Source organism: Larus michahellis, chromosome 6 (genome assembly GCF_964199755.1).
Source record: "Larus michahellis chromosome 6, bLarMic1.1, whole genome shotgun sequence".
Classification (NCBI taxonomy): Eukaryota; Metazoa; Chordata; class Aves; order Charadriiformes; family Laridae; genus Larus; species Larus michahellis.
This window is the reverse complement of record NC_133901.1, coordinates 36,691,962-36,973,184: the sequence shown is the minus strand read 5'-3', so window position 1 is coordinate 36,973,184 and position 281,223 is coordinate 36,691,962. Positions and strand designations below refer to the sequence as shown.

Below are 281,223 nucleotides of genomic sequence, written 5' to 3'. Positions count from 1 at the left end.
TGCAAACCTATACGCATGTGTACTTTACATATATATATATGTAAAGACATATATTAACATGGGGGTGTTGTGGACCTGACCAGTGTTGCATGGGGCTGGTGGCACAGTCCGTATGCAAACATCAGCTCAAGAAAGGCCGGCTGTGATGTCTGTGGGTCTAGCCTCCACCCGTCCATACATCCTTCTGCTTTTTCTGGTTGCAGCGGGCATCCCGTAGCCAGTAACTCCGTGATCCGGCGGCAGACGGGCACAGGAAGTCTGGTTCACCCCTGCTGCAAGCTCTGGCTCCTGTACCATCGCCAATGGAGCCGGGGTGACGGGCAGCGTCTCACAAACTCAGCCCAAATGAAGCGAACCCAGGGCCTGCAGGATCAGGCCTGCGTAGGCTGTCAGGTTAATCACATCAAAAAGCGCAGATAAGTCTGGCTGGCCGCAGGCTGCAGGAATTTCGTGGGGTTTCGAAACATGGCGAAGCATTTTTTAACTCCTCGCTTATTTCCGTTGAAACAGGGAATTTCGCCTTGGATTTTATGGGCAGAGGAGATCTTGGTGAAAATACAGCCCTAATACGTAAATAGCTTTGAGATGAGGGCAGAGAGAGGCCGGCGGCGAGTGGGACGCCCACGCGAGAGGGGTGTTGCTGCTTTTGTAGGATGTCCCCCCCGAACCCCAGGGGGGATGGCAGGAGCAGAGGGGGGAGCATTTAGCCTCGGCTGAAGCCCACCGCTCCCTGCACGCACACACGGAGCTCTGGATGGAGATCATCTTCCCACCTCATCGATAAGTAAAGCGAGCACAGGGAGGAACAGAGTGCCTCCCCCTCCCTGCAAATTTCCAAGAGAGGCGACAGGAGGGGCAGGGAGTTGTGTTTCCTCTGCTCTTCGCCGGCCGCAGGATCGCATTCCCTTCCTCACCCACTCCTCTTCCTCCAGGGATAACAGAGACTGCTCTCCTCGCTCCATGTTGCACATGCATGTGCACACACGCTTGTTGTATGGGAGGAAGCAGGGGAATGGCACCCGGAATGACATCAGGAGCAAGGCAAGGGGGATGCGTCGCTATAGCAACGAGGATGCTCTGGGGGTTTCGGGGAATAAAGGCATCTGATGCTCATTTTCCGCCCTCAGTCCAAGTTGATGATATGGTGGTGACCAGGTTGGATTCCGATTTCAAAAAGCCTTCACTGGCCATTGCTCTGTTGGAGCCAGGGCAGCGTCTGCCTAGAAATTTGCCTGCAAATTGGATGTTGCCAAATTCTGTACCCACGTCCATTCAAGCACCGTCCGGTGGTGTCTGGCAGGAGGATGTGCTGCTGAGGCACCTGGAAACGGTCTGGAAGCTGTGGTGCAAAGGAAAGCCATCGCCTCAGAGAGGTGATGGTGCACAGGAAGGAGATGACCTGCCAGCTGCAAAATAAGAGTTGCAAATGCCCCAATTTCCTTTTGTGCGAGGGACTTTTGCAAACTCAGCCCAGGAAACATCATTCTCCAGCAGCCAGGACTTGGGTGCAGTGGTTTCAGGGGACAGGAATACACAGGCACCTGCAAATTTATTTATTTTTTTTGCAGGATTCCCCCCTGGGGACAGCAGGGCAGCTGCTGATGGGACCTGCTCCCGGCTAGGGCTGGGCTGAGGACCTCCTAAGGCTGCATGAGCTAGCCAAGGGAACCAGGACCCATGTCAGAAGAAGGTCTCTGCCTCCTCTAGCTCCACAGGTCCTCTAGCAAAAGGGATGGGGAACCTAAAGCCACACGGATGCTCACACTGAACTAAAACATGCAGCACGGGTCCCAAACTGGCCAGCCAAGGTCCACCTACGAAGAGAGAGAAGGTTTGTCTCAGTGCCAGGGTGCAGGTGTATCACCCCTGGAGCTGGGTGCAACCCGCGTGGGGGTGGATGCACAGCCATCCCAGAGCAGCGAGGCTACCTGCGCCTCGAGGGAAAAGCAGCCAATGCCCCTTCAAACCAAAGGAGGGCCCAGTTTTCCAGTTGAGCGCACCGTGCCCACTCATGAGCCATATCTGACCTTCTCAAGAAAAGCACTCTCAGGTGCTTTAATGACAGCTCTAATGACTCACTGGCTGCGGGTTGATATGAGGAAAGCATCAATGTGAAAACGCTGGTTTTCTTCCAAGGGCCAGATGCCATTTTCGGTCACCGATCCACCTCTCCTTGGACATTTCCTCTTGGATGACCTTCCCCCACAAACTCCACGAGGGTGTTTTCACCCTCTCTGCCAAGCATGGCCTGCTTACCAGAACGCAGAACTATTAGCTGGAACTTTTACAGCTCTTTTATTTTTTATTTATTTATTTTTTTAAAATTATCTTTCCATAATTAAACACAAACCCACCTATCACGAAACCTCTCCCCACCTAACTACATAACGGGGTCTTTCACCCTCTCCGCCGCTGATAGCTCCCATCCTTTAGGACTATAAAAAAAGCCAAACTTTTGAAGCAAGCGCTTCAATACCATCTTTTGGACAAACGGGATGCGGGCTCCTGGTGCCACCTGGCGGCAGCACGTCGGACCCCAGTAATTTGCAAACTGGTGCCCACTCTCCCAGTCGCAGCCCGTACTGGGAGCGGGTGCTGCCTCACCGACAGCTTGGGTTTCGGCGGCGGGGGTCCGAGGGGGGGCCAGTTTCTCTCGCAGGGAGCAGAACCACCTGCCCTTGGCAGCCCATCCCGGCTCCACTGTGTGCGGGGAAGCCACGTCCCCGGTCCTACAAGCTGGAGGGGGAAAAGTCCGTGTGGCTAGAGCCCACATCTGCTTTTTTCGGTCCCTCCTTCCCCCTCGTTTTTTTCGGATAGAGCAAAAAGCCTCTGGCTCCTGCCGGCTCGCTGCCCAGACCTTGCCTTCCCCGTGCATTCCTCTCTTGGCATCTCTGGTGCCACCAGGAGCTTCTCTCTTAATTTTAAAGCCTCTCCTTGCTGGCAGACGTCCCTCCAGGGGGGTGCTCAGACCACAGCAGTGGACCCAAAACCATGATGTACAGCCCTGGTACATCAGCTTTCCAGGGGAAGGTGCTGCCTGCTTTGCCATCCAAGAAGAAAAAGCAAAGTGCCACCAAGTAGAAGGGGACAGCAAGCCCAAATATGACCCAGGGGCTGGGGGAGATGACGGCCAGCAAAGAGCATGGAAAGGGCGATCCATAAACTGAGAATGTTTGCTGAAGGATAGACTCATGAAGAACATCCAGTCCCAGGTCCACTACAGAACCTAATTATTTGCTACAAATAAGTAGCAAATTATTGCCTGCTTGGCAGGACGAGGTGTGGGAGGATGAAAACTTTCAGTGTGGGAGAATCTCCAGACTATTTTTGACCCAGGCCCTGGGGAGAGTAAAAAAAGGCGGTTTTGAGGATGAAGTCACCAGAAAAGCCCAGAGCCCCAAGGTTTGTGGGGCGATGAAAGCAGTTCCCAGAGACAGTGTGAACAAGAACCCCTTTTCCCCCCTGGCAACTTGAGTGTGGGAGCAATCTCCGGATGTTTGCTCTTTTTGAACCTCGTCCTGGGGAGAGTGAAAAATGGTGGTTTTAAGGATGAAGCCCCTCGGAAAGTGCACCACCCCAAGGTCTGCGGGGCCATGGGAGCGGGTCCCCCAGAGCGTTACAATAAACACCACTTTTCCGTCTTGGCACCTTGGGTGTGGGATCTGTCTGCGGACATTTGCTCTTTTTTGAAGGCCGGCTGTGGGGAGAGTGAAAAATGGCGGTTTTGAAGATGAAGTCGCCATGGAAGCACACAGCCCAAAGATCTGTGGGGCCATGGAAGTGGTTCTCAGAGAGGGTGAGAACAAGAACTACTTTTCCATCTTGGTACCTTGTGTGTTGGAGCAATTTGCGGACATTCATTCTTTTTTGAGCCTGGCCCTGGGGAGAGTGGAAAAAGGTGGTATTGAGGATGAAGTCGCCAGGGAAGCGCACAGCCCCAAGGTCTGTGGGACCACGGAAGCAGTTCCCAGACAGGGTTAGAACAAGCCCCACTTTTCCCTCCTGGCACTTTCCATATTGGAGCAATCGCTGTAAGTTTCCTGGTTTTGAGCTCAACTCTAAGGAGAAATTTAGCACAGAAGTTATTGGGGCAGTGAAAGCAGTTCCTAGAGACAGCGAGATGGAGCCCTACTTTTTCCTCCTGGCATTTTCCATGTGGGAGCAATCTCCATATGTTTGCTGGTTGTTGAGCCCAGCTCTGTAGAGACTCTTAGCATAGAGGTTACTGGGGCAGTGAAAGTCATCTCTGGAGACAGAGAGAAGAAAACTGTTGCTTGTTCTCAAGCTCTCTGGGAACTGCTTGCATCACCCCACAGACCTTGGGGCTCTGGGCTTTCCTGGTGCCTTCAGCCTCAAAACCACCTTTCTCACTCGCCCCAGAGGGAGAAAAGGGAAAGAAAAAGCAGGAGGAAGAACAGAGGGACATAGGGAAGGGGTGTGGGACAGGAAGCCAGGAAAGGGGATGCCGCAAACAAGAGTAGAGAGAGGAGAGGGGAGAGACTGTGCAAAACACAAGAGACAGAGAGATGGAAGGATAAATAAGAGAGACAGGGAGCAGGAGAGAGAGGCGGAAGGGAGCAGCAGGACAAGAAGACAGAGACGAGACAAGGGGCGGGGAAAAATTCCACAGTGACCGGGAAGAAGAAGCAAAGGCAAGAAATAGAAAATGGAATCAGGAAGCAGGACAGAGGAAGACGTTGAAAAAGAACTTCAAAAGGCAACAAGGTACAAGCAACGTAGGCGAGAACTAACAAATAGGGACAAGGATATGTCAAAAGAAAGCGTAAAAAGTGACAGGGGGCAGGACAGAGAGGGAAGAACTGGGGAATTCTAGATAGAGAGATGGCTAGAGGAAGGAATGGGAAATGTAGGACAGGGGGAAGAATGGGGGGAAAAAGAAGGGATGAACAAGGGATGGGGGAAAGAATGCAGAAAGAAGTAAAGGAGGAAGAGGCATCAAGGGGAAAGAATGGGTAAAGAAGGGAATGAAAAAACGGGACAGGGTCTAAGAATGGGGAAATAAGGAAAGGAAAAAGAGGGGACGGAGGGGAAAAGAAAGTAGGAAGAGGGGATGGGGGAATAAATGTGCAACAAAGGAAAGAAAGAACAGGCAACAGGCGGAAAGAATGGAGAAAGAAGGAAACAAGGAACATGGGATGGGAGGAAAAGAATGGAGAAATAAGGAAAGGAGGAACGGGGGACGGGAGGGATAAATGGGTTAAGAGGGGACAAGGGAAAATAGAAAGGAAAGAAGGCGAAAAAGAAACAGGGGATGGGGAAATAATGGGGAAAGAAGGAGAAGAGGAACAGGGGACATCGGGAGAGAAAGAACGGTGAAAGAAGAAAAGGGGGACAAGGGGGAAAACTGGGAAAGAAGAAAGGAAGAACAGGGGCCGGGGGAAGAATGAAGAAAGAAGGAAAGGAGAAAGAGGGCACAAGAGGAAAATAACTGGGAAAAAAGAAAGAGGGACAATGGAAAAGGAGAGATAAATGGGGTAAGAAAGTAAAGGAGGAACAGGGACAGAGGGGAAAGAATGGGGAAAGGAGGAGCAGGGGACAGAGGGGAAGAAAGGGGACATGTTGGATGGGGCGGGAGAAGAATGGGGAAGGGAGAAAAGGAGGACCAGAGAACCAGGGGGGGAAGAAAGGGGAAAGGAGGAAAGGAGGAATGGGGGACAGGGGGAAGAATCTGGAAAGGAGGAAAGGGGAAACAGATGACAGAGGGTGAAGAAAGCAGAAAGAAGGAAATGGGGAAGAGGAGACTGGAGGGAAAAAAGGATAAAGAAGAAAAGGAGAAAGAGGACCCAAGGGGAGAAGACTGAAGACAGAAGTAAAGGGAAAACAAGCGACAGGGGGAAGAATGGGGAAAGAAGGAAAGGGGCAACAGGCGATGGGGGGAAGAATGGAGAAAAAAAGAAATGAGGAAGGGGAGCCGGGTGGTGGGGAGGGGAAGGAAAGAAGTAAATAAGGCAGAGGGAATGGGGGGAAAGAATGGGGACAGGGGTGGAAGAGAGGGTACGAGGGGGGAGAAGGGAAAGATGGAATGGAGGAACAGGGCCCAGGGGGAAAGAAAGGGGAAGAAGAAAAAAGGGGAAGAATGAGGAAAGAAGGAAAGAAAGAGCAGTGGATGGGGGAAGAATAAAGGAAGAAGAGGAAACAGTGGGGGAAGTATGGGGAAAGAAGGGAGAAGGGGAGGAAAGAAAAGAGGAAAAGGAGAGGGCTAGAAGAATGGGGATAGAAAGAAAGAAGGAAGAGGTGACAGGGTGGAAAAATGGGGAAAGAAGGAAAGGAAGAAGAGGGAACCGGGGAAAGAATGGTAAGAGAAGAAAAAGGGGATGGAGAGCAGAGAAAGAGAAAAAAAGGAGGAAGAGGGGATGAAGGGAAAAGAACAGGAAAGAAGGAAAGGAAGAACAGGCAAAGGTGGGGTAAGAGGGAAAGAACAGGTGATGAAGAGAAAAGAACGGTGAAAGATCTAAAGATGCAGCAGAGAACCACATGGGAAGTATGGGGAAAGACAGGAGAAAAGAAATAAGGGAGAAGGGGCAAAAAAGGGGACAGAGGGAAAAGAAAGCAGAAAGAAGGAAAGAAGGAACAGGGTGGAAAGAATAAATAAAGGAAGAAAGGAGGATGGGGGTACAGGGGAGAAAAATAGGGCAAGAAGGAAAGGGGGAACAGGCAATGCGGGGAAAAGAACGGGGAAAGAAATAAAAAGAAGAGAGGGGACAAGGGGAATGTAACAGGGAAAGATGGAACAGGGCATGAAGGTTGAAGAATGGCAGAAGAATGGAAGGAGGAAGAGGGTAAGAGGGGGAAGAATGGGGAAAGGGGGACAGGAGGAAAAGAGGATTGGTGGAGAAGAAAGAGCAAAGGGCAGACAGGGGAAAGCAATAAGGGGTACATGAGGGAAAGAAAGGAGCCAAAGAAAGAAGGGGGGGACAAGGGATCAAGGAAAGGGGGAACAGGGAACAGCGGGTGAAGAAAGGGGGGAAGGGGGGACAGGGAACTGCAGGGGATAGAATGGGAAAAGGCGATGGGGGGAAAGAAAGCAGAAAAGGGGAAGAGGGGGTTGAGGGAAAAAGGGGGTCAAGGGGAAGAAAGGGGGAAAATCGGGAACGGGGAGGAAAGAAAGGCAGAAAGGTGGGAGAGGGAAAAGGATGGAAAAGGGGAAAGGGTGCACAGGAGATGGGTGCGAGAAAGGGCAGTGGAGGAACCAGGGAGGAATAAGAGGGAAATGGCAGACACGGGAGGAGACTGAAGTGAAAAGAGAGGGAGGACAAATGAGGAGACGAAAGAGGAGAAAGACAAGGGGAAAGGGGGACAGGAAGAAAGCGGGGGGGAGGGGTAAGAAACGGGAAAGGGGACAGGGAAAGAGATGGGAAAGGGGACAGGAAGAATGAGGGAAATGGGGGAAAGGGGGACATAAGGGGCAAAGCGGGGACGTGGGAGGGGGATAAAAAGGGAAAGGGGAAAAAGGGAGACAGGGGACGGACCAGAGGGAAAGAAAGCAGAAAGAGGGACAGGGGAGGAAGAAAAGGGAAAGGGGGATCCAGGCATGGTGGCGGGGAGAAAGCAGAAAGAAGGAAAAGGGGGACAAAAGATAAAGGGAGAATAAAGGAGGAAGGGGGGAACAGAAGACAGTGGGTGGAGAGGAGTGGAAACAAAGGTGGGAAAGGGGATGGGGGGAAGAACGGGGAAAGAAGGAAAGAGGGGACGGGGACAAAGGATGGGGGCGGGGGGGAGAAAGGGAAAGAGGACGGGGGAAGAAAAGGAAAATGGGGAAAGGGCGAACGAGGGGGAAAGAAAGGGAGAAGAGAGAATGGGGTGAGGGGAAAAAAAGGGGGAAAGGGGGGCAAGGGAATAAGAGAGAAAAGGGGGACAGGGGAGGCCGAAAGAGAAAAGGGGGAAAAAGGGTGACACAGGATAGAGGAAAGAACGGGTAAAGGAAGTAGAAAGGGGGGACACAGGAGAAGGAGGAACAAAGACGGGGAAAGGGCTGACAGGGAACTTGGTGGGAGAATGGGGACAGAAGGGAAAGGGGGAGGCAGTGAGTGAAGCACAGGGAAAGGCGGGGCAGGGGACGGAGAGGAATAGGGAAAAAAAGGGAACAAAGAAGGCAGAAAGAGGAAAGGGGGGAAAGGGGAGACTTAGAACGGGGGGGAATAAAAGGTTAAGGAAGCAGAAAGCTGGGACGTGGGAGGAGGAGCGGCAAAGAGAGAGGAAAGTGGTGACGTGAAACAGGGGGGAGAATGGGGAAAGAGTGGAAAAGCGGACAGAGGATGGGGGGAGGAAAGGGGAGGCACAGGAGAAGAAAAGGGGAAATGGGGAAAGAGGTGACAGCGAGCAGGGGGCTCAGAAATGGGGAAATGCAGGATGGTGGGAAAGTCGGGGGAAAAGGGAGGACTCGAGATGTTCACCCCACCCCCTGCAAAATACTTTCACCGTCACCCAAATAAAGAAAAACAACATCAGCAACTTACACGGTATACAGCAAAACCACTGAAAAAAACCAAAGTTCCATCTTCAGTCAAGTTGGGAATTCCTCAAAATGCAGCATACCTGGAATAAAAAAAAAAAAAAAAAAAAAAAAGCAGCTTCCTATTCAACTCCTCCCCCGCCATGCTTCCCAGAGGCACAGTGGCTTATCCACTGGCTCACACGCGCAGCCGACGAAGGCAGCGAGCTCCCGGTGCTCTGCACTGGTGACACGCTCTGTCAGGGATGGCTGGAAGGGACCCTTCCTGGCTGGAGGCACCTGCCTGTTGGAACCCTCTTCGTTTGACTCCTCAGCCAGGGCCAACCCCATCCTCAGCCACACTGCCTGCACCTGAGCCTGGCCCAGCCCACGCTCACCTCATGGGTCCCACCTGGGCTGCCTCAGCCCCAGCTGGAGCCCGCTGGGAACAGGGGCCGTTGGCAAAGCCCCACAGCACATCAATCACCCCCTCCCCTGAGCCTGACCCCAACGACAGCTCTGCACCCTGGGGACAGCAAATGCACCCAGGGGCACAGAGGAGGCAGGAAGTGTTTATTCCTTAATGTGCGTAAGAAATCCCGGCAGCAAGTTGGCCGCGAGGCTCAGCGCCCAAAGGCGGCGGGACAGAGGGAGAAAAGGGAAGAGAAAAGCGGGAGGAAGGACAGAGGGACACAGGGAAAAGGTATGGGACAGGAAGCCAGGAAATGGGACGCTGCAAAGAAGAGAAGGATGGGAAGCAGGACAGCCCTGAGAAGCAAGGCAAGACTGTGCAAAACACAAGAGAGAGAGAGAGATGGAAGAATAAGCAAGAGAGACAGGGAGCAGGAGAGAGAGGCGGAAGGGACCAGCAGGATAAGAAGACAGAGACAAGACACAGGAGAGGAGGAAAAGTAACGTCATCAAGAAGTAAAAAAAACAGAAACAGGGACCCAGACAGAAGTACACGTTGAAAGAAAATTTTGAAGAGTGACAGGGTACAGGAAACATAAGCAAATAATAACAGGGAGATGTAGAAAAAAAATTTAAGAAGTGACAGGGAGCAGAACAGAGAGGGAAGAATTGGGAATTATAGACAGGGAAATGGCTAGAAGGAGACGTAGACACAGGAAAGGCACAGGATACAAGAATCATACCCAAGACTTAAGAGATAGGTACGCAGGGCTGCATAGAAACAGATGGAGGAAGACAATTATGAAAAGCGACAGGGTACAAGGAACATGGTAAAGAAATTAAAATTAATTTGGGGAGACAGCTAGAGGGAAAGGTAGCAAGAATAATTTAAAACTAACTGGGTTCAAGAAACATAAGCAAGAATTAAGAAGAAAGTGATGGAAAGGAAGAAAGAAAGTTTCAAAAGAGATCGGGTACAAGAAACATAGTCAAGCATGAAAAAACAAGGACAGGGAGCATAATAGAAGTAATCTGTGGTGGATTGACCTTGGCTGGCCCCTGGCTACCCACCCAGCCACTCTATCGCTGCCCTTCCTCAATGAGTCAAGGGGAGAAATTAAAATCAAAAAGCCTGTAGGTTGAGACAAGGACAAAGAGATTGCTCATAGTCACAAGAGCGACAGACTCAATTTGGGGAAATTCATTTAATTTACTGTCAATCAAATAACGAGAAATAAGAACAAATTTAAAGAAAACACCTTCCCCGCACCCATCTCTTTTTTTTCCTGGGATCATCTTCACTCACGACTTCTCTACATCGTAGCCCCGGAGCAGGCAGGGTGACAGGGAGTGGGGGTTGCGGGTCAGTTCATCTCGCGTTGTCTCTGCCACTCCTTCCCCCTCGCCCTCTTTTTCTGCCCCAACAGGGGGGCCTCCACGGGCTGCAGGGGACTCTCTGCTCCGCTCCCGGCCAGTGTTGCTGACCACAGTGTTGTTCGACCAGCGGCAGGACCCTCTCGGAGCTGGCTGTGCCCAACATGGGGGGAGCTTCTGGTGTCTTCTCACAGAACCCACCCCTGCAGCCCCTGGCAAAATCCTTGTCACGTAAACCCAAAACAGCAGCCATCTGCTACAGGGCAGAGAAGTTGGGGGAGTGTGTGTGAAAAACAGGCAAAGGGAGGCACAGGGGAAAGAAAACAGCGATGGGCTACAGGCCAGACAGGGCGAAGCGACGGGGAGCCAGACAGAGAAATAACCATGAAGGCAAAAATTGGCTACAGGACAGACCTTTTAATATGATATAACATCATTTATATCATATAGTAGATACAGGTTTTTATTTTGAACTCCTTTTTATATACATACACTCATATTTTTCAATATGTATCAAAATGAGAAATTGTTCTTTATTTCAATGCCTCATGCCCATGTATACAGGTTTTATTATTTTTTTAAACACACATTCCCCCCCATGAATTTTCAGGCATTTTTGGGCTGTGAACTGCCTCTTTTGGGGGGAACCCCGTGTGACACCCCACCCTCCCCAAAAAAGGTCTTGTTTTGCCTTAGAAATACCATCTGGAGTACAATTACAGCCTGACATTAAAAAAAAAACAAAACTACACAAACATTACACCCTACACAAAGCAGCCTTAACATTGCTGAGATGCAGTCTGCTTCGCTGCTGCTGAACGGCCCCTCCCACATAGCTCTGCTCATCCCCCAAAAAACCCCATTAATTAAAAAGCTGCCCCCAGGACCTGCTGACGGCTAGCCCATGGGAGTTGACTGTACCACCTTTGCCTCAACAGTCTTGCTAGACCTACATACTAACCGTAGACTCTTTTGCTGTTCCCCCTATCCCTGACTCTACATGACTGGGCAGAGCAGCTCTGAGCCAAACACACGCAAGCACAGACCAACGCTGCAAACAATGCGCCTCACCGATGAGAGAAAACTCTCAGCGAGAAGGATGACGCCCAGACATAAGCGACTGTCGGGCAAGAAGACCTGCGGGACCACAACGGTGACACAAGAAGGCTCTAGGGAAACCCCAGGAAACGAGTACAATGTAATGGCCTGGGACAAGAAGCAACTCCAAAACTGACAAGATGTACGCGCAGGATGCCCAGCTTCAAGACCTAAGAACTTAAGGATGCAGGGAACAAGCCCCAGTCACCGAAAATGGATGGCTAGAGAACAGGGCTGCTCTCGCAGCCAGTAACAACCCTGCAAATGAGCACCATCCGGACACTTCCGAGACGCAAGACTGATCCACTGTTTAAGCTTATAATGCAAGAAAAGCGGGGCCTGACTGGGGCAATGCCGATCAGTACTGGCATTCAAGGCTCTAGGGACGGTGCCTGAAGTACAGACCGTGCTCCTCGAATGTAAAGAGGACATTGAGACCCAAGGAAGGTCTAAGACACAGAAGAGAGACCACACAAACAAACACAGGCTGGAACCACCCTGCCTGGCTCATGCTAGCGTTGTGCTGAAGACTAACCTGCTCCCTTTACGTGCCCGAAGGGGACGGCTCCAGGACAGCCACCTGCCCTCCTCTAACTTTAAACGCCCACCCCACAGATCCCAAATTTCTCCCTTCCCCCCAGCCCCTCCCCAGCCCTGGACACTCAGCCTTCAGAAGGCCGGAGATCTTAAATCCCCTGCAGACAAAAAAACCCAGCACATCAACTACCTGGGACAACCCTGTAGTCACCAGGTTCCTCTTCATCATTTGCAATTAAAGAAAACCAAATAGTGCCAGCAAGAAGTATCAGAGAGGTCAGTGCCGACCTCTTCCACAATTACCCCTTCCTCAAAAGCACAATGGTGTCCCGCTCACCTGCTCTTTCCAGAGTCAGACGCTGTGGCCATCATCGCTTGAGACACCAAGAAACACAATTACTATGGTGCATGTGAGAAGTCACCATCCCCAAAGCTCCTCCTCGCCACTGCTCTGACTCACCTCTAATGCTCATCCACTTCCAAAGATGGCTCACAGGGCACCTGCAAAACCAGAAGATAAGTACTTAACGAAGTTGCCATATAATACTTCACTATTAGACACAAATATGGCCCACAACTGCCTCACTTTCTCAGCCCACTCGTCGGCATGCGGCTTAGCCCCTCTGAGCCTGTGTCCTGCACCTGGGTGGGGGGAAAAAAAAGAAAAGCCAACCAAAAGGCAGATGCTGAGATACTGCCCCGAACCTCAGCTTGCCCACAGCCATTCCTGTCTCCTACTCCTTTACCCTGGCCTCTCGCCCACCTGCCCTCCAGGATTTTGTGCTGCCACTTTGACGCTTATGGACCATCTGTAAAACAGACCCAAAGGACACTCAGAACTTCACCCACAATACAACAGCTGACAAAGAATCGCTATTTCAGCCCACTAGTCATTGCTCAACTTGCCCGAGTCACCTCCAGTACCAATTATCATGCTTCCCTCATCATTTCATAGAATCTGTTGAGTTGAAAGGGACCTTTAAAGGTCATCTAGTCCAACCCCCCTGCAGTGAGCAGGGACATCTTCAACTAGATCAGGTTGCTCAGAGCCTCATCGAGCCTGGCCTGGAATGTCTCCAGGGATGGGGCCTCCACCACCTCTCTGGGCAACGTGTAATTGAGGAGATGACTGCTTCTGAACAGCTGTCTGCCTTACGCTAACTTTAAGACCCCTCCCTGCAATTGCCAACCTTCTCCCCTCCCTCCCCTGAACCGTCTCCAGCAACGGCCCCACAACTTAGCTTTCAGAGGGCTGGGTCCGAACCCATCCTCAACAAGAAAAAAACCCACAATCAGCCAAGTAGATTAATCCTGCAGTCCCACACGCACACACAGCAGTACCGTTAGTCAGCATCCCATCAGTCATCACGGACCTTCCCTGCAACATCCCCCACCTCAGATACACCACCACGGTCTGCTTGCCTGCTCTGCACAGATTCCAGAGTCAGATGCTGAGTCAGTCACTGTTTGTGGTGCCTAAGAGACCAAGACACACAAAATTGCCATTGCATATACAAGAAATCACCAGCTCCATGCTCCTCCTCTCTACTACCCGTCTCACCTCAAATGCTCATCCGGTTCCAAAGGCAGCCCACATAGCACCTGTAAAAACAAAAGAGAAACACTTCGCCGAGCTGCCACCTAACACTTCGCTATTAGACACCAATGCAGCCAACAACCACCTCACCAGCTCAAACCGCTCGTCAGCGGACAGTGTCACCCCTCTGAGCCTGCGTGTGGCACCTGCGAAAACCCAAGCTAAACGGAACACGCTGAGATACTGCTCATATCCGTAGCCTGTACGCACTGATGCCCACCTCCTGCCCCTCGACCGACACAGCTTGCCTGCCCATCCTCCATTAATTTGGGTTGCCACCTGGAGACTTTCACACCACCTGTAAAACCCAAACAACGTGGGTTGCTTACAACTCCACCAGCAATGCAACACCTGAAATATAACTGCTATTTCAGCCCACCAATCACCGCTCACCTTGAGGGAGTCAGCCTCGGTACCCATATCCCACACCCCTCGTTGCTTTGAAGCTCCAAATTGAAAAAATAAAATACCATAATTAGTCATAGAGCCAGCGGTCACATCTTCCCCCCGGTACCACACACCAACCCACCTTCTTATGGTGCTCCGCTCGGCTGTCGTACATCACCTTGCACACCTTCTCCCTCTGCATCTGAAGAGACATCAAAGAAGTCACATGAATGCAGAAGGATAGCTTCGTAACGCCAAAGGTCTTGTCTCTATTTCGAAATACCATCTAGAGTCCAACTACAGCCTGCCACAAAAACCTACAAACATTACGCCCCACACAAAGTGGCCTTACCATCTTTGAGATGCAGTCTCCTTCACCACCACTGAAGAGCCCCTCCCACATACTTCTGTTCTTCCCCATAAAATACTAATGGAACTGACTGTCCACACAACCTGCTGATGGCTACTTGATCTGAGATGACTGTACCACTTTTGCCTCAGCAGATCAACAGATCCCCTGCAGATCAACAAATTAACCATAGACTCTTACCGCTATTCCACCTGCCCCTGAATCTACACGACCGGGCAAAGCAGCTCCAAGCCAAACACACACAAGTACAGACCAATGCTACACAGAACACTACAAATGATGCACCTCACAGATGAGATAAAACTCTCAGCAAGAAGGATGACACCTGGAAGGAAGCCACCACTGGGCAAGAAGACCTGCGGGTCCATGATGGTGACATGAGGAGGCTCTAAGGAAACCCCAGAAAGTAAGTAGAACTCCATGGCCTGGGACAAGAAGTGACTCTAAAACTGTGAAGACGTATGCGCAGGAAGTCTGGCTTCAAGACCTAAGAACTTAAGCACGCAGCGAAGAAGTTCCAATCCATGAAAAAGGGCTGTCACGAAACTTTCGAGACACAAGATAGATCCACACTTGAATTTTATAACGCAAGAAAAGCAGCACCCCGTTGGTGCTAAGAAAATGAGTACTGGTATTTGAGACTCTAGAGATGCTGCCTGAGGTGCCACGCCATGCTCCTTGAGTGTAAAGAGGACACTGAGACCCAAGAAAGGTCTATGCCACAGAAGACAGACACGGACAAACTACACAAAACCAGACACAGGCTGGAACCGCCCTGCCAGGCACGTGCTAGCATAATGCCGATGACTAAACTGCTTCCTTTAACTCCCCAAAGGAGACCGCTTCAGGACAGCCCTCTACCCTCCAGTAACTTTCAGACCCCTTTCTGCAACTGTCAGTCTTCATTCATCTCCATTGCAGGTGCCTCAACTCAGCTTTCAGAGGGCCAGGGGTCCAAATCCATCCTTGACAAAAAACACAAAAAGCAGCTAACTGACATGTTCCTGCAGTTACCAGGTTCCTCTTCATCTGCAAAAAAAAAGAAGCCACAGCACCAGCAAGAAGCATCTCGAGAGGAGACGCCAACCTCTTCCACAACACCCTCATCCTCCCAAACGCCGTGACATTCCGCTCACTTGCGCCATGCCAATGCCAACATCAGAGGCTGCCGTGACAATCATTTATGGCACCTAAGATACCAACAAACACAAAATCACCATTCCGTTTTCACAAAATCATCTGTCTCATGCTCCTTCTTGATACCCTGCTCCACATACAGGTACATAAAAGATACTAATCCATGTTAGATCATCTCACCATCAACCCTAACAAGTTAAGAGATACCAGAAACTTACACAGTATACAGCAAAACCGATGGGGAAAAAAAAAAAAAAAAGCAACACAGCTCCATCTTCAGTAAGGTCAGGATTTCCAAGAAAATATGGTGACCTTGGAGCAAAAAGCAAAAAAAGAGCATACTATTAAACCACCTTGCCACACCTGAACACTCATTACAAAATTACTGACTCAAAAAAAATATAAATCCAAACCCCACCAAAAAAAAAAAACCCACCAAAAAAAAACCCCACCCATACAAGTCAACTTTCTACTATACAGGCTGCTGAACCTCAACTGGTCCTGAAGGTCTTAGATCATCTTACCTTGGCTTCTCTAAGTGCCGAAACACACCTGCTGAAATAGCTGACCCGCGTCCGAAGCTGCAGCCCACCGAAGGCCCAGCAGAACTACGACCCCAGAGAGGCCCAGCAGCAGGACGGGCTCCTGAGCAGAGCCTGGGGCTCGTGTACCCCAGGCCCCATGTCCCCCGGACCCCATGTCCCCCGGGCCTCGTCCACCGCCCTCGGGCCCTCCTCCGCCCTTCCCCCAGTCCCCTGGGAGAGGTGCAGGGACAACCCCCCCAGAACACGCAGAGGTGGCCAGAGGCAGGGTGGCTCCTTTTCTCACCTGCCTTCCCAGCAGGCAGAGCACCAAACCTGGTGGTTTTTTTGTTGTTTTTCCATTGAGGCTCATCTCTGCTGGTTTTCGTACCTCTCGCGTTGAAGTGATGTCGGGTTGTTGTTGTGAAGACATTTCCACAGCGGTCGCATTCTTTTGGTGAGCTTCAGGTAATTTTTTTTGGTTAATCGTCAGCCGTTTTGTGTAGTTTCGGAAGAGTGCTAGCAGCACAGGGTTTCTAGAAGACTAACAGTCGCTTTCGGCGTGCTGGAGGACCGCGGTACGATAGGGATGGAGCTCGGAGGAATGACAGGCACTTCGGCGTCCCGGAGGACCGCAGTACCATGGAGACGGATTGCCGGAAATCGAACGGGCAATTCCGGGCAGCCCGGAGCGCGGGTAAGAACTGGTATCAGAGCGCTAATGGCCGCTCCCGGAGGCAGGCGGGCAGGCGGCTCCGGGTGGCGGGGAGCCCAGCGGAGCCCCGGCGGTACCGCTTCGCCCTCCGGCCGCCGCTCTCAGCGCCGGCCCGTTGCCTGGCAGCAGCGCCGCCATGCAGAAAGCGCCGGGGGAGGAGGGGGGGGCGGGCCGAGGCGCACCCGCTGCCCGCCACCTGCAGGACCGGCCCTCGGCCGCCGGGCGGCAGCACCCCCTTTAATGATCCCGCTCTCGGCGCTCATGAGGGTGATGAGCGGTGACGGCTCTCAGCCCGCTTGAGGCCAGCCGGGCACCGGAACCACTTACCGGGCTGCGGGGCTCCCGGCTCTCGGCCCCGGCCGCACTCGGAGCCGAGGCAACGGACAGCCTGCGCCTCCGCACCAAAAACCTGCAGAATACAGTCGGTTTTCCCCAGAATGAGCTCCGTGGACACTGCATAACTCTGCGCACAGCGCCAGGGGCAGGGGGGTGGCAGCAGCCAGCCCACCGGGGACCAGGGACTGAACAGGGGTGGCGGCTTACGCACAAAGTGAAAAACAGTGATTTTTTGCCTGAGCGAAATACTACTTTTTTTTCTTGCTTTCTGGCTGCACAAATCCAAATATAGCATAGACACTCACACTCATGTATCTATTTACACCTGTATATTTAATTCATTTGCCAGTGTGAGCCATTCACGGAATCACAGAATCACGGAATCTTCAGAGTTGGAAGGGACCTCTAGAGATCATCTAGTCCAACTCCCCTGCTAGAGCAGGATTGCCTAAAGCACATCCCTCAGGGCTGCAGCCAGGCGGGTCTTGAAAATCTCCAGAGAAGGGGACTCCACAACCTCCCTGGGCAGCCTGTTCCAGTACTCTGTCACCCTCACCGTAAAGAAGTTTTTCCGTGTATTTGAACGGAACTTCCTATGTTCTAATATATATATATAATATATATAAATATATATATTTAGGGAATATTATCTATTTACACTTACAGAGAATACCTGTTTAGACTTAGATTCGCTTAGACTTACACATTAACAATTACCAGGGCGGATGGGGGCGTGGCCAGGACCGAAAGGGGGCGTGGCCAGTGGGTGCATGGGCGTGGTCAAGACAGGCGGGGGCGGGGCCAGGGCAGGCCCGGAGGCCTCCCCACCTGGGAAGGCAAAAAAAACAAGGAAACCCCAGGGATTTAATAGAATAAGACTAAATAATTAATAGAACTGAAGAACCAGTATTAGTCCTGCTGCTAATATGAACTATACGAGGATTAGCCTCATCCCATCAGCGGGAAGCTGCGCACTCCCCCCAGGGACAGCCAACGTGGGACACTGTGAGCGCCACGGCTTCGGGAGGAAGGGAAGGGCTCAGGGCTCCAGCACCAGGGCAAGGAGTTCTCAGCATGGCTGCCAGCAAGGCAGAGAGAGAGATCTCCTCAGCAAACTTTCTCATTTACACAGAATGTGACGCTCGTGGTATGAAATAATCCCCTTGGCAGCTTGGGTCAAGAGCCCGGGTCTCGCTCCTCAAATTCAGACACTAGAATCTTCCAAAAATGCAGTTTTCCCAGGTGTTAGAAAAGACCTCACCGAAAATTAAAATGAACTAAAAGAGAAATGAATCCTTCGTGGCTCAAAGCAGGAGGGAAAGCCGCATTAAATGCGAGTCATCACGGAAGGCTGCCACCAAGCAGCTTCAGCAAGAGCTGCCTCCAGCCCACCCACGGCAGAGACGTTGCACCACGGGGCTGTTGCCTCACACCAGGCATTGCGTGTTCATCCAGGGAAAAGAGAGCAGCAGCAATCCCTGGCAAGGCCTCTTGAACCTGCAACCGGGCTCAACCGAGCACAAAAGGCTTGATGGGACACGCAGCTTGTAGGGCGACAGCAACTCAATGGGAATGTGAATCCTGCCATTCAGCCCTGGATTCCCAGTGACATTTTGGGATGTGCCTTCTCCCAGCTCTGCAGCAAAGGGGAAGCCAACACAAGATCCGCCGGCAACTAGCACACAGTAAGGAAACAAAACACACAAACATCGTTTTACAGAAGTTTTTATTGTTCATTAAGGAAGCTTTTGTGCAAAAATCAAGACAATGTTCTTTAGAAAGCAACTGCACGTGTCCCCTCAGTGTAACTCAAGCGGGTCAGGTGCCAGGGTCCACAGGAAGGGAGAAAACTAAAGAGACTCCCAGCGCTAGCACAGGATTTCCCCCCTGTTCACCTCGCCCAACGCTACTAAAAACCCAAGAAAATTAAAACCTTGCCAACGGGTAAGAGCAAGTGTCAATCCATCCCCACCCTCCCTCCAAAGAGATTCACATTAAGAGAACGCCATCCAGTTTAAAAGCTCAAATACCACACTACATGCCCCGGTGTAACAGAACCCGTACCTCCAGAGCAGCGAGGCTGAAGAGAGCCCATTTCCCATATCTGGCCTATCTACCCCAACCGGGATACACCGCTGGAATCACTGCACAAGCCTGCCAGGACAGAAAACTGAGGGTATTTTACATCTTTAGGGGAAAATATTTTTCTTTCTGTTTTTTAAAGCCACGAGTGCTTCAGCATTCTGTACAAACGCTGTCAATACTGCCCAGACATTTAGTATGTACACGAAGAAGTAACAAGAAAGCTGGTTTTCCATTAAACTGCATGAAAGTGACTTTGCCTGCTGCTACAGCATTGCTGCTGGGGCTCCCGCCTCACCCAAGACACCCCAGGAACAGCAGCAGTTACCGGCACCTTTCTGAAAGGGACGGGAATTTTCAAAGCTTCACCTCTGCCCAGCTCCTCCTTCTCAAAGGTCTTCTCAGAGCTACTTTGGTGCCTCTGTTTTGGGGGGTTAACTTCATCAGAACTACGCCCTAAATGCTGGTAGAGGACACAAGGTCCGTCTCAAGCATGACTGTCATTCTCAAGGCCCCGACACCTCGAGGGCCTGACTGGTTTCCAGGGCAGCAGCCCGCCTTGAAAGGCTTTTGTTCAGAAGTTCAGGCTGTTTCAGTGGGATGCCGTGGAGGCACGAAAGACAGGTGCTCAGTTATGCCAGCAGAGCTGCCAAACACCTACTACGCTGCTCTTATCTGCCACCTCCGCTTGCTGCTCGGACGCATTTCCCAACAGAAATGGGAACTCCGGAAAAAAAATTCAAGCTGTTCAGAAGGGTGAGTGTCAGTGAAAACGGGTGGCAGCCATGGAAACTGCCCGCCTCATAGCGCCCATGAAGTTTTAGATGACTGAAATATGGTGTGAGAGAAAAACAGACTGAGGATCAAACTGGCAGTTTACAATAAAAAAACTACACATTTTTCCATGCGTTGTGCCCTCTACGCTGAGCCCACTTTGACATATGCACAGCCCCTGATGACTTTTTCCCTTCCATCTTCTACGGACCCAGCTTGCTCCACCTCCTTGGCACCCAGCTGGCTGCATGTAGGAAGCTGCAAGACTAAGCACAATTGAGCAACTAGGATAAGGAAAAAATGGGAGCCATTCCTTAAGTACGGTCAGCATGCTTCAAAAGACTGAAATCCCACTGTACAGGGCTTGACAGTAGTCATGCTTAGACTGAGTAGTCCCAGGAAATAAAAAGGACATGATCGAAGGCTGAGGGGGGGTTTCCTTAGCTGTAACAACACCGTGAGCTGTAAGGGTGGTCACTCAAACGCAAAAGCATGGTCACTCAAATGCAAACGCATCCCTTTTTTAGGTACCAGTTACTCTGAAAGTTAGCTGGGCACACTAAGTCCCCTCCTCTGCATCTGCAGAGCTTTGAAAATTCCAGCCAAAGGGATTCCCAGATTCAACATTATCCCTTGAGAGCTCCCCTATGGTTACACAGAAAATTAACATTCCAGCCAGATGTTAAAAACACAAAGCATGTAGTCTTCCCAATGCTGACTACAAACACATTTGAAAGTTTAGTCGCTATCTTGTTCTTTTTTAAATTAAAAGATAACGTCTTGTCTCATTTCACCTTTTCTGCCATTCTTCCCAGCACCTAAAAACCACTTCAGCCTACCAATTAAAAAAAAATAATCTACAACACACTGACTATTTTTAGGAGTATGAGTTAAACTGTACAATCAGAGATATCTTTGTTAAGTCAACAATGAAGATCTGATCCTTCAACAGCAGCACTGCTACAGAAGAGTTACAATAAAGGAACTTGAAGGTCAAATTGTTAATGAGGCAGAGAGGAAGGACATTTGAGATACAGCTCTCTGCCAACCTCGGCCCACAATTTTAAGAGCCATGGCAAGCTTTCAGAACTGGAAATTCTTCTTCTAGTTCCACACGTGACGTTTGCAGTGATCAACAGCCTAAAGGGGAAGAAATAGTGCATGTCAGTGGGGAAAAAAAGGCTGTTTGCAAACAAGTGTGCATCTACACACACAATTCAACACCTTATTCTAAGAAAAACAGATTTGCTCCCAAGATATTGTCACAAAGTAAGTGATCCCAGAGAGGACTGGAATAAATAACAGCCTCATCCCCACTCAAAAGCTTCAGAAAAGAATGCTGATGGCCCTTAGCCATTAAAAGGCCTGGCAAAGAACGCATCAGCCCACAGCAGTACTGGAAGCCAAATTTTAGTCTGATGAGAGGTCGTGACATGGTCTGATGGCTGTGGGAACCCAGACTAAATATAAAGCTCACATCGTACCTTACTACAGATTCTGAAATGCCAGCAGAGGGGTGGGGGATAGGAACGAGGGAGAGAGGAAACAGGCTGCTTTAAAGCTAAGGGCTCTGGAAGACCCTCTGATCACACTCAACCACCTCTAGCTAGTACCCTTTTGCTTCCTGAAACTGGAATTCATCCACTTGAAAGTGTGGTATAGATGCCGGAAAGGTAGTTTATAAGGAGCTATCAAAGACCAGCAGGAAACTTGAGGCAGAATCCTGCTTTACGTACATTGCACTGAGCGGCAGTCTCCATGTTCTTACACCAGTAGCCTGGGCCCCAGACACAAGCATCATCCCCCAGGAGAGGCTGTCTGGCCGATCCACAGACTCCAAGTTTCTGTGAAAGGAACAGCAGCAGAGTCAGCATCTTTCTATTTGCACCAAGAGATCTCAAGTCCAGCCTCACGCCTGGGCTTCCACCTGACCGAGTGTGGAAGCAACACCGAGGTAGCTTCAGCAGCTCCCACAGTACCACGCTCAACTGACGGCTGCAGTAACGCTCGCAGCCAAACGAGTAGACGTGAAGCAGTAATCTGACACAAGGAAGAATTAAGTTACCGCAACTGCTTCTTCATATTAAGTGTCGAGAAACAGAGATTCTAGAAAGGGCCCTTCCTCAAGAAAGGTCATTTAACTTCCTCTCATCGCATTCAGGGCCCACTACACCTCGTTACTGAACCTCAACAGTGGACAACCACTGGCAGCTCTTTTCTTCTGCCCTTCCCTGCACAAGGCTGGCACTCAGACAGCTGTCCATTCAGTATGCCCGAGGTCTTGCACAACCGCATTTGCTCCAAGCATTCAGTGTGCCGATTTTTATTCCGGCAGAGTTTCTGCATGCTAGGCACTGAAAGGCACACAGAAGAGCAGGCAGGACTGCATCAGAGCCCTTACGCAATAGAACTACATGCAATACTCACAGTGCAAACAAAAGTGGGATCCATCATCTCTGCCAAGAGTTGCACAACCACGGGTTCATACTGTTCCACAAACTGAACACACTGTAACACAACACAGGTGGAGAGAGTCTCCTGTTAAAGCCTTAGAAAGAAGAGTGAGATACAGGCCTGTATGCTACTCCAGACACCCCAATAATACACTCCAAACTGCTAAACCACAGGGTTGAGCTCTGCAGATCAAAAAGGACACAGCATCGCACTAATCACACAACTACATCATTTTTTTCTGGCTCACACCTGCCTACAGCTGTCGGCAGACAGGTTATGAGGAGGAAGGGGGTCACAAGGAAAAGAACCAAGCGGGACAGACTTTGGGAAAGGAACCAAGCAGGACCAGGCTTTGATTTGCAAAGCTTAGTCTCTAATGGCGGAGATCACTGCTGTCTCAAGAGGAAAGCACACTGAACAAGCTGGAGACAAACATCCTGAACAGGGCGTCAGCGATGCAGTAATGACTCTTAAGCACTTTTAGCCCAAGTAATTACTGTACACTTCAGACCAGGCGGCGGCAGCAGCAGCAACGCTTCCCATCGACAGCAGTCAGCCCTCTAGTGGAGAAGCCACCTCCGAAGCACATAAAAATATTGCTGTTCTCAGCAGAGACTAACAGCACCGATTAATAAGCAAACCACAGCTATTAAACGGCCTCGTCGCAGTTAGCGGGAATAGCTGCTTCATAGCTGCTTTAAAGCCTGTATATCATATGCCTAGTAAACTTATAAGCAGTTGCCACTTGCTGACACTCAGCAGCCACCTAATAAGATTTCCAGGTAAATCCTGATAACTGTGGCCTAACAGGTGTTGCTTTTTGCTGTCTCACTGGAATTATGCCAGCCTACTTCCAATTACTTTGTTAATCCCCCAAACAGGATCAGTGTTGGGCGGGGAGGGAACCAGCACAAAACCCTTCAGCTGTTCCCACCCACTGTTCTCAGAGGATTTCCAGGCAAACCTTTACTGACTGCAAATTAGTGCAACAATCCAGCCAGTCAATTCAGAGCCTTAGAAGTCTCCATCTATTCAAAGGACTGCCAAACCCCCAAGGACCGGGAGCGTGAAAAACTAATCCCCCTGAACCCCAGACTCCTTCCAGCCTCCAGCAGAGGCAGGCTGACTACTCTTCTAAAAAAACACCAAGAGATGCCGCTCTCCGGTTCTTCCAAATACTCTTGCAAGCTGTTTCGACCTTCTCATCATCTCTATCTGCCTTATTCTGCTGGAAACGCAGGCAGCTGCACAGCGAGGTCTGCGTGGTTCATTTGGCTGCCTCAGATCAAGCCTGCTCCCTCTTTTTTGCTCTACTGCACATGAGAAGCTGCTACACATTGATGCTAACTAATGAAAGGAAAAAAAACAGGAAGGATCAGGTTGCTGAACACCTGTGGACAGTTTGTCTCCAGCCAGAGACCAAGGCAGTTGGCCAAACACAGAGACCTTTATTGTGAGTACCTGGACATTTATAGCAGAAGTAGAGACACTTGAGAGACGGACCTAAAATTAGCATGTAGACAGAATATCAGGCAAAACACTTAGAAAATGAGGAAAGCATAATTGTCACTGTAGGACCTATGTAAACCCAACAAATCCACAAGGACAGTTCCCAACCATCAAGACGACCATTGCTTTTTAGCCTACCTCCCGCACAAGCGCTTTACCTGATCACTGACAGACTCCGGCAGGAAGTGACAGACTTTTTCCAGTAAAGCCTCAATTTCTGCTGTTGTGGCATTCTTCTCCAGTTCTTTGTCTGCATAAGCTACCACCATCTTGCAGATATCACAGAAGCCATCTGCAGGTTTCACTAACACTGAGAAGGAGAAAAAAAAAAAAACCAAAAGGCAAACATCAGTGCTTAGGTAGTTCCCCCAAACAGAAGAAAGGAGGCAGCATCAGCAAAGTACTAAAGCACGTATTCTCAAGAGAGATATAATCATAGGTGAACTAGCTCATTTTGCAACACCAGTGACTCCTCATTACTAACCTGGCTGCTGCTGTGGAGGCTTGTTGGCTGCGCAGCATTTCAGCATAACGCACACAGCTTCAGGATTCGTTGCCTCCAAGAGCATGTCAATCAAAGCCTGGCCATAGACATCTATGAAGTCCTTGCACTGGTCTTTGACGCTTCCTGGGAACAGGTAGCAGATCACCTCCATTTCATGTACAATCTCCTCCTGAAGCACAGTGAAGGACGAGTAGCAAATGAGGTACAGAAATCTGACTCTACTCGTACATGTTTTCCTTCCCCCTCTAATACAACCCCATTTTAGCCAAAGCTTAGGAAGAGGTACCATTTCCCCCACTTAAATACCTCTGTCTTGTTGCTCTCCAAGAGGCCAGTCACTTCTTTCACCATAGTCTCACATATTTCACACACGGAAAATGTTTTCTCTTGAACTGAAGCTTTCTGAGTACACAGAAGAAACATACAAAACAATAAATCACATCTGACAGGGACGGTTCGTAAAATTTGTCTAACAGCATTCACATTCAGGTGCGGCACACCAATTCATTTTTACCTAGCTGGGCAGCTTGAGCTGAATTCAAAAGGTCACGCAGAACCCAAAACCAACCTCATAGGTCTCAGTAAAAAGCCTTTTTGAATGAACAGTCATTTTGTATGACTAATTAAGACTACAATCCCCAGGTTGTATAAGAAGGGAAGTTGAATCTAGCAGACACAGAAGTAAGCAGTCTCACAGTGACTGGAGTCAAGAGAAATATGAACTAGTTGAGGACAAAATAACTAATTTACTAGAATTGAGAGCACCCTCCTGTTTGCAGAAGGAACCTAGAAATTGAGGGAAGCTGTCTGGAGCCTGTTAATCTGAAGTTAACTGTCCTCAAAAGATACTTTCTTTTTCAAAATAACCTCAGCCCATGTCTTACCCAAAGGCCATGGGAAGCTAAGGTGCTTCTCCAAACTCAGAGCTTCAGCGTTCTGACTCTGATCACTTATTTGCATGTGCAGAATACTGTCCCATTTTTTCAAGCGATTGAAGCATAACTCCAAATGCAGAGCAAAAATCAAACGAAGCCATTTGCCCTCTAACCTCTGAGGTGTCATTTACAATGGCTGCTATACTCTACTGCTGGAACAAGAGTTCCCATTTCAATCCTCAAGTATTACCTTATAGCTTCAGCTTAGCATTGGCTCTGCTGTTCTAACAAATCAGTCAGCTCACCTACTTCACAGATCAACATGAGAAATAACAAGCGGCCCGAGGAATTTATATGCAGGGATACTTGAATTATTCTATGCACAAAAGCTCGTTTTTTTTTTTTTTTTTTCACCTAGTTCATTACACTAAGGCAAAAAGGAAGGCAAAGCTGTTGAGTGCAAGAAGTCCACCTTACCTCCACTGTTTCCATTTTCACTTCATGAACCACTTGAGCTGGCACCAGAGTCTGAAGGGGAACAGATTTCACAGAAGGACAGAACCCAACCATGGCACAAATGTCCTTTGGTTGCTGTAAAGAGATGCATAAGCAATTTTTAAAAGTCTAGAAGACTCTGCCCTTCCTATGGAGCCTGTGAGCAGGCACAGGGAACAAAGTTTTAAAAGGCTCCAGCACAACCAGAAGTTTCATGACTACTTCTACTTCAAGTATTGCCAAAGCATTTGATATGGTTATAGGCAGAACAACTACCAGATAAAATTTAGTAATTCCTTTAAAAGAGGAAGAGGTTAGGCCACCACATCCATTTAAAAAACCCCATTTACCATGAGCTAATACACTATGCAAGACCTTCAAAGGAGTTGACTTAAGAGCTACCAACACCAAAACAGGCCACCAGCATCACATTAGACCTGCATTCGCAAAGCTGCTCCCCTGAAAGCTTTAAGTAATCACAGAAGAGGCTAATTATCCTGACTTCAGAGTTCACCCAAAAGCTGAAAGAAACATCTAGAAGAAAGGACTCCTTTTCTCATCCACAAACTACCTTTTTTAAAGCATCCAGTAACATCACATTTTGCAAACAGAAACAGATTCCCGCATTACTGAACACAGCCTATAAGAAACAAAAGTTACCCATGTTAAAACCTAAGGCTAACGCTTTTTACAAGTATCTGCAGTAACTGTATTTCAAGTGTTCTTTTCACAGTAAGAGGGAAAAGAGCAAAGAGAAACAAAGCCTTTCAAAAGGCTTTCTAAGCTTTTCCTCAAAGGTTTCAGAAACATATAGTACTAAATGCAAAAATAAATGCCAGACATGAGGCAAACTGCTCTAAGGGGGCCACATTATTCCCACATAAAGTGAGAAAGTCTGTACAGAGTAATACACAAAACTTGTATTTTCCCACCTGAAGTCTACTTAAGCTAAAATAACAAAAGTGACCTTTGGTCCTATGGCTAATTAGAAGACCATACCCCACACTGTCACCAAGGCATCAAGCTTCTTACAGCAGAAGCTTATGGAGCAGTTAATACATCATGCCACAACCTCATGCACAGGCAAAAGCAGTATCTCAACGATAGGGTGCTGCTTCAGACTACTCCAGGCAGTACCTTTAAGTCAAGCCCTTTGGTTCATGCATTGTAAGAAGCATTTCCAGGTATTAATGTTACAGCATCACCCACATACACACAACATGCTGTCTCACAGAGAGATGACAGACACAAGGTCTCCCAGGACTGGTTAAATTAAAAGCCCAAATAGCTCTAGGAAGCAGGAGCCTAAAGGCCTCCCACATCTTCTTTTCAGTTCATATACTCCAAACATCTATCCCGTTGTCCTAAATTTAAAGGTTAACCAAGAAAAGACCCGGGGACAGCTTCACACAAGCCCTTCTGAGTCCAGACTTTAAATCTGAAGCTGGCAGGGGCCACCAGCATGCTTTTTCCAGAACTAACCCCTCTTGTATGAAAGCGAGCATATTTTCTGCTCTACTGGCCAAAGAATAATCAAGCTGAAATCTTAGTAGATACAAACTGGTATCTGGACCTGGAAGTAGGACTGATCCACTGGAGGAAGTCTATAGTCTTTCCCTGATTTAATCACATAAACATCCCTTGTATCTGTCAACACTGAGTACAATCACACCATGTACACAGCTTATAAAGCAAGAAGTGAACTACAAGCCCTTTAAGAGCCAGAAGTGAACTACAAGCAGGCTATCACCACAGGCAAGTTGCTCACCTACCTGATCCTTCTGTTGACAGGGGAGATTGGAGACAGAGGAAGGAAGGAGAAATTAAAGATAACAGTTAAGAGAAAAAAAAATGTCAAGCAGTTGGAACTGCATATACTCTTTCCACGAAGATGATGATCCCCACCCCAAAGATCCTTAGCGCTGCACATTTAATTGCACAGTGCTAACCAGCATTATTCATTGGAAGTTATTAAAACATCCTGGGCAAGACTACCTCCAAAGAGTCTGAGCAACACTCAGCCGGATGCGAAGTGTGGTCACGCTCCAATTTTGGGTATTAACAACACACTGCATTGCAATGCTTAAAATGAGAAACTAACTGTTGCTGGAACAAAGATTTGCTCCCCATCCAAATGCTTAAGAACCAGTATGACAGTAGCCTTTACCAACTGGAAACAAAAAAAAAGCCACTGTGCTGCCAAATTCAGGTTCAAGTCAGCCATGTATTCTATTCATGAATTTGGAATAATTTATAATTTGTTATGTTACTTGTGGCATCTAGGCACTGCAGTCTTTAAGGAAAGGCTTACCCATTTTTGTTAAAAGACTTTGAAATCTCTGGATAAAGGGCTGCTATGGAGGTGGTCAAAGGTAAAATATACTGTAAGTTGCTGCAGAAGACCAGAGCTGGTGTGGTACCTCTCACTCTCCATGGCTCCATCAAGAGCCCGGAGAGCAGGAGTCTTGAGATAGTGATTCCAGAAGAAGCACGTTTAATCTCGCTTCGAATAGACACAATTATCTCTAAAACTTGAACCGATTTTGCAATACTGTGACAGACCAACTCTAATATGCTTAACACGGTATTTGGCGACAGGGGGAAGTGGTGTAAAGTGCAGGACTGAGATAAAAGACTATAGAGGAACATACATAATGCACCTTCTGTGTTTCAAAGGATTAGAGCGTCTTTTGCGCCGCTGAAGTGGTTGTGAAAGAAAAGGAAAGTGCTAAAGAAAGCATTCTGAGACTGAAGTTACTATCCAAATAAATGACAAATTCAAAGCATTAACAGCAAGACTTACAGAGCAAGGGCCCTCCCCAGACTTTTACTGCAGTAAGTGTTTCCTGTTTCGAAATAAGTTAGCTACACAAAGCAGAAAAAAATGACTGAGAGCAAACATCATATTCTATGGATCTTACCATGTGCATCATCATTTGGATAGCCAAGTCAGAATATTCAGAGATATAGTTCTTGCACTGCAGGAAGTGGGAAAAGAAAGTCTTGTAAATATCAAACCGCTTCAGCTGTAGAGTTAATCTAGAATTTTCTAATACATCTCAAGGTATTAATTTACCTGCTCTACTTAATAACTATTCTGTTATCTTTCAGAGCTTGTCCCAAATACAAGATGGCATTTCAGGTTACACAATCATTGCACACATAGCTGCTTATCTGATGAGTCCCCTTTTCTCTTCCGCTCAGAACAAAAGCACTCCCCCTCATTAAGGGGGACAGGACCACATTACCCTGCCAGATCATTTTTATGAAAAAGGCCTTTATGGGCTAGCAGCAACCTTCAGTCTTTTTCCATCCCCCCAAGTCCCACATACTCCATCCCCCCCAACTTTTTTGGCCAGAAAGTTTATGATTTCAGTGCTGTTATTGTTATACTGCGCAACGTATCGCACATGTGACACACTCTCCTTTGTTTTGCTAAATAGAGGTTACATTGAGAGGATTAAGGCACTAAGCAAACTATTTCATGTTTGTACACAGGAGCAGATTTTTAAACAAAAAAGATAGGTTACCATGTCAGACATTCCAGGTCCCAAACGGTCACACTCCTCCTTGGCATGAGCAACCAAAGACTTCACAAAAGACGAGTTTGTCCTCACTGCTTCCTGAACATCAGTAACCAGCTGAATGCAATCTTGGCATACATCCCCACTTCCCTGGACAAAGAGTAAAAGGAAACTTAAGGTGATGTATCTTCACATCGCGCATTTTAGAAGCTTCTGCTACTACCAAGTTTTAATATACACAAATCTCGATAAATACTACAGAATACTCGAAAGCCTGAACTAATACGAACAGACAAGCTACTGCTGGTACACGCACCAGCCACTAGATGGAGATTAGGTACCTACTTGGCTCTGAAACCCGAGATAACTTAAGATACCCAATCTGCAAAATCTCTTGGTTTTGTTACAGACCACAGTGGGAAGGTTTCTAAATTTGGCACAGATCTTACCTGCTCCACCCACAGCAGCTTGTTCTCCGCCCATCCAGCTGTTTAACTCCTATAGCTAGGCTTGCTATCAAGTCTCAGCCTCTACGCACAAGTTCATTGTCTCATCTACTCCCTTTTGTCAACTATTTGTTCTTTTCTGATCCAGTCTGTCACCTCTGGATTCAGAGATGAATGCTTCCCCTGAAGCTAGCAGACTACGCGGAATGTGAGAGAATTCTTCCTTTGAACGCTGATGCAAAACCTGTTCTCAGAAGAAATTGTTTCCAGTAAAACCTGCCTGACTGCTACATCACTGGATGGGAACAGCCCAGCACAAGACTTGCCTTTATAGACTGTGGTTGTTAATCCAACATTATACATATGGTCCACAGGGGTTGCAGCTATCATCTTACTTAGCTTTAAACCCACAGGTGAAGCAATAAGGTAGCTGTCTGCATGCAGGAGAACAAAATTCAGTAGGAGACAGTCACCCAGGTGAAGCACATCAGCATAATCTGTGCCCAGCACAACAATCCCACACCAAGAACCATCAGTAAGTTCTTACAAAAATGAGCGCTGAAGCTTTGGAGTAAAAAACACACACTTCTCTTGCATGCTGGAATAGCACTGCACCCTTACCTGAGACTTCTGCTTGGGTTTGTCCTGAGGGTAGAGGAGAAGTGGCACGTTAGCCATGAATGGAGATGCCAGTTCAGAGAAATCCAGCTCTGGTATCTTATTGGACTGGAGTTGTTTCTGAAGTTTCATTGCTGCAAGGTGCTTCTGAAGGGGCTGGCACAGTGAGAGGGCACTACATACGACTTCAGGTTTATCCTAGGGGAGATAAGATACATACATAAAGCTCTAGACTGACGGCACTTTCATATGAAGGTCAGAGTAGAAAGTCATTCAGCTGAAACATGATAGGAAGGGAAAATGTTTCACAGCAAGGACTCAGTTTTCAAATTTACACCATTAGCTGCAACACCAGTGATCCATACAGGATTGAAGGGATCATACGCACAATCTTATGTACAAAAGAAACTCAGCCATCAACAGGAGCATGACTTTTAATTCCAACAATTGCAAATCTTTATCTACTTACTAGCTCTTCTTTGATCATATCCATGATAGAGGGTAGGTAGGAATCCACAATTTCTTTGCACTCAGAGACCAGGCCTTGCTCAGGAAGAAACTCGCATGTCTTTTCCAAGTAAGCACGGATCTCATCCTATAAAAGATACGGTGGGCTACAGACTATCAACATATATATCTATATTTATATGCAGGACACAAAGCCTAAAAAAAGCCCCTTGGACTCAGGCAGGTCCACCCAGTTAGCAAATAAAAATAGAATGAGGTTTTACACTATAGGTCTATCTTCCCCAGTCCTGGACCTTCAATGAGACCTTGCCGAAGTAAAAACATGAAATACTGCTTGCAAGGTCTGCACAACACAGTTTTGCCTGCATAGGACATTTACATTTAAGAAGAGGAAGTGAAATCTTGGACTCACAGGTTCACAAAACAGAATGGGAAGAAGTGTCCACAACAAAAACAAAGTCCACTTGGTGTAATTACCCACTTTTAGAGACGGCAGTATCCCACCTTTTAAGATCGATGGCCCACTGGCACAAGAACAATTTTATTAAGCATCTACAGTCAATCTGGGATGTGTTAGAGCACGAGAGGCTCTAGAATTTGCTAATCTCTAAACCATAAGAGGCCGTTTAAAAGCTTTTTCCCCCATGTACTCTGTCCCCTTTCAACATCTGCTGCTTAAGGGAAACATCACGCAGACTAGTATTCCACCCCCTCACCTTGCAATCTTGTTATGACAATGAAATCAAATAATACCTTGGGGCAAGGAGAAGGGGAGCTCTGCTTACCTCGGTGCCATTATCCTTCAAAACCTTGCCAACCACCGTCACAAGTTCCTTACACAAGTCACAGGGGATACTGTTCTGCAGAGAGAAGCAGAGAGTTACTTTGAGACAGAATTAAGTACCTGTAAATGCAGTGTGCAAATAAAAATGCAAAGGAAGAGCATCACTTTTGGAATTGAAGTTAAGGAAGAAACACTGGCCGAAGCGAGGGTGAGAAGAGGTGTTTTTAAATCGAGTGAGGCTATTCCAAGCGTGTCGAGCTCCGGTTTCTTCAGTAAATCAACATGGTATGAAGAAGCAGGCATGCTACCACTTGCTCCTTCTACCTAGTCCCACCTCCCTTGAAGTATAAAGTATACTGCCCCGAGAAGCCTTCTCCTGAACCTCTTTTACCTTACTCTTCAAAGAGTTCACACTTACTAGAAATTTAATAACTTCAGAATATCTAGCAAAGCAGCACTCACATTCACCACAAATGCAATTTGAAAAGCCCCGCTAAATCTAACATTTGTACCATTTTAGCTTTCATAATTTAGCATATGCTGTACCTTTTGTGGAACATTAACTCATGAGAAAGGCCTGAAGAATCATACAGCTTCTTTTGTAATAAGCCTATCAGTTTGGCACTGTTCAAGTTAAGAACAGGAAAAGGCTCTACGAGTTAGGACTCGGTTTAACAAAGAGAAGCAAGTCTGAAATCCACTAGCTCCATCCCAAGCATTGCTCAGTGACTGTGCAACAGGTCACAGGAGAAGTCAGCAGACAAGTTATGCGAGACAGAGAAGTGGAAAGCAACCTTTATCTAGCACCCAAATTAAGGGAGAGTAACCGAGGCGTAGTGAGATGTAGCATTTAACTCTGATCAGAGACTTGAAAAATCTTCATCAGCTTATGGAAACCAGCTACCTCAGCTACAGGTGGGAAGAAGTCTCAGTAGTTGATACTTACTGCAGTAGGCTTGTTCCAGACATTCTGCTGGCAGTGTTTCACCGCTCCGCACTGTGATGCTGTCCGAAGACTCTGACACCAGACCTCTGGACCCTTCACGCAGTCCTTCTGCCACAAAACAGGGCTTGCCACAGCTGCCAAAGAAAGAATCGTTCTTTCACAGTTGCACATTTGAATGATTTCCAGACCAAAGTAAGAAGGTTAATGCTGTATGGTATAACCACAACCTTTCCATTAGGCCACTTAGGTTTACTAGACATTTTTAAGCACATTTCCATCCAGCAATTTCTACCTGAAACATAATAACGAGTCCCAAATACAGATTACACAGACAAAGAACTCCAGAAAAATCAAAACAGTTGAACTTCTCTACTGAAGTGCCTGACCACCTCAGCACTCCATTGCCCCAACATCTACCTTTAAGCAAAAACAAAACTAAAACCAAAACACCCACTTTGCTTAGCACAAAAGAACTACCAGCTGACTCAAAACAGAAAAACTAGTCATTGCAGAAATCCACAATTCAGACAGCCGATTCCCAAAGCTACAACCCCGCTGTCCTTGCAATCACTTCAACTCTGAATCAGCAGTTGCATCTAGCTTGTAATTGCTGTCTGCATTCCTTCTCCCAGGTGAACCACCCTTTCGTCATACAGCAACCGTGAGAGCTAGCAAACTAATCGGATTAGAAGCCACAACACCGCACACATTACATGGGGGACTTAAGAGCCAGGTGCAGACCAAAACACTGAACAGAAAGTTTCAAGTGTCAAAGCAAGAGAGGGACAGAAAACAATGTGAGACATGTTCCATCAAAGAGTTCTAAACCCATTAGATCTCTTTACACTTTGTTTCCTCTTGGTCAGTTCTTCCATTGTATAATGACAAATGCGTGGGGAAGAAAAAGAGCACAAGTCCTTGCCTGGACATTACCTCCCAGCCCACATGGAATTGTCTCGCAACCTATAAAGTTTTGAAGTAAAATTTAGAATATCATTTCTGCACAATCTTCCTAAAGAAGTGTAAGAGATCTTCACTATTAGTAATTAACAGGGCAAGTTAATCAACCACACCTTTTAGCTGACTTTCCAAGCTTTTTTTTTTTGCGCACCCTCTCTGAACTGGACACCTAACTTCTCCCACTTCTCTAAAACCATATTGCCTGTCAGTAGTCTCAGTTTCTTCAGCAATCTCCTACATTGCGCTAACCTATGAAGAAACAACTCCTAAAATCCTGCAGTGGACAGCCTCCAAGGAAATTTGCCACCATCTAAGCCTACAAGGCACTGCTGTCGAAGTTTTAGGGAAAAAAAAAAAGCACCCATTCAAACCCATTAGCTGTAGAGGTGTTGTTGTTTAGGAGCCATTATTTCCATGTCAATGCTATTTACACATCACAAAATGATGTAAAATTCCACTGTCAACCAAGAAGTAGGAATTAAGCTGTTTGATTCCTACGAAGCTTCTGGTAAGTTTATAAAGAGATGAACAATCACTTTTCCATTTCTCACATCTCAGTTCTAAGCAATTAGAGGATCAACTTAACAGCTGAATTACTAGTGCATCTACTAGGTACACAGCCACTACACACCAAACAGAGCCAGATAAACACTGCATTATAGGTGGCATTCCCCAGCCTTCTCAGCTGTTGATTTATAAAGCCTGTTTACACTGCATTTCACAGAGGAATGACCCATTTATTTTAAGAAAAATGTGCTCTGCATACTTAATCTTCTACAAAAAAGCGTGAAGTTTGCCACTCTCTCTTCCAGCAAAAAACCTAGATTGCATATTACTCTTCAGCAAGACAGCACACTATGTCTACTGATAAGACCATAGGAATAAGACTTCAAAGCTTCTAATAATATATGGCTAGCAAAATATTTACAGATGGTTTATTTTAAATCACAGCATTATTGATCTGGAAGCACTAATAATAGTTAAGTTTCAAAGTCAGATTGGTCAGCCAAATAGCTGTCAGCTCTGGCAGGATGACAATAACCAAGTATACGCTTGGTTGAAAGAAAAAGTTATTCTTCCCTTTCAAATATTGGTATTAAACAATGGCAGGAAGGCTCTGCAAGGCAGAGTCAAAGCCTGGCTGAAGTCAAGCAAGACCTTGACTTTCACCGTAATTAAGGGCTTCCAGCTATTTACAAGTATAGCTTTTAATTAAGCACCCCGAACACCTTCCCACTGGTACTATTTAAACTCCTCACTCCTGTACAACATCAGAGCAAGATGAAATGCCAATATACCTAGAGAACTTTTCCATCAAAAAAGTCAACAGATTCAGGAAACCTGAATCAGCTATGCCAGGAGGATGAACACTTATCTACAGAAAACAGAAACCGGAAGAGTGTCCTTTCACTTACAAAGGACACTGGGGAAGTTCTTTCCTTCTGTGAAGGCAACTCTACACTCCATGCTTTCAGTACAGCTCTTTCTGGTCAAACAGTGACTAGGCAAATTTGTTTGTTAGGGCCACGCATCACTGGCACATTTTAGAAAGCAGCTACAGAGCAAAGACGACACACACTAAGCATGGCTTCTTTTCTTCCATCTTCCACAGTGACTTTAAATATAGTTAAGGTTGGATTAGTTTACTCTGTATCATGTTGAAATGTTTTTTATCTCATAACTTAATGCCTAATGTGAAAGGATGCACCTTCACTGCAACAGTATCCACCCCCCCTTTCTGAATGTTCTGGGAAAAACAGAAACAAAATTTAAAAAAACCTCTGCATTAATTCAGATCTTGCAGATTCAGAAAAGAACAGCCTGAAATCCTTTCCTGTTCCCACTACTTTTTCCTTTAGGTTGTTCTCCTAATTTAACTACGAAGCAGTGTTTTTCCTCATATATTAACGTATGTAACAACACAAGCAAATATGCCAATGAAGTGTGTTAAGACCTTGTGCTGTTTCACATCAGCATGAATAGTTCTGAGTCTTAACAGTAACCTTACCTGCCCCCTCAAAATAGCCTCTGCTGCAAGAAGAGTGACACCTTAACGTGGTACTGCACATCCCGAGCACAGCAGCAATCCAAGAGACAACAAAGCACTGTCAGTTACCTCACACCACTCCTAATGCTCGCTGGATAAACCCAATGGGATTACCTTCTTAGTTATCTCTGGCATCCCTTTATTTTATATATTCTTCTTTACCTAAAGGTCGTCCATTTTTAAATAGATTCCTCCTATTCTCCTAACAGATTAGCTCTCAACGGTCATGCGTCACACTCACCCAAAGCTGCCCCCCTTCCCCAGAGTTCTTGCAAGCTGCTATTTTTAGAGCACCAAACAAGTTTATCTGTGAATGCCAGGGTGTTCCTTCACTTGTCCTCTTCACTGGTTCCTCCCTTCTTGAACTGCTTCAGAGATGTAGTTTCTCCAATTTTAGAAGGAACAGTCTTTGCTCCACCAAGTTTTTCCTAGATTAAGCAGTGAAAGAAAACTGAGGAGGAAGGAGAAGTGGGGGTAGAAATGCAATCCATGTATAAAGGGTACGTCTTTTGGATGTGAAAGTCTTCAGCTTTCAGGCTTTTAGCCAAGCTGACAGCCAAAACGCACCCTAGGATCCTTGCATAAACTTGCAGCTTCTTGAAGCAAAAACATAAACAACAACAACAAAAAAGAGAGATTCATACCCACTCTGCCCTCACTGGTGCTCATGTCTGACAGACAATAGAAGCCAACTCCCAGAACAAGCGTTGCCTCAGAAACACAGCCTGAAGCCCAACAACATGATCAAAATACTCCATAAGCTGAAGGGTAACAGCAGAAATGGAAGGAGAAACCTCTTCTTGGAGGCCCAGGTCAGCAACCTAACACTGTCAGAACACCAGTCGCGCAGTCCTGACAAGTGACAGCTACTGCATATCGCATGGGGCTCTGCCAGGAATCCACACAAAACCCAGTTTAAAAGCTGTGAAGATAAAGGGAAACCTACAACTTGTTCCTACAGTGTACTATCCTACTTACTTCAGCGACTGTGCATTACTCTCAGACACTTTTTCAAAGGGGCAAGTGCCAACTATTATCTCCTTCCTCAACACTAGGCATCTGGAATAGAAACACTAACATACAGTCAGGAGCTAGTGAAGTAGAAGGGACAGCCCTCAGACAATGACACCTTTTCTACTTGGAAAGCTTACAGAGCCCTGCATGTGAAAGCATAGTTCCTCCCTTCTCTTCAGAAAACAGGAACCTAGAAGGAAGCTTGTAATGGCTGGATTACCATTCTGCATGGAAAGCTACTGGAAAATTGTTTGGATAATTACCTTACCTGAGAACAACCTTCCCTTCCCTGAAGCGTTTGTGTTACTCTTCTCTTCTTCCAGGGAGAGCCAGCCTGAATTTCCTCCCGAGATTCTCAGGAAAACATCCTAAGCAATCCCCTCCAAAGCTGTACTGAATCTACTAATGAGACTTTCATGATTGTGCTTAAAAGTTAACACCTTATATAAGCTCCTATGAACAAGGACTCTGTATGGGCTGCACCAGATTCCCAAGAGTCGGGAGGATAAACCAGAAAACTATCACCCAGAACACAAAGAAATTCAGCTTGAAGATTCAAGCCTCCTCCAAACCAAACTGCTACGAAAACCTTGGTGCAAGCAGCATTTTTACAGACAAATTAATCTGCAGTTGGCAAGAAAGGGAAAGAGCTGAGCTGCTGTTCACTTTATTGGGTTGAAGTCAATTGTGGAAGATAACTTGGGGTGCTGTCAACTCTTATGACTTCATGACAGTCTAATTTGTTCCGAGCATATTAACACATTCATCAGGAGGGATGGTCTTTCCCAGGCTGTCCCACTTTGCAATGTTAAAAAAAAGACCATTCCTAATCTCCCAGGAGTGGCCCATAGACCAAGTGAATGCATCGGGTTCTGCCATTCTGTGCTCACTTACTGACTTTTCCCCATTTCTGCTGAAAATTGCAAAAGCAAAGTGTGTTTAAGTTAAAGAAGTCAAGAGGGATCAACTTCTCTTCATCAAAACTTACAAAGTGTCAACAAGTCAAGGAGTGACCTGAACCTGGAGTTATCTGAAGGGCTCACTACTCCACAGCCTCTCTGGTCAGTTAGTGAGTTTAAGTAACATTTCAAAAGTTGTAACCATATCACACCCTAGTAACTCATGCCAAAGGTCTACTACGCCTCTGGATTGATGAGGCAGTAAAATGACAACAGTATTTGAGAGAGTACAAGCAATTTATGTAAAAAATGGATGAAATCTGGCTAGCTGTTATCAGTATTCCACGTTGGTTAAAAAAAAAAAAAAAATCAGTCTTCCTCTCCAGTATCTACTGATCAAATATCAAGCTTGAAACATTTGTAAGTAGAGCAATTCACAAGAAATACGTTTTGAGATAACACCATGATTGGTCTCTTCCTCAAAGCGGGGAACCCATTCTCATCTTGGTATGCAACCTCTGCTCCAAAACATTGTTCTTACCTCAGATGCTCACCTGCTTCCCTTACCAGAAGAGGGAGGCAAGAGAAGCATGGTAAGAGAAGCACTTTGGGTATGTACAAGCAACCACAACAAAGTTAAAGACAGCAGAGAACAAGATGAGCTGAGACAGTAAAATCAGCTCTACTGTCCCAGTAAATTGTCCCCGTTACTATAAAGGTTGCAAGATTAATTTCCACATTGACCAGAGGTTGCTACCAGGTTGCCAAGCAAGCCCCAACTTCTGCCTGAGATTTTTGTAAGACAGAATCCAAAAGAGATATTTGGATGTTCAAGGGCATGTGGTAGTCATCAGGAGTAAGCAGTTCCATAAGGAACGTTAAGATATTCCCAAGAAGTTATGAGAAGCATTTTTCCCCTACATCAGATGCTTGTAGAAATACACCTAAATGTTTTGAACATACTCGTTGTTTCTGTTTTGGGGTTTTTTTTTGGGGGGGGGTCGGGTCAGATTTCATGCAAGTCGCTGCAGAAATTCTGTATTCAACATGCCCCTTTTACCTGGCAAATATATTCACGCCACAAAGAATGGAAAAGTCTGTTAGTTATGCAGCGAGCCATGTCTGTAAGAGAGAAGTTACTTGCCACAGGTTACACTGCAGTCCCAGGAAAGCACAAGTGAAGTCCAGAGGCATCTAAAAACTTCAGAAAACAGAAGGGCAGCTCAAGACACTGCCAGGAAGAAACAGAAGAAGAGTCTCTGGGGTAGTGCTCTTTTTCACACTGCTGCCAGAGAAGTGCTTTAATGCAGAATGAATGCCAGACACAGAAGACAACTCAACAGGAAGCTCTCTCAGGGAAAAGGAAGACATCAGACCCCCGCAGCTGAGCACAGAAAGTATGCCAGAGGGATGAAAAAGGACATTTTAAAATGCAGCTTCAGGGAGTACAGCAGATAGCAATGGGAGAGCCTGGAAAAGGCAAACTGTGGTGCACAAGGTGAAAGAATAACCTACGCAGGAGTACAGTGATGAAGCAGCTGATACAGCAGGAAAGAAGAAAGCATTAACCTCTAATCTCTGTGTACTAATAGCTTGCATCCCGACGTGAACATAGTCAAAGGATTTTAAACTGTTACATTTGGAAAAAACAAGCCTTGAAATCTCACTGCAAGATTCATTTACTCAGCATCTCCAAGAAAATCTCTCTATAGGCAGACTTTTACAGAAGTAGAGAACAAAGTTTAAAAACTAGTTAGGGTAAACAGTGAAAACGTGAGACTCTTCATGCCAAGAGAAAGAAAAATACCGGTATCTGAAATTAAACATTGCTCAGTGACCAAACACACAGTCAAGCATTGCCTCAAAATATACGCACACACTACAAAGACCACAAAGTACCCCCTTTAACATGTAACAGGAACTCTAATTTCTTAATAGCAGCAAATTAACTGAATACAAAAGCTGCTACATAAAAAAAAAAAATTAAACAGAAATGGACTAGAGTAAATCCTTACAGAAAAAAACAAACAGAAACCCTTTTTTGTCATGTAGCTCTAAGGCGTTGCTGCAAGTCTGCCTTGAAAAATCAGATCCACATAAGGCATTGAAATAAAAACCCGCTGGCAACCAGCAGTAACTGGTCCTGCCTCCCCCACAGATATAAAGTAAAAATCTTCCTGCCTTTTATACCAGAAAACCCTCCCTAAAACAGCACAGTTCAACCTCCCGGAGAGTCTCAACTGACATCACCGTCACCTGATGGAGACATGGCTCCGTTTTGCTGACAAGCTCCCACTCTCTTGTTCCACTCTCCGCATCCTCTCGGTTTTCAGAGATTCCCAGAACTGCTTCTTTGTGGTATGCTGAATAGCACAAACTGAGATTGGAAAAAGACCGCATAAGGCTTCATAAGCTCTGCAGATGCGATCGTGCATTTCTCTGAGCACAACCATGACCAGGCAAGATGAGCTTGCGCAGCTCCTCCAGACACAACACCAAGAACAACCCTTTCTATTTATACCTCATACCTCTTCTGCAAACAAGTAGGAGATTGTGCAAGGGCAGGTTTACACAAGCCACATGACTGGTACACTGTCGAAGCACCGCTTCATTATGTGACAGTCGTAAGGTGCCTCATACCCACAGCACACTCTCTTATTCCTCTAAGAAAACAGGGATATATTTTTTAGAAATAAGACACCTTCCACGGTTTGCTTAATTTCATCTACAGGCTGCACTGGCCCAGCTTTTTTGTTAGAAACCACATTCCCAACTACAACAAGCTTGCAAACTACAGAGCATAGTCCAAGTTCAGTTATCTTCTTCTTCTGCACCCTCCAGAAAATTCAAGTCAGACTAAAACAGCCTTCAATTTTCCTGTCCCCAGATGTTCTGACCAGTGTTTGCTAGAGGAATCATACATCATACAAAAATCTTGGAAAGAAGATTAAGTCTACTATTGGGGGGGGGATGAAATATTCATATCCTCAAACTTTTTACTTTCTGCTCTGAGCTTAATTTTATTTTACTAGAAGAAAAAAAGAATATATATATATACACACACACTTTCAGCTCCCAGCCTTCCTTCCTTCCTGGTCTCAAAGTCCAGCAATAATCAAAGTGCCTGTGAATAGTGCAGAGATCCCGAGTCCTGCACAGCCTGCTTTAATTCCTTCGTGCCTCCCTTAAAGCCAAGATGCATAGGAGCACTGTAAGTAGGTCAACCAAAAACCCTCATGGCCTACCAACCATGCTGTAAGCCAGCCAAGTAACTCCATTAGGATACGCCAAGGGTGGCTAGATTTTGATACAGCTAATTAGTTAGCTTAGTAGATGAAAACAGTGTTTCAGGTTGTCACAGCAGAATCTTCAGAGAAATCTGCACAATACTATCATAGGTGAGTCAATCAGCAGTCATAACAGGACTTTGGTCAAAAAAGACAGGTGTTTATTTATATTAAAACAGTGACTTCGTAAAGAAAAACAGGCCTAACAAGTCTTCTGCTATGCTCAGTTGCATACGCATGCCTTTAACAGGTAAACCAAGCTAACTCTCATTGCTGAACTGGTTTCTCATCACAATTTCCTTAAATACACTAATGGGAAACCTGGTGAATACTTCAAGGCAAATCCTTTTCACTTTTAAAGCACATGAAACTACAACAATTTTAGTGATTCGGAAACAGTCCCAACAGAAATGATAACTGGTGGCAGTTAACTCAGTGCAGAGCAGACACTAAAGTCACACTATTAAAGCAGATAAATAAGTAGAGCGAAAGCTGACGTTTACTTTCTTTTCTCCAGCCTGAAAAGTCTGAGATTCTCTATTAAATTATCCACGTACCAGTATATTTTAAAACTGCACCTAAGTACAAGAGTAGTGTAGAATCATGTGAGATCTCCTAGGCATAGTTTACTGTGCTAATGGCTATTCCTATGGCTTTTAAATGCCTAGTCAGGCTTTTTTTTTAGTTGACTCGTGAAACACTGCAGGTTAAACTCATGGGGAAATAAACGCTAGGTTTAAAGTTGTCCTACTTCAAAGAAAATTTTCCAAAAAAATCGGGTGCATCACTGTATTAGACCTTCAATTTGGGGGGGTTTCAGCCATCCCATACCACAACCTAAAGGTGTATTACCTCTCCAGTCAGTCTACGAATCCTTTCTGTAGCTCTGTCTAGCTTCTGCAAAGCACAAAATACAAGCACTGCCTTTTCTAACCTCTAGCCCTAACGCTAAAGGCAGGTTATCAATTATTCCCACCGCCACTTTCACCTCATCAACAAGAGGCAACAAGGCAGCGAGCAGCAAAATTAGTGGAATTTTCCAGGGTGGGGGGAGGCAGGAGACCCCAATGAAATGAGGCTGCAAAAGTCACACGACAGAAAAGGCTACCTCTTGCCACCCGAAAGAGGATTAACAACCCAGAGCCAAAGGCAAATTGAGCTACCGACAGAAAGGCAGTTCCCACCAATTGCTCTTCTGAGGTGACATGGACACAAACTGACCCCCACGCCACCACAGAGCCACCAGAAGTCACTTCCCTAAAGGCAGTAGGAAAGGCTGTTTTTTCACGGGAACTTCCCCCTCCTCCCTGCCTTTACCTGCTCGGTGGGGTATTTGGGGCGATTCCCCCTCAAAATACAGCTGTTTCACCACAGCCACCCCTGAAGGCGCCCTTGAAACCCACCCACCCCCTCAGGCCTTGCTCCCTCAGCGGGACCGTTAGCCCCCACACCGGCAGGGCGCTCCCCCCGCCCGCCACCTCCTCTCGGCAGCCTTCGCCCGGTAGCTCCTGCTGGGAGAAGAGAAGAAAAACAGCTTTAGGCCCGGCCTCCCTCTCCCTCCCCCTCGCCCCCCGCCCTCAGCCCCCCTTCCCCGCTCGGGTAGGCGCCGTGTGGTGAAGGAACGCCGACCACCGGGGTTAAGAGCGAGGGGAAGGCGGATGCCGAGGCGGATGCCGGGCCGCTTACCGGCCGCCAGGAGCCCGAGGAAGCAGAGGAGAAGCCGCCGCGCCATCATTCCCCCCTGCACGCGCGTCTGCAATGCGGCGCCGCCGCCGCCCCCCCGCCCCTTGATAAAGGCTGCGCCGGACGCCATTGCGCATGCGCGTCCCCCCGCCCCCGCCCCCCTGCGCATGCGCAGCCCGCCGTCGGCGCCTCTTCTCGGGCGGGCGCGAAATGGCGGCGGGCAGGGGGGAGGTCTGAGCGGGCTCTTTTGCGTAGGGCCTGCCAGCTCCCGCCGCTTCAAACGGCCCTCCCTGGCCGGAGGAAAGGCCCCACAGGCAGCAGAAGGTGGCCCGGCGCCTTCCAGATGCTGTGAGAGCACCACAGGCGGGAGGGCGCCCATTGCTCCCCCCGCCCTCCCCTCAGGCTGGCTTTTCATCTCATCGCGGTGCACAGCAGCAAGGAGGAGTTGTGTTATGACAGAGCTTCCCATCTCGTTCCCTGGGGTTAGGAGCTGGAATGGGTGTGGGTGCAGCAGCAGACTGCTGCAGCCTGTTGTCACCAGGCACCTGCGTGGTCCAAAGGAGCAGTAATTAAAACGGCAATTAAGGAAGACAGCCTGAATTGACTTGGTATCTCCCAGCATCTTGACTCCCACCATATCCCTGGAACTGATTTGGCCAACTAGAACAACAAACTAACCCAGAAAAAATAATAAAAAGCAGTATTTTCCTCCTGGAACAGCAAACCGAACCAGCTCAGCTGAAGGCCTGAGCTGGTCCCTCGGGCAGGACCAGGCTCACCAGGACTGCAGGGAGCTGCCAGACCAGATTCCCTCTGGTTTTAAACCCACTTTTCTGTTGCTGGAAGAAGGGTCCTGGTAAACTTAGGTGCTTCTCACAGCCTGGAGTGCTTCACTTGGGTATCCCCTGCGGCCTCACCGTAACTCAGAAAGACTCATTACTTCGACATCTGAAGTGCTGACCATCAGCGAGGCTTATCCAGCCCACTTCATGAGGGCCTTCAAGGTATCGGCCTTCATCTCAGGGCTTGTTAGATCCCTACCTACGTGTTTGTTTTTCAAGGACGAGACTTGCTGATAACACTTAAGGTTTACTTGCAGTTTTTAAAGGAAGTGGATGTGCTCTCTTTCACTTTACACCAAGCAGGGTATCATTTCTCCTCTCCTTATGAAGACCTTTTCAAAATTAAAAGCCAAGCTAAGAGGCCACTGTGGGAGGCTTGTTATCTCGCTCTTCTTTGCGAGACACGGTGGAAGACCTCGATGCTCACACAAGCCCTTTGCCCCCTGCCCATCAGCACAGCTTCATCCCAAGCCTCTGCTGTCCCCCCTCATCGGGAGCCACAGCTCTTGGGCAATTCCCAAACCGGAGCCAGACGCACCTGGACTGAATCAACCATGCAGAAAACCACCCCCCCAAAACAGCAATTTTGGCCAGACTAAACAAACAACCTTTACTCTGGTGCTAAAGCCACCTTACCTAGGCAGGGCTGAGCATGCCTCTCTTATCTCAGGAGCGCACACAAAGTGCTGACAAGGCACCTTGACTTTCTAACCAGCGGTCAGCTACTAGCTTGGGAACACAAAAAAAGACCCACCCAGCTTTGTGACGAATATTTAAAAAGGGGGGTTAAATAAGACTGTCTGGAACAGGAGAGCTATTTCAGCAGGCAGGGTGTTTTTCTTCTGGGAACTGAAGGACAGGGGTAAGGAAGGCCTAGCATTGAGCTAGCAGCTGCCACCCCCAACCTGTTCTCATTTTGGGCACCAAGAGAACTAGTAGCCCAGGTTTCCCTGGAGCTTCACCAATTCCAGTTGATTTGGTGACTTCCCCACCACCACCACCAAGTACAGAGCATATAATACCTGGCCCGCAGCTTCATGACAAATTGTCACCATGACATAGCTTTCCTGCTCTAGCCATACTGCCTGCTAGTTTTCTCACTTAAAAATGGGATTAAAAAAAAAAAAATGAATATCAAAGGGCATCAAGAGTTGGAGCTCTGGCCATCTGCCATCGACGACGGGACTGTTTGCAAGAGTGGGGAAACCTCAAAGGGCAGCTCAGCCCGTCGAGACCAGGTCCAGCTCACAGATGCAAGAAGCCAACTGCATGAAGAGAGACCTCACACCGAGGGTGCAAACTGCAGCCATCCACCTTCCGCTTTTGCTGAATTTCTGCTGAGATTTGGAGTTGTTTGGGTTTTTTCCAAGCAGATAAACCTCTCAGATAAGGTGTCAGATGAGGCTTCTCAAGAAGGACTGTGGCTTGTCGGTAGTCACATACAGTTGAGTCACTTTGCTGTGGCTGGGAGAGAAAGGGGCCTTCCTTGCCTAAACCTAAAAACGGGGCTAAATTTTTTTAGCCCCATTTTCTGGGAAGTGCATGCTCTGCATGGAGAAAGTGAGTAGGAAGAGTCTGTCCTTGCTCAAGCTGGAAAGCTGCGGCCAAGCGGGGGACTGTCCTGCAGCAAAAGACATGAGTCACTTTCCAGGGGCTGGCGTCCAGGAGAGGTGCTTCCCCTACCAACCAGTTTGACTGGGCTGGCACCGGAGCCCGGCTGGCTCCAGAAAGCCTGATGCTCGGTTTTTGTCATGCCTACGGCACATAAATTCCTTCCACCCTGGCCTCGCCCTCCTCCTCCTCCTCGGGCCCAGTTCCCCGCTTTGCACAAGCGGCGCACGTGAGGTGTCTCTGTTTGGCAATTTTGGGAAGCCAGCCAGAGGCCCCTCCAGGCTCTGGTTTTGCAGCCAGCTCTGCGGGATAAGCATTCTCATTGCAAAAAAAAATTTAAAAAGTTAAAATTAAAAATAAATAGAGGCATTTTCTGCAGTAGCCTGGCTTTTGAAACCACTTTGCATTTCCACCCAGGCTGCAGCAAGCTGTCAGAGAGGAAGCAAAGCCAGCCACAAATTACAGCCTGGCAGCCTCGGGAAGAGCCTTGGACACGTTTGAAGTTTGTTCCAGCCTCCCCGTGACTCACCAAATGGTTTGGCTTGTGGGTCCCGTCTGGACTAGACATCTGCCCAGCCCAGCGACCGCGACCCGTACGGCTTTAGGATTGCTCCGTCCCTCTCCCTGGGCAGTGTTCCCCTGGATCCAGTTCGGTGTCTGAACGCTTGTGGCAGCACAGGGTGAAAGCAGTTGAGGACCATCCCCTTTTGGCGGCTGTGCCGCAGCAGAGCTCACAATTAACACTGGCAGGATCACGGGCCACGCTCTCCACGTTCAGCTCAGCCACAACTTAATTATCAAAAAAGGGGTCACATCAAGTGCACTGGATTTTCCAAGCAAAGCGTAACATAAAGCCTCCAATCACTGCAGCTAATTCTCATTTCAGTATTTCCTTTGTCAGCTGTCACAAGTTTTACATTTTAGTTACAAGCTGCATTTTGTTTCAAGGCTTCTGCAGCATTTTAGGAACTGCTTACTGGGATTAGACCCCTGTTCCAAGGCTGGCCACATGCGAGGGCAACTGTTACTTCAAACCAAGTAGATCAACACAAAGAGAGTCAGCAGCCATAAACGCTTTGCCCGCGTGAGCCAGGATTTCTGACCAGCGCTAGCAAGACTTGGAACAACAACAGTCTCGCCAGAAAAGCAGATGATTCCTCCTAAATACGGGGGAATCAACATTGCAGGGTCACCTTCTAAAACCCATGCTTTAAAGGATGCGCGCAAAGATGCGGAATCCCGTTCCTGCTCTCATTGTGTCATCTTTTCAGGGTTGTAAAAGCAGAAAGCAGCCAGACAAGCTTCTGACACAACCTTTGAAGGAGGAACAGCTTTCTTTTTATAAATGGAAAGGAGATTTAAGTCACATGTTTTTCCTGTAAATCCTACTTCCTGGCCCCCCCAAAAACCCCAAACAACAACAACCAACCAGAACACACACGTTAGAAATACACATCTAGGTTACCCAGGAAGAAAATAAAGGAAAATGAATAATATATTTAAAAATATATATCAGAAATCCCTAGAAAATAAAGTCTGATGAAGCAAGGGGAGGATGATTTTAGGACACCTTTGGTTCCCATTCATGCTGCAACCAAAAAAAAAAGCTCCCCAGCAGCCCCCAGGAAGCACTACCCCTTTTGTTTCCCAGCTTGTCTATAAAGATTCAAAGCAGATGACTTGAGCTGCTTACTGGGAACTAAGTTCCCCTCCAATAACAGGAGCAGGCTTGATGCTTTTTAGGATTTTGGCAGTAAAAGACAGGGATGAACAGAAGAGTGCCCTCACCTATGCGTGCCTCTCCTCCCTCTGTCACCTCATGCTGTCGCGTTGAAGCTCCCCACTGTTTTCCTCGAGCAGACATCTCTTTGCAGGCTCATCTGTCTCATGAAGAGCCACTTTCCAGAAGGTGCTTTTAGTGCATCACCTCTATCAAAAAAAAAGAAAAAAAAAAAGAAAATACCAACCTATTAAAAAACAGCCTAGCTGGCCCCTCTCAAAGGATGGCATTTCAAAAAGTAATCAGATTTTTAGTTTGGGTCTTCAAAGCCTAGGAGGAGGAAAGTCCCGGCGCCCAGCCCTCGCTGACGCCTCCCTGCACATACCCTGGCAGGCTGCTGGGACATCAGCGGTGTGGCCTTGGGACACACCACTGAAGACCACCACTCTGTCAGCTTTCAAAGGAGGCACTTGCAGGGAGCTTCGCGTACACCCTGGAGAGCAGGCTGCCAAGCAGGGCATGCGTTTTCCAAAGCAAATATCAAATGGCAAGGCAAGGCCAGGCCTTGCCATTAACCCTGATGGGGTCCCCAAGTGGGGAGGGTCTCTCTTTCACTGTGATTTTTGGTGTGGAGGGGAGAATATCTTCCCTTCACAGAGCAAGTGTTAGCGCCACATGGCTCCATCCTCAGGGAACAAAACGGAGCATTGCTCAGGTGTCACAGGGCAGAGTCTGATATTCCTCTTTTCCATGCGTTCACTCCAAGGTAAAAGGCAACACGTTCCCCATCCTCATCTTCCACCTCCTCCTCCTTTACCTGCCTTTGGGCTTGTCTCCAAACACAGGCCCGGCAGCTCCAAATGCCACCACCTCGCATTTAGCGCTGCCAGCCAAAAATGGGCGCAATTTGCTTGCCAAAACCAAAAAGCTTTTACAAAATATGGGGTTGAGTTCTTTTTGTTTGCTTTCTGCTTTGCAGGTTTTCAAGGATTACACTTGGAAGCTCTAAAGGCTTTTCCAGCAGTGTGGAATTATTTCAATCCAGCCCTTTCACAGCAGATGGAAAATCTGCTTTGACTTGGTTCAGCTCGCACAGAAGTGATTAGATAATCACGGGACTCCGGGAACCACGGCTTTAAGGAAAAGCATTATAGGCTTTGCAGACAAAAAAATAAGAGTTGGCGGGGGACAAAAAGTCTCTTGTAAGGAACCAAACTGAGAAGACACCCATCCCCCAGACTTTCTTCATACAATTTCCTCTGCTGTTAAACTACTTGCTTTCTCTTCCCTCATTATCCAAAACAAAAAGGAAGGCACTGAGGGGAACATGTCATTATTTGGGGAAGATGATACAAAGCAGAAGAGTTTGGACTGCTAGTAAAGGCCCAAGTATGCCAACCTCAAAAATTTGGATGTGCAAACAGGGTGTTATCTGGTGTGTAAGGAAAGGAGTGGAAATAGATTGGGGAGATCATATAGTTCGAGATCTTGATAAACAGACCCAGAACTCAGGCAGGAACCACATGTGGACCGCTGCTTGCCGGTCACTATGCTGTTGCAAAGTCTCCAATCCCTTTTTTAGGTCACAAACCCAGGAAGCATCAGGCAGGACCTCCTCACATGCGATCGCACCTCAGCTGCGCAGTCAAGGACCTTTTTAGCCAGGCAGTGGCTTTCAGTGGAGTCTGCAACAGCAGCTGGCCAAAACTGGCACAAGTGCAGATTAATCAAAGTCACAAGGATGCAGTGGGGGAAAGTGGCAAGACCAGTGACTGTGGCTTCCACCACAAGGTCTTTCGTCATCTTACGGTCACCAGAACCCATGCCCAGAGTCACGGCCATCTGAATGGTTGCCCTCTGCCCTCTTATAAAAAAAAAAAAAGAGGCTAAAAGCACAGTCAGAGCCTCAGTCTCCCTCCTCCACTGTCCCTCCTAAGTCTGGTATTTAAATGGTGGGGAGCAAATTGCCCACTGCAGCGTTCATCCCTCACTTGCTCCAAGTCTGACAGAGTGATCCTGTGTCAAACTTCTGAAGCCTCTTAACTTTCTTCACCTTCCAGTCTCACAGAGCAAAAAGCATGTTTTAGATGAGGAAAAAGAGCCAGCTGGAGTGCAGCATGAGTAGGGCAGACAGCTACAGTTAACACCTTTGGGTTTTACAGGAGAACTCAGCAGCACCTTTCCCTGGTAGCAACCTCCCCTCCTGTGTCCTTCCCACTATCCATCCAACAGCAGCTGGAGGAACATTTGAGCATCTCCTCAAAACAGCAAACCCAGGGTGATAGAGATGTTTTATGGATTCCATGGGCAGTGCTGTGACTAATGAAGTGATGCCAGCCTGCAGCCTGGCTTTCCATGGCAATCACAGTTTCCATGATTATCACCCAATGTGTGTCTTTGAGACTTGCTCTTCACCTCTTCCCAAAAATCCACCAGTTGAACAAAGGCTTATTTTAACCCTTAGCTTGTAAAATCACAGACCTGCGAAAAGCCAGCACCGTGCACCCACACAAGCTCAGCTACAGCCAGGAAATCACTAGGCCAAAACTCACCATTCTGACATGCTTTGTTTGCCAGGGTGAACGTCAGAGAAGAAACAAAACCCCTCTCATCCTTCCCCAGGGACGGGCAGAGAGGCGTAGGAGTTAGCTTTCAACCCTGGGCACTGTGATCCAGCCAGCTGCAGAACAAAAGCACAGCTAAGCCCATAGAAAAGAGAAAAATGCAAGAAACCGCTCTGCACAGAACAGTAAATGTCACTCCTGGCTTAACACACTGGGTCAAATCCATCGCTTGTAGAAGGACAGAGAGAGGCCCTGACCCAGAACATCTCAGAAGCCTGCCACTAACCTTGTAAGAAAGAAACTCCCTCCATTAGGCCTTGCCCTTTAAAGCTTACCCAACAGCTGCTTCCCCTCAGGTTATCATTTTTTTGTTCAGCTGCAGCTGATCTCTCTCTGTGCTCCTTTAGTTGGACAAGGTTCAGAGCCATGTTCTGTCCATGCTAACGGATCTGCAAATGAGAGTTTATTAACCCTGAGAGATTTGGAAACTGCTTTTCCATAAAAATGAGGATTATCAGGTTTGAGCTGCTCCTGTTTCACAGGGGAGCTTAGAAAGCAAACGGGGTTTTGCTCTTACTTGGTTTTCCTGGTGCTGCCTGGGGAAATCAGAAAATATGTGGAATTTTTAGTGATTTCTAGCAAAAGCGTCTGGGTTTCCCCATTATCTTTTCCTAGCTGAGCAGCTGGTCTGATGACAGCAGGTCAAATTGTTCTCTTGCTGCACTCAAAGACCATCGTGTAGTGGTAGTTCCTCCTACAGGTGTCCACACAAAGCGGGAGTGACCTCCAAGGTGGACCTGGTCCTTCTCTCTCTCTCTGAGACCTATGGGTTTTACACCAGGAGGGTCCTGCCCTGTGTCACACGCCATCTCTTGCTTTGCAACACACCCTTCAAATGAGAGACCCACCACGTCCAGAGCTGCAAAGGTGGAGAAACATGTCTCCTCCGTGCAGGCTGCCAGCATGCAGCAGTGCCATTTCCTAGAGGTGGATCTTCCAGAGATCCAGCTACAGGGCTTGGCTGACCCTGTGGATGTCCTGGTGAAGTCCCCTGGCTTCTGGGCAGATACTGCTTCTCTCTTCATCTGCGCCAGTGCTTTTGTTTCAGCTTCTTCCTTGGAAAGACCCTGCCCTGTTGTCAGCAAGGCTTCAAAGGTCCTGGTACCCTTAGTAAGTAAGGGTTAAGTAGCAAGGATTTGGTTATCACCAAGCCAGACAAGGTTTCCAGGCAGAGATGTTATCTTCCTTTTTGTCAGCAGACCTACAAGGCTACAGCATGACTACTAGGGGAATGTCAGAAGCCACCGTCCGTCGCCTGCCCTTCTGCAAACAGTGGCTGAGCTCCGTGAAGAATTAACCCCCCTGAAAAAACTGGCGGTCAAACAAACTAGGAGCAGTCACGTGCGAGAATGAGCTCTGACCCTTCAGCCCAGAGACTGGGGAATCTCGAACCCGAAAGGTGTTTCAGAATAGGATGAACGTACGTGTGCCTGGACAGGGCTAAATCAGGTGTCCTTGGGTCCGAGGTGACGTTCGGAGTGAAAGCGTGTGCCCAAACTGGTGCTGGAAGGGGCTGCCCTGCTGCCTCTTGCACCCTGGCCATGCGCTCCTGCCGCTTCCATGTCCAGGGACAGACTGACCCTGATTGGGTCCAATCAGCTCCTGATCCAACTCGAAACTCACCCTGCAAAGGAAAAGCAATAACAGATAAGTTTTCAGGCTCACGTTGCTGCAAGTGATGCAAGGGAAGGGAGAGAGAACATATGCTGGGGACAGAAAGAGAGCCCAGGATGGTCTCTTCTCTTCCTCTGCCTTAGATGGATTTAAGCACATCATGAAATTGACCAGCAGAAAAGATGAGATACAAATGACACAACGGGGTAAGGAACTAAGCCGCATCGATATACCTCATTGAAGAGAGTGCTCAGCTTGAGGACCCTCTTTCAGTCTCAAGTTTCCTAAATATTTCACCAACATTTTGATAAAACTACACCGTCTCACAAACTTCTAGACACCAAGGGTTTGGCTAAGATACTAATAACTCACCATAGCCAGAAATGGTTTGCATACTTTTAAGACCGTCTCGTGACGTTGTTGGTGAGGAGCAGAAGAGGAGGACACCCCGCAGCGGAGAGCATCCTGGGTGTGCACTTTGGTGTGTGCCTGTGCTCCACTATCACACCATCAATGGGAGTTTTAAGAGGAGTTAGCAGCTAACCTGCCACCTAGCAAAGCTAAACCTTCTCGTTTTACAGCACGGGCTTCAGAGGAGCATGGAGAAAGCTTGGTGCAATCTTGCAAATCCCGAGCAAAACCCAGTGGGCAACATGGCCGAATAGCTCAGCACCCTACCAGGTGCTAAGCACCCAAAAACCTGAGTCACCCTTGGGGTTTTCTCAGTGCTGAGCACTTCTTAAAAAAAGGCAGTTCTCATTTCCTTCTTTCGGAGGGGAGAAGATGGCACAAGTCATGGTTTTGCAGGCACTTCCTCTCCCGCTAAGGCTCAGAGTGGGTAACTGCTGCTGCTTAGCACCATGAGCTCCCTTTTGCTGGGGTTTCTCCTCATACGCTGGCTGGTCAGAAAGGAAAGCCCACTCTCAGTCTGGGTCAGTCTCCCAGCCGTGAACATCAGGCAAAAGGAGCTTTATTTGGTCGATCCTAAACAGAGTTCCCTGCCTCAAATGGCACGTTGGGAGAGCAGGGTGCCGAGGCAGGGAGTTTTCCATGTCTAGAGAGCAGGGAGACCCAGATTTTTCCCAGCTGAGGATGCTGCTGACCTTACCAAGATGCTGATAGGCGCCTGAGGGCATCTTTTTCCCTGCAGCGCAGCTCCAAAGCCAATGGCACCAGTAGAAACGCGCTTGCAGTCTGCATGTGATCCCCCCCCTCTCTTCTCAATCCCCATTTTTCTCTGTGCCAGAGATTTAAAAAGCCAAACCGGCAAACACAAGGCTTCCCACTGGCTTGGGAGAGCAGCAGCCTGGCCTTGCTGGCTGTCCCCGGGATGGGGACATGAGAGGCATTTTCTACTGGTGCCACTATTTTAAGGTTTGCCAGCCTCTCTTCTCGCCAGGCATCCCCCCTGGCCTGGCTGCTCTCATCCTGTCAAAGAAAATCTTCAGCACTGCAGGTTTATAAAATGTCTGCTGTGAATTAAAAATAAACTTAACTTCTTTATTTCACCCCCAGCAGCTTTTAGAGAAGCAGAATTGAAAAGGGAACAGAAAATGCCGAGCGGGTTGGCCTGAAGATCTGGCATGCAGGGGCTGCAGGAGGCAGCGAGGCGAGGACGTGGTGGGGCCAATCAAAAGCACATCAGCTGGGAGCACTGAGTTTCCCACCAAGCTCCCACCCAAATTATGTCTGCTTGTTTTAAGCATTAAAAAAAAAAGAAAGATCAACAGAAAAATCTCTCCGGGGAGCTCAAATGATGGGGTGTGCTGGGGCTGCACCAGGCAGTTTGCCGACAGAGGACAGCTAGAAAAGCACACACGAGGGAGCAGCCGTCGCCACAGGCACCGGGGTAGACACTGGCCAAGCATCAGTTGGCCTTGGGCATCAGAAGACTACGAAAAGATTTTGGAAAGATTTATTTATAAAGAGCTATTCAAGTGTCAGAATATATGTCTAAACAGATAGCTAGTCTAATTAGATGTTCTGTATAATAAGTGTTAACATCTAAGTCTAAATAGATCTGACTCTTTACAGATATCCTATACAAGTCTAAATAGATAACAGGTATTCTCGAAGTGTGTGCGTATATATCTCTGTGTGTCCGTAAATAGATATAGTGGCGTAAATGCCTATGCTCTACGAGGTTTCTAAGATGCAAAGAAAGGCTCTTTGTAGAAAGGATTTAGAAATTCGCCCTCCCCTCTAGTCTCTCGTGAAGACATCAAAGCACTTTCCAAAGCCGCCCCTTCCCCCTTCTCCTTCTCCCCCTTTTCCCATCCTGATTTGGGGCCAATTCCCCCAAAGCGGGGACTTTCCCCCCGCGGGGCCGCGCACGACCGAGCGGGAGCTGCCGCCGCGGCACAGAAATACCCCGAACCCCCCGATTCTGGGTCTGTGCTGGGGGACCACCCCCCCTAATTTTGGGGGGAAAATATCCCAATTTGGGGCTCCCGGGAAAGCTATATCCACCTGGACTTGTGCAGCTGGAAAGGACTGAAAAACAACAACCGTTTTCATGCAGGAAAGCAAAAAATCACCGATTTTTACGTTGTGGATGAGGCGCCAGCCCCCTCCCTGGTCCCCGTCCGACTCCCTGCTGTCACCCCCCCCCCCGGTCCTAGTGCCCCGCGCGGAGCGATGCAGCGTCCCCGGGGCTCGTTCCGGGGCGAAAACCGACTGTATTCTGCAGGTTTTTGGTGCGGAGGCGCAGGCTGTCCGTTGCCTCGGCTCCGAGTGCGGCCGGGGCCGAGAGCCGGGAGCCCCGCAGCCCGGTAAGTGGTTCCGGTGCCCGGCTGGCCTCAAGCGGGCTGAGAGCCGTCACCGCTCATCACCCTCATGAGCGCCGAGAGCGGGATCATTAAAGGGGGTGCTGCCGCCCGGCGGCCGAGGGCCGGTCCTGCAGGTGGCGGGCAGCGGGTGCGCCGTGGGGTGGGAGAATAATTGTCTAAACAACAACAAATTGTTTGTGCGTTCTTCAAGCCATAACGCTTTCCTCTTGTCTTCATTCCCTTGCTTCGCTTTGAATGAAACAAAGGTCTTTTAAATGCTTTAAGCCTCTAAATGCACCATTAATTCACTTGTCCTGAATTTGCAGGTCTCTGATATCTGCGCCCCGACCTTTTTTTTTGTAATGGATGGTGCTCTGTTCGGTGAGGAGCGCAGAGAATGGCTCCCTGGTGTGGCAGCGGGACACTTGTCCCCCACCCTTTGCAGCCAGGGGTGGCAGGGTTAGCGTTGGGAAGCAGGTTCTGGGCTGGTTTTGGCTTCCCGGGAATACCTGCCCGGCTCCGGTCCCTCCCTCCCGCTGGCAGGCCGGGGGATGATTTTATAATCAAGGCGTTGAGGAGAGGGGTGTGGTAATTGCCCTGCGTAGGTGTGGGGTTCTCACTACCTATCCCAACCCATCCAAGATTCCTCAGTCTGGGAGCAGCACGGGAGAGGAACCAGCCACTGAGAACTGTCATAGGAACGGCATGGAGAGCAAATGGAGTGGCTGGGTGCTGATCCTTTCTGTGTGCCTGGCTTCCCACCAAGGTAAGGCCAGGCCTGGGGGTAGGACTCAAGGAGAACCCGGAAAACCCCTCTGGACCCCAAAACTATAGTGTTTTAAGCTTCCTCGTCCCTCCCTGGTGTTGGAGATAGGCCAGAGGAAAGCCGGGGCAGGTGCCACCACCGCCTGATTTACCTCTTGCCCACCTGGACATGGGCCTTGTGACTTCTGCCCTGAAAGATGGTTTCGGGGCAAAAAGGGGCTTGTGCTCCCCTCCTGCTTCTCCGGGCAGCAGGGATTTGCATGGAGCCGGTGTTTTCCTGGGGTAGGGAAGGAGGGAGGCCAGCTGATGGGGCGTCTTGGCAGCCGTGGGGGAGAGGGGCTGCTTTGGCTGTTGCCCTCGGCGTTGGGACGTGGCTGTGTACGTGCCGTTTGGGGGAAAGCTGCTTTGTTGTCCCAGCACAAGGGAGGGACCATGGTGCCACCTGATGCTGTCCCTTTCCTCAGGGACCTCCTCAGAGGTGCAGGAGGCAGGAAACCTCTTCTGCTGTGGCTAGCAGGGTGATGGGGGTGCAGAGTTGCAGCCCTGAGCACCTTTGGAGACCCCTCATCACCAGGGCTTTGGGGCTCTGTGTGCTAATCCTACCTGTGGACCTTCTCCTGGGGAAGCCATGGATCCCTGCTGTTGTTGTAGGCAAAAAAAAAAAACCAACCCTTTTTAGAGGGAAGAACCCCTTTTGCGCCCTAATTACTCCCGGCTCGGCCCATCGGGCTCCTCCGACATGACCTGGCTTTGCGGTGGAGGACTTATGCCCTCGCACGCGTGACGTGGTGGTGGGAACGTGCCAAGGTCCTCCAGCCACCAACAGGCAGAGCAGGAATGTTCACCCACGCTCCGCACGTCCGTCCTTGGTGTGACATCTGCCCTGGAAGCCGGTGGTGGCCCAGCTGCACCACGGTGGGGCTGGTGGGGCTGCAGGACCAGCTGTGGGGGGCCACAGCAAGCCTCGGAGAAGGATTTTGATGCTGGGAAGGGTGTATTTATGATTTTTTTCGCTGTAACAGGGGCGTGCGCCCAGCTGGGAACTCGGGCGCCGGGGCCCACGCCGCCACCCCCGGGGTTTACGTCACAACCTGCTTGGCCGGCTTGGCCGGCGCGCTCCGGGGCTCCACGTAATGCCGGCACGGCCCTGCCAGATCCACAGCTCGCTGCTGGATCCCCATCCTGAGCAAAGCCCATCCCAGGGGCCTGGAAGTCAGGAACAGGGCCGTCCTGGCAAACCTGGGGCCACCACGGCAGCATGGGAGCATCCCTGCCTCATCCTGTGCTCTGTGCTGGGGATTTGCCATAAATCACTTTATTTGCCCAATGTCCTGCTACCTGGGTGCCCATCAGCACGAGGCAGCACCCCCACAGCTCAGGAACATGGAGGAGAGCTCACGGGGCACCAGTTGCACCGGTTGCCTGCCCGGTGGGGATGTTTTCCACTCGGGGAAGCTCCCCCTGCTCTCAGCAGTTGGGCTTTATGATTAGTATTAATTACTTTTCCGGCCCGGCACTGGTTGCCCGAGTTTCAGCTTGGGCAGAGCGAGGAGTAAGCACCCAGCCGCGAGGGATCCAAACCATCGGTGTCTTTTAGACCAGCCGAATCCCCCCATGCCGTTGCTGGCAGCGTCCGTCGCCGCCGGTCCGGTCTCCGTCACGGGGCTGCGGGAGATGCGCGTGTCTGTGGGTCAGGAACAGGCTGTGGAGTTGTCACCTCCCCTCTCCTCGTGGTGGTGGGTTTTTTTTTGGTGCTGCCCCTTAAAGCTTCCGCTGACTTGCCATTCTTGTTCGCCAGGGTTAAAAAAAACCCAATAAATTAAATATATATCTCTCAGGTGATGTGGCAACCGCGACACCGCGCTCCTGGGGAGGTGTGTGGGAGAAGCCCTGCATGGGAAACCGGGGAGGGGGACACACGACTCACCCTGCCCCGGGGCTCGCTCCTGCCCCGGTGCTGCCGTCAGCCGGATGGGGCAATCGGGGCTGAGGCACCACCCGAGCTGCGCCAGCGCTTTTGGGAGAAGGCAGGGCTGGTGGGGGGGGGCTGGGGACACCCTTTCCCACTGGTCCCACCTCCAGGGACTTGCCGGGGTGGCCCTGAGCATCTCAAGCTGCTGCCCCAACACATCCCGTGGATGAGCCGGGATGTGGGAGAGGCAGCTTTTGGGGAGAAACCTGATAAGGGTAGGGTGGTAAAAGCTGTCTGCGAATGTTCTCGGGGCGGGGGGGGGGTGTTGTTCTTAAGAACGCCAGCTGCAAGAGGGTATGCAGCAGGGTCTGTCCGTCCATCTGTCCATGTGCTGCTCCCCATGTGCCCCCCCTTCTTCCCGGAGCAGGTCCCGGCCAAAGCAGGGCAGCGAAGGGCTTGGGATGCACCGGCTCCTCGCCACCCCCCTCCGGCCACATCCTGGGTGGGCGCATCCCCCGGTGGGAAGAAACACTTGCCCCATCGCAAATTAATCCTGACACGCCGAGGTGGCAATTAAACCACCGGTGTTGCGCCACGCCACCGCCGCTGCTGCCACGCCGGGGATTTGCAGCCAGGAGAAAATGCTGTCGTTGGGAGGAAATGAATTAAAAAAAAAAAAACCAAAAAAACCAACCCAACAAAATACCACCCCAAAACTGGCATTGCTCAATCATTGCCGGGAGCTGTGGCGTGGTTAACCGTGAGCGCTGGCACCCCCAGTTTGCTCGTTTTGCAAGATTTATTGCTGGTTTTTTACAAGCAGCCGCCTCCCCAGCGTGTCGAAGGGTGCTGCTGCGAGGCTGAGGGTGATCCCCCAAATTAGCTTTGCTTTTGATGCTGGCCCAAAAGCTGCTGCAGCATCCTGTTGGAAAAAACCTGGAAGCACGTGGTGGCCCAATGAAGCCGGTCTTTGCTGGGCTCGTAAAACCATATATAAAACCCAACCACCCCACCACCATTGTGAAAGCCCTGGGTGAATCATGGCGGGAGGGTGAGGAGCACCTCAGGCTGGGGAAATGGGGTCAGGGTGGTGCAGGAGCTGGTCTGGGGGTGCCCGGGGAGGTGGCTGATGGTCTCCTCTCCCCACCACCCCACAGCCAGGGCCAGCCCCCTCCAGCAGTGTGACGAGCGGCCGGAGGACTGGTGCCGCGACGTGGCGACGGCGGCCAAGTGTGGGACGCTGGAGCTCTGCCGGATCACCGTCTGGGACCAGGCCCTGGGGGTAACCGCACTGGGAGATGGAGGATGCGGCGGGGCAGGGGGGGATGGCGGGACGTGCCCATCCTGCCCCAAAACGATGGGCTGCGGGGAGAAGCCTCATCTGGCCACGCCGGTACTGGGCACCCAGAGGAGCATCTGCTGATGCTCTTGGGCAGCAATGTGTCTGCAGGGTGAGCGACAAAAATGAGCGGTGCCCCTCATTTGTGGGGTGGGATTTGGGGAAGGAAGGCGGGATGCGGGGGGGGGGGGGATGTCTGGGTGCTGTGGCATCATCCCGAGGTATCTCCTCTCTCGGCAGAAGGGGATCCCGTGTCACCTGTGCCAGGTGGCAGTCTCTGTGGTGGGCAAGATCCTGCAGGACAACCGCACTGAGGTAGGTCAAGGCTGGGGGGGGGGGTGTGGGGCTGGCATGTGCCCCCCTCTCTTCCACTGTGGGGCCAGCCCAGCCCTGAGCTCTCCCCTTGTCACCTAGGAGAAGCTGCGGGCCTTCTTGGATAAGAAATGCCAGTACCTGCCCTTCCAGGACTGGTCTGTCAAGTGCAAGAGGATGGTGGACACTGGCATCCTCATCCTCGTCCAGCTGGGCAAGCAAGTGCTGGTAACTGGCCCGGGGAGGGAAAACCCTTGGGTTTGTGTTTCTCCATGGTTTGGGATGACTTGGGGGCTCACAGGGCAAGGGAGGCTTTTGGAGCTTGGGACAAAACCTTTGCAAGACGGAGATGGGGACGGGAATGACCCAGGGATGGGGGGGAGCAGGGCAATGGGGCAGACACCACCCCAAGCCCCCACCCCTCTGCTCCCCCAGTCGGACCCAAAGGTGGTGTGTGGGACCATCAAATTGTGCCAGCCCCGGGAGGGCCCCACGGGGGCCCTGAAGTTCCAGCAGGAGCCGCCGCCGGCCTCCACAGGCCCCGCTGAGGACTTCGCTGACCTGGGCATCCCCTTCATCACCAACATCCCCCTCCTGCTCCATCCCCAGGACCCGCCTCGCGGCGAGGCCCAGGTACCGCGGCACCGGCAAGAATGCCATTGATGCTGTTCAAGGGCAAGAATCCCCTAAGCATTGTATATTTAACAATAATTAAAAAAACCCAACACCTAAAATTACTGCACAGCTGAAATGGCATCTGATTAGGGATCTCACCAATTTGGGGCTGGGATACGGCAGGATGTGGGGGGGGCGGGACCAGAGAGATGCTGGCCAAAAAGCTGCCCCAGATTGCCACTGGCATTTAAATCCCATGTGTGTGTTGGGGCTCGGTTTTATCTTTTTTTTGGGGGGGGGTGGGGTGGGGGGCGTACTGACGTGTCCCTGCCCGCGTTGTCCCACAGGAGATGGAGGAGGTGTGCGGGGACTGCCTGCAGCTGGTGGCCGCCCTCCAGCTGGAGCTGGGGACCGACGCTGCCATGGCCCCGGCGCTGGTGGCCGGCACCGAGTGGGTGTGCGAGGGCATGGCGCCTGGCCTGGAGCGGCAGGTGAGGCCGCTGGCATCCCGCTGGGCTCCCCCTTCCTCCTTCCCAGCCCACCATGGCAGCATCTTTCGCCGCCACCACGCTGTGGTGGGCTGTGGTGGTGGTGGGGGGTCTGTTGGGGTGGTGGGGTGTCTCCACTCGGGGATTGATGCCGTGTCTCCCCGTCTCCACAGTGCAAGCGCTACCTGGTCGCGTACGCGGACACGGCTGCCCAGCTGCTCCGGCACTTGGTGAGCAGCTCCCGGGGGCGGTGGGTGCTGGGGGGGGTCGTGGGGGGCGAGAGGCACGGCCGAGGGGGCCTCATTGGCCAGTGTGGGTCTCTGCTCTTTTTTTTTTTTTTTAATTAAACCCACTGCTTTATATTACTACAAATTTTTAAATATTCCCCCCCTCTCTGGCTTGCAACCTCTCTAATTCTTTTTTCTATTTATATTTTTTTCCTTGCTGTTTTCTGCCCCCTCCGCCGGCAGCAGGCTGAGGTAAGCGAGACCTGTGCCCAAAAAATCTGAAATAGCCCTTGGTGGGGAGGGGAGGGGGGCATAGGCTCACCTTGCCGGGGGGGGCGATGCCCACCTGATTTGGGGTGTCTCTCTCTCTCTCTCTTCCCCCCCCAGGACCCAATGGAGCTGTGTGGCCGGTTGGGACTCTGCTCCTCCGCCTCGGCGCTGCCCCTCCACATGCTGCTCACCGAGAAGCTGGTGCAGGTCCTGAGCGTGATAGGGGTAAGCGGGGAACCCCCCTTAGTTTCTGCCGCGCTCCTTCAAATCCAAATGCCGGGGAGGGGAAGCCTTATTTTACTTCCCCCCCCCCCCCCCTTGAGAATTCCAATTTTTCCAAGGTGGGAAATGTCTTTCGCAGGGGTTGGTTTGGTGGGGATGGTTCTGGAGGGGTTGTTGGGCACGTGTCCCATTGGCTCGTCCCGGCAGGACGGGGAGGGGACCACGCCGCTGTGTGAGATGTGCCAGTTCGCCGTGAAGGCGGCCGAGAGCCTCCTGGAGAACAACGTGACGGAGGTGAGTCCCACCGCTGCGGTCCAGGGAGGGGGGCAAAGTGGGGAGCAGGCAGTAAGGAAGCGGGAGGGGGTCTCCCCATCCCTCCACCCGCCTTCTCCCGGCAGGAGCAACTGGTGAACGACATCGAGAAGGTGTGCTACATGCTGCCCCACGGTGTCATCGGGCAGTGCAAGGACTTTGTTGACTCCTACGGCAAAGCCGTGGTCATCATGCTGCTGGAGGCCACCGACCCGGCGGCCGTCTGCACCATGCTGCACTGCTGTCCCCGCAGCGGGGACACCCACCGAGGTGAGATAGGGGTCCCCGGGTGCCACCCAGACGCTGGGTCCTTGGGGAGAGGGGTGATGGGAGGGTGCTAACGTCCCCCCGCCATGTCCCACAGGGGCTGCCGCGCTGGAGCAGCTGGCGGTGGGTGCGGGCGCCTTCTGCAACGTCTGCCAGATCGTCATCACCTACTTCGATAATGAGCTGCTGAAGAACGAGACCTTGGCAGAGCTGGGTGATGTGCTGGAGAAGGGCTGTGAGCTGCTGCCCACGCCGCTCACCAGCAAGGTGAGATGGGGAAGCGGGGAGCGCCCGGCCTGGCGGGGACCCCCCCAGCCCCAAACTGGGCTTACCCCCTCTCTCCTTCTCAGTGCGAGGCGCTGGTGGTCCAGTACGAGCCGGCAGCCGTGCGGCTCCTTGTGCAGATGATGGACCCCAACTTCGTCTGCACCGTAAGTGCCCCCGTGCCACGGGTGCTGCGCCTGCTCCCCTAGACGGCAGCAGGGTCGCAGTGCGTCCATGAGGTTGGGTGTTTTGCCTCCCTTCTCCCATGTTGTCTTTCGCAATGCAGAAAATAAGAGCCTGCGACTCACCCAAGGAGGATCTCCTGGGCTCAGACCCCTGCGCCTGGGGCCCACGTTACTGGTGCAAGAACATGGCCACGGCGGTTGAGTGCAACGTAAGTGTCGGCTGCGTCCCCTCCCCTGGGTCAGCAGGGTCCTGGGAGTCCCCGTCTCCCCCCACCATCTCTCCCCGTCTCTCGCGCAGGCCGTCGAGCACTGCCGGCGTCACCTATGGAACTAGGAGCCTCCTCCCCGGCTGCCTGGACTTGCCCGCCGCTTTGGTTCAGGATCCCGGACCCCTTCCCTTGGGATGCGCCCGCATCCATGGACGGCGACGGCAGGAGCCCACCGGCCTCACCACCCCGGCGGGGACTATGGGGGACCCCAGCCACCTCTGCCTCTTCCTTCTCCACCCCTGGGGCTTGGATTTCCAAATCAGGTTAAGGGACTCGTCAGTATTTTCAGGACTGGAGATTCAGCCTCTCTGTCTCTTTGGCTGACTGCAAAATCCCACCATCCCTCCCCATCCCCATCCCCATGCCCCTCCATCCCCATCCCACCAGTTCATGCTTGTAAAGCCCAAATCCTGCGACGTGGATCCGTCCCTGTGGGCTGGGATGGTTTCTGCTGCCCAAAGGCAGCCTCACACCGCAGGTCTCATCGGCTTTTGGCAAGCCCAGCCCCCTTTGCTGGTCCCTCTTCAAATCGGGGTGGCTTTATATTTTATTTTACTTTATTTTTCCCCGGGTCACCAGTTAGAAGTGGATTAAATCTACTTGCAATGCCTGTCTTTGCAATGCCCGTTTGCAGCACACTGATTTAGTGTCCAGCCCATTGCTGGATAGATAGATATATATATTAATTATCCCCCGAACAAGAAAATGAGTGAGTTTTGGGGGAGAAAAAATTCCTTTCACGCACACATCCCTGCCGGGGGGGTCCTGTGCTGACCCAGCCGCGGTGGGGGGAACAGTGTGGTGCTGGCTCATCCCTCCCCGCTGCGGGAGGGGGGACGCCCGTGACAGCCGGTCCTGAGCGTGCACAGGAGCATCTCGCTGCAAATAAACTCTTCCCGTGAGCCCAGCTTGTTGTTTCCCTCCTCGTTCTCCTGGGGTGCCGGGGGTGGGGAGCAAACCTGGGGGAGTTTTAATGCTTCCTCCAAAATCTGGGGTGCAGCAACACCTGGGGTGGCGTCTCGCGAAGGTGATGGAGGGAGGGGTGAATTAAGGGGGGGGAAAAAGGGGGTTTTTCTCTTCAAAAGTTGGTTTGGGTACGATGAATCCGTCAGGGCCGGGGAGGAAGGACGACAGACAGGTTACCCAAAGCCATAGACAGTGTATTTCTGAGTCCCGTAACAGACCGTGCCCGAAACTCTCCACAAAGTTACGATTGGAAACAAACCGCCCCCCCCCTCAACGAACAAACCCGAAAGCAAGAGAGGAGGGGAAAGAAAAGGGCAAGAAAAGACACGCACGAGCACTCCACATCCAGAAGCCCCAGTCGTTGTCAGTCTCTCTCTTTTCTGACGTCGCAACATGTTTTGGTAAAGCCAGCAAAATGGAGAAATGTCTTCGGTTTTTGTTGGGTTTTGTTGGTTTTTTTTTTTGTTTTTGTTTTTTTTTTGTCTTTCCTTGCCGGAAAGGTGACGTTAATGCCAAACGGACTTGGTCTCACGCTGCCCTGGCCCTCCCCGTGCCCGTGGTCGAGGTGTGACAGCTCCTTGTCCTCAGCCTGTGCCTTGGGGACACCGCGGTGGCACCTCATCCGCGCCTTCGCTCCACCGTGCCTTCACCGCTGCCCAGCCTGGACTCATTAGATTCGTTTAGCTTCTCTTTTCTTTTTTTTTTAAAAAAACCCCACTTCTTTTTTTTAAATAAGAAAAATAAAAAAAAATGAATGCTTTCATGGATAAATGACAGGTGAGTAAAAGCAAACCGGTCCTGAGAGCCCTTTCCCGGGGCCAAGCTCTCCAAGGCCGCTGGAGCGAACTGCACCGGTTGGCCTGGACTCCTTCTGCAGGGGAAGGGGGGGCCGAGCACCGGTCTTGGGGTGCCCCCAGCCCCCACCATGGCCCCCCTTGCTCCGTGCTTCATCCCCGCTGGCCCCGGCTTGCCTAGAGGAGCACCACCACCACCACCGCTCGTCATAACTCGGTGATCTCCAGCGGGCTCTCCATGATCACCTCCCGCATCTTGTGCAAGGGGGTGGACTTGGCCGACTCGGTGCGGGCGTTGTGGTCGCTGTAGCCCCCACAGTCGGCGGTCAGAGTCTCCAGCGAGCGACCCAGCACCTTCTGGTCGTCCTCGGGCAGGCTGTTGAGGTCGGAGGCGAGCAGCGTGCCCGTGCTGCCGTGCACCACGTGGATGCCGTCAGGACCTTTCAGCTCCACCGGCTGCTTGTGTCGGAAGCGGAGGCTGCCCTGGCCGGGGCTGTGCTCCTCCTCCTCCTCCAGCTCCTTCTGGATCAGCTGCAAAAGGTCCACGGGGGAAGGAATCACCACCGCGGTCCTGGCTTCCCGGACTCTGAACCTCCCGCAAAGTTGGAGCCCAGCAGGAGAGACGAGACCCTCCTCTTCTGAAGCAACCTCAGAGCGTGGTGATGAAGATCACCAGCACGATGATGGTGTCCAGCCGGATTGCTCGCTTGTCGCATGGATGCCCCAGCTCAGGCACTGGCTGCCAGCCGGGTGGTGGGTCTGGCAGCAGCCCCCACAGCAGCCAAGGAAGGGGGGGTTCGGACCCAGGTTGGGATTTGTGGTTGTATGAAGGTGGTGGGGCAGGAGGCAAACAAGGAAAGGAGTCGAGGCAAGGCTGGTTGGGGCTTGAGGGGAATAAAGACAAGGAGGGACAGGGGGCTGAAAGGTGTCTCCCATCCCAGTGCTCTCCTCCACTCTCTTTGCCCCACGTTTTGCCCCCCATGAAGAGGGGCAAGGCTGCGGGAGGAGCTGCTTAATCCCATACTAGCCCTCCTGCACCAAAACCCTCTGTCCCAGCCTTTCTGTCTCAAAAAACTGCTGGGTGGGTAAGCCCGGAGGGGCGGAAGGGAGGGACAATGTCCCCACGTGTGTGCAGGGACCTCCAGCATCTTGACCAGCCTCGGCAGAGCGTCTGTGCCTTTGTGGGGAGACGGGGAGGTGATGGACAAAGCACACCCCGCAGAGAGGGGGGCGTCCTCCTCCAGGGTGGGAGAGACCAAGGGAGAGGGTGCTGATGATGCTCAGAGGAAACACGGGAGGATCACAAGAGCTGGGGCACTGCAGGGAGCCAACAGGCTCAGTGGAAAACCAGCGTCTGGCTCGTTTTGGCCAAGCAGGAAATGGGGGGACCACTGGATGATGGGAACTGTGGCCGTGGGGAGCGACTGCAGGCTGCGGGGCTGGAAGACACACTGCATCCCAGAGGGCACGGCAAGCATCTCCCCACGCCCATGCACACCCCGTCTACCTCCGAGACCGAGGAGCGGTCCCCCTGACTGGCGGTGGCCTTATGCACCATCCGCTGGGCAAAGAGTTTTTTCAAGCGCATGTAATCATCCAGGACCACCTTCAAGAGAGAGCCCTGGGCGGAGGGGAAGAGATGACAGGTTACCCAGGGGAGATGGTTTGGGTGGAGGGAGGTCGGCCTCATCCCAGCATTTTTTAGAGCAACATCACCCTCTGGCGCCGTGGCCGTAAACCTGGAAGCCAGAGTGGTAGAAGAACCCTCCTTGGTGGAGGATGCCCACACTCATCACTCACCTTGATGGGTCCCTCCCGCATGATCTGCCCAAGCTTGGCAATGTTGTCGTACTCCTGGATGGCTGCCCGCAGGTAGCGGTCATCCTCGGGCTTGGCCGCAGAGGGCTCTCTGCCGAAGGTCCCCTGCGGGAGGAGAGAGTGGCTGAGGAGGTGGCATGGGCGTTGGGCAAGGGGAGGAGGCATCCCGGTGGGGGCCGTGTCTCACGTGGGTGCGGGCCGGGCTGTTCCAGAGGTCGGTGATCTCACTCAGGTTCTCCGGCAGGTCGTCCTCATGCTCCGCCTGTGCCGCCAGCTCCATGTTCCTGCAGAAGGGGTCCAGCCACACCGGGTTGGCCCTGCCCGGGAAGAGGAACAGCCCTCAGCACAAGCAAACAACGGCAGCATCCCTAACCCCATCCAGAGCCTGGATGCCGAGGTTGCGCTGCCTCCTCCTGCCCTATGCAGCCAGGAATTTGGCTGCTCTGGATCCAGACGTGTGTCGACAGCCGCCCGTCATCTCTGCTTACCCAGAGCTGGCCAGAGTTGGCAGAGATGGAGTTGGACAGGGACAAGGTCTTTTGGCTTTGAAAGTTCTCAAGGCAAGCGACCGCTCCAGGGTCAGCGTCATGCCCCACATGGCATGCCTGACCGCATCCCTCCGCAGAGCAGAGAGGTGTCGCGTCTCCACCTCCTGCCCATCCCTGGCCACAAAACCCAGGCGTCCCTCTCTCGGGAGCAACCTGCCATCCCGCGAGGTGGCAAACCTCACCCATCAAAGGAGTACTTGTTGGTGTTTGGCATGTCCATGATGTCCATGAAGCCTCTGTTCCCTGCGAAAGGCAGGGGCAGGGGTTACAGGGCGGCCTGTTGGTGGGACAAGCAGCAAACAGGGTGGCACTTCTTTACTGGGGAGGGAAACTTGGCGACCAAAAAGGCACCAACAGCATGAGAAACACGCCGGGATGCTGCTGACGATGCAGAGCGTGGATGCTGCGGAAAGCCTCCCACCATCGTGCCTCGCTGGGCAGGATCGCTTCCAGCTTACACCCCGCTGGCATCCCCAACGAGTGCCCCCTCCATGCTGCTCATCCCCCCTGCCGTCCCACGCAACGGGAAAACCCCAAACACTGCTCACCGGTGGAGCCAGCCACTATGGCTTTCAATTTCCTCTTGTGCCTGTGAAAGAAATACAGCGGATAAAATGAAGATGCTCGAAAGGAGAGGGGGTGTGCGTGCAGATTTGCCATAACCCGGCAAACAGCCCCTCTATCTATAAGGACGGCGAGTTTGGTGGGGAGAGGCAACATCAGTAGTAAAACCATTATATTTTGGGGGAAGAGGGGCAGTTTCTGAACTCAGGCTGAGAACAAGGAGCAGCTGAGGAACCTCTTCAGGAACTACACTGCCGCGGAAAGCGTGGAGAAGCTGGTGCCCTCCTTTGCTTGCCAGCACTGCCAGGGCCGGGAGCAGCCATGCGGGTCCCCCCAGCTTGTGGGGAGATTGCGGCCGGTGGGGCAGAGCCCCGGCATTACTCACACTGTCCGGTAGTACCAGTTCATGAGGATGAAGAGCATGGCAGCCAGGAAGAGCAGGACGGCCAGCACGATGATCGCCATCTGGGAGGGACAGAGGGGTAGTGGCCACCTCCAGCACGGAGCCAGTACCCAGCAGTGGGCACCCGCCCAAAATTATTTGGGTGAAACATCCCTCCGGGCCATGGAAGATGTGAAGGGACATCGCCCCACTGCGAGCAGTAGCCATCTCCACCCCCAGTTGGGCTGTTACCTGCAGAGCCGAGAGGTCATCTGGGGCCCGGGCAGTGATGGCGGGCTGCACATCCAGCACATTGTAGTTCCTGAAGAGGTTCCTCAGCTGCTCCTTGTTCTCATCTATCATCTGAATCACCCTGGGAAGAGAAGGGGTGCTTGGGCATCTTGGCATTAATGAGGTTCCCCGAGGACCTAATGGGCCAGGCAATGGGCTGGGTGACGGGCCAGGTGACGTACCGCTCCACGTCCAGGATGCGGTTGGTATCCCTGTTCACCACGTGGATCAGAAGCTCTGTCTGTGCAAAGTTCACCCGACCTTTCTTGTCAACATGGAACTGGGGAGCAGAGACAGCAAGGTCTGCAGTGCAGTAGAGGTGTCTCCTCCCGGGGCATCTCCCAAGGGTGCCCCGAGGTGTGCTTGTGTGGCAAGAGACCCCCAGGCCTGGCATGGGGTCGGCCTGGACCCCTTTGATACACCCCAGCCTGGGGTGTATCCATCACCTTCAGAGCTCAGGGGTGTCTATGGTTTAAACAGACAGGGCACCCTCAAAGGAGACCTCCCAAGCAGCACATGGAAGGTTACCCGCCCCTTGAAGCAACCTCAAAGGTGGATGACTACCTGCACATCATCTGTGTTGACAATGGCGCCTGTGATGTTGGAGAGCAGACTGATGAACTCCTCTTCGAACTGCCTAACTTTGTCAGGGATCTCATTGATGATGATTTTGACCCGCTGGTCATCCCGCAGTATGTAAATCCCCACAATGGCCGTGTCGTTGTGGCCCACCAGGTCAGAGGCCATGATGTCCACCACGAAGTAGCCGGGGTTGTAGGCCGTGAAGAGGTCAAAGGTTCGCAGGATTCCATCAAGGGTTCCTGGGGGAAGGACAGTCACAAGCCCAGCATTAGCGACCCTGGTCATGGGGATGTCTTTCATCATGGGGATGTCTTTGGTCTCGGGGGATGTCTCTGGCCACAGACTCGTACTCCTGTGGGATGCAGCATACGCACCAATGCTGAAGATGTTGGCCACCTCCTCGGAGTCATTGGAGTGCTGCTTGATATAGCGGATACCCAAGATGTTGTACAGGACCAGGCTGTTATTGCCTATATCAGCGTCCACTGCGATCACTCTGATCAGCTCCGATCCCACCTTGGCGTCGGTGGCGACCCCTTTGAGAGAGAGACAGGCCGGGGACATGGGGTCAGGCTGGCTTTCACTGCCCCTTCATCTGGCTGGATTTTTCCTGGAGCATTTCCGGCTCCTGGTGCCCTCCCAGCCCTTGGCACCCCTTACCTGCTGTGTACTCTGACTTGGTGAACTGGGGGGACTGGTCATTGATGTCATCCAGGAAGATCCGCACCTCCTGAATGGTCAGGTCCCCGTTGAGGTCCCAGGCCTGGGCTCTGCCTGCCTGCTGGCCCCGGGGAGGGGACCAGTTCCTCTGGCTGGACGCTTTGACTATGATGGAGTAGTATGGGTCCTTCTCCCGGTCCAGGTCTCGCAAGACCTGCAGCTTCCCCTCCCGGCTCAGATGGAAGTTGCTCTCCTGGTTCCCAGCTGGGTGCAGAAAGGGGACCCCAATTAGTCCCCTTTGGGCTGGCATTTCTAAAATGCCACCTTGCCCATTGACCAGAGCAGAAAGGCAGTGAGGAGATGTTGGGAGCAATGGAAACCCTTGGTGAGGGGTGTGCAGGGGGACATAGAGCTGCCCATCCCCTCCCCACTTGGCACCCACCTGCTATGAAGTAGTAGACGATGGCGTTGGAGCCCTCATCTGCATCCACTGCCCCAGTGACGTTTCCCACCACGGTGCCTGGCTGTGAGTGCTCAGGGACGGAGAGTGCCTGGTACTGGGGACTGTCCCTCTGCCAGAGACCCCAGGAGAAGGGACGGTTATGAGCATCGAGGTGGCTTTAAATTAAAGTGGACGCGTCCCATTGTGCTCCCCACCATGGTGACGCCCAGCAGTGCATGCTCCATCACACGTGCCTGCCGGTATCCCCATCCCTGCATCCCCTGTGTCCCATCCCCTCCATCCCGGCGCCTTACGGGTGGCCTGAGGAAGATGGGCTCATTGTCATCAATGTCATCGAGTGCGACCTGGAGAGGCTGCATGGTCTCATAGGCTGGCTGGCCCTGGTCACAGGCCACGATGATCAGCTGGGGAGAGAGGCAAAAGCGCCATCCTGGGCAAAGCCACGTGGGCCAGGAGACATGTCTGAGGGGATGGTTGAGTGGTGTAGGATTTTGGGGGGATTTAACAGGGAATTGGGAGCTGGCCCACCAGGATGCAACTCCCCCATGGTGCTTGATAACCACCCAGCTCCTGCCAAGGTGTGACACCTTCATGACTGCGGCAGCTGATCCCATCCCCACCACATCGCTTGCATCCCACCAGCCCCGCACCGGACCCACAGCCTCATGGACAGTCCCGGCCACCCCACGGGTGTGCTGCCGCCTGGCTCACATTGTACACCGCCTGCTTCTCCCGGTCCAGCCGCATGGCCGTCTGGATCAGCCCGCTGACTGAGTCGATGCTGAAATACTCCCAGTCTTTGTTCCCCGCCCCGGTTTTCAGCAGGTTGTAGAGCACTGCTCCGTTGAGGCCCTCGTCTTTGTCCGTGGCGTAGACCTCATAGACGTTGGACCCCAGGGGGATCTCCTGCTTGCACACGTGCAGCCCCTCAGCCCCGGCATTGCATGAGAGCCCCCTGCTCCCCCTGCCCCTCCAAACCCCCTTGTATCAGGGTCAGCAGGCTCCTCCTGCTCAAAACCCAACTGGCAGCTGGCAACGAGGAGCCGTGATTCCCTTCGGCCGTGTGGCTGCTCCATGTGCAAGCCAAGGACTGGCTGAGCCAAGCCCAGCTTCTCAGAAAGGAGAAACATCTTAAATGTCAGTGTTTCGTCCCTTGTCACTTGCCACTCATCACACAGTGACTGGCTGTTTCCTAATTTTGCATGTTGCTGTGGTTTCTGTTCCCCAGAGCTGCCCCGACATCCCCGCTAACACGTATGGAGAGGGGCTGTTGCTGACCGTTCAGCCCCATGACCCAAACCTTCTTGCTGCGTGTTAAATCAAGGTCTTGTTCCATCCCCAGTGCAAATGGAGATTGGATTTTGCCACCGGTAGGCAGGAGTGCTCCCGGCCATGGTCTCGGCATGCCATGACCCCGCTCCCTCTCAAGGGGTTTACCTCCTTGATGTGCAGGATGGTGCCATTGGGTGGGCGGACGAAGACGGGGCGGTTGTCATTGATGTCGATGACGTCCACGTGGAGCATGGTGGTCCCCCAGAGAGGCGGGTGCCCCTTGTCTGTGGCCACCACAGTCAGGTTGAACCTCTCGTAGGACTGCAAGCGCCGCCGGGATGTGATGAGCCCCGAGTCTTTATTGATCTTGAAAGCCTCTGGGGGGTAGAAAAAACACACCTCTGGCTCAGGACACTTGGCGCCGGATAAATTACGACTAGAAACCAGTACACCAGCTGAAGCACACCCCTCACTGGTGGGAAATCCCTGTCAAGGGGTGATTGAGCGGAGCTGGCTGCCTGAGGCTAGGGGTGCGGGTGCTCTCAGGTTGCCATTTCAGAGCATCCTTGCCCGCTGCCGACTGCCTGCCACTGGGCAATGACAAGAGCCCTGCTCCTGGGCCACCCCTGGCTGTGTTTCACTCCTGACCAGCCAGGACAGGGCAGTGGTCAGAAGGAAGTCAGAAGAGCCCATGGGTCTCAGGAAAATGAACTTTCTTCCATTTCCCTCTACATTTACGCTGGCTTTTGCTTGGTTCCTGTTACTCCTCGACATGCGGAGATATACTGGATTTCAGGCGCTATCACTATCCACCCACAGCCTCCTAGCTCTTCTTAGCTTTCCCCCAAAGCGTGCAGTGAGTGTGCTCCAAGGCACACTTGCGTACATAGAAAGCCTTGCTGGGGTGGGGGGAGACAAGAGGACAAGCTGAGGCTGGGCTGCAGGACGAAGGCAGGCAAAGCCATAACATGCCACACCACGAGGAACTGGGAACTGTGGAGCAATACCGAAACCTCCACGCTTTCGGTATTGCTCCTGGGAGCGTGTGCACAACCTTGGTCCAAACCAGCCAGAGGACACAAGATGTAGTCTTGGCCACTACGTCTCCTCCAATTGCTCCTCATCATAACCCTCTTCCCTGGGGAGGAGCTCCCCACCGCCAGCACCCACCTGCGCCGGGGCCCTCGATGCTGTAGGTCACTACGCTGTTATCCCCTTCGTCCAGGTCGGTGGCGGTCATGGTGATCACCGACGTCCCCGCCGGCTCGTTCTCGTAGACGCTGGTGCTGAACTGGCTCTTGCTGAACTGGGGCCTGAAGTCGTTAATGTCCAGGACTGTGACCAGCACCTTCGACAAAAGCGCAGCTGGCTGGGTGACATGAGGCTGGAGGTGGCCAGGCAGCCCCCAGGTGCCGTACCCCTGCCATGACCCGCGGCTCTGCCGCTGGAGCGTGGTCCCCTTCCTGCTATTCGTTTAGCTCCGCTAGCTGAATTCCTGCCTCCAACAATGGGGGCCACCACGGCTGGGGCACCCATTCATGCCGCAGCACTTGTAGACAATAGTGTCGCCCTTCCCTGCCCCTCCTGCTCTGTCCCCTTCTGCCGACGTGCTGTCCCCACAACCCAAAGTGCCCTGCACCATCCACCCCCCAGCCCCTGGGATCATCTGCTCTCCTGCCTAATTCCTCCCTTCCCTGCTGGGGAGGAAAGCCTGAGGTTTAACACCTCCTTGCTGGTGACCACCACACGAGGGGTGGTGGGAGGAGGAGAGCCCTACCTGCACGGAGTTCTCCCGACGGTTACTGGACACGTCCCCGGGGTTGTCCCTGGCTACAGCTGTCAGCGTGTAGTGATCCTTCTTCTCCCGGTCCAGGGCTGACAGGATGTAGATGTCACCCTGCAGCACACAGAGACCTTCAGGTGGACCTCATCTGGCAGAGCTGGTACTCAAGAAGGGGCAGAAGGTGAGATGTGGGAGCAAGGCAGAAGGTGGGACCATCTCAGCCTCCCCTCCCTTTCCCCACTCTGTTCCAGCCTCGCTTGGCTCCTTACCGTGTTGGGATTTATCCCAAACTTGCCCTCTCCATCCCCCAGGCTGTACTGGATGAGAGCAAAACGCCCAGAATCTGCATCCGTGGCCTGGACCCTCAGGATGACCGTACCCAATGGCACGTCCTCAAAGACAGCTTTCTGAAAGCAAAGGGATGAGTTGTTTCATAGAATCATAGAATGGTTTGGGTTGGAAGGGACCTTAAAGACCATCTTATTCCAATCCCCCTGCCATGGGCTGGTTTAGCAGGCAGCAACCAAGGTCATAGGGTGGCACCCAGGGATGGGCACAGCTGGACTCAGAACAAGGTGTTGACACAGAGTACATTGGTGGGTTGACTATCTTCTTCATGTGGTTCAAGCACAGAGAGAGGGAAGAGAAGGTGTCCCTGGAGAACGCCCAGCTCTGTGCCCGTCCTCACCAGGCAGGCACTGCCCAGCCCCACGTGGACTTGAATGGGGGAGCCCAGCTCACCTGGTAGGATGGTTGGCTGAAAACAGGATTGTTGTCATTGATGTCCACTATCTGGAGGTACACAGGGATCTCAGCGGATCTGCGGGGAGAGCCGTTGTCGGAAGCTCGGATGGTGAAGTTCAGCCACTGCACCTCCTCATAGTCCACCGTCCTGTTGGCCACGACCTTCCCTAGAGGATGGCAGACCCTGAAATGAGAAACCTGCCCCAGGCCACCAACCTACCCCAGACTCCCACCTCTCCAGGCCACGGACCTGCTGACTGGTCTTCAAGACAGACGTAGCCTTCCGGGGAGAGGTTCAGCAGCTCGTAGGTGATCTGCCCATTGGCACCTTTGTCCGGGTCCACCGCTGAGATGGAGATGAGTGTGGTGCCCTGTGTGGCTCCCTCCAGGATCCTCTCCATGAAGTAGGTGACCCCAAAGGGGCGGAAGCGGGGGGTGTTGTCATTGACGTCCAAGACATTGACTGTCAGCTTGGCTGTGGCCATGGTGGTGACCACAGGGGAAGAGAAGAGGAAGAGGACAAGTGAGAAAGAGAAGCAAAGAAAGGATGGGAGAAAGGAAGGTCATAAAGAGACAAGCGTGAAACTCCAGGAAACCCAACTAAACTGAGCTGGTTCATCAAGATAAATGGCAATATTCAGCAAAGCTGCTCTGCCCTGAGCTGGCTGTGGACACTCTCACCTACTTCAGACCTACTCCTGATCTGCATGTGCCTGGATTTACCAGGAGCAGGCTGGCAAGATGTCACGGGGATGGTAATGAAGAAGCAGGTGTCTCCCACGGTACAGTTATGGGCACACAGACTGCTTCATCCCAGTGCAGCCCTGGGACGTTCGGGCTTACCGTTGGGCACGCTGACCGAGCGGTCGATGACTTCGCTGGCATTATCGTGGACGGAGATGGTGACCTCGTAGGTGGCCACCAGTTCCCGGTTGAGGGGAGTTTTGATCTTCACAGCTCCTGGGAACCCCAAAAAGATGGGGAGGGTCATAGGCAGTGCTTGTGTCCCCCCTCCACCGAGGACCCTCCACTGCACTTGCACTCCTGCCTCTGCCCAAAGGCTAAATGGGGAAAACACTCCATAGCTACAGGAGGAGACAACTTCTCTCCCTCTGCTCTCCATCGCCTGCCTTCCTGCCTGCTCCACTCTGCCCAGCTAACAAGGTCTCAGGCTGCCTCAGCCAGGGTAGGAATTTGGGTTGTGAGGACGAGAGGTGTTTGGGAGCGACTGCTGCTGCTGCCCTGCACGACCCCATCCACCTTAGCTCAGCATCCGAGAGTCCTGTCCTGTATCCTTCCCAACAGGTATTTTTTTCTTCCCTGTATCAGGTCCGTGCTTCCAAAACAGACGCAGGGAGCTCCTGGCCCACCTTCCTTGAGGGTAGAGCCCACCACCTACCCCGGAGTGCCCCGCCTTGCTCCCCCCAGAGAGGGTGCCCGTGTCTGGTCTGCCAAGGCTGAGCAGCCCCCGGCCCGCAGTGGGGCTGCCTGTGACGGAGATGGGTGAGATGGAGGAGGGAGGCGATGGGTGGCGTGGAGAGAGAAACAAGCACAGACACAGAGACAAACCTGGCGGGCCGAGAGCCGGAAAGGAAAGAAAAGGGTTAGTTAAGTCGTTTGGCTGGGGGAGAGAGGACAGGGCAGGGTGAGACGGGGCAGCCGGAGGAGGAGAGTGGGGACGCAAGAGGGGAGCATCATCTCCCTGTGCCTCAGGCACCTACCTCCAGTCAGAGAAGAAGAAGAAGAAGCAGAAGACAGTAGAGGGTTCTGCGCCGCCCACGCAGCCCTTCCCACTCTCCTACCTGTCCTAAAATCCACTGTGAACACTCCTTGCTGGTCGGGCACCAGTGCGTCTGTGTCGTCACGGGCCACGATCTCCAGCAGGTAGTACTCCAGGCGAGGGTGGAGGTCCCGGTCGATGGCAGTCACCTCAGCCACCACGGTGCCGGGGGGGGCCGACTCAGGGACGCTGACCGTCTGGATGGGGTTGATGAACTCGGGCCTGCAGTCGTTGATGTCGTCGATGAAGAGGCTGACGGTGGCGGTGCCCGAGAGTGCTGGTGTGCCCTGGTCCACGGCCACCACCGTCAGCCGGTAGGCATCCCGCTCCTCCCGGTCGATGCTGATGTTGGCCACCCGGATCACCCCTGTGGCGGTGTCGATCAGGAACCTGTCCTGGCCACCACCCTCAATCCGGTAATCCAGCTGCTGGTTGAGGCCACTGTCGGCATCTGTGGCTGTCACCTGGAGGATGGAGAAGCCTGGAAAGGGGGGACACAGCCCTCTCAAGCGAGGGTTGGAGGGCAGCAGCAACAAGCCCCCAGTCCCGAGGCAAACACCATCAAGAAACGTGGGCAGCCCCAATTCCCAGATTTTCCCTTCAACCCCATCCTGACCAGCCCTGACCCTGGGAGCTGGATCTTCAGAGTCCCAGGGGGACACCCAGGTCTCCCTATCACCCGCTCTCACGTTCAGTCCCACCCTCCTCCTGACCTGGGGGGCTGTTTTCCCGCAGCCATGCCGTGATGGAAGCTGGCTGGAAGACGGGGCGGTTGTCATTGTCATCCAGGACGGTCACCACTAGGCTGGCAGTGCTGTTCAGCCCTCCCACATCACAAGCCACCAGCGTGAACTCCAGCAGAGGGTCCAGCAAAGCCTCTCGGTCTACCACGCTGCCACGCTTCACTGAAATGACACCTGGAGAAGGGGAAAAGCCTGGTGACTGACCCCATGTCTGCCTGGTGGCCCTGGGCTGGGGACAGTCACCTGCTGAGCCACCCCACCTGTCCTGTTGTCGATAACAAAGAAGTTCAGAGATGCCTCCAGGAGCTGGTAGGTCACCATGGCGTTGCTGCCCTCATCACTGTCCAGAGCTAGGATGGGTCCATTGAGCACCGTGACCAGGGTCCCTGGAGGGGATGACAATGGTTAGGGAGGGTGGCAGCCCCCTGCAGAGCCCCCCCATCCCCTCCCACCCTGGTGATGCATGAGGGACAGCAATGAATGGATGGAGGAGGTGACAGAGAGGGGCCTCGCAGTGCATGAGGCAGCGGGGGGTCAGCTGCTGCAGCCTTGCAGACCGACTTGGAAGGCCCAGGTGAGGTGGCGGGACGTCCAGCTAAAAACAAACAGACAGACACATCCATCAGATGGGTGGCACCAGCACCCTGCCACCGAGGGCATCACTTGGAGGCACCCAAACGCTTCGCCTGAGACGTCCCTTGATGGCGGGACAGAGAGGTACCTGAGGTGTTGGAGCACAGAGCAATTTAAATGGCAGGAAGGCAAAACTTCCCCAGCTCTTTGGCTGAGAAATGTCTACCTGGACAGGCTGGACTGTTTTACCTCTAACCCCCAGAGCAACGCGGCTCCAGGTGCTGGTGATGGAGAGATGGCACTCCATCCCCTGCAGGGATGTTGGGCATGTTGATGCCCTCAAGGCTGCCCCCAGGGCTCGGCTCAGACCGTGGGCACCTCTTGCTGTCTGCAGCTGAGCAACTCCCAAACGGGACCGATTTCTCACAGGGTTGTGCCAGACCTGTGTCAGGAAGGGTTTCCACCAGCAGCATGGACCAAAGCTATGGTCTCCTGGAGGCTGATCTCCCCAGGTGGTCAGCAGAAAGCCCTCGTGCTCAGCATCCCCGTCCCACTGACCTGCGCCTTTCCCTGCTCAGCGTCGTGTCTCCTCCACAGCCAGGAGACACCTCCCCTCGCCTGGCCCCAAAGGCACTCCCCAGGAGCCACTTAAGGGAGAGAAGAGAGACCTACCTGGGGGCGAGTTCTCCATCACCTCAGCCTGGTAGGAGCTCTGGGTGAAGAGGGGGCGGTTGTCATTCTCATCCGCTATGGAAATGACCAGCAGGTCGAAATCCTAAAGGAAAATGGCGACAAGAGGGTGATGACAGCAATGTCCTTTCCTTGAGCTCACTCCTGCCTCTCACACCTCCAGTTTGGTGCTGGTCATAGCTGGACCCCCGTGCAACTATGATGCTGTGCTCCCTGGACCATCCTGGAGGGTCTGCAGGGACCCTTGCCCCGGGGTTGGGCACCCCTTCCCAGCCTGCACCCTGAAGGGGGATCCGTGGGACATCTTGGCAGGGCCAAAGGATGCTCCGGTGTCATTGTGGCTGTCCAGCTCTCCAGCCCAACTTTGTCCCCCCTTCCGTGACGTCTGCTCCTGTTGCATGGAGTCGACATGCAATGTTGGACTTGCCCTAAATCCTACTGGTCCTGTTCTCTGCTGGGGAGAGGGTTACAGCCCCCTCCTTGTGATCCCCAGCTTTTAGGGGATAAGGCTGCTATTGGAAACGCTGTGGGTGAATGCGTCATCTGGTTTTTGGCCACGGCAGGAACCCCTTCTCCCACCCGCCCTGCTGCCTGCACCACTGGAGGCCCTGGCAGTGCCCGTAATTACCCGCCTGGCATTGCGTATGTTCTCGGGGTTGTCCTTCACTGTGATGGTCAGCCTGTACTCTGCCACCCGCTCCCTGTCCAGCGGGTGGTTTACGTAGATGATGCCGCTCTACCAAGAAAAAAGGGAGGAAATAGGTACAAGGGACACGAGGACCGCTTCTCCCAGGTCACCTCCTGCCAGGGCAAGGATGCCAGATGGCACTCATGGGTGCCCAGGGAAGGCAGGGCTCCAGGACCAGGGGTGCCCACCCTCCGTATCCCGGCATCCCACCCCCCTGGGGGCATACGGTGCTGTTGATGTAGAAGGCATTCTCCTTGTTGCCCGCAGTTATGTCGAAGGTCAGGAGTGCGTTCGGCCCCTGATCTGCGTCCCGGGCAAGGATGCGGGTGACGAAGCTGGAGATGGGGGCATTCTCGCTGAGGGTGAGGTTCATGGGGAGGTTGAGGAGCACGGGGTCATTGTCGTTGATGTCCAGCACGCGGATGCCCACTAGGATCTGCAGGGAAGTGCAGGAACACGGCACCTGTATCCATCCCTCCCATCCTTTTTATGCCCCCCTGGGCAAGAGGTGGGCTTCCCCACTCAGCCCACTACGGTCTGGCAGAGGAAAGCCCCAGGGACAAGGGGAAGGAGAAGGAGGGGAGGAGAGTGAAGGCAGAGACCAGGAGGAAGGAGGTGGGGATGGGGGATGGCACCCCGCAGCCCCCCATGCCACCCCAGGGGACTCACCGTGGAGCTGAGGGGGGGCACCCCCCGGTCCCGGGCGGCGATGGTGAGGTTATAGAAGGGGATGTTCTCGCGGTCCAGCTCGGCATCCTTCCGCACCCGCAGCTCCCCTTCCACCGGGGAGATCACAAATTCCCCTGCCGGAGACAACAGGGCCCTGGCTTGCACCATGCTGCTGCGAGTGGCCCAGCACCCCAGGGGAACGACTTAATTTGTGATGGGGGACAAGCACCAGGGAGGGTTTGGGGACAAAACCATGACCCGCTACTGGAGATATGGGAGGACTGTGGCAGCCGGAGACTCTCCTGGATGCATCCCCAGGTACCAGCAGGAGCAGGGGGTGGGCTGAATGGCCAAATAAAAGGTGCCTGTGCCCCTTGGCTGGGCCTTTCTGAAGATGCCAACAGCCCTCTGAGCACCTGCCCATGCCCCGTGATGGCCAGATCAGGGTGGGCTACATGGCGCGGACCCCCCTGGACTTGCTCTGGAAAAGCTTTGCAGTGGGGCCAGCTGGGAGATGGGACTGGGCTCTGCCTTCCAGACACCCTAGGCTGAAGTCACCACCCGTTCACAGAGGGACAGCCCTATGTCCCCATGGTTAGGGATGCCCATGGCTCCTCTGCCACCTGCTCTGGGATGCTGGTGGGGCTGCAGCTACAGCTTCCCCATGGGTGGCAGAGCAACTCGGTCCCCAAACACCCTGTAAACCCCATGGGGGTGAGGGGACGGGGCTGTGCACTTGCAGCTCTCAGTTTCTCTTTCTGCGGTTTGTTTTTTTGCCCTTTTTTTTTTTTTTTTTTTCCTTTTCTTCCCCTCATTGTTTAGCAGATTCGCCCCCTCTCTTGCACAAGTCCCGGCCACCCTGCTTTGGCTGGCCATGAACGGGTTAAGTTTCCTGTTGCTCAAAACAGGATTTCCTGGTGTCGAAAGGCTGAATTCGCAGAAGCGCTGGGAGGGAGGACGGCTTTTCTGAAAGGCTTCCGCCCGCCCTCCCACAAGCCAGGTTCCTCCATGGGGCAGCCAGAAGGAGAGGTGGTACCCCCACCACCACCCAAGGTCCCCGCTCACCAAGGGGGTCCCCAGCGATGATGCTGTACTCCACTTGCCCACTGGGTCCCGAGTCACCATCGTGGGCCAGGAAGGTCCAGACACGTGGGCCAGGCTGCCCTTCTGTGACATCGAAGGGACCCTCGTAGGGCCGTGGGAAGGTGGGGCAGTTGTCATTGATATCGTTGAGGTTCACCAGCACCTGCGGTCAGGGCGAAAGGGTGGAGGGCAGTGAGGGGAGAGGGATGGAAGAGGAGACCAGCCTGCTGGCCATGAGCATGGGAAGCCATGGACAGGTGACATCGCAAAATACCTCCTGTATTTCTGGCTTTGCAGGGTTCACCAAACATCCAGCTTACAGTTCAGAGACTCAAAGTCTGTCATTCCTGATCATAGTGACACTATGAAACTCCAGCTGCACACAGGTGGGGCCCTTTTCAACCTCCGGGACACACACCATGATGGAGAACTCAACACAAAAGTCAAATGTTCTCCGCATTCATATCTTGAAACCCAAGCTGGACAGATAAAAATCACAGATGTGGATTTGACCACCAAAGCCATGAGTTTGGAGAGACCTGACATCTGCAGCCAGCTGCACACTTGCTCACTCCTTTTCCTCCACCAAGGCCTTCATTTCTACTGCTGAGTAAACTTTAAAAAACTTGCAGCTTGTGTCCTTATTCCAACAGGAACAACCACCAACGCTGCTGGCGCGTTTCCTCTCTTCGCATCCCTTCCTACGACACACTTGGCTGGCTAGAAACCAACCCTACAGATCTCAAAAGGGGAAAGCATCAACTGTTTTAGGACAGAGTAGACCATGGGGCTGCCAGCAAAGCTGGGGATCCAACGAACTCGAGTCTTGCTTTTTAATTGAGTCACGCTACATAGGAGACGTTTATATAGCTCTCTACTATACTGTATTGCAAAAAGGGTTATCCCCTTCCTTGCTAGACTTCAGGGAACTTGCACAGGGGAGAAACTCTGCCTGAGGAGGAGAGTCTCCAGTGGCTAATAAAAGGTTGAGCTTTGGTGGTACGGGTGGTTATGAGAAAGCTACGGAAAATGAGGAGCTTTCTGACCTCCTGGGCTAAAGGACAGTAAAATCCATCAGATGGGCATTCGTTACTGGCTAAATCTAATCTTTACAGAAGAGTATATCTGAGCCTCTGCTCCGTTTCCTAGCAGTGGAGAAAACAAACACTGGCACGCCTTATCAGGGTGATGGATTTCCCATCACTCGGGATCTAAAATAATCACTAAACCTCCTCCTAAAAGCCATGTTTTCGTATGGTGCTGGCACAAACTCCCTGGGCTGTGTAAGGAGGGTGTTTCCTATCCTGTCTAGCTTCAGTACTTGTTGCTGAAGGGGCTTCCAAGTTCATGTCTCTGCTTGGGCCGAGAGCCGGGAAGGCTCTGCCTTCGCCCGCAGCACGCCGGCAGCTGCCGCCTTCCCTGCCAGCAGTTAAACCCCAGGTCTCGAGGTTTCCACTGCAGTTTTCCTGGGCCAGGAAGGCATCTCCAGCAGTAGCAGCTGCACACATCTGAAGGCTTCCCACCTGCCCAAGCATGGAGCACAGCGCTCCCAGGCTTGCGCAGACAGATCTCATCCATGGAAATCTCCCACACTGGTATCTCCCTTTCAGTTTCTCTTGTTTTCTTGGCACACAAGAACTTTACTCCTTTTGGGGGACTACAAAACGCTTGGCTCGATAGCTGGGTGAGGCATGGTGGTCCATGACAGGGAGCCAAAGCAGAAGATCTAACCGATCCCTTCCACCCGCAGACCTCAAAATCAGCCTGGGCATGGACGTCTACCACACAACCTGTCAAATTTTGGTTTTGGTTACAAAAATAATCAACATATTCAACTCCTGCAAAACGTTTGCTTTGGAGCTCCTAGTCCGCCCTCCCCACACTTTGGGCACTGCACTAAGTTCACGTCACCGTGGTCCAGGAAAAATGGAAGAGCTAGAGAGAAAAGCAACAAAAAAAATGCCTACAGGCTTTAAATAGCCTCCATACGAGGAATCAAAAGGGAATTTTAAAAGCAGATAAATAATCTGACAAGATAAAGATGAAGCAGAAATTAATGCTATAGCAATGCTTTACTACCTACTGTCCCTTCAAGCAATAAGCACCAAGGGGACATCTAAAGAAAACATAATGCAACTTAAAAGCAGTTCCGGAATTTCTTCTGTTTGTGTCTTTGCAGGCCCAAATAACCCACAAGCGTCCCTTGCCCACATCCCTGTTTTGCAACCCTCATGAGGGAGTGGGGCAACAGCAACTGGGCAAACTGGCCACAGCTGGGAAAAGCGACTGGTGACCACTGGGAAGGAGATGTGAAACTGCTCGCACAAGGGGGAACTCTGTGATCCCGAAGAGGCCACTGTGTTGCAAACCCCCTCAGCAGCTCCCTACCGTGGTGGTCGATGTCAGCCGGCGCGAGACGATGGGGCACTGGTCAGTGGCAGTGACGATCAAGGTGTAGCGCCCATGGCTGATCTCGTAGTCCAGCTCCTTCACCGTGCGGATCTGTCCCTGCAGGCGAGGGGAGAGCGACCAGGAGTGACGGGAGTGGGAGAGGGACATGTCTGGGATGGGGCTGGCATCCTTACTGACCGTGGCGCTGTCGATGTGGAAGGTATCCAAGATGTTGCCTTCGGTGATGGCATATGCAACCGTGCCATTGGGTCCCTCATCCCGGTCCAGGGCCTGCACAGTGACGAGGGTGGCGTTGAGTGTGGCGGGACCTTCATCGAGGGTCACCTCGTACAGCTGCTGTCGGAAAGCAGGAGCGTTGTCGTTCTCGTCCAGGATGGTGACGTACACTGTCGTGGTGGCCTGTGGGACATGGGGACATTGTGTTAAACATCATAGAGGGATCGGCTCCACAACCCCTGGAGCTGGCTGGGGAAGGCTGGACCTGTCAAGGTCAATGACCAACGGGGGCTCAACCCTGCCAAAACAGGAGGCAGGGCTCAAAACGAAACAAGCCATGGCTGCAGATGCCTCTCCAGGTAAGGGTTGGGTACAGAGATAAACGTGCAGAGATTAAATCTTGTTCCTTCTCCTTTCCACCCAGTGTCACCATTGCTGATAACACCAGGGAGCAGTCCATGGCAGAGGGAAAGCCAGAGGCTGAACCCCATCGTGGAGGAGACATGTGTGAGTCCTCACCTTGGCTTTGGAGACATCTTGGTTCTTATTACCGAGGGGAGTGGCGTGGTAGATGGAAAATACCCAAAGACGCTGCTGCCATGGCTCAGGGGAGGAACAAAAATGAGCATCTCAGCCTGACCTCCCGCGGGTCCCATCATCTACCTGCTGACCACAACTTCAGTGCCGCTCAGGCTTACTCTGTCCTGACCCTCTTTCAGCTGTATCTGGCCCTGCACAGGCACTTGGATGTCCTTACTGAAGGCTGTCTTCTGGGAGTGTCACCACGGGGGCACACCTGGGGACAGGGAAGTGACACAAGCGTGCCACCCTGCCTAAGGACTCATCTCAGAGATGGTGTCTTGGGACGATAAACCATTTTCTTGGAGTCTCTGGACTTTGTGCAACAGAATTGCACAAAGCAACAAATTTCTTCCAGCCAGACAAGGGTTACCTTTTCAACGAGAGCATCACAGGCGTGTTTGCTGTGAAAACCACAAAGCCGCACCGTAATTAGCTCCTTTTCTATTTCGCCGCCCCGCTCCAAATTCAGAGCAGGTGAGCTGCAAAGTTCCCTGCGGTTTGCAAACCTCCACTGTTATCTCCGGGCTCCGCTTCTCCAGGGAACCCCCTTTCGAGACGAGGTGGCCCTCGGCTGCAGCCGGAGATTTTGTGGATGCTTTTGGAATTTGAAGCGGAGCTCCAGGAGGAGTTACACAAGTCAACTCGCCGTGCCACTTATTTGAGGGCAGAGTAAAGTCCCCCCCGCTGCGTAAACAGGCTGCAGGAACGGGGGATGCTTTGCTCCCCCTTTTTTTTGTGGAGGAAAAGCTCCTTTCCCTTCCCCAAGCTCTGAGTTACCCTTCCCTGTTTGTTCCAGGAGGGTTTCTGCCCCCTTCATCCTCACAAAGGTGGGGAAAAATAATTCCGAGCAAAGTGCACTTCAATGAAGCAAGCTGGAGCTTGGCCCCCAAGGGATCGGCTCCTGCCAGGGAAGGGATGGGGACCAGCATGTCCCCCCGGCACGGTGAGCATCCTCCTCAGCTACCCCAAAAGCAGCACGCGCCTCATTCTAAGCTACGCCCTGCAAAAAAAGGGGGGAAAAGGGGGAAAAACCCAACACATGCACCCACTGCTGCCCAAATGGGTGGGACTGAAGTGTCACCCACCCATGGGGTGCCTGTTTGGGGTGCTGCCACCCCCCCCCCCGCCTCCCCGGGCCACCCACAGGTCCCTGCCCCATCTCACCTCCTGGGGGTGCTCGCCGTTCTCTCCATCGCTGCCTGCGATATCTCAATGAAATTTCCTGTGTGCGCGAGTCCGGCTGCGGCTGCCGGGCTGCTCGCAGCGTGCAGACGGCTCCGCAGAGGCCAGCTGAGCTGCCCCGCCGGCCGCCATGGAGGCCACGTCCCCCCGGCCTGGGCTACTGCTGGCCACGCTCTGCCTGCTGGCGTCCCTCGGTAAGCTCCAGCTTGCTTTCCTCCCCTCCCTGCCCAGAGAAACCCTCCTTGCCCAGGCAGCGCATTCCCCCGTCTGGGGCTGTGCCTCGGCACAAGGAATTTGAGGCATTTGGGGGGTTTATTAACTTCCTCACCCTGTTATTTCGGAGTTGGGGGGGCTTGAGCCAGAGTCCCACGCGATGCTGGCTGTGTCAGGGGGAAGGGGCTGCTGTTTTAAAACTCCGGGATTGGGCTTTTCTCTTCTTCCTTGGCTTTGATCTAACATGCGCGGAAGGAAAGCAGCCACCCCTTGTCTCCCTGCCAGCCCCCCGCTGGGGATCCCGAGCTGGAAAAGCCACCCTGTTCCCACACGGCACTTTGCCCTGGCGCTGCGGAGGTCCCCGGCCACACGTCCACCCCACGCCGCGCTGAAAGGAGCGTTTCATCAGCCCCGGGGGAGCAGAGACTATGTGCGAGCAGGGCCGGGATGCCCTCTCTAAGGATGCTCTGCTCCGCCGTAATTGCTGGGATGTGCTGGGCAACTTCTCCGGGCGGGCGGCCGGCTGGGCCAGGGCTGCTGTTGTATGACCACCCAGTTTCCCTTCCCCTGAGCGAGCGCTTGCCAGCGCTGGAAGCTTGCCGGCTGCTCGCGGTGGGATGCTCAGGGAGGGGCTGCTTCACACACGGCTCCGCACCAGCCCTGGCAGCGGTTCTGTACTGGGGCTCTTGGGGACAGGCGGGCAAACGGGGGCGGTGGCAATTAAAACCGCAGCTCATCTGTGGAGGAAGGGTCAGAGAACGAAGCTGGGAAGGACCACGGTCCCTCCCTGCCCTGCGCAGGCGGAGGATGAGCATCCTTGGCTTCTCCCGGGCTTGGCTTCTCCCTCTGTCCCAGGATGGCAAAGTGACTGCCTCCAGGATTTCTGTCGGCACATCCCCAGGAAGATACGATGCCCCACTGCAGTGGGGCAGGGGGTCCCTTCTCCTCTCTCCTCTGGGACAGCAAGTCTGGTGTGGATTGATATGTGCTCCCGACATCAGGATGTGAGCCTCCCGACATCAGGGAGCGATTCCCAGCATCTCCCTTGGATGATTTTATTTACACATCTCGGGTGCCGGGGCCGGACACCAAACCTTCTGCAACACAACAAGCTTGGACTCTAGATGTCCAACATGAGCCTGGTGCCAGAGGAACTCAGCTTCATGCAACCTTCGTGTGCCTGCCAAAACTTTCTGAACCCCCAGCTAATTTTAGCCGGGCTTGATGGAGAAGTAGAGCCCTTGGAGACATCCGGCTCCCACGCGGTTTGGAGACGCTGGCAGCTTGGTGGATGGGGAAGCGGCTCCTCTCCACCCAAGGCATGGCGTCTGAGCTGGGCTTCCCAAAATCGCATCCCAAGCGCAAACCTGGTGCTGTGACCCTGTTCCTGAGTTGGCACCGTGCTGGAAGAGGAAGGCAGGAGCCTCCGGCGGGAGCAGCAGCATCCAGGCCTGGATGATGGGTACCCAGGGAGCAGCCCCACCGCTGAAAAGCCCTTTGGTTCCTCAGGGTGCGGGAGATGAGGGCCATTAACGTGGGCATCTGGCATCTTCAGTAAGTTTTTTCTTGTACTGAGGTGTGGATGCCTCTGCACATCTCACCCGGCTGATAACTCTGAAGCATAATGACAGCACGGTGACGATGGGGCTGGCGGCACTTTGGTGTGAGGCTGTTACAAAAGCTCCCAGAAGAGGAATCAAAGCTGGGTTCCTCGCTCCGGCACTGGCAGCCCCTCGTCTGCAGCGGCTGAGCCCCTCCAAGGGCTGCAGCCTGCCCCCCCCCCAGATTTCCCTGGAGCGGAAAGGGGGGGCATGATGTGGAAATCACTGCTATAAGCCACAGGAGGGTAAATCAAATGCCTCCTTGCCAGAGCAGGGAACCAAAGGCAGGAGAAGCAGCCAGGAGAGGCTTTTGGTCACCGACCCAGAGTTTGGCACAAAATCCTGTTTTATTTGAGCTGATGGTCGGCAAAGCAACACGGGCTCCTCGGCTTTAGTACTTTTTTGCATTTCGTTTTCTCTGGAAGGAGAACTCCTGGGTTTCATGCTAGGCAGTGGTGCCGGCAGCGGGGCTGTGCCAGGGCTGCAGCGGGCTCTGTGCCACACCAATGCGACGCTGCGGGTCGGAGCCGAGGATGCCGAGGGGCCGAAGGGGCACTTTTGGCACCCCGCATGACACCTCCTCTGTCTACCAGATGGTGATGAGGCAGCAGCTCCTGGCTTGGACCTCGGCCGGTCCAGCGCTCCCCCAGCTCTCGGTCGGAGCTGCAAGGAGCTGGGCACCTGGCTTTATTTTGGCATTCGCCAGCGGCACTGACTTCAAAGGGAACGGTCCAACCGGGATGGGATGGAGCCAAAACTGGGGTCTGGGCATGGAAGAAACCCACAGCACCCAGGGAAGATTAAGAACCATGAGCTTTACTGCAAAGACACTGCCAGAAGGTGTTTCCTCCAGGCACCAGCTGGCATCTAGCACGGCTTTAAAGCTTCGTCACATCTTGGGGAGGGACCAGCAGCCGCCCCGGCACCTCGCCAGCTCTCCTCCCCAGCTGTTTTCTCCTCCGCTCGACAGCTTTTGGAAGTCTTCCCTTGCTTGGGATAAAGAAGGGAAGTTGGTCATGCCGAAGGCTTCGCACACGTGGTAACCTCTGCCCCCCCCCTCCCTGCGGCTGGGCGCCGCTGCCGAAAGCGTGGGCTGCCGTGACTTTCCATCCAGACGGTTCCCATCAAGGCCCGGAGGTGGAGGCTGGATGGTTTAAGTGAGGCACGGCTTTGCAAAACCATGTGGGGATGAGTGGGACGGCCCCTTTTTATTTGAGGTGGAAAACAAAGCCTGCCGCAGATACTTTTGCAAGGTGTTGGAAGTGCGGCTTCCTCCAATAGAGCCCTGGCTTCCCTTCCCCTGGCTCCCGGGGGACCCCAGATGTGAATGGGGCACTTCCTGTCGTGGCAGGTATTGAGAAACACATCTGAGGTGGCTTTTGTCCTCGGTCTGCGGGTGAGGAGGTGGGGGACCCGCTCTGCTGCGTGCCAAAACCCAACCAGCCCGGCTGAGCATCCCGGTCCCCAGTAGCATCCGAGGATGGCGAAGCAGCCAGGGCTCAAAAACGAGCAGAAGCGGGGCAGCGCTGAGCTCCGGCCACGCAAACCTCTGCCCCGGAGATGCGTTGCCTCAACGTGCTGTGGGGAGCAGGCTGAGGTGCCTGTAGGAAGCCAGAGTGATTAGCCGGAGCGGTTTGGCAAAGGTCACCCCGTTCCCAGCTCTGCGGGACTCCTCAGCAGCGTGTGCTGCAGACTGGGGGGGTCTGATGGGGCAGATCCCCTCCCCAGACCCCCCTTTCCTTGAAAAGCATCCTTGGAGGTGGGCTGCTGGGACTCGGGGGCTCCATGGCTGTTCCTAGGGGGCTTAGAGATCCCCATCACCCTAAAAACCAGAAGTAACCCCGAGGGGTGGAAGGCGGGGGAGATTTTCGCTTTCGGTCTTTCAAGCGGAGCCTGGTGCCGGGGCAGAGGCCCTGCAAGGAGGAGGATGGAGGATGCTCTCCGGGCAGCCCGGTGACGGTGAGCCCCTCGCCGGGGTTGGATGGCTGGAGGGTAGGCGCCGCACATCCAGCCTCTGATTGACACCCGCTTGATATAGCAAGCGAAAAACCTCAAAGCGAAAACGGTGGCGGAGCTAATGGCACAACAGGATGTGACCAAAATAAAAGAACATCTCGTCCTCGTACCGCCTTCTCTGTTGCAAACCAGCCCCAGGAACCTCCCGTTTCTCAATAATTTAAAGAAAACGACCTCCAAATCAGCTTTTTCTTCAGCTTTCCAAGGTGATGCTTGCATTTCTGCAAACACAAAGACTGGCCCATCTTTTCTCTCTCCTCATGTGCATCCCCCCTTAACCACCAGTACCCTCCGCCGGTGTGCTGGGACAGTCCCAGTAACCCGGCAATACACGCCTCTGCTTCCCTCCATTCCCCCCGTCAGGCTCCTTATGCCTCTGCCAGGCTTCCTGCCCGTGTTTTGCAGCCGGCAGCTGGTCAGGGACTTCTTTCTGAAAAACTGTTTTTATTTTCAAGCAGTTCCCCGCGGTCGGCGTTGGCCAGTTTCCCCTTCTCCTCCCCAGGGGCTGAAAAACAAGCAGGGTGGGACCCGCTCCCCGCCTGATCTCAGGGGGGGACACACGGGCTCCTCCTAGTTATTTGCTTTATATTTTTTCTCCTTTTTTTTTTTTTTTTTTTTTTTCAGCCGTCTCGGCAGCTCTGGCTGCCCCGCTTTGCAGGGGGCTGGTGCCCCCTAAGCAGATGCCCGGGGCAAACCCCCACCTCTCTGCCGGCCCCAGGCAAACCTCTGCCTCCCCGCTGCTATTAAAACCTGATGCTCTATTAGCTCTATTTAAAGCACCTCCTCCCAGGGTCCTTGCTAGGGCGAAGCTGTGCTCCCAGCCCTGCTGGGATGCTGCCACAGACCAAACGATAGGCTCACGCCGTGCTTCCCATCTCCCTTCTCTGGGGATACTGGGAGATTTTTCCATGATTTTTTTCTTGCCTTAAGGGCATGGGTGAAGTGTTTTTCCCCGTCTGCCTGCAGGCTGGTGCTCTCTGATTGCTCTCTGCAGCCCCTGGCCATCCCTCCGCCACCATGGGTGGTGGGGTTGGCAGTGCCTTTTTTGGGGAGGGATGCCCATTTTGCTGCGCACTCAGGGTGAGCCCAGGCCTGCGGGCTCCAACTCAGCCGCCGTGTCTTCTCCCTGGCAGGAGGGCCGGCAGCTTTCCTGATCACCACCCCGTACTCGCTCTGCGTCTGCCCCGAGGGCCAGAACGTCACCCTGACCTGCCGGATCAGCGGTCCCCTTGCCAACCACCATGACCTCCTCTACAAAACCTGGTACTTCAGCAGCAATGGTGACCAGAGATGCTCCGAGAAGAAGCACATCCGCAACGTCACCGAGAAGGAGCTGCACCATGACCTGGGCAGGCACCATGAGCTACTGGGCAACGGCACCCCAAAATCCCCCCTCAGGGGGCAAGCCAGCAGCCATCACGGAGTGGAGTTTGTCCATGACCACCACGGTGCCTTTCACATCGTGGTGATGAACCTGACGCTGCAGGACAGCGGGAATTACTGCTGCTATGCCGTGGAGGCCAGGTGGGAGCACGGCAAGCCCAAGCCTCAGCGTGCCGCTTACGGTTTCGTGGAGCTGCAGATCCTGCAAGGTGAGGATGGCAGCCAAGGCGAGCCCCTGCCGGTCCCGCATCCTGGTCCCGCATCCATGATGGGATGCGGTGGGGCATGGCGGCAGATAAGGGCTGGTGGGGGGATGCCGGGGTGCAGCACAGGGGCTGGGGAGGCAGGGCATGCTGATGCTGAAAGCCCAAGCCAAGCAGATGTTGAAGGGTTGAATTAGGGCCAGAGAGCACTGGAACATTAAAAAAAAAAATAAAAAAAAAATCAAGAGGCTGGAATGCAATAAAATCCATGCTACATAGTTTCACTGATCTTCTTCAACCCCTTTCTGGAAGAGAAGAAAGCAAACCTCAACATAAAAGGAGCTGGCTGGTGGTCCAAGCCCGGGGGAGGGCTGCGGGCACCGTTCGGGGCGCAGGGCTCGGAGATAACCTCGGGGCAACAGCCCAGCGGGGACAGCCACCCAGAGAGGCGCGAGATGGAGGGGAAGGCATCTCCTGCCCTTGATTTGCAGCATTAGGGTAGATAATTTTCCTTTTAGGCCAAAAATAAAAGAGCCTGCGTGGCCAGGGACAGGGCCTGCCGCTGTGAGGGAAAAGGGTTCTTGCAGCAGGAACCGCAGTGTAAGCTTCCCGGGATTAAACTCTTGCTTTTGGGATGCTGTGGGCTGGTCTGGTGAGCAAATCGTGGTGGGCAAAGGCGAGCACGGCTGGCAGGTGTGGGAGCTCTGTGGTACCTGCGCGAACCCCCTGAGATCTAATGCGCTTTTCTCTCCTCTGCAGGCAGGGGAGGGCTTCAAAACTGCACGTTTCATACCGCCGCCAGCAAAGGTAAAGGGAAAAAGACGCCTCCCGCCAATGCACTGCTTGCCATCCTGGGCTCTGTACTTCCCTAGGGATGGCCACTTGCTATAAACACATCAGTGCCCAGGTGCCACCTCACGGTCGGGTGTCGGGAGGGTGATTTCCGAGGCTGCCCCCTCGGACATGTGACAGGCACGTCCTCAGGCTGAGGAGAGCCTCCTTTGGCCCACCACCTGCACGTGACCCTCCTGAAGCCCGTGGAGATCGTTCACTCCATGGTTATAAAGCACCTGAGCCCCCCAAAAACACGATCAGGGATTTAGCGGCTGCTGCCACAAGCAGATGGGAAGGGACAGAAAGGTAGAGTCGCAGGAACCTCTGGCAACACCCCGGCGCCATCCTGAGCCCATGCCGCCTTGCCCCAAGCAGAGATTCTCTCGCCGGGGAAACCCAAACCTTGCTTGAGCGCTCAGACAACATGAGGCTCCCCCAGCACTGCGTCTAGACGCTGGGGGTGCCCACACTCCGCTGTGCAGGTGGTTTCTCGGCGGGTCGCTCTGTCTACCCCCCTTTGCTGGCTGCTAAATAGGCAGATTTTGCTAAAATTGGTTGGCGGCGCGGTTGGGGCCACGGAAACTGCATGGGAAACTGCATCCTCCTCCCCACGAGTAGTCCTTTGTGTCTCAAACCCTCGGTCCCAAATGCTGGGACACCCTGTCCTGCTGAGCAAAAAAGAAAAGGGGAAAAATATCCGCTCCCCGCCAAATACACCCAGAGCAAGAGGCTGCTTCCCCAGACGGACGCAGAGGAGGGCTTGAGCCGAACCTGCCCTTGATTTAGGCAGCCCTCCATCCTGTCCCACATGGACCTTGATGGCCACAGACCTGCCCGCAGGCTGCCAGCCTTTCTGGGGAGCCTCCTTGGTGGAGAGCTCTCCCAGGGGCACTTCATTAGTGGAGGCCTTGGGTAACGAGCCCTTTGATGCCCGAGTACTTTGAGGCAGCCTGATTTTGATGAGGGTGGGGGCTGGCACTCTTTGAAATCAGGGAGAGACATTCTGCTGAATTCAAAGGGCTTTATCAGGGCCCTGCTTCTCTCCTCATATCTAGAAGACCAAAGGCAGACCTTGGGATGTCCTCCAGCAATGAAGGACTTTGGTCAAGGTCCTAAACTGATGCCTCAGAGCTTATCTCCGCAACCAGCAAATCATCCTGGCGCAAATCCCGTTAGGAGCAGGCCACCCATGTGTGTGGGAGCCACAGGTGTGGGGCAACGCCAGGGTTGCCCCCTGCTTCTGGTACGGGCTTGAGGAATCCAAGGAAATACATGGCGAGTCCTCCCCACCTCTGTCCTCTTCTGTTGCAGATATCACGGCCGCCGCGCTGGCAACGGGTGCCTGCATCGTGGGCATCCTCTGCCTGCCCCTCATCCTCCTCCTGATTTACAAGCAGAGACAAGCGGCCAGCAGCAGACGTACGTACCCTCCCCTCGCCATCCACCAGCGGGGACACCCGTCTCATCTCCTGGGCTGCATCAGAGTGGCCTTTGTGGGATGGGATGTATCCCACCGGAGCCAGTGGGATACAGTTGAGTCCCACGGGCACCGTGTAAGGTGGCCCAAAGACAGGTCCCTGCCAGGTGCCTCCTACGAAGCTGTTCTGGGAAGGGCCAGGCTCTTCTCACCACAAAAAAGACACTGAGGGGCTGGAGTGGGTCCAGAGAAGGGCAACGGAGCTGGTGAGGGGTCTGGAGCACAAGTCCTGTGAGGAGCGGCTGAGGGAGCTGGGGGTGTTCAGCCTGGAGAAAAGGAGGCTGAGGGGAGACCTTCTCGCTCCCTACAACTCCCTGAAAGGGGGGGGTAGCCAGGGGGGGTCAGTCTCTTCTCCCAAGGAACAGGCGATGGGACAAGAGGAAACGGCCTCAAGTTGCACCAGGGGAGGTTTAGGAAGGATACTAGGAACAGTTTTTACTCTGAAGGGGTTATTAAGCATTGGAGGAGGCTGCCTGAGGGAGTGGTGGAGTCGCCATCCCTGGATGGGTAGACACAGTGCTTTGCCAGAGTTAGGTTGCTGGTTGGACCAGATGATCTGAAAGATCCCCTTCCAACCCAGGCAATTCTATGATTCTATGATTGATCCTATGATTCCATGCCTGCGGGCTGCCCGTGAGGAGTGTGGGGTGGGAGAGGGACCCGTGATGCCTGCGTGGCACCCCAGGATCCTGCTGGGGACACTGAGACTGCGGAGATGCTGCCAGCCCCCCCTCTCCACTCACTGCGCCCTTTCCTCCCCGTCCGCTGCGAGAGACGGCTCATTTACTCACCCCTCCCTCCGCCCCACAGCTGAAATAGAAGCTTTGCCTGCTAAGTGACTGGAAAAGCATTTATTTGTGCTTTTTCTTCCCTGCTTTTTAAAAGGAGCCCTTACCTGGCCAAAAAGACCGGCCACCTGCCTTCATGCACCTGGGTGCAGCTCCTCCCCATGCTGCAAAGCATCACCTGGATGCTATTTAACCCAAAAGATGGAAGGCAAAACCCAGGGGGATTTGCTCCTGGGGTGTCTCAGACCAGGTTAGCTACAGGTTATTTCCTCCGGGCGCTTCAGTCTGGGCCAAAAACTTGTGTGTCTGGGCTCGGGATGCTCGCCACGCGGCCATCCAGCACACCCCAGTGACACCGGTCTGCCCCGTCTGGGCCACCTTCTCCCTTCTTCAGAGCCTGCGTTTGCAACCCGGGAGGATTTACTCCCCGGTCTGCGAAGTACGCGAGGCAGGAGATGTCAGGGGTGCGGAGAAGGAGGTTTGGGAGCAAAGGGGAGGCTGATGCGAAAAGGAAAAGGGAAAGGAAAGAGGAGGAACTGGGTGCGGGTGAGACGCCAGAAACCAGCGCTGGCAGTTTGACGCCGGGTTTCGTGCTGCCAGCACTCACACCAACCGCTTTGTCTTTGGCAGGTGCCCACGAGCTCGTCAGGATGGAGAGGTGAGGAAACCCACGTGCTTCCAGCTCCCTCCAACCTTCTCACACCCCCGGACCCCGCAAGGGTCTTGTCCTCTCCTCCCCTTCCCTCCCCTCCAAACCAGCGTGCATCCTCAGCCCAGCGGAGCGAAGGGGATGCTGGTGACAGCCACACCCGGGGTCCTGTCCCTTTCCCCTTCTGGGCAGCTGCTGTTTCTCTTTCCTCCCTCCGAGTGGGAAGTGTTTCCTTTCTTTCTGCCTGTGCCAAGGGCTCACATCTCCCTGCGCCCCTGGAGAGCTCGAGACCATGGTGCCTTTTGGTTAAGCTTTCCTCTTTCAGACAAGTTTTAATCCTGTGCCGGGCTCCCCGCTTGCTCTCAGCCAAAGTGCCACCGCCTGACCCTGCTCCCTGCCCTGCTTGGGTGTCCCCACTGCTCAGCCAAAACCCCGGGGACAAAAATAAAAGTGCAAATCCCGCCCCCCCCCCCCCTCTTCCCTCACACCCTCTCCTCTCCCGCAGCAGCGCCCAGGGCATCGAAAACCCCGTCTTCGAGGAGGTCCCCTCGGGGAGCGCGGAGCTGCGGCCCCGACCCCAGCTCTCCTACATGGCCAGCCGACAGCCCTCCGAGTCCGGCCGGCATCTGCTCTCCGAACCCGGCACCCCCCTGTCCCCCTCCGGCCCCGGGGACTGCTTCTTCCCCACGCTGGGTGAGTGACGGGCGATGCTGAGCCCCCCCCGGGGGAACGCTGCGGGAGGGGTGGGAAGGAAAGGGAAGGGGATTCTGTGATTGTATAAGTATGAAAGGGGCAGCCGGGAAGGGGAAAGCGGGGGTTAAATATCAGTGGCAAACTTTGCGTTATTTGGGACAGCAAGTCCCAGGGCTTTGAAGACGGGGAAGGCCCAAAGCCTCTGTTTTCTGCGCAAAAGCGGCCGCTTCCTGAAGCATATTCCCACAGCTGGACTAATAACACCCCTGGTCTGCCCTTTCCCAGATCCTGTTCCCGACTCGCCCAATTCCTTGAAAGCCTAAAGACCCCGGAGGAAGCCACATCCCCCAGCTGGGAGAGGCCAGGCAGCTGCCGTGCGCGCTCGCCCAGCTGAGACCCCCGGGACGGGGACAGCACGGCCAGGGACAGCAAAGCCTTAACAAATGAAGCCGGGAGCAGGATCCCTGCCCTCGCCTCCTGTCCTGGCTCTGCCCTGGGGCTGGAATTGAACCGCTCTCGCACGGATTTCGGTTTTTAACTACCAATTTCTATGGAGAAAGAGTACGGCTCTGCACTGCTCATGTTCGACGGACTAGCTGAAAATCGGGGAAGGAAGGACGACCCGCACCTGCAAAGCTCCCCCAGGATTTAACTTATTGCCAGGGATTTAAGCTCCACAACATCGACCTGTTTCCGCGTCTTTGACTGAAGATCCTCTCCGGGAGTGGATGGTAAAGTATTTTATCCACCGCGAGACAAAACAGGGTCACCGGCCACCCTTGTACTACCTTTTTCTTTGCAAAACAGGAAGGGGAGAGGCTCCCTGCTGCTGACAGAGCCCTCCTTCCTCACCAGCCTTTTGAGACGGCCACGGACTTGCGAGGCTGCTGTGTTTTCAGCTGGGCACACATCAGGAGGAGCCTTATTTCTGCTGCAGTTTTATCCTGGGCTTGGGATCAGGGGAATTTATCTTTCTGTTTGTTTCATTATCAGTGCTGATTAAAAGAAAAAAAAGGATGTTTATGGTTTTTGTTTGGTGTTGTTTTTTTGGTTGGTTGGTGGGTTGTTTTTTTTCGGAAATGCCTGTAAATTGGAAAGTTCATCTGGAGGGTGTCGGAGGATGTTCCCGTGATGTGGTTGAGGCACGGGAGCAAGCAGCGGGCAGTGGGAAACGCTCTGTCTGGCTTCCCCCCGTCCTCCCGGGACCAGCATGGCCAAGAGCAGCTATCCCCGGCACCGCTGCCGGAGGACCCTGAGATGCCCCAGGGGATGCGGGTGCCCTCACAGCATCCTCCGTCCGAACGCAGTACCCCAGCATCGCTCATCCTAAAGAAGCCGTGGGAGACAGGCTCCAGCGTGACTCAGCCCCTGGCGAGGAGATAAAACCTTGTGGTAGATGCTGTTACTCGAAGGGCGTGTTTAGTTTTTGGGGTTTTTTTCCCTCTTGTTTCTGTTTTTGTTGTAAAATGGGGAAAAAAGTTGCTGCTAGGCAAACATAAACATTAGTCATACCAAGACAGTGTCAGATCTGAGCAATAGCTGCACCAGGCAGAGAGCCCGGGCAGAGCATCCCCAGCAGCACGCCGAATTTTCACACTCCGTGACTGGAAGAAACGGCGTTTGCCTCTGCCACGGTCTGGGGACACCCTGCCCCGCTGCAGGATTCCATTAATCTGGCACTGGCTTCAGCAAGAGCAACTTCAAGACGCTACGGCTGTGGGCAGAGGGATAAAGAAGCCGGCACCAACGCCCCGACTTTGGATGTAAATTCCTGAGCGTGGGACTCGGGCTTTATTGCCACCCATGGCTCAGCCCCATTCCCGGCTCTGCTGCGGAAGCTTGACCAGTGCCTCCGGTGCTTCCCTCTCCCCGTCCCAGTGGCTGCAGCTGGGAAGGCACGTGGGGAATTTGCCTACTTGCGGATCCTAGCTGCATTGAAGCCCTCTCCCAGTCTCTCCGTTTGCTAACAAATGTGCTGTCTGACGAGAGAATAAAGCCTTGTTGGGAACAGGTTTCCCTCTGCGCTGCAGGAATCCCATTTTTCGGGAGGCAGAGGCGAGCTGAGCAGCCGCCTTCTCTGCCAGAGGCTCTGGTGTGGCACGTCGGGGCATTTCCCACCTTTAAAAGTTTGCCAGAAGGAAAACTAAAGACTTTTAGGGGAAAGAGGCCATGGCTACCCAGCCTTCCGCACATGCCGGCGTGGGAGCCCTGGCACGCCGGGTGCTGGCACCCCACCTTGCCCCCCACCACCGATGGAGAAGACAGCACGGTGCTGCACCTTCGGGCAGGATGCTGATGGTGGCGGTGACCCAGCAAGATGCTCACGCCCTCACGCAGGGCTCTCGCAAACGCCTGGCTCGGGAGCACACGTCGAGCTGGCCCCGCCGCCGGCTGTTTTCCGCTGCATCAGCACTCGGGGCTTCGCTGGCAGGGAGAGCGAGGAGCCGTGGTGCTTCACCTGAACGCTTGTTTCAGAGCGGGCGGACGGGAACAGAAACTGCGGAGGCTGAGGCAGCCCTGGCTGGGGGGAGGCTGCGAGACAGACACCTGGGAGGTGAGGAGAGGCTTTGCCCACCCGCCGTGCCTCGCTGCAGCCGCCGGTGCCTGGGTCTGCGGGTGCCGAAGCTCCCCTGGGCAGAAATCCTTCCTCCTGCTGCGGGAAGCCTCCCAGAGACTCCAGAGCAGGGCCAGCCCTTGGGGAGGTGCAGCTGGAGACGTGCACCAGGGTCAGACAGAGCCGGGGTGACTCTTGCAATTCCCATGCAAGGACACCAAGACCTGCCAGTTGCAGCTCACTGGCCTGTGAAATTTTTCTTCCCTGCAATGCTTTTTGGGGTAAACGCTTCCCTTTTATCATCACCGCTTGGCCCTTCTGCCCCTGCATTTCCAGCTCCCAGGAGGATGGCCAGGCTTCCCTGCACCCTTGCTGTTCTGGGTATCGCAGGCCACCACGGGACTTCCAAGTCCTCTCCCAGCTCTGTCTCCTCTGCCTTTCCCAGAAGTAAGTCAAATCTTGAAGGGACGCACGAATCGCAAACAAAACATCCCTTTTGTGCATCATTGCATCAGCCTAGACTTGCGAAACCAAAGTTTCTAGTGGGTGACAAACTCCTGACAGACACCATTTCATCACCCGGGCATGAGGCCAGCAGCCACCAAGCGACGTGCAGGACAGCCTTTCACAAGCCCTAAGTGTCCTCAAGCTCCGCAAAGGGCCCAAACTCTTCTCTCCGCTGAGGAATCGGGTCACTGGATGCTTTGTTTTGCTGCAGCGTGGTGGGAATTTGATCGTCGCTGCTGGCATAACTTGTGCCGGTGACGTGGTGGTCACGCAGCAGAAACCTCGAGGACAAGCGAGGCGACTGGGACGCCTTTTTGGCAGCGTGAAGCGATAAACCGTGTCGCTTGTCCTCTCCAGCACCGGGAAGAGGGCATTGCCATGGCAATGGGATTTGCCGGCTCAGCACACGGCATCCCTCACCCGGGCAGCATTGGTGATGCTCCCAGGGCGCGGGGACGATGGGGACCTGGTGGTTACATGCAGGGGCCTTCTCGCATTTTGGGGAATTTAAGCCACGGCAGCAGCAGGGCTTAAGAAAATGATGGTGGTGATGCACAAGCTGGTGTGTGAACTACCTGGGAGGGAAGAGTTCAGCGCGCCAAGCCTGAAGCGAGAGTTGCAAGCCACAGTTTGCACTGCTGGTTGCAACCTGTTTCCTCAAAATGTAGAGCAGGGCTTTGCAGCAAGAGCTGTGCCGGGAGATCAGAGAGATGGCGAGATATAGCAGGTGGAGGTGGGGGGAGGAAGGATGGCAGGGTGTCACGCAGGGTGTCATGCCTCCCCGGCTCACAGTTTGCGCTTGCTTTGCCCACTCGCCTGCCTTCCCCCAGAGCCGGCGGGGTTAGGACGGACGTGGGGCTGGAAAATGCCCCAAATGTTAGTTACCTGCTCATTCGATTCTGCCACACTGGAGTCTGCCTTAATGCCACCACCAACAAGACTCGCTATTTGTGGAGCGAGGAAGGCGCGAGGGAGAGAAGACAGACTGCAGTTAAGTGCCGTTCCCCACTGGGCACTCCGGCACGCTGGTAGCTAAGAAGCAAGGTGGCCACCTCCCCAGGTCAAGGGATGATGGCTGGGGTCTCGCATCAGCCCCGAAATGCAAGCCCAGACCCTTGCTCACCATGGCCAGGGCACTCCAACAGCAGCAACGCGACTCAAGAGCCACCCAAATCTCGCACGGCGGGGACCGCAACGGCTGTAGCGATAATTACCAGAGCTCATCTCACAGGTGAGAGCAACATCTCAAGAACCTTTCGGACTCGGAGCGCAAGGAGCCGGCGGGTAGGACACCTCCTGCAGCCACCAGCGCGCTCGCCCGTTGGCATGCTGGTGGTGTTTCTGACGTTTACAGACGGGTGAAAAACAGTTCAACGCTTCTGCTAAACTCCCTTCAGCGCCAACGCAGCAAGATGGAGAACATCCTGCATGAACGGCTGCAAGAGGGCATCCCGCAGGATCAGGCGCCAAAGGAGGCTCCCATTCACACCAGCAAATTTGGACCCCGAGACCTAACCCGAGTGGCCGGGTCACCAAAACATCGCTCCCCGTGCCTGTTCCCCCCTTCCTTGCTTGACATCCCAGTGCTAAGCTGACTCCTGCAGCGCTGCCCAACTCCATCCCACACCTCAAAAAAAAAAAAAGCACGTTTTCAGTGGCTTACCGACAGGGAAGGGTTGCCCTCGTCCTCAACGGTGATCACCAGGCTGTAGAAGCTCTGCCGCTCGCGGTCGGGCGGGGAGGGCCGGGTGGCTATCTCGCCGGTGACGCGGTCCATGCGGAAGGTCAGGTCCTCGTTCCCGCGGGTGATGTAGTAGGAGAGGACGCTGTTGAGGCCAATGTCCTGGTCGGTGGCACGTACCTGGGCCACCGCCGTGCCCCCGCCGACGTTCTGCAGGGTGAGACGGCAGGGATGGGCGATATAAATTACGTGCACCTCATAACACAAAATACATAATTTTTAAAAAAAAAAAAAAAAGGAATAAAACGAACGGGCAACATTCGCTGTTAAGTCGCCAGAGCCAGCTGCCTCCCCACTCCCACATTGCCCCTCTTTTTCCTACGTTACAGCATCTCCCATTTGTGGCAATGAACCGGCCGGATAGGCACGTTTGGTTCCTTGCCAGGCTGGCGCAGCTCAAGAGAGAGTAAAAACCAGCGTGTGTGCAAAGGTGAAGGCTGCGTAATGGACTCAGAGCTCGGCTAATTATTTTTGGATAGTCCCATTATGGGGAGAAATCAAAACAGAAATTCTGTTCTTCAACCGGCTCTGAACATGTATTAAATAGATAAGAAAATCCTAACAGGGCGATAACTTTATTGCAAGGCCATTAATCACGAGCAGCACTTCCTCACAGCTAAGTGTCACTGGCTATTACTCGTATTTCATTTTTCATCATCAAATTGAGAATCCCCCCGGTCCAGGAATTAAACTGTCAGGAAATAAGTTGTCTTTTCTCACGCCTGATTGTGTTTTATTGCTTAATTATCTAGCTCTTGCCGAGCTGCTTCCTGAAAGCAATTCCTATTCTGCACTGTGCCGCCTCTTGTGTCACTTCAGTGGCCGTTTCCATGGGTGTGTGGCCACATCTCCTTCCTGCTGGCCCCTGCAAGCTCATGGGCTTAAGTTGCCTGCAAGAGCTCTCTCCTAGCCCAAAACTAGGAGGCTATCACAGGTGAGGGCTTGCAAGGGGCCACCAACCCTTAAATCATTCAAGGTGAGGTTTGCAAAGGTCAGCAACCCTTCAATAACCCAAGGAGAGGTTTGCAAGAGGCCAGCAAGCCTTAAATGACCCAAGGTGAGGTTTGCAAGTGACCAGAAACCCTTAAATGACCCAAGGTGAGGTTTGCAAGTGGCCAGAAACCCTTAAATCATTCAAGGTGAGGTTTGCAGGGGGTCAACAACCCTTAAATGACCCAAGAAGAGGTTTGCAAGTGGCCAGAAACCCTTAAATGACACAAGGAGAGGATTGCAAGTGGCCAGAAACCCTTAAATGACCCAAGGAGAGGTTTGCAAGGGGCCAGCAAGCCTTAAAAGGCCCAAGGAGAAGTTTCCAAGGGGCCAGCAAGCCTTAAATGGCCCAAGGAGAAGCTTCCAAGGGGCCACTAACCAACCCTTAAATCATCCAAGGAGAGGCTTGTGGTCCACCTCAAGCAGCTGACCACCTGACCACCACACGGCTTGTGGTCAGACCTCACCTTGGGAGGGTGGCAGGAGAGGAGCAGGGCTGGGTGCTCACCTCACTCACGCTCACATTGTAGCCGAAGGGGCTGTCGATGATGGGGGGGTTGTCATTGACGTCGAGGACGTTCACTCGCAGAGTGTGCTCCTTCCTGCGGGGAGGCACGCCGCCATCCGAGGCTTGGATCTGCAGTTGGGGATGGATTTTTCAAAAAACATGCTATTTTTAAGCTCACAGCCCCAAGAAAATAGCATTGATGCTCAAACCAGAAGAAGCCAAGGAGGTAAGTGCGGTGGTTTGGTGCCTACCCGTAAGGTGTAGTGATCCAGCAGCTCCCGGTCCAGTGGCCGTGCCACAAACACCTCGCCATAGGTGTTGTTGGTGGTACGGATCTCGAAAGCCCTGCCGATGTTCCCCGACGTCAGCGAGAAAGTCACCTGGAAACACCACAGGGAAACAAAAACAGAGGTGATGCTGCGGGGGGGGAAGCAGATAAAGGAGATCCTACAGTAATAAAGCCAGCATCGCCTCGGGAAGTCTCTGAGCATTTTAAAAGGCCCGATGTGTTGGGGTCCACTGGTGTGCTGGCTTATTGCAGCCACCGCAAAGCAAACACCCTAGGGCTGACTCCAGTCTCATCCACGGCCCTCCTACGGTGCTAGCAGGTTTTGGTATTAAGGGTGAGGGGACCTCGTTAACGCCTGCCTGCACAGGAAAGAAAATTAACGACTGTCGGAGAGCTTCCTGCACAGCCTGCCAAGGGCTTCGCTGCCGTTCCCCGCGGCGGGAGAGCCCACAGCTGTTTTTCACATTGCCAGGCTCCTTTTGACATGTGTCCCCTTTGGCCCAGGCAGCCCAAGGACAATGTTTTTCCTCTCCTGCTGCAGGGCTCGAGCGGCGAGCGCCGGTACCCGCTACACAAACTCCCCCCAAAACCGCTGGCATCAACGATCCCAATCATCTGTCGGGGATGCAGAGGAAGGGAAGGCGCAGGGAAGATGCTGACGGAGGTGTTTTGGCGTCAGCGAAGCGCTCAACGCTCCCACGGCCTCATGGGCAGCCCCAAAGCTGCTGTGCCAGCCTCCTTTACCTGCCCGTTGTTGCCCGCGTCCGGGTCGCGGGCCAGGACCACGGCCACCCGCTTGCCGACGGCACTGTCCTCCGCCACGCTGACGGAGGAGTCGGAGGTGATGTCGAACTGGGGGCTGTTGTCGTTCTCGTCCAGGACTGTGATGGTCACCTGCGGGCACGGCACGGGGCTCGGGGAGGGCACGGGCTGCCTCCCCCCTCACCCCGCCACACGCTGCACCCACCCGAGGTGCTAAGAACATGAGTGGTGTCCATCCCAGGTGCGAATGGGAGCAAGTATTTGAGCCCAGGAGCTGAAGCTACATCCCTGTCTGTGGAGGAGGAGCAGGAGGAGGAGGGGGGATGCTTAGAGGCCGGAGTAAGAGCGCAAGGTGGGGCTGCAGCTCTTGAGTAGTGGATTTTTCTATAGAGCATCCTCTGTTTCTTTTATCCTCCAAATATCTGGGTCTGGAGCAACTCAGGCTGCTGCAGGGTGACCCTTTCCTGCTAAGTTTTTCACAAGCAGCGATTTCATCCATGCTCCCAGCACCAGCGGCTGGGCAGGTTTTGCTTTGAAGCTAAAGGGACACAAAGAAGTTGGAGCTGCCTTTATTTAACTGAACCAGGGCAAGCTGGGCATGGAGAAGACCTCGGCTCCCTCCTGGGAAAAGGCACATGGGCGAGTGATAGATCAGGCAGGAGATGCTCGGAGGGGCACTCCACTGCAGGGGACCGGGCTACCTTGGCCGCAATTAGCCAGAGGAAATGCTCTCATTGCGTTTGTAATCAAAGAGCGACACAGAAAACAAGAAAGGAAGAGCCTTTCTGTTCCCGGGGCTCTATTTATGGGTGCCCCGAGCCCTCAGGTGCGGCCGGGCTGAATGCGGCAACATCCCGGAGGAAGCTGGGGAGCGAGCTGTGTGCCTCGGGGAGATTGGGTTATTGTTGCCGATGGGTTAAAAACAGGGAGGCAGGAGCAGGGAGAGCCCATTCAGGAGTCGGCAGCTGCTCTCCCAAGCGTTGGATCCGGGCGTTGGGATTCCTGCTCGCCAGCAGCAGGGTGGCTCACGGGCGCTGCACCATGTCCCAGGCTTGTCACAGGGGCTGGTGCTGGTGGGACGGGGCTGGAGACCTCCGTCCCGGTCCCTCCCTGCAGCTCAGTGCGGAATTCAGGACGGATCCTGGCCCCCAGGATGATGCCAGCATGACGGACATGCTTACCTTCTGTTGGAGGAGAGCGGAAGGGGAAACAGAGAAAACAAAGAACCAAGATTTAGTGGGGGGTGAGGAGGTGCAGGCACATGCAAGGGGCAGCGGGCCAGCTGTAGCAGTGTTGGGAGCCATGGGTAACCCCCTGTGGTGACTCAGAGGCTTCTCTGTTGATGCATCCTTTTGTTTTTTCTAGATAAGCTTGGCGGATTTGCTCCCTCGCCCTGGGAGAGGCTCAGAAAGAGCGTGGCGGAGAGCAGGGCCATCCATGTCCCCATGGGGACCAGCAGGGCTGGCAGCCTCACCGCCTTTGCCGTCCAGCATCCTTTTCAGAGGCGACAGATGCACCAAGACATGACAGTGCTGGAAACGCAGACCGCTGCCCATCGCTGCGGGCCAGCCCCGGCTTTCAAATCCACTCCCTGCCCCTGGCGAGGTCCCACACCTCCAGCTGGCCCAAAGCAGCAGAGTTTGGGTAGTGTCAGCTGAGCCCCCCCTGCCTGCGGCACGGAGACCGGGCTCGCCCTGCGGCCGGCGTGCCTCCCACCCCAGCAGAGAAATGCAAATCACCCCCCTGCTCGGCTGCCTTTGAAACTGCCAAATATAACCCTCCCAAACATAAACCGCCGTGAAGTATTTCAAGGCCCTCAAAACTGTTTTATCTTAGCAAGCGATCTGCGAACTCTACAGTTTGGGGGTGGGTTGGTGTTTTACGTTCTGAGGAATCCCACCCTACGACATGCAGGTCCCCCAAATCAGGGTTTCCCCCAAATCAGGGTTTCCAGAGTAGAGGGAACAACTAGGACATGCTGTCCTATGCCAGAGGAAGAGTGACATGACCTGAGGTCAGCTCTGCCCGTGCAAAGGATGGTGGGGAAGTGGGTAGAAGCTACTCACCACCGTGGAGTCGATCTTTGGTCCTCCATCATCGGCCACCACTGTCAAGGTATAGAAATCCCCTTTCTCTCGATCCACCTGGCCTTTGACTGTTATCACACCCTGCCAAGGATGAACAGCAGTCATGTTGGCCACCAACACTTGGGTGGACAAGCAAGCCAGGAAGGACCAGATTGTGGCTACTTACAGTGATCCCGTTGATCTTAAAGAGGGAGAGCGCCTGGGCATTGGTGTTGGGGTCAAACTTGTAGGTGATCTGGTTGAGGTTGTCGATGGAGCGGGCCTGGACCCGGAGCACCTCAGAGCCCAAGGGGATGTTCTCCATGATCACGGCCTCGTAGCTGCTATTGGAGAATTGCACGGCCTCGTCCAGCTCATTCAGCAGGCTGACGTAGACACTGCAGAAGCCCTGGTTGTTGGGAGGTGCCTGGTCCGTGGCAGAGACGTTCATCAGGTAGCTGGTTTTGGTCTCGTAGTCCAAGTAATCTATCGTCGTGATGAGGCCTGTGCTTTCATCAATCTCAAACTTCCCTTCGGCGCCTGACAGGATTTTGTAGTTCACCAGTCCGCCGTTCCCTGGGGCAGGAGCAGCAACCATGGTGATGGTTGGACCAAGCATCCTGAAGAGGCAGGCACCACCACCGCCAACCCCAATCACGGAACAGAGCCCATCCAACGTGGGGATTTCAGCCCAGCCAAGCAAGGATGTGTGAAATGGCTGTTATCACCACTTTCCCTCAAAACTGGGTGTTTTGGTGAGCTCGCCCTCAGCTTCCTACCTGTGTCTCGGTCGGTGGCCCGGACCACCGCCACCGAAGTCCCTATCCCTGCCGTCTCCCGCAGCCCCAGGCGGTTGTACTGCCGCTGGGTGAACACCGGCACCTCATCATTGACGTCTTCCACGTAGACGATCACCTGCGAAACCCCCCGGAGAAACCATGGGTGAGCTGGGCAGGCTCGTGAGCCCTCACCAGCGGCTTACACTTGTGAGGGGAAATTCATTGCTCACGGCACAGGAGAAACGTTATCTCTATTACAAACGCCATGTGATGGAGGGTGAACGCATACAGTTTAACATCACAGATTTAAACAAGCCCCATGGTCAGAGTGACTCGGTCCTTCCCCGGCCAGAGGTGGTTACACTCTGTATATCAATTCCTCCGTGCTTTGGGATGCCCTGCTGGAAGCCTTGCAGTAGAGACCCCACAACATAGAAACGCTGACGACTCGGTGGGAAATTTTGCTCCAAGTTCAGCGGGTCGAGCTGCTGTTTCCCTAGGGAACATCATTCCTCCTCCTATTTTTTTGCTTGCTGCGGGCACATCACGCTGGGCCAGAGCCCACCCCCACCAGGGGGTCTAAACAGAGATGCAACCAGCGGGCTGGGTCTGTGGGAACTGTGGGGAGCTGGTGTGTTGCTGCTAAAGATGGTTGCCACGTGGTCCCGGCTTATTTAAACAGATCCTGGCCAGGAGACGCGGTTTCCAACAGCCTGAGGCTCAGCTCTTCCTCCCGGCGGCAGAGCCACATCTCACTGGGAGAGTGGGACTCCCTCCATCAGCGACTGCCACATCACTTACCAGCCTCATCGCACCGAAACGTCACAGGAAAAAAGAAAAAAAGAAAAAAAAAAACCCAAAAAATAAACCAAAACCCAACAAGCTCTTTTCCACCCACGGTCAGCCCCCAGAGATTTCCGTCAGCGTTTCCATGCCAGATCGCTCAAACTTCCTGCACGCCTGCGAGGGCTGGAAATGACTGCCCTCTGATGGAGCATCCCGAATATTTCACATGAACTCCTCCGCCGCCCCCCTGGCCCTGCTGCCCACTCCTTGGCGGCCGCGGGGCCCTTACCCGCACCGAGCTCCTCATAGGTCCCTGCTCCGTGTTGTAGGCCTCCACCTCCAGGACGTGAGAGGAGTTTTGCTCCCTGTCCAGGTGCCGCACGCCGCGCATCACCAGCCCGCTGCTGGGATTGATGCGGAAGTGGTTGTGCTCGTTTCCTGGAAAAGCGAGATGGATGCTGCCCATCGCCGCTGCGTCAGTCCTGGTGACACGCCGAGCCCTCCCCAGGGAGCAGATTGTTGAGCAAAACCCAGGCCCCCATCACCTTCAGCTCTGTCAGGCTCAGCTCAGCAGGGTTTGGCCCTCATCAAGCCAGGACCTACGGCATCTAGGTGTCCATGCACGACAAATCACCCCCTGGCAATTAACACTAATGCTGAAGTTTTGCCCAGGGGTGGGGGAAACATTTCTGTGGGCTGCAAAGCACAGAAGGATGGAGGGTGCAATGAGGTTGTGTGTGCGGCTGGCCAGAGGTGCAAACGCACTGATGCACAAAGGGGCACCTGGACTTACCCTTGACAATCCTGTACCACACTTTGCCGTTTATGCCTTCATCCGCATCTGTGGCTTTCACCTTCGTGAGAAAAAGAAAAGCAGTGAAGGTGAAGAACAGAGGTTTCCAGTCCATGACAAGTCATAGAATCAAAGAATGGTTAGAGTCGGAAGGGACCTTAGAGCCCACCCAGTGCCACCCCCTGCCCCGGGCAGGGACACCTCCCACCAGACCAGGCTGCTCCAAGCCCCGACCAACCTGGCCTTGAACCCCTCCAGGGATGGGGCAGCCACAGCTTCTCTGGGCAACCTGGGCCAGGGGCTTACCACCCGTACGGCAAACAATTTCTTCCTCAGATCTCATCTAAATCTCCCCTCTTCCAGTTTGAAGGCATTACCCCTCGTCCTATCACTCCACTCCCTCATAAAGAGTCCCTCCCCATCTCTCCTGTAGGCCCCCTTTAGGGACTGGAAGGCTGCTATAAGGTGTCCCCCTCCCACCCTGCCTGAGGCTGCACATCCTGCTGCTCCTGAGCCAGGGAGCTTACCAACTGCTAAGCAAAACAAGTCACCCTCCCCTCATCACCCGACAGCAGGGACAATGGGCTGGGGAGCCTTCGGCTGTCAGATGGGCTTGGGGTGGGACCTGAGCCTGAGGAACCATGCCATGAAACCATTGATGGAGGTCCTGCCCTGCACGCCAATGCTTGCCCCACTGGAGATGCCACTGGGGATGGAGCCTCCCTGCCCACAAAGCTGGTCTGGGATGGGCAGGGAGAGCTGCTCCCATGGCTGGTGGGCACCCAGCCCATGGCATCGGGGTGTATCATGTGCCATGTTAAAGGAATGGCCCCTCTCAGCCAGCACACCCACCTGGGTCTACTGGCTCTGAGAGCTGCTTGCCATTGCCAAGCCACCCAAGCAGCAGCATAAGCAAAAATCCCTGAAGGAAACACGAAAGCAACCATACTGGTGGTCCGGACACTGGTCTGAGTCCTCGCAAGACCCCTAGCAGTGGGTGGGAGCACCCCTCGGCTGTGACACACCGCACGGTCCATGCAGGTACCGAACAAGCCATCTGCCCCGGGAAGCCTCTGGTGTCCCCTCTCTGTCTGACTCTGCACGGGTCCCCTCTGGTGTCGCTGAACAACACTGCAGGGCTTTCCCCACAAAACCCAGCCAGCCGCCAGCCAGCCCCGGCAGCTGGGAAGCGGGACATGGCAAGGGACAGCAGGACGTGGGCTTTTCCTCATGGCTGGCATGGAGCCGCTGCGTCTCCCCTCTGCAGAAACCACTTCCCACAAAGCATCCGAACCACAACCACAGCAGCTTGCGAATCACCGGGATGAGGACATGGGGGATGCCTTAGCCTTTATTCTACGGCTGTTCCCCCCAGCAAGGCATCTTCTGCCACATCTTCTGCCTGTAAATGTTACCCAGGGCTTTCCTTTCCCAGGCAGGTGGGGGTTTGGGCCCAGACCTGCATGGAAAAGAGGAGGGTTTGCTGCAAAGGTGGCAGCAGGAACAGTGAGGCCATTTACAGGGGCTCAGCTGTAAAGCCCCGGGCTGGCTTTCACCCTCAGCCCCCCACGGCACTTGCAGGAGTCAGCGATGCTCTTCCAGAAAGCAGTTCTGAGATGCCTTAAACAGCCCTTGTTGCCTTTCACTACCAAATCAGCCCATGTCAGCAGAAATCTTTGAACATGCCAACCCGGTGCTTGCAAACTATCTGGATATCCCAGCTGTGTGCCATGCACCCTGTTTTCCTCTGTCCCAGACTGGCTCACGTCTCGCTTGTGGCTGGAGATAACCCCGTGTTTCATCATGGACCCAGCACCTCCCTTTCACAGCAGAGAGCTCTCCCTCCTGCACCAGTTTTTTCCATCCTCGGGGCTCCCTGAAGCTGCTTCTGGGCAGGAGCGGGGCCGTCTCCTCTCCCATGTGATGGATGGACCTGGCGGGTGAGCAACGCCCGGGCAGACCAGCTGCCTTGGCACGGTGAGACCAGCCAGCCACACACATGGCTCCCCCCTGGGAAAAGCCATCCCGTCAGCCAAAACACCACGCCGATAGGATCAAAGCCTAAGGGATGGGAGACAAACCTTTGCAGCCCTTCCCAGCCCTCCTGTGCCCAGGAAAAAGCATTCCAAGGGCAGCAAACGGGAAGGTTTTCAACACGACGAGCACTGGGTGGGAGCAGCAAATTGCAACCCCTTAGCCGCCCTTTTCCCAGCTCCCCCAAGCATTTGCTGCAGGCAGGTCCGGCACGTAAACCAGGTGGAACGGGTCAGCCCAGGTATTTGGGTTTTAATAGAAAAAAAAAAAAAAAAACAAAATGGCACAGCCTGCTGCTGGGAAGAAGCTCGGCCACTGCTGGTTTGACCCACTGGGATCCTGGAGGAGACGTGGTACTTTGACAGACTGTCCCAAACCTGGGAAAAATGATTAAATTTCAGTGCAAAGGGTGGGAGAAAAGCTCTTTGTGCTGCAGGTACAAAGCTCCTTGTGCAGCCGAGTGCCGGGCTGCTTTGTCCCCCTGCTAGAGAGAGCGGGCAGCCAGCAGAGCCAGCTTTTGGCAGGCCACCTTTCAAACACCCCCGCCTCCTGCACAGGGGTCAGGAAAGGAGGAGGGGAATCAAAGGATGGGGAAAGAAAGCAGGCGGCTTAGTGTGGAGTTGCTGGGAAAAGGGGGAGCAGGCGTGCGGAGGGCAACCCGCCGCCCCCTCCCCGGCACGGGGGGCTCAGCCCACGACTGTACCATTCAGCCTTCCCGCAGGGGCAAAGCCTGGGGAAACACGTCCCGGGGGGCTCGAGCCCTCATCCCAGCGGGGACACAGCCCCGGGGCACCGCCATGCTGGCAAAACCCGAGCGGGGGCTCAGGAACCCCCGTGGCTTTGCGCACTGTGGCTGTGCCCAGCCCGGCTGCCATCTCGCTCCCACCCTCCCTCGCCCTCCAAAAGGGAGGAGGGGGCTGGCAGGCAGAGGAGCGGTGGGAGAGGCGGCAAGGCAGGCGTGCGGGAGGCAAAGCCCGGGCTCAGCTGGCCAGTGAGAGGTAGGGAGCCCAAACCCCCATGGCGAACCCACTCACTGGGCCACTTAAACTAACCCCAGGTGGCCAGTGAGGCAGGCCAGGGACGTGCCGCTGTCCCCGGCCGGAGATCTGCTGCCCTCAGCCCTGCAGCCGCCTGGGGTCGGGGCTGTAAAGAGGGTGGGGAGGGGAGACGTGAAGTTTGGGGTGGGTTTGAAGTCAGGCATCCCTCCTCCCTTCCCCTTCGCCTTGCTTTGTCTGTCCCGGTGGTGGGAGGGGGGGAAAGCCTTGCAGATGCTGCTGGTTATCAGCGAGGGTGATGGGGTACAGCATCACTCACAGCCCTTTGCTTTTGGTACCCAACTACCCGGGTGTTGGGTACCTCCCCAGCATTACCTCCTCCTGCACGCGAGTGGAAAGACTTAGCGCATTGGGAAAAGCTGGGGAGCTCCGGGAAAGCGTCGCTAAGCAAGACAGAGAGGGGAAAGAGAGCTGCTTTTCATTCGAGCTGTGTTACAGGCACAGAAGTGCCTGAAAACAGCCTTTTCTTTGCAGGAATTTGAGAAAAGGGAGGGAGAGCGTATGGAAAAACTCCTGCCAAACTGGGCAGCTGGGCCAGGCCAGGCAGGCAGTTCCCGCTGCTGGGCAGAATAAGCGCTCGCCGTCTTCTTCTCACACTCAAAAATCACGTCGTCTTCCTCTCCACCTTCCTCGGGAGCATTTTGCTTTCTTGCAGTTCCTCCTCTTCCTCTCTGATCCTCGGCTGCCTGGTGCCCAGTGCTGGTTCCTGAGCACTCATGGGGACGTCTCCTGTTAGAGATGACCAGGCACGGATGACCCTTCTTGGCGGGGGGGGGGTTGTCCCTCCATGAGCCTGTTGTCCCTTGGGTGGGACAGCGGTGCTGGGAAGGGGCGATGCTGCAAACAGGGATGCAGGCAGCCACTTGGCTGAGGGGGTACAACATGCTGTGGGCAACTGGTCCGTGGCCACGCTTCGGGAAAGGCGCTGAGCTCCCAGCCCTTGGGGGGAAAAAACTCATCCGCACATGTGCTGTGGGCACCGGGAATGTGGTTCTTACCAAGCCCTGACCTTTCTCTTGATAACACCCCCAATTTTGGCAGCTTTTTGCTGAAATTCTGCTGAAACCGCTGCAGCTCTGTCTCAGGCAGGTGGTGGGGGGGATCCCCTTTGTCCACATCAATAATTGGTCCTAAAAGAGGTCACCGCTCACATGTACTCTGCAAAGATTTCCCAGATTTTTAGTGGCTCCATTTCTGGAAGGGTTTAGAGATCAGGCGAGGGACAGCCCGGACTGTCCCTGAATCACAGCCTGCTGAGCTGTGCCTGAGGAGAGGATGGATGGGAAGCAAGAAGAGAAGATGGCATGGCTGGAAAAGCCTGGGAAAACATCACTGTGATCCCTCCTGGTGGGTTTCTAGGGGAAAACTCGAAGCCAGCTGGCTTTGAAATAAAAACCCTACAGCCACCAGCAGCAGAGCAAAAAACAACCTGAAGGAATTGCCTGCGCCTCCTGGTGTGCTCTAAACGAACAATATAAGGTCACCAAGCCAAGCCACGTGTGGTTGGTAAATGCCAGAATTAAGGTAGCCACGGTGACCTTGATTCAGGCCACCTTTTGGTGCCCGCCATAAGCAGGAGCCTTCCCTGCTGGTTTTCATGACCTCAGCAGCCTGTCCATGGAGCAGGGGCGCCCTCCGGACGTCTGCTTGGGATGAAGGCAAATGGAAACATCACTCCGGAGGAAAGGAAGGGACGAGAGCCCCCTCCCCTGAGCCTCCTTGCAATACGCACAGGGATTCACCCGAGCTAAGGCATTCTCAGACGTTGATCCATTCATTTTTGCATTTCCCATTTTCTGAGCGCAGACCTGGCTCTGACTCATGGAAGCGGCCACATATCCCCAGAGCCCCCGAGCTCTGACCAGGCCAATACCACCCTTGCCCTGAGGTCGCCAGCATCACAGCTTCGAACGCCCAAGCTCAGGCCACGCAAAGTGTTCCAGAAATAAATCACACCTCCCCAGTGCCTCAAACCCGGCACCCAACTCTAGTGGAAACCTATGAACTTATTCCCTCTGTATCTCAGCTCATTGCCTGCAAGGGGAGCAGCACGGATCCTGCAGGAGCACCGTGGGGACCAGGCAGGGTCCTGGAAAACCGGAGCTGGGAGCTCCCCTGTGTAAGCGTGCACCCAGAAGGTACGGTGGGGGCACAGACAACCGGAGTCCAAGGACTCCTCCACCTCCGCGCACTCGGCCTTGCAGCTCTCACAGTGTTTGCTCGAGGTTGCTTCCTCCTGCATGATTTGGACGGTGAGCGATGCTCGGTCTCCTCTGACGCAACCTCTCGCTTTCCACCAGGCTCACCTCTGCGGGGTGTCTCATAGTTTCCAATTAGTGATTAGCGACATGTCGCTGGTGTCTCCTCTCCCCTTTTTTGAACATTTTACCAGTGACTGTCTGGCTGCTGCCTACATAAACCTGCGTGGCTTCGGGGTGGTGGCTGCAAGAGCAGACCCAGAGACCCTGGCAGTCCCTGCAGCCCTGCCTTTCTCCCCTTAATCTCTTAATTTTAAATTGGCTCAATCCAAATCTGTACTTTCTAGGACCCCAGACCAGTCTCACAGCTCTCCATCACTCTCCTACTCCCACATCTCTATAGGAGAGTCAGCGTAATGAAGCTTTACCTCCAGTGTACAGGCTAGAGCACAGAGGGTTGGCATGGCAATATTTCCCCAACTCTCATCTCCAAACTGGGATGATGCTGGCCTCCAGCACAGCCGGTCCAGGGCCAAGAACAGGCAGAGGAGGGTGCACAGAAGCAAAATAATGGGTGCCAACTGCTCTGGGGATGTGAATTGGGGGACCTGACCCGGTGGGGAAAGGAGAGGACAGTCGCCAACAGGTGTTCGGAAAGAGCTCTTGCTGATGAGGCTTTGGGAAGCTGCTTTGCATCAACTGTTTGCAGGTCTGGCCGAGAAACCCGCAGCATGTCTGAACCTGAAACCAGGTCAGCAAAACACCTAACCCAGGAGGCACAAGCAAGGTGAAGGCGTTAGACTTCGCCCCTGAAAAAAAAAAAAAAAAAAACCAAACCCAAAAGAAAAAAGGTAATGCTGGTGCAATACTGCACCTTGGTGGGGGCTTGTCTGGGCGCAGGTTCAACCAACTACCCGTTGGGAATAATCAAAAAACCCCAAATGATAGTCGATCTAACAAAACCACATTTCTGGGGAATAGAGAACGACCAAACCCCAGCAGCTTGGGAGAAGATTTTGGGCCTTTTCTAGTGTACGGTTATTTGTCGCTCCCAGAAAAGCTTCACGCAACATGTGTGTGTGTTCCCTACAAGGTTTCATCGCCGGGGCCGTGGTACCGTGTGTACGTGGTACTACCTGTGCTAGAATTCTTTGCCAGATGGTTTTGCACTTCAGTTCAGGGCAGTACTTGGCAGATATAAATCCCACCTCTGTCCTTTGCCTCCTACCAAAGGGACAGACACAGACTCCTGTCACCCCGTGTCACAGAAAACATGGCCGGGGTGACCTTGGACATCAAATCAAGCCAAAAAAATCCATCAGGTTGGCTCTCTGTCCAACTTCTGGGTGGTAATCATCCATGTTGCTTCTCTCTGTCACCTTGTGCCCTGCAGGGAAGATGAGCGCAGAGGACGCTGGCAATGGGACCTCTCCCACCCCACCATCTCTCCTTGGGCTTCTGGTTTCATCCACCGAGCTGGTCCTACCCACTACTGCATCCCCCGAGAAGGCAGATCCCCTGCCCATCATCGTGGCGCTCGTCTGCATCTTCCTCCTCCTGGCAACCTTCCTCATCTTTGTCACCCTCTGCAAGCCATCGGCGCTGGCCCAGGCCCACTCCGGACCCCGTGAGTGCATGCCCCATCACCCGGCGGATGCCAGCGAGCCCCAGCTGAGGCTCTGGAAGCGGTTGGGCTCCCTGCGATGCTCCATCAACACCTTCAGGAGGAGTCGGCCGGTGTCCCAAACCCAGCTCGCCTGCCCTAGGAGCTCCCCCGCCAGTCAGGACTGGCACGTCATGGAGTCCACCAAAATGTGATCCTGCTCTGCAGGAAGTAGCTCATCCCGCATCGCAATTCTTTCCCAAGCTTTTGGTTCAGGCTCTGTTCCCTTCTCAAGCAGCCCCTGGTACCCTGGCCATCCCGGCAGAGCCCCTTTAAGCAGCTCACTTCCAGGCAGCGCCTCAGCGAATTCCAGGAGATTCGCTTATTTCAGGTTTCCAAATGCTTTCCAGGTTACTGTTTCCCAGCAGGAGAGGCGGAGGCATCCAAAGTACACCCACACGCAGCTATCACTAGGCAGCCCAAAAAAACATTGCTGCTTAATTTCTTTAGGAAAATATTGTGCAAGTTGCGCAGCACCTGAACCAGCCAGCCTGGGCGAGAGCAGAGTAACCTGGCTGCCTTGAAAAGAGGTCTCCTGGAGCACACACGCTCCCCAAAAAGCAATCCTCAGCCAAGACTGCCCCCCGAGAAGTGCTCCTGAGCCCCTTGCATGCCGCCCGGTCCCTGTGCCCCACCACCCCATGGCAAAATCTGTGGGATGCTGCGGTTGACGTTTGGAAGGATGCACGCTACAGCTGCCTGCTGGAAACCCTCTACAATAAAAGCAGGTAAACGCGCCTGTAAATGCATTACAGAGGCCTTTTGAGGCTCTCGCAGGCGCTGCCAGCTTGGAAAGGCACCGCACAAAGCTGAGCCACACGTTTCTGCTGCGGAAGGGTCTGACAGCCAGCAGGTAAGCTGACGTGCTTAAAGGAATCAGTAGGAAAAAGAAAACTGGTTTAATTCTTCCAGGTCTGCAAGCTCACACTACGGTCAGCCACCGAGTTCACCCCTCTGGGTGAAGTCTCCGTGCCCGGCGCGGCCCCGTGGTGAGCACCAAACCCCATCTCTCAGGGTTTCTCATGGATTCTGACCCTGGTGAGGTGCAGCTCTGCCTTGGCACATTCTGGGACATTCCTGCTCTCAGGATGTTCCTGCTCTCGGGACATTCCTGCTCTCCTCCAGCCCTGGGCTGCCTGGCTTTCAGCGATGGGGATGGGGAAACCCTCAAAAACTCTCTTGTTGCCACAGGGACATGGGGACGTGTTTGAAGAGGGAGACGTTCAGTACAAATGGTTCACACTAAAGGTGTAAATTAAACTAAGCCCAGGTGATCGCCCATTTCCACGTCCCTCTGATTTTTTTCTGTGGAAAACAAACTTCCCCCAGACAGCGCCTCTCCTTTGCCACAGACTGCCACAGGCATCCCCCCCCCACCACTTTTTGCCGCAACAGGTGACAAGGAGCCACAGGGCTGGCACTTGGGGACCTGCCGCCCTGAGCTCGACTCCCTGCAAACCTTTGTTGCAAGAGGCAAAAGGCTTCTTTCTTCTCCCCCGGTGACTCACCCTGCCCAGAGCGCCAGGGACAAAGCTGCCCCTTTCCCTGTGCCGGGAGAGGTATTCAAGGCAGGAGGAGCCTTCCCAGGGCCCTCTGCAAAGAGCCTTTGGTGCCCGCTCCAGAAGAGCCCTGGGTTTGAAGGGATGCTGGAAGCCCTCGGAGGCCGAGTGAATGCCCGCATTCATCCGGCACTCACTGAGCCATTCAGCTCTGCCCACCGCTCCCTCAAAGAGCAACAAAAATGAAAGCGAAGTCCAAACGCTTTTCTCCCTCTGTTTCCCCCCCCCCGCCCCGAGCATCTCTTTGCAGGCACTCTTCTCCCCCCCTCCCTTGAGATCTCCGTGCCCCGTCCCTTCTCCACTGGGAGGAGGGAGGAAGTCAGGACGCAGCCAGGCAAAAAAGCCAACGCAGGGCTTGGGTTTGCTCTGCTCAACCCCTGCGGAAATGGGGTGAATTTCTGATTTTTTCCTTACGCTTTGCTGTCTTCTCCCCGGTGACCACAGCCTGGGTTAGCAAAGGGGTAGGGGAGCTTACAAGCAAGAACATATCTTGCCCTGGCCTAGGGGAGCAAGACCACTGATGTGGAGAGGAAATGTCCTCCCTGGGCTTCCAGCAGCGGAGAGCCGTGGTGCTGGGGCCCAGAGAGCAGGGCATCCCTTCGCCCACCCAGGGGCCCTGAGGGGAGAGAACCACTTGCCTGCACTATGCTGCTGGCGGCCGGGATGTCCTCGGGGACGCTGACTTCATAGCTGCTCTGAAGGAAGATGGGTCGGTTGTCGTTGACGTCCAGGACGGTCACGTACACAGTGGCAGTCCCGGTGCGCCGGTTCCCCGTGGGGCCGTTGTCTGTACGGGAGAGAAAGGCAAGAGGAGCATCAGTCACCTCCATCTCCTCCTTGCAGAGGTGGTGCTCAGCCTTTCGGCTGCTGAAAATAACGGGACCAAAATTTCTAAACCGAAATCCTGTCTTTTCTGCAGCTTCCAAATCCCACACCGAACCACAGAGGGTTGTTGGGTTTTATTCTGCCTATCCTGAAAGAGAAAGGAAAAGTCAAACTGCCCCCAAGCTCTGCCATGGAGCAACAGAGGGTTTGCAGCTCCATAGGCTTCAGAGGGTGATGTATGCTGGAAGGGACTGCTGGAGGTCAGGGATCTGGGAGATGGAGATGGGCAAGGGTCTGATGAGTTTTCTGAAGGCTCAGCTCAGCTCCCAGCCAAAGAGCACCAGGGCTGGGTGATGTTCAGTAGATAAGGACATGGCAGCCATGAAGGATCACAGAATCACAGAATGATCAGGGTTGGAAGGGACCTCTGGAGACCATCCAGTCCAACCCCCTGCCCGAGCAGGGTCACCCAGAGCAGGTGGCACAGGAACGTGTCCAGGCAGGTTTGGAATGTCTCCAGAGACGGAGACTGCACCACCTCTCTGGGCAGCCTGTGCCAGGGCTCTGCCACCCTCACAGGAAAGAAGTTCCTCCTCATGTTTAGGTGGAACTTCCTATGCTCAAGTTTGTGCCCATTACCTCTTGTCCTGTCGCCGGGAACCACTGGAAAGAGCCTGGCCCCATCCTCCTGACATCCACCCTTTAAGTATTTATAAGTGTTGATAAGGTCCCCCCTCAGTTGTCTTTTTTCCAGACCGAAAAGACCCAAATCCCTCAGCCTTTCTTCATAAGAGAGGTGTTCCAGTCCCCTACTCATCTTGGTAGCCCTTTGCTGCACCCTCTCCAGCAGCTCCCTGTCCTTCTTGAACCGGGGAGCCCAGAACTGGACACAGCACTCCCCAGGGCAGAGTAGAGGGGGAGGATGACCTCCCTCGCCCTGCTGGCCACACTCTTCTTGATGCGCCCCAGGATGCCATTGGCCTTCTTGGCCACAAGGGCCCATTGCTGGCTCATGGTCATCCTGCTGTCCACCAGGACTCCCGGGTCCCTTTCCACAGACTTGGAATCCGGTCCCGCATGCCCAGCTGGTGCAGCATCCCCGCTGCAGACCCTATGGCACCTGCAATGCTGTGCCACTGGGATTTCTGACCAGGCCACTTATTTCTCCTTTCAAAAGGGACGCCTGAGTCTTCTGTAAACAGGCACATCATTATAAAGCTCCGGGGATGACGGCCAAGATGCCTTTGGCATGCAGGCCCTCTGCCTGTGCCAGGTGGCTCTGGATTAATCGGCGGCCACTGCGCCAAGGGCTGGCACGTCATCAGGGGAACGATGCTGTGGCGCTGGCATTTCTGGGTGGGGGTCTGCCCTGGGCAGCACGGAGCCTCTCGGGAATGGGGGTCTTGCCTTCCTGGGTGGAAAGGGAAAGCCCCGGGGCTGGGCAAGCCGGAGGGGTGAGTTTACCGTCTGTAAAAGTCATGGTGGAACCGGGAGACGTATTAATGCATGTGGGCTGTGAAATGCTGACACCAAACACAGGCTGTGGCAGCTCGGCACGTGCACAGCCATCCCGTGCGGCTGCTTGGCAGCAGTCCCATGGGAACAGTGGGAAATCCTTACCGATGGCCTCCAGGATCAGTGTGTACGATGCCACTGTCTCCCTGTCCAGACTCACCACCGTCCTGACCACCCCATCCCTGAAGCCGACGCTGAATTTGCCATCCTGGTTCCCACCTGCAGCAAAGGACATGGAGCAGGTTGTTGGGATGCAGGGAGCGAGAGCCCGTGCTGTGGGGGATGCTGGGCACGGGCTCTCCTGAAGGGATGCATTTTACGGCGTTTCGAGCAGGCAAAGTGCGGGATAAGCTCGCATCTCGCCCTAGGCAATGCTTCTCTGGGGCAGAAGCGGGGCAGAACGCCTTCTCCCCGCCACACCAACCGCCGTGCCTGCCTCTCAGCGCAGGCGAGGAGCGGCGGTTGCAGGAAAAGCTGAATCATGTAAGAGCCAGATCATTTCCCCAGTGCCTTGGAAGGAAACTGGGGTCACTTTGCACGTGGCCTGCGGTACCCGTGGGACAACACACACTTTTTCTCTTGCCGGGGGGAGGCCGGAGGGGCCACGAGATGATAGGTGAGGCTGCTGTTATGAGAAAAAGTGACTCTCTGGTGGCACTTCTATTTTTGCCCTCTTCCTGAGGGCTCAGTGCCGCATGTGCAGTTTGCAAGTCAAAGCATGGCCAGGGGCTTCCCCGCCGCAGGTGCTGCAGCTGCGGTGCCAGCCAGGCTCTGCCCGGGGGGGGCATCGCTCCCTGCCCACCCAACACCCCCTGCACGCCTGGCTACGAGGTGCCCTAAAGCCCCAGAGAGGCTTCCAGCCCTAAATGCTGTCCCATGTCCCGACAACAACGCTGTCCCAGCGGCGTTAAGCCCGTTCTTATGGTTTTCCTGGCTGCACCCTGCTGGTGTGGGAGGGCAGGGGATGCTCGGGAGCAAGCGTTCACCCCGAGGAGGACAAGGGTTCACCCTGAGGAGGACAAGGGCTCATCCTGAGCAGGACAAGGGCTCACCCCAAGAAGGACAAGAGCTCATCCTGAGCAGGACAAGGGCTCAACCCGAGAGGGACAAGGGCTCATCCTGAGGAGGACAAGGGCTCATCCTGAGCAGGACAAGGGCTCACCCCGAGAGGGACAAGGGCTCACCCCGAGCAGGACCAGGAATGGTGTTGGAGTGGTTGGCAAAGGCAGGGAGCCGAGCGGGGCTGTTCAGCAGAGGGCGATACCAGCCAAGGTTTGGAGGGGCTGGAAGAGGCTGATGCACAGAACACCCTGGCCACGGTGCGGGGCAGCCCGGCTCCTTTCCATGACCAAAGGTCCCCTCCACAGTGTTTTGCAAGGGGGTTCTTACCCGTGATGAAGTAGCTGAGCTCAGCGTTCAGCCCAACGTCAGCATCCGTGCAGTTGAGCCTGACCACTTTGAAATCCCGGGCCACATTTTCAGGCAGTGACACATTGTATATGGCTGGGAAGAAGGTGGGGCTCTCGTCGTTCACATCCAGAACTGAAAAGGGGGAGCAGAGCTGAGTGACCCCCCCCCCAGATTCTTGCAGATGCCAAGCTGACGGGTTCTGGGCTCCCAAAACCACCTGCCTGCTGCTCTGAGCATCCCAGGGAATGCTGTGCCTGCGGCTCCCTGCCGCCTGCATGGTGGGGGCACCTCCAGACCGGCCGTAAGGACTGGACCCATGGATGCAGGCTGAATTTGGTTGCCTTTGACACACACAAGATCACCCCCCTCACGTCCAGAGAAACCCTACACAACTGTAATTAAAGTTAGTGTTTGCATCAAACTCATTTCCATCCCCATTCAGAGGAAAATCCGGGGCTTAAATATAAACTCAGCATTTCCCGCTGTGTGGCAGAGGGCTCTGGAGTTACAGGACCAGAAACTTCTTTTTCCAAACCCAGGCCTGGGGAGAATCCAGGGTCAGTTTATTTCCAGATGATGGTTATCCTCAGCACTAGGCTCGTGTGAAGCCGGTAAACAGAAGTGCATTAAATTAAAGGCAGGCCACACAATAAGGATCCCAGGAAACTGGGATTACGTGGGCTGCCCAGACACGCAGCTGATGCGAATCACATGCTGAAGCAAAAGGCAGGCCAAAAGAACAAGAAACACCGGGGATGGGGGAATGGAGGAAAAAACAATACAGAATTTTGGGGCCCTGCCAGAAACACCATATTTTCCCTGTCTCTGCACTGTGCTGACACCACATCGGGCAAGACGTGAAGCCTGCAGGGACAGCAGTGTGACGGGTGGCCCTCCCTGTCTGCTGTCCTATGGAAGAACAGATAAATCGGGTCGGATCATATGTCCATCTGACTCCTCAGCCTGTCTCCTATATAAACCACATCTCCTGCAAGGTGTGCTTGTCACCCGTCTCTTTGGGACCAGAGGGGGCTCTGTGGCTGGGCAGGGCTCGGAAGGGGTCTCAGCGCACCCACCTTTGACAGTCAAGGTGCTAGTGGAGCTCTTGGAGGGCACACCGGCATCGCTGGCCACCACCCGCAGGTAGTAATCAGCGATCCTCTCCCTGTCCAGCACGGCGGTGGAGGTGACGAGCCCGCTGGTGCTGTTGATGAGGAAATCCATGCGGGGCATCCCCACCTGCATGCGGTATGTCACCTGCCCATTTGGACCCTCGTCCAGGTCGATGGCCACAACCTGGTGGGGAGAGCGGAGGGAAGGGGTGAGCGTGGGGGAGCCCGACCAGCTCCTGATGATGAAAATCACAGTGCATAAACCCTCAGCATTTCTTTGTCCCCAGAGGAAACAAAAGGCACCTCGAGGCATCCCCCCCATGCTGGGAGCGAGAACATGGGATGGGATGCCACAACCCCTTCTGCATCCCCCCAGTTGCATTGGTAGGGGATGGAGGATATGGAGAGGAAGGATAGGATGGAGCGGAAGGAGGGGATGGAGGGGAAGGAGGGGACGTATCGATAGCCTGCTTTGCAGAAGCGATGTCTGCGACAGCAGCAGGTCCCAGGCACAGCAGATATGGGGCACGCTCACCTGGAAGACGGAGGAGCCCGCGGGAAGGCCCTCAGCGATCTCGGCGGTGAAGGGCAGATTTTGGAAAGTGGGGTCGTTGTCGTTCAGGTCCAGCAGGTTGACGAAAACTGTGGCGCTGCTGGTAGCTCGCAGGGGCGGCCTCCCGCCTGCGGAGGCCAGGAGTGGGGTTTCAAGGTTAATGCCCCCAGCCGTTTCCAACCCTTTCCCCCAAAAGATGTCCTCACTCCTTATGCAGACAGTCGTGCAGGATGGGGCTGCCCCATCAAGGCATTAACCTGTCCGTGTTGCCGCTTGCGTTGCAGCCCATCGGACTAATGGCACAGTCCCCCAAACAGGAGGCACACAAGACAGACCTACAGCTACCCCTGTGTGCAGCTAAAACACAATAGCAACACCGATCTGTCCTTATCCCTGGCAGGTATGGATGAGACGATGGCCTTAGCACTGTGCAGAGGCAATGCAAATATTGAAAAGGGCAGAGCTGAGGTTATACGTGCCTGCTGGCTCTTGGAAACCAGATGGATAGTGGGGAAATACCTTCATCTCCCTCTATCTCTATTTTTTTCCCTAAGATACACTATTTCTGGAGCAAAAGACATTTCACACTTTGTTCAGCTCTTTTTTTCCCCCACCTGCTCAACTGACTTCCCCGGATACTGGTGGAGCCAGCCTCCACGCCAGGCTCAGCTCCGCAGGGACCAGCAGACCTGGCAGAGCAGCCCAGAGACAGTCCCCCCCGGCTACCTCAACTTGTGCATCTTCTCGGCAACACGCTACGAGCAGATGGAGCTGCCCTGCAAAGAACAGTGTCTTCTGCAAAGAGGGGGAGTTTCTGCCTCCCAGGCTCATTGTCAGGGCTGCTTCCGAAACTACTGTGCTTGCTTTTCAAGGGTTTATGGTTTGTTTTGACCTGTTCTCATCATTTTAACCTCAAAAACATCTTTTGGAACTTACACTCAAAACAGGAAAAAAAGAAACTGAATAAAATCATAGAAGGGTTTGGGTTGGAAGAGACCTTAAAGCCCACCCAGTGCCACCCCCTGCCCTGGGCAGGGACACCTCCCACCAGACCAGGCTGCTCCAAGCCCCGTCCAACCTGGCCTTGAACCCCTCCAGGGATGGGGCAGCCACAGCTTCTCTGGGCAACCTGGGCCAGGGGCTCACCACCCTCACAGCAAAGAATTTCTGCCTCAGATCTCATCTGAATCTCCCCTCTTCCAGTTTGAAGGCATTACCCCTCGTCCTATCACTACATAGAATAGAATCACAGAATGTGTTGGGTTGGAAGGGACCTCTAAAGCCCACCCAGTCCGACCCCCCTGCAGTGAGCAGGGACATCTTCAACTAGACCAGGTTGCTCAGAGCCTCATCCAGCCTGGCCTTGAATGTCTCCAAGGATGGGGCCTCCACCACCTCTCTGGGCAACATGTTCCAGTGTCTCACTACCCTCATTGTAAAGAACTTCTTCCTATTGTCTTATCTAAACCTGCCCTGCTTTAGTTTGAAACCATTGCCCCTTGTCCTATCGTTACATGCCCTTGCCAACAGCCCCTCCTCAGCTTTCCTGTAGGCCCCCTTCAGGGACTGGAAGGCCACTATAAGGTCTCCCCGGAGCCTCCTCTTCTCCAGGCTGAACAACTCCAAAAAAAGTAAAGTCCTCTCTTCCATTGTGAAGGAAAAATCAGGCCGAGAAAAGTTCAGCTCGACACGTGAAAGCCATCAGGGAGGGGAAGAGGTGGGAGAGGAGGGCGGTGCCTGCACAACCAATGATTTCCAGTGTGCTCCAGCAAGAAAAAAAGAGGAGGAGCGGGACGGAAGTGGGGCTTACAGTCAGTGACCGACACCACGATCCTCCGCATGAGCTGGGCCTCCTGGGCATTGGGGTTCTCCCGGTCCAGCAGCACGCCGGTGGTGCGGATCTTGCCCGTGGTGCTGTTGAGGCTGTAGAACTTGTTGGGGGGTCGGATGCTGTACACCACTGTCCCGTTCTCCCCCAGGTCCGGGTCGACGGCCACCACCTACCACAGAGAAACAGCAAAAATTCAAGCAGAGTGACGGGGATTAACTCCTGTGGTGCATACCCATGTAGATTCACCGGTGTCTAATAACGAGGCTGAGCTCCCATGACAGGCTTCTCCATACCAGCAGCAGCAAGAAGTTCTCCTTCCTCCACACAGCTGTATATTTCACGATACTTGCAGGGATTTTCTACCCTTGAGACCCTTACTGCGGTGTTAAATCTCACCGATATTGGCCTGCGAGCCCGGGAGGTAATGGCATGACAAGAGAGAGACGAGCACGCAGCAATCAAACGGGCTTTTCTCCTTTTAAATAAAGCTGGCTAGAAAACATGCGCCCTTCCGAAAAATAAAATAAACGGGACAAAAAGGCGTGCTGAGGAACTTGTGCTGCCACACTGGAAATGCTGGAAATAATTCGCTGGTGGGGTTCTCCTCCCCATCAGACATTTTGTGCTTTATTGTTCTCCCTGTGACATTTTTTAATTACAGGGGACGTTTACATTTAAAAAAAAAAAAAAACAACCAGCTTCAATACGTTTGTAACTTCCCCGGCTGCTGCTGCCTGTCCTGCCGCTGAATTTACATCATATCTGTGACAGAATAATTATTTTCCCAGCAACTAATTGGGATGTCAAAGGCAAGACGACTTCAAGCCGGCGCTGAGCAGCGAGGCTGGTGCCCTATGGAAGAGGGAAAACTGCCGTGCTCCGGCTCGGGCTGCACTGCCAGACCTTTCTTTTCCCCCCTCCCCTCAACTCTTTTTCCTTCGTAGCTTTCCCCCGTATATGATTTTGTGGATTCTCTTTGCTTTTCCCTCATTTATTTTCCGTCCTGTGCCCGTCATTTTTCTCCCAGCGTGATGGAGTATAAGCCTCCCTCTCTCCTTCTCTTTTATTTCACCAGAGGGACTTGAAAGGCCGTAAATCAATGTCTTTCAGAGAGGTCCTTGAAGGAGGTCGCAGGCGAGGCTAAGAAAAGGAGAATTTGGCTAAAACCCACACCATTTAGGGAGAAAAAGGAAATAATTCCAGCAGGGAGGAGAAACACATGGGACTGGCGGCAGCGAGGAGGCTCAGAGTATCCTTTTAAATGGAATTCTGCAAGATGGTGCTTGGCTGGAGGTGACAGTGTTTCGGAGGTGACATCGGTTTTGGGGTGACACTGGTTTGGAGGTGACTCCCTGCTCCAGCCAAGCAGGTGAGAACCTTGCCGGGTGAAAGGAAGAGGCTTTTAGCGTGACAGCCGCCTTCCCTCGCACCTACCGTGGTGACGTCCGAGTTGGGGGGGGTCATTTCCACCAGGTTGATGAAGTATGGCTCATCCTTCCAGGTGGGGTAGTTGTCATTGATGTCCAGCAGCGTGATGTTCACCTGAGAGAGAGCAAGCAAGCATCAGGCAGCATTGGGTCCTGGGGCAGGGTGGCGTGTCCCCCTGGATATACAGCAGCACCGGGTGCCCAACGCATGTTCAGAAGAACAACCTTCCCCACCTTCACAGCCAAGGCTCCTTGGCGTCTCTGCTCTTGGCTTGGCTCACGTGTATTTATTACCTTGCAGCTAAAACAACCTCAGGGGCACAAGGTGTGTTTTCAAGCAGCTACTTCACTAGGAGGTGGGGGGGAATCGCTCACTGTGGTGGGCGAGAGGGTGGCAGGAAAGGAAGGAAAAAAAACTGAGTGACTGGTAAAAAGCAAAAAAAAAAAAAAAAAAAGGAAAAAACGAGAAATGGGGAGAGGGTGCAGTAACAGGGGATGGGAGGTGCAAAGACAAGAGAGCACAGGAGAGGATGGTGCCCTGAAGTGTTACCTATCTTCATTTTCAGCGTGAGAAACGGCACCTAAGTGACAGGAGTGAGCATGTGGGATGCATCCTGTTGTCTGCAAGTCTCTCACCTCCCCACATCACCCACTTCAATCCAGCCTGTGAGTCTATAAAGGTGCCCGAGGGAAGAGCTGCAGTACGGGGGAAAGGGGGGCAGAGGGGCAGGGGTGTCTTGGTGGAGCTTCTCCTGGGGCTGCCAAGTAATCAGGTCCTGCCACCACACTAGGCTGAGCTGCTGGTGCCACCCTGTGGTGGAAGAGGCAAATCTGGACACCACGGTCTCCGGAGATGTGTCCCAGGCACAAGCCAAGGCACCGGGGTGGTCCTTGGGGAAAGTTGGTGACCCACCCCTATCCCGAGCACCCCAAGTGCTTCTTCATCACCTAGAGTTTGGCCACCTGCTTCTCACCGAGTTTTAATATTCTTTAACTTTTTAGGAACCGTGATGCATTTTTCTTTTTCCCTAATTACAACCTATGTTGCAAAAACCTTGTTTTGCCTTTCAATAAAGCTATTAGGAGAACATCATCATCTGATGTGGAGCCCCAAAGGGGAACCTAGCATCCGCCAGCCCATGCAGTTGCCTGGCCACAGCTGTCATGTTCCTCTGGGAACAGCTTCATAGGGAGCTTCTATTCTGCTGGCTGGTTCACAGACATCCTGATGGCCCTCAGCAGTAGTGACAATTATTATAGGGATCTCCTCAGAATAACCACAATATTTCTCTGCATAATCCTCTGTTGCGTGGGACATCTCTCTTGCAACCCTATCAAGCGTCCCAGGAGCAAGAACATCCAAATGTTATGAAATGTTCAAACCAACATGGTGCCATGAGCAGTGAGAGACGGACCCTTGGCTTTTCACCTCCTGCTATTTCCAAAGACTTCTACAAACCCTTTGCAAACAACGGGCCTCCCTGACATCTGCGAAGGGCAAGGCAAAGCAGAAGGCTTCAATCTGCAGTACAATGGCCTGCACCTCCACCAGAACCTTCTGAGGAGCCCCAGCATCACAAACCGGTTGGAAATCCTTGATCCAGGCAGTATGTGAATAGTCGTCATCAGGAACAACTAAGCGTGCCTGCAGGCTCTCCAACTAAGCATTTTCTCAAGAGGCATGAACAAAGGGAGCCGTGCTGCGGATGGAATAGGTACCCATTACCGCCTTCGCACAGAGAGCTGGACACGTAAAGCTCTGGAAGGTCAAGTGGCTCCTGGGTGAATGGCTTGCCAGGAAAGGGAGCCCGATTTGAAGGTCTACACAGCCTGGACAGTCATTCTGCGAGGGCTGCAAGCAGCGGTTGGGGACAGACCCCACCGTATGCTCTTTACCCATTCACACAGCTAAAATTAAACACTGCTACTATGGGGAACCGAAGCACCGGTGCCTGGGCAGCCCTCCCCAACACCAGCCCCAGGCGGGCACTGGTGGCTCAAGGAGATGAGAATCGCTCCTTCACGCACTCACCATAGCAATGCCTGTCTTCTGATGGTGGCCCACGCCTCCATCCACCGCCCGGACAATGAGGATGTATTCGGATTTGGCCTCCCGGTCCAGCAAAGATGTTGTTGTGATTTCTCCTGCAGCCACAGGAGATGAGAGGGATTAGAGAAGCTGTATGGTGAATAGGGCGGAAAAAAAAAGGGACGCTTGAAAAAAAGAGACAGGATCCTTCAGTAACAGGCCCTTTCTTCTGATACAGTTTCAAATAGATGGACCCTGGAAGGGTCAGCTTGCCAGCAGGCTCCTGCAAACCTCACGCTGTGTCTTCCCATGGGAGCCCACATAACGGCTGGCTGCGATCCCTTATGTTTGTTTCTGCCCATGATGAATGGAAAATGATGCCAGCAAGGGAAGGTGGGCAGCAGCTCCTTAGCAAATGTAAACCCTTGCAGTCAAAGCCTTTCCTTAGGTGTTACTCCCACCGGGAGCTGAGCTTCCACTGGTGCCTCTGCCAAAGCCCTCACGGTGACCGAGTGAATGCTGAAATCTGGTGAACCCCTTAAATTGTGTGTCTCCTAAGCAGGCTGCTCAGAGGAAAGGAGGGAAGGGTGGGGAAGGAGAGGGTGAAAGAGGAAAAAGGATGGGGAAGAAAACCAGGGGAAATTCAGGAGAGGGAGAGCATGTACAGAGGCTCACCTGAGCGAGCATTGATCCGAAAATGCGAGGAGCCCTCCAGGGAGTAGATGATCGACTCCTGCCCGTACTCCCTGGACCGGTCCATGTCCGTGGCATTGAGAAACAGCACCGTGGCTCCTTGGGGGAGGCAGAAAGGAGGGCTGGGGCGACGCATTCCCAGCCTGGAGTGGCTCTGCCCAGCTACCCTGTCACCCCACACTGGTCCTGCAGGTCACCTGGCCGAGGGGTCCCCTCACCTGCATGCACAGTGCGGCCATGCCCCCAGACCCCATGCTACAAAACTCCACCATGACTCTGGATTTACCTTCCCAAAAAGCCATCACCCACCCCGTTCTAGCTCTAAGACCACCCAGGGCCCTTCTGCTAGCCTGGAGAAGGAGCAGGGGAGTGCTCCATACCTGCCATGATGTCCTCCATGACGGTTATAATGTAGGAGGGCTTGCTGAACGTGGGGGGGTTGTCATTTTCATCCTGAAACAAAGAGAAGGTCGAGAGGCTGGTTGGGAAAAAGGCAAGATGGTCAAGTGGCTGCAGAAGTCTGGTACGGGGATGCTCCTGGCCAGCTGCATCTCAAGATGTGACCAGCTCAAGACATCAGCGTGGAGAAGATGCTCTTAGGGGTAAGGCACCAGAGGTCTGAGCACGCGGTTTTACCGCGGAGGCAGCTGAGGTTAAGGTAAGCTGAGTGCTAGTGACTTTGCCAAGCCATACAGTAGGGATAATACTGACCGTGTCCTTACCCAGCATCGTGGGTCATATGCAACAGGCCTGAGGAACCGCTGCCCTTTGCAGCCGAGCATCCTCTGAGCTGCTCCTGCCTCCACCACAAGCCCTGGGAAGGCTCAAACACCACACGAAGCACAGCAGCATCGTGTACAGACCCGCTCCTCCCTCCCGCAGGGGCACACGAGTGGCTTAGTGCTCCGGGTCACCCTGGCCATGAGGCCACCAGGCAGACCAGACTGGCCAGGGGAGCTGCTAAGCGTTGGCTGCCTTTGTTGAAGCCGAGGAATGCTGTGGGTGATTGCAGAGAGAGCAGCTACAGCGTTTTTGGGGGGAAGCTGTTCTGCATACCAATGCGTTCCCTCCAAGCCTGACTCTGCCAGCCGCCGCGGCCGGCCTGGTGAAACCAGGCAGGAGCAATTGCTCAAAACATCCCTCAAAACAGATTTTGGACCAGTTTAAAGCTCCCCTTGGGGGGCTTTAAATGCTGCTTAAACAATGTTAAGAATCTGCCTTAAATGAACCAAACACAGCCGCCTACGGAGGGAAGGATGGAGCCGTCAGAACATTAAAACACCCTTATGGACGTTGAAGCTTCCCTGGGGCTGTGCTGGAGACATTTTCTACTTGGAGACTGCTGATGGACCTGTGGGCTCAGCTGCTCCTGCTGCCACCGAACTTGATATTTGAGGCAATTTCACGTGCCAACGATGCCCATCGTGCAGCAATTAAATTGCCATCCTCTGCTCTCGTTGCCAGAAGCAGGTGGTCTTTAATCAGCCTTTGCATCGCCCAGCGTTCACCGCATCTCCTCCGTGGGTAATGAGGAAATTGCCTGCTGCCTGGGGTGCCCTCCCCGTGTCCCTCCTCCTCCTCCTCGCAGAGCTGGATCGGGGTCATCCGACCCAGGAGGTCCGGGCAGGTGAAAGGCAAAGGAATGGGAGAGACGGAACACGCATCCCTGTGCCACCCGCTGCTGTGGTCCAGGCTGGGTGGACGCATGCCAGAGCAGACGCTGCGCTGTTTCGTTAGTGGTCCCGAGTTCACCAGGCCGTGCTCAGCACCGCCACGGCCCGCTAAGCCGTCTCCCAAGGAGGCAAGGGCTCGCTCCTGGCCGGCTCTCCATCTGGCCGGAGCCAGCATGTACCTGCCTGCGGCACAACGCGTGGCTTTTCTACTTGAGAAGGACATTTCCCACTTCAGCAACGTCAACTCCAAAGCTCCCTGCTGCAAACCTTCCCGCCTGCCTCCTGTGGCACCCACGGTGATGCCAGATGGGACCCGGCACGCTTCCTCCACTCCCATGGGAGCTAGCATCCTGCTAAACACTGGCCCAGGTTGCCCAGAGAGGTGGTGGAGGCCCCATCCCTGGAGACATTCAAGGCCAGGCTTGGTGAGGCTCTGAGCAACCTGATCTAGTCGAAGATGTCCCTGCTCACTGCAGGGGGGTTGGACTGCATGGCCTTTAGGGGTCCCTTCCAACTCAACACGTTCTGTGATTCTAAAGGACCCCACTCATCGAATTCCAAAAACCCAGCTTCCTGCGGCTCCCCCGACCCTTGGCTTCGCACAGCCATCATGTCATCTTCAGGGATGCCGAGAACCGCCGACACTCACTTGCGCTGAGCGCACAACCCCCCTTGTCTCTAGACACAGGCACGCTGCAAGTTGCTGGCTCATCGCCCCGAACGGGGCGTCAGCGGCAGGGAGCGAGGCAGAAACTTATTAGCGGTGATATTTCCCCGGATCCTGGCGTGGCGCGCGCTATTAGTTCTGATTCGGCGGCTCCCTCTACAAAAGCGTATTGTCCCCTAATGGGAAATCTACAAGGCGAGTTTGACTTCTTTATTAAAAACCAACAAGCAAAGGATGAAAAAAAATTACTTCCCTCCACACTCGCTCTCGTTCTGCCTTTTCACGGCTCTTGTTCCTCAAGTGCCGTTGTGAAATATTTCCTCCTCATTTTCTTCCTATTTTCTGGCTTTTGGTTGTTTTTTTTTTTTTTCTTCTTTTTTTTCTTTTTCCAGTCGAGAGAAAATCCCTTCGGTTGAGAGTGGGGAAAGTGACAGGTACTTAAACCCCACCAGTGTACAGGCTCAACCCGGAGGAGATGACCCACTGAAGTGGGGTCTTTAGAAAGAGATGTTTATGCTGTCGAAGGCACAGCATGGGAAGGATGTATTTAACCATCACTAACCCCCCAGCACTGCCTTATTCCCCCTCTCCTGAGCACGCTGAGGGGGCTGGAGGAGAGACATGCTGATGGGCCTTTATTCGCATCCTATGGCACCGTGGACTTCATCTTCTTCGCCTTCCCAGGCTGACGCTGCCGCCAGCCGGGCTTAGATCCCATCACCGTGAGACTGACGGCTTATCAAGCAAACTGTCTCCATCGCTGATATCCCCCCTCCAGACGTCCTCGAACCACAATGTGCCTCAAAGTGACAATCCGATCTAATCTTCCTGAGGAACGCCGTGATGCTTTACCTCTGCCAGCAGCAACCCCTCCATAGGATTTGCACCTATGAGACGCACGGCGAAGCGTGCAGCCCAGGGGGGACAGCCGGCGCTGGGGAGATAAACAAGCAACTGCCTGTGATTGATTCCGGGACCGATAATTTCTGACACTACAAGTGCTAACGCGCAGCCAAAGCTCTCTCCTCGGCATCCAAGCTGCAGCGAGCGCCTCTGGCTACCGGCAAGGAGAGCATCCCAGCCAGAAGTTCCCTGCGAGCGGAGAGAAGGGCTCACCGGGTGCTCAATGAACCTCCCCAGCCGAAAGCAAGGGCAGAGGGTAGATCTCCACCCTGTGCCCAGCTCCGGTCCTCACCCCGTGGTTAGCTGGGGCTCCTACCACGCTAATTCCAGCTGTTTCCCTGTGCATCGTGCGTGGCCAAGGAGAAGGAGGATGTGCATGGGGTCAGGGCAGCCCACCTGTGCTTGGCCATGGTGACACCCCCTCAGAGACACTTGCCCTCTGTCACAGCCTTTCTTTAACCAATATGCATGACACGTATGTACATGAGACATATATAACACACATTTACATATGACCAGGCTGGATGGGCTGTGAGCAACCTGGTCTAGTGGGAGGTGTCCCTGCCCAGGGCAGGGGGGCGACACTGGATGATCTTTAGGGTCCCTTCCAACCTAAACCATTCTGTGATTCTCTAGATGAGACACATGTAATTGCAATCCACAGGGCGGGATAGTCTTGCTGGGTTATTGACGGATTTACGTCCCTGCTGTGGAGCAATTGCAGGGAAACCACGACAGGATCGTTGGGCGCCGTACTTACAAACACCTCGATGGTGACGGGGACGGTGCTGTTGAGTGGCGGGTTGCCGGCATCCTTGGCCATCACAGTCAGGTAAATAACCCCGTTGGCCACCTGCTCGTAGTCGAGGGGGTGGTTCACGCTGATCACTGAAGGGATGCAAAGTGGGACGGTCAGGGGGGCATTCATGCACCAAGCAGGACTGTGGGTGGGCTTGGGGGGTGGCCCATCCCCACCACCTCCCCAGGGCCAACAGCGGCTTTTTAAGGTGGCAATGCCCCGAAAACACCATTGCCGGGCATTACTGAGCTCCTTGCACTGGCGTAACCCAGCATGAGCTGCAGACCCATGGAAACACGGCTCGGCTCAAGCCCTGCCACAAAGGTCCGCGCTGCAGGGAAGGTCACCGTGGTCCCGGGACCAAGCACTTACCTCCGTACCCTTCCGACACCGTGATGTCAAAGTAGTCACGGAAGGCGGACGCCTGCACGATGCTGTACGTGATCTGGTTGTTTGGAGGGGAGTCCTCGTCAGACGCCTAGGGCAGGGAGGGGCAGAGGGAGTCAATGGGTACGGTAGCCGTGCCGGTGACACGCAACGGGAGAGAGCCGAGGGGACGGGAGGTGCGGGATGGGCCCAAGGAGAGTGGAAAAGCGATGGAAGAAGATGCGCTCGCCCCGAGGGGGTTCGTAAACCAGCCTCTCCTCCCATCCCACCTCCCAGAAAGGACTCGCTGGGTCCCCCTCTCCCACCTCCCTGCGACACCCACCCAGCCTGGCCCCACGGAGGGGAAGTTGTGTTCTTGCATCACGGCGAGGTTTATTCTTGTGCTGAAGAAGCAAACGGCCTTCCCTACCTGCCTTCCCTCCACAGCAGAGGCTTATGGCTCCACCAACAACAGGCAGAGCACCTTCCCCTCGGTGCCTCCTGACTTACTGAGCAGAGCAAGGCAACACGGAGGCAGCATCTGTGCCCTGGGAGAAGCCCCAGGCCCTGGGGATGCCATGTAGGCATGAGACTTATGGGAAAGGAGGAGGAGGAGGGAGGCAGCCCGTGGCTGCAGCGCTGTGCCCAGTTGCACTTTGCAGTAAAGGAAAAAGGATTTTTTAGGAGGGATGCAGGCGGGATGGCAGCAGGGGTGGACGGGGACCCAACCCGCTCCTGTTTCCCCACCGCGCATCCCCTCTCGAGCGAAGGAGCTGCTCTGGTCCCTCACCCGGAGCCGGACCACCTGGGTGATGGAGGGCTCGTTCTCCCGCAGGGCCCCCAGGTATGCCTCCTTCTGGAAGGTGGGGATGTTGTCGTTGACGTCGAGGACGTTGATCCGGACGCGCCCCGTCGTCTCCTCCCCGCCCCCGTCCCGGGCGATGACGGTCAGGGTGTAGCGCTGCGTGGTCTCAAAGTCCAGCCGAGCCGTCAGGAGGATTACACCCGTGTCTTTGTCCAACGAGAAACTGAGGGGACAGGAAAGGAGGGGGAAAAGCCCTGGTGATGCTGGAGATGGAGAGATGGGGTGGCAGCAGCCTGACAGCTAGCACCACGGTGGGTGAAGTTCATGGCTTTCTTCTGAGGGATATTTGGTCCCGGAACATCTTCAAGAGCTCAGTGCAGATGGCGGGGTAGAAACCCTCAGTGCAGAGAAATGGGCTCAGAGGCCCCCAGATCCCTTCTGCTGGGCAGCCCATGTTCCTCCCCCAACTCCCCCCCACGACCGTGTCTCACGCGATGCTCCAGGCCCAGCTACTTGCTGGCAAATGCATTTATTGGTCCCAAGCACCACTGGAACCTGTAGGCCCTGATTCAGCAAAGCAATTAAACGTGCTGAGCATCAGGCATGTGCTGAAGGTAACTCACCGCTTTGGGAGACAGCGTAGTGGGGTTTTCATTGGGTATCTCACAGGCAGTACATAACAAATGCCCTTAATTGCCCTGTGACTTCTTAGCGAGGTAGGAAGAGGATTTCGAAGAATCAAAGTCACGCCGGTGGTTCAGACTTACCGGTCAGGGTCATCGCTGAAAAAATAACTGACTTTGCCGTATGTGCCCACGTCATTGTCAGTTGCCTGAAAAAAAAAAAAAAAAGTTAATTAATAAATGAAGGTATTTATGGGAACATTGCATTACATACACTGGGGAATCCATTGCATCCTCTTTACCTGCGTGTACCCAGCACGGACCTCGTGTGCTGCCATTTATCACCCGAGCGATGCGGGGCTGGGGCTGTCTGTGCTCGCCTGGGTTTACCCACTGCGTCCCGGACTCCCGGCCTGCTGTCAGCAACAGCCCTCCATCCACATCTCTCAGCATCGCTTCCAAAAAATTTGGCATGGGAAATACAATGTGTATGTATCTTCCCTGACATATTAAGCCGATCTGGGAAGCGCACGTGAAATAAAGGTTTCCGTGGACAATTCTTGCGGCCCACCCGTCCTGGCCCCATGAAGCCCAAGAGCCAGGACCCTGCACCCGCAGCTCTGACTCTGCATTCAGGGCTGATGGCGTGCCTTGGGGCGACAGGGAGAGAAATAAAAACCTATCCCGCTTCAAAACTGCCCCCCCCCCCGCCTTGACTAAAACACAGACCAGGAAAAGCAAAGAAAGGGATTTAGACCTTGCTTTCCATAAGAAGCCCTTCCTGGGGGGTGTTTTGCGATCTGCTCCAAGCCCACCGAGGCAGGGACGCCTCTCAGGATGCTGCGGCAGGACTCGGCGCACGTACAGCCGCCGCCAGCTGCCGGAGCTGGAGCAGGCTGGTCACGGCTAAGCGACCAGCACCTTCTGGGGAAGGTGTGCGAAACTCAGCCTGTCAGCTCTGGATGAGCCAGGCAAGATTTATGTGCGTTTTAAAGTCTTTTCTCTAATGAATAGATAAAATATGCATGAGCGGTGGCAGGAAAAAGGAGCAGAAATTTTTTTTTTTTTTGGCTGAGGAAAGTGGAATACAAGCCCCAAAATATCCTTTTCCTCCCCTGGTATATTTTCTAAATTGAGTCCTGCTCGGATTACTTAGACATCAACAGGTCTGAGAAAAAGCAGGGTCAAAGACACATTTTATATCCAGATACCAGCAAAAGGCTGTATTTTAGGACTGGCATGGAACACAACCCGTTCCTGAAACCTCCCTGATTTATCGATGGCCTTGATTACCCTTGACAGCGGAGCAGGAGCTTGAGCACATCAAACAGCTTCACCCCTCTGCGCCACTTACCTGCCACTCCACGGGGTGGCAGAGGGGTAAAGGCAGGAAAACTAGCCTGAATTAATTCATTTCCCCCCCCCAGTAAACCCTTCCCCAGTGCAGGTGGTAAATTCCCGCTGCTTTACGCCAGCTGAAGGGCGCGCTGGTGGGAGCCAGCCTTTCAGACCTACTGATTTTCCCGATTTTCCTCTCCACTGCTAAGATGCGATTTACTTTTCACGTGTGTTGCATTTACGTTCAGTAAAATGGAACGAAACTGCCAAAATCTGCCCGGAGAGATGCCCATGGAGCAAGTGGCACTTGCTCCTGGAGGTCCAAGCCCTCTCTGGGGTGCATCTTGCTCCTTAGAGGACACCAGGGAGGACATCTATGAAGATGCCCCATCCCAGCCAGAGCCAAACGGGAACACCTGGGGAGGAGGGGGGTAAATCTACCATCTGCCCACCCCAGCTTCCCTCAGCAAATTAATACTGGTATTAGTCCCCCATCCTGACACTTGCCAGCAGCCCAGGTGGCTGCCAACCTTGGTGGCAAACCCCCAAATTGCAGCCGGGGCTGGCCAATCAGAGTCTTGGGGCCTCTCTCCCCAAAATCCTCGAGCATCCTCAGCATTGCCTGACCTCAGCATCCTTGACCTCCCAGGCAGGACTTTTCCCAGCCGTTACTTCTGTGCCCACAACCCCCATGAACCCCTAGGTCCCACTAATCCCTATGCGGCTGGTGCGAGAGCAGAACCCGGAAAGGCATTTTCCGTGCACCTGGATCGGCTGGTGATGAGATAATGATTTACGGGGGGCCTGACAGTGCCACAAAGCACAGGCAAAACTAATTCCCTTCATTTGGCCCCGTACAATTACACTTGGAAGCGCTTACTGTGGTGACAGACAATGCTGGGAAAGTGTAATTTTCTTCTGCCGAGGAGAAAAAAAAAAAAAAAAATATATATATATAGGGAAGGAGGAAGGTTAAAAGGAGGTTAGCATGGAGCCGCTCAGCACAGGGTCCTGGGGAGCCGAGCCAGGAGGCGGGGCTGGACCCCACGCTGCGGCGATGCCGGGCCAGCCAAAACTGCCATCAAGGCAAAGCCACCAGCTCAGGAGGAGCCATGAGGCCAGGCAGCCTAACCCTGCCCCGCACACCGCCTCACCAGCTAATTAATTACCCTCATTTACACCAGGGGAGTTGGAGGGTGATGCCTGCTCGATGGCTTTCCCGTCAACTGAACATCACGGACACAGCGCAGGGCAATGGAGCGGGTTACTTGAGCGTGACGGGGAATATGCAAAAAGCAAACCCATGCGAGCTCAGCATATTTAATTTTGGGTCTGCGCGCATTTCTCCATCACCAAACATTTTCCCTCTCAGGGTGAAAAAAGATGCTCAGATGCTCAAACCCGCTGGGGAGGCGACACGCATCCCCTTTGCTGAGGGCTCCCCAGGAGCACACGCAACTGGTGCAGCAGAATATCCCAAATCCCACTGAGCCGAGGGCTTTGGGGGCCTTTTGCAATGCCGGGGTGCCAGCTGTTTTCCTGTGGCTGGCCCCCTCATCCCCCTGGCACGCATGCATCCCTCCCCACAGCCGGGGGAGGGAAGGCATCTGGCTGGAAGTTTCCCGGGGTTCCACCTGGAGGAGCAATCAAATGGCTTTTTACGGCTGCTCCTCTCCTGCCCAGAATATTAAAGTGGGATTTGCCCACTGGAGCCTGCAAAAAGGCAGGATGAAAACTCAGGTCCACATCTGTACTTTTATGAGCTGTCGCCGGTGCAGACCATTTATAAAAAAAAAAAAAAAAAGCAAAACCAAAAAACCACAAAAAAACCCCCCAAACCCAACATTTGCGCAGTTAAACTCCGGGAGAGCGACAGGACGAGGAAGCCTGGCAAACCCAAAGGATTAATTTACGGAGCCACAGCTTGGCGCGGGCACCCGGCGGGTGAATCGCAGGCACACGCAAATAAATACCCGCAGTCCTGCCCTCCCTCCCTCCCTCTCCATGCCCCAAAGCACAGATATTTTGGACATCTCCCTTTCATCCCACCGAGGGTTACCGCGTCCATCCTTCCCCACCGGCAGGGCTCGGAGACAAAAGCGCGGAGCCGGCGAGCGGTTCCGCTCTCGCAGGCAAACCTGCAGGAAAGGGCATGTCGTCCAATTTGTTCGGGAAACAATAGCAATGTTTGACATGTCATCAGGATTGATGGAGCAGAAATTTACATGGGAGAATTCCGTTTTAAACAGCTCCACGGAGCTTCGCCGGTGATGGTTTCGACATTCATCATCCGCCGAGCCCCACTCCGCGACTCCTTAAACTGCCCGAGATTAACTCTACTCACAGCAGCTTCAGGGAGCGCGGCAGGCGGAGCATGGAAAGGCTTAAAAAGCCAAAAAAAACCTTTTTGGGCAACATGGATCCCCCACCAAGCCCCTGGGATGGCAGTCTTTTCCCTAAATCATTCTGGGGAGGGATGAGGAGCGGGAGGTTGGTTGCAGGGATGAGCAAAGCATGTTGGAAGGATGGATGCTGTCTGGATGAGACAGTTTGCCACGTCCTGCCTGCCTGAAGATGGCTCTGTCAGCACCGAGGGAGCCAAATCCTTCCTACCTTTCCGGGGTCGCTGGAGCGGGTCGCAGCTCTCCTTCGCCCTCTTTGTTTTCCCTCCCCTCCCTCACATGCAGAAACTGGGAAATAAAAATTGATGGGGAGCAAATTGCTTTGGCCAAAAGCTCTCTGCTTAAAAGAGTCGCAGCAGGAAAGCAATTACCCAACGTCAAAAAAGCTGTCTGGGCACTGAAGTGACTGGGCCTGAGTCTCATCTCACCGCTGCTGCCTGCTCCTCCCCTGGCCACACTGGCTGGGCGGTGGGGACACCAAGGAACCGCCGCTCCGGCAAAATGCCTGGGGCTTGGGCCACGGGAGAAAGCAACTGGAAGGAAGACTCCCATCTGCTCCCAGAGAAGCTGTGGCTGCCCCATCCCTGGAGGGGTTCAAGGCCAGGTTGGAAGGGCTTGGAGCAGCCTGGTCTGGTGGGAGGTGTCCCTGCCCAGGGCAGGGGAGGTGGAATGAGATGGTCTTTAAGGTCCCTTCCAACCTAAGCCATTCTATGATTCCTACTTTTTTCTGGTTTTCTCGGAAAATGAGGCAGACGTGGTCACTTCTTGGGGTTTACTGGGCAGCCATGGGCTACTCAGACCACAGCACAAACAACCCAGGGTGGGGAGCCATGCCCTGTCATCATACCGATTTTTGGAGTCACCTAAACCTGTATCCCTCCTTAAATGCAACCCATGGCAATCTTCAGGGTCCAGGGGAATAACAATCAACCCCTGGTATCCACCCGGATTGGGATTTGATTTGTCACTTGGAGGAGAGAAACGTGAAGGGCCAAGAGCTTCCAGGAGAAGAAATTGCTGGGCTGAAAAACGGGCTCAAGAAAACCAGTGGAAAACCTACTTAAAGTCATTATGCCCTTCCCAGACGGAAAACAGCTCTTTTGCCGGCATTGCCTGCCCTGACTGCGCTCTTTCCCAGGCCTTTAAAGAGCAGCCGCCCGGTTGGAGGTGGCAATCAGGTGCAAGCGGAGTCATCCGGCATCGCCGCTCCAGAGCCCAGCAGAATGATTAACTGGGAAGGTGGGAGGTGGGAGCGGGGAACTGGGGCGATGCTGGGGTACCGCCGCCACCGCCTTCCCCAGCCGCTCCGGACCACGGGCTCTGCACCCAGCCAGGAGCTCAATCGCCGCTTAATGACCCCAGAGGGCTGCGCGGAGCCTGGTTGAGGGGGGGAAAAATAGCCAATCAACCCCCCTGGGAATTGCAGAGCTTTTTCCCCACCTCTTCTGCCAGCCACCGGGGAAAACAGCCGCCTCCTTGATTGTGTTTTATAACAGCGTTCCCTGCAGCAGCAGCTCCTTGCGAGCCAGGTTAACACTTTCCTCGGGCAGCCTTGATTTTAGCGAGGAGTAATTTACTGTAGCCGGGCTGTTGCAATGGCTGGAAACCCTGTTTTAAAGTGCGAGTCGACAGAAGACGGCCTTTAAGCAAGAGAAGCATCTCGAGCACGGGTTTACACCATGCAAGGTTGAAACCAAGACCATTTAGACACCTGCCTTATATATATATTTATACTGGGTTATACTGGAATGGGTTATACTGGAGTTCCGCGCTGGAGCTGGGAGCAAGTGCTCCGCTAATGAACCGTATTGATTTCATACTCTCCCGTTGTCCACCTAAATGGCAAGCGGCACATCTGATAGATTAAATAACCACGCAATTGCCTGGCTTGACATCTCAATCACTTTGCTGTCGGGTCTCTAATGAATTTTACAGCCCAGCAAAACGGAAGAAATTAAGGTCAAAGTCCGGTGGGGGAAATATAAATCCCCAATGATCTCTGAAGTATTTGCAAGAGCTCCTGGAAGCCAGTCATGCCTTCCACCATCTGCAATTCCATTTCGTCCAGGTGATGAGCATCATTTGGGGCATGGCGGGCAGAGGGGGGACAAGAGCAAAGAAGGAGGGAAGAGCCAAACGGGTGCTTGCCTGGAGATGGACATGAACACGTTGAATCCTGGCCTGGAGAAAGGAACGGCAAAGCCCAACCATTCTCCGGCAGGAATGAAGACAATTCACCCTGGAACTGGATGCAGCTCGTGGTTGCTCCCGGTGTGAAGCAAACCCAGCTGGAGAACAGGCTTTTTAGTTTGTCAGCAAGGGGTAGCAAGCCCAAAACACATCCCTGAGAGCTACAGGGATGCACTTTGTTCAGCCCAAGGAAACCCATGGTCCAGAAGCCATGGGCTCAGCTCCAGAAGCACAGCATCCTCACTCCCCAGGAGCTAGAATCTACACCTGAGTCTCAGTCAGACAGCAAGCAGCTGCTTCTCCAAGGTGTTTGAGGGGATGGAGAGCCTTAGTTTTACTCCTGGGACTGGAGACACCACAAGAAGTTTGGTTATAGGACGCAGCAGCCAGCCGTGGGAGGATTGAGCAGAGTCTATGGCCCAAGGCAGAAGAGACCTCTGGATGATGTGATGGATCTCAGGAGGTTGATATACATGTCTTGTGGCTCCCAAATTCCCTGCTCAGGCAAATTATCCTTCCTTTTACACCCCAATAGCGGCTCGTCAACAGCATGAGGGGCTGCACAAGGTCGTCTCTCCACAGGGTGATGTTGCATCTGTCACCGCATCGCTTCAGCTAACAGCACCCACTGGGTGCGGACCCACACAGGGGCTCTTCGCTGGAGGAAACAGAGCCCCGGATGCTTTGAGAGAGTCGTGGGCGCTAGGGACACGGGGGAAGCCAGCCGGGAAAGCAGATTAAAATCCCAGGAGCTCTGTTGGGGCCCTGGGTGGGAAAGCAGGACAGAGCTGCCCCTGCTGAGGGTCTGGGAGAGGACGTCGGGAGGTGAAATGGTGGTTGCCCTCAAGGGATGGCTGAGAAGGAGGTGTGAAGCCGGGGTGTGCGCACAGCAGCAAGCATCACCATGGGAAAAATCCTCCATTCATCTCCCAAATCACCAGCCAAAGCCAGCAGCAAGGGAAAGCCTCCCAAGCCCACCTCCTGCTGGGAACACTGGGAAGGGTGGGGAGAATCCTGCTCCCGGGGTTGTGCTCGATGCAATTTGAACAGGAACAGGTCTGCCTTTGCTCCATGTTTTTCTTTCCCATCTCACGGGCTGAATTGGCTTCTTTTTTTTTTTTTTAAGGGGTAGGGCTGTGATTTTGTTTTGTTTTTCCCACCTCTGCGCTTTAGCTGTGCATTTATCCTGACAGCTCCATCAGGACAGGGAGAGGCTGCAAAAGCTGCAATAAGTGTCTCTCTCCTCGGCGCTCGGGCTGTCATGATTCCTATTCCACCCCATTTCGGTCCTACAGATTGATATTTAGATTAGAGAGATAAACACAGCCAAAGAGCACTGGGCCCTGACAGAAAGACGAGGACTCAGATCCGTCAATCACACTGCTACCTGGAAACTCCGTCCTCCCCTTCCCTTTATTTACAGAGCTGGATTGATAAGAATATTTAACAGGAACAAGGAGTGCAAGCATTTTTCTATATATTTTTTTTTTTAAGGAGAAGCACGCAGGAAGACGACAAGCCATTCATGTTTAACTTTCCAGGCAATTTGGATTCGTCTGCTTTGATTATTTAACTATTTACTGTTTCGTGTGTTTGCAGTTTTCCTCTCCTCTTACAGATAAAGGATTCAATTTTCTTTTAAGCGGTGGGGAAATTGGAAGAGATTTTGTTCTGTTTAAGCACAGCTGGAGTCGGAGCACTCAGGGGGATTGAGAACAACAAGATCAATTAAGATGCTAACGCCGAGGGTGAGCTGTGAGGGGCTGGGAGGAGGGACAAAGTCCAGGCTTGGAGGACATCAGAGGTGTCCAACTGGGAGACCCCCTCCTTCTCCAGCCTCCAGGAGCTGCTGCTGACCCGACATTTCACATTCCCACCAGTGTCCTGTGAACTCCCCCCTGCTTTCCTAAACGTCCTCTCCCCATGCCTAAGCCCATCATCTGCACCACCCTGGATGTTCGGCTGGCAGTCCCCCATTACCACCTCCCTGGCGTTCAACCTCTCCAGCAAAGCTTTCCCATGCATTTTCCATTCACTCCAAGCAGAAAGAAAGGATGGAGGTTGACCTGGGAGTCCTCTTCTCCCAGTGTTTGGCCACCCTGTGCTCCCCATACCGCTGTGGGAAGGTGGAGGAGGTGCAAGCTGCTCCTAACACATGGGCAGTAGGTGACTCCCTGCAGAGCAGGACACAAACTCAGCCCCCTGCGCAAAATTTTGAGGATCAGTCAACTGGAAAAAGTCGAGAAGCCCTGTGGTATCCCCATCACAGCATGGGGCAATGCTGTTCTACTGACCACCGATGCCCTGTGAGATGGTGGGCTGCTTCACTCTCCAGTCCTAATGCTGGGACAGTGCCCCAGGAGCCACGGATGGGGCAGGGGATGGTTCATCTCCCACCTGATTCCTTGCAGAAGTCAAGAGCAGGGTGATCCCTAGAAGCCTTTTCATCCATCCATTGATGTGTGAGCTATTTCCCCATCTCACTCCCCGCTCCGACTGACTACGTTCCTCACTCCATGCAATCTCTCGAAAACCTGGAGTGATGCGGGCTTTCCCTCAAGGCCAGTCCACACAGTCACCGTCGCTACGTGAGAGAGGAACACAGCTCGGGGCGAGCCCCTTGGCACACAGCACCTCACCCACCAGCAGCTTGAAGCTACAGCCAACTCCTCTGCTCAGCCCCTACAAATTCTCCCTTTTATCCCAGACTGTTGCTGCCCCCTGTGCTCACTTTTTCGCCAAGAAAAAGAAGGGGAAAGAAAAGCTCTGGAGATCATCAAGAAACAAAAGATGCAGATGTTAGGGGACAGCCCTTGGCCAAGCGGATGGAGAGATGCAGGGTACGGTGAGACCTGAAGGCAACCAGAAGAACCGTCCCCAGGTTTACAAAGCCCCGTCCCACCCGTGTTGGCCATGTGCACTTGGAGTCGGACAAACCCAGGGGGATGCAACCCCCCCGGGCAACCCAAAGCCACCCTGGGACCGCTGCAAAGCTCCGGGTCAGGATGCAGGAGCCCATGGACCACAGCATCCCTGTGGCCCCGTCAAACTCACGCCAGCCGCAGGCTGACAGCTGATTGAGAAAGTGATTTGCATTCTAAATAGGTGCTTATTGATGTCTGCAACCCTCCTTCCCAGGGTGGGAAAACTACATTATTACTTTCTTGTTGACTGGCGTTTACAGCTGGTTGGAAAGAAGGGGAAAGAAAATCAGGCCGGGATCGATTTTCCCCATCCCTGATGTGAGGCCAAAGAGAGATCGAAGAAGCAGAAGAAAACTGACAGCTGGGTGGTAAAGGAGAGAAACTTTGCCAAGCAAATTAAAGGTTGCCTTAATGAGGAGAGTAATGGAAGGTTAATTAGCTCATTTACTTCATTAGGCTCTTACTAACAAGGCTTCTCCCAAGGAAGCGCAGTGGCAGAGTGGGGGAAGACGAGAATCCAGGTGAATGGATGTGGCAGGGACAATGATCAGGGAGGGGACAACCCATGGAGGGCAGCAGAAAGGGACTATTCAGGAATGTGAACCAGAATGATATAAATAATATATATATATATACCAGAATATAAAAACAATATCTATATACACACACACACATATATATGAGAATATATAGGCTAATGCATTTGCAAAAAAGACAGAGGGACCTTTTCTTCCCCCGCTCCGTAAAATAATCTGTAAATTATAATCTGAAACTCAGGGGAAAAAAAAAAAAGGAAAAGCAGCATTTTTTAAAGCACAAGACTGTCTTACAGATTCAGGTTATCGAGCCCCAAGGGAACACGGTGCTTATTTTACCCGCCTTGCTGCATACCACAAGTACAGAAAATCATTCCCACGCTGAAATCGATGCCTGATAGTTGAATCGGGCACCGCAGTTTATAGTCTGAGGTCTGCGGACTGCTGGTGATGCTCAGACTATTCCTGAGGGGCTGCAAAAGATAACTGTGGAAAGCACACCGACAGGCTTGCCCGAAAATGTCGGGTGTAGTGGGGGGAGGAACGTTTCAAAGCTCTGAGAAGTCTCAGCATCCCCTGAAGGGGTGATCCAATCCCATCCTATCCCCTAGGGTGGTTGTCCTGGGGAGAAAGGACAACCATCCCCAACGTGGGGAGAAACCCAGCAGCACCGCAGAGCCGAGACATCTCTGAGTAAGGAGGACACCAAGGCACGGCAAGAAGCGTAACCTCAGGAGGATGTGGGAGGATGAGGTTCCAGAGAGAAGGCAGTCACCAACTCAGCAAGGATTTGGCACAAATCTCATACACAACCATCCCAGGGAGGCATCAAGGTTATTTTTAAAGAGCGGCGGGTCTGAGAGAGGTGCCTGAATGAGCAGCTGGCTCGTCCGACCCGGCCTGAGCAAGGAAGAGCCGGCAGGAGAGCGTGGGGAACCGCAGGGGTTAATGCCTCTGCTGGAGACGCTTCTCCAGGGGTTTGAAGATGGGCAGCTGGGCAACGTGCTCCCTGCAAACCCCTCCACATCTCCCCCTCTTTGTCCCAGCCCTTTGCTGGGAGCCGTGGGGTGGGAAGGGGTCACACAGCAGCCCCCCCGGCTCGCTCATGCTCACGTACCGGCTGATGGAGCCCACAGCCACCGGCCAGGGCCAGCCCAGCCACGCCAGGATGGGGCCAATAACGCAGGGAGGAGGGATCACGGAGCTGGGATTACTTTCCACACTTCCCTGGAGACCCATTTTTCTCCAGACCCTTCAAGGCAAATCAAACGCATTGTTGTGTTAAAAACAAGTTACTTGCGGTTTGTTTGGGCTTTAATGATTTTGGTTATCGGAGATTTTCAGGAGGACTTCGCTGCGCAGGTCTGCAGCCTACAAAGAGCTTAAGGAGACCTCCCGCCCCTTAATTCTTCCCTCCCACTGGGTTGTCTTAGGCCCCTTCCCCATTCCTGCAGGACCAGCAAATCCACCAGCAACGGAGAGTGAGGCACGTGCCTCGCTCGTGCAGGTCGCCGGCTTTTGGGAAGCCGGCACCATTCTCACCCCAGCTGATGGCCGCTGCTGTCAAGGCAGCAGCGTCCAAGGGAAGGTCTGGAGGGGAACGCAGCCCCTGCAGCCTCGCGGGGCAGCAGGTCCCAGGGACGCCGCAGGCTCAGCATGACAGGCGCTAACACACGCTCACACCTTCCCGGCTCTTCCCAGCCGAGCATCCTCCACCGCACGCGAGGGGCACAGCACCAAAAGGACGCGGGGGGTGGGGATGCTGGACTGAACACCCTCCCTGTTCCTCTCCCTGCTGCAGGGGAGCTCGCTGTAAGCTGGGACAGGTCTTGGTGACCCCAAAAGCATGGCCATATTTTCATAGCGTCTTTCACCCCAGGAAGTTTCCCAGCTGAATGCTGCATCTAAAGCCAGTGCCTCCCCCCCTCCCTAAGTCACAGAAGAGCTCCTCATGGGGAATTTCCAGCCCTGCCACATCCAATGGGATTGTTAGCCCAGGGGCCACTTTTAAAACACCCGCCCCGTGCCTTGGAAAGGAAGGAGCAGCTGGGTCTGACGCCTGGCCAGCACGTCCTCTTCACAGCCACTGGGCATGGGACCCCGGGACACCTCTGCTCCCTTCTCAGCTGACATGCTCCATGAGGGCTTGCGATGCAGCGGTACTACCCCCTGCTGCCGGCAATGGGGCAGCTTGGAGCGGGACGGGAGAGCAGCAGCAGATGGGGGGACACAGCCTGAGGGCTTCTGCCGGCTTGGGGCTCAAACAGGACTGAGGGACTGGCCCCACCATCCCCTGCCCCACGCTCCCTCCCAAAGCAGAAGGCATTCCTTCTGGGTCTCCCCCCCTCAATCCCTGCTCCCACGCAATAGCTCTTCTCCCCGCAGAGGGGATTTGCCCTGGGAACATCACCCTTTGTGCCAGACCTCGCTTCCTGCAAGGCTCGTACTGAAACTGTTAGATTGTGGCGCGGATGACGGACCGTGCCCTTTTATCTGTCCCTCCTTCATCTTCCTATTGATTTGTCCCTCTCTGCAAGGGATTTAACTCCATCTGGTCCGAGACTTGTGGACGTGTCTCTCGTCTCATGGCTCATCCTCTCCTCCAGATTCTCAGGTGGGAGAGACGGGGCTGGAGATGCCCTCCCCTCTCCTGCTCCTCTCACCCCAGGAAAAAAACAAGTTGCTGGGACCTGCTTTGGAAGATGTTTGCTTATCCCACTGCAGGCTACGGCACAGGAATGGCCATTCATCCACCCTGGCACTGTCCTCCCTCAGGGCTTCCTACCACACACAGCCCAGAGCCCTCTGCCGCGGCCAGCAGCTTTGTTCACCGCATCTCCCCAGGGCACAGCCTTCCAGCCGGTTCCCTGCTACTAGGGAAAGCCAGCACCCACCAAAAGCCACCAGGCAGCACTTGGCAGGGGGCGTCACAGCCCCAGTTAATTTAGGGCACACTGTATATTCTTGGTGCTTCTCATTCCTGGAAGGCATGAAGTTATACCGGCTGCCTGCTTGCTCAAGAAGTGTGAAATTCTTTCTCTGACCTTTTCTGTTATGTTATTAAGAGGCTTCATGGCCAGTTGTTTCAGAAAAAAAAATAATAATATTTCAATATCTGTTGGTAGCTGGGGCAGAACTTGCCCATATCTTCATGCTGAGCTCTGGTCACCTCCCTGCTTCACCCCAGCCTTGCTGAAGGAGCGTGCTGCCATGCGGGACCCTCCGAGCCTCTCCAGCCCGGCTTTTCCCTGCACAGCAGGGCTCAGAGCAGGGGAAAAGAGGAGTTTGGATGAGGGAAGGCTACTGACAACTCAGAGACCCAGGGCAGCCTGCCCACCCCTCTGCTCAGCCGTTGGGTTGCAACACACGCCTAACTCCAATCTGCGATGATTTATGTTACAGGGCAAGCTGGAAGCTCTGTCTTGAGTGAGGACCCCTTCACGCTGGTCACCAGAAAAGCAGACACACAAGCAATCTCTGGCCTGAGGGGCTTTTCACACAAGTCAAGAGCACAGAGGAAGGAGAGAAGGCTGCCTTCGGGTGTATTGCCAGCTCCCTGCACACAACAGGAGCCGTTCCCGTGAAGCCTGGACTATCCAGATGTTCCCGTGCAAGCACATGACTACCCGAACCCATATGATAAATGCCTTTCACGGAGAGAATTAAACAGACGGATGGATGGACCGGGAGATGGAGGGAATGCAAAATACAGAACAAAATGCAGATAAACAAAATCTTAGATGGGGGATAAGGCTGCGGCGGGTCAGGAAAGTAACCAAGATTAGCCCAAGAAGGTGTAGGGTGGCTTATCCGAGCCCCACGCATCTCCGGGCAAAGGGAAAGAGGCAGAGAGCAGAAAGCAGGCAGAGGCTCCGGGTCCCCGCCGGCTGCCTGCACTTCGGGTTGTTTTACAGTTGATTTATACGTGTAACAGGCAATGTTTCTCTGCTGTCACTGACATTAGAGGCTGAAATGCTGCAGAGACGAATGGCCATTTGTCACTGCAAATGAAGTCTGCTTGCTCTTTTTTTTTTTCTTCCCCCCCCCCCTTTTTCATTTTCAGCCGGCCAAGTAGAGGGCAGTGGGGAAAGGGCGGCAGCGAGGAGCGCACTCGCTCAGGAGGGCAGGCTCGCTGCTCTTCCCGGGTCACGAAGGAAACCCCCTTCATTCCTGTCCAACCTGCTCTGGGTGACCCGCCTTTGGCAGGGAGTTAGGACTAGATGATCCCTGAAGGTCCCTTTTTCAACCCCTGCCATCATGCGATTGAGTGATTCCCCTCGCCTACACCCACCCAACCACGTACAGCCAAAGGGGAGAGAGCAAGGAAGCGCTTGCTGGAAGACGGGCAACCAGCTCAAGGTCTTCTGGGAGTAACATCTCCTCCTTCCCTGGGACATTGGACTGGGTGGAAGATCAGCAATCTCCCATTGCCTCGGCCCCCCATAGTTTTAACTGCTCGCTTCCTGCCGGGAAGGAGCTGCAGGAGCTCCTCTGCCCTGCCAGCTGTGCTTGGCCACCTCTGGCAACGGCTCTTGGGAAGCCCCTTGACACCTTCTGGTGACTGCTCACCCAGCCTACACGTTCGCCTGTTCCTCCCGATGTCATAAACCTCCTGATTTGCCCTTAGCACCCTGGAAACCCGTCACCTCTCCCAAACACACGGCCCTCCAGCTTCCCTTGGAAACACAACCCTAATGGATGGTGGCACCTTCACCGGGGGACAGAGCCACATGGGGATGCTTCACGTTGCCACCGAGCAGGGGGGCTCAGTTTCAGGGTGACAGCTTTCCAGCCAGCTGCAAAACCTGCACTTATTTGCACAAAGGGACGCTTTAGGAGAAATTTAGATTAGTTATTAGGAAGAAATTCTTTGCTGGAGGGTGGGGAGGCCCTGGCCCAGAGAAGCTGTGGCTGCCCCATCCCTGGACGGGTTCAAGGCCAGGTTGGACGGGGCTTGGAGCAACCTGGTCTGGTGGGAGGTGTCCATGCCCAGGGCAGGGGGTGGACTGGATGGGCTTTAAGTCCCTTCCAACCCGAACCATTCTATGATTCTATGATTTTGCAGCCCTGAACAGGGGGACCCAACAAAAATACCTTTACCCAAGGACATCATTCAGTGGCCACCAAAGAAGCATCACTCCATGTAGCTGGCCAGGCTTTCTTCAAAGACCCATCCCTAATCCCTGTGGGTGAATATCCATAAAGAGCTCCCAGGCAAGTGGAAAAGAAAGGAAAAAAAAAAAGAAAAGGAGGAATTTATGAGCAAGGAAAGCAGACTTTTTGTCTGGGGCACGTGAGACAGCTGGAGAGGCACAGCGCAGACAGGCAGTGCCGTGGAAGCGAGCAGAGGGCTGCATCCCAACGGCGAGCGGCAGCAGCAGGAGGAGCTGGTACTTTACGAGGGTTGTTAAAAGTTTGGGATCAGCTGGGAGGGCAATCTGGATTTCAGCGCTAATTGCATCCATTCTGATTTATCATAGAAGATTCAACTCCTGGCATTTTGTGTTCGCTCCGAAATGCTGGCATAGCTGGAAGTTGGGGAAAGAGGAGACGCAGTAACAATCTCATTGTTTAGTGTCTGATGGCCTGACTAGCTAAACATCTGCTTGAAATATTAATAACTGTCAGATGGGAACAGCTCGGGGGCTCTATACAGTTTCACACCATCTGTTTGTAGAGTAAACACACTTAGGCACAGGCGCCTACACCCAACTCTTTTGTCAGGGCTTTTATTCTCTGGATCAGTACGCCTGTGTCGATGGGTGGCCAGGGGCTGCGTCCTGGGACAGCAGGGGCAATCCCTTCTCGCCAGGGATTTTGGGTGCTTCCACCAACCCAGGCAGGAGGGACGAGCCCTTCAGAAATGCCCCGCTATTGTCCCCACCTCCATCTGCTGCACAACCATCCTGCTGCCAGCTCTGCTAAAGGCAGTCATTCCCCTCTTTTGCCATCCTTCACCCTTTCACTGGCTCAACTGACCTCGACTTGGTTGAGGAAGATGAGACTGCCAAACAGTGAGAAAACCCACACAGAAAGATAAGCATCGGGCGTTCACTCTCACCGATGAAGCGACCAAGTCTGTTAGGTACCAGCGCATCTTTTCCCGTAAGAATTAAGGTAAGAGAGAGGCAGTGAATATGCGATGGGACACACGCCACGTACACAACGGCAATACTTGGTGGATCCCATGCGGTAAGGAGGAGGGAGAGGCCAAGACCATGAGTATCAGGATCAGTATCTGCAGGAGAAGCCACTGTTTGCAGATGAGACCTGTCAGTGCAGGAGTCTCCTCGAGCTCCTGCTCTGGTGGGAACCACACATACCTCGTCCACAGACCAGGAAAGGCCAAGGCATCTGCTCCAAAAGTCCATGGGAGGAATACAACCCACCCCACCGCCAGCCTCTCCCGCTGCTCCCTTACCACGCTTCCCCAGCCCACCCCTTGGTGACGGGCACTGCAGAGCCAAGGACTTGGCAAAGAGACGCAGGATGCTGCTACTCACGTGGACCTGGAGGACGGTGGTGCCCACGGTTGCATTCTCAAAGAGGCTGATATTGTACAGGGCCTTGCTGAAGATGGGGCGGTTGTCATTCTCGTTGATGAGGCTGATCTTCACGCGTGCAAAGCCGACGTGGTCCGGGACACTCTCGTTTGCAAAGAGCTGGACAGAGAAGTGAAGGGGAGGGTTGGAGACACTGTTTGCGAAGTTTGGTAGAGTCACCTAATTCTTCAATGGAAAAAACAATGCTCTCGTGAGCTCCCTCACCAGAGGAGCCAACTCAATGCTACCCACCAAAGCATAGTTACTCAAAAAAATAGAGAAAAGCCCCTTCCCTCTCCCCTGGGAGCTGCTCAGCTCTGGGTGACCTCAGCCCTTGGGTGCACCGAACACCCTGCACCACCTCCCCTCAGCAGCCCCGGCCTCTGCCTGTCAAACTGGGGAACCTGCCACCCCACCGTGGCCCGCAGCAAGGGTAGAAAGGCTTTTGCCCATGGAAGAGGAGCTGCATGGAAGCCCCTCTGCCAGGATTAACACTGCGGGTGTGTGGCATGAGCCTGCTTTGCCTTCCTTAAGAATTTACAGCTCAGGCAGAGAGCAGGACAAAGCTGGAGCAGGAGGCTGGGGAGAGCTTTGGTGCCTGATAGGGGAACTTAAAACAAAGTTTTATGCTCTATAAAGCTTTTATGGCCTTGTGACATAGCAAAGGGGAGCACGCTCTGCTTAAGCTCTTACAGCTGAGCCTTTGGATGCTGGAAAGAGAGAGAAGGCCACCCACCTCCTTCTTTTCTTTATTATTATTTCCATTTTTTTGGTCATATTGCAATACTCTGGATTAGAGAGACTAACGGTCACTGGTTAATGGTCACTCTTAAAAATACGGATGTCCCATAGAGCACAGGGGTTGTTGGCTTATTCCTCCTGCCCCAATAGTACCCGTACCGAAAATTCGTAGCGAGGAATGGTCTCAAAGTCCAGCGGCACCGCCACGCGGACACGGATGTCTGCCTTCCCCTGGATGGAGGTCGGTGAGATGATGAAGTGGTTGGAGTTGTTGCCCACCAGGTAAACCTCGAAAACACTGTTGGGTCCCTGGGAAGGGAGAGAGGAAGGTTGACAGTGACAAAGGAGGAAGGACCAGGCGCAGCCGCTGGGTCAGGCTGCGGTCACCATGGACCAGCTGGAGGGGGAGCACAGGGCAGAGGCAACAACCCGGCTGCAAAGCCTGTGCGTCGGGCACAAACCTGCCGGCACCAGCAGTTCTTCGCCTTCAGACATGTAAAAATGCAATTACCAGAGACGCAGGGGAGCCTTTCTCTGCTTGGGTTTGGTTAACTGAATCACAGGGTTCGGCACCAACCTTAAGCACTCTTTGTTGTGTTCTATTACACTTACTGGGTGTACAATGCATACGATTTCTCTAAATCTTCTTTTCATGTGCACCCGTTTTGTACAAAGCCCATGTGCATCCCTGGGATAAACCCGCGCCGCACATGGCTGGAGGGAAAAATCCATTTTACTGTTTCGAGACCCACGCACGGCCCAGGGTATCTATCACACGCTGAGTGCCTCTCCCAAACAGGGGGGGTCTTTCCAGAAAGACAGCTCAAACTGGGAACTGGAAAACTCCTCCTCGCCCAAGCCCTGGCCGGCAAACCAGCAGGACCACCGACATGCCCGCAGCAACGTTGCAGGACCCTCGCTCTGGGCACGATGCCCCTTTGGCAAAGCACGGTCCAGCAGAGCACGTGAAAAGCAAGTTCAGAAGCTGCCAGAGCCGAATTTCCAATTTTCCCCGAATGACCTCCCTCCTATCAGAAAAAGGGACCAATTAAATGCACGAAGGGGCACTAATAGCAAAAGCTGGCTAAGCGTGACTGCCGAGAGCCGGCCACACGAGCAGAATCCCTGCTTGCCCTCCTCCTTCCTGCATTCCCCAGCAGCCGGTGGAGCTGGGGGGCAATCTGAGCATCTCTGGAGGAGCCACAGGGCAGGAACAAGCCCTGAGGGCACCCATGGAGCCACACGAGCGAGCCCCCTGAGAGCACCCATCACCCCAGGAGTCCGGCAATGCTCATCTGGTGGGTGATGGACAGTGGGAATAAAAGGGACCCCTCTCGGGGCAGAATTAGCCCCTTCCAAAAGCTGCTTTGCTGGCAAACTGGGAAGTGCCAACTCCAGCACGAGTGAGGGATGCTCCCCGACACCGGTACACAGCCCAGGAGGGAGGGAGCAAAGGGTACAGAGAAGGGCAGAAGGACGCATCACTCCCCAGGCTGTTATTTCGTACCCTATCCTTAAGACGCCAATTTATAGTGAACGACCACTTTCCACCGGCAACACAAAGCCATTTCATTGAGGAATTTCTGCCCAGCTCCGCTGCTGAGCCCTTGGTGTCTCTCCCAGGGCCTGGTGCCCTCCCCACAGTACACAAAAGCACCTTTCGTGGTGGCGAGATGCGAGGGATTTTCATGGAAGCCGGAGAGGAGTGAGTTTGTTGGAGGCATGAGATAAAAGTCGAAACATCAAAAGAAACCCAAGTATTTTGTGGGAAGAGAGCCGGGTGGATTAATTCCCCTCCAGCTGGGGAAGCAGATCAGCCTCCAGATACCCGCCATCCCTAATTAGCAGCCTCTCGAGTCCCTCAGTCCCCCCATGTGAGGTCTGGAGAAGGGGAATACGTCTCCCTCTAAGGAGGGCTGCCGCGAGTTGCCATTTATATGTTTATTCAGCTATTTTATTTTTTTTTTTGTTTCTGCCCCCATGCTGCTTTCCTTGCTCCTAGTTCCCGGAGCCTGCGAGCCCCCCGCGGATGGCTGAAAGCAAATCTGAATATTCAAATTGTTATCAGCTGCCCAGCAGAAGGGGCTGGCTCAGCCCGGCTCACAGCGAGTACCCCCCGCTCCGGAGAAAGCCACGGGAAGCTTCTTACATTTTTCCTCCCCCCATTCCTACCTGCTCCTGCCACCCAGAGCAAACAACGGAGCTGAAAACATATGCGCAAAGAAGAAAAACAAGCGACATCTCCCCGGGCTCGCAAAGGTCCCGGGGTGCAGTGGTGGGGGTCAGGGATGAGCCGGCTCTGTCAGCATCGTCTCTGCGGTGCTGAGGATGAGTATGGGATGCACGGGCGCGCTAACGGTCCATGACCTGCTTTACCTGCTCGTTTCACACCCCCCCCGACCCCTTGCCCACCAGCTCCCGTATAGCTCGAGTTTTTTCCCAATGCTAAAACCAAATTTTTCTTCTTTTTCTTCTTTTCGAGGCACAAAATTACTGAGCAGCCTGCCAAACCTTAGCAACCCTCCAATACTAGACCCGTCCGCATGCACCCTCCATCTGAAACAAATTAAGCCATTTGTTAAACAGGCTTCGGAGGGAATTTCTTTATTTCACAAAGCCGGGACACGGGCACATGTTTCCCACCTCGTCCCATCCCCGGCCAGCCCACGGGGCCACCGCTTGCCGTGGCTGGAGGCTGCTGCCCGCTGCCTCCTTCCTAGCAATCAAACCTCCTCCCAGCCGTAGCTGGCGCCGCAACTGATGGAAATTTCATGTCAATTCAGCTAAAAGACAATTGTAGCTGCAGTTGGGCATAATTATTACTTTGTTCTTCGTGTGCGTATTCCTCAGAGCATGTAATAGGAGCCGCACCGTGTCCCTGCTGCCACAATGCCGGCATCAACCTCATGCCGGTACCCGACCTCCGGAAAAGCGACTGCTGACTGATCTACCCCCGGTGCTTCACATTTGAACAATTTGTGAGGGACCTGTTTGCCAGCCCCACATGCCCAATACACCTTTTAAATTCCAGGGGGCTGGAGCAAAGGGGAGACCGTCCCTGGGCACAGATAGTGCAGCGGGGACCAGTGGGCAAGGGCAGAAGCTCAGGCATGAGGCTGCGAGATGGCAGGAGGTGGGGACGTGTGTCCCTCCCAGAGGTCCCGGGCACCATGTGGGACCCGCTCATGGCCAAAACCTGCCAGACTCGGTCCCAGGGCATGGTCCACCACGAGTCAGGGAATGCCTTCTCACACCAGGAGGCCAGAAGCAGCCACATCAGCTGTTCCAGCTTTGGCAGAGGATGGACCCTAAGCTTTATCCCTGCTTTTTCACCCAACATTGCCCACTGGCTTGTTCCATCACTCCTGCCCCCACCCAGCCCCTTCCTCATGGGAGTGCACGTGGAAATGCTTCAGAAATTATTCAACCTTCCACCACTCAAAGGAAGTATTTAGCATCACTTACCGATGGCTACACAAATACTCAAAGTGAACTAAACCCCAAACCCCTAGACAAGCAAACAACACTTTCTCAACCACACCACTCCCTGAAATCACTGAGGTGCAGAGGTAGGTTGGTGGTCTGCAAGCATTTCCAGCACAAAGTGAGCTAGATTTTGGAAAAAGCCTGCGATCCTCAGGTTTCTCCTCTTCGTGCTGACTTAGTACAGGGCTCCCTTCAATTCCCTCCACCCTAGCTCGGCTGCAGCTTGCTTTTCCAAAATGGAGAGCCCTGCCTTTCCAAAGCACAAAATCCAGCGTAACTCCAGCTTTCCTCCCAGCCACTTTCTACACACGGGCTATTACCTACAAAAAGCTGAGGAGGGTTTAATATCCCTCCTTCTGGCAAGTTTGCAAAGAAAGGAAAGTGCTCAGAGATCAGGAGTGGTGGAGGAGGAAGAGAAAAAAAAAACAAAAAGGGTTGTGTTGTTTTTTCCTTTTTTTTTTTTTTTTTTTTAAAAAAAAAAGCAATTAGTGCCTCTTTGTACAGCTTGGATACCTTATGCCTGGTTCTAGCTAGTCAGAGACAAATAATGCTTAATCTTTCCTTTGAAAATATGAAGAGGGTTATTCTTTCCACCCACTTCAAGGCATTTTAACAGGAGTGCTCCGAACAGCCCCTCCAGCACTGCTGCCCCTCTTCTGCCGCCCAGCTGGGCCACCTCGGCCTCCAGGCACCCATCGCCCCCGCCGGCACCCATCGCATGACACCACCAACCACCCATTCCAGCGCTCCCTGGGCACGGCCACTGGTCCCCTGCGGCCCTACGGACCTCACTGGGGATGCACAAACGCTCCCCGGCCTTTCCCGTTCTCCTCCCCACGCTGGCAGACGGTTTCTCCAGTCCTTCTGTCCATCCCAAGCGTCAGCCCTCGCCCGCTGCCCCCCTCGCGGAGGAGTTTTCTCCTTCCCCGCTCTCCCCAGGTTATCTGCTGAATTCCACACACGCCTGCACAGACGGGATCAATCCGAGGCTGCCTCGCCTTCAGCTTATCTCTGCTCCAAATGATTGATTTTCCCTCTTTAAGGGTAATTTGCTGGTGAATTCCATGTATTGCAAAAACCCCTGTGAAATCTAATTCAGCCCGACTGGCAGCTGGCACTTTTGGGAGAGAATACTCGAGCGCCGTCAATTCCCCTTTTACAGTTCCTTGCTGTGTAGATCATATTTATAGTGCGCGTGTCTGTCATATGCATATATATGCTACGAATGATTCATATATTGCACCTGCACACGCATGGGCACATGCGATATCCCTGTGCGAGTCTCTGATGGAGCTTTAAGCAACAAATACTGTGTATTCCCATGGACTGGATTTTCTCTTTTTAAATTCCCCATTTATCTTCCTCAATATGCTTATTTTGGAGAATTGTTTCAAACTTATTTCAAAATGTCAGCCCATCATATTCGTGCTGTATACAGCCTCTGCCCTTTTCTTCCTCTTCAGTCAACTGTGTCAAGGAAAATCAAGCGAAAGCCACGGCAGAAGAGATGGTTTCTCCGGCGTGTCCGGGGAAAATACACTGCGGTTTCTCTTAATACACCTCTGTGGATCTTGCAGCGATCGGAACCTCAAATGCGGGAAGCACTGAAGGATGCCCTGCTCCTTCTCCTGCATGGCCAAACCCTTGCCCTCTCCCTAAAATCCTCCATCAGGGCACCAGGCTGTATCACACCAGCATGTCCAGAAGGGATATCCGTGTCCCCCGCCTCAGCCAGCCTGGGAGCAGACGAGCCCAAGCTACCCAGCCCTCCCAATTAACGCAAGCTAATTCCACAGCTGGGGGCTCTTGCTCTCTACCTGGAAACGAACCTTGCTGCAAAAGCGGATAATTCAAGGCTTTAATCTTCCGTCTCGCACGCAGGATTTACTCATCCCTGCTGATCTATCGCAACAAGAGTGAGAGGAGAATCCAACCCCGGGCTGGGAATGCGTGTAAATACAGGCACACCAGTCTTCTGCTGTGTCCAGATGTGGTGTCTCAGCCTAAATACTGAGCAACTTCCCCACATTTTCATAAGCAGCTCTCAAACGGCTTTGGGAAGGTGGTTTGCTGGCTATCCGGCAGAGAGAGAAACTCAGCCACGCCGAGGTTAATGCTTTTTTCTTGGTTCACAGAAGACCGGGTCCAAAACCCTGGGCACCGATTTCTCCTGTGCTCGAGTGTTTTCGACAAGCCATAGAGAATGCGAAAAGAAAAACCAGCACAAGAGGTGGAACACCTCTTGGCTGCACTCCAAATCCACGTCTGGGGTCATCTCAGCCCAACCCAGGGGCATCCTCCTCGAGATGCTCCCTGTCCCACCCCGCACCCCTGGCCAGCTTCTCTTCAAGCAAGGCTGGGGCCACCTCTGAGGGACAAAAGCCGGGAATTTGCAAGGGCCCAACGCAGCGGAAGGGGTTTCTCCTTGGAGGCACCCCGCTTGGGTACCTTGTCTGAGCCGTTAATGCCAGCCTAGCCCCAGAAAGGCACTTAAACACAGAGGTAAAAATCAAGCGCGTGCTTTCAAGCTCGGTCTTGTGTGCAATGTAAATACATTTTTAAGTGCTTTGCTGAATCGTTTAATCTAACTCCTTCAAAAAGCAATCATTTAAGTTTGTGCAAAACACACCAGAAGAAAGGAAGGCCAAAAAGCCTCACCATTTAAAAAGGCCGCGTGGGCCTGGATACAAAACACCTTCTTGTTTAATGGCCTTGGTAGCCCACGCAGTGTGTTTTAAGGGCCAGCCCCACGCAACAACCCTTCCTCCGGCTCTACAAAGACACAACCGGGGTGCCAGGACAGGCAGGTTCCCCAAAGCCACCCAAAAACCCACATGGGACCCCTGTGTGAGGCAAGGTTCAGGCGTGGGCTGCTCCATCCAAGTAGGACCTCAACAAGCATGAGGGCTGAGGGAACAGCATCACATTTTTCCGGAGGGGCAGAAGCGGCTGGATGGCTTGGAAAGAAACCAACCTGCCAAGGGGCTCTCCCAGGACACGGGTTGGGAGGCAGAAGACAAAACTCGAGCAAAATGATCTTCCCCAAGACTCAAGCTTTGATTTCATGTGTCTCTACCCATCTGCTCTCATTTATTCATCTAGCTGCTCTCCCCGGAGATGTGTATAATTCTCTTCTTGTTTTCCTTTGCCCCTTACACAAATGAATTGTGTCATCTGCAGCGTGAAGGCCGTGTTGGTGAAATAGCTTCTGTCAGCCACGTCCTCAGTCACCTCCCTGCCTGAAGACCTCCATCCTCACTGTCCCATCCCTCCACCCGCAGAGGGCCCGGCGCCATCTCGGCTACCCCAAATCCAGCTGGTTTGTAAAAGCCTTGCAACTCTCATAAGGTACTTGAGCATCCAAAATAACCATCGGGCAACTATCTCCCCCTTTCCCAAAGTTTTTTACTGAAAGTTTGGGGGTCTTGGGCCTTCTATAAATACATTGCCTGGCTGCAGAAGCAGTCCCACTTCTATCTCATAGACATCTTTCTCACTACCTGGGTATCCTCCCCCAATTTTTTACCCCCAAAACACTACCTTGATGGTTAATCCAGTTGCAAGCATTCACGAGGGGAAATAAGAAAGATCCACCACGGAATAATGCAGAAAATAACCCCCAATTGCTTATAACTTTCCTCTCTCCAGATATTCCGAGACATCAGCTCTCCTGTGCTTCTTATCAGTGAAAATAATGCTACAGGCAAAGCAATTCATACTAATATGATGGTCTCCAAAGACATGTACAGTAAAACTCCCTCAGACTCCCTTAGCAGAGGAGGTCCTCTCTCAGCAGTTTTAAAAATCTCAGCCAATTCTTTTGGGGAAATCTCAGGAAGTTAAAGAAATTCACCAAAAGAATGAGTCTATTTTTTGCTGGCGCGAGCGGGAAAGGCAAGGCTATTTTTTATTCTCCCATTTTAAAATTAGCAAGGCTGAAAAGTGAATTCTTGAATGGGAGTCACTCCAGTAAAATGAGCTTTTAACCAGAAATAATGACAGATCCTTCATCCTTCTGGCACAAACAGAAGTGTTACAATGCCCTTCAAGAATGGATCTGCTGACATCTCTCAGAAAGCACGACAGCGGCTCTATTCAGAAACTATCCTAAGCATCTGTCATATCCATATCTTCTTTATTAGCAATTGACATTTTCAAGAAAAAACAGTCTCTTTATCTGCTTAATAGCTCATCTGCACCTCTTCAGGCTGAACTCATAAACTCTCGGATGGTGACATCATGTCACAAGTAGATTATTAGTTCTGTGTCATAATCACTTCACATGAAAAAAAATGGGATTTCTGGGCGGCTTTATGAAACGCGGTGAGCTCCACCCAGGGCTGGGGAAAAGCAGATCCATCATTTCAGCCAGCAAAGGCATCTTAGAAGACACACGTTTTAACCAGCCTGCTGGGATTTTGGGGTTGAGGAGAGATGTTCCGTTCCGTATTCCTCGGTGTCATCACATCGTTTTACCCCAAGGCATCAGGAAAACATCCTGACGATGCCATTTATTCTAACAAACCCCCTCCCCTCCTCTCTTGCTCAGCTTCAAGGGGAATAGGGACGGCAGGAGCCCGTAGCCAGAGCCTTTCCGAGGGATTTTGGAAAGTTCACCATGAGGTGTCAGCACTTGTTTGAAGCAGACACCAAGCAGTGTGGCAGGGTTGGAGGTACGGGCACTCAGAAGCAGCCAGACGTGAACTGCACAAGTCAAATAATCAGACTAATTGAGAGCTGTAAGCCCAGGGCTGGAAAACATGCTGCAATCCCTACGTGGCATGGACCCGCGTGTAATAAATAGGAGCTCTGTTAACGTGAGGGAGGAACAAGCCTCCAATGCTTCCAGCTCGTTTGCAATGATGAGCTGGTATCCCAGTCCCTCCACGCTCCCTCCAGCCCCACGCTCGCGGGTATCTCGTACCTCCTCCTCGACACATTCCCGCCGGGGGGCGGAGAGCCCCGAGCTCCTTTCTTTGTCCTCCCTGGCAGGTTCTCTGGGAGCCCAGCAGAAAACATCCTCCCTTTCTACAACAGACTGGCCAAGGACTGCCTGACAAGAGCCCTTGGAAGGGAGCAAGGATCAGCTTCCCACACAATCCTATTTTCTGGGTCCCGGGGGACCGTGCAATCCTCACTGCACTAAAGCACACGCCACGTCTGCGCTCTGGTGACTGAGCAGTAAGAGCGGAAAAAAGGGCTATCAGGATGTAGCCATGCACCTCATCACAGGTTAATCAGTGACTTATCCTTCCCTGCATCCCCCCAAAACATTGCGACCCTACACAGGATAGACAGGCGTGCCCGCGGCAAGGGGTACCTCACCTCGTCTTTGTCCTGCACCTGGATGAAGAGGGGAAGGGCAAAGCCCACCTGGGCCAGCTCCGGGATGGCCACGCTGTACTCCGAGCTGTTGAACTCGGGCGCGTTGTCATTGATGTCAATGACTAGGATGTTGAAGGTGGTGGTGACGGTGGCGTTGGAGGGTGTGCGGTCATCGTTCAGCTCTGTGGCCTGGCAAGGAGAGAAAACAACAGGGCAGCCTTTATTTTTCAAAGAATAAATATAAAAGTCTGCATGCTGCGATTAGAGGCTCTTGCAGCTTTTGCTTCCTCCGCTTGGCCGAGGAAGGATGCTCATTTGGTTCTGCTGTCGCCCCTTAACCTTGAGCACCTTTCCATACCGCTGACCCACTGACATGCTCAGACGTTGACCCAGCTCTTCCATTAACCACCCTTGAGGTCCACAGCACTCTTGCAAACCTGCTCCCTTCCCAGAGGTTTAACGTTTCCCCTGGGGTGGCTGTGGCCAAGTTCTCACTTGTCCCTGTTGTGCAACAGGTTGTCGGGACTCACAGTCGTGGCAGGGGATGAGTAGGCGATTTCCCTACCGCAAGCATCTAAACCAAAAAATTGTGGGGGACAGTCCTCTTGTTTGGAACACAAGTCTTGTGAGGAGTGGCTGAGGGAGCTGGGGGTGTTCAGCCTGGAGAAAAGGAGGCTGAGGGGAGACCTTCTCGCTCTCTACAGCTCCCTGAAAGGAGGGGGTAGCTGGGTGGGGTTGGTCTCTTCTCCCAGGGAACAGGCGATGGGACAAGAGGAAACGGCCTCAAGTTGCACCAGGGGAGGTTTAGGATGGATATTACAAAAAATTTCTTCGCCAAAAGTTTTATCAAGCATTGGAACAGGCTGCCCAGGGAAGTGACTGAGGCACCATCCCTGGAGGGATTTAAAAGACGGGTACACATGGTGCTTAGAGATATGGTTTGGTGATGGTTTTCGGCAGAGTTGGGTTGATGGTTGGACTCCATGATCTGAAAGGTCCCTTCCAACCCAGGCGATTCTGTGATTGTATTCTAACAAGGGCAGCCACGATGGAGCAAAGAGAACTCCTACTTCCTCCCGTGCCATCTCCTGAGGTGGGACCAGGAGCAGGCAGCTAACCACCATAGTACTACGGAAAGGACAGAAAACTAGGGCAACAGAGAAAAACAGGATTTAGACCTTAAAATAGGTTTGGCAACATGTGTCTAAATACAGAGCTGAGTCATGGCTCCATATCGCACCTCTGTCTCAAGAAGGACTTTAATTCTGCTTTCCCAAAAGGGAAGAGTGTGGATTTTATTGCCAGAGAAGCAAGACTTGTGAAACAGCCTTTTCAAGCAGAGTCCCTCCTCTCGTCCTTTGGATAATCTTGCTTTGCTGTGGGCACAGAAAAGCAACGCTAAACACGACCCGCGTGGCTCATTGCTATTCACCGCTTCTGCACACACCAGCAGAACAGGCTGATCCGAACAAGGAGCCACCCAGCTGTATTTTCAGTGCACGCTCCAGGACGAGAGCAGCAGGGAACATTTTGGGTCCTGGGGATGTGGGCCACAGAGAGTTGGCATTTGCGGGAGGATGCAAAGTTTGTGGGGAGAGGAAATAAATTGGAAAAAAAAAATAATCTGTCGGATCAAGAGAACGCAGTTGGAACTCCATTATCATGCAGGCAGGAAAACAGGCAAGTTTTCAGGTTCACAAACCTTTCCAAGATCAAAGAGATATTTTTGTCCCTATTAAAAACAGACAATCCTCCCTCTCTTGATTTCTACTGAGTTTGAACTATAAAAGCCCAAACCTAGGGGCGGTAGGGGTGGATGGGGAATTCTTGCCCATGCGTAAAGCCCCACCGTATGACCTGTGCCTGGGACCACGAGGGGCAGTTTCTTGTCCCTTTGTGTCACCCCCCCCTTTCCCCCTGACAAAGCATTGCACTTGCCAAAAGGAGAAGGCGATGCTGCTGCCCTCCCAATCAATGACCCTTCCTACAACGCTGATTTTTCCCCACCCCAGCCCAGCAGAATCTATACTTCTAAATGTGTTTCCAACTAGCTGCCCAGCTTGGTATTGATTTTAATTACAGCGGTTGTGAGTGGAGCCAGGGAGCCGCTCTCAGGTGGGGCTGGTGGGGCCGGAAGATCACGCTCCAGTGCCTTTTCTTGACGAGACAACTTTGAGCATCCCTCCCCTCCCTCCCCGTGCCTGCCTGCGCGGGGCAGATGCAGAAGATGCCCTGTTACACCGCTGCCTGCTGACGTGACAAAACATACCTGTTTTTCTGTTGTTTTGAGGGGGAAATGTGGGAAATAGGCACAAGTGGACACAATTCAGGTGCCCAAATGTAGGGGTGTTGTGCTATTTGCAATCCCAGGGCTGCCAGCAGATACAACCGCAGGGAGATCTAGTTGGAGGCCAGGCAGGGCACCAAAAACGACCTTATACATCCCTATAGAGGCAACCATGCTTTGGACCACCGCGCAAGGGGGCTGTGTTAAACATCTGGCTGGGGAACAGCAGATCACATCTCTGGATGCCCACAGGAACACGTCCCAGCTTTGTGCCTCCACCTGGAAGGAGTCATCCCCAAGCAGGGTGACCTCCCCATCTGGCTCTGCTGGTGTGTCTCGCAGACAGAGGAGCTTCTCACCTTCACCGTGAGGATGAATCCAGCGCTATAGAAGGGGTTCTCCCGGTCCAGCGGCCCATTCAAGGTTAAGGCTCCACTGATGTAGTCCAGCGCAAAGATGCTGTTGGTGTTACCTGGGAGAGAGAACAGGCAGCATGAGCGCAGGCAGCCGGTACAGCTGATGCCAAATGGTAAAGCAGAGAGGGGAGCAGGGGGACACAAGCCTCTTTCCCCCTGCCAGCCTGCAGGAATGGCGCTGGGAAGAGAGGTTTTACAGCCAGGCCAGGGGCTTCAACCTGGGCACGGGCTGCAGCGGGCTCTGAGAAGCCTGTGCATCACCTCCGTATGCTTTAAAGGGTGATGGCTGAAACTCCTTCCTCCTCTCTTCCTCTCCCCTGCCCCGGAGTAGGGCTCAAAACGGTGCTCGCCTTCCAATAGCACATATAAGCCGTGAGCGCTGCAGGCAGCTGAAGAATTTCAAAGGGGTTTTTGGGTCATGGATAATACGCAACAGCACAGCCGAAACCAGGGCCGAACCCAGGCCCTCCCCTCTGAACAACCGCCTGCGTTCGCAAGGCACCGCGTCCCTGGGACGGGCAGAGCCTCCGTCTTCAAAACACAAGAGTTAAGGGACATCAGTCCAGGTTAATCAGAGGAAGGTGCAGAAGGACCTAGCTCACGAGTAATTCTTCCCCTGACAAGCAGTAGTTTAACCGTGCGGCCCCTTGCCAGAGGATGCTGAGGATGATGGAAGTCCACACGTATTTCAAGGAGAGTCTGGGGAGGTTAAGGAAAGAAAAAAATCTATCAAATAACAGAGAAGCCACATGCAGCCGAGGAATTTTCTTAGCTGGACATATTTGGTGCCAGGCAGAGTATTAGTGTGAGTACTGTAGGCACTCGCCCTGCTTTTATGCTCTTGTCAGGTGTGTTGACCCCATGCAGCTGCCTCGTTTTCCTCTACTCGAGCCAAATTCGGCCCCTGTGCTGATCCTTAACATGTGAAGAATCAGACAGGGCACCATGGAGGGCTGTGCCGCCTCGGCTCCACCCTTCCTCTGGAATTAGACACCCAGAGAGGCTTCAGACAACACTTGAGTCTCACAGCCAGCAGATGCTAAGAGGACCGATGTCCTGCACAGGGAATGCCCTTGCGACGGTCCCAGATGTGCTCTCCGTCAGCCAGACAAAAGACAGCAGTTGGTACGTGGAGCCGGGGATACCTGATGCCAGCCCGGCACAACACCGGAGGAGGCTGATGAATTAGTCATGACCACGGAGGTTATACACAGGCATACGGACAACCGCACCACCGCCCTGCATCGTCTCACGGTGTGCAGAAAACCTTGATCCAGCCCCAGATGGGAGCAAGGAAGCCCTGCAGGTACATTATATTAATCCCAGGCAAAAACAAAATAAAAAAAAAAAAACCACAACAACTGACTTTTCAATATACCTCAGCATGAGCGAAACACACACAACATTCGTCACTTCCCCAGAAGGGAGCTGCAAGGCACATCTGCTGCTGCAGAAAGTTGTTTCCCATCGCTCAGCATCCACCTCATCCCTGTCTGATCCCCCGTTTAACCACGGTGGCTCCATCGCGGGATGGTCAAAGCCTCCAGGTCCGGCTCTCCTGGGAGCCCCCCGGCCTTCACGAGCGGCTGGCTGCCTGCATCTCCCCTCTCTCCCGGAGCCCTAAGTGCCGTAACACCTTTCTCCCCAGTAACCGAGCCTTTACATCTTCCTTTCAGACCAAATGCCTCCCATTTTTGCCCTTGGCCCTCTCTTCTCTCCATCCGAAATGACCCATTGACTGCTAGCCAGCCTAATGAACTGATGCGTGGCTACTTAAAATATTAGCGGCAGCCTTGGTTGTGGCTTGTTGGTTTTTTTTTAATTTAACTTTTCGCTGCCGTACCCAAAGATCTCTGGTCTCCTCCCTTGGACGATTCCTCTCTTTTCATCTTGACTTCCCACCTTTGCTCTGTAATTTACGGCCGACTCCTCAGGAGACTTCTCCCAATCCCAGATTTGAAGGACACTCCACGAGATAGAGCAAATTCCGCTGCAAGGCATTTAAATGCTCCAGGATGCCATGTTGCCATGGTAAAGTTTATGCATCAGGGCTATCTTGGTACACTCCCTTTAATATAAAGCGTAATAAAACACCTTTTTAATCACAAAATACTGTCCTGCTAGTGGGAATCTGTAAGTGCGGAGACCAATGGATTTTAGTGGAAATAGGTCAATAGGGCAGGAATTCGACACAAAGGATAAACACAGTCGTTGCGCGTTTCATATTTGACCACGGTCATTTTTCTGAATAAATTAGGGACCCAAATACCCCCCTAGGCTGCGCATCAGAGGCTTTTCTCTAGCTCAGCGCCCCCAACACCTCTCGGATGGAAGATACGCATCTGATGCCCCCCGGGGTGCCTTTTGGCAAGCTGGGAATTGCTGGGTTTGCGAATTAGCTTCAGAAGGGAAAGAGGTGTCTCCAAACTTGTCCCTCAGAGGCCTTTCATAATTTCCTCTACAATGCCTCCCCAACCACCGCTTCGTTATTCCTCTGACCAGTACTCGCGCTGACGAACAATGCACGCTCCCCCGAGATGCTTTCTTTGCAAAAATCTCTCTTTTCTTTGCAAAAATCTCGCTAATCATCCTCACATGCCTTTGCTTCCCTCAGAGCAAGAAGAAAAAAAAAAATTAAAAAAAAAAAAGCCAGGGGGGAAAATAGCCAGTTTTGTCTTTCCCTCCCCACCTCTGTATAATTTCCCCTCCCCACCCGGTTCTCTCCCGTTATCTCTCCATCACCTTCCTGACCCAGGAAAAAGCCAAGCCTGAGTCAAGCACAGCTTAGTGCGCAGGTGACGGTGCAGACAGCCACCCTGGCTGATAGCTTTCAACCCCTTTGTCCCCTCCACCCCTCTCCCAGCGCTTGCTCCATCCCGCTCCCAGCTGTGCTGGTTGCAGGGGTCTGTGCCCAGGGTGGTCTCGGAGCCAGGTGGACACCGTTGCTGTCCCAACGCCCCAGCCGATGGCTCGCCTGGCCAGTACTGGGCATGCCAATGGAGCAAACCGTGGTTTGCTCATGACTGGTTCTGAAGCCATACCCCAATGCACAGATGTGAGATGGAGAACACAGAGTGGGTGGAGAACCTTTAGAGGGATTTCAAACCCAGTCAAGATCCCCCGATAATCCCGTTTCGGGAAGGATGTGGAGCGGCGCAGACCTTTCCATCTCCAAGTTTGCCCTCTACAGACTGTTTTAATGACACAGACAGGAACTATTGTGGCCGCACCTGCCATGGAAGCAAAGTGACCTTCAGAAAGGTGCCCCTGCTGCCCCCTCCTTCCTCCCGGTCCCCCTTGCAGGCTCTTCCACGAGCAGTGCTCACACAACGGCATGCACAACCTCCTGCTCTGTACCCACCAGGCAATGAAATGGTCACTCACTTGGCTCAGGAGTTGCCAGCTGCTGGACGTGCCCTTGCTTGAGCCATCTACCTCCTAGTCCGAGGTCCACTCTGAGCCACCAAAGCATGGAGACCAAGGACTTCATTTCCACGCCCCTGGTTTGAGAAGGAACCCAAGAGCATGCTCTGGTTTCTGCTAAACAAAGGCTTACATGTCCTTCACCCCCTTCTCCACCCAGACAAGGATGTGGCACGTCCAGAGAGAACAAGGCAACCCAGCTCCATTGCATCCAAAGCTAAGGAATAAATGCGGTTTCCACCAGCAAAGGAGGAGCTCTGCTTTCAAGTGCTAGGAAAGCAAAGATGGCCTTAAGAAAAGCAGGGCAGGGAGCGGAAAGTAAACATGAGGCTGCCTAGGAGGCAGCATCCCTCAGAGAGGGACATCCTCTGAGGACTCCTCTCTGCTACCACCGCAAACCTGTGGAGCTGGACACGGAAAAAGGCAGGAGAGACCAGGAGAGGGATCCCGGGTAGGAACCAGAGATGGGGCAGAAGTTAAATGATGGGAAGGGAAAGGCTGAGCCGCAAATGGGAGCGCAGAGAGAAGCGAAGCAAAGCAGACAATGTTTTTAAACACTCAAAAAGACAGAGAAAAAGTGTGAACAAAAAAAAAAAAAAAAAAAACCCAAAAAGAATGAACTTTGGGACAAGAATATGAATACATTTCTGGCAGACTTGTTGCTCTCACCTGGCAGGGAGCAGGTCCTGAGCACCTTGCTCAGGACATACAAGCCCAGCTTCTTGTGACACCGGCAAAAGGAGGAAAAGGAAAACTTTCCCACTTCTATGTCCGAGTGCGGGTACAGGGACAGCAGCAGCTCCTACATCCAGCGTGGCCGGGCAGGCACCGGGAAGGCAGGGCGCTGGGTTGGGAAGCAACAGGATGGATCACAGCAGCCCATTCCGAGTGTTTTTCCAGGCTCATTGAGGAACGGATGGTGGCATAGGCAGCATTTTGGAGAAACACTGCTATAACGAGGGGTTTTATAGATGAAGGCCATAATGTTTAATCGCCCTCAGCCAACGCTCTCACAGTTTAAAAAGGCCATTAAAAATATTGGCTCAAACCCAGGGGGGAAAGAAAAAAAAAAGAAAGAAATGGAAAAAAAAAAATAAAAAAAGACATTGCTGTCTCCTCCTTCCTCCCTACCCCTTTGGCCTTTGAGCATGGTTCAAACCCATAGAAGAGATGCAGCCATTGCCCAGCTCTAGCGAAGAACTACCTGTCAGGCAGGGGAAGCCGATTCCCCCCTGCAGGAGAATTTTTCCCACCCCCCCGGCTACCCAAAAAAACATTTGTACGGGGGAGCCGCATCCTCGGAAGGCCCTGGGCTTGCTGAGCCGCTCGCTGAACTTGGAGCGGATGACTTTCAGGAGATGCGAAAGGGGAACCCATCACACACCTCACGCTGGATAATTTATTAGTCAAAATGTGCTCCGTCAGGGCTCCTCAGCACCGAAATAGATGCCGTTGGACGTGGTTCATAGAGTCAGCAACAGACACAGTTATCATCGTATAAATAGTCCATCAGCTGCCGTGACCACCTCGCTGCTCTTCACCTTGAGTTTTTGCCTCCCACCCCGTGCGATGTGCAGGGAAGCACGCCAGGGCAGACGCCTCGCCCCACGCTTAAATTCAGAGGGAGCGAGTTACTTCCAAGGGAAAAGGGGGTTCTTACAACCTGAGCTTTATTTCTTCACACCGTGTGAAATCAAGATGCTTCAGGAAACAGTGCCCGCTTCTCCTGTTCTGGACTTTGGTTTGCTCTTCTTCTCCGAGGATGCAGCTCTCTCTGGGATAATGGGTTCCAGCCCAAAGCCGTGTGCTGGCACTCCTCCGCACACGCAGACAGGCGTTTTTAGTATCTTCCCCAAAAGATTTAATTGCCCATTCTAGCACAAGCGGCAGAATTTCTCCTCTTGCAGAGCCACAAAAGCAGCTCGGATTAAATGCTCGTGTTGTTCCTTTTTTTTTTTTTTTTTTTTTTTTTTTTAAGGACAGAATGTACAGTACAAGAAAATAAAAGGAGAGATTTATCACCCGAGGTGCTATACTCCTCCCGAAGCCCTCGGGAGCTGTGCCTGGGTACCAGCGAGGAGAACAGAGCCCGCAGGGTTTAAATGTTCCTGCTCCGAGTGTAATACATCACGCGAAAGGGTGCTGAGACTTGGACCACAACCACCGTTCCCCCACGTCATCTAGACTGCGCTCGGTGGCTCGAAGGGACGGCAAATCACCAGCCCTGCCTGGCTTGGCCATTTTCCTCCCAGCCTCTCCGCTTTCCATGAATCTAACCCTAAAACCTGCCGCGGGAGCGCGGCCAAGAGCTGCATCGGTGAGTCAGGACAGCAGAGCAGCGCAGGGAGAACTGCCATAAAATGTTTGTTTCCCTCATTTCTGTCAAAGGCAACAATTCAACCCTCCACCGGAGGATTTTCTCCTAACGCGCAGGGCGCGGGAGATGCATTCCCAGGGAGGACGGGCTGCTCTGGGCATGGCCACCTGGGAGCAGCGGTGGCAGAGGACACTCTCACCCCACAGGTGAAGGATGCTTACACATAAAATTAGCACTTTTTTGACAGCCACCATGCCTGCGCTGGATTCAGAGACCCACAAATCAGCTCTCCTACCTCTCCCCCACCAGCAGGCAGGCTCACCAGGGGAACAGGAGAGAAGTACACTGTAATACACCCGGTAACAACTCTCAACCAGCTTATTAACATAACCCCGCATCTCCAGGCTCAACACCTTCCGAAAATCTTCCATTAAAAAAAAAAAAAAAAAAAAGGTATCTCAGAACCGGCCGTTTTCTCTAGGCCCGACACCAACACAGACAGCGCGGGTTCCTCCTTTCCCAGTGGTTGCCAACATCCTGAACGCCCGTTAAATGCCAGGAAGTTAAACAGTCCCAGAAATTAAACAAAAAATACGCTCTTGTTTCATATTTACACATAAATGGGAATGTATAGTTTTAATTACCGAAGAGGCGTTTGCTGGGAGACCACCTGCCATGCAAACCATCATCCCATCCGTATCCGTTTCCAGTGGTTTCTGGATTACCAGGGAGCCAAAGCAAGATGCCAACACAATGATGAAGCATCAATTAGCAGTGGGGAGGGAGACGGGGAGCAACCGAGCCAAAAAAAGAGGGGCTGTGGCCGCAGCCACCATCTCTTCTTTGTGCTGTCTCTCGTCCCCTTGCATTGCCAGGGTGGAAAAACAGCCTTTGATGGATAACACGGCGTGAGGCACTTTTCCACCCATCAGCGTGTCCTCCTACAGAAATGTTCTGCTATGATGACTGCCTTTAAATCACGCTGGAAGGTCCTCCCAGCAGGTGTAATTTATGAGGATTTCAACACCCGAGTAGTCCACCGAGCGATCCGAATGTGGGGAAAAAAGCCGGCGCAAAGTTAAGCCAACTGGCAACGAGAATATTAGAATTAGCACGTCCTAATTCCAGGGATCCTCCCTGATGTCCGGTTTAAGGGGCACACTTTGCTTTGCTTTCTTTGTTAAGCCGGGTCAAAATGTGAAGGCAGGTGTGAACAGCTGAGGCCACTTTGGCCACCTAACCTTAACTCAGAGGTCCATGCCACACTTCCAGAAGGAAGGCAGGGAGGGACTCCAGATCTGTTAAAGACCACGTGAAACGCGTTCTGAGAGTTACTGCGACGATTTTTACATATAAATATACATATGTTATTTTATTCCTCAGCAGGAAAACCAGAAGAAAGACAGAGAACAATTCTTTTCAGACAAGGTTCCTTCTTGCTCCTGTCACTCACACTTCTATTACATTGTGCAAATAATTTTTAATTCGCGCTTCCCTTGAGATGCACCAGCTTTAGCAAGAGAGCGCTTCGCCAGAAACAGCGCCGGTCTCCTAAAAGAATCAACTTAGGAAGAAAAAAAGATGCCCTGAGGGTTTGCAAAGAGCCCTACGGACCATCTCACCCGACCCAGAGCTCCCTCCCCTCTCTCCTGCAGGACTTCCCAAGCCCCGGGAAGGACGTATGGATTGCCCTTGTGCAGTCTCCCGTTGCCCATCCATCATGGCACCTGAAATGTGTCAGGCAGGCAGAGACTGAGGCTGGGGCACCTCGCACAGCCCCGGTTTAACCCTTTTACCCCTGGTTTAACCCTTCGCTGCCTGCTCAAGCAGCACAGGTCACCTTCACATCCTGGTGCTGGGAGACGTGAAGGCTCCTGACCGTCCTGGAAATAAAGGAAACCCAAAGTTTAGCGAGCAAAGTGTGAGACCGCGGTCATACAAGACATTTTCTTAACAAGAGCTCACAGGCCAAAGTCCCCCCCCGCCTATTAATTAAATTGCCGGTTAGGTCACGATAAAAATCCTTCTCCTAAAGGATTCAGATTCCCCAACACCCCAGGCGCTGTGCAGCAGCGGCAAACGTGAAAACACACTGCCGTCTGCAGGCCTGATCCTGCCGGGAGTGCCGGGGCCCTCCGATTTCCACTGGGAAAAAAATCAATCTCTGTTAGAGCGGAGAGTTCCCCGAAATGAAAAGCCTTATCTAGAGCAGGTCGTGTTATACAACAAGTCACTCGCTTTGCCTGGGAAATGAAAGATGATGAGGCAGAGTCCCCGGTACAGAGGCTATCTCCATAAATCTGCCGAAAAGGAGCTGCGGATTACTTCACTGGATTAATTATCCGTCCTTCAAACAGAGCCCTGACCTCAGCGGCTGAGCATCTCCAACCTGTAAGCGCAGCCGGGGGACCGGGGAGGGAGGAATTTCGCGGGGCTCCAGCCCCGGGATGCCTGCACCATCCTTTTTGCCTGGGGAAAGCGGCAGAAACACCCGTCGGAGCGATTGGGAATCCCCAGCACCGAGTGGCTCGAATCGCGAGGTCTCAATGTGGATTTCTTTTTCCCTGAGGTGTCAATTTGGGTTTCTTTTTCCTTTTCAGTGGTGACCCCGCTTCTTGCAAAGCGCAGGGCGAAAAAATAAAGGGCGCGTTTTCATGGGGTTAAAAATCCTCAGATCGGAAGGAAGAGGGAGAAACGACTGGAGGGCTTTTTCCCTATAGGACATGGGAATGATTCCCAGTGCAGGCAGCCTCGGCTGCCCCGGCAGGACAAGGTAGCCAAAGCTGCGACACAGCCCGATCAGCGCTCCTCCGTCATTTCAAGCTTAACAGCTTTGTAAGCTGGCGGCATAAAGTTGGGTCTTAAGTCTTCTTTTATGTGGTTAGGGTTAATCTTTTAGTTTTATTGTTTTCCTGTCGTGGGAGGACCTTGTGCAGGAGATGGCCGTATAAATAAGAGCTGCTGCAGTATATCCCACGGCGCAGCTACCCAAGGGCTGGAGCCGAATAGGACACCGGCAAGTCCGAATTAATTTTTACACCCCGCCTCCAAATCATACCAATGCTTTAGGTATTAATACCAAAGAAGTGATAAATGGCTCTCGTTTATCAGCTTTCAGTTCTCTCGCTGCTGTATATTCAACTCCAGCAGGTAAAATCAGAGCTCTGTGCCCAAAAGCCTGGGAGAGGCATCACCCATCCCTACCGTGAAACGGGAACAGCATCGCCGCCACCTCCCCTCGTGGAAGCGAGCCGAAGAGCCAGGTATAATTACTACCTCCACCGACCATTTTCGCTTTTGCTTACGGTCGGTTTCTAATTTAATTTGCTTCCCTGTTCCCATATGTTAGACTGTTGTTGCTTTTTTTTTTTTTTCTCTCAAAATTGCCATAAAAATTTACCAGCTCAGGCACAAAATCTGCTCGCTGACCTTTACCATCGTGATTGAGGATAATGACGAGTTAATTAGGCTTTACCTGCCTGCCAAAAAAAAAAAAAAAAAAAAAAAAAAATCGCTTGCCTTGGGTGAGCAGGATTTTGGAGGCTGGTTCCCATGTCCGGGCTCTCACGCATCAGAAGGTAGCATCTTCTTTCAAAAGCAAGAGGAAAATCATGGAAAGTGTAAGAAAATGCCTTGAGCAGAGCCGGGGAGGCACTCACGCTCCTGCTGACTTCAGGAGAAAAAACTGTCTGCCCCACAATCCTGTTTTCTTTAAAATTTGCCCTCGGCCACAACCTGGCAGCCAAAAGGAGCTGGCGAGCTCTGGCAACCAACTCAACTCAAAGCGGGAGCGGAGCATCCCAAAAACTGGCTTCGGGGGTTTTGGGAAGGTCTGCCTGAAGCCGAAGGTAGGGTGAGGATGAGGAGGAGGGAGGAAGTGACAGCGGGTGCCTGCAGTCGTCCCTCGGTCCGTCCGTGGGCTGATCCTTCCCCGCTCCGCAAGATGCTGGTGCCGACAGGAGGAGGAGGGCTCCTGGCCAGTTACAAAAATGCTCCTCAATTCTTATTTTTGGCCAAAAAAAAAAAAACCCAAACTAAAAAAATAAAAATAATGCAAAGCATTTTAATCACTCTTTGATGTGTTCTGCCCGATTCTCCGATAGGAGAGCTGCCCCCTGCCAGGCGGCACCGGGGACAGGGATTAAGCTCTTGGCATAGACAAGCAGATGCCAGGCTGTTTGCACTGATCCGCCCGCCTGTCACTGTCACCCCGCTGCCACCAGGCTCCCGGGGCATGCCTGGCTCCTACCACCATCCCCACCAGCCCTAATGGCTAGGTTTCGACTACTCTGGCGCTGAGCCAGGGACAGAAAGGGACTTGGTGGCTATTTCGCAGGAAAACCCGAGAGAGACACGAAAATAAGAGCACGTGTGAACATTCCAGGTAAAAATCCAGCGTCCAATGTCTTGCCGCCCTGATTCAGCAGAGCAGCCATGACCATCCGAGGAGCAAAAAGACCATGAAGCGGGTGGGTGCGTTTAGCAAATTAACCCTCTATCGATAGCGCGGTTATTTCTGTAAGTTTAAGACACCTCTTGGAAGCCCAGAGCTGTTTATATTGCACCAGGGCCGACAAGGGAAAATTGGATACCGGCAGCATACTGGGTCAGAAAAATGGCCCGTGGCCATCAGCAGCTGCCCGAAGGAGGGTGTACAAAGAGGACAAGGACGATTCCCCGGCTGCTGAGCATCTTTCAGGCTTTGAGCTGGGTGGGGATTTTGTCAGCTGAAGGCTTTGGCCGCCCTCGTGGCAGTTCAGCTGCAACCTCAACCACAAAATTAGCCTGAGGTTTCAGTCCAGTCTCCAGCGAAAAAAGGCCCGTATTAGCCAAAAGAAAGTCCCTGCTGCACTTTGGCCAGTTGATACACACAATCCAGGAGGAACCTTGCATCTAATTCATGCTGGGGGAACATTAGAATAAATTGCAGAGGGAGTTAGAGGAAGAAATAATCCTTGCGTCTTCAAAGGTAGACTGACCTGGATACTTGCAGTCAGGATCAGCGGACTTGAAAGTCAGGGTGAAATCACCTTGACCCCAGAGGTTGATTAAAAGAGCGTTTGAAACGGCTGGGCTTTGAGGAAGAGAAACCGGGGAAATTATTTCCACACGTGTAGGTGGAAGGAGCTGCCAGCCAGCCCCCGAAGCATGAGGCACCGCAGGGAGAGGAAGCACTGCTGCCATTTCTCGCCGGGAAGGATCCCCCCCACCCCGGGAAGCAAAGCCAGAAACAGGGTCACAACCCAGCCCCACCAAGCTGGTCCCTTGCTGCTGGGTCAGCCCGAGCATTCTGTCCGTCCCCAGGGCACAGCGCCACCAAAGCAGCGTCTGAGCGCAGCCCAGCGAGTGTCAAAGCCTGCCTCGGGTATGGTAGAGGCGCGCTGACCTCAAGGCACCTTAAATGAGACGGGTACCGGGCTCCAAAAAATTGGCCTTTCCAAAACACAGCTATGTTTTGCATGGAAACACCCACCCAGACTACCCTGGCTCTTTTACCATCAGAAGATGACCACAAGCTACGGACCTAAAGCAGCCAAGCATTGCCCAGCGAGGATCCACGGGCGACGGGCTACACCAGTATCAGCGAGCCACCCATGCGCGCTGGGAAGGGTTCCCTGGGCTCCAGAGCAAGGCTGGGAAGGCAGGATCAATCCATGTGGCCATCAGGAGACAGAAACCCTCCACCGCTCTAATTCAGCTTCATTCTCCATCCCTGCGCCCTCGCAGGTCCAACCCCCTGCCTCTGGCAAGGCTTTGGGAAGCCAGCCCTCAGCACGGAGATTTTCGGGAAGCGCCACAGAAACCACCAGGAGCCCTTCAGCGTGTAACCAGTCCCATTCCCTCCCTAAACAATAACCACCGCACCGCCAACGAGAGTTTTATGCCTGGCTCTTTGCAGGTCTCCTCCATGGCACTGTGAGGCGGAGACGTTTGTGGTTCGCCATTAGGACGGAAAGGTTTCACCATGAGATCTTGGCAAATTAGTTAGAAACAGCGCCCGCTGCTCGAGGAAAGGGAGGTGCCGCGAACGCCGCACTCCGGCAGCGCTGGAGGTAAAAACGTTCAGTTGTAGCAGTAGGCTACGGCAATTGCCAAGGACAAATCAAAATAACAAGCAGGACAGTCGAGGAGAAACTTGGCCAAATGCGATTTCCCAGGCATGGGATGTACAAAGACTCATTGCAGGGCCAGCTCCTCCAGCCCCACTGGGCTCCCCACCACATTTACCCCTGAACTTACCTGAGACGATGGTGTAGCCGATGCCCCGGGGACGGCCCTTGTCCTGGTCGATCGCCGTTATCATGCGCACGGTGGTACCCTGGGGAGGGAGAGGAGACGCGTGTTACAGCCACCCCGGCCGAGCACTGCTGGGCCTCGCAGGGTGCCCAGCCGAGGCACTGCACCTATCACCGCGGGGCACGCGCTTGGGAAAACCTGTCCAAGGACGAGGCACGCCATGGAAAAGTCCCATCCCAGCTTCTCAGGGCAGTTCAGGCTCACCACTCATCGCTCTTGTGCAAGCTGCAAAACTCTGCTAACCCACCCCAGGATGTAGCTAGTGACGCTGAGGGTAGGACCAGCAGAACATGTCCTCTAACTGACCCACCCAGCAGGCTGAGCTTGACCACAGAGGAGGCTTGGACCAGGGCAAGTGTCCGTAGGGACCGGAGAGAGTGCCACAAGACTCATTGCCCGTGCTGCTCATCCCTGGCCCAGAGAATGAGGATTTGAAGCAAGGTCAGCGTGGTGAGCCCAGCTATGAGTGCTCGAGGCAGAAGAGGAAGGAGGGACTGAAGGTGCATCGATCAAAGGAAAGCCAGGAGGTGCCTCCTCACAGCTGCACAGGCTGAGCTCTGGCTGACAAGCAAAAGCTTATGCTCCTCCATGGCAGAGATTTTCATCCTGCCGTCCCTTGAGAACCAAAGGCCACAATTCCCTCTCACCACGAGCTTCAGCACTGGTCACTAGACCAGCGTTATCTACCGCTGGCTTCCCAGTTTCAACTGGTCCTCTTCTGCCCCTGCGTTCTTCAGATGAGGTACCCCAGGCAATGAGGGATGCTCACGCTGGCCATCAGCATCCAGCTGCATAACCAAGGGAGCTGCAGAGATTTGAATTGAAACCTTTAAGGAGGAGGATGGGGGATGGACAGATGCTGAGAACAGCAGATTGCCCATGGGCAGGAGCTTCTGCAGCTACCAGCTCACCCACCTCACCCTCCACCCTGCAGGACAGACCTGTTTCTTACAGCAAAGCAGACAGATGCATGAGGCCGAGTGTCCCCCCAAAACCAACGAAGAATGTAAGAGCGACCCCGAATCCTTGTTTAGTTCTTTAAATAAAAACATCCTGTGCTTATGTCAACTCCATAAGCTGTACTTCCCCCGCCGCACTGCAGCGAGCCCATGTGAATACAAACACAGCCACATGCACATAATTAATGTAGTGTGAAAAAATTTACAACTCAGCTGTTCTTGTTTTCATTGCTTCTTTTCCCACTGTTAATAAACCCATTTTAATATATTTTTTTTTTAATTTTTTTTTGCCCGCAAAGGAAATGTCAACAGAGGCGTTTGCATATCTAACAAGGGAGCACAGCGGGACAGCAGCATGGCGTTGGCCCTGCAATCCATCAGCTGAGGGCCACGGGGAAAACTGCTGTGGACACATCACTGGTGGGAAGCGGGGACTTGCCGTCTCCCTGGATTTCGGAGCCATGCCCCTGCGGGCTGGATGGAGATGTCTTGCCGCTGGCTGGCCGTTAAGAAGGCTCCCTGGGCCAGCCGGATCTGCCCCTTCCCTGATTCTCTGAGGGCATTCCGATAGACTCCTTAAGTAAATCCACGTTATTAACCGAGAACATTAGCCATAAATCCCAGGTCACTGGCCTTTGAGCAGCACTCGGCTGGCGAGGCTCAGCAGCTGCTGGAGAGCCTCTAAATCACCGACAATAACTGTCCTTTTCCAAAGGAGCGAGGACTGCTAAAAACCACCAGAAAAGTAGGAAAGGAGTGAGTGGGAATGCAGAATGAGGGATGTGGCAAGGAGGGCATGGCAAAGCAGGGGGGGGGGGGGGGGCGGAAAGGAGGAAGGCGTGTGATCCAGCGTGCTCTCTCCCAGCCTCTTGTGCTTTGATCATCCAACCCCACGGGGCGGGCGCGAGCCCCCCTGGGCTCCCCGGTGAAGGGGGAGCTGCTGCGTGGCATGGGGCGGTGGGCGATGGCGCTGGGTGGGTCTGACAGCTGGCTCCTTGCCTGTCAAAAAGCCGGGGAGCGGCACAGAATGATAAGTGCCGCCTGCTGCGCGGCACGTTCCGAAGGGGAGGCAGCTGCGGGAGGAGGCAAGGGCCCCGGCGATGGCCGAGGAATAGCAATCGGCACGCCGACGCCGGGGCCGCTTTATCTGCAAGAAAGGTCCCTCTTCCAGCAGCCGAGGGGAAAGGCTGCCGGGAGAGATAAAAGGATGAGCGCAGATGTCACAGTCAGGAAAGTTGGGGAGGGGAGGAGGGGGGGAATCTCAGTCAGATATCTCAGCAGCGTGTGCCATAGAGATGTCCGTAGGAAAGAAATTATCCAGACATCTGATCCCAAGAACGAGGGCTGCAAGTAAGATTCGCCTGGTCCTCGGCTTCCATGCTGCTGTTTTCTGAGACTGGGTATCCCCCTCTTCTTCTTGCAGCCCCCATGTGTCTCCTACACAAGCCCCTTCACCAGCCCATCCTGGGATGAGCCACACTTCACCAGGCACCGTGAAACAAGTGGCAGAGCGGGGCTGAGCCCCTACTGTTCCTGGATGCTGTCTCCTGGCACCACACCAGGGGCAGGGACCTGGGCACCTCCTCGCAGCCCGTCTGGTTTCCATCCTTCCCGCCAGCTCCTTCACAAGAGGTTTCCAGTATCCACAAGACTGGCAGATCCCAACTCCCAGGAACGAACGATCCCTCCCGAAGCATCCGCCCAGTGTTTTAGGACAAGCCTTTATGCTTCTGGGGAAGAGGCGGAACAAGCGCCAGAGGATGGGCATAATGCTTATCCATGTAGCTAGTGGCAATTTCTGGGTTTCTAGCGAGCGGTGACAGCTGACGCAGCCGGCCTCGGAGCACAATCACTCAGCACGGTCAACAGGAAGGAGCATTCCCCTTCAGCACACGTCTGAGTGAGACGGGGAGATGATGTGACGCAAAGCATGACGCTAAAGCCCAGGCTATACTCATCTCTTAGTACCTGCGATGATCACGAAGCATCTTGCCCACCACAGCTGCAGGGACAACTAATCAGAAAGGAGAGACAAGAAATGGGAAAACATGCAAAACCAAACCCCTTGATCATGGCCATCCCGCAATGGCAGAGATTGACCTCTCGCCAACCACATCTCAACAATTTCCAACTCCTCTTCCAAAACCCTACCAGACCACAACTCTATTCCTTTGGCTATCTAGGTCCTGGCACGGCAAGGGCAGGAGACGCTGTGCTCTAGCTCCCATAGGCAGCCAGCTGCACCCCTAAATTGGAGGGCACCTTCCCTCCGTCTCTGGCCAAACACATCTGGCAAGGCGTCCACTTACTCACGGAAAACCCAAGCTGACATCCAGCGCTGACAGCTCTGCCCAGGGCTCTCCCCAGGTATTTGTGGCATGAACCTGCGGCTCTTAAAAACGCTCCCAAATACTCCTGACGTTTTTTCAAAGCAAGGAACAACTCGGCTGCCTGCCACAGACAACAGTGGCTGCAAGGAAAGGACACGGGTGGTGGGTACAGACCGAAGCACCAGAACAGAATAACCCACTCCCTCTAGGGAAGGAGGAAGAAGGTTTAGAAAAGTAATAATCTGGAAAAGCCTATGCTTAAAAAAAAGGCAAAGAAAATAAAGAATGGCACATTATCCAAACAAAATCTGAGGGTTTTTTGAAGAGGGGCAGGGGTAAATCAATCCTTTTTTAATAAAACCCTGAGCTTTTAATAAAGTGTTCACACTGATGGGCTGGAAATATTGTAAGAAAGAATTAACTCGGAGCTATTGAGACTCTAGGGCAAAAATAGCACTGATTCTATGTTATTTCTTTAACCCAAGGAGTTTGTGAAGAGGAGGGGGATGGTGCTGAAGAATTAAAACTGTTTCAGTGATATTTGACGCGTATCTGCTCCATGCTCTCGCAAGGGAGTACCACTGCTGGTCTCGGGACCAAGCACCAGTGGGGTTTGTCTCTCCTCTCGCCTCCGTGGGGCTCCCCCTGGGATAAAGCACACGTTCACAGGCCTCAGCTTGTCTCCTAGGTAGCAGATTCCTCCTCTTTCACCCCCAAAGTGAAGCTGCGATGCTGCCAGGACCATGCACCAGCTGAGATCCAAAAGTAAGGGCTCATCAGACCATCAGCATCTCTGCAAGGGGAAACGTCTCCTCTTCTCCAGCCCCTATTAACCTGTCTGGAGAACATCAACGTGCTGTGAGGACAGACACGCACAGACTCCGAGGATGAAAAATACAATGCCGCCAAGCTGTAGACAGCTTTGGGGCACTTGGGTGCCCTGGGAGAGACATCTAAGGAACGCTGAGATGATAAACGGCATCAAGAAAGAAGATACAACACCTACAGGGACAGAAAAGTCTCTTCCCACTGCATCCTCTTCCTTTGCCCGATAAGAAATTTCTTTCTTCTCAGTGTCCGAATAAACACGTGCCCAAAACACATCTAAATTATGCTACCAGATCCTGGCTGGAGAAAAATAACAGCTACAATGGCACTTCTCTCCCCTCCCGTGCCCCTCCACCCCTTTTTCTTCTCCTTCTCCTCTTACAGGATTAGGGACTTGAAAGGCAAAGCGCAGCCCAGCGTTGCAGCAGCAGGAGGAGGGGGGAGCGCTTCAGAAAGCTGCCAAGGAAAAAAAAAAATCCTATTTCTCACTTCTTAATTCCAGTCAATTCCAGTCAAAGGGCTGATAGAGATCTGTTTGCGGTAATTTGCTGCAGTTTATCCACTCTTTTCACCTTCTATCGGCTCTTCACTGACGGGTTGGCTGACATGCTGTTACTCGAGTGAGGAAATTAAAATTTGATGCAATAATCCCAAATAAGAAGGATTTTATTAGGTAATGTATACACTTCAGATGAGGTATTCTCGCCTGATACATTGATAGAGGAACACAGACATGCTGTGCACCACAGATAAAAAGAGAGGCAAGAGAGAGACAGAGAGCGGGTGTGTGGAGCAGCAGCAAGTCTGGGATGAAACGCCTTGAGCACGCCTTGGCCTGCTGGGGCAGACGGCAGGCAAACGTCACCCACAAACGCACCGTTGGCTTGAGCTGGAAGCCTTGTTTTGGGACACGTTGGCCGAGCCCAGATTCCTCAGCCAAATTTGCTGTTATCCTTTCGGTAACCAAGCCACTCTGTAGGGTGACAGCGACTGGCTCCCTCGGGTGGTAGGGCAGAGCTGGTGAGAAGACTTCCCGTGGGGAGATGAAAATGCGCGTTCAACGCCCATGGCTTGCCATAGCAAACCACGTCCTTCTTTCAGCAGTGGAGATTTCTCCCGTGAAGGATGGGACTTTGGGTCGAAACCAGAGAGCAACAGCACTCAAAGTACCACCCACGTTCCGCAGTCTTCCTTTTTACCATGTCTCCAGTGGCACCTATCCATCTTGGATATCTCCATGCCTTTGGAGACGTTACATGGGGCCAAGAAAATCAAAATCTCATAGAATCTTCATGGTTGGAAAGGACCTTTGAGATCATCGAGTCCAACCATACACACACAAAAAAACCCCTACAATCTATGTCACTAGAGCATGCCCTGAAGTGCCAAATCTAGACGTTTATTTTACATATATTGTTCTTACTAGGAATTCAGAAGAAATAGGCTCCCTAATGTGTTTCTCTCTAGTCCCCTTTTCATAGAATCATGGAACCTTCATCTATCATAGAATCTTCTCTAAACCGGTCAGAAAACTGCCAAGAGTTCAGTGAGTGCTCCTTCATTCGTTTCCTACGTCAGGTTACACAGCACCTATTTGCTGCTTTGCCTACTGCAAACAGTCCCGTTCTGGGAATAACTGTAATGCACGTTGCTGTATCAACACAAAGAGATCATTAAGCTGCAGCCTTATTACATATCATTAATCTGAGAGAGATCCCCTTCTCCTGGATGCCGGCTCACTCCAGGCAGGTGATGGAGTCTATAATTTTTGATACTTGTGGGAATTCCAGTTGCATAATTTCATCTAAGGCTTTTCCCACTAGTTAAGGTTGAACGAAGGAGCGTTTTTGCTTCCCTGCAGCTCGTGCTGCCCACCACAGAAATACCCCTGAATCCCAACGGCACTGAAACTCATTGAAACTCTCACTTCATGAAAGTAATTCACGAAGCCATTTTTTGGCTGTCTTCAGGCCGGCAGACAGGTAATGTGCTGTCTGACCGCGGGATTTGTGACAGTAGGACTCAGCCCTATTGATCCAGCACTCTGCGTGCCGTCAGAGCCAGCACTGTGCTTCAAAGCGAGTAAAAAGGCATAAAGTGAAGCGAGCTGGAGTTCCCTCTACCCCTGCATGATCTAAGCCATCCGGCGTTTGGGATCCAGCACACCAGAGACGTTAGGGGATGCACGTGCGGTATGGATGCCTACCACGCCGCCATTTGAGGACAGAAGGTTTTCCCATCCATATACAAAAATATTTGCCCTCTAGACAAAGCGATGGGAGGCAGAGCTGTGCTTTGGGAAGGCGGATGCTGCTGCCAAGGGTCGGTCCTGGGGCTGAAGGTCCTGGGCACCCCTGCTGGGAGCAGAGCTAACAACAAAGCCAAGGCTGCCCACCACGCTCCCCCGCTGTCTGCTGCAGGGGGGGTGGGTGGTGGAAAAAAAGCCCTGCTGTACTAAGAGACCGGGAGACGTTTTCCACAAACAGCGAGTTTGCTGACAAACCAAGTTGCAGAAGAACTAAAATGATTGGATCAATTTGGCAAAACCTGGGGGAAAATGCTCAGAGTGCTGAAATGGCTGATGATTCTGGCATTTTCAAAATGCCTCATTTCAGGAACGTTTACTTTTTTCTTCAACTTTGCTATTAGAAATGGCATGCATATACGCTGTGGGGAGGAAATGGGGTGACTGTGTGCTAAGAACAACAGAAAACCTTTATAAAATTTAAAGAAAATCTTTAGGCAAACACTCTATTTGGGTTTCAGGCTTCCTACACCTCCTTGCTTAGGCTCCCTTTTTAAAAAAGAGCGTAAAATACTTGGGAGCTGGCTTGAAACACATTGTTTCGGAAAGAAAAAGCTTTGCCTCTCTTTGAGTGCCCTTGGGATCTCCTGATTCAGAGCATTTGCACTTCAGCATGGAAACAGGGCTCGTCTTCGCACCCAAGCCACAAAGGTCGGGGCAGAGCAATGCCAATGGATGGAAGGAAGGACAAGTATCTCTGCGAAGAGAAGGCTTCCCTCCAGCTTTTTTGGGATACCTTGTGCTTTCTGCCCCGTACCCTACTCCATCCTCCCTCGGCTCCCGGCGCAACACCGCAGTCATGGACATGGGAGAGAAAGAGCAGCCCTTACCGGAGGCGAGTTCTCGTAGATGTTGGTGCTGTAGGGCAGGTTGATGAAGATGGGGTCCATGTCCTGCACGTCTGTAATGGTGATTGCCAGGTTGGCCAATGTAGACAGCGGCTTGTTTTTATCTTGGTCCTTGAAAAACACAAGGGTTGGCAGGGGGAGAGAAAAGATTTCTATCAGAAACACAGAATTATTCAACAGCATTAAGTCTCTCACAGTTGTAGTTGGGTCAAAATTTCTGCCTAGTCCAGGTAATCATCTCTTTTTCAAGCTACCTGCTGGAATTATTGTCCACAGTGCAATATGCATTTCATTCCAGCGTTAGCACTTTTAAAGTAAAGCAAGCACCAATTTAGTTTTCATCACATTTTGGGGTGAAAAAGAAGCAATGCTGCTCAACATATACTTCAGAATACAAATTCTCTCCTAACGCAGATACGCCCCCAGGGCACCTCCGCACCGCGAGACCCAGGTGTGGTTGCCAGCAGACTCTCGTACCAGCACATCGCGGCAGCGCATCTCATCCCCGCCAGCGCCGACGCCTCGTCACAGCTTGGGCTCTGTCGGCTGGAACACGACAAATCCCACAGGCTCCCTCACGTTTCCACGGCTCTTCCTAACCCTGCGGGCTGCGTCGCAGCTTTATTCTTTTCTGTGATCGCTGCTCTGAGCAGGAGCATCATCGCCCTTACACCCCACCGCAACCCATCGGGATGGAGCCTCAAGACCCTTCTCCACGAGCGCTTTCCCAGGGAAAGGCCCTTCTCCAGCAGCCAACTCAACAGCAGCATGGGCTGCCACCAGCTTGTCCTGGCAGTGCCCTGCTGCCACCGGTTCTCTTGCTGGAGCCTCATCCCGTGGGTGCTCGAAAGCAACCCTTTGCTAAAAGGGCAGAGGCAAAGAGATAAGGCGCAAAGGAGAAGAAAATAAAACTCTCCTTACTCCCTAATCAAGCACTGTGGTGAAAGGCGACCATTAGAGGTTACCGCATGCTTCTGCAAAATGGTTCTGAACAGCGGCAAGGACTGATTGCCAGGAGATTAATGTTAATTTAAACCGTATTCAACAACACAGCTCGTACATTATCCTCTTAACCTGCAGGCCTCAGCGTTTATGGCCTGGATGGATGCTTATTTCCAACTCGCCCTCCGCTGTTAGTGTTATCAGGTTGAAATCTTTCGTTTCTCCAGATAATGTTTTTTTCCCCCTTCTCTTTCACCTCTTTAAATTTTTGTTAGGTATTGCAGGTAGCACTGAAAAAGCAAGCACGTTTCACATTTCCTCACCTTCCCAGCCTCTTCCTGCCCTACATCCCCGGCATGAAATGGCTCCTGCCTTGAACCAAGGCCCCACGGCTCTTCTTGCAGCCACACCGAATTCACCACATCACCCCCGTTCCCACTCCGGACCACGCAAACTCTCCATCAGGCAGGCAAGAGACTGCATTTGCTCTTCCAGCTCCCCCTGTGCTGGCGCAATTCTCATCCTCCTTCCCGGACTGAGCTTTGTCCCAGGGTTTCTTGTTGCCTTTCTGCTAGAAATTACCAGCGCCCTGCGACCGAGCCCAGGAAATATTTGGAGACTTAATATTTAACTCCCTGAGTTGGAAATCACTGGAAGCCAGCAGTGTATTAGGTAGCAAGTGCCAGATACACCATTTTATGTCTGCTGGGAACTGCTCCTGGGACACGGGGCTGGATGGAGCTGGATGGACCTAGGTGGCGCCCCAGCGTCCTTGAGGAAACCAGAATGGGACATGTGGAAGAAAGGCATGTTTCCATCAGGGATTGTGTTTGGTCCCAGATTTTCTAACCTGCTAGACAGCTCAATGGCACGTCCTGGGAGAGCGCGTCGGCGACATAGACTGACTTGGAAAAAAAACAATGGAGGAGGCCTCTTATCACTGGAGTATTTAAAATAAAATGAGGTATGTTTCAGAAAAAATAAACTTCTGGGGAAAATTCCACTGCCTTGAACATGAAGGGAACGAGCTGAAAGGTTGAGCTGTTTGCCTGTGGCCCTGGAATCTGCGAACTCCCAGCCTCCGTTGGCCATGAAGAGCAAAGCAGCCTGGCGCGGCCCTCCATGTCCTCGTGACATTTGTGGCTCTGCATCAAGACAATGATCTTGATCAAATCACATGCTTCAAGAGCTCCAGCCAGCTGCCTGGAGGGTTGGGAAGGGTTCCCCCCCTCTCCTGAATGCACAGTTGGCCAGATGTATTGTAGGGCTGAATTTCACCTTCCTCTGTTGCATCTGAGATGGGAAAGGAGCCACCACACAGAGAGCCTGCTTGTGCGGTGCTCCTCACTCACACGCTCCCTATGGAGCTCTCACCAGATTTAACACCAGGAAAGAAGTTTCCCATAGGGGTGTGACAAGAATTTGCCATGGTGGCCACCTGGACCCCCTCCCAGGGGTCCCCTCTGGCATCGGCTGTATAGAATCATAGAACAGAATCATTGAATTGCCTAGGTTGGAAGCAACTTTTCAGATCATCGAGTCCAACCATCAACCTAACACTGATAAAAACCATCACTAAACCATATCGCTAAGCACTACGTCCACTCGTCTTTTAAATACCTCCAGCGACGGTGCCTCAACCACTTCCCTGGGCAGCCTCTTCCAATGCTTGATAATGCTTTCAGTGCAGCAATTTTTCCTAATATCCATCCTAAACCTCCCCTGGTGCAACTTGAGGCCATTTCCTCTTGTCCTACAAAACCACCCGTTATAAACCATGACGGACCGGGAACGAGCCCGGAGGATTTAATGGGCCGCATGCCTCCTCTCCTGCAGCAGGCAGGAGAAGACTCACCGTCGCGTTGACCTGGAGCTGGTACGCCTGAGTCACTTCATAGTCCAGCTCCCGTATCACTGACACAATGCCGCGACCGCTGTCGATGGCAAAGAAATTGGAAGGGGGCTGGAAGGAGTAAAGCACGCTGCCTCCTGCCCCCTGGTCCGGATCCGTGGCGTTCACTATGAAAATCGGAGTGCCCACCGGTGTATTCTGGAAATAAATCAAAAAAAAAAAAAAAAAAAGAAATACATCAGTAAAATTGTGCACCAGCCTATTTTCCCCATCCAACGCACATCAGCAATTTCCTTTGCCCACCTAAAGGAATATCTAGAGACCCAAGAACTTCAGTCCTATATTTTTGGGACATTTATAAGTTATATAGTTGTTTTCTTTATTACAGTATTGCAGCAGCTATAATAGTTGTTACACACTTATAATAACAGTTATACAGCTGTGGTCAAGATGGCACTCTATCACAAACCCTTATTTTCCCAGACATCACAACTTTCCAGAAAAAATTACTCTTTTTGCTGAAACTTGTTTTCTGCCCAAAGGCACTTTTATTTTCAACGTTGATTCCCTCTCTGTTTTCACCACGAGGCATTAAATGTAAGAGAGCCTCTAAAAAAAGACATTAAATGCAACACAGAACTTTACGTAAAATTCAAAGTTGTAGTTTCCACAGCAACTACAACCTGGCGCGATTAACGCAGGCATTAACAGTTAAATCGTCATAAATCTGGAACTAATCTACATGCATAAAATATGCAGCTGAGTGCACAAAATCAGCAACGGCAAATGCAGTTTGGCACTTCTTATTGTTTAACTTCACAGAAGGGAGAACAATTATCCATTTTTGGTGGAACAGCTGCATGTTCCTATGCAAATCTTAAATGCATATTCTTGTCTCTCTAAAGGCAGAAGCACAAGACCGCAAGCAAAAAGGCTTTGCTGGGGACCCAGGCTGCAGGTACACAGGGATCGCGACCGCTTGGGCAAGTCCCTATGTTGGTAGCACGGTCACAGCCACGTTAAGGGCTGACGAAGAGCTAAAACTTGAAAGGGAGACAGCAAAAGGTCAGGAGCAAGATGTGACAACAGCTGGTTACGGCCAGTTGGGATAATATGGATTATTTCTGAAGACCTCTTCCCAAGCCCTTGCATTTTATTAACTTCATTTGTACTAAATTATTTGTTCTCAGCTCACAGAGAAGTATCAGGAAGGTCAGAAGGAGACTTCAGGAGATGCAGAGCTCAGAAGATGGGGCACTGGTTCCAAGCGAAGCTCCTCCTGCAAATGCTTGGCCAAAGCTGAGCAAGGAACTGAGCCATTTTCAGGTTTTTTTGGGAACCACAAAGCTTGCAGTGAACCACAGCAAGGCTGTCCCAGCCCAGCCCCTCCGTTAAGAAAGCATGAGAAACCAGGACCCCACACTTGGAGATCCGATTTAACTAGTTTAATACTGGGTGATGGCACCATAAAAGAAGCAAAACACCTCAATTTCTCTTAGTGAGGCTCAGGCCAGCAGAAACTTGCCTTGAAGGCGGGTGGCAGGACTTGCTGCGAGCTGGGTCAGGAGGAGCCCAGGGCACGTCCCACAGCTCTTGGCACCCTCACACCTGCCTGACCTGGCACCCAGCCACGCAGGGACGCTCCGGCAGCTGAGCTCGCCTCAGGCTCCGGCAGACCTCCCCTTATTTCAGCGTCACTTCTGCCGAAGCATGAGAGGTTGCAGTTCCCCCCACCTAGACTTTTCATTTGCTTTCTTCCCCCTGCTCCCCTTCCCCTCTCTAAATCAAGCTGCTAAAGAAAGCCTCGCAGGGCATGGCCCCAGGATTATTTTTTAAAGTGCCTTCAAGTATTTTTTTGCGATCAGCAATCATAAAAGCATAAAAGATATAGCTAGAGGGGACCTCAAAAGAGAAACCTGTCCCCATGCTACACCTAAATCTTTCCCATCCTTAAAGCCTCCCAGTGATGGAGATGCCACAGCCTTCCCAGCCCATTTGTCCCAGCATTTTGCCACCCTTTGCCTTACAACTGCTCATTTTCTGGCACGCTTAACCCACATCTTGCCCTGCTGCCATGTAAGCCCTTGAGTCTGTGCCAGGCACACAGCACGTTAATCCTGGCTTGTGCATTTGGGGAGCTCAGGAAGTGGTCAGATGGGGCTTTGAGCAACCTGGTCTGGTGGGAAGTGTCCCTGCCCAGGGGAGGGGGCTTGGAATGAGATCATAGAATCGCAGAATGGTTTGGGTTGGAAGGGACCTTAAAGCCCACCCAGTGCCACCCCCTGCCCTGGGCAGGGACACCTCCCACCAGACCAGGCTGCTCCAAGCCCTGTCCAACCTGGCCTTGAACCCCTCCAGGGATGGGGCAGCCACAGCTTCTCTGGGCAACCTGTTCCAGTATCTGAGATGATCTTTAAGGTCCCTTCCAACCCAAACCCATGATTCTATGGCTTGGTCAGCTCAGGAGGCGTGTTGGGACAGAGCAGCCCTTCGTGGGGGGCTCTGGTGGGTGTTTGCTTTCTGAGTGTGCCCAAGACACCTTCTGGGACAGGACTAGAGCATCTCCCCACCCCTCTTAGGGCTACCTGCCTCCCCCCCAAGCCTGGAGCATCCCGCAGCCCTGCTCTCCCTGCTGCCAGGGCGCTGCTTCCACAGCCATGGTCCACACGCTCCACCAACTGCCTTCTCAAATTCCTCCTCCAGAGCCACCGGGGTATCAATGTCAGGACCAAGAGCATTACAAATTAACCATTAACGGGGGGAGAAGGGGGGAGGCAGCGACAGCGTAGATGCAGGGTTGCACCGACGAGGTCTGGGGTATATTGTCCCCAGGAATAATACTATTCATAAGGATAAAGCTGGACTTGATGAATATGTTTCCTCTTCTTTTTAAGTGCCCCTAGCCACTCCTTTTAACATGCAAATCCTCTCTGGTCACCCGTGATTATGGGGCTGCTCGGCCCGGTTATGAAAGAGGAGAGCTTGATTTCCCCGGCATTGTATTTCATACAATAGCCCAAAAGCAGGCTTTGAAGAGAGTTCATCTCCTCGTCCTTCCAAAGGAGAAGCTGCCTGGAGGGACACGGAGGTCACCAGCTTTGGTGCTGTCAGCTCCGGCCCCCGCAGATGCCGCCTGAGCTCTAACTTGGCGATTACCTTATTTTTATCCTTATTTTACAGCTCTGCTGACCAGGTCCCGCTGTTGGCCAGGACAGCAAAAATCCATACAAGCCGGGTACCAGCTCCAGACAGAGATCTGGCTGGCCCTGGGAAAGGGTCACGGGCATCAATACCAAAGCATCAGAGGGGCTGGGAGGGCACCTGCAAGGATGAGGATGGGGGCACGAGCAAAGCATGGTGTTGGTGAATTTAGGAGGGGAGCAGAAGGGCCCCCAGGCAATAGGAAGAGCGTTACAGGAGCTCGAAGCAGAACAGCACGGTCGAAGAGGGGGAAAATCCCTGATAACTGCCCAAAATACTCAGGTACTGGGAAAATTTCACTATGGAATGCGTGCCTTTACTCCCAAGAGCCGAGGTCAAAGGACGCAGACCTGTAAGATGTGCTCTGGGTAATGCACCTTTTTTCCCCAGCTTAAATTCAAGTTAAAAAAAACCAAACCAAACCAAAACAAGCAACCAACAAAAAAAACCCTAACCTTCTGGCAAGGCAAAACCAGCTGCGGGATGCAGACATCACATATTGACAGTCCTCCAGGAAAAATGAGGTCTTATTTTCAGTGTTCGTGCCCAGGCAGGGCACAGTCAGGGCTCAGAGGAATTTCAGATCATCTGCCTTAAAAAGCTCAAGAAGTATGTCTTCAAAATCCTCTCGGCGTTTTTGGGTCAAACCGGCTCAAGATATTCCTCAGCAGGAGGCTGACGTCTTTATTTCTCAAAAGATGTGGCCCATCATCTAAACAATGGAGCAAAACCTCTGCAGGAACAGAAGGGGCTGGGTTTGCGTCTGGTGGTAAATAACAGGCAAAGCCCCGTGCCAAGGCTAGCTCAAGACCGTCTTTCTGCTTTTTCAGCATTTGGCCCATTTATAGGGCTCTTCCACTTGTCCCTCCTGGCTCTTCTGCCTTAGTAAAGATTAACCGTGGCTGCGCTTAGCTCGCCCACAGGCAAAACCAGCAAATTCTATCTTTTCAGTCCAGAAAAAACAAAGCAAACACGGGCAGACGACAGCCTACAGGTGCTCGTGGCAAACAGGTGAGTTTTCTACACGAGTCGCCAAATTTCATCATTTTTCAAGCTTTCGCCTCCCTCCAGCAGTCAGCGGTGGAGCTTCACTCCACCACCAAAAAAAAAAAAAAAAAAAAGAAGTGGTGACAAAACTGTGTCATATCATTAAATCTTTGTTACGACGCCAGCAGATGCAAGACAAAAATAAACGCGCGGACAGATGCCTCCTGCGGAGGAAGAGGAGGGCGAACGGGAGCGGGACCTGCTCCCAACCTGTCTCCATCACCCCATCCTTCATCCGACGGCTCAGCAGGAGCCAGGTCCAGCACCCAGGTCCGCCCAAGGCAGCTCCGGGAGGCAAGGGGCTCCGCTGAGCTGCATGGGCTGGGGATGCAAGGCAGCCAGGCTGTCCCCCATTTTGCAATAAATGAGTAACGCTCCCTCAAACTCTTGTAAAAATCTTACGGGAAGAAGTTGAGGGGTCCTGTTTGCTGGAAAGAAATACGGAATGGTAATAGTGTGTTTGACACCCGGCTACCCAAAGCACCGGGAGACCAAACCAAAACCAGCAAGAGCCCAAACCTTTAACCATTGTGAGACTACTCTGTTTCAGTGGATCACCGGTAGCAAGGGTAAAGGTAGGTTAAGATAAGGAATGAACAACCCTAAGCTCCCTGTGCAAATACGAAAGGCTGTTCCTGCACAAGGAGGTGGCAAAGGAGAGACCAAGACCTTACCTCTCTTGTGCCGACGCAGCAGTAGGACAAGGCAATAGGAACTTCCGAGTGACCAGAAAGTTGTGTTTCTGTCCAAAAGCTCTCATGGGTATGGACCAAGCATGGCCCACCGCAGCGAACCCCTCCCCTGGTCTGGGCTGTCACCTCCCGGGCCACCCGCCAGCACGAGTGACCAGCCACAGACGTGTCCTTTGTTAACCCTGGTACGTCTGGTGGGTGTCCCTAGCTGGGACTCCAAAGCCTTACACGATATTTGCAAAAGGGCAGAAGAAGAGGTTATCAGAAAATGGCATTTTTAAAAATATTTACACCCCCCTCTCTGGCCACGCCTCTAGTCTTTAATATCTTGTTATGAATCCTGCTACGAAATGCAGGAGCAATAAAGCTCCTGATGGATGCTGCTCCGGCGCAACGTGGCAATACAAGGCGGTCGATACCAAGAGGAGACGCATCCTGCGGAGGTGCGAGATGTCCTACCAGGCAGATTACACGGCCGAATGGGAGGGACGCCAGGCAGGACTCCCTAAAAACCTCAGAGCACAATCTTCTCTCGTCGGCCACCGAACGTTCCCCGAGGGCTGCAGAGCCGGCTCTGCTGGGGCGAGGAGAAGCCCCAGGGACCAAAGCAGGGCAGGACCTCACCCGGCACAACAGGGAATGGGGATGGGCTGGGTGAGGAGGGAAAAAAACCTCCCAAATCAAGGAAAACTTTAGGGACACACACACAATTTTTAAGGCAGACGTCAAGAAAAGGCTGTTTTGGAGAAAAGCCAGCGTCCCTCCCGTTTCACCTGCCCCACGGCGCCTGCTCCCGGAGCGTATCAAACCCCCCGGGCCATCAGGCAGCCGCTCACCCTGCACACAGGGCAAGATTCACGCGGCCTCTTCCAGAGCTTTCCACCAGAGCAAAACCATTTCACGGGCCACCAACACCTCCGATGTGCTGTGATCCATCCCATCTCCTCCAACGGGCCTGACACTAGCTGCAAAGGGCTGAGAGGGGGAATACGCGGCACTGGCTTTTTATTATTTTTTTTTACAGCTGGGTCAGGTAGAAATGAAGGTGGGAGATGAAGTGCAGGAGATGCGAGAGTTAGTTCCTCAGCCTCTCCTTTCCCTTAAATACATCCAACCTACAGACAGGCTCCGCTTGGGCGCTAGAAATATTTATCTGGGGATGGTCCCTGCAAGCTGGCTGCCCATCAGCGGTGGCTGGCCAGGAGGAGGACCTCCATCTGACCTCCCAGGGCAAAGTCACCCGTCAGCGCCCCAGCAGAAGCTGGGAGCAATGATTAGGATGCGGAGGCGCGCGTGCCGTACCCAGGCAAATAATGTGGAAAAACGGCAGGCAATCTGGCCCAACAGCTGTCTGAAGGTCGACGGGATGAGAGGAGGCGACGCAAACGGGCCGGGGGGGGCATCCAGCGACCGACTGAGCTGCCCGCGCTATGATCTTCCCGTCACCATCAAAACCATCTCACCAGCCTTATTTCAGGTCCTGCTTTTGTCCCCATCCCCGCCCCCCCAGCGCTGCCCCTGCGTCAAGGCAGGAGCTGACTGCTCCCATCAGGGGATGCTTCGCTGCTCCGTGCTCCTGTTATATCGCAGGTCAACCTATTACTCTTAAATAATTCCCTGCTGCTCTCTTCCCGGCGGCTCTTTTCCCCCCTCCCCTGTCTCTTGGCACCGCACAGGAGCTTCGTGCTCCGCTGGAAGCCGGCTCAGCCCTCCCTCTGCTCCCCCATCCCGACCCACAGCGGGGCAGGAAGGGGGGCTCCATGCCTCCGGCTCAAGGCAGGGCACCTCGGAGGGGCTGTGAAACAGAGCTGACGCTCAATCCGAGTGCTCTGCCACGGCCAAAATCCCAGCTCCCTCCTTCCGGGGCTGCCCCGGGGCAGATTGAAGTCACCTATTCCCATCCGGGTTTATGTTAGCGGCATGGAAAAGCTGCAAAAGGCAGGCTTGGAAGGAATGCCAGCCCCTCTTCCAGGCTCCTCTGAGAGGGAAAAACTGGCCCCGAGTCCTGGTTTCCCTCCCCAGGCTCCATCTGGGAAGCGGCCCCACTGCCGGACCCGCTCCCTTGCTGCCCTGCCAGCTCTGAACGCTCCCAGGGATGCGCGCAGACTTCCAATCCCTCTAGTCTTTATTACACTTTTAATTACATTTATTAATTGCATTACTGCTAGCCCGAGCCAAGCAATTTCCAATTTCAAAGTTTGATTTTCAAAACCTGCTAATTTCCTTTTTTTTTTTTTTAATAAATTTTTTTTTTGGTTGAAATTCACCCTACCTTTCAATCAGCTCTTGTTAATATGTATCTCTTGTTGCTATCTCTATTAAGTGACCTCCCTCATTATCGGGTGACACTGGCAAACGGCCACCGCAGAGCTATAATTCAATTGAGGGGCTTTTGAAAACAGCATAAACACAGCTGGAACAGACGCTTTAGTGGAGCTGGAGACCGAATTAGCGACTGGGTAACGGCACGCAGAGCCGAGAGCGCCTGTTCCCGGCGGACACATCCCGACCCAATGCACGGCACTGAGAGAAAGGGACATGGCAACCAGCAAGCCTGCGGGGGAATTCGCCACCCTGGCAGGACGACAGCGCTCAGCAGGCAGAGGGCAAGCGGCCACGGATGGGAGAGGATGCTCGGGAATCCCGCGGGGTAAAGCCACTCGCTTCTTCCAGCCCAGAGCCACCCTGTTTCCCATCGGTGGTGATTCTGCCCTTGCCACCGCGGGGCTCGGGTGGCTGATGTACAGCGCAGTGTCCCTAAAAGCTGGGCACAGAGTGGCTCTGCCACCTCTCCTTGTGGCACCCGGCCCTTCCACAGCACGTGGCTTGAGGGATGAGCCCAGGAGAGGCAAGAGAGGGCAGGTGTGAGAGGAAGGAAATGCTAAGAAGACAATAAAGAAACAAACAACTTTCCTCCTCTTATTTATAACTTCCCAACTATCTCTTCCCGGCAGTGACACAACAAGTGGGACCTGTCACCCCCCTGATCTCCACTCTAGGGAGCAACAGGCTCAAGCACTCATCCAGAATGGAGTTACGTTCGACAGAAAAAGCGAGGGGGCGAAAAGCTCTATATGGCAGAGCTTTAATTTCCAGCTTCAGGGGCAAAAGGAGCCACCTGCCCCAGACCATGGCAAGGGCAAAGCTTGAGCTTGCACCGGGGCTGCACCACGACCTCCATACCCAGCCAAGCCACCACAGCCAGGGGACTGATGCTCTCCCCACCCTCCAAATCACACAATCACAGGCTGGCTGGGGTTGGAAGGGACCTCTGGAGATCATCCAGTCCAACCCCCTGCCCGAGCAGGGTCACCCAGAGCAGGTTGCACAGGAACGTGTCCAGGCAGGTTTGGAATGTCTCCAGAGACGGAGACTCCACCACCTCTCTGGGCAGCCTGTGCCAGGGCTCTGCCACCCTCAGGGTAAAGAAGTTCCTCCTCATGTTTAGGTGGAACTTCCTATGCTCAAGTTTGTGCCCATTACGTCTTGTCCTGTCGCCGGGCACCACTGAAAAGAGCCTGGCCCCATCCTTCTGACACCCACCCTTTAAGTATTTATAAGCGTTGATAAGATCCCCCTGCAGTCATCTTTTTTTCCAGACTGAAGAGACCCAAAATCCCTCAGCCTTTCTTCATAAGAGAGGTGTTCCAGTCCCCCACTCATCTTGGTAGCCCTTTGCTGCACCCTGTCCAGCAGCTCCCTGTCCTTCTTGAACCGGGGAGCCCAGAACCGGACCCAGTGCTCCGGCTGTGGCCTCCCCAGGGCAGAGCAGAGGGGGAGGATGACCTCCCTCCACCTGCTGGCCACGCTTTTCTTGGTGCTGGGTCCCCCTGCATCCCCAGCCAGCCCTGCCCCGCGGCAACCTCCTGACGGCAAGCAGCCAGGATGCAGCCAGGGGGGTGAAGCACCGAGAGAAAGAGTGCAAAGAGAAGAAAGCGAGCTCCACGCTGGCTTTCAAGAAGCCATCCCATCCGCGCTGCCACCGGTTATTCAAGCAGACAGCCAGCTTTGTCTGTCGAAGCCCATTTCCCTCAACAGCCCCTATTTCAAGGTAACTCGAGCTATTACGCTGCGCCCCGGGTTTGCGTTTGCTGCCCCGGATCTCAGGAGACCACAAGCGGCTCCTCACAGCTCCGCCAGAAGCAATGAAGAGGAGCAAAGCTGATGTTACATACTCCGCACAGGGAAAACCTTGTGGGAACCTTCCCAGCAACCAAAAAGCCGCCAAGACGGACCGCTACGTACAGCCACAGGAGCGTAAATTGTGAGCACAGAAGCACAGTCGGAGAGATTAGGAAAACCCGGATGGGGTTGGTCATTCTGCCTTCGGAAAAAGACATGGATGGGGAGAGCACCGGCAGGGCCAACACAGTCTACCTTTACATTTGCAACCTCCTCCAGTGAGACACATCTCAGCACGTCCCATAACTCCTGCCAAAGAGAGCTGAAGACGATGGCTGAGGCGCTCGCTGGACTGTTCCCGATGATTTTTGGCAGCCCCGCAAACACCCAGGAGCAGCCGCAGCCCTGGCAGAGCAACCAATGGGATTTTTTCAATGGGAGCAACTTCTCTGCTCCATCAGCCCCAGGGGAAATAAGGAAACCCTCAGCATAGCCCTTGGCTAATGGGGAATTAAAGGGAAGCAGCACCATTAACACCTCCCACAAGACTGACAGACAATAGGTGCTGCTCTATTCCCTCTCTCCGCTTTCTACCAGACGACAATCTTGGTCAGAAAAAGGCAACAGAATCAAAGTCAGGTACATCATCTTCTCTAAGCCATGTGACTTGGTGCGCTGGGAGATTGATTAACTCATAGAAGAATTCCAAATCAACACAGTCAGCTAGCATATAGCCCTCAAAATACAACTGTAAACAAGGAATATTATCAGGCAAGTGTTATTTTTAATGGATTCTTGCCAGGAACCCGCAGGTCTTTGCCCATTATTTGACATTTTTACCAATCATCTGTAAGAGCGAAAGCGCAGAGGCTGGGAGATGGGTAAACAACAAAGGGCATAGACCATCGACATCGAGCAAATTGCTGGCAACTGCTTTGAACCAATATCTGGTTGTTTTTTTTTAACGTGTAAATGCAGAATCCTATACCTAAACCAAAAGACCACAGCTCTCCTAGGAAGGGGGATCACCCTGTAAAGCAGTCTGTCTCCCACCGACCTGGGGAGGGACAGAAGGGTGGTGAAGCAGCCACCATTTCATTAACCCAGCGCCCGCACCCAAATCCCGTTGGGAGAAGCCCCGATTCTCTCCCATTTCTGCTTCCTGATGTCCCTCCCTGCAATACTACAATTCAGCTGCAAAACCAAGCCAGCAGTGGGGCTTACCGCTGCCAGCCAACATACATTATGGCGTAAGAGAAGGAATCCCTTTTCCAATTTCTGCTTGGGGGTGATACCATAAACTGGGCAGATCCTATTATTTTTTTTTTATATATATCACATTTTATTTGCAGTCACCACTAACTTTCTAAACCCACGGAGAGGTCGAGAAGGTGGGTGAAGTTGATGCACCAGCCTTAGGATGTCTGGAAGCAGCGTGCTGACCTGTCGGAGCCGGGGAGGATGGGAGCGGAGCAGGCTGCCGTGCCCGAGTCTAATTAGTAACAAGGGTTACTCTTAACAGCAGCCCGTCCCCATCGCTTCGGCTGGGTAACCCTTGCCGCAAGAGGTGCCCACCAGCACCCCCATGGCAGCCCATGGGGGCCACGCTCCAGGTTGCAAATGACTCCCATTAAGGCAGAGCGTTAATACAATGCATTACAAATGAAACCCTAGCGCCAGGACACTGGCAGCATTGCTTCTACTTGATATTAATTGGGTGACACTTTCTTTTAATGGTACATTAATTAATGCAGAATATCAACGGAAGTGCGCGACACCCGCATTAATACAAATGAATTCATTATCATCGGTGTTATTACAAGAAATGACAAATAAATCTGTAACAGTGGGGCCCTTCAAATAGTAGCCACGAATCATTAGCTGTTGCATTCATTTATACTGCAAATATCCACATGCAATCTGCGGGTGCTCATCTACTCACACGTTCCTCTCCAGGCCAGCCAGATTCCTCCCCGGCTCTCCAGCCACCCTGAGCCACCCTGGAGGAGGGAGCCAGAGGGACAGAAGGAGAAGAATCATGATAGAACATGTTGGAAGGGACCTCTAAAGCCCACCCAGTCCAACCCCCCTGCAGTGAGCAGGGACGTCTTCAACTAGATCAGGTTGCTCAGAGCCTCATCCAGCCTGGCCTTGAGTGTCTCCAGGGATGGGGCCTCCACCACCTCTCTAGGCAACCTGGGCCAGTGTCTCACCACCCTCAGTGTAAAGAACTTCTTCCTAATGTCTGGGATCTGTTTTCACGTCAACTCACTGCCAGGACTTCTCGCTACCTCCTCTTAACCCACATGCTCTCCATAACCACCTGGAGCCTTCAAAAGACCCTCTGATCTGGCACATTTCTTCTGTGAAGAGGACCACCTTCCTTTCCTCCACCTCTTGCATGACTGTTTCAGCCAGGCAGAGAGAAACCTGCCCGCTTTACCACCTTATTTATGTATTTTACTGCTGGTTTATCCCCTGGTTCAGGTAGAAAAGCTAAAAGCACCTCTCGCAGCACAGAGGGGCTCGCTTCTGACCACAGGTGGAGCAAGTAATTTTTCCTCAGGAAAATAAGAAAGAAAATACCTCTTTGAAGTCTGGGATTTGTAGGTCCCAAAGATCCATCAAAAAGAAACTCCTGCAGCTGCCCGCTAACACATATCGCTCTCAACGCCAGTGAGAGCAAAATCCATACAGCTGTGCTGATTCAAATAAAAAATCCAAACCAAAAAAAAACCCCCAACATATTTCCCTGTCTTGCTGCGGATGGCTTTATTACCGGAGGAAGGATCGATACCAGTTCAGCTCAGGTCTCCTCACAGGGTTTTGCTCCTGCTGAAAAGCTGGTGTTAAAACAGCAAACTCCAGCACGATGCGTTTCTGTCGGGCCATGTCGTGACATGGTTGCCCTGGGGGGAAGCCGGCAATGTGGGTACTGCTCTCCCCCTGGGGGCCAGCACCCTAAATTTGCCATCTCCGACCATCTCTGCAGCGCTCAGGGGCAGAAGGAGCAGTTGCAAACCCGGGATAAAGGAACGCATGGGGAATACCGTTTTTTTTTTTTTAAATACAGTATATGAAGACTTACTGACTTGTCCTTGAACCTCTCGAGCAGGAAAACCCAGCAAAGGAGCTAGAACAAGCTAGTTAAGACCTACAACAAAGACAGGAAATCTAGCGACCCAAAGGAGGGAGAAATGGTGAAGGGAAGCACCGAATCTCCCGGTTCACGCAGCATCCCAGTGCCACAGCGTAAGGAATGGTGCTCTAAACTCACCTCTGCTAGCATGCGTGCTATGAAAAAAAAACAACAACCAAAAAAAACCAAACGGGTTTATTGACACAAAACAGCCCAGCTTTACCTGCTTTGGCCCAAGAACTCCCTGCTTAGTGCAACAGGCTGCACTCAGGGGCAGAGCAGCTTTGTCTCACTGGTGGCCCCAATGCCACCTGCCATCCTTGTGGAGGATGAGGCACCCTGAGGACATGAGCAGAAGATGCTCATCTTATTTTGCACCACAGAACTGGGTTGTTTGTTTGGTGGGGTTTTTTTTCCTCCCTTTTTTCTCTCTCTTTTTTTTCTTATGAAAGTAAGGTTTTTCCCCACCTGGGAAGGTCAGAGGCAAAGACCTCGATGTTTTCCTGCGGCAAAAATGGCGCAAGAGCCCCGAGGCACATGGTGAATGAGGTCCTGGTCCCGTGGATGCAGGGAGCACCACGAGCCAAACCTGCCTCAAAAGGAAAGGAAAAGGGGCGAGCGGGAACGCGTCAAGGTTTGTAAAGGGAAGCGGCACCTTGTGTCAGCCCGCACGCCGATGCTCAGCTCCGCAACAATAAAAGAGCATCCTTCAAAGCCAAACGCAGAGCGAGGACTAATGCTCTGAATTTACCGACACTATGCTAACCCCGCAAACAGCAGTTATTTGTGAAGTGGAAGAGCAATATTAGCACGAGAATATTAGCACAGACAGACAGTTATTTTTTTTTTTTTGTCATTAGATTAAAAGTTTTAGATCCTACCCCGAGGGAAGGAGGGACAGATCTGCAAGCCATCGGATGCAGCTGCGTAGCCACGTTTCTTCTCCTTCCCCGGTCAGCAGCGTGGCCTCCAAGCCGCGATTAAAGCATAGAGGGCTCGTTCGCGGCGATAAAGCTCTTTTTGAATCATTCAGCTTCTGGGCTGTTTTGGCAGGGGCTTTGCTTGTCTTTAATCCAGGCTGGGACCTCGGTGCATCAGCTTGGGGTGATGGTGTTCACCTGGTGCTGTGTCCAGCAGGATTCCTAAAGAAAAGGGTTTTCCCAGAGGACTGGGCTTGCCGGCTGCGTGGACCGGCACATCTGGGTGAATTAAAGGAGCGATGTTTTGGAATCCCTTTCATTCGCTCTAGGCCAAACCCCTTCAGCTCAGGGCAGCATCTGTGCGGTGGGAAACGTGCACAAATCCAGCTTAATCCCCCCGAACCGTGCCTGAGGAATGGGGTTAAGTATATTCTTTTCACAGGAGTCACTTCAGTTCTCCTCTCCCCTCGGCTTTGCCCTCACTCACAGCTGAGAACATGGATTATTGGTCCAACTTTGTTTCTTAAGCATGACTGATTTATAGGTTACAAACTTAAACAAAACTCAAGCAATTACAAATAAATCAGGGCTTTCCCTCTCTTCTTTTGCTGTTTCACACCTTCTCTCACCTCCTTGTCATCACCATCAGAAGCTTATGGCTGATGCCTGGCAGGGACCTACTGTCTGTCAGTCCTCGGTGAGCCCGAGTTTCTAAGCCCCCCCTAAGTTTCTCTCCCCATCCCCTCCACCCCAGACAAGCCCCAGGAAAGCAAAGGCAAAAGGCCCCAAAGCCAAGTGCCTGCTCTGCACCCCAGCCGGGCCCAAGCTCTCCAGCGGTTGACTTGTAGCTCTGAACGAGGCACATCAGCACAGGCACTGGTCAACTTCAACCTCTGGGCATGACCTTGAAGACCTTCAGGTGACTCATTTTGGCAAAGAGCAGCGCCCAGGGGAGAAGGGCTGGGCACCCTGCTCAGCAGGACGCTGTTACACCACGAATGCCACCAGCCGGCACAGACCCAACTCATCATACCTCCCCTGACACGGTCTGAAGATGGCGATAAGCTAAACAATCCCCGCAGGGGATGTACTTAGGGAATAACATTACCACCCCTCGTTTACCAGGCTAAGACATTACCAACCCTGCCACCAAAGCTCAGCACACCGATTCCCACACTGAGACGTGGTCTCCCCATTTTAAACAAAGGCTGGAGGAGCAGCTTTGGAAGAGGTGGCCCCAAAGCAAGCAGGTACCAAGTCGATACCCTGGAGGAACTGCACACCACAGCTTTAAATACCTGCTCCTGACAAGACGAACAGCTTTGAGCTACTGAAACAATGAAATCGGCTATTTTTGCCTCTAAATCCCAAAGGAACATCCCAAACAGGAGCTGGGGACACCTTTCAAGCCTCGGCGAAGTCGGAGGCTGTGACAAGGCAGCGGAGACAGAGTGAGGCGCAGAGGGCACGGCAGGAACATTGGCACGGGACACGGTCAGGGCTGGTCACCTCATCGGTTAAGTCACAGAAAAACCACCCTAATTCTAATGACAGTTTTCAAAACCTCAGCTTATCAAGTGGATCCACAGAAGCAATCATGTTGGACATGGCTTAGATTCATCCTCACCTTAAAAATAACAACTTTTTTGTTTTCTCTCTTATTCCTTCAACTTCTCATCCCCAAGAGCAATGCAAAACACCCAGGAACACCAGGACAGGTGTTTCTCACTACCCAAACCCTGCACGTCAGGACACGGCAACCTGCCCCCACTGCCATGTGGAAGAGCCAGCACGCCTTGTCCCTAACGCCGGGGACGAGTGGTGGGGGTAAGCCAGAACACCCATTTTAATTTCATACTATTCATTTCCAGACTGAAGCTGGAGGTGTAAAGTCCCACCCAGAGCACTTGGCCTGAGATACATCCATACCTCGCTTCCATAAACGTCCTCGACGGGTAGATCTACCTGTGGTAGAACCATGTGGCCACAAGCTCGTTCTCCCTTGCACATTACTCTTCATGGCAGCACAAGGCAGCCGCCTTTGCCAAAGGCAGGGAAAAAGCATCCCTGCCACACGGCAGCCCCTCGAGCCCTCCTGCCACGGCTCTTGCTCCCTTTTCCGCGCTGATTGCGAACGCTCGCCCTTCTGCTGATTACAGCTGATGGGTCCCGCCTGGTTTTTGCCCCTCCAGACCAGACCCTCTATTATCAAGGGTCTGGTTTGTTTTGGTTTTGGTTGTTTTTTTTTTTTTTTTTAAAGGTTTGGCTCTATGACTGCTTTTTTCAGTTCAGCTAGTGAGTTTATTTCTCGCTTGGGCTCTCTCCTACCCTGTCTGGATGGGCTGATGGATTTCGGTGCTTGCCAGAATCCAGCAAAACCAGGCTCGCTGGGTAGTATTAACTTCTAACCCCCGTGTAAAAATAGCTGCAATAAAGCAGAGTGAATAATATAAGCTTCACTTAATGTAACTTTGATTAAAAAGTGCTGCCCTCTCCATCACTCCTGGGTGGTAGCTCCAAAGAAACGTCCTTCCCGGGGTCTGGAGAGAGAAGAGCCGATCTGACACTGGCACGTCCCAGGGCTCCTGCTGAGCCCCAAAGGGAAGGCGGAGGGAGCAAATCCAGAGGAAAAAGCAACAGGAACAGAAAATAAAGACAGATTCCTCCCACCTCCGGGCAGCAGGGCAGCCCACAGGCCCTCCCTGCTTTAACCTGGACGCAGGACCAAAGCACCAAGGTCCAGGGCAGAGAAGCATCACCCTTTCCCTCGGAAGACCTTCCCTCAGAAGCAAAAAAAATCTCTCCACGTATTTAATTATTCTCCTCTTCACTCCTGGTGCCGGCAGACTGTGGCAGGAGCTGTTTTGTTACAGCGTGCAGGAGGAGGCAGAAAAAGGTTTTAATTTCACGCCTTGCACCAGGCGCTGCAATTTTGGACACTGTTTGTTATCTGACTTCTGGCCCTATCTCTGGTCCCGGCGCTCCTCAGGCAGCCGCGGCCAGTTGGCTTTTTAATTTATTCTCTGCGAGGATGGGGATTCTGTTCAAGTGAGAGCCCTCACCGGCCAGGCGTGCCGCTTTAATAACAAAATGCCTCCGAGTTTGCAGGTGTGACTTTGTGCCAGGTTAAAGCACAGCACCTGCCACTTCTTGGGGGCCTGCAGGAAACCCCACTGCTCTACATCACCCTTTCCTTCCACTTTCATCCTCCTGGAAAGGAAAAAAAAAAAAAAAAATCACCAAGGACTGAAAACAATTCCCAGGTGGCTCAACCATACCGCTGAAATTAAAGGGCCACCTCCTGCAAAGTGAGAGGGAGCTGCTGCGCCGATACCTTCATCCCCATCAAAACTACCCAAGACCACGAAATTCCTGCTCAAGGGCCCGAGGCTGAACCTTTCTTGGGCCTTATTTGGTTGTTGGGTTGTTGTGGTTTTTTTTTTTTGTCTACCACTTTGCCCATGTCTTTAGGAAAACCTGCTGTGGTACAAAAGGCCTCCGAAATGGGTGTTTTGCAGGCGTTTGCTCTCCCTGGTAACTCCTGGAACCTGGAAATGTCAGCACAAATCTCTGTTTTCATATTTTAAAGGCGTTTTCAACCCTTTCCCCTTAGAATTCAGACTGGAAATGTAAACAGATCATGAAGAGGTGCCTGTCCTTTTTGCCTGTGATGCTGCTGGTCCACGAGCTCCCAATCTCCCCTGCAGCCCTGTCCCTGCTCACTGCCGTGTCCTGCAGAGCCATGCATGAGGACACCTGCACGTGTCTGACACCTCCCATGCTTGACAAAACCCGTCCCCACACATGGCTGCCAGCGGCGTCTCGCCCCGGCGCTCACAGGATCTCTCATGTTGCCCGAAGGTCAGCCACCGCCTCTGGTGACAAACCGGGGTGAGCTCCACGCACACGAGACACCAACTTAATAGCACAAAAGACAGACAGCGACATAAAACCCACGCCGACTGATCCCAACGGCTTCTGTCGGAGGAGAGACGTCTCCTAAGCTTTCCTCCTCGCTTTCTCCATTGACGCTCCAGCCCTGCTGCAACCACGCGCAGACCCGAGCTCTTCAGAACACCACGCGGGGAAGTGTTTCTCACAGAATCCCAGACTGGCAGGGACCTCTGGAGATCATCCAGTCCAACCCCCTGCCAGAGCAGGGTCACCCAGAGCAGGTGGCACAAAAAGGCATCCAGGCAGCTTTGGAATGTCTCCAGAGATGGAGACTCCACCACCTCTCTGGGCAGCCTGTGCCAGGGCTCTGCCACTCTCACAGGAAAGAAGTTCCTCCTTGTGTTGAGGTGGAACTTCCTATGCTCAAGTTGGTGCCCGTTACCTCTTGTCCTGTCACTGGGTACCACTGAAAAGAGCCTTTTTTGCCCCAGAACTCTCCGGTAGACACAGCTGCTGGTTTTTATCTGTGTTACGATGCACCTTGTTTTGTTTTTTTTTCTACCCAAAGCACAGCTCGCTTGACACTGCATCTGGTCTGCCTTGGTCTGGTACCCCTCTGCAGGTGGCCACAGCTCACACGGATGGATGCTCACTCCCCAGCAGAGGACCAAGGATGACTTGGGAAGCAGTTGTCCCCAGGTCTCCGAGCTGATCCTTTGCAGAGCAGCAAGGTGAAGAATTTCCTGATTTCCTATGTTTTCAGCACGAGCAAAAAGCAAGGCATAAGGTTATATTTGCAGGCTCGGGGTGGGGGGCACAGCATCCTTCTTGCAGGTCTTGGGATGACCCCAGAAAAAAAAAACGAAAAACCCCATAAAAAAGGAAACATGACAGACTGAGCACCTTTGAGCTGATCACACCCCAGGGGAAACTCTCCCCAAAGTTTTTGTTGTGGAAAACTCCTTCCCAAACCCGACCCGTCTCTGTCTTCCGGGGTGGTTTGTCAATACAGAGTTTAGCTCACTTGGAAAAGGACTCGGGATGAAAGAAATCAAGAGTAGGTAATTGCCGCCTGAAAATGACAGCGCAGCGATTTACACAGACAAAAAACGGACGGCGGAATACCAAGAGGCAGCCAACAGCGGCGAATCAATACCTCCCAAGAGGTGGGATTATTAGGGAGAGAAAGGGGCTTGAAAGATCCATAAGTGCCTGATGACTGACTATTTCCAAACGACCGTTCGCTGAATGAGAATTGCCTTCAGAGGGATGCCAGGGCCCTTTCCCAGGGTGTGCATTTAGCCCGGGGATGCTGCCAACATCCCCGCGAGGAGCGCAAAGGCGGGGGGTGACACACGGCTGCCCCATCACCACCTTCCTGCAAAGGCTCAAGACCCTGTCGCAGAAGGGAGCTCTTCTCTTACCCCGGCGAGGATGCCGGGTAACATCCCAACAGGGACTTTGGAGGAAGCATTTCAGCCCCTGCACTGGCGTTTCTCTCAGAAATGTGTCAAAAAGAGGCAGCGGGGGAAAAAAAAAAAAAAGTGGGTTTCCAACTCTTGTTTTTGCCAGCAAACACAAAGCATCCCTGCGGCCACGAACAAATCAGATTTGTCAATTCCCCTTATTTCCTATAAAAAACAGCCGTGTTCCCTCAGCATCTTTTATACAGCAAATTCCCATGCTTTGCTCAGCTCCTCCACGCTGTAGCCACGCGCAAAGTCCGTCCTACAGAGCCTTTGACAGAACACGGTGAGCGTATCTGCGTCACACCTGGCCACAAAGCCACAGGAAGCCACCAGGATCTCCTCCAGCATTCCCGAGGGATGAGTCCTTCTCTTTTCAACCCCAGCAGAGCCCGTCACCCACACAAGCCTCCCAGTTCTCCAGGGACAGCCCAGCACCCCAGCAGCTAAGGCGACAACACGGGGCAACAGTTTCATTTTGCTGGTCCCTGACACGGCAGGCGTAGGCCTGCGAAAGCATCCTTGGGCTCCATCTCTCGGAAAACACGAATTCAGGCCTCTGCAGCTGGAGATCTGCCCTCTGAGCATGAATGCATCTTGTCCGTAAGACACGTGCCCTCTGGGCATGTCGGCTTCTCACCTCGCACAGGTTCCAGGCAGCCGGCAGCTCTCTGCCCAAAGCAGCCCAATAAAAAAGAAAAAACAAAACGAAAAAAAAAACAACCAGCCTGGGAATCACTTTCAGTGGCCTGGGGGAAACTTGTGTTCGGCTTAGTGCTAAGCATGCTCAAAATACAACAGTTGCCCCCAAGTGAAAGAAGGCAGGAGACCCAGGAGCCTCATTTTCCCTGGGGAGCTTCTCTCTGCACAGCTGGTTTTGCCCCAGAGTCCCACAGCCAACGGCTCACGGCATCTCTGGGTAGGAAAAGCGAGTAAAAGCCAGAATGGCTTCCTCCTCTCTCACCGCCATGCAGCTCCAGTGCCTGCACGTCTTGGTTTGGCACTTGTTCTTTTTTTTTTTTTTTTTAAAAACCATTTTCCAAAGATGAAAACATAAATACGATTTTCTTTTCAGAGGGGAGAGGAGAGAGATCACAGCGCAAGCAAGAAGGGAATGAGGAGGACCCTAAAAGAGCAATTTTTGAAATGTCAGCAGGCAAGAGTTTGTCCAGGGACGGCTTGGATGGACTATTTCTTTTTCAAAGGAAGGTAAAAAGAGCTGTTATAGCTCTGGTTTTGCATCATTTAGTTCATCAGCCCAAACGGGAACTGTACAGCAGGAAAGGAGCAGTGCACAAGACATGCTCTCTGAAACCTTCTTCCAGCAGAGTTTCTTCTGCTATTTATTTTCTACTAAATGTATACAGGATGAAGAAAAAGTGAGCTGCCCTTTTGTTTTGGGGTGGATTGTTTGTTTGTTTGTGTGCCTTTTTTTTTTTTAAATTGGAGGAGCTATTAGCACTTAGCTCAGGCCAGGGAAGGAGGGTGGAAAACTAAGGACTCATTAACCCTCTTGGACAGGAGTAGAGAGGGAGCCACACATGCATCCTCCGGCTCGGAGGAGCTTTGGCATGCCTGGCTCCGTGCCACTGGTGCCACAAACAGCCCTTGGAGCTCCTCTGGGAGCTAGGAGGATGGTGAAGCCCAGGGGTGAGCGACAGAGGGCAGCAGGAGCTGAGAAAGGGGGACAGCAGAAGAAAACTCTGTCTCCCGTCCTGACCACCCTACGTTGGCCGAGCTGAACTTTTTGCACTGCTGAACCTTCCTGCTTCCAGCATCCCCCTTCCCCGCCTCTTCCAGCATCCCTCTTCCCTGCAGGCTTCCTAGCCAAATGACCGTCCTCCACAGCAAAAAGCGACATGACCCCAAAAACAAAAACCAGAGCAAAGAAGAAAAAGGCAACCCAACCCTTCCATTTTGGAGTTTCACAAAAGGCAGGGGTTTTAACCTTTACGCACGCAGACAACTGCATCAAAACAGCAACCGGCACTGAAAATACAGAAAGTTCAAGTGGGAGCAGGAAAAAGAAGCCCTAAGGGGGGGGTCATTTCGTACCGATGCTTGTGCACTCTCTGCATCCTCCGCCCATGAGCGGACGTCGTGGTCTCCTGAGCACGGGAGTTAAATAGAACGAGCTGGCGCAGTGGCCGTGGCTGGAGAAAGCGCGTGTTTTGTAGGATCTACCCGTGCCCTCAACACATGCAGATGACAGACCTGGCTCTGCATAGAAGAGTGGCTCACATTGTTGTATTTAAAATTAAAGAAAATAGGCTTATGTTGGGTCCACATACCTTCACTGTGATTTTGAAAGCACAAAAATCAACAAAAGGTGCCCTCGAATCCGAAAATCAATGAATGAGGCATGAAAGGAAGGCCAACAGTCCCAACAAACCACCAGATATCAGCTGTTCCCGAGATCCCGTCCCTCCCCCAAAGCCTAGATGAGAGGCGGTGAATGAACACTCAGCAGCAACAGATGTGAGCTATTTTGGGCCAAAAAGAACGAATGCCAGAGCTGGAACAGCGTAACAGTGTCAGCCAACAATCCGTGGTGACGTCGGTTCTGGAAACACTGCGCCGGAGGCAGGACTTCACCACCTGGCACGGCATCAGCCCCCGGCAGCGGGAGCAGACCCCTACCAAGAGCATGTTGTCCCTCTGGCCTCCCAGCTTTGTACTCCCAGCATCCCAAAGGGAAGGTGATACAGACCAGCCACCGCGCGTGGTCCCAGCTGGAACAACTTCACAGCAGGGAGAGGGATGTAAAGTCACGGCATCGTAAAATCACTTCGGTTGAAAAAGACCTTTAAGATCATCAAGTCCAACCATAAATCTAACTCTGGCAAGTCCACCACTAACCCACGTCCCCTAGTGTAGCAAAAGGCTAGCTGAAGGGAGATACAGCAACAATAAACGCTGTTAATGGTAAAGAGCTACTGAAGCCAAGCACGCCCACTGAAGCAAAACACCAAAGTCAAAGGAAAATTCGCCTGGGTGAGGATAACCCAGAAACAAATATTCAGGTTGCAGCCCAAAGCGCGCATACAGTTATAAATAAAAAAAAAGAAGAGAGAGAACTTTTGATCTCTTGGTGTAGTTCTTGTCCTCTACACATTCACTCGGTTCAAGTCTTAACCGGGAAATTAAAATAAAAGCACCGTGCCGAAGTCGTGATACGGAGGAGGATACAAATGATGCCCATCCATCACCGGTTGTAGCCAACGTCCACGAGGTGCAAGAAGAAACGCCAACCTGGTGCTGGAGCAACATCTAACCCAACGGCAGACCTCCTCCCATGCGCTGTTGGTGCCCACCTGCTCTGGCAGCAAAATCCCATTAAAACGCAACAAGCGAAATAATGTTTCAAGAGCGCATCTCCTTCAAAACAGCTGCACCCGGCAAACATTACGTGGCCTAAGACTCAACTGCTCTTCTTCTTCCCATCCGTCAGGCTGGGTGAAGGATTTGCTGTGTGCGTTTTGTTTTGTTTATTACTTCTAATGACTTTCTCATTATCATTTCGCTGTGAAACATAAACGATGGTTATGGGAGAAATCATATTATTTGGATGACTTTATTAAATTAGAGAGCAAATCTGTGTATATTTCTGGCTCAGGATAAATGTTTGAACTTTGAGAGGCCAAAATTCATTTTCAGACAAAGCCATTTTCGGAAGCTCTGGAATCAGTGGTTAAATTCGCCCTCAGCTGCAAGGGAGATGTATGGGGGTATTTCTCAATTTAATCCCTCCTAGAGATTTAACCAAATCACCAAATCAAAACCTTCTAGGCTCCTAGTTCCATTTATGAGAAACTTGAGACTTGAGGGACGTAAAGGAGAAATAAAGGCAAAATAGCACTTAAAAAAAAAAATAATAATAATCATCCCGCCTCGGTGCCCCCATTCCCCTAGTCCTCGTACAGGGAATTCATTCAGCTCACGCATCTTCTGCGAGCGAAATCACCGTCTTCACACCTTCCCAACACGGGCTGAAAAAGTGCTTATTTCTGCAGATAGCGCTAGGGCTGATAACACCAGCACAGCTCCACCAGAAATAGCAACGGCAGCCCGCAGACATGCAAAGAGCTAGCCACGCCGGCACAGGTTACCTGCAAGAATTGCCACTTAAAATACACGAGGAGACGTCTGGCGCCTTATCCGCTCCCAGGTTCCTGCAGGACCACCAGCAGGACTCAGCTGGTGGTGACAGCGGAAGAAAAGCGAGTGTGAAACACACACACAGAGGATGAGAAAGCTGTTGCTAGATGGGCAGAAAAGGTTGCAGTTTTCTCCTCTTTTCCATCCATCCATCCCTCTTTCCCAGTAGGGGAGCAGAAACCCAATACATTTTCCAGGCATCAAATCCCAGCCTTTTAAGACCAATACCTGACACTGGGATAAACCTGTTAAAAAGAATAAATTCCCCCAAGCGCACCCAAAAGGGAAAAAGCAATAGAAAATCGACTCTCATAAGAGATCGGTTAAATGAAAGCACTTTCGAGACATCAACCCAAAATATTCGGCCCGAAACAAGCAAGCTTTGCGAGAGAAATCTCTGCTGGAAGAAGACAGCAAGGGAAAGGGGTGAAATGTTTGGGGTCCTCCATTCACCATGAGGGCAGGGAACATGATATGACCTTCAAGGAGCAGGCTTTGGAGCAATTAAACCTGCCTGCAGGCACCAGGACCCCAAAAACATGGCCTCAAGCAGTCTGAGCATCAGGTGGGACCACAGGTGACCAGGACGAGAAGGGACACGGGAGCGTGCCAAGCTGGAAGCAAGCAAGATCTATTCTGCTAATAATACAGAAATCAGGAGCAAAGAGACTTGGGGTAAAAAAAAAAAAAAAAAAAAGGGAGGGGGCAGTTTTTCAAGCAGGGGCAGGTCCATGGCACTGGCCATGAGGAGCTGTACTCTCAGCTGCTGAGGGATGGAAAGCAGGAGTCGGCGCTACCTGTCCACTTGCCCAGGGCAAAATACACCTTGCCATCTTCTTTCCCCTACCTCCACGAGCTGGAGGCAGGTAGAAATGCTGCCTCGGGCACCCCCAACAGCCCTAGACATGCCTCACCACGGTTGGTGGGCAGCAGGAGCCAAAGGATGTCCACCTCCTGCACAAGGCAAAAAGGAGGGGAAAGATGATGTCCGAGGAAAGTGAGGCAGGCAAACCCATGACACCTATCAATCCCTCTGTCCAACCCTTCCTTAAGAAGCAGGAACACAAATGCTCTTGTTTTACAGTGCCGCAGCTTCCTTTGGAGAGACTCTGGTTTGTCCTGGAGCACACAGAAGGAAAGGCAGGACCACCACCTGCTCTCCAAGTGCCCTGGGCAGCAGCCCTGCCGGTCTTCCCGGAGATCCACACACAGCAGCCGTGAAGGAAGGTGGCTGACACAGAGCTGGCTGAGCTTTTCCTGCCAGCTCGGGTTTAAGTTCGTTTTAAAGCAGGATCCATTTAACTTTGAGTGTCAGATGTGCTAAGGGGATGCAAATTGCTGCCATTTCATCTGGTTTGATTCCATCTTATCTGACTGCAGTCACTTCCCGGCAGGACTGTGGGTCAGTCCCAAGGGTTTGGAGGGAACTGTCATCTTCTCTTGTGTTATTTCGTCTAGGTTATTTCGGATCTTGGTGCTCAGCTGCGACAGACTTTATGCAGGTGGTGGAATATACGGCCACATAAGCATGTTGCCAAGGATATCAAACCTGTGGCTGTCGTTTCACTTAACGCCAGCCCGTTGTTCTACGTGGACCAGGAGAAGCTGGAGACTTCTCTCCGGGGATCGCTCTCTCTTGCCAGGACACCTGGGCAGGACCCAACTGCCCACCACTGACCCCTCTCTCACTTAGCAAATACATCATGCAGATAAATGCAGAAACAGCTGGACCTGCAATGAACTAAAGACATGCAACACCTGCAAGAGAACAAGCTTGTTAATTAAAGCCTCCTCCTCTCAGCCCTTCTGGGAGCTGCAGGCCACCGCTGTGTGTCACCACTACCATTTCCCCTGCAAGGACTCCCGCTGGATTGCTAAAAACCCCCAAACACTCAAGACCACGCTGCTTCTCCTTCTCTGCAAGCGAGGTCCTGGAGATTTTTTTTTCAATGAATGCCACGCAGCTCCTCTCCTTCCTCTTCCATTTCCCTCCTCCTCGACCCCCGCGAGGGTGCCTGCGGGCACAATGCGGCAGCTCTCTGGGTTTCTGACACCCACTGGCCCCACCAAAGCCACGGCCCCCACCTGGGAGCCGAGGAGCAGCAGCGGACCACGGCACAGCAGCCAGGCACGCAAAGGGCTGGCGGCTCATGGCAAGAAACCTCTCCTGACAAAGGTCCCTTGCTAATTAGCAATGAGACCCTCTCAGCTGGAGCGCCAAGAAGTGCTCTTAGCTTAATCCCCTTTCAAGGGGAAGAACTTTTCTGGGCAGCTGAACAGCAGGAGAGGAACACCTCCTTCCATAAAGCACCTCTGCTCGTTATTTGTAGGACATCACCACAACCAGCGGGCCTAAGGAAGGCGACAAACTGCACCGGTTTTCCCCATGCATGGTGATGGAAGACTGCTGTAAACAGGGGAAGATAAAGGTGTGAATCCTCCCCATGGCCATGGTACAGAAGAACCTAAAGCAGAGAGGAGACCTGTCTGCATAGAGGTTGAAACCCACCAGCCCACGTCCTGGCATCCCTTATCCTCCCCGTGGGATTTGATCTGCATATGCAGAGGGGAGCGTTCACGTTCCTGAGCTTGTATGAAAACACCGGTTGTGACAACGTCTTACCTTACCCACGAATGCTTTAAGGCAACTCTTGAGCTGAGACTGGGGGCGGGGGGCAGTAAGCTAAAAACCAATCCCATCAACTCTGACTACCCCTTTTTATACTGTATGTGCCCAGTCGTGTTGTGTTTCTAAACCCACAGCCAGGCAGATGTTTCAGCTGCTCAAAAGGAAGCCACGGGCATGGCCAGGAGCACACAAGTTGGGGTATGGTGCCTGAAAGCAGCTTCCCCACGTCTGTCCAGAAGAGTCTGCACTAAATAAAAGGTTCAGTCGCAGCGGACAGCAATGAGCAATACCACGTTTCGCGTGCCACCTGCGCAGCACACCTAGGAACGGGCCTGCAACACGAGACACGTTGATGAAGAACTGATGTGACACTCTTTGAGCAAACTCCCGTGTCCAGGAACGACATCCTCCTTCTCAGAAAAAAAGGACAGAAATCCTAAAAACACACTTACCCTTTGAAAAACATCTCTTGACACCAAATCAATGGAAATAACCTGCACCCTTTTCCCACAAGAAGCTGGTAAAGCACCTACTTCAAGCACCCGGTCCCATTCCCCCTCTCTCCCAGTGCTCATCACCCCTTTCATTCCTGGCCCCACTGTTTTCCAGAAGCAAGAGCTCCCCCAAAGGATCCAAACTTCCCACCAAATGGTTAGGGAGACAGAGGAAAAGGAGATGAGCAACTTTTGCCAACCATATTTTTCCGAACTCATAGAAAGGGAGAAAAAGAAGAGCCAAGCCTCCTTGGGAGGCAAAGCCTTTAAGTTAAATGTATCATGAAAAAGAAAACTTCTGTCTCTGCTTAAAAAGGTTTTTGACAGGTCTTCATTTGTAACCCACAAACAAATGCCATTTCTCATGCTCCATGGACTCTAATATCACTTCACAGCAGACCCAAACCCAGCTCTCCATTGAAAAGCCAGAGAAGCAACCACATTAAAACAGCTCTCTCCGCTGCTTTTGGGCACACCAGAAATCTTTCATTTCAGGAGCTGCACTCAAGTGCCGGGGAGCACAACCTGAATAGACAGAAACTGCTGCTCAAAATCATTTCAATAGCTTTGGGTGGGCCAGTTGCGGTTAAGTCAAGCCTAACAAACACGGCATTATTATACAAGACAGAAAGAAATAGTGCTTTGCCCTATTTAAGCTACAGCCAAGTTTCAGAAGCCCCTTTCATCACTTAGTTGATGAGAGAGACTGGCCATAACCCAACAGTTCCGAGCTGCATGGCCGCCTAGAGCCCCCCGCTGCCTAGGACAAGGGGTGCAGAAAGCAAAGAGAAGAGTCATCCACCGCACACCAAGGTTAGGGATAGAGGAAAGAAGCAAGGACCCACTCCAGACCTAGGACACCAAACGGCACGTGACACAGCAGGTGGGACAGCCTCCTCCGTGCCTTGCTTTAAAGAAGGTTCTTGTTGAGGGAATCAAAGCAAGCAGTCAAAGTGCAGTCAAAGAAACCTTTGCAGGCAGCTTCTCAACACGTATAGCCACGGCAGACTGCCTCAAAAGCAATGTCTGATACAAACGGGCATGATGCCCGAGTGGACCACCACAGCACGACGCTGAGATGCAGGCTCTCGTCAAAAACAGTACGTGGGAGATGGCCAACAGTCACAGAAACGCATAAGCCAGGCCTCATCTCCAGGAGAACAGCGAGATAAGAGGAAATGAAGAGAAGACCATCTTCTAAGTGATGGAGAAGCTGAAGCACCTATGTCACCACGACAGCCCAGAAGGTACGAACAATACATCCACTGGCCACAGCATCTGCTCTTAATTTGAAACCTCAAAACCAGCTAGAAAAACACTGACTGAGAAGCAGTCTCTGGCTACCTGCTCCACAGCTCACACCATTCATCCTTGCTTGTAGGTTTAAAAATTTAGCCAGCATGACCTATGTGCCCAAAGAGACCCTTTTAAGACATTTGCAAACCCAGCCGAGCCTGAAAATCCATATTTCATCTGCACAATACAAGCAGAACATTTTTGCCTCTTAATTTTGTGTTAATTTTGGTTCCTCGCCTTCTTTCTGCAGAGTACCCAAGATTTCGTGTCAGCTACTAACTCATCCCTCCTCCCGAAAGCGGGACGAGTGGCTGCAAAGCCCAGGTTTGTCACCAGCCAGAGGAATCCTCTAGAAAGAAAACCTGCAGGAGAGAGATAAGAAGCATCTCCTCCACTCATCGGAATGCAAGGAAAAGACCAAAACAAATATTAATGAGAGGCACTTAACTGCGCCTGTTCAGCAATCAATAACACATGACAAGGCGCACAATCGGGCCGCGCACTTCACGCCATCGCTGCACTGGAGGTCCGAAATGGAGGGGTCTTCTGCTAATCCCTTCCTTGAGGTCACATCGGCAGCTCACCCAGTCCTCATCCCCTTCCACGCACTCCCTCCGTTAGAGAGGCAAGGGACTGGAGCAGCGAATAACACCTCATGGTTGCATTCTAAGATTACATTCATCCCAACTAGCCATGTTCCTCATTTTTTTTCTTTTATTAGTCTAGTCCTTCCAATTATTCAAAAATACCACCCATTTGGCTGTGCCAGTGAACGCTCTGGAGCGTTTCTCCACCTGTGGGTGGCACGGTGGCACAAGGGGTGTCACGGGGAGGGGACATGGGGCTGCTTGGTGGGGCTCCACTCTGACGTCCTACCCGGGGAAGGGGTGGGGTGGGAAGAGGTGACCACAGACGGACTTCAGGGAGATGCTGCCCAAGCTGCAGGGACCCATTGGGAGAGCGTTCCCGATGCCTGCGAGAACAGAGACCACAGCTCGGGAGCCTGTTTACCTTTCTGTGCTCATTTCACACAAAACCTTCACCTGTCGCTAGTCCGGCTCCTCCTCTGCGTCACCCCTATAGTGACCATCTCCTACCCCCGACTGCAAGCACGGGGCACCGGGGGGGACCCAGCTGAGGGGGTGCTCCCCCCACCTCTCGCGTTTCCAGCAGGATTCCCAGGCTGGCATCTGAGAGCGCAGGCTGCGGGAATAGAATGGCTTTTGGCTCAATTACCCTTCACATTCTGATTCCATAACGCTCCAATGGGGCTTTTTAACCAAACCCCACCCCCCCAAAAAAAAAAGGCAAGCCTGCCACAGCCTGGCCTCAAGCTCGAACGTGCAGAAGGGACGTGACTTTCTGCTGGCATGAGGCTTGGCTCTCCTGTCCTGCTCCCACCTTTCCTGAAGGTCTCCTCTAGGCTGGCTTCTCCTCTCCTTGCCAGGCACCCTCCTGCTGGGGATCGCACTCCTTCTCGCTCTTCTTCCAGCCTCCGCTTCCCTCTTGAGCTCCTGAGGCCAAAAGCATCGGACTCAAGGAGATCAGGCTCCTTTGAGGTGCACATTAGGTGCAAGCAGAAAGCACCATTGCTGCTGCTTGGGCCACCAAACACCCCCATCTGTCCTGCAGAGACAGGTGGGCACAATGCAGCCATTTGGGCTCTCCTTTTCACAGGTGCTCACAATAAGAAAATAACGCAGTGAAGGATTTGCTGTTTTGTACAACTGAAAGTGAAAAGCAGGTCTGCTGCCTTCCAGAGAAGAGCTGACCTCCTCCTGCCATCTTCTCAGCAGATCAAAGATGACATGCAAGCACGCAACAAGACACTAGTTAAATGATAACGAGAGACCAGTGATGAAGCACATACTCTGGAGGCACAACCTTGCTGAAAAAGTACCATTTGCCCTGTGGAAAGGGCTAGGTCTGGTGTTCAAGGCCCTCAGAAATGAGATCATCAAGACAAAACCTTCCAGAGAAGGTTCCCCTGCGATATGTGGTGGGATGCCGGGCTGGCCCACCCACGTTAGGAGGACGCAGGCTTCCAACTTTCTCCCAGCCCATCCCCTGAAGCTCACGCAGCCCTCAGCAGGGGTTTGCAGGCAAGGTAGACGTGGTCAGAAGCAAGGCTGCAGCTATGTCCCACGGGGCAGAGACATCCCCACGCGCGTGATACCTGGCCTTTAGCCCCCACACCCACGTCCCCCACTGACTGCGAGGACGGGGGCGAACTGCAGTGCCCTAGTCCTGGGCCGGGGGGTCATACCAGGCGAAACAGCCTCTTTGCAAAATTTCCTCCCCCAAACGCCCAAGTTCTACATAGGAAAACAAAACACCCACCTGTCCTGCTGTTTCACCGACCAGCTGAAAACCCCTACGACTCTTCACGGGCCATCAGCTAACCACCGCAGCGGAACAGCTTTATGCTTTAACCCTCTCAGCCTCCCTCCAAGGCGAGGAGCGGGCAAGCACATCTCGGAGAGGGCAGCCTTTTCTCCCGGGAGGCTGGGAAATCTGCACACGCACATCTGGCCCTGTGTTTCCAGCACGTTTAATGAAGTGATTTTTTCCCCAAGTGCTGGCTCAGTAGTTCCTGACCCGTAGTAGGTTTGGGGTCCTCCAAATCACACGCGCAGCAGAAACGGTTCCCCGTTCAGGTTGCTCATCAAGGTCTGGCTGTGGTATGAAGCAGAGGGAGGTCCCTCTTTCTCCAAAGCTCAGAGGGCTCCGTTCCCAACTTACCTCTAAAGAAAGATTTACTAATTAGTGGAAATTATTTATGTCGAAGGAGGTGATTCTGCCCCTCTACTCCCTGTCCTGGTGAGACCCCACCTGGAGTACTGTGTCTGGCTCTGGAGCCCCCAACATCAGAAGGACATAGACCCGTTGGAGCAGGTCCAGAGGAGGCCCTGGAGATGCTGGGAGGGCTGGAGCCCCTCTGATGTGAGGACAGGCTGAGAGAGCTGGGGGGGTTCAGCCTGGAGAAGAGAAGGCTCTGGGGAGACCTCAGAGCCCCTTCCAGTCCCTAAAGGGGCTCCAGCAAGGATGGAGACAAGCTTGATAGTAGGGCCTGTTGTGATAGGACGAGGGGCAATGGTTTCAAACTAAAGGAGGGTAGATTTAGACTAGGTATCAGGAAAAAATTTTCACTGTAAGGGTGATGAGACCCTGGGCCCTGTTGCCCAGAGAGGTGGTGGATGTCCCATCCCTACAAACATTCCAGGCCAGGTTGGACAGGACTCTGAGCACCCTGATCTAGCTGAAGATGTTCCTCCTCATTGCCAGAGGGGTTGGACTAGATGACCTTTAAAGGTCCCTTTCAATCCAAACTATTCTATGACTCTACGATCTTCCACTCTTGGTAATGAACTTAGAAGTGCTAAAAAAAAAAAAAAAAAAGCCTTGGATGAGCACACCAGCCTATGGGTTACAAACGTCTTTTTTTCCTCCTTAAATACGAGTATGAAGGTAATGCTGGTGGTCACCCTTGCACAAATAGTCAGACCCCAGGTTGTCTAAACAAAAGTTGCCTCCCAAACACGTATGAGCAACAGAGACTCATCACACACAGGCTGGGCAGGAGGTGGCCGACTCTATTTAACATCTCCTCTTCTCCCTTCCCTCCCATTACCCTTTCAAGCTTGATTTACAATTGCGGGCCAAGCCCAGCTGGAAGTGACAGACCAACATGATGGAAACCCAAGGCAGGCGTGAAAACCAGAGGGGCTGTCGGTATAACCATCGCCTGAGCTCAGAGAAGACAGGCGGGCGGCCCCAGGGGGACCCCTGCACCGTAACGAACAAGCTGGGTCCTCGGCAAAAGAGGGACAAACACCTCCCGTCCCTAAACCCAGGGGTGGGCGAAGGTCTCCGCGACACAGAGCGGCAACCACCACCCATGGACCTGTTCACACTTCCGTTACTTATCTGGAGGAGGCGTACTGCATCGGGACACAGAAGTGGCTCGCACAGCTACTTGCCGAGACCCTCTGCATGCACATCCAAGCTCGCGTGTGCACAAAACCACCTCGCGAGCTGCTCATGCTGAAAACAAGAAAGAGCCAAACCTGACATTTGGAGAGCAAGGCAGAGCGGCAGGAGACGCAGCAGGAGGCAGGAGAGGGGCAGCGGGGAGGCAAGAAAACCGCAAAAACGTATTTGCTGAGCTCATTTACCGCACATTTGCTCACTTCTGTGGCTCAGAAGGGGGCGGGGCTGCTGGTGGTACGGCGGTGATCCTCCGGAGATGGCCGGCAGCTCAGCATCGCGCTGCCCTGGGCCAAGCCCTCCCGCACAATATCACCCGTCTGCACCCAGCCACCCACACGGGGTTTGCATCCTCATTCTGGGGGGAAAAAAAACCCACTTTTTCAAATCTCCCACAAAACAAACCCTGAAAATTAAAAACTTTTTTTTTTTTTTCTTGAAACAAAATTGCCTTGAACCCTCTATTTGGTTTTTCCGCTTTTCTTCATCATTCACACTGCCAAAATAAATCAACCCCACTCAAAGTTTCAACAGCAATTAATGGTCAAAATTAAGCACTGGCTGCCTAATACTGATTGAAACTTCTTCCTCGATCAAACATCTCCCATTTGTAATAAAAATAGTTTGAAAACCGATACAAACAGTTCAGTTCACGCATAAATATTTAAAAAACAGAGAGGCTGATTTAGCCTATTATTTTATCACAAAGTATGACCAGCAGTAGAAAGCTTATTATACACGACTGCCTTTGACACATTACAAACTAATAAAATACAAAACGCAATTCTGAAAAAGAAATTGGAATGAATTTTTGCAAGACCGATTTTTATTGTTCTTTTGAAGCGCTATTTCTGCCCAGCCTCGCTGTCAAAACGGCAACATTTTTCCTACATATTTCCAAGCTTAACTAAAACCAGCATTTTTTTTTTTTATTAGGAAGCGCTCTGGCAAGCTGCTTCTGCCAGCTCTGCCTTCACCTTCTGCACCGAGGGAGGATGCCGACACCTGCCCGCCTCGCGGCTCCGCCGCTGAGCTCAAATATTCCAAGGGGGGGAAAAAAGCCCGTACCCTCAAACGGCAGCAGCTGGGGCAGCATCCCCCACCACGGCGCGCTTCTGCATCACCTTAATCGTGCCTTCATTTAGGCGGCGCCATTGGAAAAGGAGCCCCAAACCAACAAATCGCACGTGCATGTGGGTAAGAGAAAATAACGCGCTTCCAGGGAAGGTTCTTCCGCTGCCTTGCGCCAAGCGGTTGGCACCTGCAGGCTGCCCATGCTGCAGGCTCAAAAGACGATGTAGGGAGAGTTAAAATGATGTAGGGAGAGAGAGGTCCACGTAACTGGGACACGGAGGGAGGGGATGCGGCTTTTGCTGGCGGGCGTGAGATAGTAAGTTACACGTCCCAGGCTTCTGGGAGAGTATCGTAACCGGAGGAAAGAGAGATAAAACAAGACTAATTGCCAGCAGGTCACATTCATTAGCTCCTCCACCCGTTTCTGGCAGCAGAGAGCCCTTCCTCCTGCAGGGGACAAGGAAGAGACCTTGAAGCCATCTGCTGCCCAGATGCGTAAGTGTAATTACACTGACGGGGCCGGGCTCCGACGCCCCGTGCCGGCGCTTCCAGGCCCCTGGAGAAGAGCGGCCTTTCCAGCCCAAGCCCGAATCGCTGCTGCGGTAAGAGATGCTCGGCAGGACCGTCAGCCACCGCCTCTGCTCTGCAGGAAGGGTGCCCAGCAACCCGCTCATTCGCTGACAGCGAGGGGGTCCCAAGGAGCCGTTGTCACTCGGTCTCCGCCATCCTGAGCTCAGACACCGTCCTGACCTCGGGATGGGTCTGGGACGGGCGCACGCAATAAGCTCAGGGCTTTGCACATCAGTGAGGGCTGGGCAGAGGCTAGGGCTCAGCATTCACCTGAAGAAACTCCAACAGAGCACCTGAGAACGAGCCCGCGTCTCGGCAGGAGCTCAGCAACTGAGAGTGTTTTTCCTTGTCCCCATTTCTTCCCAGAATAACGATTCCTGCTCTTGTCTACGTTACCTCTCCCCTCTTTGTCTGGATGGTCCTCGCTTGGAGAACGTGTCTGGACGCTTTCTCTTCCTCTGCCCCAAGACTATTTCTTTGGCTCTGGGAGCCTTGTTTTCCCGGCACAACAGCTCCTCCACAGAGGCACCGAATTGCCCACTGGCCCACCCTAGCTTTCCTTTCAGCTCTAAATCTGCCGTTTTCTCCCCTTTCTGTTTTGCTGTGTCCCCTTCGCCTACCCCAGCATTACGCTGGTCAGAACAGCACGACTATTTCTAATTTTCAGGTTGTCCCCCCCCGCTCCTTGCTGCAGTATCCTTCCAGAAAGAGCCCAAGTTTTGCCTGGTGGAAATGACTGTTATATCTCCAGGACACTTTACACATTACTTCCACGCCATTTGGAGTTTTCCGCCCCAGTAGTTTCTGTTGCATCTCTCATTTCACTCCTCAGGCACGTGTTTTAAAGGACCAGGGTCTCCTATTGACCAGTGAAGCCAGACAAGTGACAGGACTGCTAGAGGCGGGGACTTTCTTTCTCCCTGGGACATCAGGACGTCGCTCAAGACCCTTTGACGTTCTCCATCTGGCGTCACGGTGTACGCACTGGCAACAATGACAGAAGACTTGCACACAGATGACCTTCAGAGGGAAGGATGCTGCCAGGTCTGAGCACCTGCTTCATCATGCAATGGCTTTCTCCATGCAAAGAAAGAGACCTCCACAAGCCTCCCAGACCCGTGCAAGCCCCTCTACCCAAGCCACACTGCTCAAATCCTCCTTGTCTTATTATACAGATGAAACGCAACTCTCTAATAAGCACCTCACCCCTTGAAAAGAAAATTTTCTACATAAATCCCAGAGACATCTCTGATGAGATGCCTACATGAAAGCTGGGGAGGGACTCTGGATCAGGGAGGGGAGCTATGGGATGAGGGGAAACGGTTTTACACTGGAAGAGGGGAGATTTAGATGAGATCCGAGGCAGAAATTGTTTGCTGTGAGGGTGGTGAGCCCCTGGCCCAGGTTGCCCCGAGAAGCTGTGGTTGCCTCATCCCTGGAGGGGTTCAAGGACAGGTTGGACGGGGCTTGGAGCAGCCTGGTCTGGTGGGAGGTGTCCCTGCCCAGGGCAGGGGGTGGCACTGGGTGGGCTTTAAGGTCCCTTCCAACTCTAACCTTTTGTGATTGTTAGCTGTGCAAACCCTTTAGCCCAAATGCTGTTTTACTCAATGTGCTGCAGCCTGTTTTAAGCACCTTTCTTCAGTGCTGGCAGAAAAGAGCAGTGAGAAGATGGCAGCCGCCACCTGGAACACTTCCAAGCTCTCACCGGAAGGAACTGCCAGCATACCAAAGCCAGGACGAATGCCCAAGACAGTGCCCGAACTTCCCTGCACTTAACAGCCCGCTTACATTTTGCTTGCATGCGGAAAGCGGGGATCTTTATGAATATTTACAAACTGGCCCCAGAGGCAAATGCACCCCGCGTGCCAAGGCACATGGCCTCCCCCCGCCAGAGCCAGCTCAGCCCCACGACTCACACGTTATTCACGTCCCTCCGTCCCCCTCTGTTTGCTGCTTCCTCAGCTCCCCTCCTTTCCGCTCTCCCGTGCCGGTGCCGGGCAGGAGGAGATGGTCCCTCACCGCCTCTCGGCGACTGATGGAAAAGGGCGTCCCACAGCCCCGCTGGCAAAATCTTGACTTGGCAGTTTTCTACATGTAAGGATACGTTTTAACATTCAATCTTCCCCAGCAACGTAGAAATAGCCCCATCTTGGCGGATGACGCAGGCCGGGGTTGAGAGAGGAGGGGAGAAGGCACGGGTTCTTTGAGGGATATTACATTCTACATAGTGATTACAGAGCAGCTGACACCCACTCAAAGGGATCATCTCATCCAGCTAAAAGACGGCGCTTTAATAGACGGCCGGTACACCTGCACTTCAGACGCACCCTTCACAACATGGCTCTGCTTCTGCGAGTTCACTGGACAAAGTTGGAAAGTAACTAAAGGTTGCCCAAATAAATAAATAAATAAAAAATTACCTGGAAAGGAGAACCATCAAAACAAAGGCATGGTGACCAGCTCCGTGAAGCCAAAGAGAGAGAGAGCATGGAGATCTAACCGGTCATTTTGTCAGCCGCCTATTCCCGCGGGGCTGAGGGAGGCTGGCTTTGAAACCCAGCGACAAGAAGCACAATTTAAAAAAAAAAAAAAAAAAGAGGATGCTTGGGCAGTTTGGTAAACGTGTCAACTGCCACGGGTTATCGCCGCATACCTGCGCGACCCAGACCCTCTCACTGGTCAAAGCCTCACCTCCCACTTCTCCAACGGGCACCAGGGGTGAGACAGCACCCTCAGTCCCCGGCACCGGCCGTGCCGATGGGATGCCGGGTTGGAGATGGAGATGCTTGCCTACCCAGGACAGGGATCAGACTTGCTTCTGGCCAACAGCACTTAAAGAGCACAGCCTGAGCAATTTGCCAATTCGTCAGTTGCCTTCCCGGGAAGTTTCTAAAATCAAAACACCCCAAATAAATAAATAAAACTGCATCCGGAGGGCTGCGGGGGAGCTCAATGGGCTCGCGGGTTTTTGCCTGCGCAAAGGTGGCGGAAGGAGGGGGAAGGCTGGATTTAGTGGGTAAGGTATTCATCGTAAATTATTTGTTCAGTTCTAAAACCCACACAGAAGCGTAAGGGCAGGGAGAGAAAGAAAACAGTGAGAAGAGGGGGGAAAAAAAAAAGAAAAAGAAGAAAAAAAAAAAGAAATGAGGAAGGAAAGCAGCCAACGATGATTACAGGCCATTTTGCAACGTGGCAGAAACATCTTTCTTATCAGCTCTGTTATCATCTCCTTCAATTTAAAGGCTCTTTATTTAAAAGAAGGAGGGAGGAGGAGAAAAAAAAACCAAAACAACCCAAACTAAACCCGGAAAGGTGTCCGTGAGCATGCAAGGGAATGGCTGGTGGGGCTGAAGTGGCAGCTCATGCTCATGGCAGCTGCTTCGTATGCACGGCATCAGGCCTCCGAGCCATTGCAATAGAATTATATGAGCCCCTGAAGATGCCCGGGCAGGATGGCAGGGAAACTGATGTAATTACCGACATTATTACCATTAAAGCAAAATAATAATTTTAATTACAGCTAGGGCTTTTGGGGCTTTCTCTGATCCTCCCCTGCCCCTGCTCGCCGTCCAGCACGGTCTGGTTCCAAGCTGTGTAATGGGACAGGGCAGTGACGGTCCCCTCCTTTCTCTCCCCCTCCCTGCCAAACACCTTTCTGCACAATTAAAAAAAAAAAAAAAAAAAAAGAAAACATCATGAAAGCCACTGTTTCAACTACACCACCATACTCAGGACTGGAAACGGTGACCAGCAGCTTGTGAAGGCTCAATCCCAGCGGCTGCTCCCCGAGCAGAAGGGGCTGCTGTTGGTGGCAAGCGCCCGCCTGTCTCCCAATTAAAATAAATTGGTAAATCAGGGCTGAGTTCAGGCGACGCGACACCCGCGAGCTGGACTGTGGTTGCCCAGCCGACACTGTGTGCTGCCCAGAAACTTTCCTTTACATTTAACTGCTTTCCCACAGCCCTGCCTCTTACTGGGGGGCTTGCTTGAACTCAGGACGAGACAAGCACGTTCCTGACGGGCATGGCTGCGGTTATGGATGCAGTGGGTGCCTCTCGAAAAACAGAGCCCCGTTAGAGTTAATATCTTCCGTCACCTTACAGATCAGTTTTTGTGGTGCAACTGTCATCTCGTGAGCGGCTGGGGTGCCAAACGGCAGTCTCTGGCCCAGAGCCGGGCTGAGGACAGCTTTTTACTGGATGATGTAACCCAATAATACGTATTTCTTTATAAATCACCCAGTGTGTTAACTGTAACTGGAGGAGTGAGGTGGGGAGAACACCATAAGGAGAGAAAACCCCACTGGAAACCTCATTCAGCAAAGAAACCGACGATTAAGTGAGATCTTTCTGCCAACACATGAAGACTGATGATGCTCCAGGGCCAAGAGAAGGCCATGGATGGTTTGAACTCAATCAGCGGGCTCAGGGTGTTGGGAGGCTACGGGGGGAAAACAGCTCTTCATGACAAGGTACTAGAATGGCATACTGCACCACACAACGGCCTCGACATTTGAGGAATCTCTGCAGGACCCAAGACGCGGTCCTCTAGACAGCGTAGCGCATGGAAGTAGCAGATGCAGAAGAGAGGTTTGCAGAGCCATGCTTTTTAAACATCAGCTTCAAGGATGTTCTCTCCAAAGGCAAATGGAGGTCTGTGTGCCCCAGAAGGTCTCATGCTTGGAAGCTGGGACAGAAAAACCTAGCAGGTACCTGTAGGAACAGCCCACCCCGATTCCCAACACCACACCAGGTACCACAAAACCAACGTGGGGGTTTGGCTCCGCTTCACTCGCTTCACCTAAACCTGTCCAACCGTGACAATCCGACAAGAAGGAGCTTTTCCTACAGATCCAGTCGAATGGAAAAAATAGATTAGATAAAGCAGATTGGACACATCGGAAACCAAGGCATCACCAGACCAGCCCGCCACGGGCTCAGCCATGTATCTTCCCCCATTTAAAAGCCCAGCCGCAAGACTCTCAGAAACGCGGTACACTGGGTCTGGGTGAGGATGAGGAGGGTGACAGAGAGCGCCTGCGAGAGGTGAAGTGCAAGGGACGCGCCCGAGAGGAGAACAAAGCCTGAAGGTCAGAGTAGCAAGCACATGAGCGGCTAGCTAATGTACTACAGCAGCACCACGGGGCACAGAGACAGGCACACGCGTCCCAGCAAACTGGAGAGCCATAAAAGTCTATTACAGCAAATCCAACAGCAGCCAGCATGACAGCCATTAGCCTGAAATGAATACACGAGAACTTAATGAGCTCTGTCGAGGCCAGCTTGGTGAATTAAGTTGCCAATTCTAGCAGGATTCCCTCCTTTTCCTTTACAGGCTCGAAGGCGTCCGCGCCGCCCCGGTGCCTTTCCATGAGCAAATCGCGGGGGGCTGTTGCCCAGACGGGACGGACGACTGCACCGGAACGATGTCCCTCTCCCGACACACTGTCCCTCGCTCCACTATTCCAGGCAGGAGCTGGGGATGGCGTGGAGATGCGGCGAGCGCAGAGGACCGGTGGCACCAGCCCGACACACCAGCGGTCCCCGGTCTGGGTATTCGGAGCTGCGGCAACGTGGAGGAGCCCATGGCTAAACTCTACCCCATCCCCAAGCTACAGAGGAATCGCATCTGCAGCCTGTGCCCAAATAAATTTCCATTCTCAAATCAAGCCAACTGCGTAAAACGCCAGGACGGGTGTTTAGAGGCAGTATTGTTTTTAAAGGTCAGTTTACTTCATGTTCCATTTATTTATGCGCACTCTTCTTTTGACTTTCCCAGTGCCGCACAATAGCGGTGAGGTTTAAATAGCCTTTCTGTTGCTGCTCCATTAGCTAGGACAACTGCAAATCGATACACCCATTTATCTCAAAATTAAAAAGAGAAAAACCCTCATTAGCTGCCAATTCTGCACAGAGCCAGACGAAGCAAAGCCGCACCAGGCACTCCTGCTGGCCTGTTCTCCAGCCCCAAGCTCCGGCCCCTGCTTATTCATCAGCTGTAGGACCTTCGGCTTGGGCTGCCTGGTCTTTGAGACAGATTTTGCTACCCATGTCACCACGGCTCCCCCTGCCTTGAGCTGCCTGGAGTACAGGGGTGACCTGGGGACGCTGTCATCCCCTACCATGACTGGCTCTCCCCAGCCCCAGCTGCATCCAAGGCGTCCCCTGGCTCAGGGGACTTCAGCTTCTGGAGGCACATCTCCACACCCCATCACCTCCAGCTTCCAGTACTTCTGGACAAGCAACAGGGACAACCTGTGGCCCAGCAAAGCTCTCAAAGCAAGAGGGCATCTCTTCCTCCAGAGCCATGCCAGCACACACAGAGGAAATTCACCGCTCGCACGTCCCGTCAGGGTGGTGGGACCCCATCCCTTGCTGACAAGGAAACGCCACCTCCCCAGCGGAAGACCAGAAGTGCCTCCAGGATACTGGCTGAGCCAAGTTTGTGGCTCATGACCTCTGATGGGTTGCCCTTGGTTAAAGATCATGGGTAGAAACTGGAAACTGGCACGCGATGCCTGGTAATTAGACGAGGCCGCCCTCCTCCAGAAAAGCGCAGCTCTGCAGGCCGAGCGGGTGCGCAGGGGGGAAGCTTCGTGCCTGCGGTACCCCGAACAATTAGACTCGCCTGGGAACCCCTCCCAGGAAAACCACAGCTGACGTGCAAAGCAGCATGACACGTGAGAGGCAGGCTCTGGGGTTCAGCCACCTCTTCTTTTATTTATCTTTTTGTCCAGATCACCTGCCTGCGGTTCCCTTTCCCCGGCCAGCCTTAATTTTCCAAACCAGCCCCGGACCTTTTGCCCTCCCGGCTCCCCGGGCTTGACGCAGGTTACGATCGGAAATGTGGAAGGCTTAAGATTTGCAATATCGGCTTTTTGAGCAGAAGCGACCAGGAGAAGGAGGTACAGCATGGCTGCTCCGGGTATGGAAACATTGGGGCTTAAGAGAACAGGCACAGAAACCCACTTTTCCATCTCTGTGCATGGAGAAGGGAGTCCTCTGTGCCAGGTGCTGTAAATAGCAAAACCAGAGGGAAATCTATGGGAAGGGGAGAGGAGACCGGTCTCTTTCTGTCCCTCTGACATTCCTCTGGCTTTGCGGACAGGTTGCCGGGAGGGGCGGCAGCAAAGCAAGATGGCCACCCATCAGCTTCCCAAGGCCTGAGCCGAAAGGCGAAAGCGAGGAACCGCTCATACAGCTTTTACCAACTCATTTCTGCGCCGTTTGTGCTTTAGAGAGGAGAAGAAATGACTCTGACCCACTGTCATTCTCAAAGGGAGGTTTCAGATGACTTGGTGCAAGGATGAGACTCGAGCTCCCGGCTCGTACATCACAGGAACCTAATGAAGAAACCTCATCCTCGCAGCAGACGGACAGGGAAAGATCAAAGCCCAGACCGGCAGGGCACCAGCAGTCAGCATATTGAATAAATCGTGGTAACACAATCGTTTGTACCTCTCAATTACCAAAGACCTCTTGATTTCTCACACGCCGCTGCACACTTGACCTCATCCACACCCCGAGGAATGCTCTGGGGAAAAATGGGCTCTGCCCTGGCACCCGGGTGCAAGAGGGAGAGGTTTTCCTCTGCTGGAAGAGGTGAAATGCCCTATGAATCCCCTGTTGCAAATATAATGCCCTGACTTTGTCCTCCTAGCACCAGCAACCATCTTTCACTCCACGTCTTTAAAGCCTAAATTCCCGTCAGATCCATAAATTCTTGGCCCGTTTCTGCCAAGGTGCAGAAGCCCTCCCTGATGGTATGACATGGAAAACTCCAGCTGTGGAGATATTCAACAGGTGGCTGGATCAAGCCATGAGCAACCGGATCTGACAGGAAAATTCTCTCTGCTTTGGTGGCAGCTTGATCCAGATGATATTCTGTGGTCCCTTCCTACCTGCTTTATTCCTAGGACGTCATGGGACAAGTCCTGCTACGGAGATGTTAGAGGAAACCAGAAGCAAGGGCAGAAGCCTTTGGGCAGGACTCTGCCAGAAATCAGGCTTTTGGAGAAATATTTAGTCCTGCCTCAGGTCACCCCGAGACAAGAGCCGCACACCTCCCCCTGGCTCAAAGGAAGAGGAAAAGAAACAAGATTCCCATTTACTGTTATTTCCAAACTTCACATTTGTCACGGGAAGAGACTTCACCGAGGCTGCAAAGGTTCTGAGCTCCAAACCTCCTCCTCCTCCATCTGTCTTCCCCCAACACCCTCAACAACATCTCTTTGCTTCTGCCCGTTTTCAGGCAACAGTAACTTCCAGAGGTTTGATCCTCCCCTCCAGCCACAGCGAGGGCCCAGGGCAGGAGGACAGTCCCGTACTTTGGTGGCCCCTCAGGCAGCCGGGCAGAGAGCTCTGCGGTGGCACCTGGGCAGCAAGCGTAGCCACCGAGGGAAGAGCCAACAGCCGGGCTGCCCGGGGAGGCTGCAGCGATCCCTACCTCTGGGATGCGGACGCTGTAGGGCTGGTTGTGGAACTGCGGGGCATTGTCATTCACATCCCCGACCTGGATGTTCACCGTCCCTTTGATCACCTGCGGCCACAAGGATAACAACGGGGAAGGGGTGTCAGCTTTGTGCATGGATTTAAAACCCAAAGCAAGCTTGCAGCTGCTTTGTCTGACTTGGGGCTTTTGGCAAGTGATAGCCAGGGGTGGTCCTGCTCCTCAGACACCACCCCCCCCACCCCCCCGGCACAATGCAGAAGGTCCCCTGGCAACCCATCCTCATCCTCCCCGCTCCCCTCTGCCCGTGCCGCAGACCATGAAATGAGAAGTCGCACTTACCCCTTGGCTGTCACTGACGGAAAATTCAACCGTGAATTCTGACTTAGTCTGAAAAGGAAGGAGAAGAAAAACATATAATTAAAGATACTGTAGTGTTTATCTGCAGATGGCAGGCTGGGGACTTTTAGCCAATATTATTACATGCAAAACGTTTTCAGGACCTTCAAGAAGAGACGGAGCGCTTGAGTGCAATTACCTACACTGAGTATAAAATGCAGAGAAATACCGGTGCCAGCGGGGCTCCAGCCTGTTTCGCAGGCGCAGAGAGGAGATGCTCTGCCCCGCACCAGGAGGATGCGGGGGGACTAGCAGCCGAGCACTTTAAACAGACAACTAGGCTAAAGGAGAGGAGAGGAGCCCGCTGTTTAACCTTCTGCGGCATGCCAGCGAGCCCCAGCTTTTTTCGCACGCCCTCCCCGTCCCCAGCGCCGCAGGCAGCGCAAGGGAGTAAGTGCAAGGCAGGGAGAAATGCAGTTTTCCCCCCACGGCGCACGGCGATCCCGGCACTGTCTCCGACTGCAGGGTACAGGGACAGTGCGAAAAGAGAAGAAAGTCCCCAGAAAAAGCCACGTAATTAGCTTTTGTTCGAGGTGACAATACAACACGGTCTCACTGAGGACACCTAAGTCTTGCTGCAGCTTTCCCAACTCACCCGCCACGCAGCAGAGCACTGGGGATACCACATAGCTGGGAACACTGGGATGAGCACAGGCTCTGTAGTAAGAACTGGCTGAAATCCCTTAAAACCCATTAGAAAAAAAAAAAAAAAAGCCTGTGCAGTCCTCTCTGCCTCTCTGTCCCTCATTGCTCTAACTAAATTAAGAGCTTGGTCTTAAACAGCAATATATTGAAGTCACTGGTGCGGGGGTGAGGGACAAGTGAGGAAGAGGGGATTATTTTGGTGGCAGGGCAGGGGGATATTGCTAGTGGAGGCAGACCTTCTCTTCCTGACATTCCTTTTCCACCAGCCATCATTTTCATAGAATCATAGGGTCGGAAGGGACCTCTGTAGACCATCCAGTCCAACCCCCTGCCAGAGCAGGGTCACAGGAACGCGTCCAGGCGGGTTTGGAATGTCTCCAGGGTTCGAGACTCCACCACCTCTCTGGGCAGCCTGTGCCAGGGCTCTGCCACCCTCAAAGTACAGAAGTTCCTCCTCATGTTTAGGTGGAACCAGTTTTGCTCATGTTTTACCAAGCAATTGCACAGGTATGGAGACCACCACACCTCTCTGGCTCCTGGGCACCAGCTGGATTTTGGTTCCCCTAGTCCCAGCAATCCCTTCCCTCCTCCAGCATCCCCTCCCACCCCCAGCGCTGCCAGAGCGCAACGCCTTGATGTTCCCAGAGCATCATGCGGGAAAAGCTGGAGAGCAAGCGGGAAAGGGCTCTCTGTGCCGCAGAGACGCACTTGATTTATTCCTAATAAGAACGGCTTGGGGACTGGCAGCAGCCACTGGTGCCCAGACCAGGAACTCTGCTTGCACCAGGCTAGCGGTTCGTCTTGGAGAAGGGTTTGGGGAAGGGCTCACATGAACATGTCGTCCCCCCCCCCCAACCCCCACATCTGTCCCCTCCCAGGCCCCCCACCCAAACAGCTGGGGAATTCCACCCAAGAAAGCCTTGCCTGGCTCCTGCCTCGGGGCGATGCTCGCCGGCAGAACCAGGAGCCGAAATGCCCACGGAGAGGAGAACCTCAGCCCTTGTCACATCCCACCCACCCTGCCGCATCAGCCCCTTTCACCTTTCCCCCCCCCGCCCATGGGTGGGACCACAAGGGACAAAGCGGTAGGGGAAAAAAGGAAAAAAAAAAAAACACAAACCAAGAGAGAAGAAACAACCAGTTGAGCATTTACTTTCAAAAACTTGGTAAAATAATCAGACAAAGCTGCCACATGCTAATTTCTGTCTCCACCCTTCATTTTAGCACATTTTTTTAGGCTTGGGGTTTGTCTGTCTGGTTGTTTTTTGGTTTGTTTTTTTTTTTTGTTGTTGTTTTTTTTTTTGGTTTGTTTTTTTTTTTAAACCTGTTTTCCTTCTAATCTTTGTGGGAGTGAAAAGCCTTTTGAAAATTGTTTTGCTTCTATACATTCACTCCTTCCTCTTTTTCTCTGTTCTCCCTTTTCCTGCATCATTTACCCTCACTGCGACTCCCTCTCCCTTCCCGAGTCTCTCTGTTTCTCCTCTGTCGTACGAGAATTGATCTCTTGCTTTTCTTTCCCTGCCGCTTTTCTTGTATGGCTTTCTCTCCCTGACTTTCTGATTGTGCCCATCCGGGCCAGCACCCTCTGCTCCCAGCTCCACCCTTCGCCCCCCGTCCCTTCCCACCCACGCCATCCTGCTTCCTCCACCAGAAATTGTCATTTACACCTTTCCCATATCCATACCAAGCTCGGCACGCGTCCGTCTCCAACTTCTTCACACACCGCTGACTTTGAGCTCTCGAAATAGGTTGACGGGCACAGGCTCGCATCCAAGCTCTGCTCAGCTCCTTCCCTCTCCACCCTCCACCAAAAGACACCTAAACATCTATTGATTCCCCCCCCACACACACCTTGGCTTAAGGCTGTTATCACAAGTATTGGGAAGCTGGAGGCATCTGAATAAGGGAAGACTCATGACTCATGCCAGCAGCTGTTGGCACGGGGCGGTGGAGGGGAGAGGGGTGAAGAAAAACGCTTTATTTTTCCCAGGGCCCCGCTCTTTAGCGCCGTGAAATGGGGTTTGCCCTCCCCCCCCAAGCCTGGGCAGCATCCACCGCCCCGCTCCTCCCCATCCCCACAGCTGGACCGGGACCGCCAGCGCCTGAGGGGCGCTGATGGGATTTTATCTCCACCACGCTGCCGCTGGCAAAGGAAGCGCTAAACACGGGCAACCGGGGAAAATTAAGCCCGCTGCCCAAGCTGCACGGTATTTTCCCAGTCTTACCCCAAGCTCCTGTGCCATCCCTCCCTCCTCGCTTCGTGAATGCGGCGAGGGACAGGGCTTTTGTAAAACAGGCACCTGGGTGGGATAACATCTTTGCACACCAAAAGCGCCACTGAAAGTGTGTGTGTGAGAAACAGCTTCGAGGCAAAAATCCTGCCAAATTTAGCATCCAGCAGCCTGAATCTACAAGATGATGAAAGGGCATGATGAGACTGAGTAAGCAGGGATACCTCACATCTCTTCACACACTGTTTTAAATAGTAAAGAATTTAATTGGAATATAGGTTTAAAGAGGGAGCCTGGAAGTTTCCCTGAATGTATGAGCATCCTCCTCTTTGATAGATCATTTTCTCTTGTTGTTTTCTTCACTTCTAAACTTGCAAACATTATTCTGGGATCCAGGCAAACCAACACGCCAGATGGAAGCGGAGCACCCTGCTTATTCCCTCTGTCCCCACGGAGCTCTGGCGAGGGACAGACCCTGGCGGGGACACATCAGGCGCCCGGATTCCCAACTCAAGAGGTGAAGAGCCACCATTTATGTGAGCAGAATGTGGGTTTTGTCCCCTCCGCTCAGCAGAAAGTGGCATTACCTCTCTGTCCAAGGGCTGCCTGAGCCAGACGACGCCAGTCACGCTCTCCACTGCGAAGAACCGGCTGGCCTCCTCCCCAACCACACCGAAGACCAACGGGTCATTGTCCAGGTCCCGGGCCAGCAGCTGAGTCACCGAGGAGCCTGGGAGAGATAGAGAGGGGAAAGAAATCATGAACGAAACCGGACAGAGAGGAAGAAATCCTGAAAACATTCACGTCTTCTGCCTTCCTCCCTTAAGTCATCCCCAGATTATTTTCCCGTGGTGCTACAATGCTTCAAACATTTATGCAGCGGGAAGGGGAGTCAAGCTGTGCGTGGTCCTACTGTTCTCTCTAGCACAGATAAATTGTATCACAGCTCCTCTCCTCCCTCGCCCTTATCAAAAGAGAAAGTCACGTTAGCTCAGCAGAAACACGGCCATCTCGGGCACTAGGGGCAGTGGAGGAAGCCATGCCTCTTCTGGGCAAGCGCCTACCAGTCTCCTTCACACTCTCCCCCACCGAGGGGCACCACCGGCAGATACAACAACATCTCCAGGCCAAGAGCACTGACACAATGCCCACAGGTGCCTCACGGCTTAGGGATTTGGTAGGGCCTGGAGCCAGACACAAACCTGGGGTTTATTTTGAACACCGCAGCTGCAGCCAAGTGCTGGTCTTTTTGGCATATGTGAAGCCCACGCGCCCAGAGAGCACGAGAGATGCTGGGGCAAATCCATCACTACCTTCTGCCAAATCACATTTGAAACCATCTTCTGCAGTATCTTGAATACCCCAATCAACAGCAGCCTTACTCAGCCATCCCTCACCCATTTCGTGCAGCTGTGTCGTCATAAATGTCTCTTCCTGACTGCACCCAAGAGGCAACCGGACCCTCCAAAGTTGCTGCATGGGAGCCACGTGTCCTGTTTGTGAACTCCACACTGTTCCCAGAATGGGATGACTTCTCCTGCTCTGAAAGCAAGGGACAGCCAACTCCCTTGGAAACCCTCTCATTTTAGCCCCATAAGAAACTCCTCAGATCATTTTGGGCCTCTCTGTGACACCTCTAATTTCATTCAAAGTCTAAGGGTAGTGGGTCAACCGTGGCTGGCTGCATGTCACCCACCCAGCCACTCTCAAGTCCCCTCCTCAGCAGAACAGGGGAGAAAATAGGAGGAAAAACGCTGGTGAATAGAGATAAGGATGGGAGATCCCTTGGCCACTTGGCCCCAGGGATGGAGGCCGGGGGGCTAAACCAGCCTGAGCCGTCTTTGGCAGTATGAGAGCAGCCTGCAACCCCAAATCAGCTGGCCAAGGAAAACAGATGCCAAAATTTCATCCATCTGGGAAGAGGAGAGAAGCTCCAGTAGACCAGAGGGCAAATGCGGTGGCACAGCTCGGCAAGCAGAACGACCCGGGCAATTACCGACTGGTTGGCCTAACATCAATCACGGCAGAAATAATGGAAAAAGCTGATATGAGATTCCATTAATAAAGAATTAAACGATAGGAACATAATTAACGCCAGTCAACATGATTTTATGGAAAATAGGCCTTGTCAAACAAACCTGATTTTATTCTTTGATGAGATTACAATTTTGGCAGATAAAGGTAACCGCAAAGAAATAATAGACTTTTGTAAGGCATTTGACTTAGCACTGCGTGACTCCCTGATTAAAAATTTAGCACTGTACGATACCAATGAAGCGCACTCGAGCAAAGACCCAGCTGCCTGGCACGTCCCAAGGCCACTGACTGCAGTCGGGGGACACCCTAGCACGACATGAAGTTGCTGCCAGTACAAACTCAAGCAACAGCACGGCAAATAACGGGGAGGACCAAGCAGCCAGTTGAAGCGCTTGGTAATTTGGGCTTGTTAGGTAAAAATCTGTTTTCATGACCCTTCTCTAAACACCCTTGAAAAAGGCTGGTGGACCACAGCATCCCGAAACCAGCCCTTCGGGTAGGACCAGGGGTCCAAGCATGCAAGGAGCTGTTTCCATGTGTAATTTGGGCACTTGGAGGAGCGACTTTAGGACATATTGGACAATATGGACATATTGGACAATATGTACAGCCAGTTCTGCCAAGGCTGCAATTCTGCAAGCTGCTCGGCTGGCCACATCGTCTTCGGGACCGGGTGCAAGAGGAAGCCACGAACGTTCAAGAGCTAGCAATTAACAAGGACTTTAAAAGCTTGAACTGCTTCATTTATGACAAAGAAGAGTGAGATGACTCAGGCCATCTCAAGCACATCCATAAGGAGGACAAGATGTAATACTTAAAGACGACTTTGCCAGAGCAAGGACACACAGCAAGACTCAGTGGCCAAGCCCAGACAAATTTCTATTTGGAGAAGGAATAGCAGTTGTTTTAAAAGGAGTAGCTACAATTAACCACTGTGGGGGGGGGGAATCCTTCCACCAACAGAGGTGCAAGTGAGTGATGGCTCATGATCAAAGGTATTTTGGACAAAGACCCAAACACAAGAGTCCTTATCCAAACCACTGCGATCAGCTGGTTCATCTGCAGCCTTCCCATCTCTTCGCTGAAGCCAACGCTGGAGTGATCCTACAACTTTCTCAGACCTCAGAGCCTTGATATGAAAGAAGCTGCCAGCTTGCTTTTGTTTGGGAGGACACCTGAAGCCATCCTGAGCAAAGGTTTCTTTGCCCCAGAAGATGGGCAAGACTGTGACCAACCCCATGACAGTGACAGCCAGTAACTAGGACAAGATAAACCCAGGGTCATGTCTCCATTCTGCTAAATTTAACGGGAGAAAGAGACTTCCCCCCTCTACATCTCGTACAAAAGCCCTAGATCAACAGCGTTATCTGCAATTCCCTCCAGAACTGCAAATACTCCCAACTTCAAACGCCAAAAGGTCTCAGTCGCAACTCTCAGTGGAAGGGAAACAATCTTAAAAATCCTGCTGAGTAGGAAAACCATGTCCCAGCCAGTTCTAATCATAGTCACATTCACGGTTTGTACGCCGCAAACCCACTTGCGCAAAGAAATCAGCTGGCAAACCGACGTTTAACTCTTCTCCATCTCTCTGCGTTACAGCTGCCTCCCACTGTCCGGGAATTTCGTTCCTAAATTCAGGATAGCCTGGAGAAAGTGGCAAGGCCTTTCTGGGGAGGGTGCATCATCCCACCTGCATTTCTTTTTCCTGCCAGCCTGCAGACACTCGGAGTTAGAGCCCTGGGAAAAGCTCGCTGGGCTCGTCTGCACTCTGGTCAAGGCATATCGAAAATCAAGGAGGGATTTAGCAAGTCAAAGAGGAGGGAAGGGAACATTCAGCACCTATAACCCCCCCCAACTTTTCTTTCTTTTTAGTCGTTAGAAACAAGAATCTTCAGCAGGAAATAAACAGGGCAGCGCAGAACATTAAAGCGTTGAGCTGCGGCGTTGCTCTCCTGCATCACAGGAAAACACCATCTTAAACAGCAACAGCTATTTTACCCATTCCCTTACCTGCCCATCAGCCAGTAATCACCATCCTAACTTAAAAGCACCACCCACTTCATCATGGGGCGGGGGGGGAGCATAAAATACAAATCAAAATAATAAATTAAGTAGAGGATAATGAGAAACAGAGCCCTGAAATAAGAAATGAGACTTCACAACCGCTTTGCCATTCGTTATTCTGATTTCTGCAAGCTCTACCCCAGGGGAATGCTAAGTTTAAGCGTGTGGTGTAAACGGGGCGTGCAGGACGCAGCGAGAGAAGACCACAGCAGAGCACGCCGGGCTCCTTCACCGCCTGCGGCCAGACTCTGGGTGGTGGGCTCCAAGATAAAAGCTTATGGGAGCCACCTCCCACCGGTTCCTTTAGCACTGATTATATTTAATCCTACTTTTCCCCCCACCTCAATTCACCCCCACCAAGGGAGGAGGAGCGGACTAGTGGATAGCACAAGGCAAACGCGCGCAGCTGGAGCATCTGGGCCACCGCCACTGTTCAACAGACCACAAGAAACCTCATTTTCCAGGGTGATCACAGGGCAGGTGCTGTTGAGCCACCCATAAGTGAAGCCAGACCAAGGCAAACACCCGATCCACCGACACTCAGCTCCACAGCCGGAATCCACACTCGCCTTCATGGAAGCAACACGGGAATTGCCAAAGGAGTGCAAAAGCAGCGCGGAACAGTGCCTGTATCACTGGGAAAACAGCAAAAATCAGGGCATCCCACTCGAACAGAGACCAGGGAGGGCCACATCTGTCCAAAACCCCTCTGAGGATGCTGTTCCAGCTGCCACAAGCCCAAGTGCCGACCTGGCTCCATCAAGGGCCGAGGAAACAGGGACAAATTATCCTTCTGCAGTGCAGAGTTATAGGCTCCATTTGTTTCCCCTCAGGAATCAGACAGGGCAGCTAAGTGTCTTGATTCCACCAGATAATCACAATTTATCTTGTCTCCTTTTGCCTCCTTTCTCTCAATCACAGCTACTTCTCCCTCTTTCTCACACATACACAGATTTTCTTCTTTCTCCAAGTCTTGAACTTTGATTGACCTCGGGAGATTTTTTTTTCTTTTTGTTGTTGCCTCCTGTTTTCCTCCTGCTAGGATTTTATTAATTTATTTTTTTTTTTTAGGTTTGGCTGCATTATGGGGTGTTCTTTTTCCCCCCATACAGGAACACCTGTCTCAGCATTTGCTTGCAGCTGTAAACCTGTATCTTTTTCTTGCCCTTCCATTTTGCCAAGGAGAAAGTTGGACAAAGGGGCTGTGTCCTCCCAATTCCTCTCAACGGGTTTTGCTTTCAAGAGGGGAATGAGAAAGGAGGAAAAAAACCCCAAAATCTCCAGGAGAATCACAGAATCGTTATGGGTGGAAGAGAGCTTTAAGATCATCAAGTACAACTGTTAACATTGCCAAGTTATCACTAACCCATGTCCCTCAGCACCACATCCACCCTTCTTTTAAATCCCTCCAGGGATGGTGACTCCACCACTTCCCTGGGCAGCCTCTTCCAATGCTTGACAACCCTTTTTGGGAAGAAATTTCTCCTAATCTCCATCCTAAACCTCCCCTGGTGCTACTTGAGGCGTTTTGCTCTTGTCCCAACGCCTGTTCCTTGGGAGAAGAGACCAACAAACCCAGAGCTCCTGGAGGGTTTTGGAAGCATGGAGCCCCAGGGCCAGGGAAAGAGCCAGAGGATGAAGAAGACGCCAGAGCAAGATGCTGACACAGTCTGCACAGGGATGGGATGGGGTGGGACGGAGGGCACTGGAATCCAACGGAAGGGGCAGGTCTCTAATTAGTTGCTTAATAAGATGCTCTCCTAAAAGGTCTGATCCAAGTGGAGTTAATAGGAATCTCTCCGCTGACTGTGCTGGCTTTTGGGCTCAAGATTTCAGGCATCAGCTACACTTTAATATTAAAGGCATTTTAATCCCTGCTTTTAAAAGCCAGCGCCTGTTCCTCCTTGGCTCATCGCTTCCCACCCCTCCCGTACTCTGGATCATATCTGTGGGCACAGCCACCTCGCAGCTTCTTGGCTCCCCATCTTCTGCCACCGCCACCGAGCATGGTCCGGAGCCTGCCAGCACCGCGGGCACCCAGCTAACAGCCAAGGGGTTTTGCACGATAAAAAGCTAGAAATTTCTAAGTAGCAGCGGCAAACGGATCAGAGGCACCAGGCACGCTGGGGAGGGAAGCGGCAGGGAGACAGCCCTTATGCCAAGAGCAGTGCTGACGGTCCTCAACCAAGGTCACGAGCTGGCACGGAGAGCCCTCCATGGCTATTCAACTTCTCAAACCACTTTATTTACAAAAAAAAAATAAATAATCATTTTAGCATCCCCACCCTCCAGCAAGGAGTCCCCTTACGTGAAGGCAACCACCACGATTTTGCTCCAAAGTAGCTGCCACCAGATTTCCTTGGCTCTGCCTCCTTCCTTCCTTGGAAGGGAGATGGGACAATCGCGCCCCATCCGCTTCTCCCACAACACCCCTGGTGTTAGCCGCTAGCCAGCAGCCCTGCCTTCCTGCCCCGCTTGCCCCAGCATCTCCCATTAGCCCAGTTCACCACAGCAGGCCGGCCTCCGACGCGCCTGCTGTCAGGATTTGATGGATCTGATCTTGAAATTCAAACCCTGTTCTTCTCATTTGTCTCCTGCTCCTTTTTCTTTGCCTGTAATTCATTTTATCTTTCACCTTTCAGAAAAAAAAAAAAAGAAAAAAAGCCCTTCCGTGATGTTTTCCCAAAGATTTTTTTTTAAAAAGAAAAGATGAAATGCCAATAGTTCTGTGCTGCTAAGCAATCCGTAAGCAATGTGAGGGAGAGGATAGCTGCTCCCTAGCAAGGAAAAGAAAGGAAAATCTAGTATCACGCAAGAGGCTACAGCAAGTGGGAGCTGCTCCCATGTTTGGGATGAAGCTTCGTCGTTTTCCCCACGGAGGACGAGCCCCAAGCTGGGGACAGAGCATGCACCTGAGACCCCACCTGACACAGAGGGGGGGATGCCAGTGTGGGCACACTGAGAGGGGCCTGAGGAGTAACCAAACACATTTGGGCTCAGAAAACCTCTTGCAGGCACCAAAGTCTCTCCATCTTCATTCCTGCTTTCCTCCCAGTTGGTCCCAGCCTCCTGGAGCAGTTTCCTCGTCCATGCCACAGATGGCCACGGATTATAGAATCGCAGAACAGTTTGGGTTGGAAGGACCATCCAGTGCCATCCCCTGCCCTGGGCAGGGACACCTCCCACCAGACCAGCTTGCTCCAACCTGGCCTTGAATGTCTCCAGGGATGGGGCAGCCACAGCTTCCCTGGGCAACCTGGGCCAGGGGCTCACCACCCTCACAGCAAAGATTTACGTCCTCAGATCTCATCTGTATCTCCCCTCTTTCAGCATAAAACTATTCCCCCTCATCCCATGGCTTCCCTCCCTGACCCAGAGTCCCTCCCCAGCTTTCCTGGAGCCCCTTTACAGCCTGGAAGGGGCTCTGAGGTCTCCCTGGAGCCTTCTCTTCTCCAGGCTGAACCCCCCCAGCTCTCTCAGCCTGTCCTCACAGCAGCGGGGCTCCAGCCCTCTGACCATCTTAGTGGGCCTTATGCAGAAGACATGGGCTTCCAAAGGCTAACCACCACATGGCTCCAAGCTGCTACTGCCAAGAAGACCTCACTCCTCGCAGCTGGAGCATGCCGTGGATAAACACTAATAGCAAAACTCATGCCACACAAGCGTGCTGAGATTAAAGCCTGGCCAACATCATTGAGACACGCTCGGGGATACCTAAAAGCACACCACAGGTACAAGGGCAACCCACTCATCCATCTCCACGCCTTTCTCCCAAAGCAGGGGGCTGCCAGCTCATTTGGTAAACACAACCTCAACAGATGCTCTCTGTGCCCTCCTTCTCAGCAAGGCCTCAACCACCTGAGCCAAAACTTTCCAGAATGACTCTGCAAAGAAAGTTTCCGCTCCTACAATTCAAGTTGAGCTCAACGTTACACACTTCTCTTGCCAGGTGCTAATGGGAAGCATCACCTTACCCTGTCCACCAAGGCTGCCTCCTCTCCCATTACTGTGCTGCAGAGCAAGTGAAAAAAAGGGCAGGGAGACACCAGCACCTTTAAAAAAGGGTCTCATAATAAATATGTTGAGGGAAGAACAGTTTCTGCCAACGGAAAAACAGGAGGTCTTCACCAGTTACGCGGGGAAAAGCCCAGGACAAGCTGGTCCTGTAACCACACATGCTACTGCCATCACCCGTCACGGACGGGAGAGAAAGGAGCCAAACACGGAGGTGACGGAGATGAGGGCAAACAAACCTGTGCAATCGAAACCGTTTCTGAGGGAGCTTATCAAGCTGGGAAGCCAAAGGCGCAGCGGAGGGTTTTTTCTCACACCTCGGCAGGAGCAGGAGACAGAGCCTGTAATTTCTCTGCTGCACTTAGTTATTTGGAGTGGGGAGTCAGTGGTGAGACGGAGCTCATAAGACGACCTGACAGCCGGTGGTAAAGCTCAGAAAAAGGCATCGCCTGCTTCCATTCCCCCCAGCTCTCCCAGAGACGCTTAAGGAGGGCTTTTTTGGTTTACTTCGCCATTTACCGAAAGCTTCGGCTAACTTTACAAGGGAAATGGGGGCGGGGGGGGAAGAGGTGAGGAAGCTAAAATACAAGCCCCAAGGGTTTACTGAATTTCCATGACACTATCAGTAAAATAAACAGAATATCCGAGGCTCTCCCAGAAGATGCTGTGCACGCAGCCACCGGGCTTGCCGGCACACGGGCGGGCAGAGAAGCGGCACCCTTCCAACTGAAGTCAACGCCTATATCAACACGGTTAAGACAGAGCAATTCCCCTCCGTCAGCCTTCAAACAGGTCTTCACAGCACCGCAGGTACCGAGCAAGCTCTCCGAAACCAGTTTAAAACCCAATGCCTTCATGCTGGTGCTGTGTCTTCCCAGCGGATGGAGGTCACAGCCCTTGCTCCTTTGCTGGCATCCGTGTATTATTATTATTAATATATACTATACTATGTTATATACAATAATTATTATGTATATAATAATAATTATTAGCGGTTTATTAACCAAAACACTCCAACTATGCTGGCGTTTCGCTGCCGAAATCACCAATACGCCTTAATATCCACTGCAGCATCTTCAGCTCTGCCTGGGAAAGAGGATTAAAAAAAAAAAAAAACAACCCAAAAACCCCACGCATATCCCTGGGCAAACCCCCCGCAAAGAGGAGCAGGTTCAGGGAGGGGAGCCTGCCTCTCCTTTTCCAGCGATTCCTGCCCTCCGTCTCACTGCAAAACCCCGGGAGGAGGGAGAACGCACAGAGTTTGGAAAAGTTTCTTTTTGCTTGGAAAAGGATAGGCTGTATCAGCACGAAAGAGGGAAGTAAATACAACTGCACCAAAAAAAAAAAAAAAACAAAACCCCAACTAAAAAAAAAAAAACAGGAGAGTAAAATCAGAAGAGAAACACTTGTAAATGAAGGAGTCTGGGTCTGTGAAGATATTCCCGGTGTGAAAAGGGTTCCCGCACTTAAAAAGCCCTCTTAAAAATAATTTCCTCTCCACACTGCCTGGGAGCCTCGTAATTACCAACAATGATCACAGACCCATTCATTTCATCCTAAAATTAATACATCACGTTCGGAATGATATCGCATTAATTTATCACAAGATTTATGAAACTTGCACTTTTTTTTCTAATGAGATTTATGCAAATTCTGCTCCATCCATTGTTTGCGCCATAAAAATAAAAAAAAAAGAAGAAAAAAAGTTCCCTCGCAGAAGCTGCTCTGTCAAAAAGTCTCATTCATTTTTATTGACATCTGTCCTTCCTTCTTCATCCCCACGGCAGAAGGGGAAGGAGAAGAGACGGTTCCAGGGGGGTGGGATGCTGTTTCCAGGCAGAGCAGCCCCATCACAAGGGGAGGGTTGCAGGGGAGCCGACTGCTCAAGGCACCTTTAAACTAATTTTAAAAGGAAATTAACCGGCGGTTCACTCGCCCCCTTTGTCTGAGAAGGGTCAGGAAGCAGCGGGGAATGGCGGAATGAAAGTATTCGGACTTCCCAGAGAGGAAAGTCCGCGCTTGATAAACTTAACGGAATGAATACAAAAAGAGGGGAGCATGGGGGGAACAAACACCGAGAGAAGTGCAAGCACTGAGCACCATGGGCTTATAAAAGGGCTGGGTAGGTGGGGAATAAACAAACCACATGAGATTAACCGGATATTTTACATCAGAGCTGCAAACCGAAGACGGGAACGCACAAGGCGTCCCGCCAGCTCGGGGAAGTGCACGGCACCTTACAAAGCCCGAGGTTTGCTGAAGACCGGGGTAGGGCGGGCCGTTCTCAGGAGCACGGATGCTACAAAGCAGGCAAGACCTGAATTGTCTCCAGTTCCACCACGGCAGGAGTATTGCCTTCATTTCTGAGCACTGCCAACTGGAGGAAATCAGACGGAGATCTTCGTCAATACCCGGGCGGCTCAGCCGAGGAGGCTGGGGAAGGGGACTCTTGGAAAACCCTAAACATTAGATGCAGCCTGGCTCCTTGGAGCTGCCCTCCCCTGACTAACAGCTACTCATGAGACACGGGCACAGGGGCGGGAGGAGGCAGAAGGAGCTGAAAAAGCAAAGGAAAACACAAATCTGGGGTTAGCAGAAATTTCCCAGCAGTGAAACCTACCGAGGCATTAAATGACGGCAGAAAGCCCCAACACCGCCTAGGGGCTTTTGAAACTGGTCAGGAAAAGATGCTACGTACCCCCCACCCCGGAATAGCCCCAGCAGGGCTGACTGGATGAGATCCAAATCCCAATTTCCACAAGCAGCTCCAGGGAGCAGGGTGCTTCCCCACCTGTGAAGGCAAACCCATTCCTTCTGCATGGCCGTGCTGCCAAATATCGCCACACCGCCTCATGCTTGTCTCCGAAACACCCCCAACACTCCGTACACCACCCCCCGCCATACTCACTCCTCAAGGAAAATCTAGCTAATACGGTCTTGATTAACATTTCTTACACGAAGTTTAAACTCTAAATCCATAGAATATCCTTGTCTAATTAGTTTTTGAAATAAGAAACGGCCCAGAAAAAAGTAAGGAATATTTCCCTTCGTTCCTTTATGCCTTCTCCCAACCTTCCTCAAAAAAAAAATATTCATTTTTCAACTAATTAAATACTCATAGGTGGAAGGAAGCTCTGTCACCAGTACCAGCGTGGAGGGAAACACCACCCAGTTCTCCCCTGTGTGAATATTGCAGCTCAGTAACAGGCAGAAACCCAAGATCAACAGTGATGGTGAGACCTTCACCTCACCCTGATTTCCCACCTGTGCCTGGGCAAGCTCCGAGAGGGAGTGGAGACCACCAGAGGTGGTTCACCACCACACCCACCTCATCAGAAGGGCCCATGATGCATGCACAACCACCTGTAGAAACCTCACACCTCACGCAGGCTGCAGCACCTCCTTCCCCAAATGCTATCTTTGAAGGCAGCTTCCAACCAACGTCTGCCTCGACGGCCAGCTTTTAGACGACCATGCTTCTCTGAAAAAATGGATATGCATGAAGGTGGGACACGCAGTCCCACCAGAGGCTGCACAAGTGCTTTCCCAGCAGTGACCACAACCGTCCTCTTCCCAACAACTCAGGAGCGGCAAGTTACAGCTCAACATGGGAGAAGGATTTGCACCACGAAAAAACCCTAGGGTTCCTACAAGTTTCATGAAAATAGCTCAATTAAAGAAAGCCGAATGCCTCTCTTTATGGTCACAACCCTTTCTTTAAAAGCTGTGGTTGCCAGGTGTCCCCCCAACATGAAATCGCCAACCAGCACGGGCAGGGAGCAGGACATCCCACCTCCCTTGGGACCACTACGGGTCCTCATGGACATGGTGAGGAGACCTTCCTCCCAGGAGTTCTACTGACTCCGTGCAGAGACAGATTGCTCCCAAGCAGTTACTCCAAGTTGTTTCTTGGGGGGGAACTCTAAATGAATATGGATCTTGAGGTCAGAACCACATGGCTGGGGGCTTTCCGTAGTGACTGAGGTTAGTGTAGAGTCACTGTGCTTCCAGAACCAAGAAATTACACCAACTGATGGAACAAGTTGTATAAACAAGGGCAGAGACTAGAACTGCAGCACCACAGTGCTGGGGTCAGTCCCATTTGGGGAGCCAAAGGGCAGAGGACTAATTTTCTAAACAAAGTCCAGCAAGCTTGCATTTTGACTGCCAGCTGGCGAGAACAGAGATAACAAGAGACTCCTGATCCTGCCAGAGAAGCCATGACACCATGCAAAGAGCTTCACAGGTCAGAAGAAACCACCTCAGTAGGTGACCTGTTGTGGCTGCCCTTTTTGACTACTGAGAGGTGTCTGGCTAAAACCAAGAAGCAGCAGGGATGCTGAGCACCCAATATTTTCAGAAGCGTCTTCCAGTAGAGCATAAAGCCTGGGTAACCAGCTGAAGCAAGCCACGGACTCTCACTAGGAAAGATGAGACAAGGCTTGCCTAGCGGATAATTGAGCCAAAACATGCCACCAAGGCATAAAAGACATTGCCAACTCTCCCAGAAAGGGAGGCCAAGAGCACGTAGAGGACCAAGAGTTACCATATGGACAGCAGGGGACCAACCAGCTCTGATGTCTGGGACAGTAATGAGGGCTGAAACCAAATCCTAGCTCCAGGGATTACTTTCTACTTAATGGATGCGATGAACTAACAGGAGCTCCATGGAGATCATTCAGATGGGAGTCACCTCTCCTCAACTTGGAAAAACAGGAGTACGTGCCCACAGCCATCTCCCACCTGCTGCAGAAAGCAGGAGGGCAGAGGAGGCTAGAAGATGCAGTTGACCCAGCACCCTCGAGTTCATGGCTTCTCTTTGGCCATACCAAGCTTTCTAGAAAGACACCGGGGCAAACAGAAGAAAAGCAGGACCCCAGAAGCCTAGCTAATGAGGTGCTTTACTGTTTGGTGTAAATAAATGATGTGTGAGTAAGACGACACACGCCATAGTTTGCATCTCACCCAGACAAGGTAACATAGCTTTGTGTTAATTAGAAAAGAGACGCTGTTCTGCAATTAATATGAGGTCAGAGATAAAGCTCATTAGATCGCGCTGCCTACGGACTGGGTCCCAGGACCACCACAGCACTGAGCAGGAGCACAAGACACCTGTAGGGTGTAAGACGAGACACCCCCCCGGACAGTAAGGCAGTGACACCCGCAGTGCTAACGGAGGAGCCGTGCGAGTACCAGCGCTCCATGGGTGCGACGCCAGCTGTGCTCCACTAACGGGGATGAGACGAGCCAGAGCAGAAAACGCCACCTCCGAAATAGTGCTGCCTGAGCGCTGCTTCCTCCACCACCAAACCCTGTCAGGCTGAGAGGGGCTGATCAATATGAATGGGGAAAAGGAAAAAAGAAAAAAAAGAGGAAAAAAAAAAAGAAAAACCACCCCCATCAGCAAATTTTACTTGCGCAAGTGAAGTTCAAGCGGGATTCATTCATGTCTTGTTTGAAATCTCATCTGCGCCTTACAAAAAGATGAAACATCCCCGAGGCTCTCAGTCTCCCAGGGAATACAAAACCTTCAGTGCTACAGCTTGCCTCTGGCCCAGCTGCTCCGCTCTCTGAATGGTTCAGGGGAACAAATAAATATAGCCGCCCTCAGCCCAAATACTGCCGGGTATTTTGCTCTAGCACAAGCGTGAGTTGGTATGTGCGTCAAAGGCCCCAAGCCAGAAGGAGATGGTACCCGCGGACAGATTTTTTTGTCTGCTGACTTCAGATCTGTAAGCAGATTGGCCTTGGACTGTCACCGTAACTCTCTGAGGTTTCAAAACGTGTGCTGGGTGATAAATTCTGCCTCGTTATAATGAAGACGCAGTGAAATCCCCGCTTGATTTATCCCTCTGGAGTTGAGTTAGCACCTCTTGATCTCCAAGGTATGGCTGCAGTAAAAGCAAGACTTACAGAAATGGGACAGAAATTTGCAGCCCAAAACAGCCAGTTTTGGAAAGGTTACATTTCCTGCTCCTCTCACACCTTCAAGAGCAACCAAAACTCTTAAGGGAACCAAGAGAAACAACCAGATGCTGGAAAGACTCTTCACAAAGATGACAGCCTGGGGAAATACAACATGTGCAACTCATCAACCCTTTCATCTGTCGGTCCTGGCCTTGAAGCTGCCTTCCTCCAAGCACAACCCAACCCTTTGCAACTTCCACATCTTGGATGGAGCATTTAATCATAGAATAGAATCACAGAATGGTTAGAGTTGGAAGGGACCTTAAAGATCATCCAGTTCCAACCCCCCTGCCCTGGGCAGGGACACCTCCCACTAGACCAGGTTGCTCAAAGGCTCATCCAACACAGCCTTGAATTTCCTACCATGCCTCCCTCCCTCTCCGATGCCAAAGAAAAGGTGAGGAGAGACTTGGCAGGTGGTGCCTGGGTATCTGAGGCACAAGCTTATCTGCGTCCCCGCCACGGCACCGCAGTAAATTGCTTGTTGATAAATGAGGCTATTTAGGAGCAAGTGATGCCAGCATTACTGTTATTAATGACGCCGACGTGGAGAGACATTTAAGAGCGGCCCCATGTTCTATTGTCCTCTCGCCTATGAGTAATGGGGCACTTCAGCTACGGGGCTTCAAAAACCAGCTTGGGCTGTTTAACAACAGAAACAAAATAAGACGGAGGGAAATAGATGGAGCGCACTGGACTGACAACTCCAACGCGCTGATAAAGCCAAGCTCCTTCAGTAGAAGCTGGGCAAAGCTCCAGTCCTTAGATGAAATTAAACCAAGAGCGTTCCCCTTTTTCCATCCACCAAAGCTCTTCCACTCATCCCTGCAAGCTCCTAGCAGGCGGCAAGACTACACACAGCATCTTGTTCTCCCAATCTACGGTCCTGTGCAGCAAACTCAGCCAAATAAAAGGGAAAAGTCAAGCCGTGACAGCCTAAACTGGGAGCAGCAGCGGTCCAGCAGTACTTGCAACACATGGTCCACCCCAGAGGTGGTGGCGGTGATATTTGTTGAAGCCTGGGAGGCTTTCACAGGGCCATTACCTCACTTCGCACGTCACAGATGTCTAAACGTGGCCAGGAGGACAATGAGCGAGAAATAAAGAGGCTGTTTATTGCAAGATGAAGCCTCGGAACAGAGCTCTGCAGCCGCTGGTGGGAGTGCGAGGTAGAGCTCACGAGCACACAGCTGTAAACTTGCTTTGAGTTAATATACCCACGAGTGTTTTTCCTTTTCCTGTGAAAGCACACTCTTCTGCAAACAAACATCTGGAGATCTCTGTTACAGCTGGATCATTATCCCTAGCGACTAAAGCATTCAATTAATTTAGCCTTTCTCGTTCGCGAGTTGTCCGCAAATAGACTTGGATTCGCAGGAATTTATTTGTTATTTGAATATATTCAGTGAATGGTTTATTAAAAACATATTTCAGACAAAGGGTTTCTTGCTAACTGCTCCTACGACTGTTGCTCTGAGTGTTGGCAAGGGGCTGTTCGTGCCGTGTAAATGGTCACCGCGGTCAGGTGGGAATGCCTTTGCATCTTGATGGGGATGCGGCGTACCTCCAGAAAGAGCTTTCCGAGGCTCTGTGGAAGCACCTGCACAAAACCATAGCCTCACGCAAACGCACAGCACCCAGCCTGCTTGAATTGCCTTAAAAAAAAAAACAAACACAACACAAAGCACAAAACAACTTGCACAGAAGTCGTCACAGAGAGAACAAGAACAGAGTTGGATACCAGAATTAATTGACTTTACGCAAAACACCAGTGAAAACATCTCCCAGCAGCTTCCATAACACCTTGCGAGCCTTCACGGGGCTCCTTATTCATCATCCTATCTGCCCAGGCGTGGCTTGTCTCAAAACCCCAGGGAACGCTTGCCGCAGGAATTTCATCACAGCAGCAAGAGAAAATGGGGTGAGAAAGGAAGTAGTGAAGGGCTATTTCCAAGACTGATGTGATCCCTCAGGCTAGCAACAAGCCCAGGCTCCTCCTTGCCTGTGTACCACAAATTGTAGCCTACACGGCAGGTGTGACATGTCTGAAGTCACAAATCCTCCTACAAGAACAGTTTTAGTCTTCTACGGAGCGTTGCTCCCAGGCAGTCATCTCCCTTGCTGCCCCCAAGCTTTGCTCCAGAGATCGCTGCACTTTGGCAGAGGGCAAGGGGCGAAACAACACCCCAGGTAAGCCTCTACTGTTTAAGAACACGGCAATTTTTGTGTTTTGGACAAGGGAAACAGGTTTTTCCGTGATCTTTGTCACCCTGTTAAGAAGCCAGAGAAGCAAATGCTGCACAAGGAAGCAGCGATGCTTGCCAAACCCTCATGTTGCAGATTGAAGCTACGCGGGACGAGGCAGATGACCAGCAGCGGGCAGGACCCCATCCCAGGGATGTCAGCAGGGTTCAACTTCCATCCAGCACTTACTTTTACAAGCTGCCATTTCTCTATGGCGTTACATTCACTGTAGGGATGGGCAGAAGACCAGCCAGACAACCCAATTTTAAAAGACACCAAGTGGAAGACCTTGCGCTGCTGGTCCTTCACCCCGCTGCGCTGCCACGTTCAACAGTAGACTTCCCAAGAGCTCCACCCAAGTCACTGTGTCGGTCACCCCAACAGGACCCCCAGCCCATGGCACACGTCAGCCTGGGACATTCCCCATGGCCAAGGTGACCTGGCTGCACAGAGCTCCTTCTGCAAGCTGTGCCAGAGCTGCAAGGGGTGGCTGAGTCCACGCACCCCTCACCTGTCGTCTACACCAGCCTGTGCTCAAAAAAAAAAACAACTCCCCTAGTCATACATAAAAACAAACACAATTTTAAAATCCAAACTGAAGACAGAACTCCATGCTAAATCCCAGCTGCCGGGTTGTTTGAAGGCAAAAAGAAAGCAATCACTGAGGTTTTACAGGCTGTTCTAAATGTGGAAATCTATGAAGAGAAAAGTGATCCAATAAGTCACAGTTTTAGGCTTTTTCTTTCAATTGCACAAAGTAAAGACTTTCAAAGCTTCTCTTTCCCCTGAAGCCCTGATTGAGGGAGAAACGGGTATTGACCACCGAATTCAGCATCTACTTGCCAACAGCTACTTGTAGACATCAGAGACAAATTCCAGCCACCTCTGCCACGGCAGCTGCGTCCTGTATGTTGAGTATTTTTCCAGACCCTTTGGCAGCACCAGCCTCGAACTCTCATGCAAAACCAGCCCCTTCACAGCACCTCAGAAACCTCCCGTGCTTCTCAAGTGCCCTCCTGGTCATCCAAGCTCATAGTGCCAGCTCCTGCGGGCAAATCCAGCTTCCTTCTCTTGAAGGGCTTCGCACAGTGCTGCACTGAGCAGCACTGCAAACAGAGGGACCAAGGACCCAGTCTGGAAGTGATACCTGCTCAGAGCAGCATTCACAGAATCAGAGTGGTTTGGGTTGGAAGGGACCTTATAGATCTTCTAGTTCCAAAACCCCTGCCCTGGGCAGGGACACCTCCCACCAGACCAGGCTGCTCCAAGCCCGGGCCAACCTGGCCTTGAACCCCTCCAGGGATGGGGCAGCCACAGCTTCTCTGGGCAACCTGGGCCAGGGGCTCACCACCCTCACAGCAAACAATTTCTGCCTCAGATCTCATCTAAATCTCCCCTCTTCCAGTGTAAAACGATTACTCCTCATCCCATCAGCAAATAACAAGCAAACTTCTTATTTAAGGGTAGGCTGCAGTACGTTAGAGCTTGTGGCTCTCCCATGAGGAAGAGAAGTGTCTAAACAATGCGTGCCTTCCTCCCCAGGGTGCGATGGAAACACAGACTGGGCAGCTCAGTACTAAGGGTTTTAACTGGGAAAACCCATTTTGGAGAACTGAACCTTTCCTGTGCTGTTTTACCACTCCTTGGATGAAGAAAAAACACCCGGCTCTCTCCACCTGAAACTATGGTTTGGGGACTGCAAGGCCATGGCCAGCCCTTTGGCCCCTACAGTGGTCCCTCAAGTCTTAATGCATCAGCCCTGAAAGGATGAGCAATCCCACAGCCCTGGGGACACTGCCCTGGGATTTGGCACGTGCTGTCAATCTCCACAGCTAAAAACCTCAAAGAAAACCTCAACTCCAGCAAACCAACCCTGCCACGGGGATCTACAGCCCTTCGTTAGGGGCGGCGAGCGTTTTTCCTACCATCAGGAAGAAACGCAGCTCTCTTCTTCCTTCCCATTAAAGGGCAGCTGTTCACCTTCTCCATCTCTTTTTGTTGTCCTTTAATCTAGCACTTGTCCTTGGCAGGATGCAGAGAGCACCCTGGCCTAGGTAGCTCCCCAGATTTCCTCAAATTTAGGCCAAGATTATATCTGCCATTATTGAAGAGTGCTAATAAGCCTTATTAACCAAGAGCAAACTCAAAAGGAATAAGGGAAGGATTTTCCCAGCACCCAAAGTGCAAGAAATTCATAACTAACTTAATACCTGTACCAATAAGAGATACTCAGGCTGAGTCTATTTTAAAACCCAAAAAAAAAAAAGAAAAGAGATACACTCTTTTTTTCTTTCAGAATGATTCACGAAGAAAGTCACAAACCCCCAGACAAAATGTCACCGGTTGCGCTGGTTGTCCTCCCGCTGCGGGTGGCAGCTGGCTGGGTGCTGGCATTATTTGCCAGCACATTAGAGGCAACAGCAAGCCCAGTTTTGGGTGTTCACAGCCACAAACCAGAGGAAAACCCATGGCTTCAAGCAGTACCCAAAGGGTGCAGGGCAATTTGGGAGACAACGGAGAGACCGAGCACTGAAAAGAGTAGAGGACAATGAAACCCCCTCACCTTGGGAAGCTATGGGGCTCAGGACCGCTGCGCGGGCTGGACTTAACCCCATGGTGTGTCTCAGCCACCCAACAGCCATGAGAATTCCAGACCTCCAGACCCGAGCCTCCTCACCCCTGATATTTTCATGCACTTAAAGACCTCATGTGAAACTCTTCTCTTTCAACTGGGTCTCTCGCACTTGACATAATCCCAGCCTTCTCAGGTTTTGGGATGCCTGTGCGTGCTCCCAGCTGAGGATGTGCTCCCAGCTGTCCCTGTGTACCCCCCTCTCCAAGCACGCTCACAGGCTTCCTTCAGCCTCCCCGCTTGCAACAGCTCTCTGACATGCCTCCAAGATGACTGATGAGTCGGTACGTTGTTTTTGAGCAACTCACGTGCCTCACCGGCATGCAGGATGACAGACCTTGGGAACCCGGGCATTAATACTGGAGATTTATAGTCAAATCTGTCACGGTTGGGGAAGCTTCCCCCCTCCCCCCCCCAAGAACTACTCTGCCTGAAGGTCACTTTTCCCGGGCAATAAGCGCAAAGAAACTTTCTCAGCCACCTTGGCCCCCAACAACGGGCCCGCAGGAGAACAGGGGAGGGGGACAGCCCCCAGCCAACATGCCACAGCAGTCCCACAGGTCCCATCTGCCTGGTGGCCAGCAGAGCTTTGGCTACAGCCTCCCACTGGGGAGGAAAGGGGGAAAAAAAAAAAAGAAAGAAAATCACACCCTGGTTTGAGAGCAGCCCCCATCCCAAACTCCACATCCTCAATGGATTGGGGCAATACATATATATGTGTGTACATATATATATACATATATATACACACACACACAGAGAGAAACAAAGTCCACAACCTGACCCAGCACAGCGAGTCTCACCTGCTGGTGTTCAGCCAACATGAGATGTTTGCCAACAACATCGGCTCCCTCCAACCCTTCCTTTGCAAGGATCGGGAATCCATTCCCGCAAGACGTTTGATGCATGAGGCGACATCTTCCTATGCACAAATACCATCAAGGAGTTCATGGATGCCGCTGCTTGCTTATATTTCACTGTCAGCACCACGCTATTATTTTTGTGGCGTGACTGGTACTGCAACTCCAACAGGCGCCATGGAAATCGGGGTAAACCTTGAAAATACAACTCCATCCAGCGCATTAACAAAAACCCACATATTTGTCATCCGAAGACAATGCAGTCACACTAAACAATCGCTCCAGGGTGGGATTTCCCCCCTGAAGAGTTCCCAGACATTCCCCTGGTGCCGGTAACCTGCTAACTCCACTGTTATTATCTACGTACACCCTGTTTTTTCACTGCTGCGGCCAGGGGATGAGGGGAGGTTTCAAGGATTGGAGCAGGGGAGGAAAAAAGCCCAGGGGTTGATGCAGCAGAGGAATATGTTACTACTACTGCCGGCCCTCTGTTTCCATTCATGGGAGACCAGAGCCCTTCCCCTGCAGAGGTCAGCGAATTTAGCTCAGAAAATGCAAATGGAGTGCTTTCACTGGCCTTCAGACGTTTGCCTTGCAGACTTCCCAGGCACAGCTTGGACCCGATTGACCACTGGATTTGCTCTGCCCAAAGGAAATACGGGTCTGCATGTGCCTCCAGGTAGGTTGCACGTACGTATCAAAGTAAAAAGCATGTAGAGGACCTATTCGCAGACTGATTTTGGATGAGCAGCTGGCCATAAAGCTCAGGCTCCCTCCCCAGAACCGCACCACCAAGGAATGGGCTACCTCCTGCTCTCTCCATGTCTTTTTCTTCCTCCTTTCTAACTTGTTTGGAAAGCAGGCATTTGACTGCGGTGTCAAACTCTCTACAGAGAACATGAAAAAGGCTATGGGACAGCCTATAGGCTTTTTAAGCTATGAAGGTTTTGGGGACTTGCTCACCCAGAAGTTGCCCTGGTCGCTGCTGTAGACCAAAGCATTTGGGACAAACAGGGGAGCACTCACCCTGAGCACGTTGAGGACATGGATATGAAATCCATTCACCGCCTTTCTGCTGCTACACTCTTCTCCCCTCCGAGGCCGATGACAGACACGGGAGGAGCCGGTGAGGAACAAGTGACAAAGCCCAGCCATTTGTGGGTGCAGCGAGCCTTAGAGCAGGTAGAGGCGAAACTCCTACCGGGAGCTACCACGGGCTGGGTGGCAATTTCACAGACCAACAGCTCAAATAAATTGAATAAACCAGCCCAAGTCAGGACTAGCTGGGGAGCTGGATATGGACCAGCAGCAAAAACAACTTGGTGGGCTGCCAGAGGCAAAGCCCACCATGCAGATGGATGAGAGCCTGGACAATAAGCAGCATCCCACCTGAACCTCACAGGATGCCCCAAAAAGATGCTCCCAGTGAGATGGTTTCCAAGAGATGCTCTTCTCTGCACATCACTTTCCCATGCCAGTTTCTCAGGCCATGCCTAAAAGCCAAACCCTTTTCTCAAGGCCTCTGAAACCCTGAAGAGAAGGACGCCCGTTCGGAAAGCTACCTAGGATAAGGAAATTCTCTTTGGTCCTCCTTCAAGCACGCGTCAGGACGGGCTGATGGTGCACGTGTTGTTCATCCCTTTACCAACAGAACAGATCAATTCCAACAAGGAAGGAAGGCTCCCGAGGTTCATAGTCAGGGCAACATGAATAAAACCAACAAATCATTTATTCGGTCAGTTTTGGCCACCCATAACAACGAGCTGCCTGAGAGCGTACCACAAATTTCTCTAGCATATTCTTACTTAAAACAACAATCTCTCCAGATAATTCTTAGTCTCCAGCTTGTTTTAGACAGCACAGGCTGTTAAACTCAAGTTATTTTAGGAGGATGCAATGAACAGTGTGCCCTTTTCTTCCCTTGCCTGAGCTGTCAGATCAAGTTTACAGGAGGAACAGGGACAACGCCAAATCAGAAATTTGCTTTCTATCACAGTACTGTTGGCGACATCCATGGAATACTCCTGCCCATGACCTATGCGGGAAGCCAACCTGCATGGCACACAAGTTCCTCAGTAAAAAAAAAAAAAAAACACACAAAAAAAACCCCAATTCAATCCCTACAAACAAGCCTGTCCTTCACAATGCTTGTCCAGCTTGTCCCAAAATCAAAGACCCAACAGCAATACTCTACCAGGGAAAGAGACTCCCTAAAGTGAGCAAGAGGTCTGCATGAGCAGTGATAGACAAACCGCTTCACCATTTCATGCTCAGGGTGCTTTCCAGGCTGGCTGGTGTGCCCTGGCATGCAGTGGTCCTCTGGATAAAAGGCATGGAAGAGAACAGGGACGAAACATACAGTGAGGCCTTTTGAAATTAATTTAAGAGTTTCAAGAGCAAACATGCCTTACATCAGGACAACAGTCATAGAATCACAGAATGGTTTGGGTGGGAAGGGACCTCAAAGCCCACCCAGTGCCACCCCCTGCCCTGGGCAGGGACACCTCCCACCAGACCAGGCTGCTCCAAGCCCCATCCAACCTGGCCTTGAACCCCTCCAGGGATGGGGCAGCCACAGCTTCCCTGGGCAACCTGGGCCAGGGGCTCACCACCTGCACAGTGAAAAATTTCTCCCTAATATCTAACCAAAATCTCCCCTCTTTCAGTGTAAAACTGTTCCCCCTCATCCTATGGCTCCCCTCCCTGATCCAGAGTCCCTCCCCAGCTTTCCTGGAGATCCTTTAGGGACTGGAAGGGGCTCTGAGGTCTCCCCGGAGCCTTCTCTTCTCCAGGCTGAACCCCCCCAGCTCTCTCAGCCTGTCCTCACAGCAGAGGGGCTCCAGCCCTCACAGCATCTCCGGGGCCTCCTCTGGCCCCACTCCAACAGGTCCGTGTCCTCCTTATGCTGGAGGCCCCAGAGCTGGACACAGGACTCCAGGTAGGGTCTCTCCAGAGCGGAGCAGAGGGGCAGGATCCCCCCCGTCACCCTGCTGGGGATGCAGCGCAGGGTGTGGGGGGTTTCCAGGCTGCCAGTGCATATTGCCAGGGCGTGTTGAGCTTCTCATCCTTTTCATTCCCCAAATTTCCCCTGTAAATCCCACCAAGCTCTTTCCTTTTATTGCCCCCCCCCCCCCCCCCCCCCCCAACTGCTTGGAGCTGAGCTTCAGAGCCCCTCTGCCACTCTCCCAAGCAGCCAGCAGGTTGCCTGCCCGCCTCCCCTCCAACACCTTGGCACCAACCCTCTCTGCCATGATGCCCGCTCCTCTCCACCTCACCCCAACAGCCGCTCGCCTCCTCCTTCCCTTTGGATGGGAGCAGAGAACCCCCGCCGCACGGTGCCTCTCCCCATACGGCTCCTTCCCTGCCCCCCCAAAGCATCACGCCCTCCCCAGGGGAGGCAGGGGACACACACACACGCCCATGTCCATCCCAGGGACAAACACATGCCCGGCCAAGAGAGAAAGGGAGATCAGATTCGCAGGCTCTGATCCCAGGCACCTGACCCCCTCCTCTCCCTCGTTACGGATGAGGTAAATTAGCTGTGACACTCATTAGCCGCAGCTCCTAATTAGTGAAAATTAATATTGGTTTTGATAGAAGTGTTGGCTGAAGGCAGAGGCACTACTGACCTCGTTATCCCGTTTAATAGCAAGTTATGTCGTGGAAACGACTTTCCATGGAGTCGACAGATTGCAGCCGCCTCCCACCCTCCACGGCTCTCTTCCCCACTCGGAGAGAGGGTCCCAGCCCCTGCCACAGCACCCAGAGCCCCATCGGCATCTACGTCCATCCCTGGCAGCATCCTGAGCCCCCTCCCCGGCAGCCTTTCCCACGGCCAGCAATTTTTTCCACCGCATTTTGAATAATTTTTTTCGGCCAGGCAACAGTAAATGGAGCAAACCTCTGTCTGGGTTTTTAGGGCCGTAATAAACTCCCTCTGGAACAGTGCCAGCCATCCCTCCCTGCCCACGGATATCGCTCCTCCCGACTGGCCTTTGGGAGAGACCGTCCCAAGCCCCCGACGTCCCATCCCATCCCATCACCCTTCCCGTTGGCCTGGGTAACTCCAGACTCACCGGAGCACTTGCTCGCCGCCACCACCTCTACTCACAGCTTAAAAATAATAAATGCAACAGGAATAGCTGCGGTGCAATGGCAGTTACCATTCGATAAGGAAAGAAGTAGGAGAGCAGCATCCCTTGACCTCAGGGATCCCTGCCCTTGGAGCCCAGGAATCTGCAGGTGGCTAACCAGCAAAAGTAACAGACGCCACTAAACAAAAGGAAAACATTTGCTACCAAAGTTACACATAAAAAAAAAACACAACCCCACACTGTATTATTCACACATTAATAATAATAAAGATGTCAAACTGTCAGATAAGAAGTTAATCTCATTCAGAGCACAATTAAAGATGCCATTATCCAACCACCTGGGGCCACTTCCACTTTTACAAGGCGGTGGGTTTAAGAGATAGCAGGACCAGACCATGCCTGGCGAAACCCCTCGCCGTCCCCTCGCACAACCCCACCGGCTCCCTCCGGCCCGGGCGGCCAAACACTGCTGGTGTTTCTTGCTCAAAAGAGGCTGCAGGCACATCTCTGCTACCAAAGCTTTTTTTTTTTTGGGGTGGGTGGGCATGCCATCATTTCTGGGATCAACGTCCCAGTGAAAATTGTCCCTCTGCCCGCCGGGATGATGCCACCTGGATACAGGATGCAGGAGAGGCAAAACAAGAACTGAACCATCTGCGGTATCGCTGGTCCCTGGGGTGAGCTTATGTTTCTAGAGGGAAAAAAAAAACCAACCCACAAACAATCAAAACCAACCCACAACAAGACTGGAAAGCAGCCTGTCCGGCAGATTCCAGTTGCTTTTACAGCAGGACACCCACCAAGCGCAGTATTTTTGGCTTTTGATGTGAAGTACCGAGCTCTTTGTGAGCAGCAAACGGACCCTGAGCCTTTTCCCGCCCCCCCCCCCCCCAAGACTGCTGCTGCTTAGGAAGCCGAGGCCAGAAAAGCCGGGCACACTTGCTGCTGAGTGCAAAGCCACGTCCGCCAAATTCTGGTCCCTCCTATGAAAGAGGGGACCAGGAAAGCCGCTTCGGGGGCGGTGGGAGAGATGCATGCGCAGGATGCTGCTTTCCCCTGGTCCCTTTGCTCCCTTGCCTGAGCGTCCCACTGCCCTGAGTTTTACACCAGTGCTCTTTCATACAGAAACAATTGTTTTATCCGGCAGGATGTGTTTAATTTGATAGGGCTGTCTCGTGGGGAAATGTGCGTTTCTGGAGTCAAGGTTTTTCCGCAGTGCCGTTACTTACTTTACAGTCTTCTGCCGTATCTATTTCTTCCCCTCTATTTCCCAAAATCATTAGTAACAACCATTAATCCCTGCCTGTGAGAACGCTCCTCGCTTCTCCCCGTACTGAGTTCTTCGTCTCCCTTGGACTTGGCCAAGTGGTAAAGGTCTTCCCCCCCCACCCCCCCCCCCGCCTTTTCCAAATTAACTGCTTGAAACTCAACAGCAGAGTAAGAAACGAAGCCATGTCGCTGTTTGCGAAAGGGTGTATCACGCTCTATAGTATCATCCCTCACCTCAAACCTAATAATCAATTAGAAAGCAAAAAAAAAAAAAAAAGAAAAAGGAAGAGGTCCCTCCGCGTTGAGGCACTGAATCACTGAATCGCCTTCCTAATTGCGCACCCGCAGAAAGACGGCGATCCAACGCCGGGGCCTCGGCAGAGCAGGCGGCTGACGAACCCGTGCAGATGAATGGAATAAAATTGAGTTACTAACCATTAAATGTCAAGCGTTTGAAATCTTTCCCCCCGGTGTAAAAAGCAATATTAATAAATCTTTAAGAGAGGGAGGGCGCGGAGCTTATCCACTCCTCTGGCCGCCGCTGCAAATTGAGCAGATGTTTTCATTGAGTTGTCCAACAACACTGTCTCCAGATTTTTTTTTTTTTTTTTTTTAATACCCCCCCCCACCCCGAGTGGTTACAGTTAATTCCAAAGCCATCAATGTACAGGAACGGTTTGACAGGAGGAACCAGTTCATTAACTCCCCCTGCCAATCAAGCACATTAAGCCATTCAAAGGCAGAAAGGTGCCTTCGCACAACCCTGCGATAAATTGGGTTAAAAGCCAGGAGACGGGGAGGGGACGGATTCATGTGGCAACACCAAGGCGACCACCCTGTGCATCCTAGGGTCCAAAAGAGTGCAGAAATAGCAAGAAAACAGGCTTCCTAAGAGGCCACCCAGGCAATCAAGCACAATTATGGCAGTGCAACACCTACCGACACCCTGGCCCTGAGCACGGGATGCTCACCAGGATAACGGGATGCTCACCGGGATAAAACAGCAGCGTCCTGCTAAAACAATTCCCGACAGTGGGACCTTTATCCCGCAATCTCAGCACCATGGCACGTACACATGCTTCCAGAAGGACTCTCTTCTACCTGCTTATTTTCATACAGGAAGGTGGTGGTTGTCCATAACAAGGACTAGCCAAGTAAACTTCCACGTTTTAATCACTCAGATGATTTTTGAGGCAGGTGAAAAGCAGCTGGGCTTTCTTTACCTTTTTATTCATTGCATTTTTTGCACTTTTTATGACTTCTTTTACACCAGGAAACAACAACCACAAACTCGTAGTGGTGGGGAGGGAAAAGTTCGAATTTTTCCTTGTTTAAAGACAAAGTAGCACTTCCACAGTGGTCAGTTATGGAGAGTTTAATCGGAAGGTTAATTTTTCACGAGGCCAGAAGTCTGAAAATTGTGTAAGAAGAGGCTCTCGTGGGATAGATCTGGCAAAATACACAAGCACGTTTGATATTGTTTGCAACCACAGCTTTTTTTCCTACGAGGTCCCACCGATAGACTCAAAGTGAAAACACAGCTCACCTTCCCCACCAAAAATAAAAACTATGAGTGTATGCACACGCAAGTATTTCCCTACAGTACAGGGAAATACTCTTGGCCCCTATTACAGTCCCTTAGAATATTAATACCTCCACAAAGATACGTATATAGCCTCCTAATTTGAATATACACACACATACATACATGCATATACACTTTCCCCCCTGCCCTGTGTTTATTGCTTCACCAAGCCTGACTCACACTCCTGTCCCTGCGCTATATCAGGTTTGTCACCCCCCGATAATGCCTCCAACCGGCTGGGAAAAAGGCCAAGTTTAACCAAGCTGGGACAGCACTGACACCCAAGACACTTCAGTCTAATGAGGAGGGCTCTGTTGAGCACAGCCCAATGCCCAGCCCACAAACGGAGCTCCTACCGAGGGTGCTGTACAGATAATTAATGCTACTAAAGTCATCTCAGGCATAAAATTCACCCCACAAACACACTCTTTCTCTATTTCCCCTGAGAGGCCTTCGCCCCCCGTGCAAGGGCTCCAACGCGGAAGGTGGCGAGATCCAACCTTCACGTGGTTTGACGAGGCCGTTACCACAAGCAAGGTTACCCCGGCATGTTAATTAGTCCATATTGCAAATACGCTTTCTTCCTTCTCTCTCCCTCTTTCACTTCTTAAATATAAGCATTAACATTAGCGCCTATTAGCAAAGCAGATATGAAAACTTAAGTGATTGATGAAGTGATTAATTTAATGATGCAGGGTTAAGGGTTTTGGGGGTGGGGGGAGCTTTTTTTTCCCCCTTAAGTTTCCTGATGTTGGGAATAACTAATTTTCTAGCCTTAAATTTTCGTTAACAGTGCTGCACTTTTTACAGCTCAACAAGTAATTTCACCAAGGGGCCTTCAAATGACAAACAGGAAAAGGACTCGCATTAGGAGAACGAAACCCTCTTCTTACAATACTCCTCTAACGACCCCAAATTTGGGTCGTTATGATGCTTAGAAACAAGGCTGGTCCTTTGCAGAACGCTCAAGCAGCTTTAAGTGGTAAGTAGCCATCGGATGATCATATTGCTTCCAGTTAACACTGGAGACGACACCAGCTTCCCTTTCCAAAGGACAATATTCACACCCATCCTCAGCGATGCCTGTAATGAAGCTCGCCACGCAGGTTTCCTATTCAAAAATATCTCAATCTCTCTCGCAGTCAGGGACGAGCGCATTCCTCTGGAATTATCCCTTGTAAAAGGCCAAATCAATTCTGCCGGCTGCACACAAGCATGCGCTCCGCCGGGGTGATGGACACGTATGGGCTGGTACCATCAGCCCAAAGGGGCACGCCGGTGCCAGCCTTCATGTGGAAAATAAGAGTCCGCGTACCTGCTGTAACACTAGCACCAAAACAGGAGGTGGTGGGAACCCCCGAGGCTGCTGGGAGCAAAGAACGTTTCAAATAGCTGGGCTTCACACGCCCACCAGGGACAAGCAGCCCTTCTGCTGGTGGCAACAAACTCAGTCCGGTCAAGGGGGTGGGTTTAGAAGCAGAAAAAGCAATGTTTCCCCCCAAACCTTACCAAAGGCAGCAAACTGCTTCTGGCCTCCAGAAGATGAGTTGATCCCATCTCGTCCTTTTCGGAACAGGACGGATAACCTCAGGGAGCCAGCTCCAGCAGAATGAAACATCCCCGGCTGGACTCCAGCTGGGATTTAACCACTGCTGGCATCCTCTCGTGTGGTCTATGGCTAAGAACATCCACCCAGCAGCAAGTCAAGGAGCCTAGGGTCTACCCTATATTTGCCAGCTAACCTTTTGCCTGCCAGATAAGCCATAAAAAAACCCCAACTTTACTGGGTTCTTTCCATCATGAAACCCTTGCCCCCACATCAGTGCTAACACAGATGCTGGGACGCTCGCTGTGCAAACTCTCCAACCAGCCAGAGACCAACTTCCAGCACACACCAGCCCACTTGTTTTGCCACACATTTGCCCTCCCAGCTGGGGATTATTTACATACATCAGCATGGCCTCCCCACCAGCTGAAGCTGATCCAAGGCAACACCACAGCAAAGGGATAGCCTGTCTGGCCTCCCATGACTTATGCGTCCACATGTTCTTGCAGCTCTACCAGCCTAAACACTAGTCTAGCTGAAAGCTATCTTTACAGACTAGAAGAAAAAAGAAAAAACCTTGAAGAAATAGATGCTGGCTGCACCCTAAACACATAGTGTTGGTGTAACTGGGGTGGGGAAGTGTCCTGTGGCTGTTGGGCTCTCACTTGCACATTCCCACCTTGCCTTCCTGAAAGGATATTACCTCTTCTTTGGAGCATTTTTGGAGCTGTTTTGGCAAAGCAGGACACCCATAAGAACACAGGGTTAGTTTTCCCCGCTAACTCGGCGGGTGTGAACAGCTCAGCGCAGCCCTGGCCGGAGCTGGTCAAGCTGGCCGGAGGCTTCCCCCTCGGCACAGCACCCATGGATGGAGCACCTCTGATGGGAAGGCAGCCCTTGTCTTATTTCGACCCCACGCAGGCACAGGGGCCCTTCCCCGCAAACTCAGCCAGGTGCAGAGCCACGGGAAGGGAGCACTGGGCAGCACTGGCGTGAAGAGGGCACAGCCGCTGTTGTAACACACTTTTCTTACGAACAAGCAGCCTTTCCCAAGCTCTCCACCCACTCTACCACCAGTGCCACCACATTTTGCAAAAGCATTTTCCAACTTGCCAAATTCTGCTAAAAGCCAGCCTACCTCGTGTGGTTCACAAAGGCTCTGTCACTGCCCAGGACTCCCTATGTGCTCCTTTCAAGGAATTAACCCCAGGCTTTAAAGGCATCCTCTGAGTTACACCTCCTTAGTACCCAATTAGCACCTCATTAACAGCACACCCACAACGCCTTCTGGTCTTACCAGGGCAACTTTTAACCCCGTGGTGCGCAGAGGTGAAATTAATTTTCTCTTTTTAGTTCCATTATTTCATTTTGAGCAAGGGGGACACAACTGCAGACGTGCTCGGGCAGTGTCCCCTCCCCTCCAGCCCCTGCAAGCGAGGAGGGAGGCCAGGAGACACCAAAGGGAAAAGGCTCCCACGCTCAGACGCCCACGGTGTCCCCTCTCCAAAGCTGTCCCCAACAGATGGCCCACAAGCTTCACGCATGGATATCTGGCCCAGACGGCTCCAAAACAGTTTAATCAGTCCAGAAGTATGCAGAGACCTCAGCCAGCACTTTTCCTCCCCTCTCCCCTTCCTGTGATGCATTAGGCAAGGGCCACGATGGAGAAGCCCAACCACCGCAGATGCCTATAGCCGTGGGATCAAACAGGCAGGCAGGGTTTAGCCGAGACAGCCCGTGCTCAATCACAGGCAGATAACCATATCTTCAGCAGCAGCTTGAATCGCCCGGCACCCTCGGGGACCAAAGCATCTGGCTGCCCGGGACCAGAGCACCGCAGTGAAAGGCTGTGGCAGAAGAGATGATTGCTTTGGAAAGGACAGAGAGAGCACACAGAGGATGGCAGCCTTCCCTGCCTGGAGAAGAAAAGCCCTCTGGCCTGGTCCTCGCCTAGGATGGAGAATCAAGTCAAGTCATCCACAAATATCAGAGGGGCACGCTGCCTCAGATCCACGTGCAGAGTTACCGCCCTGCCGCTGCCTGCTAAATACCAAGTTCCTCTTCCAGGCCTCTTGGGAAATATCTTTCCTTCCCAGAAGGCCCTGAAGTGCAAGAGGTGACACACAACAACCCAATCACTTTAATCACCACCAGCCAACAAATTACAACCCGTACTGCAGCAGTACCCCACGATCCCTGGCCCCTCTCAGGCTGCAACAACTTGGGGTCCCCAGTAAGAGCCCCAACTCCATGGGGCAACATCCACTATGGCCCATTTTGGTGAAGTAGGTCTCACAAAGAGCAAGGTTCAGCTCTTCACCTCAGAACTTGGTGGAGAAACAGACATATGTTTTGGAGTCCCCTTAGCTGGTGTGGGTATCCCCAGAAAAAAAAAAAAAATCAGCTTTCCTCTCAAATTCCACAGTGCCTTCTCCTGCCAGCAGAGGAGGTGGTCTGCTCAATGCAGCCTGCCCTGGAAGGGCTCCAGCTTGCCCTGGGAAAGCGTAATCCGAGTTCCCCACTGCAGAAAGTCAAGCCGCACCATCAGAAATCTGTCAGCCAGCAAAGCTCTCCTAGTCGGTGCCAAGAGCCACAGTGCAGTCCTCGACCATCCAACAGCACGGCCAATGGACAGCCAAGTGCCTGAGCAAGAAAGGCTTCCACATGCGTGCTCCCTGGCAGAATTTGTGACTCAGTCAACACCACCAAGAGGTTTGGGTGTCTCCAGCAACCACCCTCTCTTCTACTGTACTAACCGAAATTCCTGCAACAGCTTTTGGAAGTCACCATCTGCAAGTCCCCAGACAAGCAGGGTTTTTTGTAAGCTAATGAGAGCATACCCACCCTGCTCCCGAAACCTCAGCTATTTATGGCGCATTTGCCAGCTCAGCAGAAGTTGTGCAGAGCAAAGGTGGGGGCAGAAGCAACCCATAAAATTCCCCGTCAGTCACCCGCCATGCTTTCTGGCCACAGCCAACCCAAGGGATGGAGAGCACGGCCTGGAAGAGGCAGTGAGCTGAAGGGAAGGAGCAAGGGGGCTCTGAGCAGAAAACACAGCCCCATACGCTGTCACACGTGGAACAAGCAGGAAGAGATACCAAGGCAGCCAACTTTGGAGGACCTAGGGCTGAGCATCCCACCAGGCATCCCGGCAATGCCCACAGCAGAGCATCCCGGCAAGCTGGTGAGGCGGAGAGCCAAGAGCCTCAGCTGCATGCTTTCCTGCCCAGAAATAACTGAGGGAATCAAATCGCAGGCAGCCTTGGCAGAAGCCCCAGGGGAGCCCAGCCTCCACACCTGCCAGCCATCCTAGGCACCTTTCCCAGCATCTTCTCACACTCACATCGCCCAGGGGGGTGGTCAAGCCTTGCCACTAAATCCTGGCGGGTTTCCTTCTCTGTCATGCACTGTTCGACCTCAACGGGCTTTACAGAGGAGATCAGTCCTGCAAATTTATTCCACTTCTAGTTTTGGGCAGGGTGTGCAGGAACAAGCTCTGACGGGGAGGAGGGACACGTTGTCCCCAGCCCACTTGGGTGCCCATGGCATGGCGTGGCCCCAGGAGCAAAGACAAGTGCGCAGTATCAGCTCGGGTGCAACGATTAAAGCGTTTCCCACTCTTTTAAGACAACATTATTTCAGCAACACTAAAATGTTATCACTAGGATGAAGGGAAAGTGGAATCGCGCTCGTCTGAATGGCCTCTTTTGTCATGCGTTTTGCAAGGCGTTGAGGCATGAAAGCTTTCAGAGAAACCTGGGTGAATCCAAGCTAGGTGGTTATAAGGCTAGTTACAGACTCGACATGATGGATCATCTTCATTTTCCCATTCTTGTCCTGCACACAGCAAATCCATTTGCTGGGCAATTAGCCTCCAGTCATTACATTATGCTAAAAAGACGTTCCCTTTTGCAGCAGGGGGGACCCCCAACCAAAAGAAAACCCAGGAGCGCTGCCCGCCCATCCCTGCTGGCTGACAAATCCAGGACTGGAAAATCCACCTGCAGAAGTGCCACCACGCCAAGTGAGCATCCCATCTTGACAGAGACCTCCAGCGACTCACCCAGCATCCGTACCCACCCCACTCTCCCTCACCATCAGCCCTCTAAAAGGGCTGGGATTAGACGAAACAGCCCTGGGAATGATTTTCCTGAAGGCGGTGAGTAGCGCGATAAAGACAAATGGTCCTTCTCCTGCAAACTCTTCTTCTAAGGGCCATTAACCCACTGGTACTTCTGCTTTCCTAGTGAAACATGCCACGACACAGCCACCAGCAGCTGATGTGGGCACTCGTGGTGTCCCACCAGCCATTATCCCTCCCTCCTCCTCTCCAGGCATCTCCCCCTTTCTCCTGAAAATTTCTTTCCCAATCCCTTTTTCTTTCCTCGAGCTCACGTCTCCTATTCCCTACACTCCCCCTCTGTGTGTGTGTGTTCCATTACTTCTGGGTGAAATAACTGACTAAGAGGGTCAGTCCACCTGAAAATTGCTCTCCCCGGACCTAAACGAAACAGATGGGCATTGATGATGTTTTGGGAGAAATTAATCAGCCTGGACCGGCGGCAGCGCCAGCAGCTCCCTCGGCCCAATTTCGCCTAATGAATTCCGAGCTCTCTGTCTTAATAGCTCCTGACAAGACTAATTTACTCTTGTAAGTGATTAGAGGGGGAATGATCTCTTAATTGTTGCTTAAGAGTCCTTTCGGTGTGGCAGCAGCGAGCGGGGACTGCTGGTTTTGGGGCTCGGTGAGCCCGGGGACGCCGCAGGGAGGGACAAGGGGGCATTTCCCCAACACCACGGTGATGGGCACTTCCAGCAGCCCCCAGAGAAGGACCCCTGTTTTTTCTAGCTAAGACACCACATACAGTTCTGCTGCTTATCATTAGAAAGGTGTTTACTTCCCCCCCCCCGTTGTTTTTTTTTTAAAGTTAATAAGCATAACTCAGAAAACATCTACCAACAGCGGAAAAAACACAGAAATGCTGTTTGTCAACATTTCTACGGCTGACATTTCCCTCCGGTGCACCTGGAAACAAAAATCCCAGGGTGCAAATATTCTTAAGAGTGAATTTCATTTCTCTACGGTGTAATACAAAGTTTAACAAAAGAAAAAAAAATTCATCCCCCCAAAGTAATTCCAAGCACAGTTTTACTCGCACAATATCTCACTGGAAAGCAGGCTATCAGAAATCTTCCCCCGTTTTCTGCCAAACTAGAAGTTCAGCCCAATTCCCATAAGGTATTTCAAAGCTCAAGTACTTCGAGAGCCACGTACTCGGCGAGGAAGCATTTCCATTAAGCCGTTCCCAACCAGCTCTTGCTCCTGCATCCGTCCCTGGGACTTCTCTGGGGCGTATTTAGCAATAAACGTGTGTTTGTGGAGACACGGGCCATCGAGGGGGCAGGGACAACACAGACAACAACACAAAGCAGCCGGGTGCGAAGGGACTTCCAAGGGGTGGGTTTGCAGAAGACGACCATGAAAAATGACATGGATGCAAGTCATTGGCGGGGGTGGGGGAGAAGAAAAAAAAATTACAGTGAAGTCAGGTCCTTCCTTTCCTGACACTGTTCGCAGCCTGCCTTCCACGGCGCTGTGAATAAAGGCACCCGAGCAGCGGCTGTCACTGTTATTTCCCATTGCAAATATTCCTGAGCATCACCGCAAGACAAAGTTCCCCAGGGCTCCACCAAATCCTTCTGCTGAGAACACATCTCTGTGCAGAGCTCGGTCGCCACCCTGGAGCTTCCATGCCATCTACCCGAAAACTCGCCCCCCAAGCCCCTGTGCTCAGACACCCCCCAAATCCCAACAACCGGGACAACGGGGGCTGCAAAAGGTGCAACCAAGGAGACCCCCAAGAAAAGAGAGATGCCTCAGCTGGAAGCCGGGGGTGAGCTGAGCAGCCACTAGAGGAGACCTCTCTCTCCAGAGTCCTCCAGCCCTTGGTAGCTCCCGTGACAACTTCAGTGAGGTGAGAGCACTTTTTTTTTTTTTTTTTTGAGGAAAGTGCTGGTGGGGTTGCACAGTTGAAGGCAGCAGTAGATGTGAGAAGGGGCCTCTGTAGGCTCCCACCTGGCCGCCCCCCGCTCCCAATCGATCCCTCCTGCATTACAAGCCAGTCACGAGCCCTGATTGAAGAGCACGAGTTTAATAGACTGAGAGCCTGGAAAGAGGCCGAGAATGACCGGGTCGATTTCTGCATTTACTAAAAACTGATCCTTAGCTAAATAAGTCAAGAAAAAAAAATAAGCTACATCTGTCAATCAGAAGAAAAGCATTCCTTTAATCCTTTTCCATCAGGGGGTCGGCAGCAGCAGAACCCCCCGCCCGCGGGCACGTCCCACTTACCCACGGGAGTGTCCTCGTTGATCAGCAGGTAGGTATCGAAGAAGTAGTTGATGAAGTACGGCAGGTGATTGCCCCGACCTGGGAAGAGGACAAAAGCAAGGCGTTATTTCCCCGGCTTGGTGCAGCTGGGAGGAGGGACGCACACAGGGGACGGGGCTCGCTGCTCGGCATGGGGATGGTGATGGGTACCCCTGAGGTGAAGGCCGGCAGGAGGACAGAAAGCGGCGCGGTCCCCCTAGAAGCTGGCTGGGGAGCCCCTTCCCTCCGCCAGCCTTTCTTCTTTTAGTATTTTCTCCAGCAGGGCGAAGGCAGAGGGGAAGGGGGAAGCCAACAGCTCGGGGACGACGAACATCAATTATTGTTTTAGCACATGATTAATACCTTCGCTCTGTTCCCACGGTTGAGAGCCTTTCGCCTTGTCAGCCATCCCAGCAAAACCCAGTGCACCTCCCTTCTCCCATCGCCCGATCGCCTTTCCCTCTAATTGCCTCCTTTCACCTTTAATAACCAGGCTCACTCCTTTCTACTCCCTTTTCCACGGAGATGGAAGCTCGCGCGCCTGCCCTCCGACCGCAGCCTCATTAGGTGACAGAATCCAGCGCACAGGCACGTAGGAGAACAACGACCGTGGCCTGAAACGGGGGAAAAGCCAACCGGGAAAGATTTACCATTCAAGGGAATGGCAGAAAACAAGGCGGCGGGAGAGAAACACGGTGATTTTCCAAGAAGGTTTGGTGTTGACCGGGCTGCATCTGAGGGAGGGGTTTTCCTCGATACGCAGCCAGAGACGGCGAAGCCTACAGGCTTTGAGAAATGCCGTTCACCCGCCGGGCACCAAGAACATGGGAAAGCAGAGGTTTGAACCGGTCTGGCCAAAATAGCTCAGCCCCCTTGATGGGGAGTCCCTGGAACCAGTCCCAGGAGGGGAAGAGGCAGGACTGGGGTCCCAAGCACGGCCCCTGGGCAAGGAGGTGTGCTGGACGCGATGGGGCAGCGCTTCCCCCATGACCCCTGGCAACCGCCTCTGGTGTGAGCTGAGCCAAAACACCCAAGACGGTGCAAGTGTTAAAAATCGCCAGCCAAGCGGCAGCGTGACACCCCCTCACAAACCCCTGCCGCACCAGACATGGATCCAGCCAGTGCAGAGCATCACCTCCACGTTACCCCAGCCACGCTGCAGTAGCTAAGACATTGCTTCGGGCAAAGGGAGAGCAAAGCCCGCATGAAGTCAGGTGTCCAGGTTTCCTTCCTAACCACGCTGGAGTCTGCCACCACCTTCCTGCCCTGCGCTTCAGCATCCCACCGTAAGGAACAAGAACCAGACCTCGTTTCAGCGTCCTCCTCGCCTTCCCAAGCTCCCAACGGAGGGAGACGCTCCTGGGACCTTTCAGGCGCAGGTCCCAGCTGTGCTCCCACACAAACCCGCTCAGCACCCATGGGAAACCCACTCGGGGCGGGGGGAATCAAGGAATGGAGGATCAGCCTGGGCTCCCGCAGGGCTCCCTCCTTCTCAAGGCAGGGGTTTTCGGCACTGCCCTCTTTCCCGAGGCACCCGCTCTGTTAAACACCTCGAGAAGAGGGAAAAGCACTAGAGGCAGTGCTCTCGCAAAGGCACATTTAAATCGCAGCCGCTGGAGTTAAGTACCTGGAAAGAAAATGAGAAGGACCCCGACAAAATGGGTTATTTAGAGCTAATGGCATCTCCGGAGGGCTTCCAAGTGCACTCGTACCTGTCTGGCAGGCTCTAAAGAGGGGAGATGAGGCTAAACCACACCAAGCAGCCCCTTCCCGCAGGGGATTTGCTTCTGCAAGCTCCTCTACGTCAAAATGTATTTCTTAATATTATCAGTATACTAAATATAAGTCGCATCTTCCAGACCCGGCTGCATCGGGTGCTGGGAGGCACTGGAGCCACCAGCCCACAAGCACACAGGATCTGCGTGGTAAGAGAAGAGGGTTCCCCAGCTGGGGAAAGCTGCAGCAGGGTCCGGAGGCAGGATTCTGCTCCGGGCTGCAAATCCCAGGATAAAGAGCAAGGCCATCCCTGCGCTGCCAGGCTCTCGGCGTTCAGAAGGGCGGTGCGAGGTGGAAAGGGAATGGAGAGAAAGCATCTGAGACAATAAAGAATGCAGGTCAAAAGATGCATGCTACAACAAATGGAACTATTCCCCAAAAAATAAAAGAGGGATTGCTGTGGCTGAATCCACAGCCCCATCAGCCCTGTCCCTGCCCAAACACCCCTGTCCCAGCCACCACTATTTTCCAGCTCCTCCACAGCCCTGACCACTGCCGAGGGACACGTCCTTGGGCCACCTTCAGGAACCTTCTCCCCATCTCAGGTCTGGCCATAAGGTCTTCCTCTTGTAACCTGGCTGCTGCCAAAAAAAGCCTCGCCAGGCTGTGAAACACAAGTCTTCCACACATCTATCCTGCCACCTAGTCTAGGATCCCAGGAATTTTCCCTTTCACATTTAATCCCGGACTGTCAGTGTTGGCTCTGGGCATGCCAGTCCTTTCACACAAATTAATTTGGGAATCACAGCCACATCCTGCACACCCCAAAAGCAAGTTTATGCTTTCCCAAAGGCACTGCTGTGATCCAGCCATCACCTGTGGCTTCATCTAATGGATCATCAGCCAGATTTTCCTTCTGCAAGACTGCCACAACCACCCAGTTATACCCTGGGTTATTCCATCACTGTATCCCTCAACACGGCTCTTGCCCACGGTCCCCCAGCAAGGTGCATGGCAAAAAACCATGGCGTCCACCACACACTTGTAACCCTTTATTCCTCCTTCAGGTGCTACCAACAGGCTCTCAAGGGATCATGATCAACATTTCGACATGCTGGGAGATTTTTCTGCCCTGCGTATCTTCCATGCCTGCTCCACATTATTCCTGTAAAACCTGCTGCTGCTTTGCCCTTCAGAGTCAGTACTCCTGTCCTTGGCCATCGCTGGTGCGAGAGCACGGTAATCATGGAGGCGTTCTTCTAGCCAGCACCCCTCGGTCCCTCCTAGCCTGGAGATGGTGAAGGTCTCTGCCCATCTCTGGTGACTGCAGCGGTAGCTGGGTAGGAGCAGGCAGACTCCACCGCCGTGCCAGAGCTAAACCATCCTCTGCCAAACCCACCGAGCTGCACTTCTGCATTTGCCCTGCTAACCGCTTCACCGGGAGCTTTGCAGGTCTTCTGGGGGGAGGACCTCCATCACCCGCAGTCCCCAGGGCATTGTGGCAGGGCATCCATGCACTTCTCCCAATCCCAGGAACAAAGCAGTGTGCCAGCGCTCGCTTATTGAGGACAGGCACTCCTCGGGGAGGTGACGACCAAGCCCCAGGCAGAGTAGGTTTGAGGAGAGAGGGGCTGACACACTGCTGGATCTACAAGCCCCCACATCTGCGTTTCCCTGCACTGCCCCCTCCAAGGCTTTGGGGCTTGCTCTTGCCTATCTGCCATGTCCAGCCAGGCACACGCCAGCTCTGCGACAGGGAAGGATGAAGGAGCACGTCCCCACCCAGGCAAGCCAAACCATCCCACCTCCAACAGGATGTACTGGACCACTCGTGGCAAGTGCTCTCTCCAGGGGGCAAGTTCTAAGGGGCCAAGACCGGGGCCAAGGACGCGCTGGGTTGTCTTTTTTTTTTTTTGTTTTGCTCACTTTTTTTTCCCCCCCTTCCAGAGGAATGACAGGGCAGTTAAGTGGAGAGGCTATACTTGATCCAATACGACACCAGAGGGAGATTGACTGCGCTTGTCAGTCACAGCTAATGTCATCCGCTGACTGCTTAATCAGGCTGCCAATCTGGGCCAGCCATCTTGAGGCTTTAGCAGAGAAGGGGGAAAAAAAAAAAGCCTTCATTCCAAAGGGCACAGTGCTATCGAATGGACACACGCTCACTATTGTTTATCGGCAAGTGCCACACAGGCGCACACCCCCAGCCCCCTCTCCCCCCGCCCCCAGGGAGCTTTAGCCCATTCATGCAACAATCCCAATTTTCACGGGGCTTTGCAGTCCTTATGCATCCCGGGATACGCCAATGCCCGGCCCAAGAGACACATTCACTGCACCAGGAGGTGGTTGTTCTGCCCCACGGGCTCCCAAGGCTGGACCCCAGGGAGGGAAGAAGACTGAGAGCATCACGCTTGTGGGGCAGAGCCCAGACGTGGGAGGAGAGCTCACCACTGAGGCGCTGCCTGCCCAAAGCCCTGCCCTTCCCTCCAGCTGGAATGAGAAAGGCAGCTCGGAGAGGGGTTATTTCCGTGCGCAGCATACACTAAAGCACAGTTCGGGTAAGAATTTTGCTGCTGAAAGCAGAGGGAGAGCCCTGCCAGTAATACCTCCACTGCTCAACAGCTAACAAGCTTCTGGTTTACGTCCTTGCCTTGTGTCCGCTCCCTCTGATTCCCTTTAAGTTTAATTTACATCAAAAGGACCTAACGCCGGATGCATCGCGAGGTCTGCCACCAGCTTTGGCTTCGCGACCCCACATTTGGAAGGTCTTCCCATGGAGATACATCAGGAGCATCTACCACCCTTGGGTTCACCAGCATATCCTCCTCCTCCTCCAAGCCTCTTCCCAACCCCTCCCAGCACAGGCCATCTGATGCCATGTGGGTCCTTTTACTGACTGCACAGGAGCACAATGCACAGGTCCCCAGGGCCACATGCGATGGAGATGGATGGTCTACTTACCTGTACCAGGCACATCTCCCTATCTCAACAGCGATGATGCTCTGCCTTTCACCAGGAGACCACAAAGGCAGCAACCTCACAAACGTGAGACCCGAGCAGGGATAGAAGAGCCTGGCACTGGACGGACAGACAGATAGATGACTTACCCAAAGGGAGCAGCTCCAGGAGCAAGAGGGGAAGCAGAAAGCTGCCGGCAGCAGTGGGACGCTTCATGGTTCCTGTCAAAGAAGAAAGGCAGCGTCAAGTCCAGCATTTTATGGATATGACCTTTATGGATATTTATGGATATGACGGCACAGGCTCAGGGATGCAGCCCTGTCCCACCTTGCACCTTAGAGCCCCGCGGCCACAGGGCGACACCCGGGAGATCAACATTTTGTTAACGCTTGGCTTTTTTAGAGGGCACTTCACCCAGGAGTACCACCACCACTTTCTTGTACCTGCAGCCCCAACCATCCTCTTGGCCAGGGTCAAGTCAAAAAACCAGGATTAACCTAGCATAGGTGATTTTTTTATTTTTTTTATTTTCCACTTTCCAAAGTGTATCAGCTCATCTCATGGGAGGGGACAAGCCACTGTGACCTCCACGGTCAGGCTCAGAGGCTGAGCCGAGCCACCTGTGAGAGCCGCCACAACCCGGGAACCACGCAGCAGCGAGCCACCGGCGCTGGGATTTAGGATGCTTTGGCAAAATTGCGTGGGAAGCTTGACCCAGAATCACTGAGGAGGCACCGGAATGTCCGAGGACAAAGCAGAGCCCCTCAAACCTCTCAAACTGCCTGGGGGATGGGGGGGCTGCAAGATCATTTACAGATCATTTAATCCCAACCCCCTGCCCTGGGCAGGGACACCTCCCGCTAGAAGTATAACCCCTGTACCTTACATACAGTATATAGGGAATACAGATCCCCTTGGCAGCCCAGGCAGAGCCTGAAACAGGTAAGGACATCTCGGAGACCCCTCTCTAACGCTCTCCCTATTTCTGCGGGTGCTGTGAAAGGTGTGGGCTGGGGGAACATTTTCCCCACCAGCAAACGCAGGGACACGAAAGGCAGAGCGCGTAGGTGACAGCCAGCCTTTCGAGGGTGGGGGGTAAACACGGCGGCGAACCCGGCGCTCAACACGTAGGCAGCTCCCGCTTGAGACCAAGGGCTGACCTGAGCAATAAATCACATCTCCCAATCACCAGCCCAGGCTGGGACCTTGTTACGCCTGCGACCGGCTGTACACACAGCCGGTTTTGGCTCACCCAGCGACCGGGGAAGAGATCACTCAAGCAGCAGCCCTCAACAAACCGCAGCGACCCGTGCGATTCCCGCTTGGGGAGCGCCAAGACAGCCAGCTTATCCTTATCCATAAACCCAGGGTACCACCTCCGCCCAGCATCCCTCTGCAAGGCAGCCGGCATCCCTGCCCCACCTCCGCGGATGCTCCTAAAGAAGCTTCAAAGCAACAGCCACACACACCATTTTATCGTTACTGGTGGATGTGTCAGAAGCGACAGCTCATAACAACTCTATCACCCTAGAAAAGGTCCTAAATTCCAACTTCTGCAGCTATTTTGCCATGAGATAGTCCCTAGGAGGAAGAGGTCTGTGCCTAGGCAAGAAAAAACGGCCTTGCGGCTTTTTTCCATGCGTCTTTAGGATACTCGTCACAGGCCCGAGAAGGCATTTGGGATCTGCACTGCTTAAATTGTAGGTGTACCGTGCCAGTCTCGCTGGGAAACCTGACACGGGTCTGCGAGACACGGCCAGGAGCCCTTGGCAAGTTTCTGTCTTCTGAATGCTGGATGCCAGCAGAGCCCCCAAAAACCCAGTTTCTAAACAAAAAATACCTCTATCCCCCGGAACCAGGCACCCTACTAGGCCCTTTATATCTTCAGATTCAGCCAGCAAAAACCGAATAGACACTTCTAACAAAGAAAACCCCCAATTTTTCAGTTATCCCCCTTCTTTTATAGGTTTCAGGCAGAGGAAAAATCTCGGACATGGACAGATGCCATTGAGGAAAACACTAACTTTCTTCTAACGCAGCACACAGCTATCAGGCCAAGTGAGCGGAAACATCATTTTCCGGCTTCACAGACCACATTTAAAAAGCAACAGGGCAGTGGAAAAACAATTTGCCTGATGTAGAAATAAAGGCTGTTGACAGCATCCCCTTTTGAGTGTCATGATAAATCTAAATATTGTATATTCCGAGTCAGTCACTTCATTATGTAAGTAATTGCCTGAAATGTCATTTTGATTTTGTCTGTCTTCATTAATATTGAAGCTCTTCACCGGTTCTCCGAGACGGTTCACTCGAATATTGCAAATTTAGGAACGGGATTGAGAAATCTCCGGGGAGAACTTAAAAGTTGTGACTAAGAGCATATTAAATTGCACCTTCTGCCTGAAAGAGGCTCTGGGTGGGAAGCACTCGGTGCAGTTCCCAGCATAATAATGTCTCCGGGCGAGTCGGCACTGGGCACCGAACTGTTGTCTCCTGCCTGCAGGAGCACTGATGTTAAACCAGAGATTTCCCAGTCCGCCGGCAACCGCTCCCCGAGGCGCGGGAAGCAGCGGCATTGAATAGCGATGGATGGGAACCGGAGGAGACTCTGCCACTGAAACAGCGCTCTACAAAGAAGTCCCGAGGCTCAAAAGTTTAGGAAGTGGCTCAGGTCGAGCAGAGGTTTTTCAGCCCCCTTGCGCCATACGCCTCCTTCCTAAGCCTGGAAAACAGCTTTTTTTTTTTCTCCCCGCTGCATCCCTGAGCATGGCGAAGATCGCACCTGCATGGCTACGGAGTCCGACCGGCACGTGCTCCCGTCCTGGGCACACATTAATCCCAGCAAAGGTGGTGACAAGGCTCCCAGAGCCTTCTGGCATCTCAGCCCTGACAAAAGCTGGAGGCAGAGATGCTCCCGCTTCTCCAGCCCGGGCCACCTATTGCTCTCGAGGTGCTTCAGCATCAGCTTCCAGGCTGTGCACCTGTATTGGTTATTTTTAAACGCGCTGTCGGGGTGCTGGCCTACAAGAATGGCTCAAACGCGCACAAAACACACTTAATTGCCTCTATCGGAGCGGCGGCTGTGCCGCGCTAGTGGAGATGCTGGCACCTTTAATCCCCCCCAGGCCCCCAGCCCTCTCTCCCCCCAAACCTGCACTTCCCTTCCCCGAACGGCACTGCCGCGCTCGCGCCTCAGGATTTACAGCGTCAGCCTCTCTGTTTGCTCCTCGCTCTTTCCAGGAGCATAAAGAAGAAATGAAAGTGTAAATCAAAGCATCTCCCAAACGGCTTCCAGGCGAGGAAACTGTACGCGCCTTCCCAAAAAGTTTTGTTTTTTTTGTCCAAGCAATGCAGCACCAATGTTGCCCCTCAAAGAGGGGAGCCCAGCAGCCATCACCGCCCACCTGCAGCATTCGGTCCTTCGTAGGCAGAGCGGAAGCCCCTGAGATGCCACCAGAGTCCCACCATGCCCGGCAGCATCCAGCCACATGCTGGAAGACCCCTCTCCCCCATCCATTATGCCATCCGTGCCTGCTCTCCCCAGCTTCTTCCACCTTGGAAGAGGGTCAGGAGATAGCTCCACCGAGACCCACCACCAAAGGTGCATCAGAGAAAACACTCCCAGGGTCCTCCTTCAGCAAAGCACATCGCTCGGACCTCATGCCGAAACCCAGCGGCTCCCGCTTTCCCAGCTTTTCCATCCCTCCGCTCCTCAAATGGAAGTGCCACTAGAAATTCACCTTTTTTCCTTATTGCTTCTTGGCCAGGTTTTCACAATAAGTAGAATTCAAAAGGAAAAAAAGTAAAAGTTAATTTTAATTTTTTTTTTTCTTCCCTCCACATATTGGCATGGGCTATACACAAATCATAATTCCTAAAAATAACAAATTGCAGAACAGGGTAATCAGAAGTAAATTGATATTGATAAATAAGCTTTTCTTCCGCGCGGTAGGTGGTTTATTTTAATCTAATGAGTTTTATATTTTCTGAGCTTTCAGATTCCATGATGAAGAGCCGTCCGCGCTAGAATTACGAAGCACTTTGAAATATTGTAATTTTATGGCTCATTTTGTCAGGACTCTTGAAAATGAGATTTGTTCCCAGTGAAAAAATTTGCCCTTTTTTTCGTGTATTCCCCGCAGAGAAGGAAAAAATTCCCCTCGTTAAATAAATACAGGCCAGCGTATTTGTTTGCACGTCGGCGGGGGGGGGGAAGGACGCACACAGAATGGGGAGCGAGGGGACGGGGCTGCCGTGACCCACTTAACCCCCGAGGTGATGCTTGCAGGGGGAAGAGCATGGAAGATGCTCTCTCTCCCCTTCCTTCATCCCAAAAGCAAAGTCAAGGTTGGAGACGCAGGTGTTGCCCCACCTACCCACCCCGGCCCAGCCCGGAGGATGCCCACGAAGCCGACATCTGAGCATCCCAGCTGGTGGTGTTCAGACCTCTCTTCCAGCAGGGGAAGAACTGTTACTTACTAACAACGAGCAACACCAAAGTTTCCCACATTTCCAGCAGTTTCCTCCCATTTCACAACAAGGACAGGAGTGGAAACATTGTGCTGGGGGCTGCAGGAGGTGTACTTTCCCACAGGAGACAAGCGTTAGCTCCCAGATAACATTAACACATTGCTCAACCAACAGCCCAAGACCAGAAGAAAGTGTTATGTTTGAAGGTCTCAGTCCACGCAGGAAAATTTGGCCTGGGTTGGATGGGAAACTGGTTTTCCAAGTCATTGCAACTGCCACAAGATATTCCATATCCACGCTTATTCCATATGCCATGAGATGGAAAATCTAGGCAAGGTAACTGCCCGGCTCTTCGTTAGCGACACACAAACCCTCCGCCGCAGCACACCCCAACCATGGGGTACCCAAGGAAAGTCATTCAGTGCTACAGGCACAAGCATCCAATTCACCTCTTCAGACACGCTTTGTTAAAATAACACCCTGGGGGCTTTGGGAAGGGGTGTTCCCATTGCAGCAGCCATGGCCACCCATCCTTCCACAGCAAAGGCAGCATCTTTCTTGGGTAGATGGAAGAAGAGATACCCATTTTTTTTTTATTTTTTTTTTTTTTAAGTGGGGCAGCACAGGCTCTACTGAGTCTCCAGCACCAGTTGCTATGATGCCTATGATGAGAGTAGCAACCATTTTCCATCACAAAACCTCACTAAAGCTGGAACAGGAGCTCCGGAACTGGGAGGCAGGCTGGGATGGGGCATGGAGACCAAGCCAACAGGTTCCCAACTCTCCTGGTTCCCGGGCTGCAGCAGCACAGGGATGAAAAGGTGAAAAAGCAGCCAAGAACAAGAGAGCTTAGCTTGGAGGAATACAAAAAGAGGGGGGGGGTGGAAAAAGGAGGGTGGGGAAGACAGGTGGGAATGACTGCTTTAGGAGGAGGTGGAAAGCTGAACTCCGTGGAGTTGCATGCACAGTCTGGTCTTGTAAGACAGGAACCGCCCTCTAGACTCTTAAAAACACACAACGACAGACAAAGTGGCAAAGGTAAAGATGCTGAAGGCCTGGCCCAGAGCCTGCTGGTCAACGGGAGGCCAGTGCTCATCTAAATATTGCCCACTCCATTTACAGAGTAATAAGCATGCGTAGCAAACACATGGTAGATGGCTGTTGCTCAAGCCCTCTGGCCCAGACTGTCCCCCACAGTGCAGGAGCACTTGCCCCAGGGACCAGCACGGCACCTCCCTCCTTGCCACACTCAGGGGCGCAGCTTCCAAGGCCAGCATCACCTTTCTGCAGCCGCAGGAGGAAGCACACCCGTAATAGTGCAAGCAACGCAATAAAAGACCTCATTATCAATGTCAAGAACAAGCCATCAGGCACGGGACCAGGAGCTCTTGGCAATCAGCAGCCAAACGACATTTCCAAGCCCTGCCAGAGACGGCAGGTTAGTTATTTCACTTTGTCTTCCTTGGCAAGTGCTCATCTGGGCAGACACCGCGCCAAGCCCCCATCAGCACAGCACCCCCGGTACGCGCACCCCCCGGGATCTCGACCGCTTTCCCTGCCTCCAGCTATTCCCAAGCCCCAGGCTGGATGCTTGTGTGGCTATCAAGGAGCAACAAGGCTATTCGTTCATTCCTCTGGTAACTCCAGCCGCAGGCTGGAAAGGTAGAACTTAAAGAGAGAGAAACAGGGGTGGCTTTGGAGGAGGGGGCAAAAAAAAATAACCCAAACCAATTAAAAAAAAAATCAACCCACACCTTCACACTGAGCAACCCGAGCTGCTAAAGCTCTCAGGCCATTTCTCGCCTCATCCAAATCAAGAGAGAAGTGTCCTTGCCACTCTCGCACAAAGCTCACTTAACTTCCAGCGAGAGGCACTTTGCAGCGACAGACCTTTTCAAGGCCCGCTGGCCGCTGCGGCTAATGAAAGCCAGGCTGCGCCTGATGGAGTCGCACTGTGGGCACACTGCGGCTAATCACACCCCAGCTGAAATTTTAGGAGGGGAGGGGGGGAAATAAAAAAAAAAAGATAAAAAAAATCCAGCGGTAGAGACAGCAGAGGGGAAAGGAAGACGGAGCTACTTGGGAGGAAAATTCCCTCCCAAAAAATCCCTCCATCCCAAAAAGCAGCCCCTCCAAGAGCAGGGGCTCACACCGAAAGGCAAAGGCAGTCAGCAGAGATGAAGTTATTTGGATTAATGACAGCGGTTCATCACCGGTGACATGCTTGTTCATGTTCCTGGGCCCCCAGTTGTGGCTGAGGACCCTCCAAGCTGTCCAGTCCCTTTCCCACACGTCCTTTTCAGAGCTGCAGCAGCCCGGGCACCAGCATCCCTTCCCCCACCATTGCCAGCAGGATTTCACCCCCAGTGGCTTTCTCCCCAGCATACTCCAAGCAGGACATCTTCCTGCCACCATTACAGCAAATACACAGATCAGGGCAAAGGAATTTAGGCTAAGGATGGGAAAAAAAAAAAAAAAAGCTCACTGCAGCATTGGCTTGGGCAGAGGCTGGGGAGGGATGTCACAGCCCTCCCACGGCCAGGTCGGAGCTTCCATCACAAAACACATCCAAGAGGATCCCTGGCCCCAGGGCAGGGGTTCAAGCAGGTGCTCCTGCCAGGCTATCTAGCAGAATAATAGACAAAGCGTGCATGGGATGGCCCCTCTGATCGCTTGTGGAGCACACTGTAGTCAGCAAGCACCCACCGGCGCCCCACATGCTAACATCTTCACGGGCTGGGAGCCACCAGGCTCCACCATCCGAGGTTTCCTGCCCATGGTGACCAAGCTCAGCCCGGGCACAAATGCTATTCCAGCCCCCGCTGCAGCATCCTGGTCATTCCTGACCCATGGGCAAGGTTCCAGCACATCTGCACGATTTGGGTGAGCCTTAACCACTGGCATCGCCCATCTCGGCTGCAGAGCCTGGTCCAATGGCAACGCAAGCGTGAAGGCATGAATTTTAGTATTTGTAGGTCTTAAGACATAAAAACCCCAAACTAACCCCTCCTCCTCCTGTAACGTTATTAAAAGTCTCATTGCAGGAAGCAGGACACTGTAGTGGGGAAAAAACTGCGGAGTTCTGGGATGCGCTGTGAACTATTTGTGCTCAGAGAGCAAATCTCCAGCTCAATTAGCTGGGCTGTGAGCAGCTGGGATATTTTACACCCTAACGAGAGGCCACAGGCCAGCCCCTCATCAAGACAAACCCATACCCTAAAGCTCCTTAAATTTAAAAATAATCCGTGCTCCAGACCATCTGCGCAGAACATCTGAGAAACTTCATAAATCAAACCCTTTTTAAGATGCCCTTTTTCTTTGCGTACCTCCACCCAGTCAGCAGAGGAGCTGCCATACCATGGACTTCACTCTAAATTATCGCAGCTGAGCAGCAGAAAACATTTTGGTGCCACCTCCCTCCTATTTTCAGGTGACGTCCCCAGGGGGGACACAACACCCAGCCTCTCGGCACATGGGTACCCTTCCCAGACCCGGCGACAGCAAACTGCCGAGCTCCACAGGTCCCACATCTTGCAAACATCGTTTCACCCACTTATCATCAAAAAAAAAAAGAATTAAAAAAATAATAAATGAGAACATCAATTTTTACAGTTTCCCATAAAGGGAGTGTTTTACAACTTGGTCTTAAAACAAAACATTGTATTTTCACGACACTATCTCGACTTGGTGGTGCGAGACCTACAGTTTGCCTCCTGAAACAAGAGAGCTTTTGCGCTGGGGAGGGAGGGAGGGGGGCGGAGGAGAAAAGAAAAAATGGAATTGTGAAGGGATTTCCTCTCTGCCAGGGCAGGGGAGAAGGAGAGAACAGAGCAAAACTCCCTCCCCTAAAACACCCACCCGGATTTTGACAAATGTGAGTTTCCCATCACAATGCCTTGCTCCACAAAAAAGAAATAAAAAAAATAATATTCCCGCACCAGCTCTATCTCGTGGCGTTATCACTCACTGAAGCCACGCGCATGAGGTGTCCCCGGCTGCCATAAGATGTGCCGGGAAGACCCTGGATAATTGCACACAGCCTGGACACAATGGTCACCGGTGGCTCTGCCAGCCCCCCCCGACCCCCTTGACATCCGTCCTGCCCTGGGGATCTGCTGCCAGACAGGGCTTTACCCCCAAAACAAGGAAAAAAACCCACCCAAAAAAACAATGTAAAACACACCCGCACAGAAAACTTCCCATTCCAGCATCACACACCCCCTGCCAAGAATACACTGGTGGGTAAGAGAGATGAGGCTTGGGGAAGCGATGATGGTTGGCAAGGGGGGGGGGGCTGGCAGCACCCCCGGGCATCCCTGGCACAGGGATTGGTTTTGGATTTGCCTTTGCCACCAGGGGACCCGTGGGAGAGCCCCGGGTTTCGCCCCCACCCCAGCCAGCTCCGCTGTTCCCCTGCCCATCACCCCAGCCTCCGCACCCTTTCATCGGGCCAAATAAGGTACCCCAGAGCTGCTTTTCCTCCTCTCCTTTTTTTTATTTTTTTTTTTTAAAGAACTGTTGCCTTTTCTATCAGCAGCCTTATTCTTTTTTTTTTTTTCATCCCCCTCTCCTCAGACAAGTCTTTACTACCAGCAGCCCAGGTTTTGTATTTCCCCAATTAAATGCCAGCAGTCAAGCCCCACACCTGTGTTTCTAATTACAAGCAGGCACGGGCTGTTATTTACCTCCCTGTAAGCATCCAAAAATCGTGGATCGCAACAAAGGGGTTGGTGCCGTGTGGCTCAAACTGAAGACCAGCATCAGGGGAAAAGCCACCCTGGCCACAACGAGCCGAAACACCCCTAAGGAACCCCCCTGAACCTTGCAAGGGAAAAGGAGGGGCGACCTAATGCAGCTGGCTGGGTTTCGTGGGGACAAAACTCTTGAAGTTTGAGCCTTTTCTGACAATAAAGGCTCCGGCGACAACTCCAGGCGGTTCAAAGCTAAAGACGCCTGGCCAACGCCAAGTTGGATTTGTGCGGCGGTTGGTATTTGGAGGTGGGCAGGAAAACGTTTATTTAAATAAGAGAGGATCGCAGGCTCCGTCAGGGAGTAAGGGAAAGAGGAGCAAGCAAAGGGAAAAAAAAATAAAATCTCAAATAAAGCGTTTTCTCAAGAAATAAAAAGAAACCATCCGGGGCAAGATTTGTCGTTTTTGAAAAGCTGTTTTGCCCTTCAATATATTTTTGAGGGGACTAAAAAAAAAAAAAAGAAATAATTAAACCCACCCTCCCAAAAAACCCAACCCTTTTTCCACGGCCGCCCAGCCCGGCAGCATCCCTGCGCCTTTGGAGAAGTTCAGCGCCGGCTCGCCCGGGAAACTTTGCAGCTTCTGGCCGCCTCCTGCCGCCCAGCTCCGCTCCAAACCACAGCCCGGGGTGGGATGGGGCGGGGGGGGGGACTCTGGGGACGGTGCTGCTGTCCCAGGGGCAGGACAACACCGACGCACGTTGTTATTGTTATTATTTTGCCAAAAGGTCGGGCTCCCCACCTCCTGCCATCGAAACCCCCGCGCTCGGAGACTCTCCCCCCCCACCACAACCCCCGCCAAAAAAAAATAACGATGATGGTGGTGGCTCACCCCAGAGAAGTTGTCCCCTCGGCGGCAGCAGGTAAGGGAGGTTTGGGAAGGAGGACGGCGCGCAAAGCCACCCCCGGGGCGGGTGGGGGAGATGCCCGCGGCTCCGCGGAGGCTCCGCGCATCCTCCGCGCACACGCACACCGCCTCGCTAATTAAAGGCGGAATAAGGAAAACTCGCGGAGGGGGGCATTACCTGTGGCAGCCGGTCGCGATCCCGCTGTCAGCGGCGAGCCCCCCATGTCCCCCCCCCTCCCACCCTTCCTCCTCCTCCTCTTCCTCCTCCTCCCCGCGGCGGCTGCCGGCCCCGCCGCGCTGCCAGCCGAGTGAGCCGCGGCGGGGGAGGAGGAGGAGGAGGAAGGGGAGGGGAAGGAGCCCGAGCGGCGCAGCGCCCCTTGCCCAGGTAACCGGAATTTCACCCTCAGCTTCCACCGACCCCCCCCCGCCCCAACCCCAGCCCCAAGGACTCCCGGTGGGGCAGCCGGACAACCCCCTCCCCCCCCCCCAAAATCCCGGGCTCACCCCCAAGACAGCGGTGGCCCCTTCAATTCCAGCTCCAGCCGGGCACCGGCCACGTGAAGTTTAACTCAACCTCTTTGATTTTAATTAATTTGTTGTTGTTGTTATTGTTGTATTACTGGTCTTTTTCTGCACTCTGTGCCTGAAAGGCTGGCAGCCCCGAGGAGCGCATAAATCATGGATGAGGGATATGGTGGGACAGGTGAAAGGAGAGCTGAGGAAAGCGAGACGGGCAGCAGGCACACCACCAGCGGTTATTCTCCCCAGCTCCGCTCCCTCCGGCGCTCAGAGCCTCCCTTTCTACAGACACGGTGTTATTTTTGCCACAGTGCCAACATACGCATCCACCCAACACTCCTGCCACCACGTCCTCTCTGAGCCCAGCAGGACATCGCAGGGCCAACCCCTGCCTCCAGTCCAAGCCCTCCCTACACGCAGCTTTAGGGAAGGCAGCCAAATCCCACAGCTTCACCCCATTTCTTGCCTTCTTGGAAGCAGCAAAGCCATAGAAAAGCAGCTCACGATGACACCAGTCCCAGCAACACTCCATGTCCCCCAGCCCCAGAAGGGCCAGGGCTTTGGGTGCTGCTCCGCCACACAAAACATCCAAAAGCTTCCCACTTCTTTGGGCTTGGAGGAGCTTTACCTTCCCACCAGACCCCATCGCCAGCAGCTTTAATTAAAACACTAAACGAGCACAGTTTGTGCTTCTGAAGCCTCCCCCCCACAAGGTCAGGAGCCTTCCCTGACACCCACCTTTGCATCCCTCCTCCTGGAGCAGCCTTGGGCAAATGCCTCCACAGGAGCGGGAGGGCATAATTAAACCCTTGCCTCTCTTGAGCAGCTTCTGCTAATTATGCAATTACCACAGCTGATTGATTTGAATTGGGCAGAGGTCTGCTCCTGGTACTCTCGCCTCCTCCCTTCACGGGGGGGGGGGGGGACACGCTCTGTGGTGCCCCCCCAGCTGCAGGGAGCCCCCCGGCGTGATGGAGCCGCCCCCTCAACCCGGTGAAGCTGCAGGTGGGGGCTGTTGCACAGCAGAGCCAGCCCTGGCACACCTGCAGCTGCTTTGGGGTTAAAAACATAAGCTCCTGACAGACCCCTGAGTGCGATGAGCTGCCTGCAGTCAAGGAAGGGGCTGGCAAATAGTTTCCCCCCATCGCAACTGGGTTGTACTGGGTTGTACTGGGTTTGCTAAGGATTATGCCCTTGGTAGCTGGGATGTCCTAAAGTTGCAATCACAAGGATCCTCCCTCCTGGATTCTCCCTCCTTCATCCCTCCCGCGTCCTCTTCCTCACCACAAAGAAGCACGCACGCAGCCAGGATACCTCCCAGACACGTCCCTAAAATCGGGGAACTAATTTGGGGCAGAAACAACAAAAAAGGGGGAGGCGAAAACCAAGCAAAACGTGATTTGGAGGCACATTTCAGGCCTGGTTGGTGGCTGCAGCCACTCTAGCTTTGCACAAGTGATGTCTCACTTCATGACTCTCATGATAAATTCTGGTCAGTGTTTCTATTTAAACAGAAACGCGCCTCTCCTCCGCTCAGCCACTGCCCGGCCCCCGAGCCTGGCCTTCACACCGCGGCTTTCAGCACACGTCCCGGCCGATTTGGAGACCTGGCACCTCTTTTACATCAGCCAGCTCTCCAAAAGCAGAGTTCCCCACAGCCTGCGGGTCCGGCTTTGAGTCCTGGTCCCATTCCCAGAGGAGCCCAGGCTGCGCCTTCCCCGCCATGGGGGGAGAACTAGTGGGATTTCACTGCCTGGGATGACAAAGCCCGCAGGAATTCCGTCTCCTGTGAGCTGCCTCCCTCTTCCACGCTTGGTTTGAATCAGACAGCAGCAGCAATAGCTGTCTGCAGGCTGGACCGCGGACCAACTTCGGGAGCTGATGTTCCCAAGCTCCGGTTTTGAAGGGAGCGACGTGGCTCTGAGACGCAGCCAGCGGGGGATGCGCCATCACCAGTACCTTTTAACAAGCTCGTAGCTGGGCGGGGCGGGGGGGGGGGCTGTGTGTGTGAAAAAAAAAGGGATTAAAATGAAGTGATGCGGTGTGAGCAGGGGGATGCTCCCGGTCGCCGTGGGGGATCGGAGGCCACCACAATTAGTGCCAGCCCCGCAAGGCAGGGGGCACAGCGGTGAGCAGGAGGGCTGGGATAACCTCCCTGCTAGCCCGGCTTTTCTCCACGGGCTCATTACTGGGAAACTGTATTATTTTTATTTTTTTTTTGGAGCCAGGCCCTGTGAGCTCCCCTGTCCGCGCCCTGCCTGCCAAAGCGGGGCCTTCGCAGCCTCCTGGCACCACTCACTCAACCTTGAAATCATACGGCAAGGCTTCCCCCACCCCTCATTTTCTATCTAAGCACAGAACATTTCTCCATCCATCGATCCCCGTGGTCGGTCACTCCTCTCCCTGCCTTCCCTGTCCCTTCTGCTGCGAGAGGCGGCATCGCCGCCCCTCTCTAAACCTTTAAGTAGATGAAATGCCACGCGGGGAGCAGGTAAAACGCAGGCACGTGCAAAATCCTGCCCAGCTGAGGAACTGAATTATCTCTGCCCGCCAGGGAGACCACGTACTGCCCTGGATCCCGCGCCCGCAGGGACACCGGCTACCTGATGGCCAGCACGGGCAATACGGTGCCATCAGTCATTTCTTCACACCCCTTTTTTCCCCAGGAGGCTCCCGCAAGGCTCTTTCGATGGGCTTTCCCCAAACCGCCATCCTCGGTCAGTAAATAAAACCCGTGTGAAAGAGCAGGAGGACTTTTTGCTCAGGGAGAGGCAGCCCCTGCCCCCCCCCCCCGCCCCCGCCAGCTTTCCCTTCTTGGGGCACACAATGATTTTGGTCCCCCCCCACCGAAACCGTGAGCCCCTTGGTGATGGTGGTACCTTCCATCTGCTGTGGCTTTCCAGCATCCCACATCGCGGTGTGGGTCGGGATGGCAGCACACGGGGCAGAAGGCGTGTGTGTCCCCCCGTGCTACCCCATCACCCGAGTTGCAGGATTAATTTGTACAGCAGTTGCAGGGTTCTCTTTCCGACCACCTGCGCTGCGGCTGATGGTGAGCCGGTTTTTCCGGTGTGAAATTAATTTCCAGGTCCATTTCACACAGAATTTTAAGGCCAGTATGAGGCTCACGCTGTTTGTTTAGGAACTGGTGAGTGAGGGAGGCTGGAGAGGAATCTGAGCAAAGTGGAGGGGTTGTGGAAGAAAAGTGCTGAAAGAGCAGCCGGTTTCTCTTTTTTCCTTTAGAAATACAGAAGTACCGCATTTCCAGTTGTGTCTGCGGAAGGTGACAGCCCATGCAGGGAGGGCAAAGCAGATGTGTTTAAAGGTGGTGGGAAGGGCAGGAGCCGAGCACGCTGGTGTAGCATCCTTCACACAGAATCACACAATCCCAGACTGGCCGGGGTTGGAAGGGACCTCTGGAGACCATCCAGTCCAACCCCCTGCCAGAGCAGGGTCACCCAGAGCAGGTGGCACAGGAACGCGTCCAGGCAGGTTTGGAATGTCTCCAGAGACGGAGACTCCACCACCTCTCTGGGCAGCCTGTGCCAGGGCTCTGCCACCCTCACAGGAAAGAAGTTCCTCCTCGTGTTGAGATGGAACTCCCTATGTTATGTATATGGAACTTCCCACGGAATTTCCTCAGGGATCTGCCAGCTTGCGTTCACCGGTGGCTCCAGCTGAGCTACCCCCAGGCCAGGGCAACGGGGACTAGGTAGCCAGAACTGCCAGCGGTGACAACACGGGTCGAGGTGTGAGCTCCGAAAAGCCTTGTGGCACCACCCCAAACAGAAGCTCTGCCCTTTGCAGCCCTCAAAGCAGCACGTCTACAAAATGCATCCTCTCCCTGGGTAGCCCAAGTTGTCCTCGTGGAAGTGGGCAGGACGTGTCCCCCGCTAGGGATGCTGAGAGCACCTGGTGGTCCCTGGCTAGGCTCATTATAGCCAGAAGGGGTTAATGAGGGTGAAAAATACCCCCCTTCGTAGCAATTCTCTGAGCAGGTTTTGAGCCAGCTCTGGGTGCAATCTGCTGCCGATGGGCAGTGTCAGGGACAGCAGAGAGCAGCGGCTGTTCGGTGACGATGGCGACAGGCCACCCGGAGCGGTTGCGGTGAGAGGGGACAGCTCTGGGGGCCGGGCCCTTCACCCCCCCCGGGGATGAACACCCTGGGTCACTTCATGCCACGTACCCAAAGCACCTTTCTCTTCGCTTTGAGCCCCACGTCACCAGCCAGGGCTTTTTTTCCCTCCTCAGTTTTTCATTGCTCCTCAGCAGAGTCAAAGGTGCCATCTGCAGGCACAGCACCCACACGACAGCCCCTGCGTCGCCCTGCCCGGCCTGGCTGTGCCCACCTCTCGCATGCCACCCAACCCTTTGCCGTGTCACACAATCACAGAATGGCAGGCGTTGGAAGGGACCTCTGGAGACCATCCCGCCCAACCCCCTGCCAGAGCAGGGTCACCCAGAGCAGGTTGCACAGGAACACATCCAGGCGGGTTTGGAATGTCTCCAGAGATGGAGACTCCACCACCTCTGGGCAGCCTGTGCCAGGGCTCTGCTCATGGAATTTCCCATGTTCCAGTTTGTGCCCGTTGCCCCTTGTCCTGTCACCGGGCACCACTGAGAAGAGCCTGGCCCCATCCTCCTGCCACCCGCCCTTTAGCTGTTACTGAGCATTGGTGAGATCCCCTCTCAGCCTGCTCTTCTCCAGGCTGAACAACCCCAGGCCTCCCAGCCTTTTCTCAGCGCAGAGATGCTCCAGTCCCCTGAGCATCTTTGTAGCCTCCGCTGGACTCTCTCCAGCAGCTCCCTGCCCTTCTGGAACTGGGGAGCCCAGAACTGGACACAGCACTCCAGCTGTGGCCCCACCAGGGCAGAGCAGAGGGAGAGGATGACCTCTCTCCACCTGCTGGCCGCGCTCTCTTTAACGCCCTCCAGGATGCCATTGGCCTTCTTGGCTACAAGGGCACATTGCTGGCTCATGGGCATCCTGTTGTCCACTAGGACTCCCAGGTCCTTCTCTGCAGAGCTGCTCCCCAGCAGGTCACCCTTCCCTGCAGTGCGGTCTCTGAGCTGTGTGTCCACATTGTCCACTTTTGGGGTCAGGGACTGCCCAGAGCACTGTGCCAGGCAGACGATGACCTCCCTCTTGGCCAAGCTCTTGAGCACCCACGTGTAACCTCCATGGTAACCCAGGGGAGCAGCAGGACAAAACCACAAGGGAAGGCGACCACTATCTGCACACCTGGGAGGGAAGGAGCAAAGGGGACACAAAGTAAATGTGGTGACACAGATTCCCCAGGGGAAACCTGGAGGGCACCCATGCTGCTCCTCCAGCAACCCAACTTCCAGCCCCATGGGTCTACCCGAGCTGCTCAGGCCCACATGGCGGTCTTCTGTATTGCCCTCCTCTTCCATTTGCCTCTCATTTGATCCATTTTGGTTGGGTTCACACATTTGTAATTTAAGGAGATAAACTGGGAAAATAAGAAACTGTAGGAAGAAGTACAAATAGGACCTAATAAATGCTCCTCTATGTGACTACAGGACAGTGACGGGTGACTCTCAACCAGCTGGGGTGAGGGTGCGTACAAGGGACCATGGGCTTATGGAATCATAGAATCATAGCATAGTTTTGGTTGAAAGGGACCTTTAAGATTATTGAGTCCAAGCGATAACCCAACACTGCCACGTCCACCGCTAATCCATGTCCCTCAGCACCACAGCTACATGTCTTTTAAATCCCTCCAGGGATGGTGACTCCACCACTTCCCTGGGCAGCCTCTTTCAATGCTTTACAACCCTTTTGGTGAAGAAATTCCTCCTAATATCCATCCTAAACCTCCCCTGGCACAACTTGAGCCCGTTGTCCTGTTGCCTTGGAGTGGAGGTACTTGCACTTTGGCCATGAAGAGCTGTTGCTTCTGTTTAAGGTCAAAAAGCGAGGCCAGCAGGTCTCCGCAGTGATGCGGTTAAAACAGGAGCCAGGTCCTGGAGGTGAAGATCCAACCGGCCACCCTGCCGTTGCCGCAGAAGCTCCCAAGGTCGACCCCAGGAGACCTCTACCTGCCTCGCCAAGCCGAGGGCTGGCCAGGGCAGGGAAGAGGCAGAGCTAAGGCCGGGCAGATGCCCTCGCCCTTCAGAGGCAGCCACGAGCCTGGAGCTCGCTCCCGCTTCCAAAGCCCCCTTCCCAAACCCGAGCCTCCTGCTTCCTATTAAACCCATTTGTCACAGCCGACGCTCCTCCACCCGGCGCTGGTGGGTGCCCGACGCTGCGCAGCACGGAGCCAGGCGGGATTACGAACTCTGGGATGGAAGATGAGCCGTGTGGCTTGTGGGGGTGGGGGGATACGCGTGTGCACCCCATCCACCAGCAAGTAGTAGTAGCAGAGAGACCAGACCCGCCGGCTCCCTCGGCTTTGCCCATCCTACTCTGGGCAGGCTGCAATCCGTGCCCAGCCACCCCCGGCTACTGTAAACCCCCCCCGACTCCTCCGCCGCCACCACGGCGTGATAAATTGGAAAGAAAACTTTCTCAGCTCCATTTTCTTCTCCCAGGGCCGTCCAACAGAGCACAAGCCCGTCTAATCAGAAGCTCCAGCCCTTCGCCATCTGTTTGGAGCCTAATTACAAATGCAGAAAAATAATGTGCTTTACAATTGCACCAGTAAATGCTGTAAATGATTTAAACGCGTGCATATGTTCCCTGCAGAATTCAGCATGCATCTGCGGCTTCTCCTCCTCACATCAGGCACACAAATCAAGGGAAAAAATACCCAGATCTGACGAACAGCGTG

The 281,223-nt window shown here is 52.8% G+C and overlaps 5 protein-coding genes and 1 long non-coding RNA gene across 11 annotated transcripts; 3 read left to right on the top strand and 3 right to left on the bottom strand.

The window, feature by feature from the left end:
• Positions 1-13,432: 13,432 nt before the first annotated feature.
• On the bottom strand, positions 13,433-16,708 carry LOC141745118 (uncharacterized). Its single transcript, XR_012587682.1, has 3 exons — positions 16,276-16,708; positions 13,999-14,058; positions 13,433-13,474 (listed from the first exon to the last, which is right to left on the bottom strand). It is a non-coding gene; the product is annotated as an uncharacterized LOC141745118 (long non-coding RNA).
• Positions 16,709-18,644: 1,936 nt separating this feature from the next.
• Positions 18,645-42,466, bottom strand: LOC141745434 (prosaposin). Its single transcript, XM_074593175.1, has 14 exons — positions 42,309-42,466; positions 32,416-32,549; positions 31,471-31,545; positions 30,687-30,812; positions 30,221-30,415; positions 29,160-29,303; positions 28,551-28,607; positions 25,612-25,725; positions 24,566-24,661; positions 24,239-24,428; positions 23,913-24,064; positions 22,219-22,299; positions 21,528-21,635; positions 18,645-20,931 (listed from the first exon to the last, which is right to left on the bottom strand). Exons 1-14 carry the CDS (start codon positions 42,433-42,435, stop codon positions 20,896-20,898), a joined length of 1,635 nt encoding a protein of 544 aa, XP_074449276.1. The 5' UTR covers positions 42,436-42,466; the 3' UTR covers positions 18,645-20,895.
• An 11,693-nt stretch (positions 42,467-54,159) lies between these two features.
• On the top strand, positions 54,160-61,255 carry LOC141745366 (prosaposin-like). The gene is made up of 15 exons (XM_074593043.1): positions 54,160-54,250; positions 57,319-57,443; positions 57,741-57,815; positions 57,915-58,040; positions 58,248-58,445; positions 58,775-58,918; positions 59,089-59,145; positions 59,386-59,394; positions 59,530-59,637; positions 59,842-59,928; positions 60,033-60,216; positions 60,311-60,480; positions 60,564-60,644; positions 60,764-60,900; positions 60,961-61,255. The coding sequence occupies exons 1-15, from the start codon at positions 54,190-54,192 to the stop codon at positions 61,253-61,255; spliced, it is 1,857 nt and encodes a 618-aa protein (XP_074449144.1). The 5' UTR covers positions 54,160-54,189.
• CDH23 (cadherin related 23) lies at positions 61,054-274,166 on the bottom strand. Of its 2 annotated transcripts, XM_074591549.1 has the most exons (67): positions 274,089-274,166; positions 263,994-264,065; positions 259,153-259,230; positions 225,076-225,218; positions 221,556-221,603; positions 221,211-221,303; positions 180,080-180,274; positions 177,265-177,393; positions 169,956-170,034; positions 157,919-158,031; positions 155,273-155,461; positions 146,621-146,770; positions 145,682-145,840; positions 129,933-129,997; positions 129,151-129,388; positions 128,367-128,472; positions 127,956-128,083; positions 124,333-124,405; positions 123,935-124,051; positions 123,263-123,375; positions 121,238-121,345; positions 119,783-119,972; positions 117,955-118,100; positions 117,384-117,603; positions 116,287-116,439; positions 115,003-115,116; positions 113,196-113,344; positions 104,049-104,109; positions 103,545-103,693; positions 102,470-102,605; positions 101,878-102,266; positions 101,691-101,792; positions 99,607-99,756; positions 98,825-98,953; positions 98,574-98,702; positions 96,998-97,225; positions 80,614-80,835; positions 80,413-80,532; positions 78,007-78,187; positions 76,942-77,075; positions 76,499-76,708; positions 76,213-76,320; positions 75,567-75,669; positions 74,582-74,707; positions 74,292-74,495; positions 73,601-74,059; positions 72,642-72,758; positions 72,049-72,273; positions 71,796-71,965; positions 71,324-71,461; positions 71,049-71,168; positions 70,442-70,619; positions 69,437-69,648; positions 68,711-68,905; positions 68,293-68,403; positions 67,979-68,108; positions 67,537-67,800; positions 67,251-67,412; positions 66,859-67,115; positions 66,477-66,574; positions 66,256-66,376; positions 66,007-66,086; positions 65,606-65,646; positions 65,240-65,300; positions 64,697-64,826; positions 64,492-64,614; positions 61,054-63,222 (listed from the first exon to the last, which is right to left on the bottom strand). In XM_074591549.1, the coding sequence occupies exons 1-67, from the start codon at positions 274,132-274,134 to the stop codon at positions 62,899-62,901; spliced, it is 10,011 nt and encodes a 3,336-aa protein (XP_074447650.1). In that variant the 5' UTR covers positions 274,135-274,166; the 3' UTR covers positions 61,054-62,898. The 2 variants fall into 2 exon arrangements, with proteins under 2 accessions (XP_074447650.1, XP_074447649.1); XM_074591548.1 differs by lacking the exons at positions 73,601-74,059; positions 74,292-74,495; positions 74,582-74,707; ... (33 more) ...; positions 263,994-264,065; positions 274,089-274,166 and having other exon boundaries at positions 96,998-97,685.
• VSIR (V-set immunoregulatory receptor) lies at positions 82,426-93,290 on the top strand. 2 transcript variants are annotated; one of them, XM_074591552.1, is made up of 7 exons: positions 82,426-82,610; positions 87,380-87,838; positions 88,592-88,639; positions 89,978-90,085; positions 91,562-91,589; positions 92,086-92,273; positions 92,559-93,290. In XM_074591552.1, the coding sequence occupies exons 1-7, from the start codon at positions 82,547-82,549 to the stop codon at positions 92,594-92,596; spliced, it is 933 nt and encodes a 310-aa protein (XP_074447653.1). In that variant the 5' UTR covers positions 82,426-82,546; the 3' UTR covers positions 92,597-93,290. The 2 variants fall into 2 exon arrangements, with proteins under 2 accessions (XP_074447653.1, XP_074447654.1); XM_074591553.1 differs by having other exon boundaries at positions 82,469-82,610; positions 92,089-92,273.
• On the top strand, positions 106,806-112,278 carry C6H10orf105 (chromosome 6 C10orf105 homolog). Of its 4 annotated transcripts, XR_012587563.1 has the most exons (4): positions 107,009-107,080; positions 107,612-107,883; positions 110,729-111,726; positions 111,911-112,278. XR_012587563.1 is itself a non-coding variant. In XM_074591555.1 (3 exons), the coding sequence occupies exon 3, from the start codon at positions 110,734-110,736 to the stop codon at positions 111,151-111,153; it is 420 nt and encodes a 139-aa protein (XP_074447656.1). In that variant the 5' UTR covers positions 107,020-107,080; positions 107,612-107,883; positions 110,729-110,733; the 3' UTR covers positions 111,154-112,278. The 4 variants fall into 4 exon arrangements, 2 of the variants coding, with proteins under 2 accessions (XP_074447655.1, XP_074447656.1); XR_012587562.1 differs by lacking the exon at positions 107,612-107,883 and having other exon boundaries at positions 107,016-107,080; XM_074591555.1 differs by having other exon boundaries at positions 107,020-107,080; positions 110,729-112,278.
• Positions 274,167-281,223: the final 7,057 nt, after the last annotated feature.

Excerpts from the sequence above, each read along its gene's own strand:
- LOC141745434 (XM_074593175.1), bottom strand. The coding sequence starts at position 42,435 with ATGGCGTCCGGCGCAGCCTTTATCAAGGGGCGGGGGGGCGGCGGCGGC. Across the intron at positions 32,550-42,308 it reads CCTCGGGCTCCTGGCGGCCG|CTGTGGCAAGCCCTGTTTTG; the intron begins GTAAGCGGCCCG and ends TTTCTTTGGCAG. Across the intron at positions 30,416-30,686 it reads ATATGATCAAAGAAGAGCTA|GATAAACCTGAAGTCGTATG; the intron begins GTAAGTAGATAA and ends TATCTCCCCTAG.
- LOC141745366 (XM_074593043.1), top strand. The coding sequence starts at position 54,190 with ATGGAGAGCAAATGGAGTGGCTGGGTGCTGATCCTTTCTGTGTGCCTG. Across the intron at positions 58,446-58,774 it reads CGCCTCGCGGCGAGGCCCAG|GAGATGGAGGAGGTGTGCGG; the intron begins GTACCGCGGCAC and ends GTTGTCCCACAG. Across the intron at positions 59,929-60,032 it reads TGGAGAACAACGTGACGGAG|GAGCAACTGGTGAACGACAT; the intron begins GTGAGTCCCACC and ends TTCTCCCGGCAG.
- VSIR (XM_074591552.1), top strand. The coding sequence starts at position 82,547 with ATGGAGGCCACGTCCCCCCGGCCTGGGCTACTGCTGGCCACGCTCTGC. Across the intron at positions 82,611-87,379 it reads CTGCCTGCTGGCGTCCCTCG|GAGGGCCGGCAGCTTTCCTG; the intron begins GTAAGCTCCAGC and ends TCTCCCTGGCAG. Across the intron at positions 90,086-91,561 it reads ACAAGCGGCCAGCAGCAGAC|GTGCCCACGAGCTCGTCAGG; the intron begins GTACGTACCCTC and ends TGTCTTTGGCAG.
- C6H10orf105 (XM_074591554.1), top strand. The coding sequence starts at position 110,734 with ATGAGCGCAGAGGACGCTGGCAATGGGACCTCTCCCACCCCACCATCT.
- CDH23 (XM_074591549.1), bottom strand. The coding sequence starts at position 274,134 with ATGGGGGGCTCGCCGCTGACAGCGGGATCGCGACCGGCTGCCACAG. Across the intron at positions 128,084-128,366 it reads GGTGTCGGAAGGGTACGGAG|TGATCAGCGTGAACCACCCC; the intron begins GTAAGTGCTTGG and ends GCATCCCTTCAG. Across the intron at positions 115,117-116,286 it reads GCTCAGCTACTTCATCACGG|GTGGGAACCAGGATGGCAAA; the intron begins GTAAGAACCCCC and ends CCTTTGCTGCAG.